Source organism: Pan paniscus, chromosome 3 (genome assembly GCF_029289425.2).
Source record: "Pan paniscus chromosome 3, NHGRI_mPanPan1-v2.0_pri, whole genome shotgun sequence".
In the NCBI taxonomy this organism is placed as follows: domain Eukaryota; kingdom Metazoa; phylum Chordata; class Mammalia; order Primates; family Hominidae; genus Pan; species Pan paniscus.
Genome location: NC_073252.2, coordinates 157,565,596 through 157,853,953, shown reverse-complemented (window position 1 = coordinate 157,853,953; position 288,358 = coordinate 157,565,596).

The window sequence follows — 288,358 nt, the reverse complement described above, 5'->3', positions numbered from 1 at the left end:
GAAATGAGAAGTTTATTAGTGTATGGTCCATTGCAAATGCAGATTCAAATTAATTTCACAAAACTTGCTTAATAAAGTCTCACATTCAAGCCAAGAGACAGAAGCTGTAGGTATGGTTGTATAGTATGGATGTTGTCCCCTCTAAATTGCATTTTGAATTGTACTCCCCAATGTTGCAGGTGGGGTCTGGGGGGAGGTGATTAGATCACGGGGGCAGATTTCTCATGAATAGTCTAGCACCATTCCCTTGGTCCTGTCTTTGCAGTAGTGAGTTCTCATGAGGCCTAGTTGTTGAAAATTGTGTGGCACCTCCTCCAACATCAAATTATTCCTGCTCTTACTATGTGATAGGCTGGCTCCCCCTTTGCCTTGTGCCATAATTATAAGCTTCCTGAGGCCTCACAAGAAGCCAAACAGATGCTCAGTGCCATGTTTTCTGTACTGCCTGCAGAATCATGAGCCAGTTAAAACATTTTTCTTTATAAATTACCCAGTCTCAGGTATTTCTATTGCATTTAGCAATGCAAGAATGGCATAACACAGAAAATTGATATCAAGGAGTGCGGTGTTGCTATAAAGGCACTTAAAAATGTGAAAGCAACTTTGGAACTGGGTAGCAGACAGAGGTTGGAAGAGTTTTGAGGGCTCAGAAGAAGACAGGAAGATGAGGGAAAGTTTGGAATTTCTTACATACTGGCTAAATGATTGTGACCAAAATGCTGATAGTGATATGGACAGTGAAGTCCAGACTGACAAGGTATCAAATGCAAATAGGAAATTTTTTGGAAACTAGAGCAAAGGTCATCCTTGTTAGGCCTTAGCAAAAAACTTGGCTGTGTTGTGTCCAGGCCCTAGGGAATCTGTGGAAGTTTGAACTTCTGACTCACAACCTAATGCGTCTGGCAGAGGAAATTCTAAGTGGAAAAATGTTCAAGAAGTGATATAGCTGCTTCCAACAGTTTTTACTCAGACACACGAGCAAAGAAATGACTTAAAGTTGGAATTTATATTTAAAGGAAAAGCAAAGTGTGAAAGTTTTGATACTTTGTAACATGGCCACGTGGTAGAAAAGAAGAGCCCATTTTTCAGGGGAAGAATCCAAGTGGGCTGAGGAGCAACCACTTGATGGAGAGATTTGCATAACTAAAAAGCCAAGTGCTAATAGCCAAGACAATGGGGAAAAAGGCCTTGAAGACATTTCAGAGATCTTCAGGGAAGCCCCTCCCATCACAGGCCAAAGGCCTAGGAGGAAAGAATGGTTTCATGGGCCAGGCCCAGGTCCCTGTTGCCCAGCACAGTCTCAGGTATTTCTTTATAGCAATATGGGAACAGCCAAACACATGTGGTATACCACTAAGTTTTGCATGTTAATACAAAACATTTTAGAAGTATAGAATTAAAATACCTTCAAATAAATACAAACAGATATATAAATACAAGATGAAAGAATAGAGTTCACTATTTCATGTCTTTTAGAATATTTGTCAGTGATCTTTGGGGATTGGTAAGTGAGTGTGAGTCTGTGTGTGCGTGTTTGTGTGTGTATCAGGGAAAGAAATAATATGTCTCTGACATAGAGTTTTTCCAAAGCCCTTTTATCAAACCTATTATCATAGAGTGTTAAGGCTCTTCAACCCTATTGACATAGAATTGATTGTTGGCATCCTCATTGCAGTCACAGTCAAGCTTTTGACTACTTGTAATTTATTTCATTTAAATGGAGATTTAAGATAAAAAATTATGTGCCAGAATTATGAGTAAACTAATTTTCTAGTGTAGTTCTATGACTAAATTATTTTATTTATAGTAAGAAATGTCTTGACTACATGTTAGAGCCTCATTTTAAATTTAACTGTCCAGAGAATTTATTTTGTGTCAGGATTAGAAAACACTATACTGTCATTTAAACATAATTGAATGAACTTTTTTTCCTATATTCAAAGGTATATATTTAAAAGCTTCCATGCCAGGAGATTTTCATATTATTTAAAGCGTTTCTTTTATTCTCATTTACATTAACTGAAATTGTAAAACCTTGGCTTATTAAGGGTAGATATACACTGTTTGCTTCCATGTACATGATTTAAGCCAACTCACATAATTTTCAGGATCTTTCTCCCTCTGCTTTAATTTATTTATAATGACACTTTATATTTGCTTTTATTTCTCCATGCTGTGAACTTAAGAGAAGAAACAACACTCTAGGCAATAAGGCAGTTACACTTACAGAGATTGGACAATAATAAATACTGGGAAGGCCATTTTTACAATAAACTCCTAACTGGTCCCTCTGCTTCCATTCTTGGCTTTTCAATCAATTCTCAACACAATGGTCAGAGTGACCCTGTAAAAACAAAAGTGAGGTCTTGCCACTAGTATGACCCATCCAATTAGCTTTCCATCTCACTCAAAGTAGGAGTCAAAGTCATTACAGTGACCTAAGGGCCCTATATTGGTTGTCACCCATGCCCTACTCCATTACCTTTCTACTTTCATCTTCTACTGTTGTTTCCCATCTCACTCCATTCCAGCTACACTGACTTTTTGATTGCTCATTTTATTCACCAGATACACTCTCACAGCATGGCCTTTGCATGTGCTGTTTCCTCTCCCTTAAATGTTCTTTTTCATCCACTCATTCAATCTCTCATTTAATTATGTTTATTTATCACTTCTTTATGACATAAGAACGTTTTAGGATCTGGGGATAAAACACTGAACAAAACATTCAAAAATCTCTTTCTTCATGGAGGTTATGTTCTAATGGGATTAGAAAACAAGATTATACACACACATGCACCCACACACGCAATGCACATGCACACAAACACCCATATATATGAGAGGGATTATTCTAGACAGTGGTAAGTATGAAGAAGAAATAGATTTAAAAAGGAATGGAGGACAGAAAAAAGAAATGAAGAAGGCCTGGAGAAATGTCAGAGTGATCAACTTCTACGAGTCTCTTAAATGTAACAATTTCATTTAAAGCCTTCTCTACACTATTTAATATTGACACCACCATCCCCAAAACATGCACGCATGCACGCACATGCACACACACACACACACACACCCCAGTACTATTCATACCTCTTCCCTGAATTATTTTATTCTCTGTCGTTTATTACTAACACAGTTAAATTTTTTTCATTTCCTGAGTCTTGTTACCACAATATAATCCCTGTGAAGCGAGAGAGTTCTGAGTATTTTGTCCACTGTTCTATATACCACAACCTAGAGCAAGCCCTGGTTCATGGTAGACAGTCAATAAATATTTGTTGAATAGATGGATGTCCAAATCAAGGAAATATTAAGATAAGATTGAGGAGCAGAAATTACAACATCACACTGCAGGGTTCAGAGTAATAAATAGAAAACAGTTGATAGAGAAATTACATGATGAACAGTGTGGTCATAGAGCCCAGACCATTATAGGCAGATTTATCACTCCCTACGCACGAGTTACCCTCTCTTTCTTTCCAATGCACTTTAAACTTCTTTTTCTCCATGGTATTCCAGGAGTACCCACAGCAAACAAATACCAAGGGACTTAAAATATTAAAGGGGCATTTTCACATAAGATTACCTTTGATATGCTTGGAATGAGCATAATTGATATACATCCCCACGGCAATTAAATATACGAAGGATAGGATGACCTTACATGAAGTCCTCCAGGTTCAAATGGCAGAGGTGATAATCCTGGTCAAGCGACAGAGATACACACTTACACTTTAATGATAATTGAATCTTTAGTGTATTCAGAGGAAGATATATGGCAAATCAGAGACCAATATTTAAATCTTTCTCTGCCTTTTATGTACTCACTTTTTATTCAGTTGATTCCTTAAAATTAATTGAGAGTGCTACACAAACAGGGCATCTTCACACATGTAAGTAAAGCTAGAAACATTTTAGATTAGTATTCAGAGCTATGGATTTATGGAGAGTTTAATTTTAAATTTTAAGTGCCTTACCTTAAGACTATCATAATTATTCTAATAATTAATTGAAAATATTATTTCTTTTTCTACGTTCAGAGTGATGCAGACATTTTTAAACCTATTCAAATGATATTTGTGCACCAGTGTTCACTCAGGGAAGGTTTATTAGGAATATACCTCAATAAAACTAAAATATAAAATAAAATATTTAAATAACTGAAATACATTCAAAATTTTCTGCTCACAAAGTAATTTCCAATTTTTTTCACATTTTAGAAAAGTTCATGTATTTGAGATGTTGAAGCAAAGCATACATTGCTGCATTGTCGAAATCAAATCAGCATTACAACTACCTTCTTCTCGGATTTTCTCTGTGCAGCCTAAGGGGGAAGCTAAGAACTACATTCTCTGGAATTTCTTTCTCCATATGGTTCCAGGTTAGAGCCTATCAAGAGACATAAGATTTGCAAAAACTAAAATCAGAAAAGATCATTATTTTTCAGGGACAGTTGCTGGCAGATGAATGGGAAGACATGATATTTGAAGCAACTCTCAGTTGAGCTCCTTGAGAATCACTGACATCAGTGTGGCAGACTAAGATAGACTTGTCCAACCTTAACACCCCCAGCCCTTTCAATTATAATGTAATCATATAATTTTATATTCTCCTTCATACTTAAATACACAGAGTGACTTTGGTCTCCTTGGCTGAACATTAACTTTGAAAAAAGTATACATTTACAGATAATTCCAAGAAAAAAAATCTCCCAGTACTTAATTTTGTGTTTATCTGTTATAATGCCACATACTATTAACAAACTACACAGCAAGAGAATATTTAATAAAATGCTGCATTAACAAAAATGTCAGTAATTCTTGAGCTCCAATTAGATATAATGAACTTAAATATATTAAAATGCTACAAAATTAAAGTTTAAAATGAAATGAAATTAAACTTGCCCTCTTTCCCTAAGCAAATATAAAACTGGACAAAATACATGAGACAAGCGTTTCCAGGCACAAGAAAACAAGCAAGGTGGGGAGGTGATTCTTGAGACAAAGAAAATTAGAAAATTTAATAGATCAGATTCCTGTTTTCCTTGGAAATTTTTTTTTTTTTTTTTGGCCAGATGACTTTCTGCATCAAAGCACAAAGAAGTGAAACTCAAACAAAGCACAGTAGACAGGCTGAGCTGAGGAGGCAAATAGTGGTGCACAGCCTTCTTAGGAGGCTTAAAATTGTGGTGAAGATTGTCAACAAGAGGTAGAAGCAAAAAGAGGGTGCCTGGAAGTCTGTATCTCGCAAGTTGTTTTTGCTGTTCTTGTTTTCTTTTTTTTTTTTTTTTTGAGACAGAGTCTTGCTGTCTCCCAGGCTGGAGTGCAATGGCATAATCTCGGCTCACTGCAAACTCCGCCTCCCAGGTTCAAGCCATTCTCCCGCCTCAGCCTCCTGAGTAGCTGGGATTACAGGCATGCGCCGCCACCTCGCCCAGGTAATTTTTTGTATCTTTAGTAGAGACAGGGTTTCACCATGTTGGCCAGGCTGGTCTCGAACTCCTGACCTCATGATCCCCGCCGCCTCAGCCTCCCAAAGTGCTAGGATTACAGGCGTGAGCCACTGCACCCGGCCCACAAGTTTTTTACAAAGGACTGGGCTGTGCAAGTTCTTTGTCAAGATTATATGAATAACAAGGCTTAATCATAGAACTGTACAGCTGATAGCTAACAATAGATAAAATGAAAATGATTATGCAGTTCAGAGTGCTTGGAAACTTTGCAGTGAAGCCCGAGTACTCAATTGAGATCCTCAAAAAGGCCATGCCTTAAGAGTAACAACTATGACCTAAACTTAGAGCCATGCCCTGTGACTAAGGTCAAAACTTAAAGAGACCACAAATAATAAGAAAAGAAGCCAAGCCTGACAAGATTAGAAAGACCCACAAGTAATTTATCTGGTTTCCAGGAAAACAAACAAATAAATATCATTTAGAGGGCAATTAATCAAGACCCCCTACAATAAACCATTTAAAATGTTTATCGTATAATTAAAATGACTAGCTATATGAAGAAGTAGGACAATGTGACACATAATCAAGAAAACAGGCAATTAGTAGAAAGACAACGCAGATATGGCAATCAGCAGACAAGGACTATAAAATAACTTTTAGAAACATGTTAAAGAATTTAAACTAAAAGACAGGATGATAACATCAGCAAGTTGGCTGACTAGAGGTGCCTGGCACTTGTTCTCCCAACAAAATAGTACCAAAATAGCTAATAAACAGCTATATCTTGATTAAAATATCTGAGGGAGAATGCTGGAGTGCAGCAGGAGAATGGCAGAGACACTGTGGAACATGAAGATTCAGGATGGCTGCTTAGAGAAAGGAGCAAAGCACCACCCTGCTCCCACCTCATCTCTCCAGTCAGCTTGGAGCCAGGAAGGACTTCACTGTGTGGGGAGAAGATAATCAGGAGCCCCCAGGATCCCCCATTAATGCTGTGACTCCTTGCAATCTCTGCTGCTGGAGAATCCTGCATCTCTTATAGCCCTAAGCCTGTTTTAGGTTGCTGCAAGAAGCTCTCCTTGCTGCATTGTTTTAGAGAAGGAGCCCACATTGTGCTTGCTGCCCTGCAATGACCCAAAGAGCTGCCATAAGGCACCATTTCAAAACTGCAACCACAGCTAGAATGAGTCCTGCTCTGAAGACCAGTAGCAATTGTATCCTTCTGAACTTGAGGCTCTACTCCCATTACATCATGCTCACAGCTGATAGCTCAGCATTCCCAAGCTCAGCTGCTACAGCTCTCTAACCCTTGAGAGAAACCTAGGAGGTGCTCTATATTTCCTATTCCAAGGGATACAGCACGATGATCCTGGCCACTCAGAGACTAGATTCATAGAACAGCTGTTGCCTCGGTGCCCTACCCCCAGGGGAGCAGTGTCCAAGCAAAGCCACCAGCTGATCAGATCCTCAGTTCCTTGGAATGCAGACCGGACTGGCACCATTTCCCAGGGAAGCACTTGCCTAAGCCAAACCACAGGCTGATCAGCTCTGTGCTTAACGGAGCACAGACCCCCCAGGACCCTTCACCCAGGGAAGCAGTGCTCAAATCCAGCTACAGGTTGACAAGCTGCTCACTTTCTCTAAAAGTGGACCAGGCCTGCGCACCAACCTCAGGGGAGCAGTAACCAAGCTGAGCTACCAGTTGACCATCCCTGCACTTCCCCTGCTCTGCACTGCCCCCAGGGAAGCAGTGCTTGATCTGAGCCACTCGCTGATGAATTCTGCACTTCCACAGAGCAAGGACCAGCTCACCACCCTGTGCCCAGGGTAGCAGAGCCCAATAGACAGACCAGCAACAAAAATCTCTGCAGACGAAGCCACTGAAGCACTTATAGCCATTACATGATGTTATCAATAGCTAAAGAAACTGCACAGACAATACTGCTGCAACCAACCAGAACAAAGCCAACACACCCTACCCAACTGACACCCTCAGCCAAATCTACCGATGAAAGTCCTTTCCCACAAAAGCCACTCTACAAAACTGGGGTACTGTTCCATCAGATGCACAAATATCAACACAGGAGTACGAGAAACATGAAAAAGCAAAGAAATATGACATCGCTAAGAAGAATGATTTTCCAGTAACTGACCTAAAAAAATTGAAATTTACAAACTGCTTGAAAATGAATTTAAAATAGTTATCCCAAGGAAACTTAGACAACAAGAGAATGCAGATAAATAATTCAACAAAATCAGGAAAAGAATTTATGATATTAATAGAAATTCAATAAAGAGATAGATATCACTAAAAAGAACCAAAGAGAAATATTGGAGCTGAAGAAGTCAATGCATAAAATAACAAAATATATAATTGACAGCTTCATCAACAAACTATATGATACAGGAGAAAGAATCTCTGAACTTGAAAAGAGGTCTTGTGAAATAACCCAGTGACACAAAAGAAAGAAAAATGAATGAATAACTCCTACAGGACTTATGGGACAAAATTAAGTGATCAAACTTTTGCATTATGGAATCTGTGTTATGGACACTGCATTATGCAGGAGAAGAAATGGGAAAGGCACAGAAATAACCTATTGAATAAAATAATAACTGAAAACTTCCCAAGTCGTGGGAGGCATATGAACATCCAGATTCAAGAAGCTCAAAACTCCCTAAAGAGTTTCAACTCAAAAAGGTACTCTACAGGGGAAGTTATACTCAAACTGTAAAAGTAGAAGACAAAGAAAGTATTCTAAAAACAGCAAGAGAAAAGCATCAAGTCACATATAAGAAAATCCTCATCAGACTAACAACAGATTTCTCAGCAGAAACATTACAGGCCAGAAGAGAATGAGATGATATATTCAAATTGCTGAAAGAAAAACAAAGCTGTCAGCTAAAAATACTACACTCAGAAAGTCATCCTTCAGAAATGAAGAAGAAAGACATTATTTCCCAGACAAACAAAAACTTAAAAATTCGTCTACACTAGACTGGCTTTACAGGGAATACTAAAAAGAGTCCTACATCCAGAAGTAATAGGGCAACAACTACTGTCACAAAAACGTACAAAAGCATAAAACTCACTGATAGAGCAGATATACAAATGAAAAAGAGAAAAGAATAAAATTCTATCATTACAGAAAACCAAAACATCAAAAAGATAAACAATAAGAAACTATAAAAAGCAACTAGGAAACAAATAACAAAATTACAGGAGTAGATCCTCGTTTATCAATAATAATCTTGAATATGTACAGAATAAATTTCCTATTTAAAGATCAAAATTGGCTGAATTAAAAAAAACTCAGCTATACGCCGCCTACAAGAAAATTATTCACTTGTGAAGACACACACAAATTGAAAGTGAAGGGATGAAAAAGATACTCCACACAAATGCAAAGCAAAAATGAGCAGGAGGCTATACTTATGCCAGATAAAGTAGACTTTGTCAAAAACTGTAATGAAACAAAGAAGGCCTATATACTGATGAATGAATCAATTCAGCAATAAGGTATAATAATTATAAATATATATGCACCTGATGTTGGAGCACCCAGATGTATAAAACAAATGTTATTAGGTCTAAAGGGGGAGATAGATCCTGCTTTAATATGTGGGGACTTCAATATCCCACTTATCATACTGGAAAAAAATTATCTGAAGAGAAAATTAATAAGAAAATATTGGACTTAAACTGCATTATAGACCAAATAAACTCAACAGGTATTTACAGAACTTTTCACCCAACAAAGACAGAATGGACATTCTTCTCATCAGCACATGGAACGTTCTCCAGAACAAACAATATTCTAACCACAAAACAAGTCTCCACGAATTAAAAATAATCAAAATCATATGAAGTATCTTTTTGTGATTACAATGGAATAAAGGTAGAAATCAATAACAAGAGGAACTTTGGAAACTGTACATATACCTGTATTTTAAGCAATGTGTGCCTGGATGACCAATGGGTTAAAATGTAAATTAAGAAGAAAATTTAAACATTTATTGAAGCAAATGAAAATAGAAAAGAAAAAGCATAACAAAACCTATGAGATACAGCAAAAGCAGTACTAACTGCAAACTTAATAACAATAAACGCCAACATCGAAAAGTGGAAAGATTTCAAATAAATAATCTAATGATTCATTTCAGGGAACTAGAAAAGCAAGAACAAAGAAACTCCAAAATTAGTAAAAGGAAATAAATAATAAAGATTGAAGCAGAAATAAAGTACTAACTAAAAAATAAAAGACAATTAAACAAAAAGTTGTTTTTTAAAAGAGATAAGCAAAATCAACAAACAATTAGCTAAGAAAAAAAGAGAGAAGACCCAAATAAATAAAATCATAAGTAAAAAGGGGACATTACAACTGATACCAAAGAAATACACAGGATCATTTGAGACTACTATGGACAACTGTACACCAACAAATTAGAAAACCTAGAGGAAGTAGATAAATTCCTAGAAACATACAACCTACCAAGATTAAAACAGGAAGACTAGAAAACCTGAACAGAACAATAATAAGAGTTGAAATTGAAGCAGTAATAAAAAGTCTCCCAACAAAGAAGAACAGGATTTGATGACATCACTGATGAATTCTACCAAACATTTAAAAAAGAGCTAACACAAATTCTCAAACTATTCCAAAAAATTAAAGGTATGAAAATTATTCCAAACGCACTCTATTAGGCCGGCATTACTCCAATATCAAAACCAGACAAGGAAACAACACAGAAAGAAAACTACAGGCCAATAACCCTGATAAACATAGATGCAAAAATCATCAACAAATAATAGCAAACTGAATCCAACAGCACATCAAAAATAGTATATCCCATGATCAAATGGGATTTGTCTTAGGAATGTAAGGTTCATTCAACAATGCAAATCAATAAACATGATACATCTCATCAACAGAATGAAGGAGAAACATTATATAATCATCGCAATTGATGCAAACAAAGCATTTGATAAAAACAAACATATTCATAATAAAAACCCTCAACAAGTTAGGTATAGAAGTAACGTACCTCAAAACAATAAAGACCATATATGACAAACCCACAGCCAAATACATGCCAAAAGAAATTGAAAAGTTTTCCCACTGAGAACTGAAGCAAGAAAACAATGGCCACCTTTACCTCTCTTAGTCAACATAGTACGGAGAGTCTTAGCTAATACAGTTAGGCAAGAGAAGGAAAGAAAAGGCAACTAAATCGGAAAGGAGTACGTGCAATTGTCCCTGTTACAGATGACATAATCTTATATATTATAAAACATAAAGATTTTCCCAAAAAACTTTTAGAACTGATAAATTTAGTAAAGTTGCAGAATACAAAGTCAACACACAAAAGTCAGTAGTGTTTCTATAAACCAGTATCAAACTAGCTAAAAAATAAATTAAGAAAGCAAACCTATTTACAGTCTAGAAAAAAAGTGTAGAAATTAATTTAACCAAAGAGGTAAAAGACCTCTATGAGGAAAACTATAAACCATTGATGAATAAAATTGAAGAAAGACATACCAACAGAAAAAGGAAAGACATACCACGTTCATAGATTTGAAGAATAAATATTGTTAAAATGACCATACTACCCAAAGTGATCTAAAAATTCAGTGAAAGCCCTAAAAAACTTCCAATGGCATTCTTCAGAGAAATAGAATAAATAATTCTAAAACTTGGATGGAGTCACAAAAGATCCCAAATATCAAAATGTTCTTTAGCCAAAAAATAAAGCTGGAGGCATCACACTACTTGACTTCAAAATATACGACAAAGCTATAGTAACCAATGCATCATAATACTGGCATTAAAAAAATACATTGATCAATGAAACAGAATAAAGAATCCAGAAATAAACCAATTTATTTATAACCAGCTGATTTTCTTCAAGGGTGCCAAGAACATGCATGAGGGACAGGACAGTTTCTTCAATGAATGATGCTGGGAAAATTCGATATTCATATGCAGAAGGATGAAACTAGACCCCTCTCTCTCACTATACGCACACAAAAACACCTCAAAATGGACAAAAGACCTAAATGTAAGATCCAAAACTGTGAAAGTACTACATGAAAATATAGGGGACATGCTTCAGGATGTTGATTTGGATCAAGATTTTATGGTTAATACCTGAACAGCACAGGCAACAAAAGGAAAAATAGACAAATGAGATTATATCAAACTAAAAAGCTTCTGCACAGAAAAGACACAATCAACAGAGTGAGGAGACAACCGGAAGAATGGGAGAAAATGTTTTCAAACTATTCATCCAATAAGAAATCAACATCCAGAATAGACAGGTAATTCAAATAACTCAAAAGCAAAAAGACAAATGATTTAAATTAAACATAGGCAAAAGATCTAAATAGACATTTCTCCGAAGATGACATTCAAATTGTAACATAAATAAATGCTCAACACCACTAATCACTAGGGAAATGCAAATGAAAATCAAAATAAGATATCATCTCATCGCAGTTATAATGGCTATTATCAAAAAGACAAAAAATAACAAATACTGGCAAGGATGCAGACATTTAAAAAAAGTCATATGCATTCTTGGAAATGTAAATTAGTCCGCCATTATGGGTAGCAGTACAGAGGCTCCTCAAAAAGCTAAAATTAGAACTACCAAGTGATCCAGCAATCCCACTATTAAATATGTATCCAAAGGAAAGGATAACTGCACATATCGTCTATTCCAGTAATATTCACAGTAGCCAAATAAGAAATCAACCTAAGTGTCTATCAGCAGATGAAATGATAAAGAAAATGTGGTATATATACACAATGGAATACTATTCGACCATAAAAAATAATGAAATCTTGTCATTCATGGCAATGTGAGTGAGACTGGAGACACATAGGCTCAAAATAAAGGGATGGACGAAGATCTACCAAGCAAATGGAAAACAAAAAAAGGCAGGGGTTGCAATCCTAGTCTCTGATAAAACAGACTTTAAACCAACAAAGATCAAAAGAGACAAAGAAGGCCATTACATAATGGTAAAGGGATCAATTCAACAAGAGGAGCTAACTATCCTAAATATTTATGCACCCAATACAGGAGCACCCAGATTCATAAAGCAAGTCCTGAGTGACCTACACAGAGACTTAGACTCCCATACATTAATAATGGGAGACTTTAACACCCCACTGTCAACATTAGACAGATCAACGAGACAGAAAGTCAACAAGGATACCCAGGAATTGAACTCAGCTCTGCACCAAGCGGACCTAATAGACATCTACAGAACTCTCCACCCCAAATCAACAGAATATACATTTTTTTCAGCACCACACCACACCTATTCCAAAATTGACCACATAGTTGGAAGTAAAGCTCTCCTCAGCAAATGTAAAAGAACAGAAATTATAACAAACTATCTCTCAGACCACAGTGCAATCAAACTAGAACTAAGGATTAAGAATCTCACTCAAAGCCGCTCAACTACATGGAAACTGAACAACCTGCTCCTGAATGACTGCTGGGTACATAACGAAATGAAGGCAGAAATAAAGATGTTCTTTGAAACCAACGAGAACAAAGACACAACATACCAGAATCTCTGGGACGCATTCAAAGCAGTGTGCAGAGGGAAATTTATAGCACTAAATGCCCACAAGAGAAAGCAGGAAAGATCCAAAATTGACACCCTAACATCACAAATAGAAGAACTAGAAAAGCAAGAGCAAACACATTCAAAAGCTAGCAGAAGGCAAGAAATAACTAAAATCAGAGCAGAACTGAAGGAAATAGAGACACAAAAAACCCTTCAAAAAATTAATGAATCCAGGAGCTGGTTTTTTGAAAGGATCAACAAAATTGATAGACCGCTAGCAAGACTAATAAAGAAAAAAAGATAGAAGAATCAAATAGACGCAATAAAAAATGATAAAGGGGATATCACCACCGATCCCACAGAAATACAAACTACCATCAGAGAATACTACAAACACCTCTACGCAAATAAACTAGAAAATCTAGAAGAAATGGATACATTCCTCGACACATACACTCTCCCAAGACTAAACCAGGAAGAAGTTGAATCTCTGAATAGACCAATAACAGGAGCTGAAATTGTGGCAATAATCAATAGTTTACCAACCAAAAAGAGTCCAGGACCAGATGGATTCACAGCCGAATTCTACCAGAGGTACAAGGAGGAACTGGTACCATTCCTTCTGAAACTATTCCAATCAATAGAAAAAGAGGGAATCCTCCCCAACTCATTTTATGAGGCCAGCATCATTCTGATACCAAAGCCGGGCAGAGACACAACCAAAAAAGAGAATTTTAGACCAATATCCTTGATGAACATTGATGCAAAAATCCTCAATAAAATACTGGCAAACCGAATCCAGCAGCACATCAAAAAGCTTATCCACCATGATCAAGTGGGCTTCATCCCTGGGATGCAAGGCTGGTTCAACATACGCAAATCAATAAATGTAATCCAGCATATAAACAGAGCCAAAGACAAAAACCACATGATTATCTCAATAGATGCAGAAAAAGCCTTTGACAAAATTCAACAACCCTTCATGCTAAAAACTCTCAATAAATTAGGTATTGATGGGACATATTTCAAAATAATAAGAGCTATCTATGACAAACCCACAGCCAATATCATACTGAATGGGCACAAACTGGAAGCATTCCCTTTGAAAACTGGCATAAGACAGGGATGCCCTCTCTCACCGCTCCTATTCAACATAGTGTTGGAAGTTCTGGCCAGGGCAATCAGGCAGGAGAAGGAAATAAAGGGTATTCAATTAGGAAAAGAGGAAGTCAAATTGTCCCTGTTTGCAGACGACATGATTGTTTATCTAGAAAACCCCATTGTCTCAGCCCAAAATCTCCTTAAGCTGATAAGCAACTTCAGCAAAGTCTCAGGATACAAAATCAATGTACAAAAATCACAAGCATTCTTATACACCAACAACAGACAAACAGAGAGCCAAATCATGAGTGAACTCCCATTCACAATTGCTTCAAAGAGAATAAAATACCTAGGAATCCAACTTACAAGGGATGTGAAGCACCTCTTCAAGGAGAACTACAAACCACTGCTCAAGGAAATAAAAGAGGATACAAACAAATGGAAGAACATTCCTTGCTCATGGGTAGGAAGAATCAATATTGTGAAAATGGCCATACTGCCCAAGGTAATTTACAGATTCAATGCCATCCCCATCAAGCTACCAATGACTTTCTTCACAGAATTGGAAAAAACTACTTCAAAGTTCATATGGAACCAAAAGAGAGCCCGCATCGCCAAGTCAATCCTAAGCCAAAAGAACAAAGCTGGAGGCATCACACTACCTGACTTCAAACTATACTACAAGGCTACAGTAACCAAAACAGCATGGTACTGGTACCAAAACAGAAATATAGATCAATGGAACAGAACAGAGCCCTCAGAAATAACGCCGCTTACCTACAACTATCTGGTCTTTGACAAACCTGAGAAAAACAAGCAATGGGGAAAGGATTCCCTATTTAATAAATGGTGCTGGCAAAAGAATGTTTAAAATAGAATATGAATTCCTCAGGATTGATGTTTTAGTTACTCAATCTGTTGCTGAATGCTGAAGTGTGTACATGAATTTACTGTATATCAGCATAGGGTTTTTAAAAAATGAAAGTGTAACTTGATTACCACTGTAATAAAAAAGTTTTTAAATGAGAAAAAAAAAAAAAAGAAAATGTGGTATATATACACAATGGAATACTATTCGACCATAAAAAATAATGAAATCTTGTCATTCATGGCAATGTGAGTGAGACTGGAGGACACTATGTTAAATGAAACAAGTCAGGCACACAAAAATAAATACCACATGGTCTCATGCATATGTGAGGTCTAAAAGTGTTGATATAGAAGTAAAGAGAAGAACAGTGGATACTAGAGGTTAATAGTAGGTGTGAGGAGAGTATAGGAAGAAGTTGATTAACACATAAAAAATTACAGCTAGATAAGAGGAATATGTTCTAGTGTTCTATAGCCCTGTAGGGTAACTATATTCAATAATAATTTATTGTAATTTTTCAAATAGCTAGAAGAGAGGATTTTGAATATTACCCACACAAAGAAATAATAAATGTTTGAGGTGATGGATATGCTAATTATCCTGATTTTGTATGCATGTATTAAAATATCACACTGTACTCCATAACTATGTACAAATTTTGTGTGAATTAAATATATATATGATATAGAGAAATGAATACAAAGATTGAATAGAGAGAAATCTCTGAAGAGAAATGTAATTTATAAAAACAAAACAAATAGAAATTATAAAACTGAAAAGTATCTTAGTTAAAGTAAAACACTCACTATAAAATTGAAAATGCAGAAGAAAAGGCTGGTAAACTTGAAAAGAAATTACTAGAAATTAGCCAATCTAAAAATCAGAGAGAATATAATAACTGAAAGGTAACAGAGACTTAGTAACATGTGAGAAATATCAGGTATGTAATACATGTATAACTGAATTTCCAGAAGAACAGGAGAAAACTACTTTGTTAGGAAAAAATATTTTTGAAGAAATAATGGCTGAGAATTTTTTCAGGTTTGATTAAAACTATCATCTTATACATACAAGAAGCTTAGCAAACTTCAAGCAGAATAATTAAAAATATGTTCTTTTCAAAAGTGAATACTTTGACAAATTTAGAAGAACTAACATCTTAAAATATTGATACTAAGTTTGCTAATCTATGAATATGGTATTTCTTCCCATTTATTTAGGTCTTTATTTCATTTCAGATATGTTTTAAAGTTTTCAGTGTAGAAGATTTGCCCAACATTTGTTAAATTTATTGCTAACTATTTTATGTTTGATGATGGTACTATAAATTTTCATTTGAAACGGTTAGCTGCTAATATACAAGTATTTAAATGTAAGCCCAGGCTGGGCATGATGGCTCATACCTGTAATCCCAGTACTTACGGGGGCCAATGCAGGAGGATTGCTTGAGGCTAGAAGTTTGAGAACCCAGCCTGGGTGACATGGCAAGATCCCATCTCTATAAAAAAAATTTAAAAACTAGCTGGTCATGTGGTACACCTGCAGTCCTAGCTACTCAGGAGGCTGAGGTGGTAGGATTGCAGCAGTTTGAAGTTACAGTGAGCTATGATTACACCACTGCATTACAGTGTGGGTGACAGACACTCTGCTTCTAAAAAACATTAAAAATTAAAAATAAGTAAATGTAAGCCCAATTGTACTTTCAAAAATATAATTGACCTAAAGCAATGGTCTTTTCTTAAACTTTATGAATGTTATTTAGGTGTAGGCACAAAAAAAATCTGTTTAGTATCTATGAACTATTTTATTTTATGAACATTCATTTTTCTTTAATTTTTACCATCCTTTAATTCTCTTCCATTTATATTTCTTTCTTGATTACACAGTCATATATTAATACTGACATGTTTAATTCCATATTTTATATCATTGTTATTTAGAAATAGAGCTGATCTTTTTCATTGATGATGCTTTCAAAAGTGTTTAACGATGCTCTAGTTTATTAGTTCATTATTTGGCTATCTCAATTCTACTATTTAATTTATCAAAAGCAAAACAAAAATCTTGTTGCAATTTTAGATTCAAGAAAATTCTTAGTAAAAAACTTAATAAAAGATAAATATAGGCATTATATCCTGATAAAAGTAACACTTGAGCCAGAAGATATTATGCTTATAAACATGCTTACAGCTAACAGTAGAGATTTAACATGCACAAAGCTTGATTTTTTTAGAATCTTGGAGAAAATAACAAATTTAGTGACAGAAGATAACACTATACTCGGAAAATGACACATGATGCCTACATAGACCAAGTAAGGATATACAGTGTTTAAAAGCATAACTGATGTTCACTAACTTGACAGCTATGTTCTTACAGCAAAAACATGCTGGGGTTTTTTTGTATAAATAAGGAAAATTTATAAAAAATCAACTATAAGTGGTTGACAAAGGATAGCTTGGTAAGGTCAAGAAAACCAACATCCCATGTTTGTCTTAGTCTGGTTTGTGTTGCTACACCAGAAGACTTCAGGCTAGGTAATTTATAAAGAAAAGAGGCTTCTTTAGCTCACAGATCTGCAGGCTGGGAAGTACAAGAAGCATGATGTTGGTGCCAGCATCTGCTCAGCCTCTGCTAAGGGCTTTCATGCTGCATCACAACACGGTGAAAGGCCGAAGGGGAAGTGGACAGTGCAAAAGGGAGAAACCCAAGAAGCCTCCTGACTTTATAACAACCCACTCTTGTGGAAACTATTCCATTTCCTGTAGAACTAATCCAGTTTCATAGGATAACTCATTCACTTTTTGGAGAATGGTACCAAGTTGTTCGTGAGGGATCTGCTTCTATGACTCAATCACCTCCAACTAGCCCCCACCTTTCAACACAGCCACATTAGGGATCAAGTTTTAACATGAGTTTTGGTGGGGAAAGACAAACCATTTCCAAACCATGACAATGTTCTTTAACCATAATGCAATGATAATATACATTAACAAATGGGAAGTAAAAGGAAAAATCAAAATCTACGTAGTAACCTTAAAATATCTAGTAAATAACCCATAGTTTAAAATGAAACCATTAAGTAAAATTATAAAATACTTAGAACTAATGAAAATGAGAAATTTGCATCCTATGTTAGGCAGCTAAAAGTAAACTGCAGGAAAATGTATAGCTTATTGTGTCCACCTACATGTATTTGTTGTCCTTTTCATCAAAATTCAAAAAAAAAGTGCAGAGTTATGCAAACATTCAACTTTATACATTAGAATAGAACTCCACAAATAGTCAAGTTATTTTGAAAAATTAATCTTGAGGTGAACTAACCCTACCAGATATTAAAAATATACTGAATATCACTACATTAAATTGAGTGTTATACTGAGATTAAGCCAAAAAATGTAAAAATAATAATACAATTACTCTTATGATTATTGAACTTTTTAAGAACACCACAAATAAAACTTGTAATTAATAATAATGATAATATTTTGAATTTCTATTAAACACTAACAGGAAACACACCATTTATAAATTAAAATATATAAATCAGCTGGAGCATTTAAAATTGTTCACATTGGCAGTATAGCATCCATAGTGTTAACTGCTTGACTTTGAGCTGTCTTTTGCAGAAATTTATATCACAAATTAAAGGCAATAGTCCATACAAGAAGAGCCTCTTGTTATTTAATAAAGCCCTTCAATTACAAAGAGCAAAGAGCTCAACAATGTCAAATAGCCTCATAAGCAATTGGGATATATATCTTGTAGAAGCTGAGTACTGCTTAATGGTTTCCTATTTGTCTCTGATGAATAACTTTTATAAATGAACTCCTTGATCATGCTAAGTGGTAGTTGTTTTCCTCTAAAAATATTAGATTTTTGATTATAGCCTTTTTATTTTTGACCAAGTGTGTTCTTTTTCGTCTTTGCCTTGAAAACTGTATTATATGACATTTTAAATGTTTCAGGCTATTTAGAAGACCAGACTTATACAGAGCTACAAAAGATTTAGTACCAATGGAGCTTTGTTAAATGCTAAATGGACTATTTTGAGTTTTTCTAAATAATTTTTTAACTTATTGGTGAAGAGCTAGCCCCAATGACCATGCCCCCCATCACCACAGCTATCTTTAAATCTCTTTTCACTTTTATTCTCTCAGTCGGGCACTTCATGGAATAAGTTTATTAATGATTAAGCACTTTCTTAAATTTTCAACATTCTTTCTTATCTGCACTGTGAATTTTCCTTTCTTTTCTTTCTCATGTTCACTTTCTTCTTTGTAACTTAGGCTTTATAGTGCTAGCATATTATAATAGTCACCTTTCTAACTTTTTTCATTTTCCAAGCTTATGCTTTACAAAAATCAAATGTTACAGAATAAAGCATTTATCAATTTAACCTTTCTATAATTAACTACATAATTTAGGGTCCTAAAGGCTTGATTTATAAAGATTTCTTTACTGATAGAAAAAGCTCTGATTAGTTATTAATAATAGAACTTTGAGAAGTATACACATTTATTCAATTATAAAACATTGAACCCAGTCTTTTACTAATCAATATTTCATGGAAGTAAGAATATTTCTAGGCTGTGTAATGAACTACATAGTATGTCTCCAAGAATGAAAATAAAATATTGAAAGCTGTATTGTTTGAATTCAGCTGCTGAAAAATCCAGACAGCCAACGTCTACATGACAAGAGCAAGCTGTTGAAGATGTATGTGTGTGTGGAGGGGTCTGGGGAACAGAACAGAAGTGGTAGAAAGGTGAATTTTTGATAAAAGACTGACCTTTCACTAATAGATAATCAACTTTTAAAGGAATGAATTTAAAAAGAAAATTGACCCACAAAAAGTTAATATGTCAGAGTTTGTGTATAGATCAGAAGCAAAATACAACTACCTTTTTAATTTCTTGCATCTTTCCACAGGAATACTCTTAGAATTTAATACTATTATTATATAATAACTTTGTTCATGATAACAATAAGGAATACTAGATAATAAGATTTGTTTTGCTGATACATATTTCATGATTGAATATTCACTTAAAATTATTTTTATGAATTTGTGTACCTACCTTATCATCAAAAAATCTTTTGTGAATTCATTTCTGAAACATCCAATGTCAATACAAACTGCAATTATTAACCATTTTTAAAACACCAATAACATGGACTTTGTATAACATACTATCTGTATTCCAGCACAGTTTGTGTTCATCTGAAGAGATTGATTTGGCTGTTTATTAGAACAATGAGACATTCAAATGATTCTTGCATTTTAACTTCCCCAATCATGTGGAATCATGTGCCTCCCCCAGTCACGTGAATAATTAATTCTAAATAAATGTGTATTATTTTTAGTTTATTAAAGTAAATTAACATCTTTTATGATTTAAAAAATTAAATTATACTAATTTATTTGAAGTTGAACCTTTTAAAATGTGCAAAAAATATAAACGGGAAAAGAAGATATAAAGCTTCCAGAAAAGATAATAGATTGCATGGTATGTTTATTTCTGCTCCATCTCAAAACTTTACTGAGAACAGAGGAAAGGAATTAAAAAGTCCTAAATTTACAAGAACAAAGAAGAGAATGCAAGATAAGACACTAGAAAAGTGATATCGGCTGGGCACGGTGGCTCACGCCTGTAATCTCAGCACTTTGGGAGGCCAAGGCGGGTGGATCACGAGGTCAGGAGTTTGAGACTAGCCTGGCCAGTATGGTGAAACCCCATCTCTACTAAAAATACAAAAATTAGCTGGCCGTGGTGGCGCTGTAGCCCAGCTGCAGCTGGGTAGGGGGAGGAGAATCGCTTGAACCCGAGAGGTGGATGTTGCAGTGAGCCGAGATCCCACCACTAGACTCCGTCTCAAAAAAAATAAAAGAAAAACAAAAGTGATATCAAGAAACTGAAAGTTAAAATGTGGATACAGAAGTGATGAAGGCCCTAATCACCTCTGAAGGCAGTCTTTTAAGTGCTACTGAATCCTAGAAAATGGTTTGAAAGTTTTTATAGGTAGTGGTTAGATGTCCAAGAAACCCTCATCTGTTCAATGCAGCCAGGCAGTTCTCCCTGTGTGTCACAACAGAAGACTAGAGGTTTACTCTCAAGAGAGCTTGAAGTAGACAGACTTGACTCTGAGACAAAAAGCACAGCTGAAGGGGCTGGGGTTAGGTGGAATGCTGTGCTTTAAAAAAGTGGGATCAAGTGGAAATTGACCTACTACATAGTGAAACAATAGCCTGTCTTAACAAACTGACTCCGAGAATGGTGGGAGCCACATTGGCAACATCGCTGGCAGAAAATCTAAAGAATCCTTTCTAGGGAAACGGACTAGCCTCAAACAAAAGATCAATGGATACCACATTTAGAAATCCCCCCCATCAAACTGGCAGGTTCCCTACTATAAAGTGCCTGAGACCACCAATCACCTGCATAAACAGAATTTTCAAACAGCATTTTACTGCCTTGGGCTTAAGTAAAAACAGAAAAAAGGATTGACACAGATTTGAAAAGAGCCTTTGCCATTGTAAAAAAAAGAGACCAAAATAATATAAAAAATTTAAAATCCAGAGTAAACAGAAACTATTCAGGGAACGACAGAAAAGTAAGATCTTCAGATGTTATATATATTTATCTGTAATATATATATATTTATATGATATATATAGCATCGATTGCTATGTTTTTGTTTTAAATGAGAATATTTCCCCCCAAAATTCTTAGAAAACATTTGTCTCATAGCATTAATAAAAACTCAATAAAAGTTACAACACTTAAAATTTGAGGAAATTTCTCAGATATTGAAACAAGACAAAGATGTGGGGAAGGAATTGGAGAGAACATTTTTTTTTTTAATTAGAAGACCTGTCAAGGAGATTTCAATAAGAAGTTAGATGTTACAGTAAAGGAGAAGAGGAATTGCGGGAATGGGGAATTATCCAAGTAATTCTAAGGTTATTTCCTAGAACTGAAGATATGAACTGCCAGATTAAAACGACCAACACAATCAATGGGAGAAGAGGGAAGAACAAAAAAATCAAGAATTAGGATGTTATCAAACTACTTCATAGTATACTGCAACCAGAAGGCAGTGAGCAAAGTCTTTCAATTACGCTAGCAATCAAATGTGAAGATCGAATAAAGACTGTGAACCCAAAATATCTGCGATAGGTGTCAACCAATTTAGAAAGATTATTTTGTAAGGTTAAGGATGCACCCATGATACAACCTCAGGAGGTTCTGACAACATGAGCCCAAGGTGGTCAGGGTACAGCTTGCTTTCATACATATTAGGGAGCCATGAGACATCAATCAATATGTATAAGATATACATCAGTTCAGTTCAGTCCTGTAAGGTGGGGCAACTCAAAGTGGAGCTGGGAGTGAACTCAAAGTGGGGTTGGGGGTGAGGACCGTGTTCCAGGTCATAGGTAGATAAGAGACAAAAGGACTCAAATATAGAAGTTCAGAGTCTTTCTCAGGTCATATTTAGATTGCTTTAAAAGTATCAAGGTTTTCTCTGCAACTAAAATTATTATCCTTTCCTGATTTTTAACATATTAAAGCAATATTTGTACCTTAGATGGAATGGTTTAGAATTAATTAGTGATAGGTACATAAACAATTTTAAAAAGAAAAAAAAGCCAATCAAAGAAAAACTGCATGGGATAAAAAAGCTGTAGAAGTTGTGACTCAGCTGTAAATATTTATAATCACTATAATGTGCACACCAAATATTGATTCAACCCAAAACATGATAAAATTCTTTCAGGAAGATGGAAGCAAGGGAAAAATGTAGCAAAAAACAGATCAAAGACGGGAGCTATATTTTCATCTTTCATAGAAGGAAATCAGTAGAAATATTTGAAATCAAATGTTACAAATGAAACTTTTAATTTTCATTTGGGCTGAGGTCCCCAAATAATATGCCCAATACTCCAAAATGTGGTTGAAAATAGGTTGCCAACACTTAGTTGAATATCTAACCGCAGTCCATAAATACAGTTGGAGAGGCAAGGAAATGAGTTGGGGGAAAAAGAGAGGCAAGGATTTGGGGAGAGTTTTAATGATAACTGTGAGTCCCATGACCTTCCCTATGTGAGGGGAGAAGTAGTGTTACCCCTTTCCACTAGCATAGAGGAGAAAAAGCCAACCTTTGTGCAAGACAAGTCGTTCAGTCAGAAGACTGCCTACGCTCTCAGCGTTTGTCAGGATACACGATGCGTGGCTGGTTACTGCAGAACAGATGTGGCCCATAATTAGGGGTAGATATGTTAGATCCAGTCAGTTGCATCAGTTGAAAAACAATAGTCCCCAATAGAAAGGTAACTCTGAATTTCCAGGAACCGGTGGTGAGGGAATTTCAATCAGCATAGATGTCAAAAGCACCCACAAAATGATCTTACAAGAGAACAGGTCAATTTATGCCTTTCCCAGAGTGGAAGTATGCCATCTCATATTATTAATAGCCTAGAAAACTCCTCTCTCCTCTCATTTCCACCCCAAGATTTGACTTTCAAGGGTTAGCAAATGAAGGAGAAGCAGCATAGAATCCCATAGAAGTAGAAGTGGAGATCCAAGAATCCAGTTCTCCTCCTTTGTGCAAAACTGTGCAAGCTGACAGCCTACCACAAATGTAGGCAGAAGGAGAAAAGCATGCATGCCTCGACATTAAATATTTTACCACTGTTTAGAATAGGCATATTAATTATTGAATGTAGGGTTTATTTTTTTAACTAAAATTGACCAAACGATTATCCTAAACTTTATCTAAGATCAAGGAAAACACTAGCTCCACCAAGTAAATTTAAGAAAACTATAGGAGATGTTTTCCTTCTTGCTGTCATCATATGACAGGAATTGGGCCTGTTGAAGGAAACTATTAGGTACAAAAACTGGAAAACCAAGAAATAGAAATATAAGCATATTATTTAGCTATATGGAGGTACATTCTAGAAGAAACCCTAGGGAAAAAAAAATATGATTGCCTCTAGAAATAGGAATCAGGCATTGGAAGAGATGGGGACAGAGACTACTATTTTTGTTATTTTAATCTGTTGAAAATATTATTATAATATATAATACTATATAATGATAAAGAATTTGTCATTTACAACTATTTATAAGTAGTAATTTAATAAAGATAAAAAAATCAGGACCTAAATTTAAAAATATGGACTGTGTCTGGATCACAAGGAGCTACATGAAACTGAGTGGCTCCATCTACATTTCTAGTAAATTTCCAGGATATCACATAGTGACTGTGACTAATGGTCTACTAGACACTAGAACTCAAATCCCAGCAAGAACATCAGAAGCCATGGGACCTTCGGCAAGTGGCCAGTTCTGTGGAATTCAGGTTTAATATTTGCAAAAAGATGGAGTGGGACTAAACAATGTCTCAAGTTTTTTCCGTTCTAACAAGTAAAGTTTTGTAATTACTCTGCTGTGGTTAGTGTTTCTAAATAGACTAGCACCTACCTTGACTCTGTCCCATTACTCTCTTTTATTTTCCATAGTGAAACTTAACATTATCTGAAATATTTTATGTGTGTATATTTATACTTAATATGTTCATTGTCTGCTTCCCCCCTTATGTAAGAGCTATGATCTCATTTACCTTATTTGTCACTGGTATCTTATTTATCACTGTACTGTAAGGAAGTAGAATAATGCCTAAAACATACTAGGCATTCAATAAATATTTGTTGAATAAATATACAAATCTTCCATTTCACAACTGTATGACAATGCCACTGCATAACATCTAATCTTCTTTGCTTGAAACATTGATAATACAAGAAGACAGACTGTTTGTGACTGAAACTTTGTAAGTAATCAGACTGGAAAATGTAATGTATGCAGGTCTACATCCCATTCATTGTAGCCTTCTAACATAATGTCAATAACTTAATTTGATTGCAAAACATTTTTTCTTGACATAACTCAGTCCTGTGTACAATATTCCTACAAAAGAAAATTCAATTTTCACTATGGTTTTTGTGTTTAAGTTTCTCTTCCTTTGCATTCAGTTCCTCTGTGCCGCTGAAGAATTCTGTGAGCAACTCTGCTAAATGCTCAGAAGTTAGGCACTTCAGTTATTAGCACTCAATTTCAATTCATAGCATTTATTAAGGAATAGGGAAGATGACTTTAATTTCATTTTATTCTTTCAGCTGGGAATCAAATGAAAATGCTGTGGATATCTTTGATGTTCTGTGAAAGAACCTCATATTCCTGAGTGAATACAACTCAAAAAATCAAAAGTCTGTATCCTGGATATTTAACATTAATACTTGAATACCATTTAAACAAAATTGACCACATCAAAATGAATTAAGAATAAACCTACGTATGCCAGCCATCTACCCCTAGAGTTTTATGCAGCCATGATCAAATCATAAAGGGAAAAATCATGATTTGGAGATAAACTGCATGAATTCTCAGATCATTTCACATGACATTGGCCTTCATTATTTATCAAAGACCTGAATCATGCTCTTTGAGATGACTTTTTTCAAATGTTATATATATTTCTTGTTTGATTGAATTAAAACTACTCAAAGAAAGCTAAGAGTAAAGGATTTTTTTCTGATCAAATTATTTATACATTAAAATATTTAGACTCTTTTCCTTTCTTCCTTCCTTCCTTCCTTCTTTGAATAATATAGTCAAAAAGCCATCAGGGATCTTTCACTTCTATTCTTCATCTCTTTGTCCTGTGCCTCCCCCAGTACTATTGTTGGAGGCAGCTGAGAGCAAATTGAGGTCCTTTGCAAAACAACAGCCATGCTGGGTTTTTGGCAGCAGCTCTGGGTGATCATTGAGATTGATTAACAATGTGGGTGTTGAGAAAATAAGCAAATGGAAGCCAAGTTCCTCATTGTCAGAAAAGGGAACTACAAGTATGGAAAAGATGCCAGAGTGAATTTTACGAATTTGGATTAGAACTGGAGGTATTGAAGTAAACTTGTGGCATTGGTATGAATTTAAGGTGTGAGTGAAAGAGAAGCATAGATGTAAATGTGTGTATATATATGTGTATGTACATATATGTTCACAGACACACACCACATATATATTATTTTTTTCAATTAGCCCAACCAGTGGGACTAGAAGCAGTAAACTCAAGTGACAATAAGCACATCCAGCTTATAATATTTTGGTTTCTAAGACCATTCTCCACTAACAAGAACCAGGACTCCTTAAAGAAATGGCTGACGCAGAGACTGGTGCAAGAAAAATACAAATGAACGTAGAACATATTGATGGGCTGGAAAATAATATTTTATCCTCACAGAATGAAGGGAAATGTCAAAAAATGACACAGAAACCAGTCTGAAGTGGCTTTACTAGCCAGATTTGCAGCAATTTTAGCAGCAAAATAAAGAATGATATTGTCAGTGTTTTATGTAAGTATAGAGTAATGGAGTTAAAAAACCACCACTTGGCAAAAATCATAGTAACAGCAATTTCAGTCAAGGATCCTCAGTGGATGCCACAACTAGTGGGTAAAAGTTTGATTAGGAAAGTGAAACTTACATACTTTCAAAGTGTCTTCTGATAAAATGATTCATTTTATCAAAGTAATGATTCATTACAAAAGAAAAATAGTAACTTTACCTCGAGGTATCACTTTAATCAAGAAATCAGAGTTAAAAATCACCAGTAATAAAATGAGAATATTGATATTATAACAACCTATAAGATAATATAGGATAAAGTATAATAAGAACGTAGCATCTCTTAGTTATATTCCTGCCAGACGCATAGAGATAGGTAAGTAGGAAGGAAGGGAGGGAGGGAAGGAGAAAATACAATAAAACAAGTGTGGTTAAATGTCATCAATCGTGGAATCTGGGTTATAGGTATTCATCCTTCATACTATCCTTGCAAGTTTTCTGTAAGTTTAAAATTGTTTCAAAATAAAAAGTGAAAATGAAAATGTATAGATGAAAATTCTCCTTTAGAAAGTGACAAAATCGTTTCTATGTGATGGAAAACCAGCGAGTGACAGCTGCTTGGTAGCACCATGTTGGTGAGCACAATAGCACTTTGCTCATCATTTTCATGCATTTCTAGAGTAAGTTGTTAAGTTTACTTGAGCTTTACTACAAATGGGACCTTGAGTGAAATTATGGCCAAATAGAGAAAATTAGTAAAATGCTTACTGTCAGCAGGCCTGCTGGGAGTGGCATCTGTGCCTGTACATTAATTCTTTTACTCACTGCTGTAATATACCCTGCCTTGATGTTGATTACAAATGTGATTGCTTTGGAGAACATTATTTTGCATTTAGGTTCTCCTCAGAAATCAGGAGTTCAAGTACCTGGGAAAATATAGATAGATATAATCTTTATATATTCCTGCCACTATTTCAAAAATACAACTAAACAAACTCTTCACCCACCCTATCATTTCCCTCATGCTTTGTCAATAGAAAGCCTGAGTTGCTGTACAAGCCTTCCCTTTCTACATGCTAAAAATCAGTAATAAAAATATATGTATGGGTTTATAATACGTATAAATATTTACCATGTAAGCATTATATGGTAATAAATATATAGAAAATTATTCTGAGATAGACTTTCACCATACATCAACTCATATTAAAAATTATTATAACATTGATTACAATAATCAAGATTAAGACATCCTCTAAAGGTCCAAAATACATTCCTGGTAAAATTATTATTGTACATCTATATATTAGAATAATAGGCAGTTACTAAAATCATGTTTTAGAAGATAAATCAGAGATATGTAAAAAGATTTTCTGTATATTACAGGAAAGAAAACCAAAAGCAAATTAGGTAAACATGGTCAGTACAGGCCCATACATATATGAACTCACATATACAACCCTGCAAGTTGTTTTCTTTGAGTGATGGAATTATGGGTCACTCCTATTTTCTCATTTATAATTTTTGCATTTTCTGAATTTTCTGTTGTGAATTTGTCTTGCTGTTAAAATCCAAGTAATATCATTTTGCAAATGAAACATATAAGTTTGAATGTGTTTCCTTTCTGTTAACCCAGGTATCGTTACATTTCTTAGAAGCTTTTTACAGGCTGAAGGGAAATTGAGGTTGTATTTACTCCCAGAGGTAAAATCAACTCATTTTAGTTCCTATATTTGTATCAGGTTGGCTTGAATGCCAAAAGAGATTAATGGATGGTTCTTTATCTATGGTTTTCCAGAACTGCCTCATTTTAGAAGCAAAGAGCAGTGTGAAGCATCCTTCCATTTTCTGCCCCTGCTCCATCAAAAACAGGTGGCTTTCTTAAAAATGTTCTGATTATGCCTTTCTTCACAAATATTCTCTATCAAAAATATTTGACTGACAATTAACTGCTTCTGATCATTTACCAATTTCTGTATGACCTTAGATTCAAAATAAAGATCTTTGATTAAAATGACTCCAGTCCAGAAATCTCTTATTTAAATACCTGAATCAATGGGGGAACACAGTGGTGTCTAGGATTTCAGATTATTATTTCACCATCCAAAAATCTGTCTTATATATGGAACACCACATCTAAATATTTAAAACATATTTGTTACTTGAAGTTTTATGATAATTTAATAAATTTAAATTTGGACAAGAATAAGAGAAGAAAATGAAATTGCACTGCCCCCCTTATATAAATTATAATCATGGTGTCATGAACCTTTCATTTATCTAACAAGAACTTATTAAATAGCTATTTTGTGCATAGTATTATAGTTCTCCACAAGGGAGAACAATGAAATATTTGAGGAAAATGATTTCTTTTTTATTTTTGCTGGTTAAATTTAGGGTGAAAGCCAAAATAGTGAAATAATTGCTTATAAATCAAAACAAAATAAGTCTTTCTTTACAAGGAAAGATAAACATTAAGTAGCACAAGATTATATTTAATTTATCATACGCAATGCTAATCATTGTTTAGGGGTAAGCCTCATTCCTCCAGAGCCAAAAAGACCTGTAGATTATTTACTAAGTTAATCATGATGGGTAACTGATAAAATAAGAAGAAAAACTATTATTTGTACTTGCTACATTGTTAGTGGTTTATGCACTCGCTCCAAATGTAATCACATTTCCATAGCCTCCTAAATCCTAGAAGCAAGCTGTGGTCTACAATTCAAATAGATGAAGTTAATGAGTTGTGTCTTGAACCAATGAATAGAAAAAGAAAGAATTGTTAGCATGTCACCATGATTAACCTATTACTATTAGTGGAGAGGCTGAATTAACTCTAGGGTGACCTTGGCGATGTATCTACTTCCTTCCTAGAACATGATATAATGATTACCATGTCATTACCGTAATGCTGCTTTGTCATTATACAGAGACTATGGGGCATTTTTCAGTCATCAACAGAAGATGGGGTTAAAATGGGAGGGAAAAGATTCTCCTCAGAAATTTTCAAGGATAATTTTTTCTCTTCAAGGAAAGCAAATAGTTTGTAAGAAATCTGTTAATAATGCAAGAGGTTGCATAGCTCCATCTAGTGGTCAGGAACTAATTTACTGCATGAATCACCTAGTTAAGCACCTCTGTTTTTAAGACACACAGGATTTCAGCAATCGTATAGTTATCACTGTGTTCCTAGCTAGTACAATACAAGATAAACTTGTCATGTTAAGTAACGGTTAAATATTAGGCAAGTATGTGTCCATTTGGTAAATATTAAAATAATAGAAACATTCATTTCCAGAACTAAATTCATTTAGGAGTTATTTTGTTGACTTTATTTTAGACCTGACTTTTTGTTGCACAATTATTTCTATTAATACCATAAATTCAAATGGCATTTGGTAAAAATTTTGATAACAGAATCACATACACAGTTCTTCTTGATATTTCAGATATTAGTATTACCTCAGTCTTAAAAGTGGAATAAAATTTCAAAGGATGCTTATAACAAATTCTGGGTCTTGATCAAATTGGAATATTCATGATTATAATCCTTCTGTCAATTTTTTTCCTAAAAATAAGAATTTTGGGACCAAAATAAAATAGACCGAACATATTGGCAAGCATGATCCACTCATCCCCATCCTCATCACATATTCAAAAATTCAAGGATTCCAATTTTTAAGTTACTCATATATCAATATTCTATAATGAAGATATTCTTTGAAAACTTGTTAATAGTCAGAAAATATTTTTAAGACATGCTATTGTTTTACTAAAAGAAAAAATATGAGTGAGTACAGAAAGTTACCATAAGTTTTTATTTAGGCAGTAATGTGAGCTAAAGCAACTAGAGACCAGAAAGTAATCAGCCAAGAAGCACTGCATGTCCTTCAAGGGGTTATCAGGTACGGTGTCACTGATACAGTATCATGTAGTGTAGAAAGCAGAAGTAGTGTGCAACATACTAACCAGTTGCGAGGCTTCAACTGCTCAGAGATGCTACATCTGGCCTCTTAAGCAGTTTCACAGGCATCATCAATAAACCATAATCAGCATGTAATGGTTTGACAAGATCACCAACAAGAAAGACCTGGAAGCCAGCCAGTCCATCAGCACTGACAGGAGTTCACTGCGATTTAGTCCTCCTGAGCTGGACATGTTTAGAAAATGGATGACAATGAGAAGTACAAAGAGCAACTGTCAGGCAGACAGAAGTAAAGACCAACAGGAAAGGAAGTAAACGTGCCCTAATGCTTAATTGAACCCCTTAAACAAGGCTGAAGCACCCAGCCAGATTGTAGGTATGCAAAAATTCAATGAATAATTGTTTCTAGCCCATGCAAAGCAGATATACATTTCAATACGCAAAAGAGTCTTATGATGCACACTTCAAATCATAATCATTTGCCAAATCTAAGAATACAACAAAAAAATGACAGCTAAAATATTCATGGGTTAGTCTATTTAGAATTCAAGGAAAGAAAGTAACCCCTAACATTCACTAGTGATAATCGTTATTAATTTTGATTCTATGCATCTTCCAAGAATATTCCCATGAGTTTTAATCAACTATGGTTTGAGACTTTTGAATCTCTTGTTAGCAAGAAACAAATGTGAATTTATGACTATCAAAAGAGACTATACCCATTATACTAAGAAGTGGAATTCCAAAGGTCAAAAGTAGAAAACATCTGGATTCTTTCAACTGCACTGTTGCTATGGGTAGTTCCATCCCTGGGTGAAACCAGGGCTCATCTCATGATTTCTAGTCTCTCTTCCACAGTAAAAATTCCTTTGATCATTTTCAGTCACAAGAAGGTCATAATGCTCTAATCAAAATATCCATATCTGTCAATCATAATCATAACAGAACTTTCCTCTTTCTTTAGCTTGGACCTGGGAATCACAGGGGAAGGGGAAGAGTTGTATTAAGAGAGGCACATGGCTGGCTTGACTCTCAAGGCTTAAGTGGGAACTCACTGGGGAATAAAGTTTGGAAAAGTGCTCCCTCCTCTCCCCTGCCCCAAGTGACACTGATGTAATCTCACAATACCTTTCTTCTACCTTATCTTCAGAATTATCCTTCAACCTCCTTGCCATTAGCTGAAACCTGGGCCTCTCCAGTGACAAGCCATCCTTTAATACCCTTGCCTACATTCTACTCTCAACTGCTTCCTCCAGATCACTGCTACCTCCTCCTTTTATTTAAAACTCTTTCATAATTCTCTACCACTCATTGTGGCTTTCAAATGGGTTATCTTCCAAAATTTATTTAGAATGTTGGCACATGGTTCAGATGTCCATGTAAATTACATATATAATGTCTGTTTCCCACAGTTCTTGAATTCCTTCTAATTGGCATTCACTTAATTTCTCCTCTGTATATCTATAGTTGCCATGCCAAGTTTGCCATCATTTAGAATTACTCCGCCTCTGAAATCTTACCCTATATTATCTTTCTCTCTTACTACAATGCCTATTATCCCAGTTCTTCTAGTCTCCATCTCCTACAATGTCTTGCTATTCAAGGGCCCTTAAACTTGCCTTTTTTTTCTCATTACCTACAAATTCCTGCTGTCCTCACTTTCTTTCCACTTAGGCTAATCTTTTGCCAACACCCTTAATCCACTTGCATTTATGTCACACTCGACAAGTAAATCCCTTACCCAGAACAAATCTGCCTTTTCTGTTCCTGTATCGGAACTGTTTAAAATTGCCAAAGAAGCAGGAGGAAACTGAGAAGAAGAATGAGGAGAAAGAGATGAAGGAGATGAAGAGGGAAGTGAGGAGAAATAGGAGGAAGAGGAGGAGGAGATGGAAGAGAGAAGGGAGAGGAGGCAGAAGGGAGGGGAGAAGAGGGAGGGGAAGGGAAAGAAAAAAGATGAGGAGGAGAAGAGGAAAGAAAAAGAAAAGAAAAATGTTTTAAATTCAAAATTCGTACACATACATTTTCTCCATCATTCACCCTTCCTTAGTGTTCCCTCTTCCATTTTCTACAAAACTCTCTCAAATCTCTGCTATTATCCTCAAGCACCCCAATCGCCCACTCACTCAGTCACTCCCAACCAATGACCACATCTACCATGACACAGAGAGGTTAAAAAATTCTGGTGAAATTGTGCAAAACTTAGTAATATCCATCCATAAAAAATTAGTTTTAGCCATACCCGTCCTTATATGCTTATATCCTTATATGCTTACCTCCTGTTTTATTTAATAGTATAAATATACCAAAACTGTATTACTTAATTTCTATATCAGAGAACATTACAAGGAATACTTTATTTAAGTATGATAACTTACTTGAGAGAGGTGTTATTCATTTAACAAATTACTTAAGGTTGCACAGCTAAAAATCAAAGACAAATTGTAACAATTCCGGAAACTATTCCTTCAATTGCTGCAATATGATACCAGGAACATATCCCCACCCCAGTTCTCAATTCAATCTGCATCTGCCTCTTGAGGATGGAAACACCATCCTTGGTCCCCTCTTTCTTCTGTGTATGTGACTGCTTTGATCTTTTCCTCTTGGCAAAGAAACATGATCAGATTTTTCTCATTTTAAAGAAAGTCCTTAATACCACCTGCTGTTCAATTTACTTCTTTATATCTTTCCTTTCTTTCAACCCTACTTCAGAGTCTCATTATCTCCACTTCCATACTTACCATTAACTCATTACCAATGGTATTTATTGATGAATTCACCACAATTGTCCATACCTCATTCAATCTTTGTCTCATATGACTTCCTTTATTATCTGAGTTCCTCCTTCTCAAAACTCTCCTCCTTTTGTTTCTAAGACACTCTCCAGTTCATACCCTCATTGTTGTTGTTGTTATGGTCTGTGCTTCTCATTTTTCCTCTTGGACTCTCCTTCCTCTGTCCAAATCTTAAATATTAAAGTTGGAATCCCCACAATGCGAATCATAGCCCCCCATCTCCCTACTTTCTTTTTTATTCATGCTACTCAGTCTTCACAGGCTATATCATTAAATCCACTAAGGTGAACTAGTACCTGTATCCAGATGACTCATAAACTTATATTCCAGCTCAGATTTTTCATCTGGTTCTAACCCATATATCTAATTCCCCATTAGACATTTATACTTAGATATGTAAGTTACTCAAATGTGGCACATGCTAAAACATCATCTTGCCTCCCAGTATCTACCTTTTCACTTGTGTTCTATCACCTGGAGATCTTCTTGGAGGAAATAGAGAAATGGAACCAGAGATATGTTGGCAGGCAAATGAAAGCCAAAATTGTAAATGAGTATCATCATCATAAAGGCAAAAGTTTAAACTATGAAAAAGAAAAAGTGGATAGAGAGAAGGGAAACTTGAATACATCGTTCAAAAAATATCATCATGTTCTTATTGAGGCCAATATCTTTTTGGGTGAGATGGGGCAAGAAGCTTTGCAGTCAGTATAAACACTTAGAAGAGGCTCTATTCTTCAATAAAGTTACTGAATCATAAAATCAGTATTCCTTAAGAACCCTGTTTGATCTGATGAGTTCAGTGAATGTCTTTTGTGTTTATAGAAATATTCAAGAGTTTATCATCATTGTTTTTCTTCCTTGCTATGGTAAATTTTTTATTTCTGCCCTTGCCCTTTCATAGCCTTCTGGATGCTCCATTCTGCTTATTTTCTAAATAATTCTGTGCCCGCCTAACAGATTCTGTTCTTCTTTCCTTGTCCTTAATGGGTTAAAATCTAACATGCACAAACTACCTAATCTTCTAGGTTACAATATTCTGACAAAGATGGGAGAACTTGTTAATGCACAGGCAGAGGAAGCAAAGCGTAGCTAACACCATGAGGGTCACCAGAGACCATATCAGACAAAGAAAAAGCAACCAACATTTCCATTACTTGTCACATACTCGACTAGATCCTCATTTCTATGTAAGCTGCTATTTACTTGACAGCCCTTAAGAGCTCTTTGGGAGCCAGTGTGACTTCTCAAATAAATATGTATTTCAGTTTGTGTGCTTATCTATCTTGAGAACTCATTTTAATTACCCAGTAGACATTCACAATGTCTTCCCAGCTGTTACTGTCTATTATGTCCTGTAAATAAGCCTTTTGGCTCTTTTAAATAATGCATCTTTGACCTAAAGATGATAAGGGTGCTCAAGCAGTTGTGACAATAGACAGTATAAGTCCTCCTCAGTTGGGAAATGAAATGGGTGGCTTCCCCAAAAATTATCCTGGTCTGCGACTTCCACACATGGCCACACACTGCTTAAGATTTTCATGAATTATATCCCTAAAGTACTTGAGATAAAATGCATGTAGCGTTGATGAGAATACCTCTATCAACATTGAATCCATATAGGAAAATGCTTGTTATTTAACTGATGCTTTAGGTCACTGAAAGGGAAAAAAGTATTAGAAGGAAAGAAAAATTAATCATTAAGTACTTTTGTGCTTATCTGTCATATCATGATATCATGCCCCCTTTGGCTATGGAAAGCACATTCTTACTGCATAAAACAAATGTTATTCCCCTATGATTTCAAAAATCTAACAATTCATTTGGCCCATCAAGTGTGAAAAGCTTTCTATCAATATATTAATAAATGCAAGTATATAACAAATTACATTGTAATAGAGTCATGTGTATAACTAAAAAGATGACTTTCTTCTAATTTAGTTTCTTTTACCAATCTTTTTTAGACCCTTGAAAAGAAATTTGGATGTGGTTAGTTCCTTTTTTTTTAAGCTTTTTTTTCCTCAACAAATCTCAGAAAGAGTTCTTTAAGAACTCTGATTATTCTCTGTTAGACATCTTGTCCCTTCCAAGATTATATTTTTAAAACACAGAAGTCCATCTGAGAACGTTTTCTTCCACTTTGTAGCAAATAGAAATTTATCCTGCAACTCCCTACAGAAAGAAACCTGAGAGAAAATCAATGACCACTTTGACAAGAACAATGCCACTTTCTTTTGAGCGGGTCACCTAGTTCCTAGTAACCTATTCTCCCAGGACACTTTATTTAGAAAATCATACCAATCGCCCCTGAGCTTGCTTGATACTCTGTTTACACACAGTATACGAGAAGCCATAAACTTCACAACTACTGGGAGGCTATTTCTCAGTGTACCTATTTCATGAGAGAATTATTATATTTGTCTGGTACAAAGAGCAGCAGCTGCTGTGACCATTCTCCATTTAGATTTATCTGTTAAATTGGAATCAATGAATGGAGTGAGGCATATTATCCTTTTTTGAGACAGGAGTCACTATAGGCTATTGTTTGGGAACATAGATTTTTAAAGTGAGACTAATGAAGTTTTGAATCCTGATTCCACCATTTACTGACTTTATAGCTTTGTATTCTTGGACATGGTACTTAAACCTCTGAACTTCAATCTCATCATTTGAGAAATACAAATAATACCAAAAAGGATGCCCTGTTCATTTATGTATTGATCCACCACTAAGAGTTGTATGTTCATTTACGTAGATGATGCTTTTAAAACTTTTAGCATATAGACTAGTAACTCGATAGTCCTCAGAAATAGTGAATTGTTTTTGTTACTATTATTATAGTTATCTACTTTACTTAGAGAAAGAACCTATATATGTATATTTTTAAAAATCTTTAAGGATAGTGTTAAAATCTAATATATAATGACTATACTGCTATAAGTAATCTTTTAAAATTTTGAAACATAGAAATTAAAATGAATGATTTACAGCCTAAATCTATAGCTCTAAAAGATCTTTGAAGTTTTTATTGACCTTAAAAGAGAAAAAAAAAGAGAAGGCAATATTTGAGATTTGGGATAAAAGCTTAGAGTATCAAGAGAGGGTAAAGCGGAGGTCAGGATTACCTTCTTCAGGTGTATTGATGTCTGTGATTGTTCATTACAGCATCAAAGCTGCCTTCTTAAGAACCCACATCGTGTACTTAATCCTCAGCAGAAACTCCATTTCTGACAGTGGGAAAAAATTGTATACGTATTGAGTCCTCTCCCCTTGAGATTCTCTTTTTTTTCTCTCTCTCCCTTTCTCAAAGTTATTTCCAGCTGTAATACAAAACTTGTGAATTGGCTGCTTCTTAGTAAACCTACGACATTATAGCAATAGGTAATAGGCAGGTCGTTACAAAAGAGGAAGAGGCATTACCACATGCTAGTACTGTTCTAAGTGCTTTTCATGTAATGACTCACATAATCCTCATGACAACCCTATGAGATAGATACTATTGTTACCCCTATTTTTTAAAGGAGAGAACACAGGCACAAGGAATTTAAGTAACTTGCTTGAGGTAATGGCTCATAAATGACAAACCCAGGCAGTGTGGCTCCAAGGCAGTTAAACAGGATACTACACTATCTTAGGGAGAAAGATAAAGATGACAACTAATTAAGGGTAACATTGATTTTTTAAATTTTACCTTGTAATGATAGTAAGTCCATTTAATAGAGGAGATCACTGAAAACAGACAAATTAAGTGAACTATCCAAGATCTCAGAGCTTTTTAGAGATGAAGGCTGGATGAGAACCCAGGCTTTCTTTGCACCATTGCCTTTCTTGTTCTTCTGTGCCAGAGCCCAATAGACCCCAGATTGAATGGTAATAAATCTGCCTCTCGAACTGCTTTGGTAACTACATTTTACCTGGAATGAGTAAATTTCCTTACTTTTATAAATGAATAGGATTTTGAAAGGCTAGCATTAAAACTCTACTCAAGCGTACACCTTGAAATAATAAATACAGGTATTATTGTTGCATAAGTAATAATTAAGCAAATTTATTGAATTTAGATAAAGAATATCAAGATAAAAACCAATTAGAAATGCACATTTTTAAATCACTACTTACAAAGGCCACTCACAAAAAAAATCTAATTTGCCCTAGTTTTATAGAAATACAACTGTTATAACTTTAAAATACGCTATAAGATAGAGAAATATTTCCAAGTATGTATTAAGTGTAGAACAAGCTGGTAAAATAATCTAAACTACAGATCATTATTGGTTAATTAAATTCTGCTTCATAGATTCCGAACTGATAAAACAGTATTACCACAACATTTTATTAGATAAAAGAAAAAGCAAAGAAAGTAACTATTATTGTGTAGGATATTATGCAGCGTTTATTAAGAAACATAAATCTAGTTTCTCTGATGGGGCTCAGATGAGAGGTAGAATAAAAAAGTCAGTTCTTTGCTATACACAGCAAAACATCAACTCTAGCACAATTTAAATGTGTGTGATGATTAACAGGCATTACAAATACTGTCACCAATCACAAAGTCACAGAAGTCGGTTTCTTTGTGATTCAGATTAAAAAGCTGTACAAGGTTATATCTGTTCTTTGCATCTCTAATAGTCTATTTTCTACAGAAAACTGGTTTGTACAGTTGCAGCAATACCTATTAATAGAGAACATTAAGCAAGTCCAAATATTTAAACTATATCATTTACGCCATGTTCTGTATGACATACATTGAGAACTAATATCAGTCTGCTCAGGACTTTGTTATAACATTCTTTATATATTTAGTCAACAAATGTTATTGAAAACCTAAAAGAAGCACAATGATGACTAAAACATCATGCCTCTTCTAAAGAAACACACAGCCTTATTAGGAGGCAACTTATTGTATGTAAAAATCCCTCCTTCTCTATTTAAAATGTTATTTGGTATTCTTGCTCTAGAAACAAAAGATTCATCAGAGTTGAAGTCCTAAGTGAGGAATACAAGGAAGCATTAGCAATCAGAATAATATTTTAACTGTTTTTGTAGGCAAAGTAGTTCACTAAGGAAGAAAGAGCATTAAAGATAGAAGAAAGAGCTTGTACAATGACACTAAATAAAAAATGGCCTGAGAAAGATCACTTGAGTCCAGGAGGCCAAGGCTGCAGTGAGCTGTGATTCTGCCATTGCACTCCAGCCTGGGTGACAAAAAAGACCTGTTGAGCCTACAGTTCAGGGTCAAAGCAGAAAAAGGAGAAACTTTAAAGGGAAGAGAAAGGAATAATATTCTTTTAGAAAGTAGATTGTATAGTAAATCATATAATTGGGAACAGATAGCCTACACAATGGAAGAAAATGTTCACAAAGTATGCATCTGACAAAGTTCTAATATCCAAAATCTATAAGGAACTTAAACAAATCAACAAGCAGAAAAACAAACAACCCCACTGAAAAGTTAGGAAAGGACATGAAAAGATACTTCTCAAAAGAAGACATACAAGTAGTCAAGAAACATGAAAAAATGCTGAGCATCATAATCATCAGAGAAATGCAAATGAAAACTGCAATGAGACACCATCTCACACCAGTCAGAATGGCTATTACTATAAAGTCAAAAAACAACAGACGCTTGCTAGACTGTGGAGAGAAAGGTAATTCTTACACACTGTTGGTGGGAATGTAAATTAATTCAGCCACTGTGGAAAGCAGTTTGAAATTTCTCAAGGAACTTAAAACAGCTACCATTTCACCAGCAATCCCATTACTGTGTGCACACCCAAAGGAAAATAAATAGTTCTACAAAAAGGATACTTGCACTTATAAGTTCATCACAGCACTCTTCATAATAGCAAAGACCTAGGAATCAACGTAGGTACCCATCAATGATGGATTGGATAAATAAAATGTGGTACATATACACCAGGGAATACTATGCAGCCATAAAAAAGAAAGAAGTCATGTCCTTTCCAACAACATGGATGCAGCTGGAGGCCATTATCCTAAGCAGAAACAAAACAACAAATACAGGCAGTTCTAAGATGGCTGAATAAGAACAGCTCCAGTCTACAGCTCCCAGCATGAGTGATGCAGAAGACGGGTGATTTCTGCATTTCCAACTGAGGTACCGGGTTCATCTCACTGAGGCTTATCGGGCAGTGGGTGCAGGACAGTGGGCGCAGCACACTGAGCATGAGCCGAAGTAGGGTGAGGCATCACCTCACCCAGGAAGCGCAAAGGGTCAGGGAATTCCCTTTCCTAGCCAAGCAAAGCTGTGACAGACAGCACCTGGAAAATCGGATCACTCCCACCCTAATACTGCACTTTTCCAAGGCTCTTAGCAAACAGCACACCGGGAGATTATATCCCGCACCTGGATCGGAGGGTCCCATGCCCATGGAGCCTCACTCATTGCTAGCAAGGAGTCTGAGATTGAACTGCAAGGAGGCAACAAGGCTAGGGGAGGGGCGCCCGCCATTGCTGAGGCTTCAGTAGGTAAACAAAGCAGCCAGGAAGCGCAAACTGGGTGGAGCCCACTGCCACTCAAGGAGGCCTGCCTGCATCTGTAGACTCCACCTCTGGAGGCAGGGCATAGACAAACAAAAGGCAGCAGAAACCTCTGCAAACTTAAATGTCCCTGTTGGACAGCTTTGAAGAGAGTAGTGGTTCTCCCAGCACAGAGCTTGAGATCTGAGAATGGACAGACTGCCTCGTCAAGTGGGTCCCCAACCCCCGAGTAGCCTAACTGGGAGGCACCCCCCAGTAGGGGCAGACTGACACCTCACACAGCCAGGTACCACTCTGAGATGAAACTTCCAGAGGAACGATCAGGTAGCAACATTTGCTGTTCAGCAATATTTACTGTTCTGTAGCCTCTGCTGCTAATACCCAGGCAAACAGGCTCCGGAGTGGACCTCCAGCAAACTCCAACAGACTACAGCTGAGGGTCCTGACTCTTAGAAGGAAAACTAACCAACAGAAAGGATATCCACACCAAAACCCCATCTGTATGTCACCATCATCAGAGACCAAAGGTAGATAAAACCACAAAGATGGGGAAAAAACAGAGCAGAAAAACTGAAAATTCTAAAAATCGGAGTGCCTCTCCACCTCCAAAGGAACGCAGCTCCTCACCAGCAATGGAACAAAGCTGGATGAAGAATGGCTTTGATGAGTTGAGAGAAGAAGGCTTCAGACAATCAAACTTCTCCGAGCTAAAGGAGGTTTGAACCCATCACAAAAAAGTTAAAAACCTTTAAAAAAGATTAGATGAATGGCTAACAAGAATAACCAATGTAGAGAAGTCCTTAAATGACCTGATGGAGCTGAAAACCATGGTATGAGAACCATGTGACAAATGCACAAGCTTCAGTAGCCAATTCGATCAAGTGGAAGAAAGGGTATCAATGACTGAAGATCAAATGAATGAAATGAAGCGAGAAGAGAACTTTAGAGAAAAAAGAATAAAAAGAAATGGACAAAGCCTCCAAGAAATATGGGACTATGTGAAAAGACGAAATCTATGTCTGACTGCTACACCTGAAAGTGACAGGGAGAATGGAACCAAGTTGGAAAACACTCTGCAGGATATTAACAAGGAGAACTTCCCCAACCAAGTAAGGCAGGCCAACATTCAAATTCAGGAAATACAGAGAATCCCACAAAGATACTCCTCAAGAAGAGCAACTCCAAGATGCATAATTGTCAGATTCACCAAAGTTGAAATGAAAAAAATAATTTTAAGGGCAGCCAGACAGAAAGGTCAGGTTACCCACGAAGGGAAGCCCATCAGACTAACAGCAGATCTCGCTGTAGAAATTCTACAAGGCAGAAGAGAGTGGGGACCAATATTCAACATTCTTAAAGAAAAGAATTTTCAACCCAGAATTTCATATCCAGCCAAACTAAGCTTCATAAGTGAAGAAGAAATAAAATACTTTATAGACAAGCAAATGCTGAGAGATTTTGTCACCAACAGGCCTGCACTACAAGAGCTCCTAAAGGAAGTACTAAACATAGAAACGAACGTCCGGTACAAGCCACTGCAAAAACATGACAAATTGTAAAGACCATCGATGCTAGGAAGAAACTGCATCAACTAATGAGCAAAATAATCAGCTAACATCATAATGACAGGATCAAATTCACACATAACAATATTAACCTTAAATGTAAATGGGCTAAATGCTCCAATTAAAAGACACAGACTGGCAAATTGGATAAAGAGTCAAGACCCATCAGTGTGCTGTATTCAGGAAACCCATCTCACGTGCAGAGACACACATAGGCTCACAAAAAAGGGATGGCAGGAAGATCTACAAAGCAAATGGAAAACAAAAAAAGGCAGGGGTTGCAATCCTAGTCTCTGATAAAACAGACTTTAAACCAACAAAGATCAAAAGAGACAAAGAAGGCCATTACATAATGGTAAAGGGATCAATTCAACAAGAAGAGCTAACTATCCTAAATATATATGCACCCAATACAGGAGCACCCAGATTCATAAAACAAGTCCTTAGAGACCTACAAAGAGACTTAGATTCCCACACAATAATAATGGGAGACTTTAACATCCCATTGTCAACCTTAGACAGATCAACGAGACAGAAAGTTAACAAGAATATCCAGGAATTGAACTCAGCTCTGCACCAAGCCGACCTAATAGACATCTACAGAACTCTCCACCACAAATCAACAGAATATACATTCTTCTCAGCACCACATTGCACTTATTCCAAAATTGACCACATAGCTGGATGTAAAGCACTCCTCAGCAAATGTAAAAGAACAGAAATTATAACAAACTGTTTCTCAGACCACGGTGCAATCAAACTAGAACTCAGGATTGAGAAACTCACTCAAAACTGCTCAACTACATGGAAACTGAACAACCTGCTCCTGAATGACTGACTACTGGGTACATAACGAAATGAAGGCAGAAATAAAGATGTTCTTTGAAACCAACGAGAACAAAGACACAATATACCAGAATCTCTGGGACACATTTAAAGCAGTCTGTAGAGGGAAATTTATAGCACTAAATGCCCACAAGAGAAAGCAGGAAAGATCTAAAATTGACACCCTAACATCACAATTAAAAGAACTAGAGAGGCAAAAGCAACCACATTCAAAAGCTAGCAGAAGGCAAGAAATAACTAAGATCAGAGCAGAACTGAAGGAAATAGAGACACAAAAAACCCTTCAAAACATCAATGAATCCAGGAGCCAGTTTTTTGAAAAGATCAACAAAATTGATAGACTGCTAGCAAGACTAATAAAGAAAGAAGAGAAGAATCAAATAGATGCAATAAAAAATGATAAAGGGGATATCACCACTGATCCCACAGAAATAAAAACTACCATCAGAGAATACTATAAACACCTCTACTCAATAAACTGGAAAATCTAGAAGAAATGGATAAATTCCTCGACACACACACCCTCCCAAGACTAAACCAGGAAGAAGTTGAATCTCTGAATAGACCAATAACAGGCTCTGAAATTGAGGCAATAACTAATAGCTTACCAAGCAAAAAAAGTCCAGGACCAGATAGATTCACAGCCGAATTCTACCAGAGGTACAAAGAAGAGCTGGTACCATTCCTTCTGAAACTATTCCAATCAATAGAAAAAGAGGGAATCCTCCCTAACTCATTTTATGAGGCCAGCATCATCCTGATACCAAAGCCTGGCAGAGACACAACAAAAAAAGAGAATTTCAGACCAACATCCCTGATGAACATCGACGCAAAAATCCTCAATAAAATACTGGCAAAACGAATCCAGCAGCACATCCAAAACTTGTCCACCACGATCAAGTGGGCTTCATCCCCAGGATGCAAGGCTGGTTCAACATATGCAAAACAATAAACGTAATCCAGCATATAAACAGAACCAAAGACAAAAACCACATGATTATCTCAATAGATGCAGAAAAGGCCTTTGACAAAATTCAACAACCCTTCATGCTAAAAACTCTCAATAAATTAGGTATTGATGGGATGTATCACAAAATAATAAGAGCTATTTATGACAAACCCACAGCCAATATCATACTGAATGGGCAAAAACTGGAAGCATTCCCTTTGAAAACTGGCACAACACAGGGATGCCCTCTCTCACCACACCTATTCAACATAGTGTTGGAAGTTCTGGCCAGGGCAATCAGGCAGGAGAAAGAAATAAAGGGTATTCAATTAGGAAAAGAGGAAGTCAAATTGTCCCTGTTTGCAGATGACATGATTGTATATTTAGAAAACCCCATCGTCTCAGCCCAAAATCTCCTTAAGCTGATAAGCAACTTCAGCAAAGTCTCAGGATACAAAATCAACCTGCAAAAATCACAAGCATTCTTATACAACAATAACAGACAAAGAGAGAGCCAAATCATGAGTGAACTCCCATTCACAATTGCTTCAAAGAGAATAAAATACCTAGGAATCCAACTTACAAGGGATGTGAAGGACCTCTTCAAGGAGAACTACAAACCACTGCTCAACGAAATAAAAGAGGATACAAAAAAAAGGAAGAACATTCCTTAGTCAGGGATAGGAAGAATCAATATTGTAAAAATGGCCATACTGCCCAAGGTAATTTAGAGATTCAATGCCATCCCCATCAAGCTACCAATGACTTTCTTCACAGAATTGGAAAAAACTACTTTAAAGTTCATATGGAACCAAAAAAGAGCCTGCATTGCCAAGTCAATCCTAAGCCAAAAGAACAAAGCTGGATGCATCATGCTACCTGACTTCAAACTATACTACAAGGCTACAGTAACCAAAACAGCATGGTAATGGTACCAAAACAGAGATATAGACCAACGGAACAGAACAGAGGCCTCAGAAATAATACCACACATCTACAACTATCTGATCTTTGACAAACCTGACAAAAACAAGAAATGGGGAAACAATTCCCTATTTAACAAATGGTGCTGGGAAAACTGGCTAGCCATATGGAGAAAGCTGAAACTGGATCCCTTCCTTACACCTTATATAAAAATTAATTCAAGATGGATTAAAGACTTAAATGTTAGACCTCAAACCATAAAAACCCTAGAAGAAAACCTAGGCATTACCATTCAGGACATAGGCATGGACAAGGACTTCATGTCTAAAACACCAAAAGCAATAGCAGCAAAAGCCAAAATTGACAAATGGGATCTAATTAAACTAAAGAGCTTCTGCACAGCAAAAGAAATTGCCATCAGAGTCAACAGGCAACCTAGAGAATGGGAGAAAATTTTTGCAATCTACTCATCTGACAAAGGGCTAATATCCAGAATCTACAAAGAACTCAAACAAATTTACAAGAAAAAAACAAACAACCCCATCAAAAAGTGGGTGAAGGACATGAACAGACACTTCTCAAAAGAAGACATTTATGCAGCCAAAAGACACATGAAAAAATACTCATCATCACTGGCCACCAGAGAAATGCATATCAAAACCACAGTGAGATACCATCTCACACCAGTTAGAATGGCAATAATTAAAAAGTCAGGAAACAACAGGTGCTGGAGAGGATGTGGAGAAATAGGAACACTTTTACACTGTTGGTGGGACTGTAAACTAGTTCAACCATTGTGGAAGTCAGTGTGGCGATTCCTCAGGGATCTAGAACTAGAAATACCATTTGACCCAGCCATCCCATTACTAGGTATATACCCAAAGGATTATAAGTCATGCTGCTATAAATACACATGCACACGTATGTTTATTGCAGCACTATTCACAATAGCAAACACTTGGAACTAACCTAAATGTCCAACAATGATAGACTGGATTAGGAAAATGTGGCACATATACACCATGGAATACTATGCAGCCATAAAAAATGATGAGTTCATGTCCTTTGTAGGGACATGGATGAAGCTGGAAACCATCATTCTCAGCAAACTATCACAAGGACAAAAAACCAGACACCACATGTTCTCACTCATAGGTGGGAATTGAACAATGAGAACACTTGGACACAGGATGGGCAACATCACACACCGGGACCTGTTGTGGGGGGGGGGGGGATGGGGGAGGGATAGCATTAGGAGATATACCTAATGTTAAATGACAAGTTAATGGGTGCAGCACACCAACATGGCACATGTATACATATGTAACAAACCTGCACGTTGTGCACATGTACTCTAGAACTTAAAGTATAATTTTAAAAAATATTTTAAAAAAACAAAAAACAAACAAACATAAAACACCAAATACTATATGTTCTTACTTATGTGTGGGAGCTAAACACTGGGCACATATGATCATAACATAGGAACAACAGACACTGTGGACTACTAGAGGGGAGAGGGAGACAGGGGGCATGGGTTCAAAGACTACCTATTGGGTACTATGCTCATCACCTGGGTGACAGAATCCATACCCCAAACCTCAATGTCATGCAATATCCCCACGTAACAAACCTACACATGTATGCCCTGTATCTAAAATAAAAGTTAAAATTAAAGAGAATTTATTATATTCTGTTGGTTAGCATAGGGGCCTCTGCTGAACATCCACAAGGGAGATATATATAAAATCTCCTGTGGGAAATGAGACATTTGGATAAAATCAGTTCTGCTCATACATATAGATAGAGATACAGATGAGCATAACTGATTTTTATCCAAATGTCACATCTCCCACAGGCTTATTTTATATGTCAATATGAGGCTTGCCAATGGCCCAGTCAAATGGCTAGGCCATTAACTATAGCCCCTGAGTCCAGGAGGTTAGTCTTCCATATGCCGTAACTGCAGCAATTCCTGTCAGAGATTGGAGGCAAAGGCTAACAGGGGTGTACATAGATAATACATCAATACCAATAATACATTCAGTAGTAGGGGCCATAACAATGGAGGTTCATAAGGTCCCAAGGGACCCATCGATACTTGGTCAAGGGTCCCAGTGGTTATTGTCTGAGATTCTAAACCAGAGAACATTCTCTATTTTCCCCTCATCTTAGTGCCAGAGATTGCAGGGACAACAGTCACTTGTGCACCAGAATTTAGAAGGTCTAAGAGGTTCCATTTTCCTCCTCCCCACTGAATTCTAGTCTTGGCATGGGGCCTCTGATCGCTCCTGAGGATTGAGATTTTTCAGGTTAATTTCTAATCTTGTTTATTTTCAAAAGTCAAGAGGTCTGGAGAAAAGCAAGCAGGGCTCTCAGGTCTCTTCATACAAGCCCGCAGGGAAAGGCAGAGAGACCACCCATGTCAGTTACAGGACCCACCTGTCAGGATTTGGCCACACATTTTGCAGGGGAGGGAGCTGGGTCAGGCAACAGGCCAGGAGGCAGACAGCTCCTTCTGTCTGATGATGTTACAAGGAAAGTCGGTTTAAGAGGAGCCCGGGCTCTCCTAGAAAGGGGTAGTGCCCAGAGGCTGTGGCTGCTGCTGCTGTGGCTAATGCTTGTACTGTGTTATCCTGGCAGCGACTGCTGTCAGGGCACTTTAAAGAGAGACAGTTTGTGGTAATGCATCCCATGTCATGTCACTCTCCTTTACAAACATTAGCAAGCTTACATGCAGAGGAGATCTAATTAAGTCTTTATGTTCTCTTCAGAACCACTGGGAAAAGCATTCATGAAGGGCTCTTTACCCTTATTTTTTCCTCTGAAATTTCAACAACTTGCTGCACTGTAGGGTGTTCATCAGTGCCAGGGACCTGCATAGAGTTACTTAGCTCATGGGAGCCCACTGACCTTCTCTCATCCCATTGGTAGAAAACCTTAAACAGTGGGGAACTAAGCCTAGTTCTGGGCTTAGTTTTTTCCAAACCCCATTTGTTATATCTCTAATCTGGACTACTGCGTGAGCATATCCACAGAGTTAGGGGCTAAAGAGAAGGACCAAAGCTCCCTTTTTGAACCAATAAACTTATATAAACAATCTGATAGCATCCTCTAAGAATGTCCCACAGTGTCCACTAGCACTTTTCAAGACCCACTGGCAAAACACCCCACAGAATCATCAAACTCTTGCAATCAATCCACTAACATCCCTCTCGAGTGCCTTTGGACTCCACTAGCACCTCCCAAAGTACCCCATGGGATTTTCATGTTTTATACTCCTCCAGAATGGCATTATGCTTAATCAGCTATCCTCATGGTGCCAGTTTGTCAGAATATCTGGTGAGCTGGAGAGAGCTGAGTCATCAGGTGGCAGACTAGCAGATTCAAAACAATGAGCCCAAACAGAAGTAACAATAAAGCTTTTTCTCACTTACTATGATCATGTAAGTAAGAGGCTAAAACCAGAGAAAGCATCAACTCCCCTCCTGTTTCATTTTCCCACATGAAAGAGCACCTTAGTCAAGGGTCAAGTGGATCAACACAGTTGTGGGGGTTATCTCACTATTGCATGAGTCCAGAACAAAAGGCTCCTGCAGCTTTATAAACCCAGGGGCAGGAGGAGGTGAGGAGGAATGGCTAGGAGTGGAAAAGTACTGAATATTGAGTCAGAGTGGGGAAAATGTGTTCAAGGTTCCCCAGTAAGGAGACCTCCAAATGCAAGCATCTGAAAGAGGAAAGCAGATGTGCATAAGAACATGGCCAGTCAGGGGGCTCTGAGTCCTTGATTGCAACTCCCTTCTGAGGCAGGAAAGTAAAGAAAAATAAAATTCAAAAGAGAAAAACAAACTTTCTATATTAGGCTGACTCATCCCAAAGGCAGTAACAGGCAAAGCCCGGACCCAGGCAGAGTCTCAATAACATTCTCAAAGAAGCTAAGGCTCAAAAGAATGTGCTCTGGAGACTCTCCCAGCACTCCCTCAACATAAGGATAAGAAAAAGTAAAGTTCCCCCTTGAAACCCACCCCTATCTGTGTGATTGTACCTGGCTCTGCAAGTTTTATGAGTTTATAGATTCCTGTTTTCTGTAACTAGTAACTTCAAGTATTCTGTTTTTATCTGAGAAGCACAGTGAAGGTTATAAGACATGCCTGAGCAGGCCTGGGCTGTGGCCGTCTGGGCACCATAGCAAAGGTTATGAGATAAGCCCGTGCAAGGCACTAGAGCAAAGCCTAGATAACAGCCATCTGGGCTGCATAGCAAAGGTCATATGTAATTCTGGGTTATGCACCTGTCACAGTTTAATTAACTGCCTTTGTTCCGCCTCTGTATCCTTGCTTTCATGCCACTGCCCTTTGCGCCACTGTAACTTTGTTTCAAGCTAGCCCACCCCTTTTTAGAAGCATGTATAAAAGTCAAGCGCTGTCTTTGTTCTAGGCCCAGTTTTTGGATGTTAATCCACTGGGTCTGAGTACACTCAATAAAATTCTTCTGTCTCACCTCACTGTCTCTCCAGTCCTCCTTCATTCCCGCAACACTTCAGAGACTGCAGTACACTGACTGTGCACCAAGTCCGGTGTAAAGAGGGGAGCTTTCCACTGTGAGACCTGTCATGTAAAAAAGCCTTTGCAATTGCCTATGGTCAGGCCTGAAAACATAAATATATACAGATTGGTTTTGGCTTTGAGTCAGACTCTTTAGTATGGTTTCCTAAGAAGTCAAATTTTTTATCTTATAGGTAATAGGAAACTAAAGATGGTTTTTAGGATGGAAAACGTCATGGGCTGCTTTGTGTCTGTTTTCTCAGACAAATGGAGCATTGGATGAAGCGGAGAAAAACAGTTAGGTGAAGAGAGAACTTTGCAATAATCCAAACAAATGTAATTCTGAACCATGATTATAGCAGGAGAATGAAGAGAAGTATTTAGGGAAACAACCCAGGGACAGATTTAATTAAAATTGTTAAACAACTGAATATGTAAGATAAAGGAGTTAAGGAATAATTAGCAATAGCAATTATTTTAGCTTAAGAGATAGGGCACTTGATATCTTTGGTGAAGGTGGGAAATACAAGAAAAAGAAGTTGAGGGAGAAATGTATGCTGGGGTGGAGGTAAGTCTAATGATTTCTAATTATTTTGACACCCAAAATATCCTGACATAAGACCTAGAGTTCACATGAGAGTTGGAAACCATAAATTGGTCTGGAAATCAGCAGATAGATGTTCACTCGTTATGCCAGTTATCCACATAACTGAGTAAAGAATAAATGCATATCATTCATTCTTAATACTTAGACAAATATGATTTATAGCATGAGTTTTATGAATAATTTTATAATTCCTCATTTTTGCTATCTTCATAACTTTAAATTGAATGACCACCTGAATATAAAAATGACTCTTGAAAAAATTATGAATCATTTTGATAGCATGTCTATAAAGTAATGAAACAGAAATAAGGAGCAGAAAGAACTGTTTAAATAATTTGCTGACATTCTAGATTATTTTTCCTGAATATATAACTTTACTTCCTAGAATTAGCCAACACTGAGCAACTAGAGATGACTTACTTGGGTGACCACATTCTGGGCTTAGGTAGCCTTCCTTAATTCCAAAGTTTTCTTTCCTTCTTTGCTCAAAATCATCAGTGTTTTCTTTTTTAACTGTTATAACATTTTAAGTCTTAAAAGTACCTATTCTAATTTGTTTAGTTTTCCTCTTTCTTTATTTTATTTTTTATTTTATTTTATTTGTTTGAGATGGAGTCTTGCTCTGTCACCCAGGCTGGAGTGCAGTGGTGCGATCTTGGCTCACTGCAAGCTCCATCTCCTGTGTTCAAGCGATTCTCCTGCCTCAGCCTGCTGAATAGCCAGGATTACAGGCACCCACCACCACACCCAGGTAATTTTTTGTATTTTTAGTAGAGACGAGGTTTCACCATGTTAGCCAGGATGGTCTCAATCTCCTGACCTCGTGATCTGCCCACCTCGGCCTCCCAAAGTGCTGGGATTACAGGCGTGAGCCAACACGCCCAGACTATTTTTCCTCTAAGTCATCAGTTATTCAATAAACTGTGCTTGCCTCTAGTGCCAGTGTTAATCTTGTCCACCTTTGAACTTACATATACTAGCACTTACCTTGTACTTAGTGCTATGAGCTACCTGAAGGTAGGGATCCTGCCTTATTTACTTTGTATTTCCATAAGCTAGGTCAATAAACATTTGTGAATAAATGAATAGAGGAACAACATACTGAAAATGCACCACAAGTTTTAGATCTTAACTTAAAAGTTGAATTATTTTGTTAAAATAAATTTCATTATTCTCCTCTTGCATTTGGCAATTTGTTCATGCTTCTGGAGGATAAAATCCAAAAATTAGTCCTTCATTCTAAAATTAAAATGGAGAAACAAGATATAGATTATATCTGAAAAGTAGTACCAAATAAAATAATAGATGCTTTGAAATATTGCTCTATTTTTTAAAAAATGGGTACAATGAAAAATATGGCATATATATATATATATATATAGGGCGGGGGGTGCTGCCCAGGCTAGAGTGCAGTGGCTGGATCTTGGCTCACTGTAACCTCCACCTCCCAAGTTCACGTGATTCTCCTGCCTCAGCCTAACAAACAGCTGGGATTACAGAAGTGCATCACCACTCCCAGCCAATTTTTGTATTTTTAGTAGAGACGGGGTTTCACCACATTGGTCAGGCTGGTCTCAAACTCTTGACCTCGTGATCTGCCCACCTCAGCCTCCCAAAGTGCTGGGATTACAGGCATGAGCCACTGCACCCGGCCAGCCATTATATTTTTAAGAGTGAATAAAGTTGAGATAAACTAAGAAAGTAAGGCAATATGTGTTAGACTGTTGCTTCCCATTTCTAAAATGAATTTCATTCTTATATTTCAGGCATTAAAACTGTAACAAACTTAAATTGATTCTGCTTGAACAAAGCAAAATGATATAAGTAGTTTCCCTACCAAGAGATGTTTAAATTTTTCTTTTACCTTCACATTCATTAATGCTCCTAGAAAATAGATTCTCAACTTTTGAGTATATCAATGTTTAATTTACCTTAGAAACTTATGTATACATATTTAAACAGCGAGGAAAAGAGAGAGTTCATGAGATTTGGATATGTGGCATTATAGGCTTAGCTTTACCATGGAAGAGAAAATGAAACTTTTCTTCCTACAGCATTTCATGGTAGTCAACCATAAAATAAAATTGACAGGTTGCCAACACTGTGAAAATCCTATACAAACACAGGTCATGGTATTCAGCCCCCTGTTATGTCTCTTGATACCAATCTTTCTGAGCATTCAATTGGTTTAAACTCTGTTTTGGAATATCAGCTTGGGTTGGCAGACACTTAGAACAGCCTGACATGGAAAGACAAAGCTTCATAAGACTACTCAGAAAGCAATGAGTCGCAAAGGGCTTATTATCGTGCAAAATACATAACTATCAACTTCTCACCAGAGGCCATTACCTGATATGATTTTTGAACAATTTTCCTGGGTGGATGAAGTAAATAAAAGACTTTGGGTAATACGTTCCAGATCAAAGTTTCTCATATAATAGTACAATCACCCTATTTATCATTTGGTATGCTAGTCATCCACTTTGGATATACTATGCCCAACATTCTTAGCCTACTACGAGAAACCGATTCTAAGCTCTGCCATGATGAATGACTCAGCCTCAACTTCCCAAGCTTTCCTTTCTTGGATGAGTGTCCCAAGCACCTTTGCTGCCAAATGGATTTCAAACAATCTATTAGGGGTTGCAGGTGAGGAAACCATTCATTTGAAAAAAGAATGAACAGTTAACCAATAATTTTACATCCTAATCTCTGTGAAAAGCAATTCTAAGAGAGAAAAAAAAAGTTTAAAATATCATCTCTGCCTTCTAGGAGCTTATAACCTAACAGAGAAGAAGCAAGAGATTAAAAAAACAAGTACTAAACTGTATGATACACAAGCAAGAGTTAAGCAAATGTGAGACTGATAATCAGTCTATTAGACAGATAATTCCCAGAGCAACAGGACTCCCTATAATTCCATTTCCTTTCCATTTTCCTATATTATGCAATATAATACGATGTTGGCTTTAGAGAACATCTGGTGGTTTCACATCCACTTATAGCTATTATTTCTTAAATCCAGAAATTTAAGTACTTTGGAACCAAAAAGACTTATGTTTGTTTAATTCCATTCTGACAGACTATGGTTTTATAATTTAATTTTTTTCTTTATAAGTTTTAATTTATAAATTTTGCATAAGAGGTAGTTTTTATTCAACAAATCCAAAAGCAATTTTTCACTAAGTCATAGGAAAAGTGTAAATGGCAAAGGTCTGCCTCAGCTACTATCTGTTGACAAGGTCTATTAGCTAATACCGAAAATTAATGACAAATATCATGTAATCTGTCAAAAGACAGAATGGATTCAAATTGGTTGAAGACACATTACATTCATTCTAAAATACTGAAAAGAAAATTCAGTTTATAAAGAGAAAATGCCTATCTGAACTTATAAATCCTGTTTCTAATACTTAAAAGGAAGTGTGAATCATATTTGATTTATAAGTATGTACATATAACCATTCACAGTTATATGTTTGTAAAAGAAGATAATAACATTGCTTCTAAGAACACTTCTTCAGTATGACACAAATATAATTACCTGATTACAAAAACTCAGGCCCATTACTTCGATTAAGAATTGATATTTGGCTGGGCGTGATGGTTCACGCCTGTAATCCCAGCACTTTGGGAGGCCAAAGTGGGGAGATCACCTGAGGTCAGGAGTTCAAGACCAGCCTGGCCAACATGGTGAAACCTCATCTCTATTAAAAATACAAAAAATTAGCTGGGCATGGTGGTGCACACCTGTAATCCCAGCTATGCATGAGGCTGAGGCAGGAATATCACTTGAACTCAGGAGGTGGAGGTTACAGTGAGCCGAGATCATGCCACTGCACTCCAGCCTGGGCAACAGAGTGAGAGTCTGTCTCAAAAAGAAAAAAATAAATAAAATACAAAATAAAAATAAAAGAAATGATATTTAATGGAGAAATTCTGAAATGCCAAGAGATGTCCCTGGAACTGAATTGAGTATAGCTAAAGGAACAGCTCTTCATGAATAAATTCAGCTAATAATTTTTTGTATTAATGCATGAATGTGTGTTTATGTAGGTGTGCGTATGCATACATAGATAGGTGTGTTTGGAAACTTTTAATTATTCTAAAATTCCAGTTATAATAATGTAACATTGGGATTTAGTTTTAAACAATGACAGATGTTCAAAGCTAATGGTTCTTTTTTAAAATGGTATGAAATTACAAAAGAAAAGAAATTTCTCACCATTATTACATTTACACGATAGATTCTATAATATCACAATTTCACTGACCTCATATAACAAAGATAAAAAAGGCATTTTTAAAAAGTTTAAATGTAGATACTGTTATAATTATCATTGTTGTATCGTTTGGATCCTATTATGTTGAGAGTTGCTAGAACTCCTACAAAAATACTTTTACTGTTTTCCAAGGGGAAGGAAGAAAGACTTCGGCAAAAATTTTAAGCATAGGAATATTTTGAGAAGATCACTAAGGTAAGGTCCTATATAATGTGGTTAGACAATCCGGTTTCAGCGGAGCCAGTGATCTGAAAGCAAAATACAACAAAATATTTCTAGAAAGTTAAAATTTCTCAAGAGTCATAGAAAACAATGGAAATTGGTATGGACTAGAACTTTTGAAGTCAAATTCTTGTTAACCAAGAACTCATGGAGAGAGAGATACATATTATATATTCCAAAACTAATATATATCTATATTAGTGTTGGAAGCTCAATAACAATTGGAAGCTGTTCTGAGTACAGGAGAAGACATAGTTCTGCTTCTTGCTACTTTCACGTCGTCTTTAAATTCTCTTAAAGAGAACTATGTATCTCAGCCACGACAGGCATGTTAAGAGATTTCTGCAGAAACAAAAGGACCTCTAACTGATGTGCCTCGAGTAAAGATAGCCTGATGAAATGAATTCACTGCTGGAGGGCAAGCAACTCATTCCATGACCGAGCCTTAGGACAGAGCTAAGAAATTATATATAGTTCATGCGTGCAGGAAACCAACATGGCACATGTATACATATGTAACAAAACTGCACGTTGTGCACATAAATACCCTAGAACTTAAAGTATAATTTAAAAAAAGAAATTATACTCTAAAATCTCAAGGAATCTCTCCTCAGCCTTCAAAGGAGGAGGGGATTTGGGAACTAAGTCAAAGGAGACCTAGAATATGTTAGTTTGTCTGGGACTCTCCAGTTTTAGCCCTGATATCCATGTGTCTCAGGAAACCCTTCTGTCCCAGGATGGCTGGTTATCCTATGGGAGTAGGAGCAAGTAAGTTACATAATTTAATTTTGTTCCCCTTAAGGCCCCTCAAATACAACTGAAGAGGTTTACTTGTGGAATAACTTTGAAAGAGGATGTAAATATCTGTGTGTGTGTGTGTGTGTGTGCATACATATATACATACACACATCACACACATACACAAGTTTTATATATGTACATATATACATACACATATACATAGAGAGAGAGAGAGAGAGCATGGACTATGAAATGATGTGAAAAAAACAGTAATAGCTGAATAACTATCACTAGAATTATCTGTACAGAAAGAGCTGTCTTATTATGAGAAAAAAAATGCTGCAATAATTTTGTTTTAGGGATTGATAGAAGGTAAGCCTTTCCGCATTCTGTAACATAACATTTTAGGGTCTAGCAGTCAGCTTCTAGCTTTAGATGAGGGAAAAATACTACACTTTATAGAGGAAAAAGAATTGGAAGTAGAATAGAAATGGCGAGGGGAACAGCCAGCCAGCTGAAAGTTGTAAAACTATATGATTTGACCCCATTAGATACGCACTCACCTACCTTCAGTAAAGTCAACAGAATTTTATCAATGTTTGGGGCGAATTTTTTTTTTTTTTTTTTTTTTTTTTTTGAGATGGAGTCTCACTCTGTCGCCTAGGCTAGAGTGCAGTCGAGTGATCTGGGCTCACTGCAAGCTCTGCCTCCCGGGTTCACACCATTCTCCTGCCTCAGCCTCCTGAGTAGCTGCGACTACAGGCGACTGCCACCACGCCCAGCTAATTTTTTGTAGTTTTAGTAGAGACAGGGTTTCACCGTGTTGGCCAGGATGGTCTCGATCTCCTGACCTCGTGATCTGCCCACCTCGGCCTCTCAAAGTGCTGGGATTACAGGCGTGAGCCACTGTGCCTGGCCTGGGGTGAATTTTATAACTGCAAAACTAAAGAAGGATCTGAGTGTGAAAATGAGCCAGACTTGTAGAAGTCAAGACCCAAAAGACAGAGAAGGCTAGGAAGGCAACATCTAGAGATTGGAGTGTGAACTTCCTCAGGTCAGTGAATTTGGGTTGCCTCAAGCAGGTTTCTGCTCAAAATGTGATCTCCTTAAAGAGATATCTCCCAATAACTCTATAAAACACCCACCACTTATTCTACTCAATCTCTATTCTCTTAGACCATTGTTATTCTTCAATGCACTTTCCCGCATGTGATATATTATGTGATGAAATTTAAGAGTTTAAAATATAATACCCTTTTCTTATTCTCCTTCGTTTAGATCAATTGAGAACTAAAACACAGGGAAGAGCCATATAATTTTATTTATTTATTTATTTGTTTATTTATTTGAGACAGAGTTTTGCTCTTGTAGCCCACACTGGAGTGCAACGGCACGATCTTGGCTCACTGCAACCTCTGTCTCCCAGGTTCAAGTGATTCTCCTGCCTCAGCCTCCCAAGTAGCTGGGATTACAGGCGCCTGCCCCCAAGCCTGGCTAATTTTTTGTATTTTTAGTAGAGACAAAGTTTCACCATGTTGGCCAGGCTGGTCTTCAACTCCTGACCTCAGGGGATCCACCTGCCTCGGCCTCCCAAACTGCTGGGATTACAGGCATGAGCAACCGCGCCTGGCCAAGACATATAATTTTTTTAATGTCGACTTTCTTTTTGCTGATTAAGCCAGTTATGGAATGTGGCTTTAGGGCTCCTACTCAAAGATCTTACTAACAGTCGCTACTCCTATAATCTTCTCCAAATCTACATATTGGGGGAGCAAATCTCCATTGTGGAGAGAGAGGCCAGGAGAGTTGTACCAGCTCAAGTTTATTCATGGAAATACAAGGCTAAGGGCAAGAAAGTTAGTACTTCCTGAAACATTACATATTTAATTATTTGTACGTTAACTGATGAATCCCTAGTGTCTAGAACAGGGTCTAGAATTTGTTAGGTATTCAGTAAATTTTACTTCAATTATTAACTACAAATATTTCAGTTAATTTCAACCAAGAGAAAGTGAGAACCTCAAATGACAGCAGGAATGTGTGAATTTGAGTTAAGGAAACACTCAGACACTGTGGCTGACATGAAGATGTGCCACCAGATCTTCCTTTGGGGAAGGACTTGCCCAGCTGCAGGGAATGTTGTCAACAAATAGCCTCCAACCATTGGTTCCTTCAACTCCTGCCTAAGCTGTAGAAACATATGTCACACTCTTCCTGGGCTGCCTTACATTCAATGAATGAGCAAAGTGGGAATCTAAAAACCTAGGAATTTTGAGCCAGTGCAGAACTCTAAGGGCAATAATTGCTCTGGAGTATGCCATAGGATTTGCTGAGTCTTTGTCAGGCCTGCCCCATGATCTGACATTTCTCTCCGGTCAAGCCTTTTTCTTCCTTCCTTTCATGGTGTTGATGCTTGGTGATCATTTTGCACACCTAACTCTGTTTCTGCATCTGTATCTGAAGATCCCAACCTGTGACATGAATGTCCAGCGGAGAATCAGGCATATGAGTATGGAGACTGAGGAGAGACATTTTAGTGCGAAGATACCAATTGGGGAACAATCACTTACAGACATGGACTGTGAAACCCTAAGAATTCATGATATCCTTCGGGGGAATAGAACTGAGGAAGAAAAGAATAGCAGTAAGAAATAGTAATAATCGAGAAAATACCAATATTTAAAAGATGGAAGGAGAATCATAATGTAGCAGAGTGACCTGGGAAGATAGGATGGAAAAAATCCACTGTATTTGGCAACTTAAATGACATTGAGTACCCAGAGGAGAGCAGTGAGGGGAGGGAGGTAGAATTCAGTGGTTGAATTATGAACTGAGTGAATAAGAAGCAGAGATTTTAAGGTTAACCCATAAACCAAAGAACTTTGGATGAAATAAGAGATGTTTGTTATGATGGGAAGAAATAGGTAACAACAGGTGTGTAGAGAGCAGAAGAAAAATAACAACAAAAGGCAGACATGTCAGGAAGCAGAGATAGCAGCAGAGATTAAAAACAGCAACAGCAAAGCAAGTGACAGTCACTGCCAAAAGCAATATGTAAGAGCAGAGCAGAATGCCAGCTGTGAGAATTCAGAAGAAAAAAATCACTTCTGCAGAGCAGGCACAATCAGTTACAACCTAAGAACTTCTTTAAGGAACATGCACTATTCCGTCAGAGGGAACATACCTGAGAAAGACTTAGAAATAGAAAAAAGAAATACCCAGAAACTATTGAAACCCATAATTATCAAGCTATGAAAACCTTCAATAGCCTACTTCCCCACTGGTGCAGACACTAACTCTAACAGAAAGGTGATATTTTGTGGGAAGCTCAAAGTGGAAAAGGTTGAATAGGCATTTGTTCCTTTTCTTTTTTTCCCATTTTTCATTGTATCTTCTGCCTACATAATTTGTTTTATTTGTGTTTAGTTATATTATACCCAGTTTAAAGTTTTGATGTTTGGAGACCATTTTGACTTACGATTTTAGGCTGATCAAGTCATGAGATTTAAATGTGTAAAACTTCAAAACGACCAGTTTCTTTAACCAGGTGGGAAATATTAGCCAGAGAAAGTTTTGTATACCACCAGATGTTATGGTTAATTTTAGTAGAGAATGAATAGTGGGAAGTGGGGAGGGACATACTTTAAATTCTTGAGGTGATTTGGTTTCATTAAAATTACCTCTTAAATCTATCCTTGCCTTTCTCTCAGCTTTGCTACTGCCTTAGTTTCAACTTTATTATTTATTATTTGTGGGGCTTTTTTCATTTTCAACCTCAACATCATTCAGAGTGAGCTCACCACCTCAATGATCAGACTCTAAGATCCAAATTTCACGTAAAATTTGAGAGTATAACTTTGTTACTTAACGTTCTTCAGCAAATGCCCATCGCCTTTAGCATAAAATCCAAATTGCACAGTATACAAGAACTTCATGCCACATCTCTAACCCTTCAACCTCCTCTCCCATTATTTCTAATAAATATCCTCCATACTGAACCATTGCTTATCTTAAATATCATTGTAACTAAAGCTTTGCATGGCAACATGTATAGTTTCTCACTAGAGCATTAGTCCTTTCTGGCAAGAAGTCTCTCTCACCCTCTCTCCCTCTCTCCTCTGTTTCTGTTTCTCTCTCAACTTAGTATACACAGTGTCTTGAAACATTCATAGAACATAAATAGTTTGTATAGTAATGAGTTAGTACATGGATACGTAAATAGATGACTGTTAGCAAGGTGGTGTGCAGGGTTCCATGATATATAGAATAATAAAAAGACAAGTTTTCTTGCTCTTTAAAAGCTTACTATTTTATACTATTTTAGGGATTTGTAAGAAATATACACAAATAATTATAAACAATGGAAAGTAATATATTGCAAAGGCATAGGTGTAGCTAAATTGTCACAAGCATGAAGAGAAAAGAGATACTACCTACTCTTTTCGTTGAGGGTAAGAGGGTAAGAAGACAAAAAATATTTGAGATAATATTCGAGTTAATCCTTGAGTGATAAATAGACTTTGGTGGTGCAGTGGTGGTTTTTTCTAGCACGCTCCTGTCCCTCCCTCCCTTCCTTTACCAGAGGAGTCTATTTGACAACAGTGAGTATTCTGATGGGTAACTGAATCACTGAATTTGTAAACAAGAGAAGTAGCAGATAAGGCAGGTTGGGTTCAGATTGTGGATTCCATGAAATGTTATGCTAAGGAATTTGAACACTTTTAGATAGGTGGTTAAAACAGCTTTATGCCTCATTCTGACAAACATGTCAGTTTCTTTGAAGGAATAAACGAAATGACATGGTAAAAAAATGTACAATTTCACACTAATCGATAGCCTAACATTTTATAATAAATATTTTGTCATTTGAAATTCATCTTTCTGCATGCATCTGACAGATAGGGGCTATTTCAGGTATCTCTTTCCCCACAGACTTTGCAGGAGCCTTTCTTCAGTGAAATTTGAAGGCTGCCAGAGGGTTCTACTGCAGTAAGATTTCTTTAACATACATTTTTATCCCAAATGCATTAACATCAAAAACACCATCCAGCTTTGTTTGGGACTTTTAAAAAATGTCTAAATGTTTGCGTTAGAAAGCACAAACATTTTTGCTTTCTTTCTGCCCTAATCCCACCATTACCTTTCCCCAGACTAGGGGAATTCAACTAGCTTCTTAAACAACACTGCCATCTCCCTGACTTAAATATAATCCTTTTCAGCATGCCAGCTACATGTCTTAGCTGAACTTGTAGTGATTAAAATTTAATGTGTATTCTGTCATTTTATTCATGTCTTCTTTCTCTTTAATCAGTCTGTTACATTTTGACGTTGAGTAGGTGAATAAGAAGCAGCTATATTAATATTTGCTAGCTCATCAAGCATTCTAAGTGGGAAGTGAATTCCAGCTTCCAAGTCTAGAAAGAAATACAAGAGGGGCTAACTTCTAGAAAGAATGGGAAAAAAGGTTTAAAAACTCATGTTCTGCTAACTCAAAAAAAGCTGGAATTTATATTTTCAGAAAACTCAAAATATATTAATAAAAAATATATTAATTAATTTATATATGCAAGAAACTGGCTAAGTACTTTAAATTAATCATCTTATTATTTAACAATCCTACTAATTCTACATGATGGATACTATTTTACAGACAAGCAATCGGGACTTAATGATTAAGTGATTTTTTTCCCCCAAGCATGACTATCCTCCATATTTGTATCTCCCTATTAATGGCGAGTCAAGTCTCCCAAAACGTATGGAAACCAATTTAGAATTTGCACGATACCTACTTTTTATCTCTCTTACCTTTCCATCCTTGACATTGAACCGAGCTGTAGAAGGCTACAAAATACATTATCTGAAAGGGGATGATTTTTCAACAGACACCATGCTGTCCACAAGGCAAAGCTACCAAAAACAATGTGTGTTGCCAACAGTGGTTTTAGTCATTACGTGGAATAAACCCTAAATAACATCAGTTTTCAAATAAGATTGGTGCTACTATATCCATCTGTTGAATTACATATGAAATCTTAAATCGCAAAATCATATATGATGTCACTTTTAAAATACAAGTAGACACAGTAAGAGGATCGTCAGCAGACAAAAAGAGTTCCCATCAGCCTTTAATATAACCACAGGAGGCTGAAAGGACCTGAAAGTCTGCAGCATCTAATACACTCTGAAGCTGGAAACTGACATCTCTTCTTGCCAGCGCTCACTTTCTTCAGCTCTATTTCCCCTACAGAGCACATTAGACAGATATGTGAGTCTCTGTACAGGAAAGAGCTAAACCAATTTCTGAAGTTTACACCATGTAATGGGTTTCTGGATTATGAACACTCAAGTCATCAAGATTTGAGTGATAAGATGCACTAAAGTTGATCTCAAAAAGGTAGAAAGCAGAATGATAGATAACGAGAGGCTGGGAAGAATGAGTGGGTGGGAGGGGAATGAAGAGGTACAAATTTGTCCCTTAACAGGTACAACTATACAGTTAGAAAAAAGGTATAAATGTTATTGTTTGACAGCAGAGTGACTATAATTAACAGCAATGAATTGTATATTTCAAAGTAGATGAGATAGTGAACTTGAATTATTCCCAACACTTTAAATACCCTGACTTGATAATTATATATACTGTGCACATAATAAAATATCACATTATCCCATTTATACGTAAAATATTATGTACCAAAAAATTTAATTTTAAAAAGCCAAAAAAATAAAGACATGGTAGATAATAATGCTAAAATGAATTATTAAAATAAGGTAAATCTAATGTTGATTTCTGTTCAATGATCCAAAGAATGTTCTTTATTAAACTCAACTAGGCATGTGGATGTTAGTTATAGGATGTAGATCTAGGTTGACAGAAAGCAAAGATATCTTTGTATTTGTCAGTTACTTGTCTGGAAACAGATACCACATATCCATGTATGAAGCTGAAAGTCCTGTAAACTAGTCCGTAATTCAATAATGCCAAGAGATTTTCCATTATAAAAGGGGATTTTAGTCTCCAATAGTATTCTGGATTTTTTTAACTTTCACTTTTAAATGCAGAGATGTTAACAATTACAATTACACTCTTAAAAAGAAATAGGTGTAAATCAGACGCAGTTTAAGAGAAAAAAAACAATTCAGGCTCTAAGCAAGCTTTCAGATCACTTTTATTTCTAATTTAAGCTCATTGTTCTTTCTTAGACATACCATCATTCACATAGATTAGCTAGCTCTCTGATGAACCTGCAGCATCACCAAGTTCAATATCACCAAGTGTTAGAAGAATTCCTTGTGTGAAGTTTATCACTCAATGAAATATTTACATATTCAATTACCCATGTGATGGGTTTAATTAAACCCTGCAGAACAACTGTCTTATTTTTTACCTTTTCAGTAACACTGATGGAAGTTATTAAAATGTATTCCTTAGAAATGTCCTATAAAGACTCTGCATATATTCAAGTTAAAGTGGTCTTAATAATGTGACTTATTGGCTGTATACACACGTTTTAAAACTGTTTTCAAAACCACCAATATTAAAGTTAAGCAATTATATAGGCCTTCTTAATATAGTTCTATTCTGGATAAATTACATTTTCCCTGGTCTTAAAGAAAAATGTTTAACTAAATTAAATTCATTTATTAAAAATGAACAAAGCAAGACTATAATAACATTTCTCAATTTCTAATGCATCCATTGGGCTTATTTTCTTCTAATAGATGTTATCACTATAATAGAAAAGTATATCACCAAATATTCTATTTTATCTTGTTTGTTTTTTTAAAAAAATCACTAAATGTACAAGGCAGTTAAAATCATAAATCTCTGATGGATATCTAAAAGCAGCTTTATAAAGCTTCCGATAAGTAACTTTATAACATCTTGTACATGGTTTGAAACATTCCTCTTTCTACTGAGAAGAAACTAAGAAAAGCAGGAGCCATAATGGATGGCTGAAGATCTGGAGACTACAAAGCTTGAATTGTTTTTGCTGACACAATTTTGAAACTCTGTACCTCAATTTCTTTTTTAGAAAGTAGAACTATGGTCATTCTAAAACTAATATTCTGTTAAAACTGAGGCAAAAGCATCTATAAGTGAGTCTTTCTAAACATACTTTCATTTACTAGAGCCAAAGACCTTTTGGCAGATTTTTTTTATTGATGCCTCTATCTACGGCTTTATGATTAAATTCTTGAGGTCCCTGCCTCTGGATTATGTCATAGAGGAATTATGGGGACTCCTTGTGGTACTTTCAGTAACTTAACACATGGAAATCATTCAAGAGATATCTGGGCTACAAAGCTGTACACTCCGAGACTCTTGAGTGCGGTGTCTTTCATCACTGAATTCCAGTGCCTGCTTTCCTAATAAACGGTTCTTCTGTTGTTGTTATCATTGTTATTGTTATATAAAGTAATAACCATTAAGTACCTTTTGCGTGTCAAACACTAAAGAAGTTGTTTGTACCTTTGTTTTAATCACAGGACCTTGCCAATCCTACACTGCAAAGTAGGCATTATTATCTCCACTTCACGAATGTTGAAACCAAACTTCAAAGAGGATAAATAAGTTGCCCAAATCACACAGTGTCTAGGCAGCATAACACAAGTCACCCTCGCTCCATAGCCTGCCCTTCCAATGCATTTCATGGGATTGGCATAAATTCTACATAGTAGTGCTCTGATGTAGATCGAACAAAAAGATTTTCTTTGTCATTATTAAATACATAAAAAAGAAATAAGTCAAGTGATCACCAATAAACCCTAAAGCACACCCCTGGTGAATCAACGCCTCAACTGGTACTAGCCATAGTTAATGTCAAAATAGCATAGTACTTGAAATCATGCCCTGGTGTTCTAGCAGAACGAAAAAAATCATGGGACGAAATAATAATACACTTAAGTAAGGACAAGATCTATAGCTATGGGTTGGAGGGAAGAGTCGATAGCCTTAGTAAATTAATTACTCTTTGAAATCCAGCACTACTGCTTTTGAGCCAAAGTTGAGTACAAAATGGATTTCCGCTCATCTCCCAATCTGTTAAGAGTCACTGTCACCCTACAAAAAGCCACACACCACTCACTTCCCACATTTGTTTTCAAACAGGCACCGTTCAATTGATGATCTGTCAGCAACATTGAACTTATTCTGACAAGATCTGTGAGTTTTATAAGAGCAGTCAGGGATTTGTTTATTTTTCTAAGGAGACCAGCTTCAACTCTGCTGATAATGTGTTTTCTTTTGAAAATGAGCAGACACGCTTCTGGAATCATCCCAGAATCCACACCAACTGACAGCTCCAGCTTATAAGATCCACAGCTCCCACCTTTAGCAGGTTTAACTTTATGTACATCTTAGGCAAGTAGCAAACAACTACAGAAAGGGAGAAGAGAATGGAAGACAAAACGATGACTGAAAAAGGACTTCATAAAAACATGGAAAATGCTACTCATTGAATGAGGATTGGAGGCAATATTTTTTCCAGCTTTATTGAGGTTTAATTAAAACGTTAACAATTCTATATATTTAAAGTGTACACCGTAATGTTTTAATTAGACCTCGTGAAATGATTCTCACCATCAAGCTAATTAAAATATCCATCACGTCACAGAGTTACCGTGTGTGTGTTTATAAAGAGAACACTTAAGATCTACTTTCTTAGCAAATTTCAAGTATACAATACAAACTGTCCTTTGCTTACAATGGTTCAGCTTGTGATTTTTAGACCCTACAATGGTGCAAAACTAATACACATTCAGTAGAAATAGTCTTTCAGCATTCAATAAATTACATGAGATATTCAACACTTATTATAAAATAGGCTTCGTGGCAGATACTTTTGCCAAATATAGACTAATATCAGTGTTCCAAGCATGTTTAAGCAGGCTGGACTAAGCTATGATGTTTGGTAGGTTAGGTGTATTAAACGCATTTTCAATTTACGATTTTTCAACTTGCAATGGGTATATTGGTCAAGGAGGGCCTGTTGTAAGTTGAGGAGCATTTGTACATTGTTATAACCATAATTATCATGCTGTACATTAGATCTCTAGAACTTATTAATCTTATAACTAAAAGTTTGCACACTTTCACCAATGTATCCAATTTTCTCAACCCTGTCCCTAGCTCCTGAGAATCACAATTCTGCTCTAAATACAACTTATTTTAGATTCCACAAATAAGTGATATGCAATATTGATCTTTCTGTTTCTGGCTTATTTCACTTGGCATAATGTCTTCTGAATTCATTCACATTTTTGCAAATGGCAGGATTTCCTTCTTTTTAAAGCTTGAATAATATTCCATTGTATACATACACCACATTTTCTTTATCCACTCATCTGCTGATGGACACATAGCTTTGCTAATGTAAGTAATGCTGCAATAAACATGGGTGTACAAATATGTCTTATATATATGCCCAAAAATGGGATTGCTGAAGCATGTGGTAGTTCTATTTTCAATGTTTTGAGGAACCTCCATACCGCTTTCCATAATGACTACACCAATTTACATTCCCACCCACAGTATACAAGGGTTCCCTTTTCTCCACATCCTCAGCAACATTTGTTATCTCGTAACTTTTTGATAATAGCCATTCTAACACGTGTGAAGTGGTATCTCATTGAGGTTTTCATTTGCCTTTATCTGATGATTAGAGATGTTGGGCACCTCTTCATATATCTATTGGCCATTTGTATATCTTCTTTGGGAAAATGTCGAATTGAGGTCTTTTGCCCATTTTTTAATTGAGTCATCTGTTTTCCTCTTTAACATATTTATTTTGAATTCTTTTTCAGGTAATTATTTTGTCCATTTCTTTGAGATCAGTTACTGATATATTTTTGTGTTCTTTTTATAGTATCATGTTTCCTTGCTATTTCTTGTTTCTAGTGGTCTCATGTTGATGTCTGTACATTTGAAGGCGCAGTTAACTCTTTCAGCCTTTTGAGATGGACTTCAGTGGGGAGAGAATTTCAGCTGCAGGTGGATTTAAGGGTGCCAGTTGGGTGGGGTAAAATGTCTCCCATTCAGGGTAGAAGCAGCAGTATAGTCTCTGTGCAGCTCTGTTAGCTGAGGTCGATGTTGGAAAATACTGCAGAGGTCTTTGGTGGCCAAGGTTATGGGTATCTGCAGTGGCAGTGACAGCTACACTATTGAGGTCTTTGGTTGCTAAGGCTGCTGGGTCCCTCTATTCTCCTCCTCCTCTATCCAGGGAAGTTCTACCTGAGAAGATCCCTCTTGACACCTGGTCATGCACTGGCATGGATGCAGTCATGGTAGCACTAAAACTGAGGCTCACAGCAGTGGTATAGGCACTCAGAGCAGCACTGGAGCCAGTTTCCTGGGCTCAGGGTCATGCAGGAACTATCACATTTCATGGAACCTGGGGCATGGGCACATTTGCTGTGGTTGTAGTACCAGTAACTGAGGCATGGGCATTATGCAGATACCCATGGGGCCAGGATCTGGATCCCTATGGCATGCTATGGTTACTCTGGCTCTGGTGAAGTGGGATACAGCAGAAGCATGAGTCCAAAAATGATAGCAGTGACAGGCATCCTAGAGTCAGACATAGCAGCAATGCACCCACAGAGATGGTGTCACAGCTGCAGATCAGGCTCTGATGAGGGAGGCACAGAACAATGGCACCATGACTAATGTTCCAGGGGGTCGGTGCAGTGCAGCAAAAATACAGTCCCAGTGATGGTAGGTCATAGCTGCGACTCAGGCCCCAGGGGTGAGTGCACAACACAGCAGCAGCTCTGGTCCCATACACAGTGAAGCACAGTGGTGTCTTGATATCAGAGGCTTGGGCACAGCAGCAACTCAGGCCCCTGAGAGCAAGGCTCAGCATAGCCACAGCTCCAGCCTTGGAAGGAGATGCAGCAGCAGCTCCTTTGGGGTAAGCACTGTAGTGTGGACTCCAGACAGCTCTGGCATCTGGGCTCAGCATCAACAAAGACTACAAATGTCCTCAGTAAGGAGGACTGCAAGTGTTCCCAGGGATGACAAGAATTGCTGAGGTCCTCTTGATGTCCTTTGCCTCTCAAGGGAAATGCCTTTGAGGGGTCCCTCTTGGCACCAAACTGCTACAGACTGAGGGATGGAGTGACACTGGCTAAAAAAATGCTTTCTAAGTTTTTCATGCAAGCATCTTCAGTTTTTGTGTTCCACAGAGTTTCTTCCACTTCTTCTTTGCAGTCTGAGCTATTTTTTTTTTTTTGTCAGTATGTAGTTTTTATTCTTTTTTTTGTTGTGGACGAGATGAGTGTTGGGCCTCCTAGTTCACCATCTTGCTGACATCACTCTCCTACAGACAATATTCTATTGAAAGAAATAAGTAGAAAGGGAACTCTTTTAAGATATGACTGTGTGGCCAGGCGTGGTGGCTAACACCTGTAATCCTGGCACTTTGGGAGGCAAGGCAGGCAGATGGCTTTGAGCTCAGGAGTTTGGGACCAGTCTGGGCAACATGGAGAAACCCTGTTTCTGCAAAAAAAATTAAAGAAAAATTAGTCAGGCATGGTGGTTCATGCCTGTAGTCTCAGCTACTTGGGAGGCTGAGGCTGGAGAATCACTTGAGTCTGGAAAGCCTAGATTGCAGTGAGCCAAGATCATGCCACTGCACTCCAGGCCCTGTCTCAACAACAACAACAACAACAACAAAAAATATGACTGTGATTGATCTAAAGTTTTACCAAAATTTAAACCAAAAGCAGACAGATGAGAAAGTTAATATTTTCCTTTAAGAAAGCCATATAATGACCTTCTTAAAGGTGTCTGTCAGAGGAATAAAGAAGATAATTTTTTTTTTTTGAGATGGAGTCTCGCTCTGTTGCCCAGGCTGGAGTGCAGTAGCACAATCTTGGCTCACTGCAACCTCCACCTCCCGGGTTCAAACAGTTCTCCTGCCTCAGCCTCCCAAGTAGATGGAACCACAGGTGTATGCCACCACACCTGGCTAATTTTTGTATTTTTAGTAGAGATGGGGTTTCACCATGTTGGCCAGGCTGGTCTCAAACTCCTGACCTCAGGCGATCCACCCGCCTCGGCCTCCCAAAGTGCTGGGATTACAGGCATGAGCCACCGCACCTGGCCAGAAAATAATATTATATTTTGGGTCAGTTAAGAGAGCCTCAGAATCTTTCTGAGCATTTTATTTTGGAAGCCACTATAAACTGACTAGTACTCAAAAGAAATCAATCACTGCCACAGTTTTCTCTCTTGCTTCTTCTGGCTTGCTCATATCTGAAGTGCACCTACAGTCACTGTGCTCTCACTCTGCACCTAATTACAGTTTACTTCTGTGTGCACAGCAGTGAGACCTTAGCCACCAACATTTAATACCAAGTAGATAGAAGGTCAGATGTCAAACTATTGTTGTCCTGTCACATGACTTATTCATTAGTTCTGACTACAGCTGATGCAGTTTTCCACCACTCAATCTCACAGGAGTCTCTCTCTACTGATCATTTGACAACTATGACATTTTTATACAGCCTAAGTAATAACAAAATGAATATCCAATGAAATATTGAAGGGTGTAAGAAGACATACAGCAATGTAAAATCTGAAGGTGTGTGTGCATGTGTTTCCAAAGTAGAGAGGGTGAGTACACCATTCTCAGTTAGAGCTCAGTGATGGTGGGAATTTATAAGGACGATTTCATGTATATCAATGTCTGCCATTTTCAAGCAATACTGGTAAGATCCTCTCCTTTTCCATTGACTAATGACTGATAATCCTTTAACTTCATCCTTTCCCACCCCTCACCCTGACTCATCCCACTATTAGAGCTGAGTTATTTTGAGCCAGGCAGTTCTTCATTTGGTATTAGAATTTTCTCCTTTGAAAAGTGAGATATTTGAGCTACATGTTTTGGTATGTCCTGTTCAGATCAGAGATGCTACATAAAACGGGGAATGAGAAAAATATACTTTCTAATTTCGATGTGATATTTCAAAATATTTATGCACAGGCAAGACTTGACAGAGTCTAAGTTTGGTGATTAGTAAATATGTGCCTCTTGGCCAAAAACTTTAATCAAATATGCTAAGTAATGAGATCACAGACTGCTGATTGGTTCAGTCCACCTAGCCCAGATAAGGTATTTTTTAACCACAGATAATTTTTTTAAGTGACAACCTCAGAAATGAAGCATGTTTTTCAGGAAGAATGGAAGGACTTAGGCTACAGCATATTAAACTATGATTTCTGTAGATCAAAAACATTTAAAATGTGTAAAGTTCATATAGATCAACCTAGCAGACATTATTGCTTCCTTTTCTAAGCAACTATTAAGGCATATATAATTATTAGTAAATATTAGTAAATCCTGGATAGAATGAAGAAAGAAATATAAGCTAATTTAAAAGAAAACATTAATATTTTAGATTGAGTTTTAAAAATTGTTTTGTCGCTTTTATATAAATGAAGTGAATCCCCTTTAAGCCCACACTTGGACTCAAAAATTTAGCTGTTTGTGGAACTTCTGGGGCAGAGTCCTGTACTTTCTTTGGAGTTTCTAGTAGAGAAGCATGAGAGCATTTGCATTTTAAATAAAGAAACATAGAGAGGAATGTTATGCAAAAAACCAGAAGGGAGATCATAAGAATGAAAGATTTCAGACTCTACCTCTACCCTCACATAGTTTGGTTTCTAAGTCCCAATAAACTAATGAATTTGAGGTAGAGACTAAGGGATCTGCTTCCTATGGGACTTTGTGGATGCTAAAAGGAAAATAACTACGTTTTGAAACATCTGAAATAATTTTAGCCTTGGGATCAGTTCAACACCAGGGACCACTGGGAAAGAGCATCCTGGGAAAGTCATCCCCAAAAGATGGCCATGGCAGCTGCTGGATGGGAGTGTCAGTGGTCTACCAGCAGGCAGAGTACCAGAATCAGGGATTAGTTTGGCAAAAGCCACAGACCCCACGATGACTAACAGGAGTGCTGGGATGAGGGTATACTGCAGGGAGCTACGGATCCTGGAAGAGTATGCAGGGGCCTGATTCAGGGAAATTGTGTTAAGCTGAAAAGTCATCTAAACTGCTGCTATTCTAGAAACAAAATTCAATAATCCTTTTAGAATTTAAAAATCTTTTAAGTCATTTTAACACACTACATATTGGTCTCAGTTCCACTTGTTATTGTTCAAACCCATCATACTTTGTCCCAACAAAGTTACACATGAATACATCCCCTAATAAAGATTTTTAGAATGCCAACTTGATTTAGAATGAAGATCAATACAGAAAACACCACCCACCTCTGGCACCTGTGTTTTGAAATAGTCCCCAGCAATGGATTTAATATCATGACTGTGGAGAGCAAGTTTATCCTGCCTCCATGTCGCATTTTGCTGGTGGCCAAAGAAAAGCACAGAGGAATTATGTGATTAGCTCAAAGTCACAAAGCCAATCAGTGTCGGGGTTGAGATGGCCTATGTTTAGCCCATAGGGCTCTAGTCTCTGCCATTCTCATCATTGTCTGCATTTTCATCCCCAGGCTAGCCATCCCAAGTAGCCCCACTGCCCCACACCAAAATGGCTAAGGTCTTGGCCAACAAGCAGCCGGTGCTGCTATAGATATTGCTCTGTGAACCCATTCTCTTTAACACTCCAGGGAGAAAGAGGAAGTTTTCATTATTATTGATTTGCTCCTTTGCTGGATGATGTATTGTCAAGTGAAGAGAAAGGCAGGACCAGGAGGAAGGACTCAATCATTTTAATCCCAGCTCTGCGTGTGGCTTTGGGCAAGAGCCTTCATCTTATAAAACTTCAGATGTAAAAGGAAACTCAGAATGCCCATGTTAAGGGTGTCTTAAAGAAATCCACGTGTTTTGTAATATTAAATTGGAAAGAATTTATCAAGGTTATATAATTTGAATGATCAATTTTATTAGTAGTATTATGATGGTTTAAAACTATATTAGCATCACTAAATTTTAGTATTTCCATGCTAGATTTGAATTCTTCAAATAATTTTAAGTTATTAAAACAACAACTCCTGTGGATTACCTAATCCTACTCCTCTTTTTCTTAAGAAATCTATCATCCTTATAAAGCCCCAAATAAAGTTATTTGCTTCAGGTTGTAAGAAACAGTTTTGCTACTAATATACCAGAAAAGAACGTAAGACCATTCTCAGAAGTAAACAAAAATTTATTATCAAAAAGAAAAAGGTTTTGGTTTGGGTATTTTCATTTTCACATATGAATCAATGTGCCTTTCAGCTTTCTAAATCAGAAGCGCTAATAAAAGATGTAAAATCATTGCTTTTATGACTGTGACAGCACTTTAACAAAACATTCCTCAATGCTTGCTGAGGTGAAAATTTTTATCTGCAAATCTCTAAACATGGTTTTAGATCCCTCTGATTATTTGCAGATGTGGTTTTTGTTCATTTTTTTTATAATTCATAAAAAATTTATAAAAACATAAAACCCCTGCATTCAATTCTTACATCTGAATGGACTTCTTTAGTGCCTGTTTAGTCTGTGAAAATTTACTCCCTTAGCAGGACACCTGCAGTGAATATTCACAACTCCGAATTTTGCAAGATCAACATGAAATGAGCCTTGTGCAGTATTCTACTGCAAAACAAGCCTTGACTCCCTACTAGGCTGACTTCAGAGCAAAGAAAAAAAGATAGCATTTTCAGTGTAGTATTGGGACAAGAAAAGAAAGACAGCTTCCTCCTACGAAAGGAGAATTCTTGAAGGATGTCTGTATCAAGAAGTGAAAGTTACTCCTAATATTTAGTTTAGATTCTTCTTCTGCCAAGAATACAAATGATTGTCTCTTTCTAACTCCTTCGATACTAGTTTCATATTTCTTTCTTCTTTTGTGTGTATTTTTCATAAATAAGATAATAGAAGTCAAGTAAAGAGGGTGAAGAACAAGGTTTATTTTATTGTTCCTTTTTAAAAGAAAAAGTCCAATTACCCCACCCCCTCTTCCCAATGTCTATTTGTCCAATTGCAATATCCATGATTTACTCACTTCAGTGAGTAAATTTATAGCTACAGCAAGTGCACTTTCCTTCTTGTGCTCTTGTGGAGCAACTGTTATCAAATGAGCACAGTGCCATCAACAAGATAGATAAGTACCTTCCATTTCCCAATTACATGTGAGTAGGCAGAAAGCAGAGGGCCAGCAGACTGGATGACAATCCTAAAGGACGATTTAGAGTCAGGTCACATTGCAGAGGGCTCTGGAGTCATTTGTAATTGGACTTGCTACCAGGTAGCCATAATGGCTTTTCATTTCCCATCAGATATTTCACACCAGATTGCAAAAGAACTGATGCCTTTCAGTGACATATTTCTACCTGACAGAGTCTCACATAAATGCTGAACGTAGCAAGCACTCAGATGGGTTTTTAATCAAATCAGTAAAACTTTTCTCTTATCCAATTTTACAACTCAAATGATTTCACCACCCTGCCCATAACCAACCTTAGTGTATAAATAAATTTTAAAATTGTAGAACCAAACTCCTTAGAACTGGGTGTTTTTATTATGGTCTAGGTCAAATTATTTAAGGCACCAATTAGAACAAATCTACATCAAATGTAGTAAGAACAAACTAGGGAAGAAGATATATAACCATCCATCTGGTTTTATATATATGCATGTATATTCATATATGTGAATGTCTATACGTATATATTATAGTATGCACATAGTGTGTGTATATATAGTATATATTCATTATATATACATACAAATTTACTTATCCTTCCTCACAGACATAGTCAGATCCCACTTTCTTCACAACAAAAGCAAGTAACGCCAATTATAACACTTTACCATCCTACACAAAGTTTATGTCCTTTGCTTCATTTCCTCAATCTTTGCATTGGCAGAGATTCAATTCATAATCTTATCTTCATCTGTCATGCTAATAATACATAACCATAGGACATACTTGATCTGTCTCCTTGTTTCATGGCCATTCCCGGGACCCTATTTTCCTTCCATTGTAAAAGGCTAGTTTTTCTTCTTATCTGTTTTTCTGCTTTAAAGAGATTGCAGCTTTTCACAGAAGTTCAAGGCCCACTGAATCATCAAGAGAGAACTAGGAAAAGGCTATGTATGGGGTTGTTGAAACTTCTAAATTCCTAGGAATTTTGAGTTTTCAGAAGTGCCCAGGGCATAACAACACATTTTACTTTTTCAGAACAAAATGTATATGGTATTAACAACTCATATTTCAGCTTCTATTACCAGTCATGAAAATGTCTTGCATTTGTGGAGTCATAAAGACTTTGCTTTTATAGGAGGGCACTTTGGCATTTATGGTTGATGATGGGTTCATGTGGACTGAGCAGCTGTATTCTTTGTAGCACTGTCTATTAGGAAGACAGCAGGCAAGGCAGATAGTCCAGATTTCATATAATCAGTACATAAGTTGGATACATCCAAAAAGCACAGGTTGGCAGTAAGGTGGCCCATCATCACACTTAGCATTCCAGAAAGCCATTGAGAATGTGTCCTTTGTTTGAATTGGCCCTAGACAACGAACAGTTCGGGGAAAATTGAGTTGAATGTCCCTACTGCATAAGTTACACAAAATCAGAAGAGAAGCTGGTTTTCACAGGGAATTCCCAAACTACTATTACAGAGTGGCCAGAATTCATTGACTTTTATAGTAGTTTAGATAATTTGAATTATTCTAGAAAATAAGAATAATTTAGGAATACAAAGCTGTTTGTGTTTCCCATAAAGTCTTTCCAATTTTATCCAACAACTTCATGTACTCAGTCTTATCCCAGATATCAGATACATCTGCATTTCTGCTGCCACCAATTCTGGAGATAAATCTGCAACTTAGAGGAAAATTTAACAAAACTGGATAAGAGCATAAATTTTGAAATAAGACATGGATTTGAATACTAACATTGTAGTTTCTTAGCTGTGTAACTTCAGTCAATTTTTTCAGCTTGCCTGTAAAGAGCATAGCAAAGTATGGGACATAATAAACAATAAATTATAGCTCTGATGATAATATTTAATGAATCTGTTTTAAATAACCTCTAGCTCAGATATGACTGCAACTGTAAGAAAATAAAAATTAGAGTAGTGAACATTTAAGATGTAGTTCAAGACTGTGTAACCGTAGGGGTAAATGCATCTAATCAGGACTTCTTTGTTTCATTTTATGAGTAGGAATAACAAACTTTTTATAAAGAAAAACATCTTTTTGTTGATCGTCTTCATTTTTTTCTTCTTCAACAGTGCCCTCTACTGAATGCTGAGCAAGGCCAGAAGCTAGCCTAAGCAATAATATATATCATTTCCTTTGATCTTCACAAAACACTAATCAACTAGGTATTTTTATTCATTTTACATATGATATTTAAGCTTATGAAAGTTAACTAACTTACTCAGGAATACAAAATCATTAAGAAAAAGATTTAAGCTGGCCGCAGTGGCTCACACCTGTAATCCCAGCACTGTGGGAGGCCAAGGCAGATGGATCACCTGAGGTCAGGAGTTCAAGACCAGCCTGGCCAACATGGCAAAACCCCATCTCTACTAAAAATACAAAATTTAGCTGGGTGTGGTGGCACATGCCTGTAATCCCAGCTACTTGGGAGGCTGAGATAGGAGAATTACTTGAACCTGGAAGGCGGCGGTGCAGCCTGGGCAACAGAGCAACACTCCATCTCCAAAAAAAAAAAAAAGGAAGAAAGAAAGAGAAAAGAAAAAGATTTAAAACCAAGTGTTAACCCAAAGACCAAAATTTTAGCTCTCTCTCTCTCTCTCTCCCTCTCTCTCTCTCTCTATATATATATCTCCCAGTCTAAAATATATATATACATATATATATATTTTATCCCATACTTTATATTAATATACTTTATCCCACAGCATGTTCATATCATGGGATAGCAGAAAGTAACTTAGTGAAGATAACTTTAGATCTTCTTTTGCTTAAAGGATGATGCCTCTACCTTTTTTCTTCATTTTAAAAGGTTTTACTATCAATAATCCATGATTTCTTCAAATAGCATTGTATGGCATACATTTATTATGAGGAAAAAGAAAAACATAAGAGCAGTATGCTTTTACCCAGCACAGTTGTCTTTTCTTTCAGTAACTGGACAACGATAACCAGCCAGCCCTCTATTCGTGAGTAACAAAGCTCTAAAACAATGGCATCTTGTGGTACCCTAAAGCTACCACAGCCTTAAGAACCAGCATCAATCTGAGAAGTCGCTCGTTTTTATTTTTGTTTTCTCCTCATCTGGCTAAGTGACAGTGGGAAACAGAGGGGCTGTCTAGTTTCATTATGTCAAGACTGATGAGACTGAAAACCCCACGGGCTTGTTCTTGAGTTCCAAATTAGCTTTAGTTGAGGAAGGGTAATGTAGTGGGGAAAACTGTCCCCGCCTCTTTTTGCCACTTTCCACTGCAACATCAAGCATAAGGCAAACAATTCTAATTAGGCTTTTTGTCATTTGTATACCAGTAATTCTTCTTTATAGGTAACAGGAATGCTGTGCTTTCAGAATCAGGTAGCTTTCCTTTCTTTCAGAGACAGGCAATCTGTACTATCTCATTGATTTACCCAACCAATTAATTCATTGATTTTTCCCAGCTATAAAAACAACAGCAATAAAAAAGCATGCATATTCAATTTAAAAAGATGATAGAAATTAAAAGTCAGCTATGAATAAAAATCATTAATAAAAATATGATACCTAGTGAATTCTGCATTTTCTCAGTGGCTTTTCTGTCACATTTTCCAACAGAATGTTTCACGGTGTGTTGTGCAAGCATAACAAAATTCATGGAAATGATATAAGAAACTTCTTGGTAAGAGATGAAACTACAGAAGAAATAAGAGCATTTTTACTTTGTGTGCATTTGGCTTCTAGTTCGACAGTTTATGATTTTCTTTTCAAATTCAGTTGACACACTACTATATCCCAGGCTAAAAAATCTGAACTACCACCACTCACGAATTGTGAAGGCCAAGGCATTTGAAACTTTTACTGGATTTATGACCTTGAAAAGCAAAAAATAGAGCTGTATGAGGAAATGAATGGAACTATAAAGCAGATTTGAATCTATCTTCGAGGAAAAAGGAATGAACCAAAAAAGTTAGAAGATTCTAGAAGTTAAACATTTATCCTGGGCAATGGTTACCAAAAGAGTTAAGGGAATGAATGTATTGGTTCAGCTCAGGCTGACCAGCTGTTATAGATTATTGCTGAAGGAAAATGGGGGTGCGCTAAGAATTTCAAAAAGACTGTATTTAAATTTTAGTCTCAGCTACACAAGTAAATATTTAGACAAAGATCATGATTTACATAAAGACAAAAAAGTCTCTTATTCTAGGAAGCTGACTCATCTTAATGATTCTTAATTGCTAAATATCACATTAAGAATTCTAATTTGTTTAGGCTGAAATAACCCTAAAGGCATTATGTGTCAATGTTACAGTGCTCATTCATCTTGTGTAGGAAACTCTACATTAAATGAAACATCCAAAGCTAGATGAATTTTAACTGTCCAATCACAGACATATTCCACCAAGTTATCATCTTAAAATTATAAGGTATGCAGAAATAACTAGCTTTCATAGAAAGGAAGTGGTACAAACCCAAACCCCACCAATTAGGAGGCTAGTGTATCTAAGAAACAGTTCATGCCTGACCCAAAGCAGTGCCAAAGGAATTGACAGGAAAGTCCAATAATAGAAATGCTACAGAGGGAGGATTTTTGGATATTGGGGATTAATTGGACTTGTAGACAGGAGGATAAGTGTAGAATGATTCTCATAATTCCAATTTAGGTAACTGAGTAGATGGTGATAATATTTTCTGAATTAGACTACACAAAGAGATTCAGGACCAAACATAAGAATTCATTTTGGAACATGCTGTTTTTGAGCTACCTGTGTGACAGGGGGGTGTGAACATGTGGAATAAGCATCAGTATGTACAGTATGTATCAATCAAGAGCTCAGAAGGAAAGTCTGTGCTCACAGGGATTTGAAGTCACTAGCATTCAGGCAATATTTACATTATAGAATTGGATAAATTTGACTAAGAAGAATACATAAACTGAAAAGTAAACAACAAGCTAAGGACAAAACAACACCACCAACAAAAATCTGGAGAACAACATGCAAGAAATCAGCATTAAAGGAGACTAAAAATAGGCATGAGAAAAAAAGAATGCAGAAAAGTAATAATGAATGGGACAGGAACATAACCAGAGACAGCAATAATTCAGAAATCAAAGAGGAAAAATTCTACAAATAATTTAGCAGTTGTCTTAGTCTGGTAGGGCTGTGTATTAGTCCATTCTCATGATGAACTACCTGAGACTAGTTAAAGAACTCTCATAAACAATTACCTGAGACTAGGTAATTTATAAAGGAAAGAGTTTTAATTGGCTCACAGTTCCTCATGGCTGGGGAGGTCTCAGGATACTTACAGTCATGGTGGAAGGGGAAGCAAACAAGTCCTTCTTCACATGATGGCAGGAAGGAGAAGTGCTGAGCAAAGAGGGAAAAGCCCCTTATAAAAGCAACAGATCTCGTGAGAAGTCACTCACTATCACGAGAACAGCAGCATGGGGGTAACTGCCCCCATGATTCAATTACCTCCCACCAGGTCCCTTCCATGACATGTGGGGATTATGGGAACTAAAATTCAAAATGAGATTTGGGTGGGGACACAGACAAACCATATCAGGCTGCCATAAGAAAATACCACAGTCTAGGTGGCTCAAACAACAGAACTTTAATTTCTCATATTTCTGAAGGCTGGAAATCCAAGGTCAACGTGTCAGCAGGTTTGGTTTCTCCTGAGGCCTTTCTCTTTGGCTTTTGGATGGCCGCTGTCTCACTGTATCCTCACATGGCCTTTTCTCTGTGTGCACACATCCCTGGTATTTCTTCCACTTCGTATAAGGACACCAGTTATGTTGCATAAAGCCCCACTCTTATGATTTCATTTAACCTTTATTACCTCTTTAAAGGGCCTATCTCCAAAAACTGTCACATTGCAGGCTTAGTACTCCAACATACAAATTTGGGGGGTGCGGGCACAGAATTCAGTTCATTATAATAGTCAAATACCTTTATTGACTATCTGTCATTTATAAAATACAATTGCTTAGCATGACGTAACTGTTCTTTACAGGTGGCCCCATTCAATGTTTCAATCCCATTTCCCATCTATTTCCCTATATATCCCATATTTAATTCCACTAGACTACTTGCTTCGTCCTGATTATGCCTTATGCTTCTATGACTCTGTACTTTTGGGGGTCATCATTATTCTTCACATGAGAAAATCCTACTGTTCTTTGAAAACCTCTCTCAAATATCATCCTTTATTAAAAGATTCCCCTTATCCTTTCTAGCAAAAGAAATATTTCCCTCTTGCATGCGACATTAGCATTTGTTCTATGCCACAAAGTACTTATTAAATTATGTTATAATTACCCCACTAGAATGTCAGCCCATCTAAGACAACCTATATCTTATTTATCTTTTATAAATTTGTCCCTTAGTACTGCTCTAGATCCATATTAGATGTTCATCAAATGTAATGTGAATGAATAAATAAATAGATAAAAATAATACATAAATTAATGAGCTTCTACACTTTCCTTAATGGGTTGTTTCTCTAATATGGATATTAAATAAAGCAAATATTCTTTTGAGATTTTCATATGACATCAGTGTTCAGCTATTCTAGAGAGTCACAATTTAACAAATATGTACACTGTAGACACAAAGCAAACAAACACCACGGCAGAGACAGTAGAAATATTCAGAGATTATAAACAAAACAAAGCATGGTCTGAACCTTCATCTAATTTATACATTAAGGAAGAAGTAAGTCAAATTGCATGCTTGAAACAGCACAGGTTCAAGTCCACGTGTCATACTTTTAGTTTCTCCTGTTGTTATACTAATAGTGAGGATTGAATTTGATGTATTTTAGACACAAAGGATTTGTCCATGTGGATGATATGATTGTTCTCCTTGAGTTATTCAATGTAGGTGCCCAGTAACAGTCTATTATCATCCACTTTAGTGAGAAACAACCTTTGACTCCCTACTTTAACAAAGTTATAAAAATCCAAATATTTATACAATACTCTATAATTAACAATGATATTAATTTATCTTTCCAAGAATGGACAACATTAATGTTTCCATATTGCTGAGGCAATATGGATTGCAAGACTGAAGAATAAAGGAGATATCCAAGGTAGAGATCCAAGAAGCTTGCCTCACTCAGTCTCTGAAATGGGACTTGGGAGACTCCATTTTTCTTGTTCCCAAATTGCTACTTGTCAGTAAATGTTCTTGGAGATACATTAACTCTCTCCAGGCACAAGGGCACAGTTACTTTTCATACCAGCTGATTTTGAATCCAGTTCATTAGCCTTTATAATATTGCCTCCGAACAACTGAGACAAAACTAAAATCATTAGTCCTTTTCTCCAATAACCCTCTCTGCTTTTCTGATCATTTTAATGAGGAGGATTGAGGCTCAGCCCTGGAAAATTGTTAAAAACATACTACTAAAGGATATCAGGACTTCTCCACTGTCATTTTTAGCACAGATTTGTTCAAGCCATTCTGAACTCCAAGTAAAATGCTACGTATCAGTGTCTTGTTTACCCCAAAGCTGAGCAAATTTGTCAATAGTGATTCTCCTCACAGCTGCCAGACTAATGTTTTAAAAACATAAATCAGACCTTTCACTGTCCTGTTAAAAACAGGCCCACCAGATTGAATCCAAACTCCACGTAGCCTGTAACACACTATATGCACTGATCCCTGTCTTCCTCTCCTACTAGTGCTCCTACCAATTTTTGCCCACCTTACTCTGCTCTAGGCTCACTGTAGCAGCTCCTTTAGGATGCCACACTTATTTTATTTAGGATTTTGCATTTGGTATCCCCACTGCCTAGAATCTCTTATATTTTTAACTTTTGCAATGTTCTTTCCTTCACTTAATCCAAGTTTTTGATTAAACATAATTTTCCTAAATTATGGTTTGGAGTAAACACCTTGCCCAAAACACAAACACACACACACATACACACACACACAGACATACACACACACACACACACACACACACACATACACACACACACACCCCTGTCAATCTCTGTCATCTTTGTCTGCTTACATCTTCTTAGCATTAATCTCCAGATACAATCATAATATGTATTTAATATTGTTCATATTGTATATCTATTTATTTTTTTAAAAAATGTCTCCTTTTTATTAGCCAGGTCTGGTGGTGTGAACCTGTGGTCCCAGCTACTCAGGAGGCTGAGGCAGGGGAATCATTTGAACCCGGCGGGGCGGAGGTTGCAGTGAGTCGAGGTTGTACTACTGTACTCCAGCCTGGACAACAGAGCAAGACTCAATCTCAAAAAAAAAAAAAAAGTCTCCTTTTTTAGAATGTAGACTATTAGGAGTGAGAACAAAAAGTGAGAAGCCAGTATTAGGAAAACCTTGGCAAAAATTCCTCTCAGGAGACATCAAAACAATTGTCTTAACCAGAGTTTTAAAATTTAATTATGTTCTGCATCTACTTAAATGTGTAAAATTCCCACATGCTCCAGTAAGTTGGCTTTAGATAGCAAACACATGACTCTGATTGAGTGATGAACAGCAGAGTTTCGGTTGCAGGATCTTTTTATGTTCAGTTTGGATGCAAGTACGTTTTGTGGCACACCGGGGACTCTAATCAGTGTCAAGTTGGTGGTTTAAAATGCTGAATTCAACTAGATGATTATTCAACCCTGATACCATGCTGGGGTTGTCAGATCAGCAGGAATGTGTGGAGATCATAAGCAGAATCCATCCTCTCTCAAGCGGACAAGAAATTGAATGTGACTTTCAAAACATATTGACCTCATATCTAACTATAGGGATCTTTACTGTGTTCTTAGCCCTCTCTTTTCCTCATCTACCTTCACCACCAATATGATCGTTTTTGGCCTACTTCCCAAAACTGTGATATCAAAGGCAGCTGAGGACTGCAATTTCCTTTTGCCCTCCAACCTCACCGGAACAAAAGTCAACTTCCAGGTATGTTTCAGAACAACACCATTGCATAGCAAGTATTGCACAAATTACAGTGCCCGCAATAACCTAAGCACCCACTGTAGTAAACCAGAGAACAGAGGGCAAATTCAACCTAAAATAAGCAGAAGGCATAAAATAATTAAAAACCAGAACAGAAATCAATGGAATTGAAAACAGTATAAAAAAAAAGAGGAAAATCAACGAAATCAAAGCCTGTTTTTTGGAATGGTTAATAAAAATGGTAAGCCTCTAGGTAAACTAAACAAGGAAAAAGAGAAGACACAAATTACCAATATCATCAATGAAAGATGAAGATCCTCACTACTAACCTCATGGACATCAAAAGGCTAATAAGGGAATCCTGCAAACAACTCTATGGCCATGAGTTTGAGAACTTAGATAAAATGGATAAATTCTTTCAAATACAAACTACTAACACACATTCAGGGATAATTAACCTGAATATCTCTATATCTGTTTTTAAAATTGAATTAGAATTTTTAAATCTTATTTTAAAAATCAGTAAGTCTGGATGATATCATTAGGATTAACTCTACCAAACATCTTAGGAAGAAATAGCGCCAATTTTTTACAACCTCTTCCAGAAAATAGAAGAATAAAGAAAACTTAACAACACATTTTATGAGCCCCACATTACCGTAATACGAATACCAAAACCAGATAAAGATATTACAAGAGGCCGATATCTCTCATGAACATATACAGAAAAATACTTAATAAGGTATTAGCAAATAAAATCTAGCAGTATATAAAAATGTAATATGTCATGATCAGGAATATAATGCTGATTCAATATTGATAAATAAATCAATATAACACATCCCATTATAGACTGAATAAAAGTAAACACATGATCATATCAATAATTGCAGAAAACCATTTGACAAAAATTAACCACCTACTTATAATAAAAACATTTTACAAAATTAGGAATATAAGGAAACTTCTTTCACCTAATACGTACTTGCACTAAGCAGTGGGTATCATATGGCTATCATTATACTTAATGGGGAGAGACTAAATGTTTTCCACCTTATGTTGAAAATAAGGCAAAGACATCTTCCTTTTTTTCATTCTATCCAACATTGTACTGGAAGTCCTAGCTTAGTCCAATAAGACAAGGGAAGGGAAAATAAAAGCAAACAGAATGTAAAGGAAGAAATAAAACTGTTTTTATTCAAAGATGACATGATTCTCTATGTAGATAACCCTAAAAATCAACAAAAACCTACTGAAGCAATTAGTAGATGTAGCAAGGTCACTGGACATAAGGTCAATATTCAGAAGTCTATTGCTTTTCTATATATCAGAAAAGAAAAATGAGAATATTGCATTTTTAAATACCTTTTATAATAACACCAAAAGCATAGACATCCTTAGGTAGAAATCTAATTATATATATGAACTCTATACAGGAAAGTAAATACACTGATGAAAGAAATCAAAAAACATCTAATAAATGGAGAGAGGTTTTGTGTTTGGGTTGGAAAACTCAACATAGTAAAGATGTCAGTTCTTCCCAAATTGATATGCAGATTTAATATAACTTCACCCAAATTACTAGCAAGCTTATTTGGAGATAGTGACAAACTGATTCTAACATTTATATGATAGAAGATCAAACACAATATTGAGAAAGTAGAAAAAACTTGGAGGACTCACACTACGCAATTTCAAGATTTACTATAATGCTACAATAATCGAGAAAGCATGATATTGGTAAAAGAATGGACACATAGATCAATGAAACAGAGTAGAAAGGCCAGAAATATACCCACAGAGATAAAGTTGACTGACATTTAACAAGGGCAAAAGGACAATACAATTGAGAAAGCATAGTCTTTTCAACAAATAGTGCTAGAATAATTAGATGACAAAAGAAAGAAGGAAAGAGAAAGGAAGGAAGGAAGGAGGGAAGGAGGGAAGGAAGAAAGGAGCAAGGGAAGGGGGGAAGGAGGGAGTGAAGGAAGGGGGAAAGGAGGGAGTGAAGGAAGGGGGAAAGGAGGGACGGAAGGAAGGGGGAAGGTGGGAAGGGGGAATGGAAGAAGGGGGTAGGGGAGAGGGGGGAGGGAGGGAGGAAGGAAGGTAGGAGAAGGGAAGGGAAGGGAAGAAAGAAAAAGAAAGAAAAGAAATGGAAGGGAAGGGGAGGGGAGAAAGGAAAGAAGGAAGGAAAGAAAGACAAAAACTTCATGCTTTACACAAATACGACATTAAAATGTACCATAGATTTCAATGTAAAATGCAAAATTATAAAACTTCTAGAAAATGACACCTATGGGTTGGTGATGAATTTTCAGATACAATTCAACATGAAAAGCACAATCCATGAAAGAATAATATTATAATTTGAAATGTATTATTTTTTAAAAAATGAAGTCACAGACTTGAAAAGATATTTACAAATCCTAATCAGATAAAGGACATGTATCCAAAATATGCAAAATAATAATAATAAAAACCTCTTGAAACTAAACATAAGGAAACAACCCAGTTTAAAAATGGGCAAAGGATCTGAACAACTCACCAAAAAAGATACACAGATGACAAATAGCACATGAAAACATCCTCTACATCATTTGCCATTAGGAAAGTGCAAATTAAATAACAATGACATTCCACTACACAACCACTGGAATGGTTGAAATTCAAAATCTGATAGTGTTAGTTCCTTTATGTGAAGCAACAGGAATTTTCATTTATTGCTAGTGGGAATGCAAAATGTCACAGCCACTTTGGAAGGCATTTGACAGTTTCTTTTAAAGCTAAACATAATTTTACCCGTTATCACACTCCAGTTTTATTTAACTGTTTTAAAAACATAAGTTCACACGAAAACATGCACATGAATGTTTGTATCAGCTTTATTCATAATAATCAAAAACTGGAAGCAACAAAAATATATTTGAATGGGTAAACAGATTAACAAAACTTGTCGTATACACATATAATGGAATACCATTTAGTGCTACAAATGGATGAACAATTAATGCCTGAAACAACATGGATGAATTTTACATGTATATTGCTAAGTTAAAAGACACCAGTCTGAAAGGCAACATACTATGTGATTCCATTTATATGACATTTTAGAAAAGGCAAAACCATAGAGAAGGAAAACAGATTAGTGGTTATCTAGGCTTTGGGATATGAGAAGTGTTAATTTAGTGAAGCTTAAAGTATTTTTTTCAGTAGTATAGCTTTTTTCTATAATATATATAATAGTAGACACATGACACAATGCATTTGTCACAACCCAGAGAATTTTCCACCACAAGAAGTAAAACTTAATGTATGCAAACAAACAAACAAAAATCAAGGAAGTCTGTGGTCCCAGGATGGAAAATAGACTGTGACAAAAGGATCTAACTGTATTACAAACATGTAACTTCAGTGAAGAGGATGGGAGAAAAAGCTTCTGATGTAAGTCACCTTAGAAATGCAGAGACTATAAGCCTACAGAAAAAAAAAAAACTACCTAATTCATTGGTAAGGTTGGTTCTTACAGGAGTCCAGGTTGACAACTTTGAAATGATCATAGATATGTACTGTGATTGAACAATGAAGTAAATAAGTGGCAGATTGTAGAGCCAGGTTTCTCACTGTTGGAGTGGGAGTTTGCAGATAAGCAAAGAGAGAAGGCTAGGAGGATCCATGTGGTAATGGATTCGAGCTGGTGACATCAGTATGAACTCATGTTTAACTTAATATAAATACAGATGGAGAGATATGGAAATATTTATAAATTTGTGTGCAGACACAGGTTAATATGTGCAAATATGTTTTCAAACTCTGTTGGTTGAGGGGGCTTTGATACGATGAGCATGCCCAACACCCAGATCTTCCTTTCTAATACGATTTTCCAATAAAAGAAACCAGGGCTCCTCAGGGAAATGGCTGATCCTAGGCCTGGGGAATGGAATATACCAGATGAGTCTGGAATATCATTTGATGCTAAAAACTAATACTATATTACATACATACACACACAGACACACAAATGATGGGGACATGACAAAGTGGGAATGGGAGCCAAGTGAAAAGTTCCCAATGGCTAAAGCGGAAACAAATCAAGCATCAAAACAAATGACATATTATTGAATTATTACATAAAACCTAAAAGAAATACCATGAGTTTAGACTGAGCTAAATAAGTGATCGAATAAATGAGTAGGAATAGACAAATGTCCAATATAGAAGAATTCCAAATAATGGATCTAGATACTGCTTCATTGTGGAGATGGAGAATAAGTCCTCAATCCTGAAGTGTGGACTGTACACAGTAATTTTCTTCCAAACAGTACAATAAGGAAAGGGGGCAAAAAAGTGACTAATGTGGAAAAACCTGACCAACACAACCTCAGCCAGGTGATCAAGGTTAACATCAACAGTGGTAAGTCATGTTGAAAGTATCCATCCTTCATATAATTTAATAAAAGTGGCACTTTATCACCATGGCCTTTCCCCCCCACAAAAAAAAAATGCATAATGCCAGTCTATTCATGAAAATAGAAAATGTTAGACAAACCCAAATTGATTAGAAATATCTGACCAGTACACCTCAAAATTATCAAAGTCACTGAAAATAAGGAAAGTCTAAGAAACTGCCGTAGTTTAAAACGTCCCACAAAGACATGACTACTAAATGTTAACGTGGTGTCCTGGATTGAATCTTGGGACCATAAAAGAAAAAAAATAAATTTGAATGAAATATGATCTTAGGTTAATAATACATTAATATTGTTTCATTAATTATGACAATTATTTCACACTAACATAAGATGTTAACAAAGAGAGAAACTGAGTATGAGGTATAAGAACCCTGTACTTTGAAATTTCTTAATAAATATAAAAACTTTCTAAATTAAAAGATTTTTATTAAAAAATACATTGCCCACTGGTTATACTTAGAAGTTAAGCACAAAATCAAACTCAACAGAACATATCTTCAATTTTCTAGGAACTAATTATTCTCATTTTCATTTCCAAGCTAATTATTAAACACAATAACTTAGAAAAGAGGTTTAAAGAGATGTACTTTAGAAGTCTCTGTAGTTTTAATTAGAAAACTCAAATATGCATACATTGTTATATATTTGGTATTCCTGTTAAATTTTTGTAATAGGCCTGACCAAGAAGGAAAGGGTAGGAAGTCAAATCTCGTAATTTAATGTGAAGAAATGTCCTGATTTGAAAAGTTCTCTCAGGGATATTTTTTACACAATGTACTATGGTTCAATAATGCCCCCTAAAAGTCAAGCTTACTAGCAACCTCAGAATGTGATCTTATTTGGAAACAGTCTTTGAAGTTATAATTAGTTGAATTAAGATGAGATCATATCAGATTAGGGTGTGCTGTAATCCAATGACTGATGTCCTTGAAGGGAAAACATAGAGACACATACACACAGAAAGACAGAGACACAGAGAGAGAGAACACTATTTGACATTGGAGGCAGAGCTTGGGCTACAGATCAAGGAACAGCAATCTACAACCACTGAAATCGAGGAAGAAGCGAAGAGGGATCCTCCCCCTAGAGTCTTCAGAAATTAACATGGCCCTGCCAACACCTCAATTTCAGGCTTCTAGCTTCCAGAACTGTGAAAAAATACATGTCTGTTGTTTTAAGCCACTTCATGGTGATTTTTTATGGCATTTCTGGAAAACAAATACAAGCAGATTTGCAGGGTGGGCTCCATACTGGGTATAAAGGATGGTTTTGTCTTTCTCAAAGCTAATTCTACGTGTTATGTTTCTTTTTTCTCTAGCAGTACCAGGAGGCTGAGGGATACAAGAATACTAAAATGAACACTTTGATTCTTAAACCTCATACAGCTTTACATTGTTATTATCTTCTCTCCTCAGGTCTATCACAGCTTCTTATCTCTGACTAGCAAATTGTGCTATTTGGATGAAGGCACTTCCATTTAATTAAACATTTTTTTCATACGTGAATTATTTTTTTTTTCTAAGCCCAAGAGCCTAATTTCAGCTTGTTAACCTCATTATATCCATGAGATCACTTTGGTAAAATTCTAAAGCTTCTCTCATTTACTTTCTTGACAAAAAGTAAAAATACACATCAGACAAGCATATTAAAGATTCTACTCTAATTAAACCTTTTATCTAAAGTTAATATAGCTGAGAATAGGAAGCTTTTTTTTTCTTTTTGTAGAGTGTATTAAGGGCCTTTCTTTGGTCTCAGTCTTCCTTTTATTTTTCAAATCCATGGCATGCTCTAGCTATTCCGTGGTACTATGCTGGGAAAAGGTCAAGCCTAATTTTCCAGTCCTCAGAGAAGAAGGCCTTGAGAATAGCAGTACTTTCCCTCGCAGACATGCCTATTTCCCGTTCTAAGGAACTATAAGATATATTAAGATAAATAGGAAAGAAATGAGTTTTTAACTGTGAGAAAAAGAGGGAGCCTTTTCAGCAAGTTATTTGAGTTCATATAGTAGAAAAGTGATTTCACAGCTTTGGAGAGGCAGAATCACTGCAAAGTAAAAATCCTCTTTTTATTCAAGATGAGGAGGGGATGGAAAACTTCAGAATAAAATAAATGTCTGCAAAGTCCAGCACAGGCTTGGATTGCCTATGCTGCCAGAAACTACGGAAGATAAATCACAAGGTAACATTAAGATTGCTAGTAATGCAAGTCAACATTTTTACAGAAAACTAATTGTAATAACCTGCTTAGCATTTCCCTCTCAATATTTCTGAGAAAAAATAAGATTGACACTAACAAAATAAGACTTGACAAATGAAGGATACACTCAAGAACTCTAAGCTCCCTAGATGACGATCCAAATCTTTTCTGAATTGCTTATATTCATGACAATCCATAAAACAATTTCTCTTTTGTATGCTTCATGGGTCAACATTTACTTGATACTGTATTTGTATACAATAGAATTCAAATTAAGCTACAAGTGTTCAATTAGAATACTGATACAATATGCATCAGTAAACACTAACAACTGCAGCCTATATGGACTAAGGCTAAGCATGAGAATTCATTTCTGCATATGCTTAGAATAAATAAATACAATAACAACAATGACCATCTACCAAACTTGTATAGAAAGGTAGGAGTCATTATTTCCACCTTTGTCAATAGTCTACTCCTCATTTGTTTCTGTCTTAGTTGTGTCTCCCAGGAAATATTTTCAGAAGGAAATTTGCTTATAGGAAGTTTACCAGGTATGCTCACTCATAGGGGAAAAATAAAAACAAGCTTATAAGGCAGTGAGGCAAACAGGATTGGACAGATGGAGACACTGAGCTGTGATGCAGTTTATACATATATATATATAATTTACTTATTATTTTTCTGTTGTTCTTTTTTTAACTATACTTCAAGTTCTGGGATACATGTGCAGAACGTGCAGGTTTGTTACACAGGTATACACACGTCGTGATGGTTTGCTGCACCCATCAACCCATCATCTACATTAGGTATTTCTCCTAATGCTCTCCCTCCCCTAGCCCCCCACCATCTGACAGGCCCCAGTGTGTGATGTTCCCCTCCCTGTGTCCATGTGTTCTCATTGTTCAACTCCCATTTATGAGTGAGAACATGCAGTGTTTGGTTTCCTGTTCCTGCATTAGTTTGCTGAGAATGATGGTTTCCAGCTTCATCCATGTCCCTGCAAAGGACATGAACTCATCCTTTTTTATGGCTATATAGTATTCCAAAGATACTCCTCAAAAAGTGATGCAGTTTCAATGGTGGCCTCAGCCAATCTGACAAGGAGCTCTGAAGCAAGCCTGTTCCTTCAAAGATGCCCCAAAATGAGGTAAGGAAGCAGGGCGTTTGTAACCCTGTATCAGCAAGTGGTTGAACATGGGCTGCTCCTGGGTACATGAATGAATTAACTACTCTTGAAATTGCTTTTGAAAGAGAGACAAGATACCTCACATCCAACACTGGGGAGTGCATTTCAACATGAGATTTGGGAAGGGACAAATATTCAAACTATATTACCTTCCAAATAAAATGCTTTCAGCCAAATCCTTGCATAAGGATATATTTCTTGGATAGACCAAACTAAGACAGTTATATCAGTTTAAATGCCCACATGCAAGTAAATTTTAGGTGATGACCAAGGGAACTGACAAAGGGGAAAACAAGCAAAAGGTGAATTTATAAATGGAGACAATCTAAAGGGAAAAATGAAAGAATGAAGATATGAAAAAATATATCAGAAGAAAAATACATTGGAAGATTAATAACTGAAATATGTTTTCTTCCATTAGGTATTTTGGTTTAGGGCCAGCATACTCCTCAAGTAACCTTTATTATGAGATTTACATAGACAGCATAACCATTATTTGCATCATTTAAAAAATGTTTTAAATTCCATGCCAGTTGCATGCATCTGAGAAACAAGAAGACACATCTTTGTAGTAAAAATTTGTTGTTTATTTACTGCTCAGCTTCAAATATCCCACCCATAGTGCTATTCTCTCTCTTATGGAGAATCATGTGTGTATCATCTTTCAAGATGGCATCCACTAGGAAAGCCAAAGCAACAGTCTCTCCCTGCTCTGGCACAATCATTAAACAGTCACTGAACAGGCTTATCAGATATTTTCTTTATAGTCTTTGAGTCTTGAATTATCACAGTGATATATAGAGGCTGGAGGTCATATCCATCACAGTACATACATTTGGATTACAATCTTTCCACAGGGTGACTTTGTGGATTCTGCAGGGTGGCCTTCCCAAACTTTCATATCTCTTGCTTATTTTCCCAATAAATGTTCAGCCATCACCCAATTCTATGACTCACTAATATCCTTTTAATTAATGTTATTTTGCTTAGGTAGGCAAATCAATGCAGCTTTATCAGTAATATGTAGCAGCAAAGGGTCCTCAGGGACACAAAGGAAATTTGGGATTGGTTACCTGACTGTGATGGAGCAATAATCCATGGAACTCCTATTAATATTTCTAAAACATATTTGGAATTCCTTAATGCTTGTCATTGCCAAGCCTTCATCTCTGCATCTTCCCAGTATATTCCCTTAAAATGCTTATTTTATTGTCCCCAATAAAATAATATATGCTTTTAAGTTATAAATGTATATGTTTTATAATTTACTATAGTTGAGTCTATATGACATTTTCGTAATCTAAAATTAAATATTATTTGTGTAAACACGACCTGCAGTTCAAATGTATGTTTCATAATTGTTCATTTTCTGAACTGTCCAACATTACACATTAAAAGAGAAAAATGTTTTTCTCATTAGTGGTTTGTTTTCATTGCATTACATAAAAAGCCTATGTATAATAGAAGAAATTGCTAAATTCATTAATAAATAACTGTGAGAAAACACTGAGAAAGTTAATTTAAATTGCATATTTAAAGATCAAACTGAGGAAATGATTCTTCCGTAAAAGTTTTCAAAATAATGATTTTCAAATATATTCTCATTTTAAAAAATTTTATGTTGCCTATTTTTTAACATTTAAGATATTACATTCTTTCTCTCTAAAATTAGTTAAGAAAAACATGAAGGCTAAGTTACAGAGAAACATCTGTGTTTTCCCTGTGTAAGTGTATTCAACTGTACCATGTTAATTGATCCAAGACTTCCTCCACTCTGTTTTGATTATCTGCATGACTTATTAGGAAATGGAGTGGGAAAGTAAAGATTATTTGTGTGGTTATATTTATCTTAATAGTTAAGCTGTTTAGTTTCATTTCTCTGAAAGAAACACCTCTGTATTTCTTTGAAGACTTAGGATCAATTGAACTACATCCAAACATTAAGTTTTTCTTGGGTTAGAAAGGTAGCAGTAGAAACTTAAATGTGTAGAATCTAACTGGGGATGGCAGGAGGGGGGGTGTCTAAATCCATACATTGAAAAACTTAAAGAGAAATTTGACTGTGCTGTGATCTGAATGTTTGTGTCACCCTAAAATTCATGTATTTAAATACTAATACTCAAGGTGTTGATAATAAAAGGCAGGGCCCTGGGGAGGTGATTAGAGCATGAGAGCAGAACCCTCATGAGCGGGCTTAGTGCCCTTATAAAAGAGAGCCCTGATAAATGCCTTGCTCTCTCCACCACAAGAGAACATGGAAAGAAGGTACCATTTATGAGGAATGGGAATGGGCCCTCATTAAAACTGAATCTGCCAGCACCTTGATCTTGGACTTCCTAGCCTCCAGAACTGTGAGAAATAAATGTTGGTTATTCATAAAACATCCAGTTTATGGTATTTTTGTCATAGCAGCTCTAAAAAACTAAAAATATTTGAAGCAGATCTGATTAATGTTCAAGAAAACAAAATTAGTCCATTATTTATTTCTTGAGAAATAAAAACCTTAATTCTTTTTGTATCTTGACCTCATAACAGAGAAAGAAGAGTGGGTTTTATGATTATTCATTACTTGGAACATGGTCTCTATTGACCACAATAATGATAAGCTACCAAAAGCTAAAACTGCTTTAATTTAGAGACCAGATATATTATTTTCTAAACCAAATACAGTTGACAGTTGAACAACATGGGGGTTGGGGTCGTCAGTACTTCCACGTAGTCAGAAATCTATGTATAACATTTTACTCCCTCAAAATTTAACTACTAATAGCCTGCTGTTTACTGGAAGCCTTAGCAATAACATAAACAGCTGATTACACATATTTTATGTGTTATTTGTATTATATACTCTATTTTTACAATAAAGTAAGAAAAAACATATTTACTATTCATTAAGTGGAATTGGATCATAATAAATGTCTTCATTTTTGTCATCTTCACATTGAGTAGGCTGAGGAGGATGAGAAAGAGGAGAAGTTGGTCTTGCTATCTCAGAGGCAGCAAAGGCAGAAGAAAATCCATGTGTAAGTGGACCCACACAGTTCAAACCTGTGTTGTTTAAGAGGCAGCAGCAGCTTAAAGCACTGAACTTGAAGTCTGGAAACCTGGTTTGTGTTTCAGCTCTGGCCCTACAAGCTGATATTGGGCAAAACATTTCTCATCTTAAGCTTGTTTGAACATTTATGGAGTGAATACATTAATGTCTACCATGCTTGATTTCTACAGTCATTGGTCTGAAAAAAAAAATAAAGTGATAAATTATTTATATATAAATTATATTTCAACCTTGAACATGAGTTTGAACGACACAGATCCACTTATACATGCACCTGTGTAGCTCTCCTGACTCTGGCACCCCTGGGACAGCAAGACCAACCCTTCCTCTCCCTCCTTTTCGGCCTACTCAATGTGAAGGTAACAAAGACCTTTATGATGATCCACATCTACTTAAAAGTAATTATTTTATCTTCTTTATCATTTTAGTAACATTTTTTCTCTAGCTTACTTTAAGAGCACAGTATATAATCCATATAGCATACAAAATGCATGTTAATCAACTGTTTATATTATTGATAAGGCTTCTGATCAACAGTAGGCTATACGTAGTTAATTTTTGAAAGAGTCAAAAGTTACTTGGGCAACTCGCATGTTGTTCAAGCATCAACTGTACTTTAAAAGACCTCTTTTGACAAACCAATTCAAGAATAAAATTTTAAAACTCTACTTCTCCAGAAAAAAAAATCAAATCTTTTTAACATGGTATACAAGATTTATCAAGATCTGGATGCTCTAAACTCATTGCCCTCCACGGAAATCATTAATTCTAGCAATGCTGAACTTTTTCAAGGTTATGCCTTTTTATGTGTTCTATCTAAAAATGCTCCTTCTCCTTTTACCTCATTCATGGCTTATCTCAAGGGTAATTTCATATGGTAAACTTTCCCAAATTCCCCAAACTTTGCCTCTCCTCTACTGCTGCATGGCACCTTTTTCATAATCTTATGGGCATCCTGTTGGCCTATATCAAGAATCTTCAAGCAGACTGTGAGCATATTGATGGCAGATGCCATGACTTACTCTCCGTATTTCAGACAATCAGCACAGGAACTGACATACACTGGGTCTTGATATATTTTTATTTTACAAATGAATAAATAAATGTCACACTCTTCTCTAAGACTGATACCCTGAAAGATACCATCCAATTATTAGAAGAGTGACAGTGACAAGAAGCTGACAAAGTACCTTTGGTGTACAAAACACAGATATATAAAATTAGCAGTATTTTCCTCATTAAATCATTCCCTATTTTTTACTTTAAAAAATTTGTTATCTATATTTTGGAATTTGATGCAATAGCAAATGATAAACCCACTGTGTAGACGTATGATCTGATGACTTTTAATAGCATGTAACAAGTTAAAACATAAACCACAACTAAACCTAGGAAACATACACTATATATTTTCTATATTGGGAAACAGTGGTAGGTAGCTGAAGCTCATTATTTTCTTTGTTATCACTATCAGGTCATAAAGGCTATTTAACCAAACCCGCTACAGAACGCCTTTTCAGCGATTTTATCTGCATTTACAATTCTTTTACTTTCTATCACCTGTTTCTCTCTCTTTTTTCATTTTTTTATCATCCATATTTCAACTCCGAGAGTGTTTCTGTGTGTTTTTATCTATCCCTATGATTCAACTATTTTACAAGCCCAGAAAAGGATGCTAATAATTGTAATTAGAAAATAAAATTTACTAAAATTTAACAAGGCACAGCCCAGTGCCCTGGAGCAATGGACTGACGTTTACAGACTGTCCTGGTTTTCTTTTATCATTCAGTAGATGCATTTCTATATAATTTGTGACAAACCTGGGTTATTGCAAGGCAACTCATAATTTGTCCAATTTTATGTACAAAAATGTTATTAAGGACATACTTTTTCTGAATGATAAGAAAGTTTTTGTCACCCATTATATTATCGTCATTATTAGCATGGTCCCTTAAGTTAAATAGCCTTTCTAACCTCTATGTCCTTTATTGTAAAGACAGTGCTCAGGAACAAGAAATAAAAGATAAGTGGTATCTTGCTTTAATAATCTAAATTAATACCATACTAGTCAAAAGGGCAGATCCACAGACAGTTGTAATATGAGGTTTGGTTCAGAGGGGAGTCTGAAGGATTTTGCTGCTGTTTAGGGAGTATCTCTTAAAGAATAGTTTCAACAGCTAAAAAGTGGACAGGAACTTGAAGAAATAGATGTCTCATAATGTGAATAAAGAATTGGTGACAGTAAAAGTAACTGCTAGGCATGTGCTATCTAATACAGTACCCATTAGCCACGTATGGCTGTTTAAATCTTAATTTTAATTGAAATTAAGTAAAATTAAAAATTCAGTTCCTCAGTTACACCAGCTGCATTTCAAGAGCTCAGTGGACACATACACTTAGTGGTCACCATATTAGGCAGCACAGATGATTTCCATCATTGCAGAAAGTTCCAGTGAACTGTGTTGTGCAAAAAAGAACTCTGAAGTCATGTTACAGTAATATAACGATATATATTTTAACAATCCACAGTTAGAAAAAATCTTCCATCAAAATGAATTAAAGAGGAGGATGGCAGGTAGAACAAAGTAATAGATGGTGAACTATAAATCTTCAAATAACTAAGAGTAATAATTTTAGTATATTTCTAAGTATTTTCCTAACATTTCTTTGTAAAATGGAGGAACTACCTAATTTTATATATTAATAAAAACTCATAATATGTTACTTATTATAAATAACTTTGTTTGGAGAGAAAAATAAATAACAATATTAAGCAGACTCCAAAATACAAGAACTGGACTTTATTTTCCTTTTGTTTGGTTAAGTGATATCACAATACCTTCTTTGGTAACTTGGGCTTCCTAAGCTTTCAAAATAATACCAGCTTATCCAGGATAAACGACCATTCTGGGATAGAATAAGTGTCATTTGTTATTCTTTTGTTATTTCTGATATGAATGAAGAACCCAAAATTGATAATTATATGAAAACTATCATTAATTATTTCTTGCATCTTAATGAAATTTTTTATTGTTTTACTTTCACTCTTTGAGAAAAGGACTCTGAAACTTTTGTTTATTTACACCAAAAAAAATCAGAACAGCAATTCTGTTCAAGGGAAACGTCATTGGTCTTGGAAACAAAAGATGCGTAGACTATCTCTATTTCTGAGACATATTCATTGTGTGATAAAGTCACTTCAACTCTCTATGTCTCAGTCCTTTTCATGTGTAAAATGCTGTTTTGAACTCAATGAACAACATCTAAAGGTGAGTTGGCACTTGTAATGCTATTATCCACTTCCTGACAGACATCAGCAACCAATTATAGCACCATCGACAATGGAACCAAGACACAATCTCAGCATCGCTGTCAACATCATCCTCCAAGAAGCAACAAGTAATTAATTTCTATTTGCATAATCAATTTAACCTCTTCTAAAATCCCTTAAACCTACAATAATTTTTGAAATAGCATCAAATATATTTTCTAGATAGAAGAATTATAAAGGAGGGCCCTAGATTCATTCTTGAAGAAATATGTCAAAGATATTTAATTTTGTGGACCTACATAGATTTTGTCCCAATGAATTAACCTTTTATGCATTATCTGTAATGTCTACAGAGGTGTTATTTATCTAAGCCTTGAGCAATGCATGTACACAAAAAGTAGCGGGTGACATAATTATTCAACAGCCTCAGTCTTTCAGAATTGGGTGGTGGTAGTCACGGAATGACTGCCACTTTTCCGTACTGCATTTGGATGTCCTCTACTGTGCTTTTATGGCCTCCTTGGATTACCTACCACATGCTTACTTTGTGGTATGTAATTGTCCTTATTTGTCTGTTTCCCAACTAGATTATAACTTCTTTAAGTTTAGGAACTGAATCTTGGTTTCCAGAGTCCAGCACTGGTTGTACTTAGAAACTTACTGGGTGTTTACTGATTTAACTAATGGGGCTTCAGAGACAAAAAAAAAAAGAGTCCCTCCTATCATCCTAGTGAGGAAAGAGGCAAAAACACATTTACATCCAATAGCATAATACTACTATGAGAGCACTTTACTCAGCTCAAAAAAATGTTTGTTTCCTAGGGAAAGTGGCTGCAATCTGAGCTGAATTTTGAAATTAGTATCTACCCAGGTGAAGGAGAGGATTGAGGAAGAGTTTTCAGCAGAATAATTGAAACTCCTTGCTGTGCTTGAGAAATGGAAGTGTTTTGTGAGCTGGAGATATATTTGTGAGGTGGAAGATAATTAAAAATGAGTCCAAAAAGGTAAGGTCGAGGCCCACAAGTAAATGATGATGGTATGGGACATTATGACATAAAAATATTTAAGAGAGGGATTCAAAGCTATTTCTCAGAGGTTATTCTAGTAGCATTCCAGAAGTTGTATTGGGGTTGAAGCAAAACCAGCAGTGATCTCAAAGGCAGTGACAGCCCAGGTCAAGAAATGACCAGTTCATATATGAGAGCATCAGGATTGAAAAGAAGTGATACAGGCAGAGTTTCTTCGAAAGCAGAAACAACAGGTTTTAATCATTGATTGGTAGTCAAAAATAAGCAAATGTTGTAAAGGAGTCAAAGATTTATCTTAAAGTTTGTTTTTTCTCTATTCTCACTCGACACCCTGTAGGTGAGATTTCTGGGTTTGCATTTTTTTTAACCTACTCATATAATTTAATTCTTGTCATCTTGCAACAACTCATATATAGAAAAAAGCAGAGACCTGGCAAGATGGTCAGGAGATCTGGCAAGATGGCCAAATAGGAACAGCTTCGGTCTGCAGCTCCCAGAGAGACCAACGCAGGTGGGTGATTTCTGCATTTCCAACTGAGGTACCCAGTTCATCTCATTGGGACTGGTTAGGCAGTGGGTGCAGCCCATGGAGGGTGAGCAGAAGCAGGGTGGGGCATCGACTCACCCAGGAAGTGCAAGGAGCCAGGGGCCTCCCTCCCTCAGCCAAGGGAAGCTGTGAGGGTCTGTGCTTTCCAGCCGAGGTACTACACTTTCCCCACAGTTTTTGCAATCTGCAGACCAGGAGACTTCCTTGTGTGCCTACAACACCGGGGCCCTGGGTTTCAAGCAGAAAACTGGGCGGCTGTTTTGGGCAGACTCTGAGCTAGCTGCAGGAGTTTGGTTTTTTTTGTTTTGTTTTGTTTTGTTTTTTCTTTACCACAGTGGTGCTTGGAACCCCAGCGAGACAAGACCATTCATTCCCCTGGAAATGGGGCTGAAGCCAGGGAGCCAAGTGGTCTCACTTAGTGGGTCCCATTCCCAGGGAGCCCAGCAAGCTAAGAACCACTGGCTTGAAATTCTCTCTGCCAGCACAGCAGTCTGAAGTCAACCTGGAACGATAGAGCTTGGTTGGGGAATGGGCCTCCACCATTACTGAGGCTTGAGTAGGTGGTTTTCCCCTGACAGTGCTAAGGAGGCCAGGAAGTTCAGACTGGACTGAATGCAGCAGAGCACGGCAAAGCAGCTGTGGCCAGACTGCCTATCTAGATTCCTCCTCACTGGGCAGGGAGTCTCTGAAAGAAAGGCAGCAGCCTCAGTCAGGGGCTTATAAATAAAACTTCCACCTCCCTGGGACAGAACACCTGGGGGAAGGGGCAGCTGTGGGTACAGCTTCAGCAGACTTAAACGTTCCCACCTGCCAGCTCTGAAGAGAGCAGTGGATCCTGACAAGGAGGATTCTCCCAGCACAGTGCTCGAGCTCTGCTAAAGGGACAGACTGTGTCCTCAAGTGGGTCCTTGACCCCATGCCTCCTGACTAGAAGAGACCTCTCAGCAGGGGTCAAAAGAAATTTCATATAGGAGAGCTCCAGCTGGCATCAGGCTGGTGCCCCTCTGGGACGAAGCTTCCAGAGGAAGGAGCAGGCAGCAATCTTTACTGTTCTGCAGCCTCCACTGGTGATACCCAGGCAAACACGGTCTGGAGTGAACCTCCAACAAACTGCAGCAGAACTGCAGAACAGGGGCCTGACTGTTAGAACAAACACTAACAAACAGCAATAACATCAACATTAACAAAAAAAAATCCCCTCATAAAACCCCATCTAAAGGTCATCAGCCTGAAAGATCAAAGATAGATAAATCCACAAAGATGAGGACAAATCAGTGCAAAAATGCTAAAAACTCTAAAACACAGAATGCCTCTTCTCCAAATGATCACAACCCCTCTCCAGCAAGGGCACGAAACTTGATGGAGAATGAGTTTGATGAATTGACAGAAGTAGGCTTCAGACAGTGGGTAATAACAAACTCCTCTGAGCTAAAGGAACACATTCTAACCAAATGCAAGGAAGCTAAGAACCTTGAGAAAAAGTTACAGGAACTGCTAACCAGAATAACCAGTTTAGAGAGAAACATAAATGAACTGATGGAGCTGAAAAACACAGCACGAGAAGTTCATGAAGCATAGACAAGTATCAATAGCCAAATCGATCAAGCAGAAGAAAGGATATCAGAGACTGAAGATCAACTTAATGATATAAGGCATGAAGACAAGATCAAAGAAAAGAGCATGAAAAGGAACAAACAAAGCCTCCGAGAAATATGGGACTATGTGAAAAGACCAAACCTATGACTAATTGGTGTACCTGAAAGTGACAAAGAAAATGAAACCAAGTTGGAAAACACACTTCAGTATATTATCTAGGAGAACTTCCCCAACCTAGCAAGACAGGCCAACATTCAAATTCAGGAAATACAGAGAACACCACAAAGATACTCCTCAAGAAGAGCAACCCCAAGATACATAATCATCAGATTCCCCAAGGCTGAAAAAAAGGACAAAATGTTAAAAGCACCCAGAGAGAAAGGTAAGGATACCTACAAAGGGAAGCCTATCAGACTAGCAGTGGCTCTCTCTGCAGAAACTCTACAAGCCAGAAGAGAATTGGGACCAATATTCAACATTCTTAAAGAAAAGAATTTTCAACCCAGAATTTCATGTCCAGACAAACTAAGCTTCATAAGTGGAGAAGAATTAAAATCCTTTACAGACAAGCAAATACTGAGGGATTTTGTCACCACCAGGCCTGCCTTACAAGAGCTCCTGAAGGAAGCACTAAATATGGAAAGGAAAAACTGGTACCAGCCACTGCAAAAACGCGCCAAAATATAAAGACCAATGACACTGTTGAGAAACTGCATCAACTAATATGCAAAATAACCAGCTAGCATCGTGATAACAAGATCAAATTGACACATAACAATATTAACCTTAAATGTAAATGGGCTAAATGCCCCAATTAAAAGACACAGACTGGCAAATTAGATAAAGAGTCAAGATGCATTGGTGTGCTGTATTCAGGAGACCCATCTCATGTGGAAAGACACACATAGGCTCAAAATAAAGGGATGGAGGAATGTTTACCAAGCACATGGAAAGCAATCCTAGTCTCTGATAAAACAGACTTTAAACCAAGAGAGATCAAAAAAGACAAAGAAGGGCATTACACAATGGTAAAGGGATCAATGAACCAAGAAGACCTAACTATGCTAAATATATATGCACCCAATACAGGAACACCCAGATTCATAAAGCAAGTTCTTAGAGACCTAAAAAGAGACTTAGACTCCCACACAATTATAGTGGGAGACTTTAACACCCCACTGTCAATATTAAACAAATATGAAAGATATGAAATTGACACTCTAAAATCACAATTAAAATAGCTAGAGAAGCAAGAGCAAACAAATTAAAAAGCTAGAAGGCAAGAAATAACTATAATCAGAGCAGAATTGAAGGAGATAGAGACACAAAAAACCCTTCAAAATATCAATGAATCCAGGAGCTGGTTTTTTGAAAAGATGAACAAAATACATAGACCACTAGCCAGCTAATAAAGAAGAAAAGAGAGAAGAATCAAATAGGCACAATAAAAACTACCAACAGAGAATACTATAAACACCTCTACACAAATAAACTAGAAAATCTGGAAGAAATGGATGAATTCCTGGACACATACACCCTCCCAAGACTACAACAGGAAGAATTTGAATTCCTGAATAGACCAATAACAGGTTCTGAAATTGAGGCAGTAATTAGTCAACCAGCCAAAAAAAGCCCAGGACCACATGGATTCACAGCCGAATTCTACCAGAGGTACAATGAGGAGCTGGTACCATTCCTTCTGAAAGTATTCCAAAAAATTAAAAAGAAAGACTCTTCCCTAACTCATTTTAGGAGGCCAGCGTCATCCTGATACCAAAACATACCAGAGACACAAGAAAAATAGAAAATTTCAGGCCAATATCCCTGATGAACATCAATGCGAAAATCCTCAATAAACTACTGGCAAACCAAATCCAGCAGCACATTAAAAAGGTTATCCACCACGATCAAGTTGGCTTCATCCCTGGGATGCAAGGCTGGTTCGACATACACAAATCAATAAATGTAATCCATCACATAAACAGAAGCAATGACAAAAACCACTTGATTATCTCAATAGTTGCAGAAAAGGCCTTTGATAAAATTTAACACCTCTTCATGCTAAAAACTCTCAATAACCTAGGTATTGATGGAACATATCTCAAAATAATAAGAGGTATTTATGGCAATCCCATAGCCAATATCATACTGAATGGGAAAAAGCTGGAAGCATTCCCTTTGAAAACCAGCACAAAACAAGGATGCCCTATCTCCTCATTCCTATTCAACATAGTATTGGAAATTCTGACCAGGGCAATCAGGCAAGAGAAAGAAATAAAGGGTATTCAAATAGGAAGAGAGGAAGTCAAATTGTCTCTGGTTGCAGATGACATGATTGTATATTTAGAAAACTGCATCATCTCAGCCCCAAAACTCATTAAGCTGATAAGCAACTTCAGCAAAGTCTCAGGATACAAAATCAATGTGCAAAATTCACAAGCATTCTTATACACAAATAATGGACAAACAGAGCACCAAATCTTGAGTGAACTCCCATTCACAATTGCTAAAAAGAGAATAGCATACATAGGAATACAACTAACAAGGGACGTGAAGGACCTCTTCAAGGAGAACTACAAACCACTGCACAAGGAAATAAGGAAGGACACAAACAAAAGGAAAAAAATTCCATGCTCATGGATAGGACAAATCAATACTGTAAAAATGCCCATACTGCCCAAACTAATTTATAGATTCAATGCTACTCCCATTAAACTACCATTGACTTTCTTCACACAATTAGAAAATACTATTTTAAATTTCATATAGAACCAAAAAAGAGCCTGTATAGCCAAGATAATCCAAAGCAAAAAGAACAAAGCCGGAGGCATCATGCTGACTGACTTCAAACTATAATACAAGGCTACAGTAACCAAAACAGCATGGTACTTGTACCAAAACAGACATATAGACCAATGAAACAGAACAGAGGCCTCAGCAATAACACCACACATCTACACCCATCTGATCTTTGAAAAACTTGGACAAAAGCAATCGGGAATGGATTTCATATTTAATAAATGGTGCTGAGAAAACTAGCTAGCCATATGCAGAAAACAGAAACTGGGCCCCTTCCTTATACCTTATACAAAAAATAATTCAAGATGGATTAAAGACTTAAACGTAAAATCTAAAACCATAAAAACGCTAGAAGAAAACCTAGGCAATACCATTCAAGACATAGGCATGGGCAAAGTCTTTATGACTAAAACACCAAAAGCAATGGCAACAAAAGCCAAAACTGACAAATGGGATCTAATTAAACTAAAGAGCTTCTGGGCAGCAAAAGAAACTATCATCAGGATGAACAAGCAACCTACAGAATGGGAGAAAACTTTTGCAATGTATCCTTCTGACAAAGGTCTAATATCCAGAGTCTACAAAGAACTTAAACAAATTTACAAGAAAAAACAACCCCATCCCCCATCAAAAAGTGGGTGAAGGATATCAACAGACACTTCTCAAAAGAAGACATTTATGTGGTCAACAAACGTATGAAAAAAAGCTCATCATCACTGGTCATTGAAAATGCAAATCAAAACCATAATGAGATATCATCTCACGCCAGTTAGAATGGCAATCATTAAAAAGTCAGGAAACAACAGATGCTGGCAAGACTGTAGAGAAATAGGAACACTTTTACACGGTTGGTGGGAGTGTAAATTAATTCAAACATTGTGGAAGACAGTGTGCCGATTCCTCAAGGATCTAGCACCAGAAATACCATTTGACCCAGCAATCCCATTACCGGGTATGTACCCAAAGGATTATAAATCATTCTACTATAAAGACACATGCACACATATGTTTGTTGCAGCACTGTTCACAATAGCAAAGACTTGGAACCAACCCAAATGCTCATCAATGATAAACTGGATAAAGAAAATGTGGTACATATACACCATGGAATACTATGCAGCCATAAAAAAGAATGAGTTAATGTCTTTTGCAGGGACATGGATGAAGCTGGAAACCATCATTCTCAGCAAACTAAGACAGGAACAGAAAACCAAACACTGCATGTTCTCACTCATAAGTCAGAGTTGGACAATGAGAACACAGGGAGGGGAATGTCACACACCAGGGCCTGTCGGGGGGTTGAGGGCAAGGGGAAGGAGAGCATTTGGACAAATATCTAATGCGTGCAGGGCTTAAAACCTAGATGATGGGTTGACAGGTGCAGCAAACCACCATGGTACATGTATACCTATGCAACAAACCTGCACATTCTGCATCTGTTTCCCAGAACTTAAAATTTAAAAAAAAAAAAAGAAAAAGTCAGCTCTCATTTATTTCATTAACTCATTAGCAACTATTATTACAAGCTTAGCTCAGTAAATGTTTTTAATTTTTTTTTTTTTTTTTTTTTTGAGACAGAGTCTTGCTCTGCTGCCAAGGCTGGAATGTAGTGGTACAATCACAGCTCATTGCAGTGTCAACTTCCCTGGTTCAAGTGATCCTCCTGCCTCAGCCTCATGAGAAGCTGGGACTAGATGTACATGTCACCACATCCAGCTAATTTTTAAAAATTTTTTTGTAGGCCGGGCGCAGTGGCTCACGCCTGTAATCCCAGCACTTTGGGAGGCAGAGGCGGACAGATCACGAGGTCAGGAGATTGAGACTATCCTGGCTAAGACGATGAAACCCCATCTCTACTAAAAATACAAAAAAATAGCCAGGTGTGGTGGCAGACGCCTGTAGTACCAGCTACTCGGGAGGCTGAGGCAGGAGAATGGCGTGAGCCCAGGAGGCAGAGCTTGCAGTGAGCCAAGATGGCGTCACTGCACTCCAGCCTGGGCTACAGAGCAAGACTCCATCTCAAACATAAAAAAAAAAAAAATTCGTAGAGACAGGTCTTGTTATGTTGCCCAGGCTGGTCTCACACTCCTGGGCTCAAGCAATCCCCTCACCTTGGCCTCCCAAAGTGCTGGGATTACAGACATGAGCCACAGCACCCAGCAAGCTCAGTAATTTTTAAAAGAGATTTAGAGATGCACATAGATAAGAATAACAACTGCACTTTTTCTACTGAGAAAATTGTTTTCTTGATTATAAACCAATTATCATTGAGGCAAAATTCATTATTTAGTCACAAGATTAATGTATAGTATCATCTGTTGAATTATTGAAAAATTATGTGTTTGGAGGGGTCCCTCAGAAAAATCTATCCGTGTAATGGATTTACAAGTCAATTTATCAAAAAATAAGTGATATATGCAATAAGTTTAGAAAATTATTTGAACTCCATGATTCTGTAGTTTGCTAATTGGTATTAGGATGAACAAACTATGAATCAAGCCAAATATACGTGCCCTCCCCCACTTTCAGGCCTTGGTTGACCACACTTTCTAGGAATCCAGTGATCTTTCACTGTGACCACATTACTTAACTGCACAGAAACTCCTCACCTCCTGCTCTCCATACCCTCTCCTAGATAATTAAGAAGCAGAAAATATGGATCAGAATCTCAGATCTGCTTTAATTAATTGTATGGTTTTTTCAAATTGCTTAACATTTTAAAATCTCTTCTTATTTTAAGACAGAGATAATTATATCTGTATCCCTTATAGTTGTTTTATGATCTTTAAATACAATTAAACATATTTAATAGCTTGCATATTGCCAGACATACAGTAACTTTTCAATATAATAGCTATTAGTATAATCGTTATTATCCCCATTCCATTAGGATACTGACCTCTGGCAACTGACAGGCCCTATAACCTGAAAATGAATTCACAATGACAGGTTAAGTGTTAATATTATAAACTTGATTGGTCTTGAGAGTTAACTACCACATTAAGATTTGCAACTGAATAGCTCCCTTCTGTAGTCCATACTTAACCTAGTGTTTCTTATATTTGTGTCCTCAATTTTCATAGGTATTATAAATCCAAAAAGTAAGGTTCTATAACCATACAAATTTGGGAAATACTGGGTTAAATACAATTGAAAAGGAATTTTTACTGTAGCAATTCTCCCAATTCTTAAATATGTTTATATACATTGTGAGTATCCAAGAAGGAATCTTAAGAAACCAATTGGATGATTTGAGCGATTTCCAGATCCTGGGTTCTCTGATACATCCTAGGGAAACGCTAATACCCCAAGAAGCATAAATGGTAAGAATGTGATGCAGGGTCTGGTCCTTCTGTTAGATGTCTTTGCATACTTCTAGGTCATTCCCAAAATTAGTTATCCAATTTATAGGTTGCAAGACACAAATATCCACATCAATGTTTTCTAACATATCAAGTCAAATTATTGATCATAAAATTAATAATTCCCAAAGAGCACTAAACAGGCTGCATTCCTTTGTTTTTCATTGCAAATTACTTAAATTTGGAACACCTTTTAAAAATGTTTATACCTGTTTTTCTCTCTCTTCATTTCTTCACAAAACACCCCACTCTGTGCCTGATGTAAGATGCTAATTCTCATATTATCTCCTCTGCAATAAGCTTCTAATTATATCCAGATAATCAAGACCAATGCCTGTGCACACATTCTCCAACTTTCTCTAAAAGGACTGCATATAAAGAATTCAAATAACTGAAATGCTTGCATTAGAATTCATATGTTTTTGCCTTAAATACTTTTCCAAAATAAAAGTGGTAGCCAGTAGCAACCTCAGTGACAATTAATGTACATGATGCTCTCCAGCCAAGTACAAAAATATGAATACTTAACAATGAACAAAAATGGAAGAAGTGTGGGTGTATTTACAATTATGCACAATCACCGCACTGTTTGTTGCTCTGCAATCTGGGAGCTTTGCAGCCAGGGATAATCATGTGATCATAAAGAGCAGCCCCCAAAAAGCCTGGGCACAGGTGAAAGAAACTCTTTATATGGATGTATAAGAATGAAACTGAAGCAACCAAAATGACAAAAAAAAAAAAAAATGAGAGAAGGAGGTTGTTATGCAATTAAGGTAGTTCTTTATTATTTCAAAATAAATGTGTTATCCATTACTAATCAGGTCAATTTAAAATAATGCTTAAATTAAGTATTTCTTAGTAACAGTGTTAATAATAAATATAAATTTGCTTTTTTATGTTGTCTGTCACTTTGAGAGGTGACAGCGTGCTGGCAGTCCTCACAGCCCTCACTTGCTCTCGGCGCCTCCTCTGCCTGGGCTCCCACTTTGGTGGCACTTGAGGAGCCCTTCAGCCCACCGCTGCACTGTGGGAGCCCCTTTCTGGGCTGGCCAAGGCCGGGGCCCACTCCCTCAGCTTGCAGGGAGGTGTGGAGGGAGAGGCACGAGCAGGAACTGGGGCTGCGTGTGGCGCTTGCGGGCCAGCTGGAGTTCCGGGTGGGTGTGGGCTTGGCGGGCCCTGCCCTGGGAGCAGCCGGCTGGCCCTGCTGGCCCCGGGCAATGAGGGGCTTAGCACCTGGGCCAGCAGCTGCGGAGGGTGTACTGGGTCCCCCAGCAGTGCCAGCCCATGGGCGCTGTGCTCGATTTCTTGCGAGGCCTTAGCTGCCTTCCCGTGGGGCAGGGCTCAGGACCTGCAGCCCACCATGCCTGAGCTTCCCACCCTCTCCGTGGGCCCCTGTGCAGCCCGAGCCTCCTCGACGAGCGCCACCCCCTGCTCCACGGAGCCCAGTCCCATCGACCACCCAAGGGCTGAGGAGTGCAGGCGCACGGTGCCGGACTGGCAGGCAGCTCCACCTGCAGCCCCCCTGCGGGATCCACTGGGTGAAGCCAGCTGGGCTCCTGAGTCTGGTGGGGCCTTGGAGAACCTTTGTGTCTAGCTCAGGGATTGTAAATACACCAATCGGCACTCTCTCTCTAGCTCAAGATTTGTAAACACACCAATCAGCACCCTGTGTCTAGCTCAGGGTTTGTGAGTGCAGCAATCCATGCTCTGTATCTAGCTACTCTGGTGGGGCCTTGGAGAACCTTTATGTCTAGCTCAGGGATTGTAAATACACCAGTTGGCACTCTGTATCTAGCTCAAGGTTTGTAAACACACCAATCAGCACCCTGTGTCTAACTCAGGGTTTGTGAATGCACCAATCGACACTCTGTATCTAGCTACTCTGGTGGGGCCTTGGAGAACCTTTGTGTCTATACTTTGTATCTAACTAATCTGGTGGGGACCTGGAGAACCTTTGTGTCTAGCTCAGGGATTGTAAATGCACCAATCAGTGCCCTGTCAAAACAGACCACTGGGCTCTACCAATCAGCAGGACTTTGGGTGGGGCCAGATAAGAGAATAAAAGCAGGCTGCCCGAGCCAGCAGTGGCAACCCGCTCGGGTCCCCTTCCACACTGTGTAAGCTTTGTTCTTTCGCTCTTTGCAATAAATCTTGCTGCTGCTCACTCTTTGGGTCCATGCTGCTTTTATGAGCTGTAACACTCACCGCGAAGGTCTGCAGCTTCACTCCTGAAGCCAGTGAGACCACGAGCCCACCGGGAGGCATGAACAACTCCAGATGCGCTGCCTTAAGAGCTGTAACACTCACCGTGAAGGTCTGCAGCTTCACTCCTGAGCCAGCGAGACCGCGAACCCACCAGAAGAAAGAAACTCCGAACACATCCGAACATCAGAAGGAACAAACTCCAGACGCGCTACCTTAAGAGCTGTAACACTCACCGCGAGGGTCCGCGGCTTCATTCTTGAAGTCAGTGAGGCCAAGAACGCACCAATTCCGGACACAACTTGGGAGTGTGCATAGTTTGTATTGAAATATAAATAATTTTCTTAAATAAGAATTAACCTATGTGGCAAAAGGTAATATTTTGGAGTATAAGCATTTACATTCATTGTGTAATTTATAGAAAGAAATACTTCTATAACTTTATAGACTGTAGCATAGACAGGATAGTGCCTTCCCAAGGTCACAAACAAGTGCCAAAGCCAGGATTCACGCCCAGGCTCTGCGATTTCAGCACAGAGGCTCTTAATGGGCTAAACCATTATGCTATAGTCCTCTCCTGTGGGAATGATGAACAAATAGATTTCACAATCTGCTACATGTGCCTAGAGTCATTCTATAATCAGGCTTGTCTTCCATGTAGGAGTTCATAGACATATTCCTGGAAGACTAATTTCCATATTTCCTAAATGGGACTGTATATATATGGAAATGTACTGTAACAGCTTTTCTTGGTAATAGCTGCCCTGCCTTGCCTTTGACCATGAATCTCTTATAATCAATCCACTTCTGGTACACAGTGGATTTGACTAGAAACTCTGAGACATGTTGTTTGGTGACACAACAGTGTGGAGGTAGCCTGACCCGGTTTCCAGAATTGTCAAAATCTTTAAGGAAACTTTATCTTCACTTAACATATCTGTTAGATACTATTTTTTAAAACAGAATATGCGATTGAGAAATAGATCACTCTGCTTTACACATTTTATATGAAGGACTTCACAATTAGAGCACCTCCTTCCCGATTTTAGAATCCATATCAAATAATATTAGGGATTGAAATTACATTATGAAACATCTAGCAAAGCCCTTTCATTTTACAGATAAGAGACAAGGTCAAGAAGGGATCAGTCTCCTCAAACAGCCTTCTTCATTGAAATTACGACTTTGTTTATGTCCTCATTCAAAATGATTTTTGAACAATTGAATGGCCTTTATTTGCATCTACAAGGACTTATGATAGTATACATGAGACCTAAAGAATTCTTCTTAATCAACAAAAAAAGGCTTCAATAAGATTTCTTATGCAAATCATGAGAAAATGCTTTTATTTCTCTGTCTAGTGTCAGATACTCTTCCCTTTGTTGATGATAGGCAGATGTTTCTTCCCTTTACTTGGTTTCCTTTGGCATATCTTTGAATGCAAAGTTAGGTTTATCTTAGTGTACTCTTTCACCATTTTATAAATGTGTTTCTGAGTCACCAGATAAGTTACCCTTGTTGTAGCTCCTTATCCTGAAATGTGAAATCCAATTCGTAAAGGAAACCATCAGGAGCAATATTCATGCCAGGAATTTATTCCACAACCTACAAGTCTGTCACACAAATTTTTGCTATTGAAATCTATAAGCATGATTTCCAAATCTACTTTCATTTTCAAAGACTGATAATGAAATAGTATACAGTAGTTTGAGGAAAATAAATTTTAAAAGGATGTGCTAAGAATCAAAAATCCAAGACATTATTCTTATTCTTATGTGATTCTCATCAAGTCATTTTATTTTTTAAGCTCGTAATATTTATTGACAGCCTTGCGCTAATAATACCTGTCCTGCTCACCTCACATGGTTGATTTGAGATTAAATGTGATAATGAATGTGAGACTGCTTTGTTAGCTATTAGTCACTACCGATTAAGTTGTTCACTTTCTCATGCATTCATTTATCTAGCAGTTTCGAGCTTCTATCCTATGTCAGGTTCTCTGCCAAACACTAAGTATAAAAAATCGGTCCAAAATTTTTATACTTATTACCACGCCAGTGTAGACCTTAATGTCTAATAGAGGAGATAGGCATTAACCAAAAACACAGAAATAAGTATATAATCAAATTGTGATCAGTTGAAGGGAAAGACCAGGGTACTATGAAAAATAATAAGAGTGGAGACCTGCCTTAGATCCAGGAAAAGTCAGTACCATATAAAGAAAGATGAGCAGGAAACAGACAAGGAGCTGGGGATGAAAAGCCCTCCAGGCTTAGGACACAATATATATAAATGCCGAAAAAAGGAATAATTTTCAGTTTTCCAGTAATAAATAGCAGATAGAAGAGAATGGTGTAAAATAGTGTCATAGAGACAGGAAGGGGCCAAATCACCCAGAAAATTTTATTCTTGTGAAGAATTTTGGTTTTTATTCTATGTACAGTGGAGAGCCATTGATGTGTATGAAGCAATGGACTGACATAATATGAACAGTGCTTGTAAAGAAACACTTCTGTGTGAAGTGTATTTGAGATCTACTTTGGGATCAAAATAAAAAATGGATAATGAATTCAAAATTGACACACAATGAGGGAAAACCAAATATCAATGTTTTATTTCCTGATTAAGGAATAGCTGGGTGAAGGTGCTATGAACGGCAATGGGAATGTTAGATAATAACAACGGTTTTGAGGGAAGATCAAGAGTAAAGAGTTTATCTGGCAACTTGCTAAGATTATAAGTATATATTATCATGATATACAAAGCTACACAGATAAAACTGAGGCCAAAAATTCTGATATAATTATGCTATATTTTAAATGTGTCCCCTTCGAAATTTGGGTGTTATCAATGTGACAGTATTAAGAAGTGGGACTTTTCAGAGGTCTTTATAAAAGAGCCTTTACACAGCCTTCCTCCCTCCAGAAGACGCAGCTTGCAAAGCACCACCTTGAAAGCAGAGACCGGACCTCACCAGATGCCAGCACCTTGATCTTGGACTTCCTACTGTCCAGAACTGTGAGAAAATAACTTTCTGTTTTGTATACATGTTGTAGCAGCACAAAGACAATCTGGTTAGTTCATGATATTACTAAATCTCCCCTTTTTTGAGTTGAATTGCTCCAAATATGCTTGCACAACTTCGGCATAAATGAAAACTTTCTATCAGTATTGTTCACTTTAGTACAGCCTGATTAGGATTATAAGATTCACAATTTCTTATGTGCAATTCCAAGATCTAAAAGTTCTGAAATCTAATAGCGTTTTTGCAACTCATCTGTCAGCGACAAAACCTAACCTAACCAAATCTGGTAACAAAACCCATGCTGATATGATATAAGGCTTTATAGTCTTTATTTAATCCTACTTAGCTTGACTATTTGCATGTTATATCACATAAATAAAAACACATTTGATTACAAGGTTGTCACAGATCCTACTGGCACTGGTATGTAGAATCTGATATAAGAAACTTATTGCCTATCTGAAATCTTAAAAGTTCTGAATCCAGATGTCCATCTGACCCACGGATTTCAGAAATGTGAGCCAGTGGTAATATTCAACTTCTTGGGAATCACTGAACATCTGTCAAGCAAACATCCAATTTATTCCGCCTACAAGTAGAGTACATGGCACATAGTAGGCACTTTGTATTTTTGAGGAAAAAGCTGCTGATTTTATAACACTTTTTAGAGCACATAAATTGTCTCTTCTATACTTTCCAGAGAGGACCTTCTAGATTTAGTATTTTTACTGAGTTAATTAACAAGATCCATATCCCATTATAATAAACCTCTTGGCAAAGGCATCTAACACTCACTATCTTATTTTAATAACCGCAATCTTTTCTTACAGCTTATCTACCAGCAGAGCCAATGATACAAATTTTGCTTCCTTCTCTAAGTGCTGACTGTGCAACATTTTTTACATGGACCTTGCTCCTCGCTAAATTAGACAAAAGCAGGGGCAAGGGATAGAATGTGTACCAGGTGTGCAGTGGACAATTCGAGGTTGAGAAGAATAAACAGACAAGAACTTTTGGATTTAAATGTTGTCAACCAAAACAGGCTATATGATGTACTCATGGCAGATTCATATTAAGCCTCCTGAACTTCAGAAACTAAAGTTATATGCAAACCCAGCATAATTCATGTATGGTAAACTGTATTTATAGTGTAAATACAAAAATGTTAAGGCACATTGAAATATCTTTCAAGATCTCTGTTTATTTTTCTCATATCTTTCCTTAGTCTTGAGAGTAACTTAATATTTGTACCAAATTGATTTCCCTATTCCTTGTAATTTTTTGTTTCGTATGAATGCCATAATTTAGACAAATATGAATGCAATTATCTCTTTTGTCTTTATGATTACCTTTATGAATATCTGATTTTTACCTTATTCAAAGACCTGTGGGTTAATATTAGAACTTTTAAAGAAATAATGTAAGCCTATTAATATTTGGCCTGTTAAGTAAAATCGAATTTTGCAGGAAGAAAATTCCTTACAAACCAGTTGTTTTGAGAAAGAACTTCTCAGATGCTTTTACAGAAGTATAGCAAAGACTAAGCCTTGAAGACTCAGATAATTCAGTAGTCTCTTAAAAGAGAGAAAGCACCCTTTATTATTGAGAAAATGAGGCCATAATAATCGTTACTTTACAAAACAGGGTAACTAAAATAAAAGTCTTCTTTTGCCCAAGGAAATTATGAGGAAAAGAAAAAAAAGAAGATGAGTGGAGAAACAAATGGTCAAATATCTACATCTGATGTCTTTCCCTGGAGTTTCATTTCAGTGGACAGAAAATGCGTTCCACAGTTTGTTGGGTATTCATGTATTGCCACCAATCCTGACTTTCCATCTAAGAATGTGAAAAGTCCTTCTTTCAAACCGCTCTAAACCAACCCAAGTGACAGCTCTTTGATTCCTCTTTCATGTGGATGAAGTCTGTAAGTGTCAGCTTGAGGAGGCAGCTAAGGAATCTATTTAGAAAAACAGAGTGCGTTATAGCAAGACCTGCATAAGAGAAAACTCTATGCCCACTCAGGCTTTGAATGAATCTAAATAACAGCAAAAAGTCAAAGAGATCCAAGGTTGAGGTGCGATCGAGCTTTACCCAAACAGAAAGTGACAACATTACAAGTTACACTGTCCTCAGAACTGAATGCTAATCCCTATATGACAAGCAGCAACTGAGTGAATTTGGCCTATGAGACAGAAACAGCAGGCCACCCCCAACCCTGCCATTAGGACACATAAGCCACAACCTCTCCCCAGAGATTATCTAATCATCATTATTTGGGATCACAAAATACCTCCTATTTGAAGTTGAAAAAAAAAATGGGTGTAAAACACTATTTCTCCACGATTCTTTTATTTCTCGAATTTCTTTCTGAGTATACATACACAAAGCTTCTAATAATTACAGTGAAACTAGATAATTATTATTATTATTTTAGATGGAGTCTCTCTCTGTCACCCAGGCTGGAGTGCAGTGGCGCGATCTTGGCTCACTGTGATCTCTGCCTCCTGAGTTCAAACGATTCTCCTACCTTAGCCTCCTCAAATAGCTGGGAGTACAGGCACCTGCCATCGTGCCTGGCTTAGTAGAGACGGGGTTTCAGCATGTTGATCAGACTCGTCTCGAACTCCTGACCTCAGGTGATCCACACACTTCGGCCTCCCAAAGTGCTGGGATTACAGGCGTGAGCCACTGTGCCCAGGCAATTATTTTTGTAATTAGTTCAAAATTGGTCTACTAAATCAAAAGGCTATGGCCAACTCACATATTTGAAGACCGCTAATATGCCTGTCATTATACAACTATTTTGTAATCATCATTCAAATGTTCTTGCCAGCAAAATATATAAGGGGAAAAATTAACTTTACCAAAGAACTATAAAATGGAAACTCCCAAAAAAGCCATCAGAATCAGCTATGTTGTTTTACGAAGATACTTTATATTTTCTTATCCTTCAACCTCAAACAGGATTTGAGGCATAAACTCAAGTTGCTGTTATAGGCAACATTTATTAAGCACTTGATATTAATAGGGCCCTCTGTGTATTCTGCTTTCCAATGCATCTTGTTATTAAATATATTCACTCAACATATATTTTTTGCTCACTGTCAACTACATGCCAGGAACTGTGCTAGTTACTAGAAAAAGAATCATGTTCTAGACTAGACAGTATCCAGACAGATACTATCTCTGTCCTCATTCAGCTTAACTTTTCATGGAGAATGCAGACACAAAAGAAAGCAAACTGATAAATAATAAAATAACTTCAATTTGTAGTATTAACATACAAACACACAGGAGATAAATCACATAAAAGAATCTTCTTTAGTTTGGGCAGTCACGGAAGACCTCCAAGGAAAACATCTTTAACCTGAGGCCCAAAGTGACAAAACAATGTAATAAGTTTGAGTGAAGTATAGGGTGAGGGGTGAGCAGAGCATGCCAAGAAAAGGGCATGCCTTATGCCAAACACCCAAGGCCAGGAAGAGCTTGGGGTCATGCAGAACTGAAGGAAAAATAGTTTGGCTTGAGTGTGAGAAACTAGAAGGAGTGCAGCAAAAGACCTATTTGGCAAGATATGCACCAAGCAACCATGAAGAGTTTTGTGAGCCATGAAAAGAAATATGTATTATATTTTAAGTTCAGTAGGAAACCCCTACAGAACATAAAACAAAAGAATGAGGCAATCCAAAGTAGGTGCTGAGGAGGTCACAGTTGCGGCACTGTGGAGATTGGGCAGGAGGGACACAGGATGGAAAAAGTCATAGATGATATGCTCTGGGAGCAATCTAGGCAGGAGATAACTGGCATTTGACGAAGGAGGTGGTACCACCATTTGATGAAGGAGACGGAAGAGGATGAAGTTAGATTTTGGAAATCCAATCGGCAGGTCTATTCATGAATTAAATGTTGGGGTATGAAGGGGGAAGGAATCAAGGATAATTTCTTTGCAGAGAAAAGAGTAATTTGAAGTTTGATAAACTTTATTTAGATATCTTTGAGAAATCCAAGTGGAGATGAATCACTTAAAAGGTAGGCAAGTCTAAAGCACACAGAAGAGGCCTGGACTAGAGGCTTCATTACCATGAAAATGGGTTAAAATCCATGAGAACTGAAGAGACTGCCCAAGGAGAGCAAATAGTAAAATTAAGAATTTTTAATATGTTGCCGGGAACACCAGACAGCCTTGACATATGTGATGTTATATTATTACTTATCACAAAGTGCTGAAACTAAAACTTAGTAAAGGTCACACAACTTGCCCAGAGGTTATACAACTATTATGAAACTCAAAGTTCACTTCAGTCCAGAGCCAAGCTCTGACGCAAAGTGATTCAAACCCAGACTCCAATTGAACAACACCAAACAAGGAAACAACAACAATCAAACCCACCCACAGTTCTGATTGTATTTTTTCAGGAATCTTGATTATAATTTACCTAAAATTTCCTGAGCATGACAGGTTATATGTTTAGTATATTTTCTAAGTGTAAATTGATACATTATGGAAGATAGAACCATCTGGTTTCTCACATTCATCTAGGGAGAAACCCTGTTTACTAATTCCTTACAAAGTGAAGGATGTGGCTCCCCACAGAGCTAACATATGTGACCTTCTAGGCATCACTTTATACAGCTGCCACTGTATTCACCATTAAAATATAAGACCTCAATTGCTATTGCTTCTTGTTTGCTACAATTTAGCAAGATTATTGGTTTGTGTTGTGTGGAAAGTTAAATAACTCATCCTTAAAATTTCAAATCAATCTAATTTATATTTAATACATGCCATGGGGTACTTATTTCTCAAATAAGTTATCAGTGAACATAAAAAAGGTTTGTGGTTTTAATTTTTACTTCCCAAAAGTTAATGGGGTTCAAAAAAGTTGTAAAAAGGCTAATCATTATTTTAAAGATTTCATTTCCATCCCACTCCACAACGTGGTTTAGTTTAAATGTGGTTTTGCAGTCAAAACTTTTTGAATAAGAATTTGAAGAAAGTTCTGTATAAATATTCTTCACTTTTTAAAGAAGATTTGTCACAATCACGTTTCTAACAACTTTCAACAATGTAAAAACAGGCTACCTTGAGGACGTAAGAATAAAAAGATACACTACCTTCTCGAGATTCCAGGGATTGGACAGAAGCACCTTCACAAGACTTCTTGAATATACAATGCTGCCTGGAATAGGTTATAAAAATCCATTTCCCATACTATCAAAACTTTAAAAGTTTGAAATATTCCTGTTCAGAGTTATATATGTATTATAAAAGCTTCAGAAACTGAAAACATCATTTTTGATCCAGGAATTTTCCTATGGTTCGATGGATGGTAATTACTACAGTAAAATACGAGCATTTCGGCCTTCCACAAAATGACTGGAATATATTACTAACTAAGTCTGAATAGATCATATGGGTCTATCCAGGAGCCTATTTTAAAAGTTGACATATTTTCAAATGCAATCTAGTAGACCCAGTCTGAACTCTGTAAAATGCATATGCACAGGAACAAATGTGTCACACTTGAAGCACAATACATTATTCACAAACACACCCCAAGCATTTCTTACAGATTTATAGAGTAATTTATATGGAAAAATACATACATCTCAAGATTTCCATCCCATTCCAGCTACCTTACACTCATACCACTCTAACCAATGTATTCTAAAAAGTAAACATAAAAAAGAAAGTAAATCTACATGGCTTAACCGTGGGAAAAAAAATATTTACAAAAAGATGAGCTGAAACTTATTCAGAAAATGATGTTTAATATGACAACGATGAAGACCAATATTTCCTCTTATAAAATGATAATCAGGTGCAAATATTGAACTTAGTACTTATAGTTTTCACTATTCCACAGACAAGAAAAAGTTATGCATATCTAAAGTATTGTATTAGTAAACTTGTAAGTAGGCCAAAATAGTAAAAGAAGAGAATTAAGTTCCTCTGACTAAAGATAATGCACCTGGATTTAATAGCTACTGACTGAATTGAGTTTAATTTTGTTTTTGCAACAGGAATAATGGCTTCTCAGGGAATTTCAGCCTTTAATAAGAATAGCACATTCGACAAAAGGAATATATTTAGATCTCTTCACTTGACCCCCTAATTGAAATAGTTTTTGTTTTATAATTTTAGAATGATTGTACAAAAGAGTTAAGTTTTATATCTTCTCAAGTCTTTATTTTCTTATCTTTAGAGAAAATATCAAGAAAGATTAAATGAGTTAAAGATGTATCAAGAATGCCTACAGCTCTGCTGAGAATTGCGCATATTGCTGCTTCTTCTAATTTAGATTAAATGCAAAGAAACACTTTCTGATACTGCTTTCTTTGATATAAAAAGTATTTATAAAGGGAGGTAGTGATTTTTTGCTCTGAAAACTTCTAAAAATCTTATTTTTCTTTGTTTGTGACTGTGTACAAATGGCCTTGTCAATAGACAAGGAAATTACTAGATCCAGCTCTAAAATGATGAGAAAACCCCATAGCCAATTGCCACAAACTATGTTATTATTTTATAGTCACAAATAATTCTAGATGATCTTTCATGGTTCTGTTAGAGCTACTATCCCACTGTAAATCAGAAAATGATAATCCAGTTATTATGGATGTTTCTCTTTAGAAAGCTATCTACTGATAGACACTGAAATCTCCTCAAGGAACAGTTGCCTGGCTCAGGTTTTCTTTGTTTTCTTCTCAGAATTATATATATGGCATGAGATCAACCCCATATATTGTTATCATCTGCAAAAAAAAAAAATACACACATAAGAGACTTACTAAGGAGTGTATCTGTTTGGAGGGAAGGTAACCATTCTCAGAGGTGACCATGTGAATGATGCTATAAAGCATAAAAATGAAGTGAGTAGAAAGGACATTAATACTCTCAATTTGAAACATAAATACCCAAATCCACATGGCACGTATAAGCAACATGCTGAGATTTATTATCCCATTTGTTCAGAGTCCATTGTTTCATGACAGAAAATAATATAGTGATGAGATTCACATATTTACAGCACCTGTTTGGTCTACAGGATTTGAACAAATCAGGAATTTGAATCAAATAAGGGATAACACAAGTCCCTTACCATCCTAGGAGAAAGGAGATAATAAAATCGTGGATAGAAGATGGTTAGGCTACTAAAGAGCTTTAGGGCACCAGGCCTGGGAGGATATTTAGTCACCTACAATTTATTAATCAGTGCCGGTAACTCCTGATGTAAGCTAAAATGGAAGTTTCAAGAGCAGAGCATTTTATTTGATGGGAAGTACAGTTTTCTATTTGAATAAAACTTGATTCTGCTCATTTGTATCAAAGACAAATAGAAAGAAATGGATACCTTTATGGCTGAACTATTCAGAGAAAAGATTTGCAGAGACTTTAAGTGGAAACTCAAACTGTAGGAGTCAAGAATGTTCTTAATGATGTGGGCATCACCGAATCAAGGGTTAAACCTGAGCAACTAAAAGGCCCTCACCCAAATTATCTCCCAGAAGCATGATTCTCATATTTCAAGATGCAGCAATGCAAATCCATTCTCTTCTATTCACTTGTTCAGTGACCTTGGGCAAGTGGTAACTTCTTTAACCCAAATGATATTAAGATGAAATGAAACACTGCATTTAAAGCACTCAAGAGCACCGGGCACATATTAAGTATTTTAATAAGTGTATTAATGAGAGATGTAGTTAAGAGCTTCTTTCTCCAGAACGATTCTCTGTGCCAATCAATCTTAATAGAGACAAGGGTAGAGTGAAAAGGAGAATTCACAAGCCCTGGCAAACAAGGCTTCCCTGGGAGACAGGCAATGATCAGAGTGGAAAAACCCGAAACAGAACAGACAGAGGTGTAAGAGGACATTAAGGAACCAAGGAGGGGACAAAAAAGAAAGAGGATTTAACACACAGAGGTTTAAGAGGACATTAAGGAACTAAGGAGGGGACAAAAAGAGAATGAAATGTGCCAGAAAAGCTGAGTATATAAAAAAAGAGAAAAAAAAACATTAAAAAACAACAACAGTTTATTTGATCACATTAAAATTAAAGGCTACTTTATGAAAAATATATGTCAGAACAGAGTTAAAACACAAACCTAAAGTGGCTAAACAAAAATCAATACTGCTTTCTCCACATCTTCATTAAGGAAGTTTTTTTAATCCTTAAGAAAAAAAATGCATCTTAGAAGAAAAAAATGGTTAAATTCATAAATTCATAATTCAGAAAGAATGAAAAAAGGCCCATGTGCATGTCAAAAATGTTCAACCTCACTTGTACACAAAGAATTGCCTTTTAAAGCAATAATGAGAAGCCTTTTATTATTTTAAAATCAGAAACCTTTTCTTTTTAAAGTACCCATTACTGTTGAGTTAAAATAAGCATTTATTTCTACACTGCTATTGTGAGTATAAATTGAGTGAAATATTTCTAGGATAATTGAGAAGAAATCTAAATATGGTTAAAATTATGACCTTGAAATGATGACCAGACATCTGGGCACACAGTTAAACTACCTTCCCCAGCTATCAATTTGGTATAGTTTGGCTGTGACCACATTCCAGCAATGGAGCATGAGTAGATTCGAGGCCACTTCCTGGTGGGGCCCATATAAAGCTTCCATGAAATACAACATTCTGCTTCCGTTCCCCAATCTGTTGGCTGTATGTCATCTCCCAAGGAGACCACTGAAGGCATGTGTTGACAAGGGTAAAACCTGTCACCATGATCCTGGAATGTGAAGAATGGCATTCCTTCTGTGCTACCCCCCAAAACCACACTTCACTGTGATTGATCTTTCTGTGAACAAAAAGCACACCTGGCTAAACACTAGAACTTTCGGGTTTAATTGTTATAGCAGCTAGTGCAGCTAAAATAGATCTTTATTGTTACTTCTATAATTAATCCAAATTATATTTAAGGATATATATTTATACACTATAATATAAAGAAACATTAGAATTACCTAAAAATTTTTAAAAATTAGCAACAGAACATTCTTTTAATGGATTATCTCACAGGAATTAAAATCATGTTTGATTTTATGGGGAAATGTATACAGACCATTAGGTCTGTAGTCTGTAAGACTTATGATCACAATTTACACATATCCTATATAACCACAGTTATTTTGGAATGTTGTAACTATACAAGTAATTTTACATTATCTATTTTTTATTATCAAAACATTTTAGTTAAATTCAGAAAAACACCCCATGAATATTATATTAAAAGATGAGGGGAAAGAAGAAGAAAAGAAAGAAGAGGAAAAAGGTCAAAGTTTGTGTATACAGTAATATACTTCACAGTTTTGCCATGGCTGTCCTTTGCACATGAGTATAAATCTTTCCAAGCAGTGTGCTTTACCAGTGGGGCACAGATGTGCTGAGATATTAATCCTCTCAGCCCTGGGCAGCCTGGTAAGGCTCAGGGCCGTGGAAGCCCCCAGGTGGTCTCCTCAAGTAACCCAAGCACTGGGGATAAGGTAACAGCAGCCTTGCTAACCAAAGCCTGGGTGTTTAGTTATACATTTTCTCTTCATTTAAATCAAACAGAGCTGATATGTTTCATATACAAAATCAAAGAGAAAATTAATATAACATTTTAAAAGCATGCTACATTCATAAAAATGCTGCAGTATGTTATCAGTCAGAAAATTACTAGAAAGTGAAACAGATTTTTCTTATTTGACTGTGTTTTGATGAGCATGAATGAAGTATCTGAAGATAAAACACTTCCTAAAGCTCTAGGACACATACTGAACTTGACAGAATATTAGCATATGAATGAGGGGGGAGTACATTTAAAAGAGTTTCTTATCCTAGTCTACCACTATGTGATATTTAATGAGCTCCAATGAGTACATTGGTTCCATCGAAATATACTTCATGAACATAAAACTATATGCTAAATGCTTTGCCAGAAATAAAAGAAACCCCAACATCATCATGCACACCTGCTATTGATGATTAAATAAGAAAAAAAAAAAACCCAACAAAAACCCAGCATTGAAATGTATGTCTTACAAAGAATTATACATTACTCCTTCCCTTGCATGTTCCACCCTGCACCCCACCCCCCCCAAAAAAACAAAAAAAAAACCCAGTGAATTAGTCTTAGGTTTTCATCTTATTTTCCAGACATTACAGTTAGTATACTACATTTTTAAACAAAAAAAGATAAATTTAGATTCTCCTTAGAAATGTTCTTGTGGTAAATTAGAAACAGAAATACATTAAAGAACCAATTTTCTACTTTGGAAATCAGTATTTTTTAAAGCCCTTAAACCCAGAAATGACCTAGAGTTTGTGGAGATCCTCAATTCTGGAGAGAGTTGTGGTAGGAAGAGCATTCCTGCATCCAGAGAAGTAAAGAACTTCTCTGCCCATCCCCAACAAAACAGACCAGCGCAAACAGCTATCTATAGACCAAGGTGGCCTGGGTGGATCCTAAATGGAGTCCCTGGGTGCCCTTCGTTGGTGGGTCCAGCATCCTGCACTCTCCTCACATGACATTTGGCGCCTTGTGCTGCATGATGACTGCCTGTTCACTGATCCGTATTCTCCAGTGAATGATAACTGCCCTCTATGTGGAAAGAACTCATGTCTCTAAAGTCCATCATTGTATCCTCAGGTACCAGCCTTCTATTTTTACCTATACTCAATAAATATGTGCGTATTAATGAACTCATTCGTTTATTCACACAATCCACAAATAGTTACTTGACAGCTATTATGTAGCACGTACTAACTCAAGCACTGGGGATAAGGTAACAAATAAAATATAGCATTTTATAGAAAAATACAGCCTAGGAGACAGCAAAGAAATCAGCAGAGAGAAGCACTGTTTTCAAGGAGGGTAGCAGCAGAACAATGAGCTCCATCTTGCACTGGCTCTTTAAGACCTTAGGGAAAGGAGACTAGAGACACATGTAAAAGTCCCCAACAACTCCCAGTACAGGAACAGGAGATGCTGATTAGAAAACTACGATGCTACAGGATCTACAAGCAACTGAAATGTGAGCAAAGATGGTAATATGACCTAACTAGGAACCACAGAATAGTGAGGCCTGAGGAGGTTGATGTTATATAAGACATTGATCACATTGTTGTGTATGCCACAAAAGCCTTAATCATGGAATATTCCAAAAGAAATATCTCCACTATATGAAATATATCAGTTTTTGCTGTTCATAAACCCAGACATTGACCTTTTTTTCCAACTTTTATTTTAAGTTCAGGGGTACATGTGCAGGATGTACAGTAAACACGTGCCATGGCAGTTTGCTGCACAGATCATCCCATCACCCAGGTAGGAAGCCCAGCATCCATTAGCTATTCTTCCTAACGCCCTTTCCCCCACCCCCGACCTGCCGACAGCCCCCAGTGTGTGTTGTTCCCCCTCCATGTGTTCTCATCATTCAACTTCCACTTAAAAGTGAAAACATGTGGTATTTGGTTTTGGGTTCCTGCATTAGTTTGCTGAGGATAATGGCCTCCAGCTGCATCCATGTCCCTGCAAAGGACATGATCTCATTCCTTTTTACAGTTGCATAGTATTCCATGGTGTATATGTACCACATTTTCTTTATCCAGTCTATCATTGAGGGGCACTTAGGTTGATTCCATGTCTTTGCTGTTGTGAATAGTGCTGCAATGAACATACGCATGCATGTATCTTTATAATAGAATGATTAATATTCCTTTGGGTATATACCCAGTAATGGGATTGACAAACGCAGACATTTAGCTGAAATAAAATCTGGAGCAATTTTTTTCTCTCAGTATTTCAAATGTTCTTCATGCTTTAAAAAGGTACATAAAATTTCAAGTTAGGAGTCATTTAACAATATTGGTTGTCAAAAAGAAAGTGAATCTAGTACCCAAGAAATGCTGCTTCTTCTACACATGTGTCCTATAGTTTGTGATGCTTTTAATTATAATAAAAAATAAAACATGAAGATGGATAAGAAGAAACAGAAAACTAAAGACTAACCAAAATGTGTGTTAATATGATTTGCTAAAATATGAGCATCAAACACAAAGTGCTCAATTAGGAAGATGGATAATGCCAACCTTTGAAACAAAAACAAGGAGATGGGAAGTCTTGCTTAATACAAGTGAAAGTATAAACACTCTCTCTGGAATGCAATCTGGCAAAGCATATTGAAATTAAGGATGCCTATTTCCTGACATACAGAACTCTGATTTTAAGGTATGAAATCCAGATAAACACTCAGAATAAGTCCAAAATGTTCAGTGTTGCATTATTATGGCAGCAAGGGGTTGGGGACAGTTTAAGTATTCATCAGTAAAGGAATGAATGTTAAAATGTAGTAGATGCATGTGATGGATATTATCATGCAGTAATTTGAAACAATAAATCTGATTATTCACTTAGAATATTATAAACCTTAAAAACAAAAATAAATTTAACAAATAAAATAAAACCTATAGTACCATAACATTTGTGAAAATTAAAACCTCTGTCCACAAACAAATACTGCTTATTTTACAAGAATTCAAAAATAGTTGAGAACATATATGGAACATATTACTAGAGTGGATGGTAGAAATAAGGGATAAAGGAAAAAAGATTAAATGAATAAAATGAGAAGACCTGGAATGGACCAGCCATGACAATTGTTATGAAACTAATACTAGAGTTAACACAACTCTCTGCACCTGTGGATATTAGACACATGTACTATATCAGTACATACAAGTGTATAAGACCCCTTTGTGCTTTTCCCCCTTCCTGAATCACTGTGTATACCCATATCACATATCTAGTATGTAGACAAATACAGATACAGATTCATTTATAGATAAAGACATAGACATAGGTTAGATATCGCCTGACCCACTGAAGTTTTGTATATTGATTATATGGACCAAGGACGTTCCCAGGATTCAAGACTGTCAGTGTTAAAACCAGCAAAGTCCCAGGAAAACCAGGATGACTTGATCATGCTACTTGTTCACCTGATGAACAAGTCAGATAGCACACCCTCACCTCTGCAATAAGAGCTTCCTCCCACAGATCTCTATTATTGGCTTTCGCCCTGTTCTTTGAAGCAAGCTGTTTTTATACAGGGTTTTAGGAGCTTTGGAAGTTCAATCCTTGAAAATCCCATGCACCAAAAAGAAAATAATTTCAGATATGCGAGTTGTAAAACTAATTGTGTGCCTGCAAAATTGTATTCAAATGATCACACGGTTGAAAAGAAATCACATATTTATTCATTACCTAAATTATCAAGACACTAAACTATATTAGACATCATTGTGAAATCATTAATAAGATGTACTCCCTTATCAAAGTTTTTATAGCATATAGTTTTGAGAAAAAGCAAATGTAAAAGTATGAATAGTAAAATACTGATTCCACAAGTCAGAAAATCATAAAATTTTTATTATATTTTAGTCAGTATCTTGTATACTTTCTATTGAAGCCTATAAGTAAAATTGTTTTGTTCACCTCTTCATATAAAAATTACATTGACATTATATAAAATAACCTTATTTTTACTACACAAAATCTTATCTAAAAGGCATGTAATTATTTTTTCATTTAATTTTTTAATTTTCCTCCTCAAAACCAAAGTCTCCACTAGCCTCTTGGTGAATATTACTCTTTTATAACTTATAAAATTTTATGGCGTATTTCAGAGACCAGAACTGTGCTTACCAATAAATAAACTAGTATATTTTATTTCCTTCAAAAGAAGGTCATAGTGTCTGTATGAATGAGTGTGGTTTCTTGCACCTTGGATAACATTTAAATATATAGTAAAAAATAGTTTGTTTTCAGTCGCTCTTAAGAGCACTCACACAGTGCAGAAATGAGAGGTATGAAAGGTCACTCCAGAAATGATCAAATCATCATAAATCTTTACACATTTGATACATGAGCAATTTTTTACTTTTGGAAGCTATTTAAGGGGGAGCAACATAACCTATGATGTCAATAAGAGTTTAAAAACTAAAGTGTGAAAACATGACTATATATTTAATTAGAGTCCTCATTTTGGCCTAATATTGTTTTCTCTAGATTTTATCTTTGGTAATGCTATAAGAAAGTGAGTTTTGAGCTTTATCTTCCTTAGAGGAGAAAAATATCTATTCCTTTCCTATTTCTCTTAAGGGCAGAAAGGAAGTGCAATATCTCACTGTACTCATAACCAGACCTGAAGGCACGGTTGCCAGGGAAGATGGCATCATGGCTCACTGTAGTCAAATTCGGTAGCCAACATCTACAGGCGAATTCTACCAAAAGGAGGTAACAACAACAAAAACCTTCAAAACACTTCAAGAAATTAGTTGAAGGAGAAATAAATCAAAGGCCAATGAACATCCTGAAAACCTGAAAAGAGATAACTAGCTATATGCATGTTTTGGCTGTACCATAACATTTTCATGATACTTTAGATCAGTCAAAGTAGCCTGTGTCCAAACAGAAGTCAGATACACCTCTTGAAGTGACTCTAATAAAAGCATTCTCCCCAAGAGTCTTTAGCAAGCCAAGACAAAGCATGTGGTGAATTGGAGAGAGAAGGAGGGGTGCTTGCTTTTTGTCTAGTACGGCAATGTTTGCTCTGATAGGTCATGAGAGTTGACAAGGTAATCTAGTCTCGAAGAGCCAAAAAGATACTTCCTTCCCCAACCAACTCTCCACAACCCACAAAACCCACAAAAAAAGGATGTGAAGGATAATGATTATAAAACTAAAAACTCTGCCTGTGTATTCTCTCTACAATTTGCCCAGAGCTTCCCTCATTCATAGATTTCTCTATTCCTAATCAAGAGAAACAAGCTAAAATAATTTTGACCTGTATTTCACCATGATGGCTTTTGCTTTTAGCTTACTTGAAGAACTGTATTGTGTATTTTGACATATTTTCTGCTAAACACATATTTTAATAATTTATGTTCCCTTTTATTATTTGATTAATATTCTAATAGGTTTTCATGTGGTTTAAGCCAATGGAAATTTAACAGATCAGTTGGAATTTCTACATGAGTAAATGTTCTGTTCTTTTAAATTATAGTTACCTTTCAAATTGCATATGCCTTCACAATTTAACCCTTTGATAAAGGACTATTTTTATACAGTAAATATGCAAAATCTAGATAATCTCTAATATAGTCTTATTTCAACATCATTAATAATTAATTGTTCACTCTTACAGCACGTAATTATTGAACACCTAGAATATGTGAATTCTGGGATTATATCAATAAATCAAAAATATGGTTTTTGTCCTAATGGAGCTAACAGTCTGGCAAATTGAAAAAATAATTTTTTTTAAAAAGCAAGATTATGCAAATAACTTTTCAGCAATAATATTTTAAACTCTAAAATATTAATTAAAGTATTTCTAGCAAACCAAGCTTTGTTGTACCCACAGAAATATCAAAGGATGGATGATTTTATTGTAAGTAAAGCTAGGCTCTATCTTTCTGGGATTATCTTTCCAGGATGGTAGTTTTGCTTCATTTTTTAAGATACTACTGTACTTCCCAAACAAGAATGCCTAGAAAACTATATAACACATTAAACCATCAAATTTCTTGTCCCAAATCTTGTGTATAACATATGTACAGCAATACTTTCATAGAAAAAATCATACTTTAGATTCAAAAGATTTAAATTTGGAACACTTCAAAAATCACTTATTGTGATTATTATAATACAATATTTTTCAGTATACTTCATTTTTGGAGAAATAATGCTCCAGGCATTTTCTTTTCCCTTTAGCACACTGATAGTGTCCTGTCCAAGTTTGGTAATGAGAAAGGTTCTCCAACTATTCACGCTGTATAGCCTTTGCTCTACTCAGATTATTCACATCTCCCTAAGATCAACTATTGCCCCATCATTACGGTCCACTACACACAGGGTACAAGTACTTCAGACCCACTTATCTATTATTAAAGCCAGTATAATATACTTACTGACCACTATGTTTAAGGAATTTTTAGATACTATCATAAGACTTAAGAGAGAAGAAAAAAGAAAGTTAGGAAAGAGATTACACTTACAACAGAGAAAAAGGAAAGACCTAAGAGTATGTTTTCCTAACTAGTGCCTAAAAGACCACCTGGGATATCATAATTTTTCAGTGTATATTAGCTAAATTAATGGACAAACAAATTGCATTAGAAATTAACTCTAAGAAGCGGAAGTTAATAAGAAAGGTTCTGTGAAATACCCCAGGTGAAACAAGAAAAACCAAACTCACATAACCTCTCAAGTTGGTGATATATATCAGAAAATGAAAAATACACTCCACAGACACTAAGAATGGTATGTCTAAACTCATTCATATGAAATTACTTATTGTGCATATACATATACTCTGCACATACAATATTCCAGACACTAGAGGTCCAGCAATGAACAAAAGCAGGCCAAATATCAGCCCTCATGACATATACATTCCAGAATGATGACAGATAACAAAATAAAGTATGGCAGGACTTTTGCTTCAGCCCATGAACGATCAACTGCTCTAGGAATGACCTACCTGCCAAAACAAAAATCAAAACAGAAATATATATATATATATGAAATAACTGTTTTCAGACATTGGATATCAGACAGCCTAGGATAAAGATGAGTCAAAAAATTACTCCAGTTTACTGATTCAATGCTATCCCCATCAAGCTACCATTGACTTTCCTCACAGAATTAGAAAAAAAACTACTTTAAATTTCATAGGAACAAAAAAAGAGCCTGTATAGCGAAGACAATCCTAAGTAGAAAGATCAAAGCTGGAGGTGTCATGCTACCTGACTTCAAACTATACTATAAGGCTATGGTAACCCAAACAGCATGGCACTTGTACCAAAACAGACATATAGACAAATGGAACAGAAAAGAGGCCTCAGAAATAACACCACACATCTACAACCATGTGATCTTTGACAAACCTTACAAAACCAAGCAATGGGAAAAGGATTCCATATTTAATAAATGGTGTTGGGAAAACTGGCTAGCCATATGCAGAAAGCTAAAACTGGACCCCTTCCTTACACCTTATACAAAAATTAACTCAAGATGGATTAAAGATTTAAATGTAAAACCTAAAACCATAAAAACCCTAGAAGAAAACCTAGGCAATACCATTCAGGACATAGGCATGGGCAAAGACTTCATGACTAAAACATCAAAAGCAATGGGAACAAAAGCCAAAATTGACAAATGCGATTGAATTAAACTAAAGAGCTTCTGCACAGTAAAAGAAACTATCATCAGAATGAACAGGCAACCTATAGAATGGGAGAAAATTTCTGCCATCTATTCATCTGACAAAGGGCTAATATCCAGAATCTACAAGGAACTTAAATAAATTTACCAAAAAAAAAAAACCATCAAAAAGTGGGTGAAGGATATGAACAGACACTTCTCAAAAGAAGATATTTATGCAGCCAACAAACATATGAAAAAAAGCTCATCATCACTGGTAATTAGAGAAATGCAAATCAAAACCACAATGAGATATCATCTCATGCCAGTTAGAATGGCGATCATTAAAAAGTCTGGAAACAACAGATGCTGGAGAGGATGTGGAGAAATCGGAATGCTTTTACACTGTTGGTGGGAGTGTAAATTAGTTCAAGCATTGTGGAAGACAGGGTGCTGATTCCTCAAGGATTTTGAACCAGAAATACCATTTGACCCAGCAATCCCATTACTGGGTATATACCCAAAGGATTATAAATCATTCTACTATAAAGACACATGCATACGTATGTTTATTGCAGCAATGTTCACAATAGCAAAGACTTGGAACCAGCTCAAATACCTATCAGTGTTAGACTGGATAAAGAAAGTCTGGCACATATACACCATAGACTACAATGCATCCATAAACAAGGATGAGTTCATGTCCTTTGCAGGGACATGGATGAAGCTGGAAACCATTATTCTCAGCAAATTAACACAGAAACAGAAAACCAAACACCGTATGTTCTCACTCACAAGTGGAAGTTGAACTATGAGAACACATGATGGACCCAGGGAGGGGAACATCACACACTGGGGCCTGTCAGGGGGTTGGGGGCTAGGGGAGGAATAGCATTAGGAGAAATACCTAATGTAGATGACGGGCTGATGGGTGCAGCAAACCACCATGGCATGTGTATACCTATGTAACAAACCTGCATATTCTGTACAGGTATCCTAGAACTTAAAATATAAAAAATTTTTTAAAAAAGGCAAATTCCACTATTCAGTGAACAGAGCTTAGCAATCCATTGAATTCAAAAGACAGATGAGAGAATTCAGGAGATGGGTAGAATTTGTGGAGCACAGTACGCCACAGGGAGGGACCATGCAAAGAAATAGCTTGGGATCACAGAAGGATCTTCTCATTATTTGGTAGAGTATTATTCTGTGCCATTGTGGGGTAAAGCTCCATGAAACTGAGGAATAAGCAGGTGAAAGTGGTAGGCCACATAATTCCTAGAACTTGCATAGGGAATCGTTTGTGTTCCCACCAGAGAGAATGAAGAGACATTTTACTACCCAGTGCATTCAACCAAGGCCTCAAGAGGGTCATATCTTCATGGAAGATAAATTATACCTAGACTAAATGCTGTTCCAGGATCTTTATAAAACCTTTCAAAGCAAGCCTCACAAGTATCCATCTAAATCAAAAGTAACTTACCGTGTGTGCATTCATTTTCCATTGCTACATAAAAGTTGCCACAAATTTATCAGCATAATTCTGGTTGCAATCAAGATGTCAGGCAAGCTACTGTATCAACTGAGGCCTCACCTGGGGAAGAATCTGCTTCCAAACTCACTCGAAATGTTTGCAGAATCCATTCTGTTGTGGTTAGAGGACTGGGAGCCCCGGGTTTTGCTTGCTGTCATCTGGAAGCCATCCTCAGATCCTGGGTACCACCTGCAGTTCCCTGCCCAGTAGGCTGACCAATATGGCCACTTTCTTCAACAAGCCTGCAAGGAAAGCCTACAGTTCCAATCTGATAATATGGAGTTTTATAATATAACAGGAATGACATTGCATCACCTTTGCCATAAAACATAACCAATTAGGAAAGTGACATAACATTACCTTTACCACATGCTATTGATTAGAAGTATTCATGGGGAGGGGATTATACAAGAGCATGAAAACCAAGAAACAGGGGTATGGGGCCACCCTGAAATCTGTCACCTACAATATGCAGTAACAAAGTCCAAACTCTTTAAATGAATAGAAGAAAACCCAATATTCAATAATGTGAAATTTACAAGATCAATGGACTGGTCAAAATTACTAAGCATGAAAAAGTTGGAAACATGACCCATAACCTAAAGAAAAATCAATCTGTAAAAACAGATCCTAAAATGACAGAGATGATAGAATTATCAGACGAGGGCATAAAATGGCTACTGTAAATCTTACAAATATTCTCAAAAATGTAAAAGAGAAGATAAGCACAAAAAGAAAACATATGGAAGATTTAAAAGACCCTAATTAAACTCATAGGGGAAAAAAACTACAAAATCTAAAATAAACAATATGTCAGATGGGATTCCTAGCAGATTAAACATTGAAGAAGATGCGGAAACTTAAAAACACAATATGATAAAAATCATACGTAAAAAGATTAAGAAAAAAAACAGATGTTCAGAAAATTATGGAACAGTATCTAACAGTTTAATATATGTGTAACTGGAGATTCAGAAGGAGAGGAAAGAAATGGAGAGGTGACAGAAAAAATATTTGAAGAAATAATCCCTGAACATTTACAAATTGTTAAAAATTATGAACTCAGAGACCCTAGAGACTTAAACACCCAGCAGAAGAAACATATAGAAAGCCACACCAAGGAACATTGCCATATATTGCTAAAAAGGCACATCGCAAACAAGAAGAAAATATTTGCAAACAACTTATTAATAAAGTACTTGTATCCAGAATGAAAAATAACTATCAAAATACAATTAGAAAATAAAACTAATTTAAAAATGGACAAAATGTTTAAAATACACTTCACCAAAGAACATAAATATATTGTACGTAAGCTCATAAAAATGTTTAATTTCATTAGTCATTAGGAAAATACAAGTGAAAACCACCATGAGATAGCATTACACACCTGCAAGAGTGAGTCAAATCAGAAGACCAATAATACTAACGCTGGCAAAGACACAGAACAGCTGGAACATATGCAAAATGATACAGTTATGGAATACATTTCGGTAGTTTCTTGTGACATCAGCATACCACTTGCCATGTCACTCAGCAGTCCCATGCCTTGATATTTACCCAAGAGAAATGAAGGATTTCAAAGATTGGTACACAAATTTTCAAGCAGCTTTATTCACCATGGCCCAAACTAGAAACAGCACGAATGTTACCAACAGGTAAATAGATAAACAACTTATAGATTAACCAGAGAATGGAAAACTACACAGCAAGGAAAAGAACTGCTAATACACTCAAAAACATGGGAAATCTCAAAAGCATTATGCTGAGTAAAAGAAGCCACACACACACACACACACACACACACACACACACACACACACACACACAGAAATGTTTTATTCTATTTATATAAAATCTCCCTTCCAGAAAAGGCAAAACTACAGTGACTGAAAGCTGATCAGTGGTTACCATGTGCTGGGAATGCAGAGGGTATTGACTGCAAAGGGAATGCTTTGGGTATTAAAAACTTTCTATATCTTTATTGTGGTGGTAGCTACACAAATATGTACATTTTTTCAAAATTCATCAACTATATACCCCAAAATGGGTAAATTGTATTGGATTTAAATCACACTTCAGTGAACAATAAATGAAAGACTAAATCAACAAATAGATGAATACATAAAATTGCCTAAATTATTTTTTAAAGCCAGTGCCTATAAAAATTAAATAAATAACTTCATGGTGTTAAGTGCCCTAGAGGAAAATAAAGCAGCCAAGGGAAGAGGGTGTGCCAGAGTGAGGGAAGGGATGGAATATTAAATAAGGTGTTCAAGAAAGCCTCACTGAGGTGGTGACATCGAGCAAAGATCTAAAAGAAGTAAGAGGGAAAGCAATGAGGCTGTTTGGAGGAAAAGCAGGAGCCTGGGGCAGGCTGATCAACAAGGAAGTCAGTGTACCTGGAGCAGAGTGAGCAGGGGTGGAAGAGTCAGTGAGGTCAGGGAGAAAAGACAGGGTGGGTCCCTTAGAACTATTATAAAGACAAGCTTTTACCTGAGCAAAATAGAAATCCATCATCAAAATTAAGGACTTTTTTGCTTCAAAGTCACCATCAAGAAATTGAAAAGACAATTCACAGGATGGGAAAAAATATTTGAAAATCATGTATCTGATAAGGGACTCATAGCTAAAATATGTAAAGTACTCTTACAACCCAAAAACAGACAAATAATCCAATCTAAAAAATGGGCAAAATATCTCAATAGACATTTCTTTAAACATATACAAATGACTAATAAGCATATGAAAAGATACCCAACACTATTAGTCATCAGGGAAGTGCAAACCAAAATCATAATGACCTATCATTCATATACATTCACACCTGTAATCCCAGCACTTTGGGAGGCCAAGGCAGGTGCATCACGTGAAGTCAGGAGTTTGAGACCACCCTGACCAACATGGCGAAACCCCATCTCTACTAAAAATACAAAAATGAGCTGGGCATGGTGGCACATGCCTATAGTCCCAGCTACTCAGGAGGCTGAGGCAGAAGAATCGCTTGAACCCAGGAGGCAGAGGTTGCAGTGAGCCAAGATCACACCACTGTACTCCAGCCTGGGGAACAGAGCAAGACTCTGTCTCAAAAAAAGAAAAGAAAAGAAAAAAAGGAAGGCTATAATCAAAAAGTCAGATAATAACAAGTGTTGACACGGATGTGGAGAAATTAGAACCTTCATACATCACAGTTGGGAATGTAGAACAATGCAGCCCCTGTGAAAAACACTCTGACAGTTCCTCACAAAGTTAAACACAAAATTATCATATGTCTCAGCAATTTTACTCCCAGGTACATATCCATAAGAACTGTAAACATATGTTTTCACAAAAACTTGTAAGGCAGTGTTTACTGAAGCACTGTTCATAATAGCAAAGAAGTGGAAAAAAACCCAAATGTACATTAACTGAAGAACAAATAAACAAAATGTGGCATATCCATACACTAGAATATATATTATTCAGTAACTGAAATACCTATTACTTAGCAATAAAAGAGGACAAAGTACTGATATATGCTTCAACATGGATAAATCTTAAAAATACTTTGCTAAGGGAAAGTACCCAGTCACAAAAGACCACATAGTATATGATGCTATTTATATGAACTTCCCAGAACAGGCAAATACATAGAGACTGAAAGTAGATTAGTGGTTGCCTGGGGCTGGGAGGGTGGGGGTGAGAAAATGTGACTGCTAATGGGTAGGGAATTTTATTTAAGTGTGATGAAATTGCTCCAAAATTGATTGTAGTGATGGTTGCACAACTCTGTGACCATACTAAAACCCACTGAATTCTACACTTTAAAGGGGTCAATTGTTTATGAATTTTATCTCCAGAAAATTGAAAAAACGAATCTATCAAAAAAGTAGAAATCAAATAGGTGGTTTTGAGGAGAAAAGTGACTTTTTAAACTTTCTATATGTATCATTTTTGCACCTTTTTACTTTCTGACTTATTTTACCAACGATGAGAGGTTATAGGAGTTTGGTTTCACTTGGAATATTTCATGGAGATTTTCTTAACTCCTACTTCTCAGAGTTAATTTCTAAAGCATTTGTTTTTTCATTAACTTAATGAATATACATTGAAAACCCATTATTGAAAAGCACTACATCCCAGGTGCTTTTTAGGCACCTGGGAGAAGGAAACATGTCCTTCATTCTTTTTCTTTTCTCTGTCATTAGCCTAGTCAATCTCTTCACTTTCTTTTTCCTTGTTTTCTTTTCTTAAGACTTAGAGCAGCATCTGAAAATCCCTTAAATATAGTGATCACTAAGTGGATTTTTTTTAGTTTTAAGATTAGATTAGTTTGATTATCTGACTTCAAATTATACTATGAGGCTACAGTTAACAAAACAGTATGGTACTAGTATAAACATAGATACACAGAAAAATGGAACAGTCTAGAGAACCCAGAAAGAAATCCAAATATTTACTACTAACTGATCTTTTATAAAGCATACAAAAACATATATTTGGGAAAGGACACCCTATTTAATAAATGGTGCTTGGAAAACTGGATAGCCACATGTAGAAGAATAAAATTTGATCTCTGTTTCTCACCATATACAACTGAAGGTGGATCAATGACTTAAATCTAAGACCTGTAACCATTAAAGTTCTGGAAGAAAAACTAGAAAAACTCTTCTCGACATTAGCATAGGCAAAGAATTTATGATTAGGACCCCAAAAGCAGAGGTAACAAAAATAAAAATAAATAGGACATAATTAAACTAAAAATATTAATTTTTTAGTCTGGGAGAAAGTATTTGCAAACTCCACATCCAACAAAAGACTAATATCCAGAATCTACCAGGAGCTCAAACAAATCAGCAAGAAAAAAACAAATAATCCCATCAAAAGTGGGCAAATGACATGAGTAGACATTTCTCAAAATAAGATACACAAATGGACAACAGAAATATGAAAAAAATGTTCAATTTCACTGATCATCAGGGAAATGCAAATTAAAACCACAATGAGATACCACCCTCCCCCAGCCAAAATGGCCATTACTAAAAAGTCAAAAAAACAATGGATATTGGCATGGATGTGGTGAAAAGGGAACACTTAGACACTGCTGGTAGGAATGTAAACTAGTATTACCTCTGTAGATAACAGTATAGAGATTTCTTAAAGAATTAAAAGTAGAAATATCATTTGACCCAACAATCCCACTACCAGTGTCTACCCAAAAGAAGTCATTACCTAAAGAAAAGTAAGTCACCGTATCAAAAAGACATCTACAAGCATATGTTTGTCACAACACACAATTCACAGTCACAAAGATATGAAATAAACTTAAGTGCCCCTCAACCAATGAATGGATAAAGAACATGTGGTATATATATATATATATATACCATGGAATACTACTCAGCCATTAAACAGAATGAAATTATTTGCAGCAACTTAGATGGAGCTGGAGGTCATTATTCTAAGTGAAGTAACTCAAGAACAGAAAGCCAAATACCATATGTTCTCACTTATAAGTGAGACCTAAGCTGTGGTTATGTAAGGGCATACAGAGTGGTGTAACGGACTTTGGAGGTTCAGAAAGGAGGAGGTTGGGAGGGAGTTGAAGAATTAAAAAGCTACATATTTGGGTACAATGTACTCTACTCAGGTAACAAGTGCACTAAAACTTCAGAATTCACCAACATACAATTCATCCATGTAACCAAACCACTTGTACCCAAAAAGCCATTGAATATATATATATACACACACACACATATACATACATACACACACACACACACACATATATATATGAGTTTGAAGTATTTGCACCCTATTATGTAGTTGGACAGCAATAATGGAACAATAGTTAACCTTGGGGTAGCATGAAGAACTTGGGTAGAGAAAAGACTATCGGGTATGAATACTGGCCTGTCTACTCCTTTCCACATTCAGAAAGTACACTATCAGTGTGCCAAGGGGAAAAAATCACCTATAACATTATTTCTCCAAAAATATATAGTCTATAGGAAGATGCTAATTTTAAAGTAAAATTTTTAAAGGCAGAAGATATGAACATTTTTATAGATGACACCATCATTTTCAGGCAAAAATATCACATAGTAATAGAAACATTTGGATTGGTGGATGAACAAGAGTTAATAACTGGGCCTTAGTTGATGTTCTTTTCTTTCTCTGATCCTCTCTTCCTTTCTCTGACATACATCCTATATGTATTTGCTTCTCTTCCCTCTGACTTACTCTCCCATGCTTAGGCCATTGACTGTCTAGAATACCGAGTGATTTCTATAATCAGTGTTAGAACAGCTGCTGCCAACCAGGCACTGATAGGAAGCTGTGTAATGCCCTCCTCGAGAGAAGCTCACAAGTTGTCCAAGGACTGTAGCAACAATTTCGGCATAAAGATGGCCTGAAGTTAAGTACAGAGTTATTTTTTTAAGCATAAAAAGGAGCAAGGCCCAAATAAACCCCCCCACATAAGAAGTCAAACTCCAGGAATGAAAATTTGACCTTATACAGGCTTTAACAGTGTTGTTAAAATGTGCAGACACTAATCCATCTACACACAGCTGCCAAATTAATCTTCTTAAAGTACACCTTCTATATTATCACTCCAGGCTCCCACCAAGAATGATGAATTCTGTCCTGGGCATTGAACATTAAGAAGAACCTGGTGACTGGATTATGAAAAAACTGGAGTGAATTCTGGGGAGAGAAACCTGGAAGGCAATAGAAAAGTCTTATCATGCTAAGGACAAGAGATACATCTCTAACCCAGGGGGGGTGCAGATAATTTAACAAATTTTTTCCACCAAACTTAAAGGAGTACCATATTATTAGTAAATATATATCTTATAAAGAAAGTTCCTCAGTAAAAAACACAAAACTAACTGGGTAAAAAATGTGATTTTAATTTTATCATTTAACATATGCTTTGAATTTAAGTTTGTCTTTTAGGCAACCATACTCTTGGTATTTGGACTTTCCCCAAGCGATATAAAATTTTAATGTGTCATTGCTATCCTGAGAAAGCTACTTGTCTGTTCCCTGAAAGAGCTGTCTTCTAAAATTCCAAACCAAACAAATTAGTGTTTTCTTTCCTAAAAGCCATCATTGTTCCACAGTGCTTTAATTTGGCCCCCACAAAAAAAAATATATTCACTGTCACCTCTTAGTTCTACTAATTATACGTTTCCTCCCATGATGCCTATATTCATGGCTTCTGTTTCTTATTAGCTGTTTTGAGGTAAGTCAGAAGTGAGCCAATTTACTGGTAATGGCTTCATGAAGAGAATAGGTCATCGGTGGCTAAATCTCATAGGTAAACCATGTTAATAATAGATAGAACCTAATTCAACACTTGCAAGCCAATTAAGAAAAATATGTACCTGCTCTACCTGCCCTTCATTCATTTTATTTTTATTTTTTCTTTTTGTCAGAAAACTCAACTCAGATGTTTTCCTGCCTTCCTTTGACCATTTCTTCCTCTCCTCCACCAGGCTGTAATCTATTGCCCTCTTATTTCTAGACATTCATTCACATCCAGGCACTTTCTTTCGGCCTTCAAACGTGATTTCACTAACATTTTCTCCTTAAGATCCATCCATTATTGTAATTATCACTCAATCTTCTTTCTGTCTGTTTCAATGTCCTTAGAGTTCGCAACCTGTTCATTTTCTCTCAACTTTTTCTGATTCCTTGCTTTCACAGAAGAATAAGGGAAGGAAGGTTTTTGTTGATTTTTCTTTTTTTAAGGAAAAAAAAAAAACAGAAAATCAGCTTTTATGAAGGATTCGGAGTCCCCATTGGATGTACAGCCAGATAAAGTGCTCTATTGAAACTGGGTATTTGTCTACATGAAAGTACACACAAAGCTACACTTTCTTATAAAGAGAATCAGAATCTATTAAACTGTAGAAATTTAAAAGCTAAAAAACATCTTGAAGGCCATCTAGAACCACCTCATTATTTTTACGGACGGGGACAAACAGGAGCCAGCTGTTGTGATCTATTTCATGCATCAAGCTTTTGTATTGATGCCATTGTTGCTGTTGTTGTATATTTGTTAAGTATATCCACATATCCATTACAGGACTTATATATTCAATTTTACTAATATATACTTAATATTTAGTAATATTCAATATTTACTAAGCACCTCATCAGTGCCTGTCTTAGGGGGAAAAATGAGAATCTTCATAGATGGAGCACCTTATAGTTTCCAGTTGCCTTCTCTCCCATCCCATTTAACCGTCATATTTTGACACAGACAGCAAATGAAACAGCCTCAAAGATGAGCAATTACTTGCCAAGGATCACAAATCTACAAAAGAGCAGAGCCAGAATTTTAAACCAGGCCTGTCTCAATTCAAAGTCTGTTTCTGTTTTTTGTTTGCTTGCTAGCTTGTTTTTACTCTTCAGGGCTGTCTATTCAGTATAAGCCCAACCAAGCCAGTTTCTCAAACAGACAATTGGTGGTCCCCAGAGTATCCAAACCAGATGACAATTTACTTTCCTAAATTCTGACCGTTACAGTTTTGGTCCATGTTTGCCCCAATTCAATGAACCACTGTATCTGTGCTGTGACAGCCTGGGAAGCCTCTTTGTGTGGATGTGGGATATATTTAAGGAAGGCAGTTGTGATGCTATCAAGGAGAAAGACTAGAAAAAAAAAAAGAGGCAATCATTTAGGTAATTAATTATAAAGTCTTTATATTAAAATTAACAACCCTTGTTATTATTTTTAAAGATATAGCCTAATATTTCTTCTACTGAAAAAAGATTTTCCACTCTTTTGTAACTTCAGTTTTAGCTATTTTATTTCCTTTATCATTTTTTTTCCATTTTCTTTCCCCACTTTCACACTCAATAATGTGTGATTCATCTTTTCTGATCCAAGGATGTCTGCCACTTTCCTTTAATATAACAGCAATTCACATCAGTATTAATGGAATAAAGTTCTACTCCTTCACCTGGTTCTTTTTTGGTAGATAAAGAATAACAAAAAAAGTACTTCAAACTTGAGAAGTGTCTTAAAATCGATAAGTCTTTGCAAAATGCATGACCTATTAAAAAAAATCCCTCACATTTTAATTTCTTGGTAGTTCAACATTATTGACTAAATTTTCTCACGTCTACTTTGCCTTTGATATTAGATCAAGACAATTGGGATTAAAATTTTTTTCCTGTTCATTCTCAATCTTAGACTCTTAGATTCGCATTGGTGTGACTGTTTAATCCTGCAAACACATGCAGCAGTGTACATGCACACTGCTGAACAAAAGGCCTCTATACAAGGACATAGCACCTCTGTTGTATCTCACTCTGCTCCAGTGGGAGTTACTTGAGGGAAGGGATTTTGTTTTGATCATTCATGTGGTTTCTAGCACAGCGTAAACAGAAATGTGTGTATTGAATTAAATTGGAATGAAATTTGGCCATAGTGCTACAGCCTAGCTCTAATACACAATTCTCGAAGGAAAAATAGATTGAGTTTGAGAAAAGAGGGAATGGAAGAGAACAGGTAAATGGATACCTGCTATTGCTGCCATATTTTATTTTCCACAACTTTCAGGAACTAAAGAGGTTGAGGAATGAACAAAAGCAGAAGGAAACTCATTTTCATTCATTTAACAATTATTTTTTAGGATCTAGTATGTGTCAGGAACTATGCTATGAACTTGAATTACTTTATATTGTTTGTTTACAGAACAACTATGATTTAGGTTTCGTTATACAAATTTTTAAAATAGGAAACTAAGTCTTAGGGTGGTTATGTAACTATTTCCAGATTATACATTTAGCAAAGTGTAGAACTGGAATTTCAACCCAAGTCTTCCTGTCTCAAAAGCCCGTGCTCTTTAGACTTCACCGAGCTTCTTCCTGCATGCAAACAAAACCCATAAATGTAAATTACTCATTCTATATTGATAAACGATATAGATCCTCATACAAACCAATTATCTAAAAGTGAATTACTGAACGTTGCTGAGTCTGTCTTTGACACCTCATAAATAACACAGCAGTGAAATCTGCAACAGCTTAAAGGTAAAGGATTTATATTTACAGATCCCATGGTTACTGCAAGAGCTAAATGCAGGTACAAGTTTCCACAAGACAGACACGTCTCTAGCCTCTGTCTTCTAAAACAGGCACCTGCTAAGCTCTTCATCTTTTCATATGTCCTGGAAATATATACTATAGAAAAAAACTCATTTCGATAATACATATTTCCTTGGGGATAACACTCAGTTTCAGAGGGCTTGTGCTGGTCTTTTATAAGATCAAGATTCTAGCTTAGTTGTTTCCTCTGTAGTGAACATGGATACATCCATTTTAATTGTTTGCTTTAGCAAGTAAACTCTTTTCCAAATATGGTGCTAGTGGTGAGTTAGTCTTGGGTCATATTCTAGTCATCCTCTGATGTAGCCGACCAAAGACCCAGACAAAGTGCAGGTCCTAGGGAAAGGCTCCTATCAAATAATGGAGTGTTAGATTGTAAAGTGATATAGCGAGTGTTTTTTTTTTTTTTGAGATGGAGTTTCCCTCTTGTTGCACAGGCTGCAGTTCAATGGCGCGATCTACGCTCACTGCAACCTCGGCCTCCCGGGTTCAAGTAATTCTCCTGCCTCAGCTTCCCAAATAGCTGGAACTACAGGTGTCTGCCACCACACCTGGCAAATTTTGTATTATTAGTAGAGAGGGGGCTTCACCATGTTGGTCAAGCTGGTCTCGAACTCCTGACCTCAAGTGATCCACCCGCCTCAGCCTCCCAAAGTGCTGGGATTACAGGCATGAGCCACTGTGCTCGACCTGAGTATTTTCTTCAATACTCAGATATTTCATATGAGGAAACTGAGATTCAAAGAGGTTAACTGACTTGCCCAAAATTGTTGCTATTTAGTGGCATAGTTAGTCCTAGGATTCCTTCTACTACATCAAGTTGCCTGAGAGAGCTGAGGAGAAGGTGTGACCAAAACTCCAGACATCCAAAAGGGAGGAGCTGGCCAGAGCAAGTTAAATGTATGTTATTGACCTGTTTAACAAACGATTCCACAGCAAGCCAAAATGATTCCTGTTAATGCTCCAAAAATGTTTAATAGTTCACATCAGATTTTTAATTTTAAATTTACTTTCATCAATATATAGTCTACTTTGTGTTTTTCACCCTCCATTTTTATTTTAATAAACTGGACAGTTTTTCTGATCTAGGACTTGCACATCCACATTTCTCAAAGATGTGAATTCCCTATTGGGTTTCCGATCTTAAAGAACAGCTTTCAGTAGTAAGGGATGTAGAGAGGAAATAAGCCTCCAGAAAACTGAAAGTGGACCCCTTATCCTAATAGAAAACACATTTGCTGCTTTTAAACAATGACACACTAATCTAATGTGAAGAGTACGATGCTGGCTGAATCTATTAAATAAATAACATTTTATCAAATAACATATATTTTTCCAAAATGCCTGGTTATCAAAATGGGCTGAATTAATCTGTGTTTCTCCATCATATATTCTCCAGCTTCATCTCCACTCCTCTTTTAAATAAACATTCTGAATAATTGTAAATTATGTCATTTTCAAACAAAAGATACTCATCTTTCTCAAAAGCAATTTAAAGATATTTGCTTCTATATACATGCTCATCCTGCATGCCCATTCCAACTGTTCTACATTCTTCCAAAATCCATTCCATTATCCCATCTCTACCTTCACATTTATGCTCTTTCTCATGCCCTGTCTGAGCTGAAAGCCTAATCTTTTCAAATAGTCAAATCGTATCCAAATGTTAGAGAGCATATGAAAGATCACTTTCTTTTTCTACAGCCTTTATCAGACACTCGAGCCACTGGACTCCCTCTCTCCTTTCAACATTAGTGGCACTTATTTCTTTCAATTAATTGGCACTTAGGAAATTCTACCTGAATTCAGTAGATACAGGGAACATAGCCCTCAAGATATGTTTTGGCCTTTGACATCATTGACTAGGAGAGCATCATTAACGTAATTATGGCGTTCAGGGTGCTGAGATGAGACATCAACCCAAAATGGAGTCATCGAAGAAATAAGGTAGCAAATGTCTTTTAGTAAATGAGTGTGTCCATTCAGAGGAATAGAAAGTGTCCCTGGGACAGAAATGTGATTATCATCCTGGATTCCTCCAACGTTATCATTGCCATTTAACCAATAGAACAGCTAATTCTGTTTACTTAATACCTGTCAAATATAAATTTAGAACTCTTGTTCCACTGGTAACTACATTCCTCATTTCTTTATTCCAGCAATATTTATTGAGCACCTACTATGTACCAGACACTATTCTACATTCTGGGGATATGTGATGAATTTTTTAAAATTCTCTGTCATTTTGGAACATAGAATGAAAGAAAACAGATCAAAAGTAATAATAATAAATGAGTTGTAGAATATATTAGAAGGTAATAATGTCTAAGGAGAAAGGTAAATGAAAAAGGATGGGTAGTGTCTACAGAGTTCAATTTTAACTGGAATCATGAGATAAAACCTCACTGAGAAAACAATATTTGAGGAGCTATTTGAAGAAGAGGAGGAGACAAGCCAAAAAGATGAGTGAAAAAAAAATATTCTATCCTAGACAAAAGGAAGGGCAAACACAAAGAATATGAGTGCGGACATGTCAGTTCAGTTTCAGAAACAACAGGGAAATCAGCACTGCTGAGAGAAGTGCTGAGACGAGGAGGAGCTGATGTCAGAGAGAAAATGGTGAGTGAAACCTCCAGTAGAATTTTGGCTTGTCCCCTGAATGAGTTTAGGATCCATTGAAAGATTTTTAGCAGAGGAATGATATTATCTGACTTGTATTATTCTCTAGAGAGAACAGACTCTAAAAAGGTTCTACATTCTGTTGTAATCGACTAATTCAGAGTAATCCTCCAGCTGAGAACTAGAGGAGCAGAATTTTTTTAAAAATCATCAGAAGATACTGGAGAGTCAAAAAGCCTTGGAAAATTATAGAGACATATTGAGAGTAGAAGGCAGTTAGAAAGTTAACCTGGCATAGGAGACTACTTTTCTCTTAGGGGGCCTATGTCTTACTTAGGAAGAGATTTCTGGGAGGCTAAGAGCTGGGCAGTCTGAGAGCTGGACAGAGCTCTCAGTAGATACAAGAGGACTAGCGGACAAAAAATGGAATTTAGAACCAGCGACAAGATGGGGGCTGCTCGATGCTCAACCTATGGGAAGAGGGAAAGTCTAATTTTATATGTAATAGACTTTCATATGTAAAATACTCATGTTATAAATAATAGAGTAGCCATGAAAATAATAGTTATATGATGTGAATCTTCCAAGCCAATTGAAGGAGAAAAATGTAACAATTTTTTTAAAATAGTTAATTCAAAATAAATCATAAAAGAGAGATGAAGAAACTAACCAGAATAAATAAAAAGCAAATAACAAGATGGTAAGTCTTAATTCAAATGTGTTAGTAATTAATGTAATAGTAATTATATATCATGCAGATGAAATATAAGTTCTCTAACTTAAAGAATTGTCAGACTTAATTTTTTTAAATGCAGCCATATACTGCTTAAAATAGATACTTTATTTAATAATATAAAAATATATAATTATGGAATAGAATAATATAGAATATAAATACACGAATATAGAATATAGATATACTTTTAAAATATAGAATATAAGAAAATATTAAAAGTAAAATATAAGAATATAAGTTGAAAGTAAAGGGAGATGTTCCCCTCCCTGTGTCCATGTGTTCTCATTGTTCAACTCCCACTTATGAGTGAGAACATGTGGTGTTTGGTTCTCTGTTCTCGTGTTAGTTTACTGAGAATGATGGTTTCCAGCTTCATCCATGTACCTGCAAAGGACATGAACTCATCCTTTTTTATGGCTTCATAGTATTCTATGGTGTATATATGCCAGTCTATCATTGATGGGCATTTGGGTTGGTTCCAAGTCTTTGCTATTGTAAATAGTGCTGCAATAAACATACATGTGCATGTGTCTTTATAGTAGAATGATTTATAATCCTTTGGGTATATACCCAGTAATGGGATTGCTGGGTCAAATGATATATCTGGTTCTAGATCCTTGAGGAATTGCCACACTGTCTTCCACAATGGTTGAACTAATTTACACTCCCACCAAGAAACAGAAGAAAAGTAAACATACTAAAATGCATGTTTGATCAGAAAAAAAAAAAAAAGTAAAGGGAGAAAAACACATGTCATATCTGCTGGTTATTTAACTCTCATCCCTCAGTTCTAAAAACTCCTTGCTATATTCTGCTCTGTGATGCCAGGGCTAGGATGCCAGGCCTAGGACACTGCACACACATTTCCAGGCTGCCTGTGGAAATCCTGTTAGTTTTTCCAATAAGGGTCACTAGAGATAATTTGGAAGGCCAGAGAAAGGAAAAAGGGACTCACTTACTATATTCTTGTTTCTGTTAACAGTCGTTACTGTTAGTTGGCCCCAGCTGTGGCAGGCCAAACCCATCACTTTCCATTGCCTGTCCCAGAGCCAACCTCATCATGGCCCCTCAGTGGTTCAAGTAGCCACTGGGTAGAGATGGCTCCTCCGAGATCTGAGAACAGCTCCACAGGCCACATCTCTGTGTTGAATGGCACCCTCTTTTTAAAGGTCTTAGCACCAATTCCACAGGGCTCTTCCTTTTACCACAACATTTTTCTTTTTTTCTCCCAGGCTAAGGAGATTTGCTGTTTTCTATGGTTATTATCTCTGGGTTACTTCAGTAATCCTTTTTCATTATCTTCACCTCTCCAAACCTGTGTAACCAATTTTTTTAATTAAATCTACTGCTTAAAATATCTAATGTGATTTTTGTCTTCCTGACTGGAAAACTGGTACACCATGCAAACACTAGCCGAAGGAAGCTAGTGTAGCTATAATTATAACAGAGAAGGTACACTGAAGTGGAAAGCCCCACTAGAAATAAAAAGAGACATTTCATAATGGTAATATACTCAGAAAATATTTCAATTCTAGATATATGTGTGCCTAATATCATGTCCTCAAAATTTATAAGGCAAAACAGAACTAAAGAAAGAACTAGGTGGATCCCTAATTATAGCGCTAGTTTTTAACAAACCTCTCTCAGGAACTGATAGAATAATCAGACAAAAAAGGAATAAAGATGGAGATGGGTTGAGCAAAACAAGTTCAGAGGGGTAGTTGTTGGAGGGGAAGTGATGGGGACAGAAGGGTGTTGGAACCCTTTGCAATATCCAGGCGAGAGATGGTGAAGCAAAGTACTGGGGTCACTGCATTCTGAAATCGATATTGACGGCTGAGCCAAGACCTCCTGACATGGATGTAGGCTGTGGGAGAAAGAAAGAGTCAAAAATGACACCAGGCAAATGAAAGGGTGGAATGGCCATCAAGCGAGAAGTGGAAGACTGTGATAGTAGGTTTGGGGATAGGACAGGGAGTTCAGTTAGAACATCGGCATTTGAAATGTCTTTGATTTCTCTATCTAAGACCTTTCCACCTCTAAGTCATTTACTCACTCCACCTAAAAGTGGAGCCCTACCACTCTCAGAAGCCCCTTCAGGGCTTGTCTGGGTCTGGCCCCTGCTTATGCTTCCATCCCATCTCCCTCCCTTCCTCCCTAGCTCCTTCTGTTCCTCTACAGTGAACCTAATTACAGCTCCCCAGAGGAGTTCTTACTTCTAACCCTTTTATGCACTATTCTTGTGACTTGGACTATCTTTTAGTTCTTTGCCTGAATACCTGGATTCATCTTTCAGGCAAATAATCTTATTCCCTAGGAATCCTGTGCTGAAGACTACATCTGGCCTCTGCACTGCCTTTTGTACATTAGCACTATCCTCCGTGTTTTCCACAACTGTATCACTTACCATACAAAATCATAATTGCTTATTTACTTCTGTTTCTCCCACCAACCCAAAAGCCCCTTCAGGGTAAGTAACAGGACCTGTGTGCGCACCTGATGAAAAGGGTGTCTGATACATTGCCTTGTGCCTTGTTAAATAAATTCTCTATATAAGGCACAAAAACAATAACTGTGAAAACATATGGATCCCCAAAGGTTGGAAAGCATGGCTTTAAAAATCTCATTGTATGCATCCTGGAAATTTAATTTTTAAGGTGTTATAAGTGATCACATAACAATCGAGGAGAAAAATGAACAGAAAAACAATCCTTGAGGTTTAATATGATCTCACCAAAAGCCTAGGATAGATGTTAGCTTTTGAACGGAATATACCTCGCACTACCATTGTCATGCCATATGTAGATTCCTGCTAAAAACACATAACAAAACATCCTTCATTTCCTTCTGCTTTCAGTAATGTGTAATTTTTTACTTTCAAGCATATGAAAATAATCAAGCTAATTACGTATAACATTGTCAGAAGTTTTTCTCCTACAGACAAATAAAGGATCTCCTTGTCAAGTGGAGAATGGAGTATAAATAATAAAGCTTCCTTTCCAGACACTGTGGGTTTTTAATGTTCCTTGAGCACACCACTTCAAGGATGCATGCCACTTTGACATTTTAAGTCACTGTGATCTTGTCTTCATGGCCACTGCCTCAAAATCTTTTTATCTGACTACTAAATCCACTTCATCTTACCTAGGATAAGGTTTGCCAGCTAAATTTTGTCTAGCTAGCCAATTTTTCTGAGATTCAGAGAAGCAGTAGCTACCTACCTCAGATGTTTAAAAAAAAAAAAAAAAGATAAATCTAAAAACAAACGAACTTGAGCAGACACCAAAGGAAGGGACCTTCGCTTCCAAGAATCTGAGATTTAATAGGGTTAAAACCTCTTGAAACCAAACTGTTTAGCTCTCAACCCTCAAAAAAAGACTTCCAAAGCTGGTATGTTAATTTTTTCACCTAACTCATAACACTAATGATGCATGTGGAAAGGAAAATGCAACGAATTTCATACAGAAATTAGGTATAAATTTTCTTTCATGAAAGCATATGTAACTATGCTTCATAATTATTTTATATTTTTCATCTATTTAATTTTAATAACAAATAAATGAACTATATCACTCTAATCACTATGTGTGTTTTTTGTTACTTTGTCTATTCAAGATAAGAATTACACATTTAACAGAGGTGTTCTCAATTATTTGCTTTATACCAAACATTCCTTTGATGTTGGTGTTTAGTTTCGTGTTGGAAAGCTCAATGGTGGGGACAAAAAAAGGCAAAAGGAGTTCTAATTGAAGAAGTCCATCTCACAAGAATCAATATCGAGAAGAAAAACAGGTGTGTTGCTAAGCAAAGTATTTTTTTCTATTGCCCTATTCATGCCCTTTTCAAACATCTCATTTATGAGTCCAAACCAGCTGTCACTGCACTATTTTGCAAGCCAGAGCTCAGCTATTTATGCTGTCTCTGCTGTTAGAGATCTATATGTTTTGATCTTTTTTCTACTTAGCACATGAGAAGCAAAATGCTGATATGTAACACTTGTTAATTGGAACATAAAGATATTTCATTTTATATGTGGGTTATTTCAGTGATACATACTATTTCTTATTCAAAAAATAGATATTTAGAAAAGACATGCAGTCCCTGAAAGTGTAGGAGAATAGAGGCTTTAACCATAAAAATGGTGTACAAGACAAGAAGGATGGGAGGAGAAATTTATACAGGTTTGCCCTAATGAAGCTTTAGAGGAAGCTGGAGGAGGAGACATGAGGAAGTAACGATCAAGACAGAGAGGCTAGCACTAAGCATTCCTCGATGTGCACCAAGAATTCTCTGTGCTCACATAAGCATAGATCGTTTCCTTTTAATTTGCTTTCTAATTTTACCCTTCAAGATATTTTTAACAGATTGCCCACAATAAATTGTTTGGCCACCATCAATTTTCTGCATCAAGGTGATTACACATATTATAAAATAAATGGTAGAAATACAATTTCAAAATATATCTAGATGTGTTGGGATATGCTGTTTTTTATCAACATTCATATTCCATTAGGAAAAGTTGTAGGAGCATATTAAAAGGATTCTAAACCCCAAGGTTCTTGTCAATTCTGGTGTTTCAAAGGCAATACTTATTAGAACTACCAAACAATTTTATGCAAAAATAATTTTAAATTCAAAATAAACGATCATAGCTACTGAACCGAAAATTGACTTGCCTGTGTTCGGAATTCAACATTTCAGTCAAGTTGTACTAAGGCCTGTTAAAGTAACACACGATCAGCTCTGTCATTTTATTATGCCAAATACAGCAAAGATCTGTAGTTCAGTCATGGGACTGTTTGCCTTATATTTTCTGGAGAGGTGAAACCTCTTAACTGAATCCTACATTTAATCATCTCCAAATCCCAAGCTATATCTCCTGATCCCTGTTTTGATTTAAAATAAAATTCATTTTCTGGTGTTCTGTGTGAGTTTGCTTCAAGCTTGACTTAGAGATTTATGAATAGCATTTACTGTTTACTTACTGACCACTTCTGCAGTTCCGATCCCCATGGGTGTCTTCCACAAGGCTGCGGTATGTTGGGAGATGGGAAGGAGGTGGATTGGCGAATGATTTCATGCAGTAAAACACAGCACCCTCACTCTTGAAGCCAAAGCAAATATTTTGAGGATAAAGTAACCTCTTGGATTTGAGTAGCACATTTGATATGAGAGTACAAGTTTGTCTGAACAAACGTATGCCATTTCCAATATGCCTGCCGCACCCTGCTTCTGGAGAAAATGCTCCTGTATTTCAGGGGTGAAATGTGACGGTGGTGATATAAGTGGTGAGTCCTCCTTTTGGTTGTCGTTTTTGGGTCTTTTTAGTGTGGGACAACATTCAATATGATTATTGCTAAAAGTCAATTGTTTTCTCATTTGGAAGTCAGTGTCCAGAAATAGAGAACGAAAGCAGCATTTCCCAGTGAAAGAAAGCCCTTGAGTATTTACTGCATTAAAGGATTTAGGAAAGCAGGTAGCACCGGAAGGAAATACGGCTGTGCCTCAATGCAGGTGGGCAACACAACAGCCAGCAGGAATAAGCTACCCCTCAGTCCAAGTTATATGCTCTCTGAAATATTCAACATTGATGATAATGCCTTGCTTCTTTAGAGCTTCTCCTCCCTTGACTTCTGAGACTGACAATTCTGTTACTTTTTCTTTTTCTTTTTTTTTTTTTTTTTTTTTTTGAGACAGAGTCTTGCTCTGTCACCCAGGTTGGAGTGCAGTGGTGCGATCTCAACTCACTGCAAACTCCTCCTCCCGGGTTCAAGCAATTCTCCTGTTTCAGCCTCCTGAGTAGCTGGGATTACAGGCACCCGCCACCACGCCGGGCTAATTTTTGTATTTTTAGTAGAGATGTGGTTTCGCCATGGTGGCCAGGCTGGTCTCAAACTCCTGACTTCAGGTGATCCGCTCGCCTCGGCCTTCCAAAGTGCTGGGATTACAGGTGTGAGCCACCGCGCCCAGACTCTGTTACTTTTTCTACCATTTTAGTAACGCTTCTCTCAGATTCCAACTGTTCATCCCGTAAATGAATGTTTCCCAAGTGATATCCACTAACATGAGAATTCCGTGGATGCCCATCAGCATCCCTGGAAATAGACAAGTGATATTTTCCATGCTACCTAAGTGGGATTTCTACACACAGGAAACAATCTCTGCCTTAAATATTCTTGTTCCTCATGTTTCATCTCTCTCTACTCAGTTCTCGGACAATTGCACGCACAATGTTTTCTTCCAGCCACAGTTTACATATTTATGAAGTACAAATCTCTCTCTCCAGCCCCAAACATTCTCCTGGTCTCCAGGTCCACTTTGTCAACATTCCACTATATATCTCCCCTATAGATCCCATAGGAATGCCAGTCCCTCACCACACATAAAACAAAACACTTGTTCAGGATTCACAATTCTCATCTTCTATGCTAATAGCAATATCTACCCACTTCCCCCATTCACAAACCAAAGAATAATTCTAAACTCTTCTTCACTACCTTAAGTCATGTACCAAGTCCAGTTAATTCAATCTTTTAACTCTCTATATTTAATTCTATGTCTTTGTCAAGACTTCATGAATTTCTATTTGGATTACTAAAGCATCCTCCTTATTGGTCCCCCAGACTTCGGCAAGACACATCATAATACTGTAGGAATAAAATGAGGTGTCACCTCCTCTTTGCATGACCTTGAGTAAGTGATTTAATTTTCCTCCTCCTAGGGTAATAGCTATTGAAGGAGTTAAGCAGGTAAAACACAAAACTGAAGACCTAGAAAGAATAAACATGAAATACTCACTACTTTGACTTCTTCAGAGTAGGCAAATGTTCACATGTTTTCAAAATGATTCCCCTAAAATGCAAATGTTACCATGCACGATTCACAGATGCTCATGCCGTTCACCTGCTTATACACATCCAGTGACAGCTCAAACCAACCTGAAAGTCGAGAGCATGGCATTCAAAGCCCTTCATGTTCTGCTTCCCCTGACATTTTCCTCAGGCACCCGTAACCTGTCTCTACACCAATTATGTCTGAATGCCATCACTAATTCAAGAATTAGTTCAATCTAGGAAAGGACAGTAAATTTACTTGCATGTGGTAAAAGTTATCTTTCTTGTCTGCTGCCCCCAGCCAGCCACTAAAGAGAAGAGCCAGTGCTGGTTCATACCCACAGGGACACAGACCACACTTCTTTGTAATTAATCGCAAGTAATGATCTGCCTTGTATAAAAACGTATTTGAATATCCACGGCTGGTTTTACACATAATTTTCCGACTCTTTCAAAGTGACATATGCTGAATAGCAGTGTGAATTTACAGCCAGGCTTTCTAAGCCATTATCACTGCTTTAATGACAAAATACTGTCACCAGCACCTCAACCTTCATCCAAGTTCAGTTTCTTCATTTCACCTGCATCGGGACTTAGAAATAAAACCCCAATTTTCTTTACAATGTACCCACAGTGCCTATTCACAGAAAGGCTAGCCTTAAGGTAGAAGAGAACCTTTATTTTTAAAGATTCTGTCTTTGGGGCTTGTTTCCAGAGGAACTCCTAAAGCCTTTTGTAGCTAAAGAAACCACTATTCAAAGAGAAGCACCGAAAGCCCAGTAAACCTCCAGACATTTCATTCCCAGGGCTCTGGGGGTATTATAACCTATGGAGCAAGCTCGGTGACCCTTGTACACTATGTTGCTTGTAATCTTTTTTTATAATACTAAGATAGGAAAAGATAGGCTGACATAAAAATCAAGGAGAACCAATTTTTTTCTATAACATTTTAGTTTGCCTTTTAAAATACCCCTGTTCATTCATTTGAATTAAAGATGGGATCACATGAGACTAAAGAGGAGCATATGACTTATTATATTTAAAAGAATTCTAAATTTGCATTAGAAGAGATTCTGATCACATAAAAGTATGTTGTCTTATTCTAGTGTTGTGATCATCAAGGCAGATGATTCTGCGGTTGTGATCATCAATGCAGTTGACCAGAATAAGACAACACACTTTTTTTTTTTTTTTTTTGAGATGATGTTTTGCTCTTACTGCCCAGGCTGGAGTGCAATGGCACAATCTCGGCTCACTGCAACCTCCGCCTCCCCGGTTCAAGCAATTCTCCTGCCTCAGCTTCCCAAGTAGCTAGGATTACAGGGATGCACCACCATGCTCAGCTAATTTTTTTTTTTTAATTTAGTAGAGATGGGGTTTCACGTTAGTCAGGCTGGTCTCAAACTCCTGACCACAGGTGATCCACCCACCTTGGCCTCCCAGAGTGCTGGGATTACAGGCGTGCATCACCATGCCCAGCCTGACAACATACTTTCATGTGATTTATTATCTCTATTGATAATTGTCTCTTGATAATAAATGTGTTCAAAAACCCATCTTTCACAGTCAAATAGAAGTTTAGATGTTTTCTTCCTATGACATCCCTCTACCAAAATGCTTAGTTTCACTGAGGATTATTACATTTAATACAGTAGTATAATATTTCCAAGATTAATCTGTGCAGTTTACATTTCTTAGTCTCCCATCTTCATCCCTGTCCCCCATTAGAGCTGCCAGGCTATTTTCTTCTTCCTTCCTCCAAGGAAGAATGTGAGGAAGCAGAAGTCCAGGAAAGGGGATGTATTATTATCTTTCTGAGTTTTGTGCTTGAACTGACAAATTTCTTAGAGAAATAAGAAAACAAAGACCAAATTTTTTTTGGAGGGGGGCATATTTTTTTGAAAAGTTTACAGCTGTGGGCTAGTAGGAGACAAGGAGGGAAATAAATACAGAGCAGAAATTAATGACAATATAGATAAATACATGTCCCAGATAAAGAGATTCTGAAACCTGCCTCTCCAGAGGGTCAGCAGCACTGGAGGTAAGTATGTTAGAGCCCTGTGTGTGCTAAGTGTGTGAGACCAAGAGCAAACAAGATGTCTTCCCTAGGAAGAGTCCTCACAAGGTGGTGTTACATGCCCACAGGTTCCTATGCCCACTAAGCAATAAGAGACCCCCTGCACTGAGACACCAGGGTTCATGGCAAAGAAAGAGTTTAATGATCGCAGAGCACCCAATAAGGAGATAACAGGAGATGCACAAATGCATCTCCCGGAGGAGTTCTGGGCTGGAGTTTTTATGGAGATCTTGAAGGGTGAGGGGCCGAATAATTGGGGTCATTGATGGGTCTGGGTAAGGAAGATGAAGTCATCAGTATGTGTGAACTGCATTCTTTGATGATTCAGCTCCTTGTGGTCCTGCAGACCAGCTGAGTAAGTAGTTTCATTAGTGGGAAGGACCTGAAAAAATATCTCAAAGGGAAAACTTAATGTTTCATAATGTTCAAGTTGTTACCTGTAGAGCAGTTAAGGCGATCTATAATCTTGTAACAGGGTCTACATGATTCTGAGGCAAGAGGCAATCAACTGTGAGGAAGGGGTCAGGCAGTAAGCTGACCAAATAATTAATGCTCAGTGTGCTGCAAGCTGGGTTTATTTCATTTCTCTCTTTCCCTTTTTTCTGGTTAATTTTATAAAGTTTATAGGGGCGGATTCAGTGGCACGGTTGGATAATGGACTGAGCTAGCCCAGGCTCTATGTCACTAAAAAGGCACGAGAATAGTGGAATGATTCTTATGTCCCCAACAAAGTCCCAGAAGAAGCAAAGATGCCACCAAGATATAAAGGGTCCAGGCAGACAGGGCCAAGCTACATTTCAGCATGATCTTCAGAAATCAAAGACCAAGGTTCAGATGGGACAACCAACATATCACTAGATCTTCACATAGACAGGCAATATATGTTTTTCACTCTCCAATCTCCTTGAATTCTATTGAGTCACTATAACCCTTATTCCCAGAATTTATATATTTATCCTGGGAAGAAGACACTGGCAATGATCAAGAATGAATTTTTCTCACTGCAGTAAAATGGGCAGATGGAGTAAAAATTAGGCTGAATTAGGAAAACAAAATATAGAACTATTTTTTATAAATAAGCTTGTAACCCTTACAGTTTACAGTTTATAAATAAGTTTGTAACCCTTATAGTTCATTATAAATTATTCATTCATTAGAATATATGTAACATTCTTACTCTTTGTTAGAGCTCACTACCAGTAGTGTTTCCATGTACATTATTTGTCATCATGGCCCAAGTATTTATTAATCATATACTTTGTATAGGACATTGAGGTTATGTTGAATTAGACTACATGAATGGTAAGTTTTATGCAATAAAATGTTTCTAATTTCTTAGAGTTTCAGAGAGAACACACTAGCCAATATAGAAATGAACAAAGATTCATGAAGAAATCTATCAAAAGACTATACATTTCTTTCTGAGTATAAGAAAGAAAATATAGCCAGCTTGAATTGCTTCAGAGGATGACTATTTGAAATTAACATAAAAGCAGCGTTGCCACAGCCCAAGAAACTACAAGACAGGATTCATGGAGTCTGACTGATTGATGCAATTTTCATATCCATATATACTTGGGATTTTTTTTATGCTGGAAGTATTTCAAACTTTGAACCACTTATTAGGGTACCAAAAAATATCCTACTCAACTTCCACTTCAGAACTGATCATTAGAACAGTACTCCACCTTAGATTATACTGCGACTCTCTATCTCAATATTCTTAGATACTTCAAGATGTTCAATGTGTTAAGGATGAACAAAAAGCTCAGGTAGACTGGCACAGTTTGCAAGTAAGACTCACAAAGCCTGCCTTTTCTTTATAGCATCAGACTCTTTTTTCTGCAAAGGGGGGAATGATCTATTTGACACATTTCTCAAGGATTCTTTTATTCTGTCACTTCTCAAGCAGAGAGTAAAAAACACCTTTCCTCTTCCCCCTAGTAATATATTTTGTGATTTTTCCATCAGCCCAGCAACTCTGAAAATCTGCTGAAAGTCACTTTAGTGCACTCACATAGGAAACTGCATTTTCCTACTAAAAAAATAGAAAAAAAGCCACATGTCACTGTGAAAATATATACTATATATGGGCATATAATATAGGTATATATATTCTTATTATATATATATCCATCTATAGAGACATAGATATACATAGTTTAATATAAAATCTCCAGGAACAGATATTTTAAATGTAAAATAAGCAGAACAATTCAAGAGACACTGGGAATACAGAAGGAAAGACTGTATCACCAATTGTATGATTTGTTAAACATTTGTACAACAAATAGCATAAAATTCTAATTTTAAAATACAAGCTTCATAATCACCAGATGATTTATCTGAAGCATAGAAATATTTAGGACTTACAGTTAATAACAGTTTAGTTAACATCACCGCAAAAAGGCTTAAAAATTATTCTACCACAAAGAATGAGATGTGATGGTCTGGTGAAATATTTCCAGGAGCATATTATCATCTTATATGAATCTCTTTCTGGTACAAAACAATCAGCAAGGTGTAGAGAAGTGGACTGAAAAAATAGAAGCAATAAAATGTAGAAGTTTGCTACAAAGAAGAGAATATTTTTAAACTCATTGATGAAAGCATGTTGTGGGCTTTTAAAAAATATGGAAGATTAACACACCCTACATGCAGATCTTTAAAAGCCCATGTCTTAGGATAACACTGGATTTCCTTGGCTATTTCAAAAGTCTTATCCTTTCTTTTTTTTATTATTATAAGTTCTGGGATACATGTGCAGAATGTGCAGGTTTGTTACATAGGTATACACGTGCCATGGTGGTTTGCTGCACCCATCAACTCATCATGTACACTAGGTATTTCTCCTAATGCTATCCATCACCTAGCCCCAAAAACCCCAAAAGGCCTCAGTGTGTGATGTTCCTCTTCCTGTGTCCATGTGTTCTTATTGTTCTACTACCACTTATGAGTGAGAACATGCAGTGTTTGGTTTTCTGTTCTTATGTTAGTTTGCTGAGAATGATGGTTTCCAGCTTCATCCATGTCCCTGCAAAGGACATGAACTCATCCTTTTTTATGGCTGCATAGTATTCCATGATGTATATGTGCCACATTTTCTTTATCCATTCTATCATTGATGGGTACTTGGGTTGGTTCCAAGTCTTTGCTACTGTGAACTGTGCTGCAATAAACATACATGTGCATGTGTCTTTATAGTAGAATGATATACAATACTTTGGGTGTATACCCAGTAATGAGATGGCTGGGTCAAATGATATTTCTGGTTCTAGATCCTTGAGGAATCAGCACCCTGTCTTCCACAATGCTTGAACAAATTTACCAACAGTGTAAAAGTGTTCCTATTTCTCCACATCCTCTCCAGCATCTGTTGTTTCCTGACTTTTTAATGATCAACATTCTAACTGGTGTGAGATGGTATCTCATTGTGGTCTTGATTTGCATTTCTCTAATGACCAGTGACTATGAGCTTTTTTTCATGTGTTTGTTGGCCATATAAATGTCTTCTTTCCAGAAGTGTCTGTTCATATCCTTCAGCCACTTTTTGATGGGGTTGTTTTTTTTCTTGTAAATTTGTTTAATTTCTTTGTAGATTCTGGATATTAGCCCTTTGTCAGATGAATAGATTGCAAAAATTTTCTCCCATTCTGTAGGTTGTCTTCTCACTCTGATGATAGTTTCTTTTGCTGTGCAGAAGCTCTTTAGTTTAATTCGATCCCATTTGTCAATTTTGGCTTTTGTTGCCATTGCTTTTTGTGTTTTAGTCATGAAGTCCTTGCCCATGCCTATGTCCTGAATGGTATTGCCCAGGTTTTCTTCTAGGGTTTTTATGGTTTTAAGTCTTACATTTAAATCTTTAATCCATCTCGAGTTAATTTTTGTATAAGGTATAAAGAAGGGCTCCAATATCAGTTTTCTGCATATGGCTAGCCAGTTTTCCCAACACCATTTATTAAATAGGTAATCCTTTCCCCATTGCTTGTTTTGGCAGGTTTGTCAAGGATTTCAATAAGCTTAGGCACCATGATCAAGACAGCTTCATCCCTGGGATGAAAGGCTAGTTCAACATACACAAATAAATAAATGTAATCTATGACATAAACAGAACCAATGACAACAACCACATAATTATTCCAATAGATGCAGAAAAGCCTTTGATAAAATTCAATACCCCTTCATGCTAAAAACTCTCAATAAACTAGGTATTGATGGAATGTATCTCAAAATAATAAGAGCTATTTATGATAAACCAAACAGCCAATATCATACCGAATGGGCAAAAGCTAGAAGAATTCCCTTTGAAAATTGGCACAAGACAAGGATGCCCTTTCTCACCACTACTATTCAACACAGTATTGGAAGTTCTGGCCAGGGCAATCAGGCAAGAGAAAGAAATAAAGGATATCCAAATAGGAAGAGAGAAAGTCAAATTGTCTCTGTTTGTAGATGACATGATTGTATATTTAGAAAACTCCATCATCTCAGCCCAAAATCTCCTTAAGCTAATAAGCAACTTCAGCAAAGTCTCAGGATACAAAATCAATGTGCAAAAATCACAAGCATTCCTAAACACCAATAACAGACAAACAGAGAGCCAAATCATGAGTGAACTTCCATTCACAATTGCTACAAAGAGAACAAAATACCAAGGAATCCAACTTACAAGGGATGTGAAGGACCTCTTCAAGGAGAACTACAAACCACTGCTCAAGGAAATAAGAGAAGACACAAACAAACAGAAAAGCATTCCATGCTCATGCACAGGAAGAATCTATATCATGAAAATGATCATACTTTCTAAAGCAATTTATAGATTCACTGCTATCCCCATCAAGTTACCATTGACTTTCTTCACAGAATTAGAAAAAAACTACTTTAAATTTCATATGGAACCAAAAAAGAGCCCATATAGCCAAGAGAATCCTAAGCCAAAAGAACAAAGCTGGAAGCATCATGCTACCTGACCTCAAACTATGCTACAAGGCTACAGTAACCAAAACAGCATGGTGCTGGTACCAAAACAGATATATAGACCAACTAAACAGAACAGAGGCCTCAGAAATAATGCCACCATCTACATTTCCAGTGAATTTTCTAATAATTACTGAAATGTGGGGGAAAGCCTATAGCATCAATTTTGTAAAAAGTATTGTATATTTTGTAAAACATAAAAATAATGTTTCCAATGATTTTATTTCCTCTCCAATATACAAATACGGCCTCTGTAAAATACAATTCTGAAAATATAATTTATAATCCCCACAGTCTAAGGATATTGGGAAAAACCTTTAATCTTCTATATTTTATGTAAATTCTCAAGATTCAATATGTTCAATTGTTACCCTTACAAATTGCTTTGGAATTGCATGACTAATTTAAAACTGAACAATAACAAAAAACAGCAGTGAGTCAAACAGTTAAGTAACACTGTCACAATTATTCTTCAATTCATAAAAATAAGAAATGTCATTGATCCTTCTTCCTCAAAAGCTATACAAATTGAATTTTTAAAAATTAATCAAAATGAACACTTTTACTACCCAAGTGATTATCTGCTAATAATGTATGGAAGTCTTACAGTTTAGACCTATTATAAGGAAAAAATAACCTCTTCAAAACTTCTCAAATTTAATCTTTTTTTAACTTTTAAGTTTAGGAGTCCAATCGCAGGTTCGTTATATAGGTAAACTTGTGTCATGGGAGTTTGTTGTACAGATTATTTCGTCACCCAGGTATTAAGCTAGTACCCATTAGTTGTTTTTCCTGATCCTCTCCCTCTTCTTACCCTCTACCCTCCAAAAGGCCCCAGTGTGTGTTGCTCCCCTCTATGTGTTTGTGTGTTCTCAACATTTAGCTCCTACTTAGAAGTGAGAACATGCAGTATTTGGTTTTCTGTTCCTGTGTTAGTTTGCTAAGGATGATGCCTTCCATCCATGTCCCTGCAAAGGACATGATCTCATTTGTTATGGCTGCTTGATATTCCATGTTCTACATGTACCACATTTTCTTTATCCAGTCTATCACTGATGGACATTTAGGTTGATTCCATGTCTTTGCTGTTGTGAATAGTGCTGCAATGAACATACGCGTGCATGTATCTTTATAATAGAATGATTTATATTCCTTTAGGTATATACCCAGTAATGAAATTGCTGGGTCAAATGGTATTTCTGTCCTTAGGTCTTTGAGGAGGAATCACCACACTGTCTTCCACAGTGGCTGAACTAACTTACACTCCCATCAACAGTGTATAAGCATTCCTTTTTTGTCACAACCTTCCTACCATCTTTTTTTTTTTTTTGACTTTTTAATAATTGCTATTCTGACAGATATGAGATGGTATCTCATTTGTGGTTTACATTTGCATTCCTGTAATGATCAGTGATGTTGAGTTTTTCATATGATTGTTGGCTACATGTATATCTTCTTTTGAAAAGTGTCTGTTCATGTCCTTTGCCCACTTTTTAATGGGGTTGTTTTTTCTTGTAAATGTAAGTTCCTTGTAGACTCTGGATATTAGACCTTGGTCAGATAGATTATAAAAATTTTCTCCCATTCTGTAGGTTGTCTGTTCACTCTGATGATAGTTTATTTTGCTGTGCAGAAGCTCTTTAGTTTAATTAGATCCCATTTGTCAATATTGGCTTTTTTTGCAATTGCTTTTGGTGTTTTCATCATAAAATCATTGCCCATGCCTATGTCCTGAATGGTATTCCCTAGGGTGTCTTCCCAGGTTTTTATAGTTTGGGATTTTACATGTAAGTATTTAATTCATCTTTATTTTTGTATATGGTATAAGGAAGGAATCCAGTTTAAATCTTCTGCATATGTCTAGTCAGTTAACCCATCACCATTTATTGAATAGGGAATCCTTTCCCTGTTGTTTGTTTTTGTCAGGTTTGTTGAAGATCAGATAGTTACAGGCTTTCAGTCTTGTTCCTGGGTTATCCATTCTGTTCCATTGGTCTATGTGCTTGCTGTTGTACCAGGACCATGCTGTTTTCATTACCGTAGCTCTGTAGTATAGTCTGAAGTCAGATAGTGTCATGCCTCCAGCTTTGTTCTTTTTGCTTAGGACTTCCTTGGCTATTTGGGCTCTTTTTTGGTTTCATATGAATTTTAAAACAGCTTATTCTCGTTCTGTGAAGAATGTCAGTGGTAGTTTAATGGGAATAGCATTAAATCTATAAATTGCTTTAGGCAGTGTGGTCATTTTCAATATATTGATTATTCCTATCCATGAGCATGGAATGATTTTCCATTTGTTTGTGTCATCTATGATTTCTTTGAGTAGTGGTTTGTAGTTCTCCTTGTAAAGATAATTCACCTCCCTGGTTAGCTGTATTCCTAGGTATTTTATTCTTTTTTGTGGCAATTGTGAATGGGAGTTCATTCATGATTTGGCTCTCGGCTTGACTGTTGTTGGTATATAGGAATGCTAGCACTCTTTGCACATTGATTTTTGTATCCTGAGACTTTGCTGAAATTGTTTATTAGCTTAAGAAGCTTTTGGGCTGAGATGATGGGGTTTTCTAGATACAGGATCTATATATACGATCATGTCATCTGCAAATGGGGACAGTTTGACTTCCTCTCTTCCTATTTGAATGCCTTTATATCTTTCTCTTGCCTTGATTTCCCTGGCCAGAACTTCCAATACTATGTTGAATGTGAGTGTTGAGAGACGGTACACTTGTCTTGTGCTGGTTTTCAATGGGAGTGCTTCCAGATTTTTCCCATTCAGTATGATGTTGGCTATGGGTTTGTCATAGATGGTTCTTATTATTTTGAGGTATGTTCCTTCAATATCTAGTTTATTGAGAGTTTTCAACATGAAGGGATATTGCATTTTATCAAAAGCCTTTTTGGCATTTATTGAGATAATCATGTGCTTTTTGTCTTTAGTTCTGTTTATGTGATGAATCACATTTATTGATTTGCATATTTTGAACCAACCTTGCATCCCTAGGATAAAGCCTACTTGATTGTCATGAATAAGCTTTTTGATGTGCTGCTGGATTCAGTTTGCCAGTATTCTGTTGAAGATTTTTGCATTGATGTTCATCAAGAATACTGGCCTGAAGTTTTCTTTTTTTTATTGTATCTCTGCCAGGTTTGGTATCAGGATGATGCTGTCCTCCTAAAATGAGTTAGGGAGAAGTCCCTCCTTTTCAATTTTTCAGGATAGTTTCAGTAGGAATGATACCAGCTCTTCTTTGTACATCTGGTGGAATTCAACTGTGAATCCATCTGGCCTGGGCCTTTCAGTTGGTAGGCTATTTATTACTGCCTCTATTTCAGAACTCATTATTGGTCAGTTCAGGGATTCAATTTCTTCCTGGTCCAGTCTTGGAAGGGTGTATGTGCCCAGGAATTTATCCATTTCTTCTAGGCTTTCTAGTTCATTTGCATAGAGGGGTTTATAATATTCTCTGAGGATTGTTTGTATTTCTACAGCACAACTCTTTCACAAGATAATGAAACACTAAAATCTTCTCATTGATTAAACTACAAGAAAAGAAAAACTCAAAACAAAGAGAATTAAATAATCTGACTATCTCATTGATAAAAGTGTATATGAAATAGAAAATCCAAAATACATTTCCCCACTCACTCTTAGCAAAATTAATTAATTAGTAGTTAAACAGAAATACATTAGTCATCTACTCATTTATAGCAACCCCTTCTTTAGTTAGTAGTAATAATATTCACATATATTTGGGAGCAAGAAGTACAAAGGAATTAGATCAATGTTTTTAATAAAAGGATACACTTTAAATTCTAATTTTCTGAGTTATTTTTCTAATTTTAATCAACATATAATCAACATTTCTGAATACCTAATGGCTTATTGAAATGACTGTCAAGTCTCTTAAAGGTTGATTTTTGAGATTTTTTTTCCTAATGGCTTACTATTTGAGTCACCTTGATTATTTATATATAATGTAATACTTGTTCTTTTTTGTTGAATATGCATTCAAATTTTGCATAAGAATGCAGGTGACCTGTAACTCTAAAGTGCCAATTTTTCTCACACTGACAAGTAAACATTGAAGTCTTTTCTTACTGCCTATTAACTTATTTTGATAGGGAAAAAATATAAACACGATTACATTTTTATGTTCCTTCAGGTGATTTTGAATCAGATCAGTTGTTCATTCAGGCCTGAACATCCTCAGAAATCAAGATGAGTAGTCTATATCTAGATTACAAATGTAAATGCAAATGTTTAAAGAGTCAGCTGATTGAGATATGGCAACAAGCTATTGAAAATGATCTACACCTTATATCTATGCCTTAGAACAGTTGCAAACTAATTGTAGTACTTTATTGTTACTCAGAGGTGTTCTGTGAAATCTTTTTTCAAGTGGAAATTCTAAAATTTAATCTCCCATAATCTATTATAATGTACATCTCAAGACCTACATTCAATTTACAGTTCACTTGCTACATAATGAAACTTCTATGAATCACATAGAAGCAAATCTACCTAGGTGGATGAGCAGTACTATCACATGACTAGAACCAGGGCAGCTAGAAGTCACTTGATCTTCCAAGCCAGATATCCAGAAATCTTCTCAGAATCATAGCTGTTCCTGAGCACCCACATCCCTATTCTCCATATACACACTGTTTCAAAGTCCTACTGATTCCACCACCTGAATAAATCTTCACCCATCCATTTTTCTCTATTTCCACTGTGATTGCTTTATTTTAGTCCCACGTCATCTCTCACTCACACTACTGCAATTGTCTGGTCTCCATGTCTCCAGTTTCTGCACTTCCTGAGCTGTTGTCCTAATTTTAGTTAGAGTGAGGTTTTTCTAATTCCATTCCCTCTTTCAGTTTTACTTACTGCCTACACTGTCTACGCCCCTGGAATAAACTACAAAGCATCTGTGGTCTGGTCTCTACTGGTCTTTTGTCTTCTCCTCGAAGCCCTCTCACATCATATTCCATACTTAAAACTACTACCAGTTTCTTTAACATACCAGAACACTTCGTGCCTCCAAGTTTATGTCACATCTTTTGCCTATATAATTACTCCCTCTCTATTGCATCCCAGCCACAGCCAACTTTCTGGGAAATTTAGCTGTTCTGGTAATCCAAGGTAGAAATGATCATCCATTCCTGGGAATGCCCACTGTGCCCTGCACATATATTGCCATATCCCCTGGAACTCTTCACTGCACACTTGGGTGTCTTATCTCCTTGTAAGTTCTTTGAGGTTGAAGACTGTCATACTCATCTTGTCTTCCTCAGCACCTGGTATGGTGCCTGGATTATAACAGTAAATCAATGTTTTTTGAAGGAGCCACTTAATAGAAAACAAAAAAACTTATTCTGCCTTTCTGAGGTGAACTCTATGTCAAATTACATATTGAAACACCTCTCAACGCTAGACTAGCTTAATAAAGAATGATATTAGCAGTCTATGAACTGTCATCCATTTTCTGTTTTTAATTTTTTGAGTAGATGTCACTGCTAAGTTAAATCACATAGCAGAGTCCCCAAGTGGAAAAGAACTTAACAAGGATTTTTCATTTGGTCTCTGGGAGCCTGTGCACACATAGTCCAAAGAAAAGCACTTTATTTTTTCCAATGTCATTGATGATTTCAATTTTACATTAATTAAATACCCTCTGTCTCATCTCTGCCTACCTCTCAGTACTTTCTACTTAACTATACCCTCCTAAAAGCTTAAATGTGAAGAGCACTGACTTTTAGAAAGGGGACTGGCATGGGGCTAAGAAATTGGTGTTCCACTGCTGGCTTTTTCTCATATGAATATTATGATTTGGGGAGGCTGCAACTTATAAGGCATTAAAGAAAAAATCTAACAGGACAACTCAAATTGCTTAGAAAAAATTTTCTATATTATTGAAGCTCACAAAACAGGAATTACTTAAATGGATAAATACATTAATGCAGGTGGAACTTTATTCAAATGCCAATTATCTCTAACGGATCTATACATTTCATCTATTTTCAAACAAAATGTCCTTATAAGTTTTTTGCAGAACCTGAGAAACTTATTCTAAAACTCATTATCAAATACACAAGGGTGAAGAATAGCTAAGACAATTTCATTTTGAAGTTTTAGGAAACTTGCCCCACCAAATGTCAAGACTACTTACAAAGCTGTAGTAATTATGACAGTGTTGTAGTGATATGGGAATCAACAAAAAAATCAACATAACAGAATACAGAACACAGAAACAGTCTTGTACATATATGGACGCTTGATATATGACACTGGTGGCCTTAAAAGTCAATAGAGGAAGGATGAACTCCTCAAACACTGCTTTTGGGACAATGATTATGTTATCATATGGAAAAAATGAGATTCATACCCCATACCATAAATTTTAAAATTCATTCTAGGTCCTTTAAAATCCTAAAAGCAGAAATCATAGTCCTCCTATGTGGAAATATACAAAAATATGTTTATGATTTCTGATCAGAGAAAATTTTCTAAAATAAAACATCAAAACCCAAACTATAAATAAAAAGACCAAAAAGTTTAACATTAAGAATAAAACATTTCACTTATCAAAAGACACCATAAATAATGACTTATACAAATGTATCTAGTAAATAAGTAAATAGCATGAATGTATACAGTGATCTTAGTACCTGTACACTCATTAAAGTATTACTTATAATAGCAGAAGAGCTTCCAGAAAAGCTCCCCAAACCAGGAACAATATGATAGGAGGCAAAGCACTGGACCACCCATGTCCTTGTGATCCTGCTGTCATTAATCAATCACCACCCTTCCCATCAGACATGTAAAAAAAGAGATGGAAGATGCCTATAAAGGGGTTTCTTTGAAGAGGGAATTTTCAATGACAGAGTTGAAGATTACTCTTCAAAACAAGAGAACCACTGGGAAAACTTGGCATATGTCCTCTGGAATTTGAAGGACATAGGAACTGGTGTCTGACTTGCACATGAGTCCAATCAGATGGAGCTGACTGGTGGCCAAATTACAAGAGAAAAGGCTTTGTTGGTGATTGCCTGAACTTGCAGAATTTGGTTGGCCAGGCTTGAATATGTGTATTTCTTGTTATGTTCTGAATTGCATCCCCTCAAAGTTTATATGTTGACATCCTAACCCCCAGTACCTGAGAATGTTACTCTACTTGGAGATAGGACCTTAAAAGAGATAACATTAGGTCATTAGGGTAGATCCTAACCCAATATGACTGATGTCCTTATAAGAGGAAATTTGAACACAGACACACCCACAGGGAAAATCACGTGAAGACAGTGACAGAAGACTGCCATTTACAAGACAAGGACAGAGGACTCAGGAAAAAAATAAATTAAAAAAAAAGAAACAAAAAACCTGCTGACACTTCAGTCTCACACTTCTGGCCTCCAAAACTGTGAGGATATAGATTTCTGTTGTTAAATTTATATTTTGTGATGTTTTGTTATGGCAGCCGTCACAAACTAATATACTCATGGGCCAGAGGCAAGCTCCATGGAAGTGAGCTGTTTGGGGTTTGTCTTAACAGGGATTCCACTGAAGAGGATCGCTCTAGATAGATAATGGGACCATAGCAGCAGGACTGGGAGGGGAGCAGGAAGTTAGTTATGAGCACCAGGAAAATTGACTTTGTGGCACTCCAGCAGTGCAGAATTTTCTAGTAATCCATATAAGGATCCCACAAGAGAAAATGTAAGCTCACCATCTGCCATACTCAGGGAACACCAATTCCAGATTATAACTGTAAAAGTTGAATGAAAATCTTTCTGTCCTCTTAACTCTCTTTCCTCCCCTAAGTTACCTACCTTGGGGATCAGTGAAGGTGAAAGTAGCAGAGTACTAAATAAGTGGAGAGAAAAACAGAGGCATCAACCACTGCATCCTTTCTCATTACAGCTTGCCACGTCTGAAGTAGACCTGGTCTAGGGGATGGAGGAGCTTTAAATTTGGTGAAGATTCAAGCTGTGATACTAGAGTTGGTCAGACTTTTATAACTACCAATACAAAGCAGTGGGAAACTATAGAGTGACAGCCTAGGGATGAATCCAGAAGTGGGAAAATATATCCTGACTGAGAAAGTGAGTTAACGAGGGATGGTGAGAAAGGCTGAAGAGACTTCCTACTGCAACTGGGCAAGTCCATAGCTTTAATAAGTCAGTTACAGCAGACTAAATAAAAAATAATAAATAATACACATTATTAATACGAGATGTATTATAGAATTAATGATTCAAATCAACACCTGTTCCAGCTTAAACAACTACATAAAGTGGATCCTGAACACTCTACCTCCAAACTCTTTTCTTAATTCACACATTTCTTCATTCTTTATTCACTCAATTGATAGTTTTGGGGGATGTCCTGTGTGCCAGGCACCGTGCTAAGCTCTGGCAATACAATGGTGAACAGAATGCATGCCCTTATTGACCTCAAAATATTACAGTGAGATGGGAGTTACTGTTACTACTTCACAAGTGATGCTGCAGAAGGTACAATGAGTCACTTACTCAGGCCTTGGAGTCTGCAAGGAAGGCACACAGGCTGCTCTCAAATCCAGGACTGATAAAATCATATTCTGCATCCTTTTCATTATTATACCTTGATTCTTATTCACCATGAAAATTGTTTTAATTGAGTGTTAGCAGAGCCTTCCTACACAATAGTGCTGAAAGGTTGAAGATCTTTCTATGTTCTGTATCGTAAATGACATATGTAACCTCAGGTACATAAACATCTCCCAGGAACACAGGCCCTTCTTCTGTGCAATACACTGTCTACACTAAATTGCTAAAGCTTCCTCAGATGTTACTTTTTAAAACCCTAACAACTAAATTGCAAACTTTGATAAACTGATGCAAATAGTAACACTAAAAAGTTTAATTTTTTTTAAATTTATTATTATTATACTTTAAATTTTAGGGTACATGTGCACAATGTGCAGGTTAGTTACATAAGTATACATGTGCCATGCTGGTGCACTGCACCCACTAACTCATCATCTAGCATTAGGTATATCTCTCAATGCTATCCCTCCCCCCTCCCCAACCCCACCCCACAACAGTCCCCAGAGTGTGATGTTCCCCTTCCTGTGTCCATGTGTTCTCATTGTTCAATTCCCACCTATGAGTGAGAATATGCAGTGTTTGGTTTTTTGTTCTTGCAATAGTTTACTGAGAATGATGATTTCCAATTTCATCCATATCCCTACAAAGGACATGAACTCATCATTTTTTATGGCTGCATAGTATTCCATGGTGTATGTGTGCCACATTTTCTTAATCCAGTCTATCATTGTTGGACATTTGGGTTGGTTCCAAGTCTTTGCTATTGTGAATAATGCCACAACAAACATATGTGTGCATGTGTCTTTATAGCAGCATGATTTACAGTCCTTTGGGTATATACCCAGTAATGGGATGCCTGGGTCAAATGGTATTTCTAGTTCTAGATCCCTGAGGAATCACCACACTGAGTTCCACAATGGTTGAACTAGTTACAGTCCCACCAACAGTGTAAAAGTGTTCCTATTTCTCCACATCCTCTCCAGCCCCTGTTGTTTCCTGACTTTTTAATGATTGCCATTCTAACTGGTGTGAGATGGTATCTCACTGTGGTTTTGATTTGCATTTCTCTGATGGCCAGTGATGGTGAGCATTTTTTCATGTCTTTTTTGGCTGCATAAATGTCTTCTTTTGAGAAGTGTCTGTTCATGTCCTTCGTCCACTTTTTGATGGGGTTGTTTGTTTTTTTCTTGTAAATTTGTCTGAGTTCATTGTAGATTCTGGATATTAGCCCTTTGTCAGATGAGTAGGTTACAAAAATTTTCTCCCATTTTGTAGGTTGCCTGTTCACTCTGATGGTAGTTTCTTTTGCTGTGCAGAAGCTCTTTAGTTTAATTAGATCCCATTTGTCAATTTTGGCTTTTGTTGCCATTGCTTTTGGTGTTTTAGACAAGTCCTTGCCCATGCCTATGTCCTGAATGGTAATGCCTAGGTTTCCTTCTAGGGTTTTTATGGTTTTAAGTCTAACATTTAAGTCTTTAATCCATCTTGAATTGATTTATCCAGTTTCAGCTTTCTACATATGGCTAGCCAGTTTTCCCAGCACCATTTATTAAATAGGGAATCCTTTCCCCATTGCTTGTTTTTCTCAGGTTTGTCAAAGATCAGATAGTTGTAGATATGCGGCATTATTTCTGAGGGCTCTGTTCTGTTCCATTGATCTATATCTCTGTTTTGGTACCAGTACCATGCTGTTTTGGTTACGGTAGCCTTGTAGTATAGTTTGAAGTCAGGTAGCATGATGCCTCCAGCTTTGTTCTTTTGGCTTAGGATTGACTTGGTGATGCAGGCTCTTTTTTGGTTCCCTATGAACTTTAAAGTAGTTTTTTCCAATTCTGTGAAGAAAGTCATTGGTAGCTTGATGGGGATGGCATTGAATCTGTAAATTACCTTGGGCAGTATGGCCATTTTCATGATATTGATTCTTCCTACCCATGAGCATGGAATGTTCTTCCATTTCTTTGTATCCTCTTTTATTTCCTTGAGCAGTGGTTTGTAGTTCTCCTTGAAGAGGTCCTTCCCATCCCTTGTCAGTTGGATTGCTAGGTATTTTGTCCTCTTTGAAGCAATTGTGAATGGGAGTTCACTCATGATTTGGCTCTCTGTTTGTCTGTTATTGGTGTATAAGAATGCTTGTGATTTTTGTACATTGATTTTGTATCCTGAGACTTTGCTGAAGTTGCTTATCAGCTTAAGGAGATTTTGGGCTGAGACAATGGGGTTTTCTAGATATACAATCATGTCATCTGCAAACAGGGACAATTTGACTTCCTCTTTTCCTAATTGAATACCCTTTATTTCCTTCTCCTGCCTAATTGCTCTGGCCAGAACTTCCAACACTATGTTGAATAGGTGTGGTGAGAGAGGGCATCCCTGTCTTGTGCCAGTTTTCAAAGGGAATGCTTCCAGTTTTTGCCCATTCAGTATGATATTGGCTGTGGGTTTGTCATAGATAGCTCTTATTATTTTGAGATACATCCCATCAATACCTAATTTATTGAGAGTTTTTAGCATGAAGGGTTGTTGAATTTTGTCAAAGGCCTTTTCTGCATCTGTTGAGATAATCATGTGGTTTTTGTCTTTGGTTCTGTTTATATGCTGGATTACATTTATTGATTTGTGTATATTGAACCAGCCTTGCATCCCAGGGATGAAGCCCACTTGATCATGGTGGATAAGCTTTTTGATGTGCTGCTGGATTCGGTTTGCCAGTATTTTTTTGAGGATTTTTGCATCAATGTTCATCAAAGATATTGGTCTAAAATTCTCTTCTTTGGTTGTGTCTCTGCCTGGCTTTGGTATCAGGATGATGCTGGCCTCGTAAAATGAGTTATGGAGGATTCCCTCTTTTTCTATTGATTGGAATAGTTTCAGAAGGAATGGTACCAGTTCCTTCTTGTACCTCTGGTAGAATTCGGCTGTGAGTCCATCTGGTCCTGGACTCTTTTTGGTTGGTAAGCTATTGATTATTGCCACAATTTCAGCTCCTGTTATTGGTCTATTCAGAGATTCAACTTCTTCCTGGTTTAGTCTTGGGAGAGTGTATGTGTCAAGGAATTTATCCGTTTCTTCTAGATTTTCTAGTTTATTTGCGTAGAGGTGTTTGTAGTATTCTCTGATGGTAGTTTGTATTTCTGTGGGATCGGTGGTGATATCCCCTTTATCATTTTTTATTGCGTCTATTTGATTCTTCTCTCTTTTTCTCTTTATTAGTCTTGCTAGCAGTCTATCAATTTTGTTGATCTTTTCAAAAAACCATCTCCTGGATTCATTAATTTTTTGAAGGGTTTTTTGTGTCTCTATTTCCTTCAGTTCTGCTCTGATTTTAGTTATTTCTTGCCTTATGCTAGCTTTTGAATGTGTTTGCTCTTGCTTTTCTAGTTCTTTTAATTGTGATGTTAGGGTGTCAATTTTGGATCTTTCCTGCTTTCTCTTGTGGGCATTTAGTGCTATAAATTTCCCTGTACACACTGCTTTGAATGTGTCCCAGAGATTCTGGTATGTTGTGTCTTTGTTCTCATTGGTTTCAAAGAACATCTTTATTTCTGCCTTCCTTTCGTAATGTACCCAGTAGTCATTCAGGAGCAGGTTGTTCAGTTTCCATGTAGTTGAGCAGTTTTGACTGAGTTTCTTAATCCTGAGTTCTAGTTTGATTGCACTTCCTAGCATCAATGGTCTTTACAATTTGTCATGTTTTTGCAGTGGCTTGTACCGGACGTTCATTTCTATGTTTAGTGCTTCCTTTAGGAGCCCTTGTAGTGCAGGCCTGTTGGTGACAAAATCTCTCAGCATTTGCTTGTCTATAAAGTATTTTATTTCTCCTTCACTTATGAAGCTTAGTTTGGCTGGATATGCAATTCTGGGTTGAAAATTCTTTTCTTTAAGAATGTTGAAGATTGGCCCCCACTCTCTTCTAGCTTGTAGAGTTTCTGCTGAGAGATCCGCTGTTAGTCTGATGGGCTTCCCTTTGTGGGTAACCCGACCTTTCTCTCTGGCTGCCCTTAACATTTTTTCCTTCATTTCAACTTTGGTGAATCTGACAATTATGTGTCTTGGAGTTGCTCTTCTCGAGGAGTATCTTTGTGGCGTTCTCTGTATTTCCTGAATCTGAATGTTGGCCTGCCTTGCTAGATTGTGGAAGTTCTCCTGGATAATATCCTGCAGAGTGTTTTCCAACTTGGTTCCATTCTCCCCGTCACTTTCAGGTACACCAATCAGATGTAGATTTGGTCTTTTCACATAGTCCCATATTTCTTGGAGGCTTTGTTCGTTTCTTTTTATTTTTTTTTCTCTAAACTTCCCTTCTCGCTTCATTTCATTCATTTCATCTTCCATTGCTGATACCCTTTCTTCCAGTTGATCGCATCAGCTCCTGAGGCTTCTGCATTCTTCACGTAGTTCTCGAGCCTTGGCTTTCAGCTCCATCAGCTCCTTTAAGCGCTTCTCTGTATTGGTTATTCTAGTTACACATTCTTCTAAATTTTTTTCAAAGTTTTCAACTTCTTTGCCTTTGGTTTGAATTTCCTCCTGTAGCTCAGAGTAGTTTGATTGTCTGAAGCCTTCTTCTCTCAGCTCGTCGAAGTCATTCTCCATCCAGCTTTGTTCTGTTGCTGGTGAGGAACTGCGTTCCTTTGGAGGAGGAGGAGAAGCGCACTGCTTTTTAGAGTTCCAGTTTTTCTGCTCTGTTTTTTACCCATCTTTGTGGTTTTATCTACTTTTGGTCTTTGATGATGGTGATGTACAGATGGGTTTTTGGTGTGGATGTACTTTCTGTTTGTTAATTTTCTTTCTAACAGACAGGACCCTCAGCTGCAGGTCTGTTGGAGTTTGCTAGAGGTCCACTCCAGACCCTGTTTGCCTGGGTATCAGCAGTGGTGTCTTCAGAACAGCAGTTTTTCGTGAACTGCGAATGCTGCTGTCTGATCGTTCCTCTGGAAGTTTTATCTCAGAGGAGTACCCGGCCGTGTGAGGTGTCAGTCTGCCCCTGCTGGGGGGTGCCTCCCTGTTAGGCTGCCCGGGGGTCAGGGGTCAGGGACCCACTTGAGGAGGCAGTCTGCCCGTTTTCAGATCTCCAGCTGTGTGCTGGGAGAACCACTGCTCTCTTCAAAGCTGTCAGACAGGGACATTTAAGTCTGCAGAGGTTACTGCTGTCTTTTTGTTTGTCTGTGCCCCGCCCCCAGAGGTGGAGCCTACAGAGGCAGGCAGGCCTCCTTGAGCTGTGGTGGGCTCCAACCAGTTTGAGCTTCCCCGCTGCTTTGTTTGCCTAAGCAAGCCTGGGCAATGGCAGGCGCCCCTCCCCCAGCCTCGCTGCCACCTTGCAGTTTGATCTCAGACTGCTGTGCTAGCAATCAGCGAGACTCCCTGGGTGTAGCACCCTCCGAGCCATGTGTGGGATATAATCTCCTGGTGTGCCGTTTTTTAAGGCCGTTGGGAAAGCACGGTATTTGGGTGGGAGTGACCCGATTTTCCAGGTGCCGTCTGTCACCCCTTTCTTTGACAAGGAAAGGGAACTCCCTGACCCCTTGCACTTCCCGAGTGAGGCAATGCCTCGCCCTGCTTCGGCTCGCGCACGGTGTGTGCACCCACTGACCTGTGCCCACTGTCTGGCACTCCCTAGTGAGATGAACCGGGTACCTCAGATGGAAATGCAGAAATCACCTGTCTTCTGCATCGCTCACGCTGGGAGCTGTAGACTGGAGCTGTTCCTATTCGGCCATCTTGGCCCCTCCCCTCCAAAAGTTTAATTTTTAAGGTACTACCGTTGGGTCACAAATTTCATTAGAACAAAGGGAGGCAGTCATAATGGAAGTTACTATTCACAACATTATATTAAAAATGAAAGTGCAAATTACATCAGGTTAAAATTTTGGAACCAGTGCTAAGATATATTATTATTTCCTTATTGCCCATTAAAAACATGAAATTACATTGGCTGGATTATTCTAACACTGTTAATGTTAAGACTATATTTTGTATTTATTCAGAATCTTACTGGTGACTATTGTTGCCTCTAAAAATTTTCCTTTCAAACTCTAAATTCATTTTATTTGTATAGCTAAAACAGTTCTTTATACAGGATAATAGAAGATCTTGCCTACCAAAGAGGAAAATTTTCAGCTGTTTATATAAACCCATTGTTATTCTCTGAAGCCTATAAAAGTGACGCATTCAGTGTTTATTGGAAGGTCTTATTATTAGAATGAATAGTTATACTTTGCTTCCATGATGATCTAAACATGTTTTTGAAAAACAAAAAAACTGAACTATTTATGAAACCAATTTTTTTTCCTTTCTTTCAACTCACCAGTCCTCTCCCCTGCTGAGTGGAATAAAGTTAATGGTACAAACTATTAACTATTTAATAAATAATACTGAATAAATTAGTAAATCGGTAGCACAGAAAGAGAATATACTCTAAGGCAGGCGTCCCCAACCCCTAGGTTCAACGTGGACTGTACTGGTCCTTGGCCTGTTAGGAGACTGGCTGCACAGCAGAAGGGGTGTGGTGGGCAAGTGAACATTACTGCCTGAGCTCTGCCTCCTGTCAGAGCAGCTGTGGCATTAGATTCTCGTAGGAGCGCAAACCCTATTGTGAACTGCACCTGCGGGAGGGATCCAGGTTGCACGCTCCTTATGAGAATCTAACCAATGCCTGATGATCTCAGGTGGAACAGTTTCATCCCATGCCGCTCCCTGCAACCCCCCACAGGTTGCGGAAAAACTGTCTTCCACAAAACCCCTCCCTGGTGCCAAAAAGGTTGGGGACCACTGCTCTAAAGAATGTTGGTTCATTCTCCAACTTAGTATCAGTGCTTTAGGGAAATGCATTCAGCCTTTATATTGTTCATTCATTCATCAATCCTTTAGTTCATTCAACAGTATTTACTAAATAGCGAAAGTCTGCTTAGCCTTGGAAATATAAAGAAGAATAAAATTCCCCTTGGCTTAATCAGCTTACTTGTAAGGCAGAGAAATATAAAAATGCAATGTTGCCATTGCTTTAATACAAATACATAGGTTCCAAAAGTAAATGTTACTAATGCTGCTTCCATGAGTGAACACACTTAGAAAAGATGAAGGAGGAAATAACTAAACTTGCTCTTAGAAGAGAAGGAGAATTTTATACATGAGGAAAACAGAAAGAATTCTAGAAAAAGAAAAGAGAGACTGCAGAGGCATGGTATTGTCAAATAACAACCAGTGGTCAGAAATGAAACTTTGAACTTCTCTGAAGTTTACTTGGACCTGGTGTATTAGTCTTCTCAGGCTGCCATAACAAAATACCATAGGCTGATTGACTTAAATAACAAAAATGTATTAACTTACAGTCCTGGAGGCTAGAAGTCCCTAATCAAGGTGCCAACTGATTTGGTTCTTGATGAGATCTCGCTTTCTGTCTTGTAAACAGTAGTGTCCTCATATAGAAGAGAGAGAAAAAGATTTCTCTCTCTTCCTCTTCTTACAAGGTGACCAGTCCTATCAGATTAGGGCATCACTTACCCCTAATTATCTCCTAAAGGTCCTGTCTCCAAATACAGTCACACTGGGGGTTAAGGTGTCAACATAATGAGTTTTGTGGTGCCATAAATGTTCAGTTCATAAGAGTACTAAATGAGTTCAGAGCAGCTGGGGTGGGAGAAAGGTAGTAGATGCTGTAAGAGTAAACTGGGGGTGAGGTAGTGAAAGATTTAGATTCCACTTTTATTTAGCCAGGTTTATCAGTTAGATAGATTTGACATGGCTGAAAAGGTTTAGGGAGAGGAAGGTCCCCTTAGAGGCATACATATAGGGTGGGAATATGGATATTAAGGAGCTATTAAGGAAGTAGAGTCAGTGGGACTAGGTCAATTGCACAGTTTGTAAGAAAGAGAGAGACACTGAGGCTGGTTCTCAGGTTTCAAGTTTGGGAAATGGAGGGATCAGGGGTGATGCTTTTAAGTGAAGTAGCAAATGCCAGGAAGGAGCAGATAAGAGAGAGAGAGTATGTGAGAGATAGAGTGTGTGCGTGACAGAGAGAGAGACAGTGTGTGTGTGTGTGTGTGTGTGTGAGAGAGAGAGGGAGAGAGAGAGAGGGAGAGAGAGAGAGGCTGAGCAAGTTTGAATATGATGACTTTGAGCTATCTTTGGAATTTAATAGTTTAGAATATTTTGTAAACAACTGAAAATGCTACCTTGAGATCCCTAGGAGCAAGAACCAAAAATGAAACTCTAGGGAATACTTAAAATATGATTAGAAACAGAAACCTAAAAAAACGAACTTGTAGGTCCTGGGAGGTAGAAAAAGACCAGAGAGAGAGCTAGAATGAAGGCCAGTGGGAGCACAGTTTCAGGAATGTTATCGTCTTGAATGCCCTAGAGATGTTACATAAAACACAGACAAATAATAAGTCATTAACTTATTTAATTAGGAGATCTTTCATAACTTTTATGGAGAGAAGTTTCAGCAGAATAATAGGGACAAGAATTTTTATGCAGGCAGAGTCTGGATGTATTTTATTCACCACCATATCCTCATTCCAAGCACAGTGCCCAGCACACGTGTATGTTCAATGAGTATTTATGAGAATAAAGTTAATCAGAAACTGAGGAATGATTAGGAAGAAAAAAAAAGAGGAAATGGAGAATGTCCAAATACTGAAGCTGGCAGAAAAGAGGAGGACAGATTCATACTTAGAGAAAAAAGAACCAAAGAAAGGTTTCTTTCTTTGCTTTAGAAATGGATAGGAGGACCTTAATTACATTTATAGAAAATGAGAAAAAGCCATTGAAAATGAAGGAGAAACAAAACTAATAGGCCAAGATGGCTAAAAAGACCTTCATCTGTATCTGTTCCAATCAGAAGAAGATCGAGATATGTATAAAAAAGCAAAAGTGACTTAGGAATTGCCTGTCAATAATTATAAACAAGAATAACTATAATAGCTAATATTTATTATGCGCTTGCTAAGTGGGTTTTTTATAATAATTAGATATGTTGTTATGGGTTTTTTGATACTAACAATATATCTTATTGTTAGATATGTTGTTATGAACTGTGATCATTATTAGACTGTGTCATGAACTGAATGTTTATGTACCCCCAAAACTCACATATTGACAATGAGACTGTATTTGGAAACAGGACCTTTAGGAGATAATTAGGGGTAAATGATGTCCTAATCTAATAGGACTGGTAGCCTTGTAAGAAGAGAAATGTACCTGGCTATCAATGGGACAACAACAATTATAATAGCTAATATTTATTATGTGCTTTGTAAGTGGGTTTTCTGATACTAACAAGATATCTAATAATAATCTTGTTATTAGATACCACCCTGTTATTAGATACCACCTTAAAAGGTAATACTATTACATTTCCATTTCGCAAATAAAGAAATTGAAGCAAAGAGAAATTAGGTAACTGGTCAAAGGAAGCATGGCAAATAAGTAGCAAAGTTGGGTTTGGACCCAAGCTTACAGCTTCAATGTCTATGCCATTCGTTGCAGCATTAAAGTACTCAGTCAAGGACAATGTATTATTCCAGCCTGCAAGTCCAGCAGGCAGGTGCTGTGTAACTCCAGTGGGAGGCACCCCAACAGAATAAAGTCTTTTCAGTGGGAAACACAAAATAAATTTATTTCAATACTAATCACAATTATCACTCCCTTGCAGATGTAGTTTTAAAAGAACATTTATGTGTGTGTAAATACCTTTGAACAATGTGAAGATATTTAAAAAAACACATATCATGCTTTTATGCCTCAAAATTGACAATAAATTCTGTTCATAACATCAGCAGGGCAGCTGAATTTTAGTTGATTTCAAAACACAAGTTTATCAGCTGTAAGTTTTAAAAGACGTAGTTTTAAAAGAACATTTTATGTGTATGTGAATACCTTTGAACAATGTGGAGATATTTTTTAAAAATCATGCTTTTATGCCTCAAAATTGACAGTAAATTCTCTTCATAACATCAGTAGGGCAGCTGAATTTTAGTTGATTTCAAAACACAAGTTTATCAGCTGTAAGTTTTATCCTAACCATAGAAAGTATGACATGATCTGAAGAAGGTTAGCATCCCTAGACTTATGACAAATGTATTTTTGGTATATAAAATCGGTCAATGCGGTAAATTGAAGGGAACTTGGTCAAAATGCTAGGAACAACATATTAAACTATTGTGTTTGATGTTTTCTTTATCTCACTTAACTGCTTTGTAGAAATTCTCAACACTTTTCCATGAAACAGAAAGTAATGGAAAGAAGATGGCTTTTAAAAAAAATGGAAATTGACTGGGTACAGTGGCCCATGCCTGTAATCCCAACATTTTAGGAGGCCGAGGCAGGAAGTGTGCTTGAGGCCAGGAGTTCAAGATCAGGCCAGGCATCATAGTGAGATCCTCTATCTATAAAAAATTTAAAAATTAGTCAGGTGTGACGGCACGTGCCTGCAATCCCAGCTACTCAGGAGGCTGAGGCGGGAGAATCACTTGAGCCCAGGAGTTTGAGGTTGCAGTGAGTGTTGATTGTGCCACTGCACTCCAGCCTGGGCAACAGAGTGAGGTTCTGTCTTGAGGAAAAAAAAAAAAAAAAAACAAAGCTAAGTTATTAGGTCCCTAGTCAGATTTGTTCCCTAGGAATCTTTACAAAGTTGTTGCACGGGTTTCAATAATGTTTTCTTCTTAATATAAAACACTACAGTATACACCTGTGATGTCAGGGTGAGTGCATATTCCCCACATCAGCCAGGTTTAGGAGAAAAATATTCAATTAAAGTAACATTCCTGGCCTTACTAACCCCTTCCCTTGGTGACAGCATGATTTATGTTGATGAGTCTGAGAAAGGAAACTGAGCAAGCTTAGCCCATGACCTGCCTCTCTGTCTTGAAGTCTACCTGCCTGAAGAGAGTATATGTTCTGTTCTTCTTCATGATCCATATCTATGGCTCAGCTTCTTCATGGAGAAGAGGCCTATCATTGTTCAGCACTGCCTGGAACTGGGCGGATAACTTGGTCTAATCTGGAAAGGAACTATTAGCAAGTGCCATCTGGCTCTCACAAGAAGCTATGACCTTCTGTACCAGCTTCATCAGTAATAAAATTGATAAATTCATTCCTATTTGCCTAATTCCCGTATCTGTCTCTGAAATGGTTATAAACTTGAATGAGAGAGAAGGGAGGCTATTTATTAGGTCTCTAGAACCTCCATATTAAAAATTGAGAGAAATAGGATTTGTGACAAAAGTGATGCTTCAATAGCAAACTTTAGCAAACCCAAGGGAATACTGGAGACATTTACAAGGAGTTAATTAATAGGCGTACATATGGTAGCAAAAACACTTGACAGAGCCTTGCGTTTGAATACATCACCCAGCAAATCCACTGTAAACAATGTTGATTTTGCTTTCAAAAAATATTTTAATGGAATTTAGTCTTATGTAAGCCTTTGCACTGAATAGCCCTAAAGTAAATGCACTCCTTCAAGAATTTCGACACCTGAAATTGTTTAGATGGAGGTCAGTAAGACTTTTAGGCCACTTTTAAAAGACATAACCTTCACACAATTTTTATTGTCCTTCATTCTCTCTCTTAGGTCCTAAAAGTGTTTTCGGTTAGAATTCCAGACAACACCGGGACCAGCACATGTCCCAAATGAACAAATTACTTGGGTTGCCAGATTCTCTAAACAACAACCACAAATCCGGTAGTTCACTTAGGACAAAAGTATGCTACTTGGAAATTCCTATCCAGTTCAGATGTGAGTAATGCCTTCCAAATACTAAGCTGACAGCATTGGTACCTTTCGTTTATCTAAAGCATTTAACCCACGTATTTTTCAGGTCAAATAAATATTCTATCCTGGAAAGGAAAAATATATCCCCATCTACGCTATTTTCTTCCCGTACTTTTAGAAGCTAATTTAATGTAATTTAATTCTTACCTTTTTAGGATCTTTAATGTCTTCAACTTTATGGTGTTCTTCCTCTTTCCTCTGACTTCAATTGTATGCAAGACTTCCCCTTAACGACTAGTCCTTGACTTTTCTGTCCCTCCAACTACTGTCTATTCTCTCACTTTCCTTTCATTGCTCCAAATCTATTCCAAATTAGTTGTCTACATCCATAATTTTTTCACCTTATTTCTTAATAGGTCAATAGCTCTTTGTACAAGTAGATGGTTAATAACTATCTATTAATTATTAGGAGTTTTTTGGTAATCCAGAAAAATGTGTGATTTAATGTAATTTAGGCTAATTACATTTTTTAATAATCCTGCTATTTTCATAGTTTTCATTCAGGTCAATTTTCCTGGGATTTTCCCTTGAATTTTCTTTGAGTGGATTTTTTTTCACTTTTTTTAAAAGTAATTTGATACTACTATATTTTCTTCTGCCTTACTAAGCTTTTTCAATTGTAACAGCACAGCAGCAAAAATGTTGAAAAAGGCATTTGAGATTCTTGAATGAATAAAATTTATTCTTGAACAAATTTTAAAAAATAGTTTAACATTAAAAAAACACGAATAAAAAATTAATAAATCTGATTGTTTAGGCAATCTTTATAAAAATACTTGCATCTAAAATAATATATGGCACAAAATAGACACTCAGTGAATAAATGTATATATTCATGCCTGACATATACAGAGGAAAGAGGAAGAACACCATAAAGATGAAGGCATTAAAGATTCTAAAAAGATAAGAAAAAAATTAAACTAAATTAGCTTGACATTTAGCACACTGCTCAGCAAATGGGCTCAAAAAGTGGTCTCTTCCTCACATTTCTACATGTGTTTTGTATTTCCTAATGATAGAAATTCTTCATAGTTAAATCAAAAACTAAAAAAGGAAGAAAAAACTCAGTCACTTTTTATATCTATTATACCAAATATGAAAATGTATTTTAAAGGAATAAAAAAGTACTGAATTTATATGAGACACTTTCATCATCATCATTATTTTGCATCAAAAGAGACCAGGCTGCTGGGCACTGAGTAAACATGGCAACCAGACTGACCAAGCAAAGTTGGTCCAGAGTTGCTCTCGATCTCCCACAGGGCCATTGGTTCATGAAGGAGGGACAGCGTTGTTTTCAGGCCACATCACAATCTGATTACTGTCACTAAAATGAGTCTTTTGGGTGAGGGAATTTGTTGTCTGACAAATACAATCAGAAAACAGTAAGATCAGTAATTGAAATAAACCACAAGAAATGGAGGATTATGGCAGTTAACTCAATAATCCAGGCAAGCAAATATTTTTGATTAAAATAAAAGTTCAGAATCTAAATGACCAGGATAAATTCTACTTAATCAGCACAGAAAAATATTCAAATTTTAGATCTATATATAAAAATAAAACCCAAGTTTTTATTTCCTAATTTTTATTTCCAAATAAGGTTAGATCATACTGATGAGATTTAGAATGTTTACAAAATTCACAATAATAATTATTCAAATAAATTTTTCTTTATTCTTAAGAACTACTTGAACATGTCATGAGTAGTTATCAGTGTTGACTAATAGCTGCTACTTTTAAATACATCACGAATGCAATATTCATTCATTCCGTAAGTATTCACAGAGCATCTCCTCTGTGCAAAATGCTGTGCTGGAGAGGAAGTAAACAGATGGATAAGACATATACTCTTGCCTTCCAGTCAAATAGGAGAAGGAAGACAAGCACATAATTAAGTTTCAGAGGAGAAAGAAATAGATTAAATTTTCCAGATCAAAGAAGGGAGGATTTGTACTTTTCCCCATCATGACAGATGGAGAAGTGAGGGAGGAGGCACCATGAGGAATTTAAAAATTCGATTTGTACAAGATTTTACTGGTAAGGGTATGAACTTCCAAAAACCTGGAAAAGGACACTCTCAGCAAAGAATACAACATGAGCAAAGCAATGCTACGGTAGTAAACAAGACTGTGTGCTCACCAAAAGTGGGTTATTTGTGCTGGGAGAGAGAATCACAGGATGGTGGGAGGGAGGTAAGCTATGGAAGAAAAGTTCAGAGAGGTATACTGAGCCTATTGTGGAGTCCCTGGCATGGCAAACTTCTCATTTGGACATATTTAATAACAACCTAGAAAACGCTGAACTTTTTTTATTTTTAAAAAATCAAGGTTCTCTTTCAAGTAGTGTTGTAATTCTTGTGATTCAATTAACTAATAGTAAAATAATAACTACAATTTGAGAGCTACCATGTGCCAGCTACTGGGCTAAATCTATTACATGATTTAATCCATTTAATCTTCACAATGCTGAGACTATTAGTTGGCCTCATTTTTCAGATGAAAATGTGGAGGCTACTTGTGCAGATGAATAGAATGCACGAGGTCAGAGGGTTGTTAAGTAGCTGAGCTGTAACTTGGCCTGTGGTCCATCAGATTCCCAGCTTCACACTGTTATCCACCACACCACAGTATTTCTTGGCATTTGTACCAAGTAACACAAGACACTTAGAAAATTGCCATTTTTTTCTACTGTATTTAATGGAAAGAAGTGTCTGGGCTAGTTTCAACCATCAATTTTTCATGTAACAATTTATGTGACAATGCTGATATATATCTTTGAAACCGCCTTGCAAATACGTCTTAAAAATAATTCCCCTAAACATATATTTTCTAGACATTTATAATGTATTTGAAAATTAAAATATTGATTTAACTCATGCACCTTGATGATCATCTTGCTTCATGGAATTACAATTTTAGAATGCATAGATTATTCTTCCTCCAGAGGGGAGAATGCAATCAGGTAAAGACCTCTAACCACACACAAATTCTGTTCAGCTCCTTTTTATAATTTGAATAATAAAAGTAAAAATATATTCTGGAATATTTAGAGTCCTAAAAAAACAATATTTTTAAAGTATTTTCTAGTTGTCTCCTTTTGTTTCTCAAACATTTTTTATTACCAATCAATCAGAAAACCACAATATGTCATTCTGCTTTATCTATATTGATCAAATAAGTAGGGTTTTTTTTTTTACTGGTTTATAGTGTGTGATCAGTTCACAAATACAACCCCACTGAAGATTCTCACATAAAAGAGCTAGAAATAAAATGCTTAGAGTGTTAATCAAGTAACTATATAATCTAGTTATTTTTATACCCTATATTAGGAAAACAGGAACTTTTCTCCAGACGAAAAAAAAAAAAAAAACATTTTCCATGTCTAATTATGGTAAGCAAGGCAGAGATAATCATAGTCAATGTGATAAGTGACAGGAGTTCGTATTTACTTGGCATGCCATCTGCTAATTCTCTTTCCCTAGAGATTTCTTGCTGATTTTTTCCTCATTTCCTTGTGAAACTCCCCAACTATATATCTACGCTATCCCCCCTCCATCCTCTACTTTTTGTGTTCTTATTGCTGCATACGGGAGGTTGCCTAAAGTTGCGCCAATCAATCTTATCTCTACTCAGCAGAAAAAGACAGCCCAACAAAGCTTGCTGCTGACTTCTTACATGTGATCCACAATTGGCTTGTTTTCTGATAAATTTCTTATTTGTCAGGGCCTTTGTCAGACATTTTGTATTTATAGCCTCTGGGGTGATCAATTCTAATACAGTGTTTTATGCTGAATTTTGAATCCAGATCACTCCTGGCATGTACTTGCATACAGCATTGTCCAGTAAGGAAGCTCACCCCTGCGGCTCTTTTTTTAGGAGAAGAGGAATATTTACTAGCATTACCAAAGGCCACCTCTTAAAATAATGCACCACGCCACATCTGTATCACCTTTTCTATTTGTATTAGACAATAATCTAATTATGCAGAGTATCTCCTTTGGGGAATCTGAAGAGTATAAAATGAACGCTGTCACTTATTTTTAAAATGTGCATTCAAAACCTACAAGTGGCCGGGCGTGGTGGCTCAGGGCTATAATCCCAGCACTTTGGGAGGCTGAGGCGGGCGGATCACGAGGTCAAGAAATCGAGACCATCCTGGCTAACATGGTGAAACCCCGTCTCTACTAAAATTACAAAAAATAGCTGGGCGTGGTGGCAGGCACCTGTAGTCCCAGCTACTAGGGAGGCTGAAGCAGGAGAATAGCTTGAACCCGGGAGATGGAGCTTGCAGTGAACTGAGATCACGCCACTGCACTCCAGCCTAGCAACAGAGAGAGACTCCGTCAAAAAAAAAAAAAAAAAATACGAGTAATAATAAACTATTTAAGCTCACGATTTGAAAAAATAATACATAAGGTCAATAATATATTCTCATTCCTATGTAATCCACACAGTACTCATGTCAGCTCTCATCATCAAGAACTCATCTACCTCATAATGTAAGAACAGTTTTTAAAAAGGTCAACTGTATCCTTATATGAGGTATAAACTGGATTAATAAAGGCCCCTGCCAAACTAGGGTGCTGCGACATATTTCAAAGCAAACAAAGCCTTTCCTCAGTTCTAAATTTACTTTTCCTTGCTGGATTAATCAGTTTATTTAGTCTTGACTTCATTTGGCCTTTCCCATTAAGGAAATGGGAAAATGTTTGACTAAATATAAGAATACATAGTTATTACCTGGCAGTAGCTTGAAGATGACACTGGAATGTATAATAGAATGTACTAATCTTTCTTGTACAAACAATACATCTCTTATAAAAATACACATTTTATGAATATATTATATATATGTGGATATATACACATAAATATACATAGATATGTATATATAATGAATTCAACCAAAGGAATAAAAGTTTATAAGAAAATGAAGATCAAAGATTCATGTCCACATGATCAGTGCACTAAATGTTGGACATTAAGCCAGACTTTCCTAAAGACACTCTAAATATATCCTTAAATTTTAAAGATTGTTCTCTTAATTTCTTAAAATTTATTCTGTGACACGCCATTTTTTTCTTGACATTATTCTATAAACTGAAGCAATCTAATCATGTACCCTATGGTGTTGTTTCTAGAAATGCATATACTCTGAATCTAACAAAAATTATTTAATGTAGCTCTTAAACATCATATATACTAAATAATTATTGGCACGATTGGTATAAAAAACCTGTGGAATGAATGCTGGCATTTTTGTCATTCATTTCATACAATGTTTTATTTGCTTAACAAATTTTTACTTTAATTTATGCCATATATTTTATAAGTGCTAAAGTGACTGAAGATGAATACTTTTTCCCTTAAGAAAATTCAATATAAAGGAAAAATTTTTAAATCGTGTATATATAATTGGCATCCCTTTCTGTAGTAAAATTCTATTCACTGTGTTTTTTTGAGGACAATATTGAATTAGCAAATCTCTTCTCAGCACCAAGAAACTAGAAACCTAGTAATTCTTTGAATACAATTAAAAGCATAAGAAAATATTTAAAAATAAAAACAGTCGAGTCAGGACCATATTTTGACTAGAAATGCTTCTTCTATGCTCACATTTCATAAAGATAAAAAGCCCTTAACTTTTCAAAATATTTTCTGATGGCAAGAGGGAAAAAAAATAGAGGAGATACTGCAGAATGATATTTTGAGAGGAAGGATTTGATTTTACATTTCTATGAGAAAAAAAAATGCTGCATTTGTATTAAAAGAATGACTTTTAGGGGCCGTGCATGATGGCTTATGTCTGTAACCCCAGCACTTTGGAAGGCAGAGGTGGGAGGATTGCTTGAGCCCAGGGGTTCACGACCGCCCTAGGTAACATAGTGAGACCATGTCTCTACAAAAAAAAAAAAAAAAAAAAAGCTGGGTGTGGTAGTGCATGCCTGTGCCTGTAATCCCAGCTACTAGGGAGGCTGAGGTGGGAGGATTACTCAATCCCAGGAGCTCGAGGCTGCAGTGAGCCATATCGTGCCACTGCATTCCAGCCTGTATCACAGAGTGAGACCCTATGTCAAAAAAAAGAAAAAAAGAAAAAAGAAAGAAAAGAGAATGACTTCTAGTTGTCCCAGTCTGCCTTGTGTGTCGGCTAGGCAAACTATGCACCAACTGAATTGAGTATGAAACTTAAAATCGACCTAGAACAGCAGTTACTTGCCATAGTTGCGTTCTAGAACATGGTGGGAGCAATTTTAAAATGCTGATTCCTGGGCCCCACTTCAGACTGACTGAATCTTGGAAGCAAGGGGTAGGTACTGGTATTTTTCAAAAGCTTCCCAGGTAATTCTACACGATCACTCACTCCTTAAATCCTCTTAATAACTGACAAAGCATCTAGGATAGCACAGCCATCTTCCAGAATATGAGTGAGAGGGCCCAAATCTGCATGGATTTAACACTTTGCAGAAATAATGAAGGGAAGATATAGGGAATTCTGATGATCTCTAGTGCCTCCAAGCTTTATTTTATGTATTTCTAACAAATACCCCCAAAAAGAGAGGATTCTACTAGGGGTGGAATAAATAGCAATCACAGCTTAGCATGACCAGAAAAGATGGCATGGACTCAGCAAGAGTCTCTGGAAGAAGTAGGATTTTCTGAGGCTGCTTAAATACCTGACCATTTCAGAAATACTCAGCAGTTTCCCTTTCATAAACACAAAAACTCACACTGAGGGAGAAGAAAATCTTCCAGAAACAGAATCCAAATTGAACAGGTCAGGAGGCCAGGGGTCCAGTTACTGGATGTAAAATGTGCTGAGAAGGCAGATATCAGATCTGTGGACATTTCTACACAAAGAGGCCACAGTTTTAATACTTTGTGGTAACCATAGAAGAGAAAGGCCGTGAGTAAAAAACTGAGAAAGCTACCTTGACCTACCCCACCCCCTGCACAGGAACCTACTTCTGAGAATAGAGGAAAACCCATCTGATTAGCCATGAAAAGAAGAAAAGGCTAGCCATCCAACCTCATGAAATTATATCCTAAGAACTAAAGGAAAAATTCCTGATTAATGTGCTAACAGATAATGAAAGAATAGCAATAAAATATAGCTGCAAAGTAGAAGAAAATTATGGCCTAATATTAAATATGAGATAAAATAAGAAAGTGGTAGAAGTCATGAAATTAAAGAATAAATCAAAAATGAAAAAGATAAGGAAAAAACTTGCCTAAACAATAGACCATCATGAAAAGGGAATTGATGGAAATATTTAGGAGAAGAAAATGAATAACATCATTACTTAAATACTATTTAAGGTTAAAAAAGCCTAAATGGAATTTAATGATTTGAAAAATTTTTCCTCTTCTATTAAAAATAATCTAGAAGATGGTCAGTAAATAGCCTGAGTCAGAGCTGGGGCCACAGATAGAACTTCTCAGTTTCTAGCAAATTTATAACAAAAGGCATATTATAACCCCATTGGAATCCATAAAATGCCTATATTGTGTAGCACTGGACACACCTCAAGCCAACGGTAATGAAATCGATAAAAATATTATAATAGATCCCTGTATTAAGTTCTTATCACATAGCTGAGCTAGATGTTTTACTCATTCCTCTCAATAACCCCATGTACAGAAAAAGAATCTCCATAAATATAATAAAACTTGTATGTGTTGATCCTGTTTTTTGGTTTTTATATCCCTCTAAAATATACAGATAGATTTTTGCAATATTTAGTAGGGTATTTGAAGAATCATCCAACTTAATATGGGAAATGTCAAGCACACATACATTTTATCTTGGACAGTCCTTCAAAGCCTGTGACAATAAGGGGAAAGGCCAGCCATTAGTATCTGCTGACAGAGAGATGCACTACCTGTATTAAGAGAGTGACACAAAGAAAATAAATGGGAGCTTCAGATATGAACCCAAAATCAAAAGTCACAAGGACAGATCCTATCAACTGAAGGCTGTAACTTGCAATTGAGTTGCTTCTCAGAGAGAGTACCCATCTAGTGTGTCCCAGGCTGAGTAGCCACAATGATTTTTCTATCTAAAGAAGGTTAATGAATTTCTGACGGAAAGCCAGTTAGGCCAGCCAGCAAATAAATGAAATTGGAGGAAGAAGTGGCAATATGAACACAGCAGTTCATGGCTGAGGTGTTCCAACAGCTGCTTCTCAAAATGTCTGATGACAAGAACTGTGGCATCATCCAGGTGTTTGTTAGAAATGCAGTTTCAGGCCCTGTCCCATCTCTGCTAAAGCCAACTGCATTTGTTTTTTGTTTTTGTTCGTTTGTTTTTGAGATGGCTCCTCGCTCTGTTGCCCAGGCTGGAAGCTCGGCTCACTGCAAGCTCCACCTCCCAGGTTCATGCCATTCTCCTGCCTCAGCCTCCCGAGTAGCTGGGATTACAGGCACCCGCCACCACATCCTGCTAATTTTTTTTGTATTTTTAGTAGAGACGGGGTTTCACCGTGTTAGCCAGGATGGTCTCGATCTCCTGACCTCATTATCTGGCCGCCTCAGTCTCCCAAAGTGCTGGGATTACAGGCGTGAGCCACCGCACCTGGCCAGCCAACTGCATTTTAACAAGATCCTCAGGTAATTCAGATATATGAAAGTTTGAGAAGCACTGTTCTAAAGAATATAGGTGATTATTTGCCTTTGTGTACCAGAGTGGAGAATTTTGTAATAGTCAAAAATATTGCAAGTTTTTAACTTACTCATCCAGTAATTGTCCTTTTAACTGCTTACTCCATGCCATGATCTATGTGAGATGCTATCAGGGAACCTGCCCCCAATAGTCACGTAGTTTCTTTTCTGTTTTCCCTAAGCATCGGCCGGGTCGAGAAATAAAAGGACAGAGTACAAAAGAGAGAAATTTTAAAGCTGGGCGTCTGGGGTAGACATCACATGTCAGTGGTTCTGTGACGCCCCACGAGCCATAAAACCAGCAAGTTTTTATTAGTGATTTTCAAAAGGGGAGGGAGTGTACGAATAGGGTGTGGGTCACAGAGATCACGTGCTTCACAAGGTAATAGAATATCATAAGGCAAATGGAGGCAGGGCGAGATCACAGGACCACAGGACTGGGGTGAAATTAAAATTGCTAATGAAGTTTTGGGCACCATTGTCATTGATAACATCTTATCAGGAGACAGGGTTTGAGAGCAACCTGTCTGACCAAAATTTATTAGGCGGGAATTTCCTCATCCTAATAAGCCTGGGAGCACTATGGGAGACTAGGGCTTATTTCATCCCTACAGTTTCGACCACAGAAGATGGCCACACCCAAGGGGGCCATTTTAGAGGCCTACCCTCAGGGGCGCATTCTCTTTCTCAGGGATGTTCCTTGCTGAGAAAAAGAATTCAGTGATATTTCTCCCATTTGCTTTTGAAAGAAGAGAAATATGGCTCTGTTCCTCCCGGCTCACCGGTGGTCAGAGTTTAAGGTTATCTCTTTTATTCCCTGAACATTGCTGTTATCCTGTTCTTATTTCAAGGTGCCCAAATTTCATATTGTTCAAACACACATGCTCTACAATTTGTGCAGTTAATGCAATCATCACAGGGTCCTGAGGTGACATACATCCTCCTCATCTTATGAGATGACAGGATTAAGAGATTAAAGTAAAGACAGGCATAGGAAATCACAAGGGTATTGATTGGGGAAGTGATAAGTGTCCATGAAATCTTCACAATTTATGTGTAGAGATTGCAGTAAAGACAGGCATAAGAAATTATAAAAGTATTAATTTGGGGAACTAATAAATGTCCATGAAATCTTCACAATCCACGTTCTTCTGCCATGGCTTCAGCCAATCCCTCCATTTGGGGTCCCTGACTTCTGGCAACAAGATGCTAGCAGTAAAGTGCTGAGAAAGGCAACAAAGATTTTTGTACTAATAGAGATGACAATCTAGAAGGTGATAAAGAGATTAATAAAAAAATTAGAAGAGTAATAAATGCTATGAACACCTGTATTAGGTGTTAAATAAATGTATAAAGAAAGAAACTAAGCTTAGTTTTCTCACCTACATTTCAGAAAAATGTGGCTTATGTAATGATTCATGGTGGCTTCCGGAGCAATTTATTTGAAACAAACTTTACTTAAGTTAGCTGATATTAGTAGATTGGTTTTACATGTTTCACCCTCTCTCTCAACATCTCCAAACATAATCATAGGAGAAACCACAAGAAATTGGCACATTCCAGGCAACCATTGCATGAGATTGCCATTCTAAAAGAATGACTAGAAAAGCAATACAGGAACTAAAGAATTACCCACCACTGGTGATAGAGGATGAAAAGAAAAATGACTCAGATAGCTTTTACAAATAGGTAGCTCAATAGCCTTCAGCAGCAGCACTTTTATACTGAAATTTCCTTTGGCAGAAGTATTTGCCAGCCACACTTTGAATGGCATCCAAACTAATGTAACAGGCTGTGTGCTATATTGGCTTTCTCCATAAACACATGATTCTAGCAGGCCAAAGAACCACTGCGGAGCTGAAAAAAATCTGGGTTCACTGGTATTGTGTGTAAGTTTTAAATATGACCTAAACCTTCAAGTAAGGAATCAGTGAAAGAGTGATTACTTCAAATAACCATTTACAACAATTACTTCTGATATATTGCTTAACAAAATGTAGAAAGACCTCAGAGACAGATTGTAGTTTAAAGCCCCACTCCATTTTGTGCCAACTTTTTGATACCGAGAAGGCCATTTGTCATCCCTGAGCATCAATTATTTATAATATATATACATTATATATATATAATGGCAATAATCCCTACCCCCAAAGACAGAAGAAATTAGGTATTTATAATACCTAATTTATATAGCATGTTTAACCACTTTATTGAGGTATGATTGGCATACAAAAGCTGCACATATTTAATATATACTATTTTGACGAGTTTGAAGATTATATACCTGTGGAACCGTCACCACAATCTATGCTGCAAATGTATCCATCACCTCTAAAAGTTGCCTCCCACCATCTTTGTGTGTGTGTGTGTGTGTGTGTGTATTAACAACACTTAACATGAGATCTATCCTCTTAACAAAATTTTAAGTATATAATACAGTATTATTAACTATAGGCACTATGCTGTACAGTACATCTCTAGGGCTTATTCATCCTATGTAACTGAAACTTTGTGACCTTTAACTAATACTTCCCTTCCCTCAGCCCCTGGCAACCACCATTCTACTCTCTACTTCTATGAGTTTGACTATTTTAGATCCATCAAAGATGTAGTGTTATCTAGTGTTTGCCTTTCTATATCTATCTTATTTCAGTTAGCAAAATGTCCTCCAGGTTCATCCAAATAGCCATAGTTCCTATTTAAGGCTGAATAATATGCCATTACATGAATGTACCACCTTTTCTTCATCCATCTGTCTATTGGTGGTCATTTATGTTGCTTCTATGTTTCAGCTATTGTGAATAATGTTTCAATGATCATGGGAGTGCAGATATCTCTTCAAGATTATGACTGCAATATTTTTGAATATATACCCAGAAGTGGGATTGCTGAATTATACATGTGTACTAGTCAGGGTTCTCCAGAGGGACAGAACTAATAGGAGATATATATATATATATATATATATATATATATATATATATATATATACACACATACACACACACACACACACACGAGTTTATTAAGTATTAACTCACATAATCACAAGGTCCTACAATAGGAGAATAGGGTTCTCCAGAGGGATAGAACTAATAGGAGATAGATAGATAGATAGATAGATAGATAGATAGATAGATAGATAGATAGGTAGATAAAGAAAAAGGGGAGTTTATTAAGTATTAACTCACATAATCACAAGGTCCTACAATAGGCCGTCTGCAAGCTGAGGAGCAAGGAGAGCCAGCCCAAGTCCCAAAACTGAAGAACTTGGAGTCCAATGTCTGAGGGCAGGAAGCATCCAGTACAGGGAGAAAGATGTAGGCTAGGAGGCTAGGCCAGTCTAGTCTTTTCACGTTTTTCTGCCTGCCTTATATTCTAGCTGCACTGGCAGCTGATTAGATGTTGCCCACCCAGATTAAGGGTGGGTCTGCCTTTCCCAGCCCACTGACTCCAATGGTAATCTCCTTTGGCAACACCCTCACAGACACACCCAGGATCAATACTTTGCATCCTTCAACCCAATCAAGTTGACACTCAGTATTAACTATCACAAAATGGTAGTTCTATTTTAAATTTTTTGAGAAATTTATATACAGTTTTCCATAATGGTGGCACCAATTTACATTTCTATCAAAAGTATACAGGTTTTCCTTATCTGTACATCCTCCTTAACATGTACCTTTTGGTTTTATGATTATAGCCACCCTGACAGATGTAAAATGATATCATGGTTTTGATTTGCATCTCCCTGATGATTGGTGATATTGAATACCTTTTCATATACCTCTTGGCCATTTCTAAGTTTCTTTGAAAGAAACATTTATTCAGGTCCTTTGCTCATTTTTTAATGGGGCTATTTGTGGTTTTGGTTTGGTTTGGGGGTTTTTTATTGTATTTTGTTTTTGTTTTTGCTGTGTTTACTATCAAACTATAGAATTTGCTTATATGTTTTGGACATTAACATTTCAGCAGACGTATGATTTGTGAATATTTTCTCCTAGTCTATAAGTTGCCTTTTCATTTTATTGATTACTTTCTTTGCTGTGCAGAAGCCTGTTAGTTTAATGTAACTCCACTGTTTATTTCTGTTTTCCCCTGTGCTTTTAGTGCCATATTCAAGAAACAATTACCAAGGCCAATATCAAGAAGTTTTTTTTCCTATATTTTCTCCTAGGAGTTTTATGGTTTCAACATTTATGTTTAAGTCTTTAATAAATTTTGAGTTCATTTTTGAATAAGACATAAGGGTTCAATTTCATTCTTTTGCATAAAGATATCCAGTTTACTCAACACTATTTATTGAAGAAACTCTCCTTTTCTCATTATGTATTCTTTTCACCTGGGTTGAAAATCAGTTTATCTATAGGTATGTGTTTATTTCTAGGCTCTCTATTCTGTTCAACTGGCCTATACGTCATAAAGCATTTTTAAGTGCCTAATAAAACTTAGGTGTTCACAAAACTTGGAGTGGCTTCCTATTACACACAGCCTAAATTTTTGAGCTTGGTATATCTCAGCCAGATAAGCAAGCTATCTGGCCTTTAAAAAAGTGTCCCCAATTTTGCAACCTCTACTCTTACCAGTTCTCTTCAATTGAAGCTCTTATTATGTGTTAGGCATTCTGCTAAGTACAGGGAATACAATGATCAATATTCAATATTACATGGTTACTATTACTGCACAGTTTACATTTTAGTGATGAAGACAGAAATCTAAACAGATAATTTCAATATACTATGGAAAGTGAAATGATAAAAGTATAGTCACATTTGCATGAAAGCACAGAGATATTAAGCCTTATCACACAAGGTTAAGGAAGGTGTTTTGTGGCAACTGATGCCTAAACCAAATTTTTAAAGACAGGGGAAAATTAACAACATTGAAACAGGTTTGAGGATAATCTTTTAAGTGGAAAAACAACATTAGCAAAGACAGTGTGATGTGAAACAGCATAATGCCTGCAGCCAACTACTAGAATCTCACTGAGCATAAGTATACCTCTTAGCAAGGTGAGAGATGACAGCAATGAGGTGGACAGGGGACAAGACTTTGGATGACAAATTAAAAGCGCAGATATAATAGTGAGCCACTGAATTATTTCTATAAAGGTAATAAAACCAGATTTGCATTTTGTGTTTATCTAGCTATTGTCTGGGCAAAACAGCCATCCTCAATACTGGTATCAAAACTCACAGATGTTTTCCCAAAATGTAAAGACATGTTGACATTTATTAATATAGTTAACAAAGTTTGTGAACATATTTAAAAATATATATATTGGAGCAAATTAACCTTCTCAATGCATTACCAATAATTTATTTATTTTATGATATGCTTTTCCACTTTCAAGTTAGAAGCCATCACTATTATTCATCATTATTTTTCACTTATTTATTCATAAGTATTTCCAATAAAGAAAGAGAAGGACAGAACCATGACATGAAATTTTAATAACTCTGGGTAAATCCTTGAAAGTGTGTAATAAAAATGAGGGTCTTCATGTGTCAAGGCAGGGGGTGGGGGAAACGAAGAACTATTGGTAATAGGTATGGCAAATGAACTGACAGGGCAAATTTAGAGATAAAGTTATTTTAGAAGGTTGTTGATAAACTTCCCACTATTCCCTGACATGCTCATTCCAGCCCTTCCTTATATCATTCTCCCCTCCATACATACACTTTGAATGTTCCTCCCTTCCTCTCACTGCTCCAAATACTATCCATCTTTAAGGCTCAGACAGATGCCTTCTTTGATTACTCTACACATACCAATATTTTCTTCCTTGTAAGACAAGCTACAAAACCAAGCATATTATTATTATATAGCATATTTGCTCCCAATTTGTTCTATGTGCTTTAATCTTGTTTCCTCAGCTAGGTCTTCAAGTACTGTAATGTAGAAAATAGTATTTTTCTCCTTTCTTAAATCTTCAAAGGGCAGACATCATCCAGAATCAATGGAAATTTCATTCGGCCCTTTCACCTTTTCTCTTATAATGTTCTTATCATTTTTGCTACATGTGAGAAAAACAGAGAGAATGGATTTGAGAATTCATGTCTGAATCAGACATTCAGTGGGACAAGAATCCTTTCATCAAGAACTTCCTAGAAAAGAAAGTTATATTCTCAGGGCATCTGCTTTGCTTTGCAGTTCTTAACCATCCATCTGGAGGTGAGGGGGGATATGTATTTAGTTTGTCTTGGACATTGCTTGCTTGTTTCTTTTTTTGCTTGTTTTAGCAACCAGGATTTATCCATAAAACTATCCATGTCCTTTCTTGAATGTCAGGGGCCAGAAGCCTGAAAAATATCTTTTCCAGACTTCCTTGTTTCCAGGGCTTAGATATGATTTCATTCTGCCAGTGAGATAAATTTGTGTAAGATTTAGAAGTACAAGAGAAGCAGAATTCATTGCTTTCACCCTCCAGATCAGTAGTGAATGGATGTGTGGCTTTGACAGATGTGAGATCTTGCACTGGCCCCCAGCTGTCTCCTTCTTTAAGTTCCCATCTGATACTCCCCTCCTGGATGTGGCTGGGGAACAATGATCATCTGAGAAAGTTTCTCAGTGATTCCTGAAGAGGTAACAGCACAAAGTTCCTGATTTTCTAGACCATACTTGAAAGGTCACACAACATTTGTTGATGTTCACAACCTTGGCCTTTCTAGTGGTTTTATAAGAATCTCAATAACTGTGTTAAAATTTTGGTGCAGCATATTCTTAACTCCTTCCCAGCTTTATTCATAATTGCTCAACCTTAGAAGCAACCAAGATGTCTTTCAATAGGTAAATAGATAAACTGTGGTACATCCAGACAATAAACTATTATTCAGCACTAAAAAGAAATGAGCTATCAAGTCATGAAAAAAACCATGAAGGAAGCTTAAATACATACTACAAAGTAAAAGAAGCCAATCTAAAAAGGCTACATACTCTATTATTCTAACCATATGGCATTCTGGAAATGACAAAACTAAGGAGATGGTAACAAGATCTGTGGTTGCCAGGGATTAAGGGGGTTTATTCATTCCACCATAGATAAATAGGTGGAACACCAAGGATTTTTAGAGCATGAAAATATTCTGTATGAGACTATAATGTTGGATACATGGCATCATATGTTGGTCCAAACCCACAGAATGTGCAACCCTAAGAGTGAACCCTAACGTAAACTATTGACGCTGGATAATAATTTGTCAATGTAGTTCATCAATTGTAACAAATGTACCACTGTGGTGTGGGATGTTGATAGTAGGGGAAGCTGTGCATGTGTGGGGATAGAGGGCATATGGGGGATCTCTGCATCTTCAGTGCAATTTTGCTATGAACTAAAAATGTTCTAAAAAATAAAGCCTATTAAGAAAAATTTTTGTGGCCCAAGAATACCTGGCTAAGTAAGGCATCCGTCAGCAAGGTGTTCTAAGCAGGGAAGTGACATGACCTGATTTATATTTTTGAAAAATCACTATACTAAGCGAGGAGAGAATGTAAGGAGACAAGACAAGGAAGAATGGAGTCCAGTTAAGAGAAATTGCCGATAGCCTAGGCAATGAATAATGGTGACAATGGATTAGGATGGTGACAGTGAAAGTGGAGAGTAATTTATATTTTAAGTACAGATGACAGGACTTGATTGTCTGGATTTAGAAGACAAAAAGAAGTAACCAAGCATGACTACTAGGTTTTAGGATTTTCCAACAGATTGAATGATTATATCATTTACCAGGACAGAGAAGACTGAGAGGGTGACACGGTCATGAGAGGGAGAGCTGTGAAGAGAGAATACCAAGAGTTCTTTTTTTAGATGTGCTGCGTATAAGAAGCATATTAGCAGTGGTATGCTTGCAAATGTTTAACATTAGTTAAACTCTCCAGGAATAAAAAGATATAAAAATAAATTTCAAACAAAGGTTTACTATAAATTTTTCTCATACAAAGATATAGTACATAATTTACATATAATAACAAATGTGAAATACTCTTTATTGTAATGACCATATAGCTAATTGAGCCTCTCAGGAACTTTCATTGGTTTTGCCAGCAGGAAGCCGAAAAAGCTGCTCCTTTTTCAGCCTAAGTTCCAGAATGGGAAGAGGCATGAGAGAAACAATGCCTATGAGTAGGATGTATCAGAAGAACCTCCGTAGCCTACTAAGGCCAACCTTACAAAATATGAAAGATTGATAAATGGGGTTTTAGGCCAATGAGACGTTAGAATTATTTATCGTGCAGCATTGAGAGTGATGACAAGAATGGTTTCCAAAACAGTTTCAAAAAAGTGGAGACCAGGATGGAGGTGGTATGTAGAATCTAGACTTGTAAGGAGACAACCCTGAAAACTAGGGAAGTGCAGACTTTACCCGGGGGAAGGAGGGAGGTTTTGTGGTTGACTGGAGAACATGTTTATATGCATTGTTGAATGATCATAGAGGGTGGGAAACACAGTAGTAAAGCAGAAAGGGGGAAAAAGAGCAACAGAGATGAATTTGGGGAAGTTAAGGAGGGATGAGACTCATAGGTACATTGGAGGATGGCCTTTGATAGAAAGAGGGATACTTCAACTATTGTGCAAGTAGTAAGGCAGAAACTATGAGTACACATACAACAGATTTGTTAACTGGAAGTATGATGTAAGTTCATCAGCTGACATGATGAGAGAATATGATAAGGAGAGACAAGGAACTAGAATAGTTTACAGAGAGTGGAAAACTAAAGTCACTAGGAAAAGGTAGCAAAATTATCTGATGGAGTTAAGTGCTAACTAAATTTGTGTGCTAATTAACTTAAAGAAAAAGAAGTCAACATGGTTCTGTGATTCTTATTTTTAAAAATATCCAGCTTCTCTAGGATAGTCACAGAAAAGGAAAACAATTTGGTATAAATCAAGTTTAGAATTTTGACAGTTGAATAAATAGAGGAAAAAAGAGGCAAGGAAGTTGAGATTGTTACAGAAGCTATGTAACTGAACTGTGGACTCTCTGATAGGTATGAAGGAAGCAAAAATTAGAGAAGCATGATGGAAAGTAAATATGGATATAAGGTTTTGATTAGATAAAAGGACTTTTGGAATTTGGAAATACTAAAGTAAATGAACTGAAAAAACAGGAGCTGATATACTTACCAAAGTGACAAGGTTTAGGATATATATGACCATGGTAGTAGAGAATAGATTTTTCAAAATGAGAAGATTCACGATTTAAGAAGTCAGAATGTTGGGTGTGTCATCCATGCGAATGTTGAATTGACCAAAAATAATGACTGCTGTAAGGGTAGAGAGAAAGACAATAATAAGCTGGGAGCTAATTTTTCAGTGAATGAGAGAATCATAAGAAGCTTAGTAGAAGTTGTGGATAGTGAGTGGTGTATACTTCTAAGGAGCTGGGACTCTTGAATAAAAAAGGAAGAAAATGAGATGGAAGAGACACTGATAATCATGGTCCTGGGAGTCACAGGATAGGAAGGAAGGAAGGAAGGAAGGAAGGAAGGGGGGGAGGGAGGGAGGGAGGGAAATGGGTTTTATCAGATGTGACCTTTTGTATTAGTACAAGTTGAGTATAACCTTAAGGGTTACAACTTATCATTGGATGTGCTGAAAAATTAACAGAATGCTAAAAATATTTTGGGAGACTACAGAAAACTTTCTAAACTGTAAAACTGAGGGAAATAGTGTTTGATTTTCAAAAGCAAAAGTCTTCTATTAAAAGATTATTTAAAACTGCTCTGACATGAAGGATAACAAGAACCGAATTCCAAGTGTCATGTGTGGTTTATAAAATCAACCACAGGCACTGTTATCATAAAAGGTTAGGAACCAGTAGGATAAAATACCAAAAAGGATGAAATAAGATTATAATGTGAAACCATTTGAAAAGGTAAATGTTTATATACACATACAAGGTCATCATATTATTATGAAATGCAAGTTAAGTATGAAATAAGAGAAGCTTCAGACACTTTCCTCTGTAGGTATATTGTTCATTTTTCAGTTGTGTCTAAGCACAGGTTTGAATGCTAATCAGCTAAGTATTTAGGGTGCCCAGCACAGTGGGTTCCACAAGTATTTGCAAGAACAGATTCTGCCCTTATGAGGTCAACTAATTCTGTATAAAAATTACTAGAAGAAAATATAGCATGCAACTAACTATTGAATAGCATGGCACAGACCACAAATGTAACAAGAATTTAGAAAAAAGATTAATCATTAGTAGTCACAGTAACAATTGATTAGATTATCCTTGCACCAAGCATTGTCTCTCAATTTAATGATTTATTTAAGTGACTTTCATCAGGAAGAGCTTTTGACAAAGGAAAAAGAAATAAAATAAAACTAACCAGAAAAGTACAAATGGGCTGGGTGCAGTGGCTCACTCATGTAATCCCAGCACTTTCGGAGGCCAAGGTGGGCGGATCACCTGAGGTCAGGAGTTCGAGAGCAGCCTGGCCAACATGACGAAATCCCGTCTATACTAAAAATAAAAAATTAGCTGGGCATGGTGATGTGTGTCTGTAATCCCAGCTACTAGGGAGACTGTGGCAGGAGAATCACTTGAACCCAGGGAGGCAGAGTTTGCAGTGAGTTGAGATCACACCACTGCACTCTAGCCTGGGTGACAGAGCAAGACTGTCTCAAAAAAAAAAAAAAAAGAAAGAAAGAAAAAGAAAAAAGTACAAATGAAAGCACATTTTATTACTCTTTTCACTAGAAGGTCACTCTGAAGAGTTATCTGTCGTTAGTAATCATGGTAATGTATTTTGAAAAAAGAAAATCCAACGATCAGAACAAAAACATCAACCATTTTCACCTTTTCAACTCTTGTCAGTAATTTAAGAAACCTTCTACAACCAACCACTTATGTAACTATTTCATTTCATACTCAGAAGAGTATTAAGCGTTCTTGATATCTTCGTTCACTGCACCATGCCCTCTACCCTTTAAGGAATTTATAGTCTAAGTCAAAACAATTAAAACAGATGGAATGTGGCAAACACTGAACAATTGATACTTTCCTTTTCCAAATAAGATATTCAATAAATTATGGGGAGATGTTTCATATTTTAAGAGTTAAAAAAAGAGGAACACCTATAAAGCCAAGTACACCAAGTAGTCTTCAAAGAGGAAGTGGGAGATGAGATTGTGAGTCAAATAAGCAAAAATCTTAACACCAAAGAAACAAACAGTGTAAAAACCAGCTTCCTCAACTGAAGACTGTACAACTTGAAATACTAGGTGATATGTTTGGGTCCTCAAAATTCCACAAAATAAACATGGTACATATTCTAGAACTATAACTTTATTCAATGGCAATTGACTTGAAATGTTTTTAGGTGAACACAAATGTATTATGGAGTAGAATGTAAATGTGTGGAATACTTTTCAAACGATAGATGCAACTGTGTTCTTTGAAATTATCTAGAAATATGAAATAATTGTCCACAAATAATAAGAGTAGTTTATCAGAAAAATTGCAAATTATTTACCAAAACAAAAACACACAGAATTGAGTCTGGCAGTAGAATAAATATATTTTTTAAATAAGATAAAGAACAGAAAAATAACTGGATAAGTAGGTCATTGAAGCCACTTTTATCTCCTGGCACACTGCTACCTACTCCCTAAATTGCATTAGATTTAATATAGTAGAAATATTAAAAGTTGTTTCAGGTTCCTAAGAAGAAACTACAACATGAAGATTAATCTGATACAAATATGCAGGATGGAATAATAGGAAGTGGGAGTGGGAGGGAGGGGTGTCTTGGGAGAACTACAGTAAGAGGACTACTGCAGGAGTCCAAACTTCCACTGATGAAGACATGGATTGAAATGAAGCACGTATGTGCTTACAGTTAACAACAACAACAAGAAAAGGCTGGAGAAAACAGCGGTAAGAGCACTATGAGATAAATATGAAGACTAAATATACAGTTAACAACAACAACAAGAAAAGGCTGGAGAAAACAGAGGTGAGAGCACGATGAGATAAATATGAAGACTAATTATAATGTAAAATTTGAGTTATGCCTGTAGATAAACCTCTCAATCTTATTAATCAAAAGAACTTCAGGTAGTATGGGATAATGTAGCTAATTAAATGCTGTATTTATATTTTCTGTCTCTTAAATCTCAAGCAAGAAACACATGAAGCTAAGATAGCTCTATGTCCCCTTTGCCACTTTCACTAGATTTCACCTGTGTCTATGCCTGGACGCCAGAGGTGGGGGCAAGAAGCAGGCCTCGCTGGTGTGGCTTGGCTCTGGCAAGAAGACGGCTGCTTGGACAGGTGATGCTGGTCATTCCCAGACTAGCAGCTCATTAGGAGAAAGAGGGAGAGACAGATGGGCCCCACTGGTCAGCTCTGGTTGCTGAATTTAATGTATTCACTGGTGAAAAAGAGAAAAAGTAACAGTGGCCTAACAGTTAACACATAGGCCAAGAATATGAGACTGTCAGACTGCACAATGCTATTAATCTTGAACGTGGGAGCATAATTGGCTACCACTTACCACCTGTGGTTGATGTTAGTGCTTCAATAAAGGAGAAGAAAGATAATCTGAGGCTAGTGATTTTAGAGACTTAGCAGCTTCCAGCTGAGTCTCTTAAACACAGTGTTGACAATTTTATTATAAACCTCTCCTAGAGGGGTTTCTCACTTTCATCTATAATTTGTCAACTCCTTGCACTCATATGACTAATACTTTGCTTAAATCACTTTTGCCGTATTTGAAAAACAGAGAACCCAAAAGTGGCTTTTTTAGTGTAGCTGAGATCACATGCGTGTTTCTTTCTTTGCATTATTCTAATATAAAAGCAGTGGCAGAAAGCAGGAAAGAGAGTCTGAGAGTGATTTCAGCTGCTCTTCACCCATTTACTTGTTTTATGAGAATAAGCCTTCAACAGTGTAAAAGAACTTTTTATAAGAATTTTAAGGTTCTGTATGGTATAATTTCTCCTCACTCTGTGACTCTCACTGATGTCACACTCATACTTCTCTGGCATGACAGAAAGGGGATCATGACCTTCTTTCCGCCAGCCATAATGAAGCCAAGATCATTGTATATAACAAAATATACTACAGAAAGAATAAGATTTAATCTAACATTAAAACACTCACCTTTCATGGAAAGTAATGATTCATGTCACATAAAGTTCAGAGGGGCAGTAGGTCCAGGGTAAAACTGAATTCCAAACATCTTTTACAAATTATTTGATCATTGAATAACTACTTCTATTCCTGAACAAACTGTTCTTTCTTCTATTTCTCTGCCTTTGCTCAGGATGTACCCTTTGATTGAAAAAGTGTCTCACACCTTACTCCCTTCTCCCTAAGTTACCCTTCTCAACCAAACAAAAAGGAAAAACTAGCACACAGTAAGCGTTATGTAAATATCAGCTACTAATTCATCATTATTATCTTTAAGGATTGCTTAAAACATTATTCATAATAGACATAAAATGCCTGCATATTTGGTCTCCCACAAAAGAAATGCTTACTAAGTGGTTATTATTATTAGCATGTAATTAAGACTTCTTTCTATGTCTGTCTCCCTAGCAGTTAGGTACTTAAGGGTGTGCATGATACCTTCATGTATTCATTTAACAAATATTTGTTAAACATCTGAAATGTGCATGGCATTGTGATGTGTATCAGTGGAGATACTTGGAGGACCAGCTAGTTAGGGTTTCAGAATTTCCTAAACTACCTGCCTGAGTTATTAGTACCCCTGTCATTTTTTGTATTTCCTATCACCAGGCACTTTTCACACTTTATTTAAAATATCCAATTGTTTGTCGTGTGGAGTCAGAGAATGCTTTCCTTGCCTTATTAATTATTGTGCCAATTTCATAAATATTAATTGATCAACTTATTAAGCCTTCTGCTTTTATATCTAGAAATCATCATTGTATCTATAAAACACTAACATGTTCATGAAAATTTTCTCCTATAGTTATTAGCCTTAGTTTACAAATTATCAAATTTTTGAACTAGCAGATTATATATGTTATTTTTGTTAACTAATTTTCAACAACTCACATACATGATTGGTTAAATACTGAAAATATATTTTGTGTATATAGCCTTTTATGTTTTCCAGAATACAAAAAGAAAGATAGGAAGTTATATGAAGATATTATTTCCAGGTTGTGATGTGAGATACTTTTTTCAGTTCAAGATCTAAGTCATTTGGAAGATAACAGTAAAGTAAAATCATAAACTCCAAATTATCATTTGCTAGGTGAGACTTCTCAGGGATCTCTGGATAAAAAATTAAGTGGACCTTCGATCCAGGTTTCTTTTATCAGGGTCAACAGCCCCTAATTTTCATCATAACACTCAGACTAAACCTACTCAAGCAACTTTTCAGCTTAGAGAATAAGTAATTGCTATATATTCATCTTAAACTCTACTCACATTTTTAATGGAGAAGGGAAGTTACAATTCCATGCTAATCGCAGTCACTGAAAGTAAAAGACGAACTTTTTAGTATCTTCATTTTATCCCCAACCTCTATACCAAAGCTGCTTTTTAAAACAGGAGATTTGAATGGCTACCATCAGAGTCTTAAGCTGCCAAAACAGATGCAAGCAAAGAAGACATGTCTATACATCAGCCGAAATTCTGCACATATTAAAAGATAGGTAAAAATTAACAATCTTACAGTAATTAATTTCAACCTTTGTTAGTTGATAGAATAAATAACATCATTATATGCATGTAATCTTCTTCAACAATAGAACCTATTTTAAAGACTTTTAAGATATAGAAATAGTTTTAGCTTTTAAATCCTCCTAAGAATTTTCTAAAATTCATCTATATGTTCTGCTCACACTTTCTCTCCATTAAGACAAATCACATATTCTTTGATAATATCACATCATTTCCACTGACATACTAATGGATCCCACTGTGTGTTACAAGTTGATGGCTATATGATTCATTTCTATGATAATCTCGCTTTCATTAATATAACAGCTCCAAATGTAGTACATCAATTCCTGAGATATCCACATTCACATCCTAATGACTTTTTCATCCCTTAATGGGTTTTAAAAGAGAAGAGTCACATTGTTCTGGAAAAAAAATAATAAACCTCACTAGGAGACTTAAAGACTTAAATCAGCTACATTACTAGTGTCCTCAGCAAAATGGTAATGATTCAAGAACGTAGTGATCCAAAAATTTGCATACATGCAGAACATTTCCTCAGCTCTCAAAGAACATAACAAAAAACCGACACTATGGAGAATAAAATTAAATTCTCAAAGTAATTCAGCACATATTGTTACCTATTCTAGATTTTAGTAATTGTACTATGAAGATACTTAGTCTGGTATTGGTGGGCCTGGGAAATTATAGGTGGGCTTCAAAGAGTAAGTCAGTCCCCTGATGGTATAGAAGTAATATGTTATATATGTGTATATTTATGGAGATAGTACATATCTTTCATCACATTCTAAAAATAGTCTTCATGATCAATACACATACAAATATATATAAAGACCTCATTGTTTGTCTACTTCTATAACATAAACTAGAAGAAAACAGATTGAGTGCTTAGACTGTAGGAAGTGATTCATATGTAAATAGACTATGGGAAGAAATGGAAATAGTACTTTTAGCCCTAATCATCTATATCACGAGTACCAATATGAATTTGGAATTTTAAAAAAGAGAATGATACAAAATTATAGTTTTGACTTAAGGCAGAAATATGAGTTAAAATTATAATACAGCAATAGACGATTATACCATTTTCATAAAAAACAGACCTGTTGATATTTTCATGGAAATAAGTTGGAGAGTCTGTGTTCAATGCTGAAAGTAAATGGAAGTAAAAATCTATGTAAAGAGGTTTAAGACATTTTTATCTTAAGAGTTGGCGTGGGGCTCATGCCTGTAATCCCAGCACTTTAGGAGGCCAAGGCGGGTGGATCACGAGGTCAGGAGTTCGAGAGCAGCCTGACCAACATGGCAAAACCCCGTCCCTACTAAAAATATAAAAATTAGCCAGGCGTGGTGGCATGCATCTGTAATCCCAGCTACTCAGGAGGCTAAGGCAGGAGAATTGCTTGAACGCAGGGGGCGGAGGTTGCAGTGAGCCGAGATGGTGCCACTGCACTCCAGCCTGGGCGACAGAACGAGACTCCTTCTCAGGAAAAAAAAAATAAGTTGGCATAATAATTCCTTTTCTTGTGGGATCTATCCTTGAGAAAAATATCCCACTTTGGGGAAAACCTATCTGAAGACCAAAACATGGGAGGAAAGAGATAAATTCATCCAAATAAGACAAAGAGATGGTTTTTAATCAGAGAGAAAAAAGGAATACAAGAGGAGCAGGAGAAAGAACTTAGAGAGGGCGAAAAATTGAAAAAGTTTGGAAATAAAGGCCAATAAAACTTCCTGGTGGAAGAATAGGTAAATAAAATTAACAAAAAAAATGATGTGCAAGAGCAGATAGAAGTTTTTTGGGGATACACTTACACAATTTTGGTGGTCCTTGTTAAAAAAAAAAACCCAGAATTTTAAATCTCTAATTAGAGAACAAATCTTTGGAGGAAACATGTAAATTGGGGCCCCTAAAGCCATAGCTTTATTAGTTTCATTGAAATTCAGGACAAGTCATGTCTAACTTCCATTTGAATTTCTTATATGCAGAACATCTACTAAAATTCATGTCTTCCGTCATGCACCCATATGTTCATCACAATGCTATTCACAATAGCAAAGACATGGAATCAACCTAGATGGCCATCAATGGTGGATTAAACAAAGAAAATGCAGTACAAATACACTGTGGAATACGATACAGCCATAAAAAATACATTTCCAACAATGTGGATACATCTGGAAACGTTTATCCTAAGCAAACTAACACAGGAACAGAAAACCAAATATCATATGCTCTCACTTCTAAGTGAGGGCTAAACATTGGGTACAGATGGATACAAAGACAGAACCAATAGACACCGGGGACTACAAAAGGGAGGAGAAGGGAGCAGGAAAGGGGTTGAAAAACTAACTTTTGGGTACTATGCTCACTAGCTGTGTGGGGAATTCATTCATACACCCTTTCCCAGCATTGCATAATATACCTTTGTAACAAACCTGCACATGTACCCACTGATCCTGAAATAAAAGTTGAGACAAAAAGTTCATGTCTTCCTTACTAACAAGTTTATCTTCCTGGCAGGCATTGAGGCATTGCATTAGACAGGAGATGCAAGGGTTCTGATTTTCATGGAGGTAATATAACACGATGGTTAGGATACCAGGGAGTCACTGCAGCCCTCATAAGTTACGTGATTTTTTTGTCAAGTTACTTAATACTCTATGATTCTCTTTCCTCATACATAAGATGGGGATAATATAGGACCTACTTCATGAAGCTATTGTGAAGATAAAGTAAAATAATATTTAAACACTTGATATTGTGTATTAAAGCTAGTAAGTGATGAGCGAAGCTATTATTATTACCTGTACTACAACTATTTCCATCTCTATTACAAGCCAATGAACTTAACATTATAACAAGAAGGACCCTAATCCTGGGCAATATAATGGCAGCCCTTGGAAGACTAACTAGGATCTTCTATCTCTAACAATACATTAAATTCATTTCCTTCTTAGAGAGACTGGAGCAATGGCACAGGGAAAGATGGAAGGCATAATATATCAGGAATTGAGGTTGAATTGCAAAGTTCAGGAATAATTATTGTGCTGGTTAAATGACATAGTACTTATTAATCTACTAGGGAGAGTTTTGTGAAAGGTTTCCAGAAATGTGCCACTCTACTCCACTCTTAGCCTTGAACTCTTTACTTTTAAATGCTTGGATTAAGATAGAAAAAAAAAAAACGATGTGCTCATATTCTAGGGTGAAATAAAGTCACTAGAATATGCACTCCTTGAGAGCAAGCACCTCACTTTCTTGTCTACCATGTGTATCTAATGCAGATGCTCAATAAATATTTTGTCAATGAATGAAAATCCAAAACAATTTTAGTCTGGATAAACTGAATCTTTATTTTTTTTAAAAAAAGTGATAAATATGACATTTTTGACATTTAATTTTATGGTAACTTGAGAGAGATAAGGCAATTGAGCTGAAGCATATGTTAGAAAGAAGAAAAAAAGGTTTTATTTGACACTGAACACCATTTATTTAATGTTATAATAAAATCCCCAAAGCTTCCTCAACCCTGGGCTCTATTAATGTCTGCTCTGTAACTAGGGACAAAAGACTGAGCTAAGCTACTCCCTAATGGTTCCAAGTCTATGCAGTACATAAATTGCACTCAGTTCTCAAAATCATATTTGAATAGAAAAAGAAGACACAGAAAAGTTACCAACAATCCAAATAATAAAGGGTCTATAAAACAAGTCAGGTAAGAAACGGTTAAGGAAATTATGGAGTGTATCCTGGAGAAGACTATAAAATAGCATGCTACTCTTATATAAACTTGTGAAAGCCCAGACATCCGCATAGCTCCAGATTTAGAGAGATAGGATCAATAAATATAATCTATAGGAAAGCAGATGTGGAATCAATAAAAGGTAGAACAAATATTTCTAACAAGGAAATAATTCAAATCATAATGGTTTTGAGAGGTTGTAAGTTCTTTTCAATGAAGTTTCCAATCCTTACTTCCTTTATTTATTCATTCATTCAAGTAAATGTTTAGTGCCTCCCTACATGTTTGATATGATCTGTCTCTGTTTAACAGCAATTTTATTCCCTAATTCCTATTCATATTTTAGGTCTAAGCTTAAATTTTATTTCCTTAGACTTTTCCTGATCTCAAAATTTAAATAAAATCTCTCTTTCATCAGATTTACTGAAGTATAATTTACACACCATGAAATACACCCACTATCAGTGTAACAGTGAGTTTTATTAAATTAATATATGTTTAAAAACAACATTCCAATTCTATTTTAAAACATTTCCAAAAAGTTCCAGCATGATGATTTGTTGGCAGTCTCCACTCCCAGCACCAGGCAACCACTGATCTGCTTTCTGTCTCTACAGTTCTGTCATATGTAGAAACTTACAGGTTGAATCATTACATACATAAGTATTCTTTCACTTAAGATGTTTCTGAGGTTCATAAATGTTACATGCACCAGTGTTTTGTTCCTTTTCATTTCCAGAAAATATTCCATTGTAAGGATATGCTTCATTTTGTTCACATATTCATCAGTTGGATATATTTGGATTGCTTTCAGTTTCAAGCTATTATGAACAATGCTACTATCCACATTAACATAGAAGTCTCTGTGGAAAGATTTGTTTTCATTTCTATTGGGTAAATACCTAAAGGTAAAATTTCTACATCACATGGCAAGTGTATGTTTAACTTTATAATGATATAATAAAACTGCTTTCCAATGTGGCTGTGTTACACTCCATTTCCACGAACAATGTATCAGGATTCTCATTTCTCTATATTCTTGACAGCACTTGGTTTTCTCTGTCTTTATTCATATATTCTGGGTACAAGTCCTTTCTCAGATATATGATTAACATATACTTTCTCAAATTCTCTGGGTTGTCTTTTCTTCTCTCTTACTAGTGTCTTTTGAGGAATAAACATTTAATTTTTAATTTAAAGTCTAATTTACCATTTTCCGTCTATGGATCTTGCTATTGATGTCAAATCTAAGACCTCTTGGCATAACTCAAGAACACAAAGATTTTCTTTGTGTTTTCTTCTAGAAGTTTTATACTTTTAGTACTTACATTTAAGAATATGATCCATTATGGGTTAATTTTTGTTACTGGTGAAGCAAGAGTTTTAATTCCTTTTTTTGTTTTATTTTGCTTTGCTTTTGGCATAAGTTATCCAAATGTTCCAGAACTGTTTGTTGAAAAAAAAGTCATTTCCCAATACAATTACCTTGGCACTTTTGCCAAAATCAATTAGCCATAATGATGATAAGTATGCCAAAATCATGGACACCTATATATTCCTTATTGTGCGTAACAATTATTGAAAAATGCATGTCTTTCACAAGCAGAAGCATGACAATTCATATGCATTCAGTTTGTTCAATAAACAAGCAATTGTTGTATATTTACAATGCAGGAAATTTTGTAAATATAAAAGTAAATGAGACATAGAATCTGCTACCAAAAAAAAAAGTTTATAATCTAGATTAGGAAGTGACAAAGGTCTCAAGAGGGCAAACATAAAGTGGCATGAATACTTAGGTAGAAAGAGGTTACCTCTATCTGAGGATACCTGCATAGGCTCCATACAGGCAGTGGCATTAGGGACAGAACTTGACAGATGGGTGGGACTGAATTCTATAGAAATAAGTTGAAGGGCATTTCAAAATGAGGATAAAGCCTGGACACAGGCAAGGTGGCAAGAGAGTGGGGAAAGGGGAAAGTGGGGTGATACATAAAAAATATCCAAAAGAAGCAAGATTGTAATATGGAAAATAAATTTGAAAAGGTTAGTCCCACACTAAAGAATTGGATTTTATTTTCTAAGCAATAGGAGCAATGGGAGTTACTTAAGGTTTATGAGCAGAAACATGTCATGATTGATGCTTATATCTGTGCTAATACAAGTAAAAAACTTAAACATTTACCACCATTTCTAAAATTATTTAATTTCATGTAGGAGATGCTATAATTCAGTTCTTGTTCTAACAGTTTCTGTGCTTATTATTTACCTGATACTGATTAAATTAGAATAAATTATTTAGATTTGAAAATTCTAAGTTCATTCATCTATACATTCAGCATATATTTATTAAGTGTCTTCTATATGCTGGGCACTGGACATGTACTGGTTTAAAAAGAAATATAAAGGTGTATGTTCACACTTCATGAAGTATATTTACATACACATACATAATATACTCACACATCACACATGTAGATTTACGTATATTAACTAAATCATAATGATTGTTAAAGAGCAATAGCATCTTATATTTGAATAGGTTTTAAATTTTATTTAAAGCATTGAAATTTTATTTCACATGTACATTAACCTATTTAATCTTCATGAAGGCTATTTTAAGACAGTATTACAGGCCTCACTTTACACATGAGAGTATTAAAGAACACAAAATTAACTTCATACAAGATCATAAAATTAGAAAGTCAATCTGGGTTAGACAGCTCTAACCCAGATCTCTTGATTCTAAACCCGGTACTCTTACCATAGCATGTAGAGGTTTTAAATTATAAATTTTTCCTAAATTAATATGGAGAAATTTATGTCTGGCCTAATCCATGGCATAATATGAAACACTGAAAAAACTATCCTGTCCATTTTGGTACATGTCTTGGCCACTTTATTCTTCCTACTCAAACAGCCATCCCACACCACTCACACACACACTGCAGAAGAATGCTTAATAAATGCCACTCTAGTCTAATTCTGACTGCTTGGCCCTGTGGGTCACACACACCACTATCTCACACTCCAAGCAGTAAGGAGAAGATTTGGTGTCTTAAGAGAAAAGTTGTTTGTCAAGAAGTTTTAAAAGCTCAGCTCCAAAGCCTCTCAGGGTAGGAAGAAAAGAAAAAAAGAATTAATTGAGAGCAGAGAAAACCTGGTGAGGTCTATAAACAGGTCAGAGATTTTTAATTGCTTAAAAACTGTTGAACTTGGCCCTAAAATATATCCTTAATTCAGGAAGCCAGCCTCAAAGGAGATTCATTCTGGAATCACATATAAGAACCAAGATGTTGAGGTTTAATGCTTCCTAAAAATAAATCATCATTTTTCAAAGCCACAATCTTGCTGTTGCCATAACACTGTGATTTTAGTTGGTCTTGGAGAATTAGATTTTTCTTTTTAGGTATCCCACTTATGTTTTCCTAGAAACATTTAGAAAATTTCTAGTAATACCAATGGTATTATATTAGAAATTTACTTTAGCATAAAGTTAATGTTTTCACTAAGGAAACATTAAGAGTTCTGCCAGAATCATAAAAGTCTACATGAGAGTTATCACATGCATGCCTTCATTTTGATTCATAGTATTTTGGGATTTCTTAGGAGCAGGAGCCAAATAGCTTAATCTAGATCAAATGGGGAGGAAAATAAATTCCTGACTGCACCTCACATATGGCAAAGAAGCAGAATGCTAAGAAACTACTAAGTGAGAATAGTCCTAGAACATGTATGACACATTGAAAGGCTTAAGAGGAGTGCAGATTCCTGAAAAAAAAATAATTTAAACAAAACATTTTTGCATTTTACACTTTTGTGTCTAGAAATTGTGTCTTTTTAAAATTAAACCTACGTAATCATAAGGATAACAAAAATAGTAACTAGTTTACTCTCTGGGAAATTAGCATAGCATAATCTCTTGAAAAAAATAAGCATATTGGTTTTTTATTTTGAAATAATTATATATTCATAGAAAGATTAAAAAAGAAGTTGAAGAGGTCCCATGCACCTTTTATCCAGCATCCTTTAATTTTAACATCTTGCATAACTATAGTACAAGATCACAAGGAAACTGATACAACCCGCAGAGTTGTTTCAGAATTTGCCAGTTGTGCATGCATTTGTGTGCGTGTGTTTATATTTGCAGGCAATATTATCACATGTATATATTTAGGTAACAACCATCACAATCAAGATATGGAACAGTTATATCTAAAGATTCCCTTGTGGTGGTTCTTTAAAGCCACATCCACTCTCCTATTTCTAACCTTTTGTGGCAACAATTTGTTTTCTATCTCTGTAGTTTTGTTATTTCAAGAGTGTTATGTAAGTGAAATCATGCAGTATGTAACCTTTTATGATTTTACTGGGCATTATTCTCTAGTGATTTTCAGTAGTTTTTTCTTCTTAATTGCTGAGTAGTGTCCCACAGTGCAAATGTACTACGCTTTAACCATTCACTCATTAACAGACGTTTGGCTATTACCAATAAAATTGCTGTAAACATTCATGGACAGGTTTTTGTTTAGACATATGTCTTCATTTCTCTGAGCTAAATGTCCAAGAGTACAATCAATAGGTCACATGGTAATCGCATGTGTTAAACTAAATTAAATTTGGCCTAAATCTGCTGCCATACTAAGGGAACCGCAAGCAAACTTAGTGTGTAAACAAACTGAAACCTAACTCGAGAATATATTTCTGTAATCAGAATCTACTGTAACAAGAGTCATAGCCAATCACCAGCAGCCAAGCTGCAGCCAATCACAGGCTGCCAACTGATCAGACCATGTGAACATAAGGCAAATGCTGAGCTGTAAACAAACCAAGCTGTTTCTATATGTTACTTTCTCTTTCTGTCTATAAATAATGTCTGCCCACATTGTTGGATGGAGTTCTCCAAATCTCTACTGGCTCAGGGTGCTACCCAATTCATGAACTGTTCTTTGCTCGGAGTTTACGTGATTATTTGCTAAGCTGCGTTTATCTAAAGTTTTTTCTTTAACACAGGCTGATTTTTATAAGAAACTGCCAAACTATTTTCCATAGCGACTGTACCATTTTACATTTCTACCATCAAAATATGAGTGATCCCGTTTCTCAGAATCCTCATCAGCATCTGGGGCTATCACTGTCTTCTAGCCATTCTGACATGGGCATAGTTATATTTCATTATGGCTTTAATTTTTATTTCCCTAATGTTTAATGGTGTTGAATATTTTTGCATGAGATTATTTGCCATCTGCATACCCTCTTCAGTGAAGTGTCTGCTACTCATTTTCTGACTGGGTCATTTGTATTATTGTTGAGCTTTCAGTTATTTGTGTATTCTAGCTACAAGATATTACAGATATTTATATTTTTGGTCAGATATGTGGCTAGCAAGATTTTCTCCAGCACATAATTTAAAAAAAAAAAAAAAGAAAAGAAAGAAAAGAAAATTGGGAGACTGTTAGATGTGATATGCAATTAAATTATTTCTTCCAGGGAACATGAGAGCCAATCAGCACTCATGGGTTTTTGTCAGAAATACAGAGAACACACAGGAATTTCAGGGTTTGAAAAAATAATAAAGAGCACCTGAGAGTAAGAAATTCCTATCATATTTTGTCATCATTCTCAAGATTAATCTCTTTGTGGCCCCATGACTAAAAGCATCAAGCAGCTATGAAAACTTGTCTCTCCATCCAGTTTCTGTGACTGATATTCCATATAACCTCAGAAGGTAGCTCTTTTTCATAGAAATGTGTTTATTCAATATATGAGAATTACATTACTTCTGGGTTTGTATAATACTCTAAATCTAGAGAGAGTAGTATTTCCAAAATTTTTCTTCTGACACAATGAAAATATTACTGGTTCTAATGTATTCTGACTTTGTTACAGTCACTAAAAATAAGCCAACCTGAAATTCTCCAACCCCTAAAATTTTATTTCAAAATGGCATACTAATTCATAAATTTATTTTAAATTTTACCTCAAAATCCTATAACACAGAAAAAATATAATTTGAAATATTTTTCTTCAAAAATCATGAAACAAAACTTACTGTTAAAAGGACTAGAAAACAAATATTAAATGTCTTTTAGTACAATTAAAAGAGAGCTTTCATTTTAATTTTTGATAGACAATTTATGCATCAGGAGATTATCAGACATACTAGAAATGACCTGTGATTGTTTTTGACTCTCAAATCAATATCCTCACCACATAAATGCTAACTTTAAGCAAAATTTTATATACACCATAAAAATGTAGCTTATATATTTTGTTTATATAGCATCATTTAGTTGAGAAATGGTATGAAATAAACTTGTTTTACATTTACATTCTTGGGTTTTATTTATATGAGTAGTGCTATTGGACATATTCACTGTATAAATGCCAGTGAATGATTTTAGAGTGTGTGTAAGTGTATATGAAATTTATTAGGGTGGAAACAGTAGTATGTTTTCAAATAATCGACATAGAATGTCTGAACAGTGAGACATGACATCAGTGTGAGTCAAAACAAAATAGAAGTCCAAGACAACTTTAGAAGAGAGAGAAATCAATTAAAAAGTGTTTAAAAATTGGATGATTCTTGGAACTGGGAACAGGCGTCTGCGCTACTTGGTGACTTGTTGATAAGCAAGTACGTGCCTAAAGCTAAGGAAAAAGTAATGGTAGTCTGCCACCTAGAGGGCAGTTCAGTCATTTTTAACAGCGTGATACATTTTAATGGCATTGTTCCGGACCCCAGATCCACAGGCATAGAAAACCTTCCCAGCAATTTTAACTTTTGCATTAAAAGAGGGGATTTTTTTCCTTCTGAGAAAGGTTCAAAAAGCTAATCTTTTTAGCTGCCAGGAAGTGAACTGTATTCTGGTGTGTGGAAAGCATAGAAAGAAAGCCACTGCAAGCTAAAAGCCTAATTTAATGGTTTTCTGTGTCAAGCAGAATTTGGTAAAAAAAAAAAAAACATCCAGAATCAGACATTACATGGAATTGAGTTTGAAGATGTGCTTGATCTTGTTAAGGATGAACAAGATTGGAGATCAAGTGTGGCTTGGAGAGGAACTACTATAATAGCCAAACATTGTTATATAGTTTCATTTAAAATCTGAAATGGTAATTTTTTTCCTGAGACATCTCTGAATAAGCACTTACAAAATGCTTTTAAAAGGTAATTCTACAAGATAAAATGGTCTTTCTGCACTAAAAAAAATTTTTAATCTCATATTTCTAGAAAAATAAATAAGGAATACCACATTATTTACTATAACTTTTCCTGCCTTTTGTTTCTCATTGTTTCCATTATTCAGGTCAATAAAAGAAATAAGTTGAGATGGACACACGATAAAATTTAATTCAAGGAATGACAATTTAATAAATATTTAAAGGTTACTTCTGTCTCAGTCTACTACTTCTCACCACTAGCAGCAAGCAATCCGTACTCTACAACAGAATACATGTATTCACATAAATTTGACAATTATACAGTGGCAAAACACGTCTAGTGTTTCACCATTTGCAACATTAAGGTGGTTTTTTTGCTGAAAATTGCTGCTGTAGGCAGTCACTTTAAATATGTAACATACAAAACTATAAAACTTTTAGAAAAAACTAGGAAAACATCATCAGGACATAAGGGTAAGTAGAAGAAAAGCTCTTAGACTTGACATGAAAATATGATTCATAAAATAAATGATTCATGAATCGTAAAATAATTTTTTAATTAATTTTAAATTTTTAAATAAATTTATAAATTTATTCATAAAATAAATTGGACATCAAAATTTAAAATTTTGCCCTGTGAAAATGCTGTTAAAAAGATGAAAAGACAAGCTAGAGATTAGAAATAAATATTTACAAATATCTGACAAATAACTAATATCTAGAGTATGTAAAGAACTCTCAAAATTTAACAATTTTTTAAATTTAATTAGAAAATGAGCAATAAACATTTCACCTAAGATGATATACAGAGAGTAACAGAGCACATGAAAATATGTTCAACATTATTAGACTTTAGGGAAATTAAAATTAAAGCCAAAATGAGATATTACCAGTCTATCAGAATGGCAAAACAGGAATAACACTAAATGATTGTAAGGATGCAGAAAACTTTATCTCTTATGATTTTCTTATGAGATAATAATTTGGCCGCTTCTTATAAAAATAAACATGCAACTATATGTAACCCAGCAATTGCACCCTGGGGCACTTATCAGAGAAAACTAAAAATTTATTTTCATGGCAAAATGTGTAAATATTTATAGCAGCTCTATTTGTAAGAACCAAAAAGTGGAAACTACCCAAATGCCTGCCAATGGGTGAATGGTTAAACAAACCATGGTACATCCATACAATGGAATACTACTCAGCAATAGAAAAGAATGAACTATTGATGCAGGAAACTTGGATGGATCTCAAGGGAATTATGCTGAATGAAAAAGCCCAATCCCAAAAGTTATATACTGTACGATTTCATTCATACAACATTCTTACAATGATAAAATTATAGACATAGAGAAAAGATTAGTAGTTATGAGGGATTAGGGAGTGGAGTGGAGATGGAGGGAGAGTGTGGATAGAAAGGCCAACACAAGGAATCCTTATGGCGACAGAACTGTTCTCCACCCCGACTGTAGTGGTAGTTATGAGAATCTACACACGTGAGAAAATTTGATAAAACCAAAGACATATGCACATATACATGAATATGTGTAAAACTGGTGAAGTCTGAATAAATCTGTGGACTGTACCAATGTCAATTTCTTGGCTGTGACATTGTAGTATAGTTATGCAATATGTTACCACTGGAGAAAAATGGGTGGAGGGTATATTTCTTACTAATACATTTGCATCCGCAGTTATCTCAAAATTGAAAGTTTAAGAAAAAAGAATAAAAGCAACTAATAAGTTCAATAAAGTGCAGAATATATAAGATATGAAGCAAACTTAATTTTCTCATTAAATATGCAGGAGTTCAGTGGAAAAAGGATGTAGCAAGACTACATGTAACCTACGGTAAATGTATATGTTTGTATATTTTCAACATTATTCTCTGTTAAATCTTTAAAAGTTTTACTAATGAAAATGTAAATGGACTAATTTCTTTGCTTTTCCATATTTGTTGTTAGAAGAATTACTAAAACTGGGCAAAATATTAATAACTCACACAGTAGGGAGGAAGAAATCCAGTATGTAGCAGACACTTCAATAATAGGCCTGAAGTGAGATAGCTATCTATCCTTAGAAAGGACTATTTGCAAGGTGGGCCATTGGATTTCTGGAGTGTTCCTACCATTCTTTAACAGATAAAGGTGATATACTGTACCTAAAATATTCATACAAACAATGTGATGTCTACTGAACACCTGTTTTTCTTCTGGGAGTCTAGAATTTGGGTATGTAGTAAGTAGAGGATATTTAGATGACCAGTCACCAATAAAAGCCCTGGGAACTGAGTCTCTAATGAGCTTCTTGGGTAGACAACATTTCATGTATATTCTCGCAACAGATTGCTGAATGAATTAAGCACATCTTGTGAGACTCCTTTGGGGGGGACCCTTGGAAGCTTGAGCCTGGTTTTCTGTGAACTTTCTCCATGCACCTTTTTCCTTTGCTGGTTTTGCTTTGGATCATTTTACTATAATAAATCTTACCATGGCTATGGCTCTATGCTGAATCTTATTAGTCCTAGTAAATTTTGGAATCTAAGGTAGTGTTGGGGCCCCTTAACCATTTGGATAATAAGAATAAAAAGGAAGAAATGCACTCTGCCTTATGACCTCTAGTTCTCAGTCTAACAGGCCACCCCATCCAGTTTCCAACTTACTATTCTGAGATTATATCACTGGGAAGATTCAAATCAACATTAAAAATCTCTTTGTGTAAATCCTATCAAGGCTGAGCTAGGGATTAAATGGAGCTCCTCTGTATGAATTTTGAAGTAGCTATGCCAACTTTTAACTTCACAGACAAGAAGGCTACTTTATTATTTAAGCACATGGATAAACACAATCTCTCATTCATATCAAAGTTGTCTTTCAAGCACCTTTGACCATCATTTTTCTTATCTCCAATTAGCATAAACTTCACAGAATTTTTTTTTTTGATACAGGGTCTTCCTCTGTCACCCAGGCTGGAATGCAGTGGCATGGTCACCACTCACTGCAACCTCAACCTCCTGGACTTTAGGTCCTCCCACCTCAGCCTCCCGAGTAGCTGGTAGCTAGGACTACAGGCACATGCCACCACACCCACTAACTTTTTTCTTTTTTTGGTCTAGACATGGTTTTACCATGTTGCCCAGGCTGGTCATGAACCCTTGGGTTCAAGCAATCCACCCACTTCATCTTCCCAAAGTGCTGGAATTACAGGCATGAACAACTGTGCCCCATCAGAAATATATTTTTTAAAATAAAGAATAATATATATCTAGAACTGCAGAAACAAATGAATTTTTTATTTGTGGTTGTTTAATTAAAATAAGTGCACAGTAAATAGGAAAAATATATAGATGATTTTATATATAGATGATTTCATCACAAAATCCTGGTGACCTGAAATAGAGTGATGTAAAGAAAGACTGGCCTATATATTTACCTCATGCGCATCCCAAAACTTGGGGGAAATGACAAATATATTTGAGAATAAATCCAAAAGTGTTGGAAAAACAAGGGTGGGTGTTATCAGCAGATCAGAATCAGATGGGTTGGTTGAGATTGATGGGGAAAAAGAAACAACCATGAAACCTCCTATCCCAGTGCAGGGGAGAAGAGGGGCTGATGGAGATGTTTTCTGACAATCTACCTGGGGATCAACAGTGTCCATATCATGTGCTTTCTGTTCTCTACTGTAGCTTTTCCATGGCAAGTAAGTTCATAAGGCTGACTTCTCTCATCCAGCTTTAACATCAATGAAACAAGCATTTTGTTCTCTATTTAGCTCTTTCATATATTTCTCCTTTACTTCAGAACCTGTAAAGAATGGGTGTGGTCAGCAATCACATGGAGACTCTACCTGTGATTTACACAGTGTCTACCACAGTGTTGCCCTCACAGGAGAAATTTAGCAAATGCTAAATGATTGACCAAAAAAAAATTCCTTGTCAATCTTTCAGAAATGGTCACAATTTAAATTTTACAGGTTAATGCATGTTCTTACTTATTAGTGGGAGCTAAACATTAAGTACTCATGGGCATAAAGATGGCAACAACAGAAACTGGGGACTTCTGGAGTGGGGGAGGAAGGGAGGGATAGCAGAGTAACAAACCTATACATGTACCTTCTGAATTTAAAATAAAAGTTGAAAAAAAAATGTTATAGGCTGACTTCTCAATATAAATATGTAGCTAGGCCTTGGCTTCCAAAAGAATTTTCTAATTTTGTTTTTCTTAGAGGTAGGGTCTCATTATATTGCCCAGGCTGGAGTGCAGTGACCACTCACAGGCACAATCACAGTGCACTATGGCCTCAAACTCCTGGGCTCAAGCAATCCTCCTGCCTCAGCCTCCAAGTAGCTGGGACGACAGGCACATGCCACCACATGCCCAGCTTGCCTACATTATTTTAAACTTATTAGTTTTATATTGTAAAAACATTACTCTAAAGAATTAAGCAATTTTCTTAATCACAAAATATGGTAACATTAATGGTCCAATTTTTACTTTATTTTACATATGATTCCAATGAAAACAGTTTTACGTATGGTAAAATTTCAAAAAGCCACAAACTCTTAGCAAAGGAAAAAATATTCCTACCTCTCCAGCCCACACTGTCAATCTTGTTTTTTGTTTGTTTGTTTGTTTTCTTCCTTTCTCTTTTTCAGAAGTCAGTCAACAAATATTTTAGTGTCTTCTATATGGCAGGCTCTATCGAGGTGCTGGAGAATGTCACAGAAAGGGAATATCTCTGCTTCAGGAGAGCTTACATGTTAAGGAGAGCATGTAGGATTAGTTGTGGCCTTGAGTGACAAAAACGCTAAAAGTTTGAAAAAAATTGTAAAATGTGTTTGCAGTTTCAGACTAGTTATGGTGGCTCCATGATTATCAGGCTTACCAAATATTAATGTGATTGTATAGGTTCTGCACTGCACAAGTCTAAAGGGTATCATTCATATCATAGGCATTGTATATTTTAATTAACTATTCTACACAAATGGAAGTATTTATAAGCATATGAACTTCTTAAATGAGGAGAAACATTTCTCTATTCCACACCCTCCTCTTTTAGCTCCCACCTTGTGCTACTTATTCCAGCTCCACAACTCAGCCTACAGGGGAGAAAAGTGTACACTTCCTCCCTTTAAGGGAAATTTCTACAGGTTACATATTTTACCTGTGTTCATATCTCGTTAACAGGACTTAGGCACATAACCACACCTAGCTGCAAAAGAGGCTAAAAATGTGCTTTTTGTTCTGGGTTGCCATATGTCTAGTAAAGATCAGAAGCTTTTCTGGTTCCTGTCAAAATGCTGAACTAAGGTAGCTGCTATTCTCTCCCCAAAAATAAACCATGGAGAAACTACACATATTTATATACTTATACATAGTAGATAACCAAGTTTTTAAAATTGCATTTCATACTGCACACTTGAGGAGATCCATATTTCCCTGTGTTGGCTACAGTATCTTTCACAATACTGTGCAAAACACAAGCACTCAATAAATATTTGATGAAAGATTGACCAAACCCACTTCCTTCTGTGCCATGCTAGAAAGAAAGAGGAAAATTGGTCTGCTTGATAATTTCTCCATATACTTAAAGATTGACATCTAGTCACCTCTCAAACTTATCTTCTGAAAGAACTAATCTCCTTTTCTTTATCTTTCCTTATTGATTTGGGTCCTGAAATATTAATTATCTTCTAAGCATTGCTGTAGATTCTTCCACCTTGACCAAATAAACAAATCTGATGAGCCCAAAAGGCAATTAATTGCTCCATAACATAGATTACCAGATTCCATCAACTGTCTACAACAGATTGAATATTCCGTAGGCATTTTTATAGAATCAAAGACCTGGAGGTAGAAATCTTTTACCATGGTTTTAAAAAGCCTATGCATTCAATCAACACTTTTTGCTAAATTCATCCTTAGAATTTATTTGCTTTCATTTTTATTAATGTCCTAAAACAAAGTATCCTTTAGTAATCAGAGCTTTTAGTGCTTTGTCTGAGTTCCCCTTAACAAGCCAGCTGGCAAGTTTCAAACCCCTCGAGAAATCTACAGAGTACACATTTCTATTTCTGTTTATTCTTATGCTGTACTTGACTGTGGAATTTCATCTTCCTGATAACTCTTCTACTTGTACTTGGGTAATAACTAATTTAACAAAACCTAAATCTGAGAAGAGATTTAAGGGATCAGGAAAGCTACTTAGCCCCTTGAGTTTGCTGCAGTCCTCTGCCCTAAGAGCTATATTTTCTTGAAAATAGACTGTTCTGCAAGGTGACAGGTTAAAGCCCAGGAGTTCTTAATGTGTTTTTTTTTTAAATAAGGTAACTTTAAAGAGGGTTTTGGTGATGAAAAAGCACACTTTTAAAGTCAAAAATCCTCTCTAACCTGCCAACTTTGCATTCATTCATTCATTCATTCATTCATTCATTTTTAGAGTATCTATTGTGTGCCAGGCATCCCTTAAAGCTCTGGGAATACAGTACTAAACAAGAGGTCTTCGCTATCATTGAAATTAAATAAAAATCCAATTATTTTTTAGCTTACTTATTCTTTACAATATGAAATAATACTACTTCAGCTCAAGAAAGAATTTATGCTTTGGTGTGTAAACTTGGTTGCCTGAGTTTGATTCCCTGAACTGAAATATAAATATATGCATTGTCAAAAGTACTTTTTATCCTTTTCTCTGAGTCATTTATGGCTTTAGTCAAAATAAAGTATATAAAGCCAAAGATACAAAACTTCCAATAGAAGTGTTAACAGAATTTTAATTTATCACTTACTTTTCCTACACATGTAGGAAATAACATTGAAATGGTTAGAATGAGTTCACAGGGCACCTATACACACACCCAACAACAAATTCTTATATCTTTAGAGTATTGTATTTAACTCTGTTGGTAAATGCATAGTTTGAGCTGTAGATGCATATTTTGAACTATACATTTATGCTCATTTGAAGCATTATATCATATTATGATAGCTAGTAGACTGCTTAAGGGCATCCTGTCAAATCTCATTGGTATGTATGTTGAAACATAGATCATAAAAGCAATAGTGAATAAGGAGAGTCACAAACATTTTAGTTTGTCAAGTGAAATTATCCAAAAACAAATAAAACGTGGCTAAGGATACATATAAAAACTATAAATATTTAAGGGTCACTTGCAACATGCCTTCCTGTGTTCTTTGCACTAAAGAAAATATAACTGCTATTATAAACCCTCATTTGCAAGGTGGCCTTTTTAAACTGTGGTTACCTACTTTCTTATTAACTATAAGAAGCACAGATCCACATATTTAAGCTGAATTTCTTTTAAAGTTTACTACCAACAAATGTAAATAGATTTTGACTTTACCAAATAAAGTCTCACATGATTTCGTGATATTAGCTATGGGTTTGTCATATAGGGCAACATTATCTTTTAAAAATACAGGAGGGAAAAAGGCTTCCACAGACTGTATTTGTTCATTCTCACACTGCTATAGAGAACTACTGGGTAATTTATGAATAAAAGAGGTTTAATCGACTAACATTTCCACAGGCTATACAGAAGCCATGGCTGGGAAGGCCTCAGGAAACTTACATTCGCGATGGAATGTGAAGGGGAAGCAGGCATGGTCTTCACAGGGCCAGAGGAGGAGAAAGAGACAGAGCAAAGGGAAAAGTGCTACACACTTCCAAACAACTGGATCTCGTGAGAACTCTGTCATGAGAACAGTAAAGCAGAAGTTCACCCTCATGATTCAATCACCTCCCACACATGGGAATTACAAATTGACATGAGATTTGGGTGGGGACACAGAGCCAAACCATATGATTCCACTCCTGGCCCCTCCCAAATCTCATGTGCATCTCACATTTCAAAACAAAACCATGCCTTCTCAACAGTCCCCCAGGTCTTAACTTATTTCAGCATCAACTCAAAAGTCAAAGTTCAGTCTCATCTGAGACAAGGCAAGTCACTTCTATCTATGAGCCTGAAAAATCAAAAACAAGTTAGTTACTTCCAAGATACAATGGGGGCATAGGCATTGGGTAAATGCTCCCATTTCAAAAGGAAGAAATTGGCCAAAACAAAGGGGCTACAGGCCCCATTCAAGTCTGAAACCCAGCAGAGCAGTCATTAAGTCGTAAAGCTCTAAAATGATCTCCTTTGGCTCCATGTCTCACATCTAGACCACACCAATGCAAGAGGTGGACTCCCAAGGCCTTGGGCAGCTCCACCCCTATGGCTCTGCAGGGTACAACTTTTGTGGCTGCTTTCATGGGCTGGTGTTGAGTACCTGTGGCTTCCAGATGCACACTGCCAGCTGTTGGTGGATCTATCATTCTGGGGTCTGGAGGATGGTGGACCTCTTCTCACAGCTCTACTAGGCAGTGCTTCAGTGGGGACTCTGTGTTGGGGCTCCAAAGCCATATTTCCCCTCTCAACTGCCCTAGTAGAGGTTCTCCATAAAAGCTCCACCCCCAAAGGAGGCATCTGCCTGCACATCTTGGTGTTTCCAGACATCTACTGAAATCTAGGCAGAGGCTCCCAAACCTCAGCTCTTGCCTTCTGTGCACTCACAGGCCCAACACCATGTGGCAGCTGCCAAGGCTTGGGGATTCCAACCTCTGAAGCAATGGCCTAAGCTGTACCTTGGCCCCTTTTAGCCACAGCTGGAGCTAGAGCAGCTGGGATACAGGGCACCATGTCCTGAGGCTGTGCAGAGCAGTGGGGCCCTCGGCTTGGCCTACTAAACCATTTTTCCTTCCTAGACCTCCAGGCCTGTGATGGGAGAAGCTGCCTGGAAGGTCTCTGAAATGTCTTGGAGGCATTTCCTCATTGTCTTGCCTATTAACATTTGACTCCACTTTACTTGTGCAAATTTTACACCCAGCTTGAATTCCTTCCCAGAAAATGGGTTTGCTTTTCTACCACATGGTCAAGCTACAAATTTTCGAAACTTTTATGCTCTGCTTCCCTTTTAATAAAAGTTCCAATTTCAGACCATCTCTTTGCAAATGCATATGAGCTCACAGTATTAGAAGCAGCCAGGCCACCTTTTGAATGCTTTGCTGCTTCGAAAATTTCCTCCACCAGATACCCTAAATCATCTCTCTCAAGTTCAAAGTTCTACAGATCTCTAGGGAGGGGGCACAATGCCATCAGTCTCTTTGCTAAAGCATAGCAAGAGTGACATTTACTCCAGTTCCCATTAAGTTCCTCATCTCCATCTGAGACTATGCTAGTCTGGACTTCATTTTCCATATCACTATCAGCATTTTGGTCACAATAATTTAGCACGTCTTTAGGAAGTTCCAAACTTTCTTTCATCTTTCTTTCTTCTTGTGAGCTCTCCAAACTGTTCCAGCCTCTGCTCATTACCCAGTTCCAAAGTTATTTCCACATTTTCAGGTATCTTTAGAGCAATGCCCCACTCTCTGGTACCAATTTCCTATATTAGTCCCTTCTCACACTGCTATAAAGAACTACCTGGGACTGGGTAATTTATGAATAAAAAAGGTTCAACTGAATCACAGTTCTGGAGGCTGTAAAGGAGGCATGGCTGGGGAGGCCTCAGGAAGCTTACAATCATGGTGCAAGGCAAACGAGAAGCAGGCACAGTGTTCATATGGCCAAAGCAGGAGAGAGAGAGAGAGAGAGAGAGAAAAGGGGAATGTGCTGCACACTTTCAAACAACCAGATCTTGTGAGAACACTATCATGAGAACTGCAAGGGGGAAATCTACCCCCATGATTCAATCACCTCCCACCAGGCCCCTCCTTCAATACATGGGGATTATCATTCAACATGAGATTTGGGTAGGGACATAGAGCCAAATTATATCACAGACCAACAAAATAAAAACAGGGAGTTCCTCATCTCTAGACCAGTCTTATAAGACTGGAGAGTTCTTATAAGGGGAGTTCTTCAAGTTGAAATGACGGGTTGCTAAACAGCAACATGCAACCACATCAAAGCATAAATCTCACTGGTAAAGATAAATATATGGACAAATGCAGAGTAATGTAATACTGTAGGGTGGCACATAAAACATTTTTAGCCCTAGTACAAAGGCTAAAAGATAAAAGTATAAAAGATAACTATAACCACAAAAATTGGTTAATAGATACATAGTGTAAAAGAAGCAAGTTCTGACATCAATAATATAGTGTTGAGAAGGAAGTAAAAGTATAGAGGGTTTTCCTTATGCAATTGAGGCTATCAGCTCAAATAGGCTATTAGAACTACAAGAAATGTTATGCTAACATCATGGTAACCACAAAGAAAAAAACCTATAGCAAATACAAAAAAGATAAAGACAAAATAATCAAAGTATATCACTACAAAAAAAAATCAAAACATAAAAACAGCAAAAGAGAAAAAGAACAAAAGAACTAAGAAACAGAAAACAATTAGCAAAATGGCAATAGTAAATCCTTACCTATCAATAATTATTTGAAATGTAATGGATTAAGTTCTCTAATCAAAATATATAGAGTAGCTGAATGGATTTAAACATATATATTGAGCTATATAATGTCTACAAGACATTCAAATTTAAGAGCACAAATAGGCTGAAAATAAAGAAATTGGAAATGATATTCCATGTAAATGGAAACCAAAGAGAGCAAGGGAGGCTATATTTATATGAGACAAAATAGACTTTATATCAAAAACTGCTGCAAGAGAAATGAAGGTCATTACATAAAGATAAAAGTGTCAATTCAACAGGAAGCTATAACAATTACAATATATATGGACCCAATATTAGAGCACCTAAAATATAAAGCAAACATTGGGAGAGCTAAAGGATATAGATAATACAATAATAGGAGACTGCAACACCCATTTACAATAATGGACAGATAATCCAGACAAAAATATGAAGATGAGAAATAAAAATAAAATCCTAAGTCCCCAACCAACTGAATGGACCCCCACTTAACTAAGGGGTCCTAATATAAATCATGAAAACTGAATTCTTACCATGACAGAATAGGAGATGAGACATGCCTCATTCTACCCTCTCCCTCTCTGAACACCATTAGGCTCTCTTTCCTAAGGGCTAAACAGCAACCAGCTTTTTGAAAGAACTCACTCTACCCCGGTATCAAGGGTTGCCTGACTCTGCTCCTCCCTTTTGAAGTTTTAACCAGCACTTGTTCCTGCTAAAAGACCACTGACCACAGAGTGATTCTGGCCAGTCTATGCACATTGCACAGTGAAGGTTTTCATGTCTTCTGCTTTACCTTTTGGCATCAGAGGGCCAAAATTTTCATGCTTGCATCATGCTAACACTGCTATTTTTTGAACATGGGTCCCAGGGAGGGGCCTGAAGCTCAACTGTACATGCACATTTCTCCTTTCATAAATACTCATGACTACTCCTATAGCTTATTAAATATGTATATTTGGCTACCACATTCAGCATAAAGCCCTGTGTTATTCTTTCTACCTTTGAAGGATCTGTTTCTGGCTTCTGACTAGAGGCTATGCTTCCCAGCCTGTAAGAATGGCCACCCTGCAGGCTGTAGCCCTTTATAAGAAATAAAGCTCTCCTTTTGAAATTTCTGAACCTTGTCATTGTTCAGTTGACAAAGGAAGCAGCAAACTTGAATAACACTATAGACCAAATGGACATAACAAACAGAACATTCCACCAACAGCAACAAAATACACATTCTTCTCAAGCACACATGGAACATTCACCAGGACAGATCACATGCTAGGTGGTAACAAACCTATCTTACATACTTAAGATTGAATTTATCCAAATAACTTTTCTGAACACAATGGAATAAAACTAGAAACCAATAACAAAAGGAAAACAGAAAAATTCACAAAAACAACTGGGTCAAAGAATATATGAAAAGAAAAATTAGAAAATATTTCAAGACACATAAAAATGAAATGTAACATAATAAAACTAATGGGATCTAGCAAAAGCAGTACTGAGAGGGAAGTTTATAAGAATAAATGCCTGCATTAAAAAAGAAGAAATCTCAAATAAATACCCTAACATTACACCTCAAGGAATGAGAAAAATAAGAAGAAACTATACCCAAGGGTAGCAGAAGGAAGAATATAATAAAGAGTAAAGCAGAAATAAATGAAATAGAGAATGGAAAAACAACACAAGGAACAGCATAATTGTTTGTCTTTTGAAAAGACAAATACAATAAATAAAACCTTAGCTAGACTAAGAAAAAGGAAGAAGGCTCAAATAAGTAAGTCCATAATCAATGCTACCAAAATAAAAAAGATAGTAACGGATTGTTATAATCAATTGTACACCAACAAGCTTATCAACCAAGAAGAAACAAATTTCTAGAAACAACCTACCAAGAATGAATCAATAAGAAACAGAAAGCCTGAGCAGACCAATAAAAAAAAGGAAAAATAAAATATAACAAAAAAATCAGTATTCAAAAATTTCTCAAGAAAGAAAAGCCTAGGACAAGAAAGTTTCACTGATGAATCCTACTAAACATCTAAAGAAGAATCAATTAAATCCTTCTTAAACTTTTCAAAAAATGGAGAAGAAAGAGTACTTCCAAACTTGGTTTATGAGGCCAGCACCAAAGCCAGACACAGATATCACAAACAAAGAAAACTACGGGCCAATATCTTTGCTGAACATGACTGGAAAATTCCTCAAAAAATATTAGCAAACCACATTTAACAGCATATTAAAATAATTATACACCATGATCAAGTAAGATTTATCCTTGGGATGCATGGTCAACACATGGAAATCAATTAATGTGATAAATGACATTACCAAAATGAAGGAAAAAAAATGGCACAATCATTACAATAGATGCAGAAAAAGCATTTGGCAAAAATTTTATACCATTTTATCATAAAAAACACTTAATATATTTGGTATAAAAACTTATACCTGAGTGTGGTGGCTCATGCCTGTAATCCCAGCACTTTGGGAGGCCAAGGCAGGAAAATGACTTGAGACCAGGAGTTTGAGACCAACCTGTGTAACATAGCAAGACTCCATCTCCACAAAAAATCAAAATAAAATAAAATAAGCTGGGCATGGTGTAGTCCTAGATACTCAGGAAGCTGAGGCAGGAAGATCACTTGAGCCTAGGAGTTTGAGGTTGTAGTGAGCTATGATCACACCACTGTGCTCCAGCCTAGGTGACAGCAAGACCCTGCTTCAAAAAAATTTTTAAAAAAGGAACATACCTCAACAGAATAAAGACTATACATGAAAGCCCCAGCTACGTCATACTCAATGGTGAAAAACTGAAAACTATTCTTCTAAAATCTGGAACAAGGCAAGGATGCCCACTATTGCCATTTCTATTCAACATAGCCCTAAAAATTTTAGCCAGACCAATTAGGTAGGAAAAGAAATAAAAGGCATGTAAATCAAATGGAAGAAATAAAATTATCTGTTTGCAGATGACATGTTTTACATGTAGAAAACCCAGAAGACCCCACAAAAAAAAAAACTATTAAAACGAATATGAATTTTCAGGAAAGTTGCAAGATACAAAATCAACATACAAAAATCAGTTGCATTTCTATACACTGACAATGAACTATCCAAAAAGGAAATTAAGAAAACAATTCCATTTACAAAATTTTTAAAATACTTAGAAGCAAATTCAACCAAGGAAGTAAAAAATCTCTACTGAAAACTACAAAACATTGAAAAAAGAAATTAAAGCAGATGTAATTAAATTGAAGGACATTCCTATGTTCGTTGAAAGGATTGATATTGTTAAAATGTCCACACTATCCACTACCCTGTAGATTCTGTTATCTACAGATTCAATGCATTCCTATTAAAATCCCAATAGAATTTTTACATAATAAGAAAAATAATGCTAAAATTCATTTAAAAAAAAAAAAAACAGAACAGATCCTAACCAGCCAAAGCAATTTTGAACCAGAATATAATTGGAACCATCACACTCCTTGGTCTTAAAGTCTACTACAAAGCTATAATAATCAAAACAGCATGGTACTGTCATAAAAACAGACAGATCGACCAATGGAACAGAATAGAAAGCCCAAAAATAAACTCACACATGTACAGTGAACTGATCTTCAAAAAGAGTGCCAGGAATACACAATGAGAAAAAAAAGTCTCTTTAATAAATGAGGTTGGGTAAATTAGACATATACATGCAAAAGAATAAAATTGGTCTCTTATTTTGCACCATATACAAAATCAACTCAAAACTGATTAAAGATTTAAACATAAATCCTGAAATTATAAAACTTCTCAAATAAAACATAGGATGCAATGGTATGTGCCTGTAATCCAAGCTACTTGGGAGGGTGAGGCAGGAAGTTCACTGGTGTCCAAGAGGTCAAGAGTAGTCTGGGCAAGATAGCAAGACCCCATCTCAAAGAAGGAATAAGGAAGGAAAGAAAAAGAAGGAAAGGGAAGGGAAGGGAAGGGAAAGGGAAAGGGAAGGGAAGGAAAGGAAAGGAAGAAAGGAAAGGAGGGAAGGGAAGGGAGGAAGGGAAGAGGAAAGGAGAAAGGAAAAAGGGAAGAGGAAAGGAAAAAGGAAAAAGGGAAGAGGAAAGGAAAAAGGGAAGAAGAAAGGAAAAAGTGAAGAGGAAAGGGAAAAGGGAAGGGAAAGGCAAAGGGAAGGGAAAGGGAAAAGGAAAGGGAAAGGGAAAAGGAAAGGGAAAGGGGAAGGGAAGGGAAAAGAAAAAAGAGAAAAGAGGCAGGGAGGGAGGCAGAAAACAGAGAAAAACCTTCTGGATATTGGCCCTGGCAATGATTTCTTAGACATGACACCAAAAGCACAAGGAATGAAAACAAAAATACACAAGTGGTATTACATCAAACTAAAAAGCTTCTGTACAGCAAAGGAACTAATCAATAATATGAAAAGGCAACATGAAAGGGGCAGAGCAAGATGGTACAATAGGACTTCCTAATGATCATTCCTCTGCCAAAACATCAATTTAAACAGCTATCCATGCATGAAAATCTTTTACAATAGCTAAGAAAACCAGGTAAGAGATCACAGTACTGGGTATAACATAGAAATGAGAAAAGATGCACTGAAGAGGGTGGGAAAGACAGCTTTACATTACCAATGTCACCTCTCCCTCAATCCCAGGCAGCAGAGCATGTAGAGAAAAAAACCTCCACTCAGGGGAAAAACAGGGAAGTGAGCAGAGGATTTTGCCTCGGACCCCAAATCTAGGCCTGCCACAGAAAAACCCAGCATCAGGAAAGCTTTCACAGCCCCAGACTCCAGGCTGATACCTGCAGACTCAGCCTCCAAATCTTCCCTCATGCCAGGCCAGACCCTACAGCCCAGGTTTCAGGCCTGTGTGGCAGACTCAGTCTCCAGGCCACATCACTGCTGGGCCTGCCTCAGCTCCACGGCAGTCTCAGCAGAAGCAGGTTTTGGGTCTACCCCACTGCCATCTTAGGCCCAATGGCCCCAAGCTTCAAGCCCACCTCACCATCAGCCTGGCTCCAGCAGACCCAGACTTAAGGCTTGCTCCACTGCCAGCTCAGCCCCAGGAGTCCTATGCTTTGAGCCCACTCACCTGCTGACCCAGACGGCGGCTGACCAGCTAGCCCAAGGGCTCCAGCAGCAAGCCTGCCCATGGTCCACAAGAGACAGTCTGCCCAATCCCTGGACAGGCTAACTGTTGAACTTCCCCAGACAAAGCCAGTCTGTGAAGACTGGAATAAATACCTGTTTCTTCAGATACACAGACACCAAGACATACAGCAAAGATAAAGAATATTCAGGGAAACATGACATTATCAAAGGGACAAACTAAAGTACCAGGGACTAACCCTAAAGAGATGGAGATGTACAAACTGACAAAAAATTCAAGAAAAGGCAACCTATGGAATTAGAGAAAATATTTGCAAACCATATATCTGACAAAGAGTTAATACTGAAAATATATAAGAAGCTCAAACAACTCAATAGCAAAAAAAACCAGAAAACCCAATTTTTTATTTTATTTTATTTTATTTTTATTTTTTTGAGACAGAGTCTCAGTCCGTTACCCAGGCTGGAATGCAATGCCACAATCTCAGCTCACTGCAACCTCCAACTCCTGGGTTCAAACAATTCTCCTGCCTCAGCCTCCTGAGTAGCTGGGACTACAGGCATGTGCCACCACATCTGGCTAATTTTTTTATTTTTAGTAGAGATGGGGTTTCACCATGTTGGCCAGGCTGGCCTCGAACTCCTGACCTCAAGTGATCCACCTGCCTTGGCCTCCCAAAGTGGTGGGGTTACAGGCATGAGCCCCCACATCTGGCCAGAAAACCCAATTTTAAAAATAGACTAAGAACTTAAATAGACATTTAGTCTATGGCCAATAGGTAATGGGGCCAATAGGTAATGAAAAACTGCTTAATATCACTAGTCATTGGAGAAATGCAAATAGAAGCCACAATGAGATACTACTTCACACCTGGTAGGATAGCTATTTTCAAAAAAAAATTATATATATATACACACATATATACATATATAGTTTATATGTATATATACATATAATATATATGTATACATATAATATATATACATACATATATATGTATATATATACATACATATACATGTATATGTATTATACATGTATATATACGTATATACACATGTATACACGTGTATATATACATATATACATGTATACACGTGTATACATGTGTATACATACATATATACACGTGTATACATGTATATATGTGTATATACGTATACATGTATATATACACGTGTGTATACATGTATATATAGATGTGTGTGTATACATGTATATATACACATGTATATACATACATATACACATGTATACATATATACATATATACACATATATATGTATACACATGTATACATATATACATGTATATATACATATATAATATATAATATACATATAATAATAAATGTATATATAATATACACATATATATATAATTTTTTTTGAAAATAGCTATCCTACCAACAATATATAAATGTTGGCAAGAGGCAGATGATACAAAGAACGTTTTTACACTGTTAGTGGAGGTATAAATTGTTTCTATGGAAAAATACTGTAAAGGTCCCTCAAAAAATTCAAAATAGAAATATATGATCCAGCAATCCTACTTCTGGATATATTTTCAAAGGAATTGAAATCAGGATTTCAAAGAGATAGCCACACTCCCATGTTCACTTCAGCACTATTCACAATAGCCAAGATATGGAAGCAACCTAAATTCCCACCAACAGATGAACGGATAAAGAAAATGTTGTATGTTCATATAATGGGATATTATTCAGCCTTTAAAAAGGAAGAAAATCCTGCCATTTGTGGCAACTTAGAATAATCTGGTGGACATTATGCTAAGCAAAAGGAACCAGACACAGAAGGACAAGTACTATATGATACCAATTACATGATGAATCTGGTCAGAAAGAAAACACAATTACTGGCAAAATTCCCTTGCTGAATGGCAATATGGAATAACGCTTAATGGAAAGTACACCCCACATGCATGCTAGAAGACATTTCACTTTAGAGCTGGATAAAGCCATTCACATAAGCAAAGCTTAAACCATTTCTTCACATATGCAGTGGGCATTTATGAGAAAACTGTGGGGTTTTTTTTGTTGCTGAAAACTCATGATACAGTAGACGAAATACTTTTTACATTGGTTAATGATTACTTTGCATATTAAAATAAAATAGAAAAAGATAAAATATGTCGTGATTGCTACTAACAGAGTAGCATATATGAATGCAGCAATAAACAGTGTAGCTAATCAAATTAAAAAGCTTGCTTCTTAATGCCAATTACTACACTCCATTAATCATAGACAACAGTTGATTTTGCCTCCTAATCTTGATTCAACATTGAAAGAAATGGTGAAAAAGTGAATGCAGTTATATTGTGCCCCTAAGCATAAGTATTTTAAGGCTGTCTAATAAAAAATTTAAAAAATAGTAATGTGCAATCCTGCTTTCTTCTGCCAGGTCCTGCTGGTCATTGAGAGAAAAGGTGTGCACACAGGTTGGGCAATAAGAGAATCAAACAGTTTTCCACCAGCCATTAACACCAGGTTACATATATCAGTAATGAATTCCGTATCTTGAAGAGCCTAAAATTTATAACCTCTGAGTAGAAAAAAATAATAATATTGAGGCTAAGATATGATAAGAAGGCTAGACTAAAAAGAAAAGTATTTATTCATCAGAAAAAATAACAAATGACATGTTATTGTGCATATTTTTAAAATGCCTTCAAAATGCTTCTAAAAACATTATAAAATGCTTTCCAGAGTCAAATACATTCAGCTCTGGGTTAGGAAGCACTTTACTATTATCCTGTAAATTTAAAAAAATAAAAAAAGAACAGAGTTCAGGTGTGAGTGATATACTCATTGTCTAGTTACTTAGCATAGAACTGAAAGTTTCCATTCAGGTATAGAAAACAACTTGACAGTCAATTTCTGCCATAAATGGTGTCCTTCTAAGTTAATTTTTCTAATTTTCTAGTAATATGGAGTAAGAAAAACTGTGCCTGGTACATTGATTTATTGGCCACAATACTTCACTTCTCTCACATCCAACACCCTTGCCATGACATCATAACTGGGGGAGGAGGCTGGATAATATATTCTTAGCCCTTAGTTTGGGGCTAGACTATGTGATTTGTTTTGGTCAGTGAGATATCAGCAGGCATGACACAAGTAAGAGTGTGATATGTGCTTGCCTGGGTCAGACTGTCTTCTTTGCATCTCTGCCATCTTCACAAGGAGAAAAATGTCACACTAACCTGCTGATCAAAAAATGAGGGACACATCAGAAGAGCAATCTCAGCTCACAGGAAGACTAGCACCTGAAGCAGATGCAGATGCACAAACTTGTGAGCAAAAGAAAGGCTTACTTTGGTATCACACTGAGATGATCTGATTGCTATGCACCATTATTGAGGAGAGACTTCACTAATGAAAATTTTCAACTGGAATAGCTTTAAATTCTGGCTATGGCTCATCAAGCAGAAGTAGATATTTTGCTTGAATAAAAACAGCATAACCTTTTTAACTGATATAAAACTATTATTATCAACAATATTTTTAACTTGCCTGATTTTATTGCTTTTAAATTGTGTTAAAATTTTTTAATTCACCTTGTTGTTTCCTATATGAGCTGAAAGCCCATTAAGTAGTTCATGATTGCTCATAATATATGAAACGCTGAACTGAAAACTTATGTCAAATACAGTATACTGCAAACAGTATTAAAATTAAGTACCTTGAACTGCTAAGTTAGCAAAAATTCATTTACATATACACATATACACATACACACATACACATACACACACACACACACACACACACACACACAGAGAGTCCTTAAATGGTTAGGGGGGTAAAATTTCAGGTTTTCTCTTGTGCATATATTATTCCTATTTAATGCAGTATATTAATCTTACTCATGTGTAGACAACCTATTTTTACATAAAACATGTCCTAAACAATTCAATTATTCCCTGGAAATCATGAAAGCAATCAAGTTTCTGTAACTGTAACTGCCACTAGGACAATATTTTTCTTCTTTTCTCCATATCTGCTTTAGTGGCTAAAAATATGACTGAATCTATTCTATCCACCAAATGAGCCAAATTGGCTCTGACGGCTCAGATACTTTGTGAAAGGCACTTGATGTGACCATATGGGATACTGTTAACAACTAGAGTAACAGTAGACATTTCAGATACTTTATTTTTTTCTGTATTTTTACATTATTCCTGATGTATTTGAAACCATGGCAAATGTTCAGGCAGCTTGTTTTATAAAGATTTGTGTAAAATCTAGAGACTATGAAATTATTTTACAGATCCCATTGTTTTGTTATTTTTAATAGGAATTATATTTGTAAGGAAATGTGACAGGAGCAAGAATCAGGCTTTAAATTTTTTTAATCCCTATTGTGTGAATATTCTAAAATATATTTTATAGCTAAAATAAAAGTTAGCATTTTAAGAGATAGACAGCAACACAATAATAGTGGGGGGTTTCAATATTCCACTGACAGCACTGGACAGGTCATCAAGACAGAAAGTCAACAAAGAAACAATGAACTCAAATTACACCCTACAACAAATGGACTTAACAGATATTTACAGAGGATTCTACCCAACAACTGCAGAATATACATCCTATTAATTAGCACATGGAACATACTCCAAGATAGAACATATGATAGGCCACAAAACAAGTCTCAATACGTTTAAGAAAACTGAAATGATATCAATTACTCTCTCAGACCACAGTGGAATAAAATTGAAAATCAACTCCAAAGGAACTCTTAAAACCATGCAAATACATGAAAATTAAACAACCTGCTCCTGAATGATCTTTGGGTCAAAAATGAAATCAAAATGGAAATTAAAAAATTATTTAAACTAAACAATAATAGTGACAGAAACTATCAAAACCTCTGGGATACAGCAAAAGTAAGTGCTAAGAGGAAAGTTCATAGCCTTATCAAGAAGTCTGAAAGAGTACAAATAGACAATCTAAGGTCACACCTCAAGGAACTAAAGAAAAAAGAACAAACTAAACCCAAACCCAGTGGAAAAAAAGAAATAACCAAGATCAGAGCAAAACTAAATAAAAATGAAACGAAACAAAAGATAATAAAAGGCTTGTTCTTTGAAAAGATAAATGAAATTGACAAACCCTTAGTGAGATTAACAAGAAAGAAGAGAAAAGACCCAAATAAGTTCAATTAGAAACAAAACAGGAGCCTTACAACCAATACCACAGAAATACAAAAGATCATTCAAGGCTACTATGAACACCTTTATGCACACAAACTAAAAATCCTGGAGGAGATGGATAAATTCCTGGAAAAATACAACCCTCCTAGATTAAACCAGGAAGAAATAAAAACTCTGAACAGACCAATAACAAGTGGCGACATTGAAATAGTAATAAAAAAATTGCCAACAAATAATGTCCAGGACCAGACAGATTCACAGCTGAATTATATCAGGCATTCAAAGAAGAATCGGTACTAATCCTATTGACACTAGGCTACAAGATAGAGATTCCTCCCTAAATCATTCTATGGAGCCAGTATCACCCTAATACCAAAACCAGAAATGAACATAACAAAAAACGAAAACTACAGACCAATATCCCTGATGAACACAGATGCAAAAATTCTCAACAAAATACTGTCTAGCCAAATCCAACAGCATATCAAAAAGATAATCCACCGTGATCAAGTGAGTTTCATACCAGGGATACAGGGATGGTTTAACACCCACAAGTCAACAAATATGATACACCATATAAACAGAATTAAAAACAAACAAAAAAAATCACATCATCTCAATAGATGCAGAAAAAGCATTTGACAAAATCCAGCATCCCTTTGTGATTAAAACCCTTAGCAAAATCAGTATAGAAGGGACAAGCTTAAGGTAAGAAAAGCAATCCATGAAAATCCCACAGCCAACATTATACTGAACAGGAAAATGTTGAAAGCATTCCCCAAGAACTGGAACAAGACAAGGATGTCCACTTTTACCACTTACATTCAACATAGTACCTGAAGTCCTAGCCAGAGCAATCAGACAAGAGAAAGAAATGAAGAGCATCCAAATCTGTAAAGAGTAAGTCAAACTGTCACTGTTCACCAATGATATGATCATATACCTAGAAAAGCCTAAGACTAATCCAAAAAGCTCCTAGAACTGATAAATGAATTCAGCAAAGTTTCAGGATACAAAATTAATGTACACAAATCAGTAGCTCTGCTATACACCAACAGTGACCAAGCTGAGAATCAAATCAAGAACTCAATCAATTTTACAATAGCCACACACACACACACACACACACACACACACACACACACACACGCAAAGTACTTAGGAATATACCTAACCAAGGAGGTGAAAGACCTCTACAAGGAAAACTACAAAACACTGTTGAGGGAAATCATAGATGACAAAAACAAAGGGAAACACCATCCCATGCTCATGGATGGGTAGAATCAGTATTTTGAAAATGACCATACTGCCAAAAGCAATCTACAAATTCAATGCAATTCCCATCAAAATACTTCACAGAACTAGAAAAAAAATCCCAAAATTCATATGGAACCAAAAAAGAGCCTGCATAGCCAAAACAAGACTAAGCGAAAAGAACAAATATGGAGGCATCACATTACCTGATTTCAAAGTATACTACAAGATGATAGTTACCAAAACAGCATGGTACTTGTATAAAAAATAGGCATGTAGACCAATGGAACAGAATAGAGAACCCAGAAATAAAGGCAAATACTTACAGCCAACTGAACTTCAATGAAGCAAAGAAAAACATAAAGTAGGGAAAGGACACCCTATTCAACAAATGGTGCTGGGATAATTGGCAAGCCACATGAAGATGAATGAAACTGAATCCTCATCTCTCATCTTATACAAAAATCAATTCAAGATAGACCAAAGACTTAAATCTAAGACCTGAAACCATAAAAATTCTAGAAGATAACATTGGGAAAATTCTTCTAGATATTGACTTAGGCAAACACTTCATGACCAAGAACCCAAAAGCAAATGCAACCAAAACAAAGATAAATAGATGGGACTTAATTTAACTAAAGGCTTCTGCATAGCAAAAGAAATAATCAGCAGAGTATACAGACAACCCACAGAGTGGGAGAAAATCTTTACAATCTATACATTCAACAAAGGACTAATATCCAGAATCTACAAGGAAGTCAAACAAATCAGCAAGAAAAAACCAATCCCATCAAAAAGTGGGCTAAGGACATGAATAGACAGTTCTCAAAAGAAGATATACAAATAGCTAACAAACATATGAAAAGATGCTCAAAATAACGAATTATCAGGGAAATGCAAATGAAAATCACAATGCAATACTACCTTACTCCTGCAAGAATGACTATAATCAAAAAACCAAAAAATAATAGATGTTGTCAGGGATGCGATGAAAAGGGAACACTTCTACACTGCTGGTGGAAATGTAAACTAGTACAACCACTATGGAAAACAGTGTGGAGATTCCTTAAAGAACTAAAAGTAGACCTACCATTTGATCCAGCAATCCCACTACTGGGTATGTACCTAGAGGAAAAGAAGTTATTATATGAAAAAGATACTTGCATATGCATGTTATAGCAGCACAATTCACAATTTCACAAAAAACATGAAATCAGCCCAAATCCCCATCAATTAGTGCATAAAGAAAATGTGGTACATATATACTATGGAATACTATTCACACATAAAAAGGAATGAAATAATGGCATTCACCGAAACATGGATGGAGTTAGAGACCATTATTCTAAGTAAAGTAACTCAGGAATGGAAAACCAAACATCGTAGGTTTTCACTTATAAGCGGGAGCTAAGCTACGAGGACACAGTCATAAGAATGATACAATGGACTTCAGGGATTCAGGGGAAAGGGTGGGAAGTGGGTGAGGAATGAAAAACTACACATTGGATGCAGTGTACACTGCTTGGGTGATGGGTGCACCAAAACCTCAGAAATCACCACCAAAGAACTTATACATGTAACCAAATACCACCTGTTCTCCTAAATCTATTGAAATGTTAAAAATAAGTAAATAATAAAATTCTTTAAAAATTAGCATTTTAAATGTTACAAATCTAGTATTTGTTTTGGAAAAACTATAACTCATTATCATCTTTATTGAAGCACTATTTACAATAGCCAAAATATGGAATCAACCTAAATGCCCATAAATGAATGAATGGATAAAGAAAATGTGGTGTATATATGTATGCACACACACACAAACACACACACACACACAAACACACACACACACACACACACAATGGACTATTATTCAGCCATAAAATAAAATTTTGTCATTTGCAGTAACATGGATGGAAATCGAGGTCATTGTGAAATAAGGTCATAAGTGAAATAAACCAGGCTCAGAAAGACAAATATTGCATGTTCTTACTTATGTGGGAGCTTAAAAAATAAGTAGATCTCATGGATGTAGAGACTAGAATGACACTTACCAGAGACTGGGAAAGATAGAATGAAGAGGATAATGAAGAGAGGTTAGTTAATGGGTGCAAAAATACAGTTAGATAGAAGGAATAAGTTCTAGTGTTCAATAGTACAGTAGGGTGACTACAGTTAACAAGAATTTGTTGTATATTTCAAAATAGCCAGAAGAGATTTGGAATGTTCCTCACACAAATAAATGATAAATGTTTGAGGTGATGAATATCTTAATTACCCTGATTAGATCACTACACATTGAATATGCATGTATCATATGCCACATGGATACCATAAATATGTACAATTATTACATATCAACAAAAACGTATATATATAAAACTCAAAGTCTGATGTCACTTAGACATATCCTTCATTAAATTTAGTAAATCATCTCCAGAATTTATTCAACTGTATCCGTGACCCTGACTTACCCAACACTTACATTTGTTGCTGCTGTTGTTGGAAGTGCTGGTAGGGTGAAGTTTTTAATCAATAAGAGAGGGCAAAAACTCAGGACAATTCAAATTATTTTAATCTTTGTTACTGTGATACGTATTCTCAAGTTCAGAAGACTCCAAAACAAATTGATTCATGATTCTTTGTTAATCAAATATGTATAACAATAAAAATGTGTTTTATTGAGATATATAGATATAGCTAGATATGGATAAAGATTATAGATATAGACTGCTATAGATATAGATAGATATACAGCAGGTTCTCTAATAACAACATTTCCTTCAATGTTGTTTATAACATTGATGAAAAATAATAATTGCTTCCCTGTCAGAACCACTGCCTGTGTGGTTTGCACATCTTCACCATGTCTGTGTAGGTTTTCTCTGAGTGCTCCAGTTTCCTCCCACAGCCCAAAGATGTGCACATTGGGTTAACTGGCCCAGAATGAGTGAATGTGGGTGTGTGTGTGAGTGCACCCTGTGATGAGATGGCATCGTGTCCAGGGCGGGTTCCCACCTTCCACCCTGAGCCCATGGGATAGGCTCCAGCCACCGGTAACCTTGAACTGGAATAAGCAGGTTGGAAAATGAATGAGTTCAAATCATTGTAAAATAAAAATCTGTAAAGGATACAATATTCATACAAATGCATGACACTAAAACGATGTGGTAGGAAAGTGCTCAGAGAGCCTACCATATTTGTGATTGTTTTTGAACTTCAAGGTGGGAGAGGAAGTGCTCCCTACAATTTTCACTTTTCAAGCATTTATTTCCTGATTTAATCCACCACCACAATCACTCCCACTCACTGATTCATGAAAAATTGGGAAAATGATCATGTTACTTGTTTTTACTAACTGTCTTTCAATGTATGTAAAGCTCACATGTATTTCAATGCTTAATATTATAAGTGTTTTGGGTCTTTGTTTTGAAGTTCGATGATGTTTCTGTGACCAGAAATATGTCATAGGAACTGAACTTTTGCTTATTATCAGTTAGCCTGTGGTAAAATTGGTTTTGTTATAAGTTTTTTTCACTTAAAGTCACAATTCCCAAGAAGCTATCATCAACGTTAATTGAGGGCTTAACTGCATACTGGTCATCTATCAAGTATATCAAGTTATATATTTGTTGTAAGGTCAGAAGGTGGATTTATCAAGAGATTTTTAGAATCTACCCACTGATCTCATATCAAGGAGATATAGACATATTTCAATATTTTATATATATATCTTAACACATGTTTTTATTGTATACCTATTAGATGGACAAAGAACAATAATCCAATTTGTTTTAGATGTCTTCTGAACTTGATAATATGAGCCATGTTAGCAAAGATTAAAATAATTTAAAATGTCTTGATCATTATTGTAGATCCTAATAATCTGTTGATGTTATAAGAATTTTCTAATCCTTAAAAAAAATTTAGATTTTCTAGATTTGACTTTCTGAAATCACTTTTCTTTGATTTTCTATGCTGCCTTTATTTGCTATGGTAATTCTCTACTTCTACTTTCCACATTAGTCATTAGTTTTTTTTCTACTGTCTCAAAATCATTGAATTTATTTATTCAGAAAATATTTTTATTTTTATAGTTCACAGGCATATATTCTGTATTTGTAGTATTGTCTTCTGATTTTTTTTTAACTTTTAAGTTCAGGGGTACATGTGCAGGTTTGCTACATAAGTAAACATGTGTCATGGGGGTTCGTTGTACAGATTATTTCATCACTCAGGTATTAAGCCTAGTACCAATTAGTTATTGTTCCTGATCCTCTCCCTCCAACCGATAGGCCCCAGTGTATGTGTTCCCCTCTATGTGTCCATTTAGCTTCCACTTATAAGTGAAAACATGCAGTATTTGGTTTTCTGTTCCTGCCTTAGTTTGCTAAAGATAATGGCCTCCAGCTCCATCAATGTTCCACAAAGAACATGATCTCATTCCTTATTTTGTCTGCATAGTATTCCACGATGTATATGTACCACATTTTCTTTACCCAGTTTAGCACTGACGGGCATTTAGTTTGATTCCACGTCTTTGCTATTGTGAATAGTGCTGCAATGCACATACACATGCATGTGTCTTTATGATAGAATGATTTATTTTCCTTTGGGTATATACACAGTAATAGTCATCAGTATTTTCAGAATTCAGCAACCTCTGTGTGCACAATATTATTTAGCTTAGAGTTAAAAAGATTCAAACAATGTAAACATGTAGTTTGCAGACTTCTAATTAAAAGATGAATTTCCATGAGAAATTTGAAAACATTAAAAAGAGATATAAAATCGTCACAAAATTGCCCAGAGCTTAATCTTGTCAGACTAATCTGCACAGGGCTGGTTTGAGAAGCACCACACATGGCTTAAAATCATTAGCACTAGTGCAGCAAGATGATTTAAAAAGTTAATATCATTTACGAAGCTCTTCCTTGGAACAAGGTACTCTCCAAAGCACTTTACACCACAAAAATCTATGATATTGTGTATTAGTCCGTTCTCATGCTGCTATGAAGAAACAGCCAAGACTGGGTCATTTATAACAAGAAGAAGTTTAATTGACTCACAGTTTCGCATGGCTGGGGAGGCCCCAGGAAAATTACAATCATGGCGAAAGGCACCTCTTCCCAGGATGGCAGGAGAGAGAATGAGTGCTGAGCGAAGGGGGAAGCCTCTCATAAAACCATCAGCTCTCATGAGAACTAACTCACTATCACGAGAACAGCATGGGGGAAACCGCCCCTAATGATTCAATTATGAGAACAGCATGGGGGAAACCGCCCCTAATGATTCAATTATCTCCACCTGGTCCTGCTTTTGACATGTGAGGATTATAACAATTCAAAATGAGATTTGGGTGGGGATACAGAGCCAAGCCGTATCGATTGTTCATTTTTTTATCCCCATTACACAGACAAGGAAACTTAAACTGCAACCAGTAAATTCTACCAAATTCAAATAGCTCAGGGATATGAACTCAAAGAGTCTGGTTTAAGAGGTGATGCTCCTCTACACGATGCTCTACTCTCTCAAAAATAAGAGTGAGAATATTAATGATCACTATGTGAATGTGTTACATACATTAATCTTAATAGTGAGTACAATGATTATTCTATTTTATAGATAAAAAATCAAAGTATACAGACCTTAAAAACCTTGCCCAAATTCACAGAGAGAGGACTTTTTGAGGTATTGTGTTTTGCTCTTGTGTGTTTTTCCTTCCTGAGTTTTATGTCTTTCCCTTCTCGTTTTCCCTAAGAAATGAGTTCTTCCTTAATGTAGCCTTCCCTACTAGCTCGTGTTACAGGTGGAAAAGCAGAATAGCCCAGACCAGTGCGGGGAGGGGTGGAGTTCTTTGTTTCAAAAGGTAAGCCTAATAAGGACATCCTGCTAAGTACTTTCTGAGGTAGTAAAAAGGAGAAAGACAGGAAGTAATGAGAGCAAGTGAGCTTTCCCACAATTAGGAAAGTGATAGAGAATTGTGGGTTCCCTGAGATGAGAAAGCCGTCATCTCATTCCCACTTGGGGTCCTTGGATGACAAGCACTCAGAGGCAAAGAAATTGCTGCGTATCACTGAGGTACTACAGTGATGGCTAGGAGGAGGCCCTGGGATGCTCAGCCCTAAAAAACATACCTACCCATTCCTTAGCACATCAGAGCCTCTCACTATCAAGGAATCATAACTTGGACAATCAGTAGTGACATATATAGTCTTCTGAAAGGAAAATATCTTGGGCCCCCAAATTCACTAAGGAAAACTCAAGCTGGAAACTGCTTAGGGCAAACCTGCCTTCCATTCTATTCAAAGTCACCCCTCTGCTCACTGAGATAGATGCATATCTGATTGCCTCCTTTGGAAAGGCTAATCAGAAACTCAGAAGAATGCAACCCTTTGTGTCTCAACTATCTGTGACCTGAAGCTCCCTTCCGGTTTTGAGCCTTCCTGACTTTGCTTCAAGTTGTCCTGCCTTTCCAGATGGAACCAATATACTTCTAACTTATACTGGCTGATGTCTCACGTCTCCCTAAAATGTATAAAACCAAGCTGTGCCCCAACCACCTGGGCACATGTCCTCACGACTTCCCGAGGCTGTGTCACAGGTGCATCCTCAACCTTAGCAAAATAAACTTTCTAAATTAACTGAGACCTGCCTCCGATTTTCTGGGTTCACAGTCTGAAGCACAGAGGGTCCTCTTGCATTGTGAAACTCTAAGAACTTTGGTATATTGTCACAGGATGGGGAAAAAGAAGACCTGATAATAACTGAGTTTGCATTTCTTGCCATTTGAAGTTAGATTTAATTTAGTTTTAGAAGATCATCATGTAATATGACTGGCATAGCTGAGTTTCTGGAGAAGAATGCATCCCTGCTGTACTAATTTTCCAAAAGGCTCCTGTTTATTCTCCCTAATACTATACCAAGGGAAGAGACAGAGTTTGAGTTGTGGTCAGTCTTTTCAGAAAGTCATCTTGTCAAAATACAAAATTATTGGTTTTGAAGTCAAGAGTCATGAACACTTGTACAAGGAAATCTGGACTTTAATCTGAAGCTATAATTACATAACAGAATAGAGTTTTTATGTTAAATGACTATAGAAATGATACAAATGCCTAAATTCCAGCTGTGTCAGCTATAGAAACAAGCTTCTGCAAAAACTGAGAAAAGTATTCTTTGTAAATCTGCCCCAACATACTTGGAATTGATCCATCTATAATTATCTTCTCTTTTCCCCTAAGCAAAAATATTTTCATGATTTTTAAAAAGCCAAAATAAGGAGAAAAAGCTCCTTGATATGGTGTTTCTTGGTAGAGTTATTTAAAACTATGTACACTGTTTTTAAAATGATAGACGGATTATGCACATTATTAGAGCATAATGTATGGTAGAGATAAATGCTCCTTTGTTTTCTTATAGAAGATTTTTCTCCATGACAAGGCACAGCTGTCAAAACTTCAACAGAATTCTGCTTTTTTGGCAAGTAAAACAATTAAGAGCTGAGGCTTACTGACTCCTTTCCAAATATAGCCTCCTTTTCCACAAAGGTAGCTGACAGACTGTAAGAGCTCTAACCAAACTGAACACCAAGTAGGTATGACTTGTTTCTGGAAAAGGTGTGTCAAGTCTGGCAAAAACTCCAGGTAAAATCTCACAATCTCGGTTATTTAAAGAGATGCTTTGAAACTCATAATATGTCTATTTAAAGACCAAAGAGACAATGGCCTTTATGATACTTACAGATCCATAAATAAATGTTTAGTGTTTGCTCTGAGCAAAGATACACAATTCTACACCAAGATGATAAATCTCAATCTGAGGGACCAATTATAAACTATTTGAGCCACATTTGTTGTTAAAAATCCATAAAAAACTGGAAGTTATTATACTTGTGTATGTCAAGTCTTTCTACATACATGTATTTCAATAGTTTATAGTATGCTACAAATTTCTGATGTACTGGATTTACTTTCTTTTTTTGAGACTGAGTCTGGCTCTGTCGCCCAGGCTGGAGTGCAGTGGCAAGATCTCGGCTCACTGCAAGCTCCGCCTCCCGGGTTCAGGCCATTCTCCTGCCTCAGCCTCCCGAGTAGCTGGGACTACAGGTGCCCGCCACCACACCTGGCTAATTTTTTGTATTTTAGTAGACACAGGGTTTCACCATGTTAGCCAGGATGGTCTCGATCTCCTGACCTCGTTATCCACCCACCTCAGCCTCCCAAAGTGCTGGGATTACAGGCGTGAGCCACCGTGCCCGGCCGACTGGATTTACTTTCAAGACAGAAGTTTAATGATCATTTAGGTGATAGTTTCTCCTGTTCTGCTAAGTCAGAATTATGAATGCCTGGTAGGGATTCAGTGTTCTTATGTGTAGGGGATTTTTGAGTCCCCAGAGTGACCTGTTTCAGTGACTTAGGCATGTAATTAGGGACATGTGGCTGGAATCATTGCAGCAATTAAAGAAGTCTAGACGAAGGCCTGTTCATCTCTGCTGTCAACTATAGCAAGGACACAATGAGAAAGATGGAATTCTGGATGCTGCGTATGTTGCTTGCTCGCTTATTTGTGTTTTAGTTGTTTCTTGAATCTGTTTGGTAGGGGTGAGATGGTATAGAAGGAAGGTTTTTTATTTAAACTCTGCTAAAGATAAATTCTCTAATATAAACATGCAGATAGTTATACTCCACCAAGAAATTTGAACAGTCTGAGCTGCTTTCATATCCTGTTGAAACTCTTGTTAGATAATTGAATTTTATGGCACCCATCGTGAGAGTTTTTCATTCTGTTTAATTCCAAAAAAATTAGAAATCTAAATACGAAAATGCTGGCCTTTGGTAGTCGAGGAAATCCCAACTATGGAGGAAGAAGATATTTTACAATATTTAACTTACATCTTTCTTCCTGATTGTCAAACTGGATTTGAGTTGGCTTACCAAAAAAAGATTTATTTAGTATAAGGCTGTTAAAAAGCATGCATATAAAACTCCAGGCCCTTAAACATAGGTAGAAAGTAACATGATAACCATCAAATCGAATGCAGTAACCATGACTTAGCATCACGTTTAATTCTGACCTTTCCCTGAAAACAAAGCAGAAATGGTAATATAATCAATTGTGTTTTATTATTATTTGATAGAAAAAAGCATTCTAGTCTTTTAATAAATTTTTTACATTAACTCTAAAATTAATTTCATTGAGTTCCTGCCATTTACAATTCCAGGAATGGCATCATATATTAGTGACCCTTATGGATCCAATCAATAGGCAATGAGCTTAAAAAGGATTTAAAAGACTCTTGTATCATTTAAATATGTCGGGTATTTGCACTGAAAGAAACAGAGAGAGCTATCAAAAGGGAATTTAGTATCTTCTTAGAATACCATATATAACAGATGCTTATGTTCACCCACTCCAAGGAGGTAAATTATGCCACCTCTGATGTGATGTACCTATTCCCGAAGTAAAGCGAAAGCTCTGCCTGAGACTATCACTTTCTGCCATGCTTTTCTTCCACAAAAACTAATCACTTTTGAGGCACTTTATTGTCACCAGGGTTTGAAAAAAAGTCATTTTTTATTGTTGAACACTGATTGAACTCTCAGTTTATTCTAGTATATTATGAGAATCATAAACTCGTGTTTATTATCATGAACATCTTACCTTACAAAAGGGGTAGGGTGAGGACACATACCAGTGAAATAATAGTTGTTTACTATATGAGCACTTCTCAGCTACCAAAAAAAAATGAGACACGAATGGGTAAAAGGAAAATTCCATAACCATTTTTTAAATGATGGTTTTAAATGTAGACTCCTCACAAATATTAGATGATACTTATCTGAGTAGACCTGACTACCCTTAATTATGTAATTAATAGACGGCCCTGGCAGCTTTTGTTTATATCTTATGAAGAAGTAAAATAAGAGATGTGAGCTGTCAAGTCTTATCTCTTCCCTTACTGGCTATAAGACCCTGGACAAGTTATTTAACCTCACAGTTTTCTCGTCCATGAGATGAGGATAATAATCAGCCCATAAAGTTGCTGTAAATATTAAATTAGATAGTATACATAAATCAGCAGCACATAAAGCATGAGAGGAACTAGAACTGCTGCTGCCTGAGGGAGGTCAACTGGAAAGCATGAAAGAAGACTACAGGCTCCAGTAGGAGCCAAACCAGGACCTTCCAACTTCCAGCAAAGGAGCCTTAACACCACGAGAACAAGAAACTCAATTAGCCCGCAACCTGAAAGAGCTTGGAGGTTGATTCCTTCCCAGAGCCTCCAAAAAGAAATGTAGCTTTCCACACCTTGACTTCAGCCTTGTGGGATCCTAAGCAGAGGACCCGGCTGAGCCACACTGTACCCAGATCTCTGACTTAAAGGAGGTGAGAAGATAAGTGGATATTGTTTTTTGTTTGTTTGTTTGTTTGTTGTTGAGACACAGTTTCGCTCGATCTCGGCTCACTGCAACCCCTGCTTCCTGGGTTCAAACGATTCTCCCGCCTCAGCCTCCGGAGTAACTGGGATTACAGGAGCCCGCCACCACGCCTGGCTAATTGTTGTATTTTTAGTAGAGATGGGGTTTCACCATGTTGGCCAGGCTGGTCTCTAACTCCTGACGTCAGGTGATCCACCCGCCTGGGCCTCCCAAAGTGCTGGGATCACAGGCGTGAGCCACCGTGCCCGGCCCTAAGTGGATATTGTTTAAAGCCACTAAACGTGTGGTAATTTGTTATGGCAACAAAGAAAAGTAATACAAAGTTCTAAAAGAAAATGTAGTTGAAGAATTTTACACCGTTGGAATAGGAAAGATATTTTTAATCATGATCCCAGAGTCAGAATCTATAAAGTAAAAGACTGATTTATAAAATTCATAAATATGTAAAATTTCTGCACAGAAAAGTACAAATAAATTTGATATTTAAATGAGAAGATGTAAAAAGTATTTACATTCTACATGATAGGCAAGAGATTTATTTAATAGAGACATTTTACGAATAAAAAAACAAGTTATTAGAAAAATGGACTAAATGTATTAAAAATTTATTAAAGATGAAACCTAAAGAAGGAATTCTTAGAAGTCCCCTTGTTAGTAATGAGAAGTTTGAAATTCAATGAAGATAAACATTTTGATGTATCAGATTAGAAAAATTTTAACAGTTTCTGCTATTCAGTGTTGACATGGGTGTAAGAAAATAGGTACCCTTGCATATTCCCAGTAGAAATGTTCTGCAGGGCAATTGAATGTGTATTTCAAACTTTTAATAAGTATATTTATTGATAAATTGAATTCACTTTTACATTTTCATCGGAAGAGGTAAATATAAGCAAGTATACAAATATATTAATTGCAACACTGTTGACACTAACAAAAATTAGAAAAAGGTGAAATGATTAAATAAATTTTGTATAATAAAAATATTAAAATAAAATTAATCATATCTTTACAACGATATACTGGCAGATATTAAAATGAAGACAGAGATTCATATAATACAGAGAATTTTAAGCACTGAATAGTTGTGTTGAACTTGATATTTGTGGGGCTCTCACCCCGCCATATACTAGATGTGCAACCTTAAGTGACTTATCTATGTCCTGGAATTCAGATACTTTTTCAGCAAACTGCTGATAATACCTACCCAGCTTATTGTAAAACTTAAATGAAATAAATATATAAAATACCTAGTACAGATTCTGTTGTATAAATATGCTTAACAAATTGTAGTTACTATTATGTCTGTCTAAAATTATGAGATTTGTGTTATAAAAATGTATACAGTTTTATACTCATGATAAGAAGCAAAAACCACTTTTAACAATAAAACATTTTATAAATAAACTTCAGATCTTAGATATAAGTATACAAACCATATGACGTAGCAGGATAATGATGTTATTAGTAATCATGCATGGACAACTGTGCTCCACTCCAACTGGGCAGCCCGTCCAAAAATAAAATGAAATAGTCAAAATGACATAAAAAGAAATTACTCTGTAATTATGTGTTAAACAACATAGTTGCTCTGAATTTTGGCAAGAGAATAAATTTCAGGCTGAGATTTTTCCTAAAAAGTGCATCTTTTCATGTCACCATCAGACATCTCTCCAGGTTAGAGCAGCCCACGGATTTGATGCTTGGGCATTTTTACCCATTTATTATGGGAGACATAACTGTATTTTCCATCTCTTCAATTCTCAGGATACTCACTTTATCACTGAGAAAATACTACTTAATTTTGAGAAAACTGTAAGAGAAATTGTTTAAAAAATATATCCTTAGAAATAAAGAGTATCAACATTGGAAGAGAAGCTCTCTGTAAAGGTTGCTAGTTATACACACAAGGAACCATGATACTGACAGACTTAGTAACTTACCCAAGTTCATGGCAAAGTGGGGTCAAGAACCCAGTTCTCTCATATCTCTGCCAAGTAATCCCCTTATTCGATCACTTTATCTTCTTATTAGGACGTTTTCTAAGAGAAGGAAGGAGAAATCTCAGAATTACGCAGGATCATATACAAGCTCCACCTAAGCTAGCATTCTTTCTCTAAGAGGCAGGCTTTCCTAAGCTCTTCTTAAAAAGGTAGGCTGTTCATCCCAATGTCAATCTCAAAGCTTAAATTTCTAAGAAAGTTAAAGGAAAAAATAGCAAAATTTCCTAATTAACTATGGAATTTCTGGAGCCTCCGACAAGGCCGAATTGCCTTCTCAGTCTGACTTGAGGAAAACCCCATGCCAGCTGCTCATGCTTCATTGCCATGAGAGTTCTTCTAAGGCACAAATCTTTCCTGCTTACAAACCATTGTGTGGTGTGCCATGCTGTAGCATCAGGTCCCAGCTCTTTATTATGGGTCTTCTAGATGCCTTCAGTCTCTGCCATATTTTACATTACCTATAATTCCTAGGGGCCCCAGCAACAGGGGGCATGAGTCTTGGTGATTATAATACATCTGTTCATACCTCTTCCTCTGTTTCTCACAGTAGATCTAGGGAGAGGTTAAGATTAGGGCTATCTAGTAGGAAACTTTCTTTCCTCTTGAGAGAGTGTCCAGGATAGGTGAATCTAGATCATGTCTTTCCTGGAGAACCTCGAACCATTAATATAAGGCTTAGAATCAATAGAAGTGAGAATTAGGACTCCTGGAATTTTTTTTAAACTGCGTAATGGCACTTTAAATATCTTTTGTAGATAGACTTCCAGGCAGAGTGGTTTGCTGGTAAATGTTTAATAAGCTCTCTGGGGAAAAAAAGAAAGAAAAGTCTGTGTGTGTCTGTGTGTACATACACAAATACACACAGACACACACATATATATCATATATAGTTCATTATAAATTGTACTGGTATAAGGATGTATATCACACAACTTACAAATAATAAAATGTACCTACAATTTTTATAGGTACACACATAAAGGCAATTGATTCTCCAGAACATTTTCATTGATTTTTGCCAAACTCTTATATCAGTAGCCAAACTTTGGTTGCAAGTGATGAATGAGTATAGTTCTGTCATGAAAGCTGGTTGATCTTTATGAAAAGATTTACATTAATATTTATGATGAAAGTGAGACAAAGATATATGTTGAAGCTTTGCTTATTCAACAGCAACATGTGCAAATCATTTGTCAAATCAGATAATAATTTTCAAGTATTGGCAGAATGTCGCCCATTCTTTTGCCATTTGCAATGTAATGGCTAAGGACATACATGTTTTTTAATTTAATATGCCCTATTTATCTTTTCTCTATCATTCTCTTAATTTTACACAATGAATAAAACAATAAGTCAAGTCCTCATTTGTAGCATTTGCTACAAATACTCCTACCATGACTGATTTCAAGCTATCAACGTGGTATCCTTTGATACCATTACCATGATTGAAGTACTCCTACCATGACTGATTTCAAGCTATCAAAGTGGTATCGTTGAAAATGGAGTTGGGAAGAGATATTCAATAGCACATCACTATGTAATATTTCCACCATGTAGATACAATAAATGCAAATAACCTCAAGAGCTCAGCTATCATAAAATGTAGTAAAATAATTAGGAAGTGATGTTTTGAATATTTATTATCTTGTTTTTAATATAATTAATTTAGCTATAAGTTTATGTAATTTAATATTTACTGACTGTGTTATTAATAAACTTTCTGAATGTTTAACAATCATCTGGTATGGGTTGGCATCAATCAGTTCCAAAATACCACTGGTTCCAGGTATTAATGAGTAACTCATAAAGTAAGTTTTCAAATAGGATCCAAGCTCCTTATAACCTCTGAGAAATTATAGAAATTCTATGGGAAATACATCTATGAATTCATGATAAAACATTAAAGACATTATACAGTAGAAATCTACATGGAAATCATGCTTCATTTTCAAAGCTATAGTTTTACATCTTCACTCTGAGATATGCTACCAATAGACATCGCTGATGACGTATTTTCTTTATGAAACTATTTAAATAAAAGGGTGTTGTATAATAGCTATCGTATTATTCTCACTCTTGATCTCCTTTCTACACCACCCAATTTTCCTATATTATCTACCTTAGTTGATGGTGCCACTCTCCTGATCCAAGTTGGACAAAATGGACCCAAAATGTCCATACTCAAGATGGGCATTTGGAAGGTCCTATCTAACCAACTGTAGGTTTTTCCTTCATTTTCATCTTATCGCACCACCACCATCTCTCTTGTTAGATATCTCTTGAATGCTTCAGGTTTTCTGGCCTCACCCCATACCCTGAGCTTTTGGAAAGACCTCAGCCATCCCTGCTGAACTCCCTGAAGGCACAAGCCTACAGTACTTCTCCTCACTCATACACAGTGCCTCTACATCTCCTCCTTTCCTGTTTACAGTAAGGCCTCTAGTCTTTTTTCATTGCCTTGAGAGTTCTTCTAAAGCACAAATATTTCCTGCTTACAAACCACTGTGTGGTGTGCCATGCTGCAGGATCAGGTCCAAGCTCTTTGTCATGGCAAACAAGGTCTCTCATGAAGTGGCTTCTGCCCCATCTCCAATTCTACAACTCCTTCTTACACTTCGGCAATAAGAAACTTGAATTTTCCAGGTACTGGCTCTTTTTATTTATACTCTGTTTAAAACTTTGCATTTGTATTTATACATAACAGATGAAATGTGACAGAATAAGTGAGATGTTAACACCTTTCTTTACTGCTTAACTTAGGGCTGTATGTGTTGCATGTTCTTCACATTCCACCCTCTTCCCCTTTCTGTCAATTCTATTTCTTAAATTTCCCTTCAATCTTCTATTCCCATTCATACTGTCTTAGTCAAAACATATTATCATGTTCTTAGACTGATTTAAGTACTCACAACTGATGTTCTACAGATCTTCTTTTTCCTTCCAATCCATTCTCACATTGCCCCAGATATTTATTTATTTATTTATTCACTTATTTATTTACTTACTTACTTACTTATTTTTGAGACAGAGTCTCACTCTGTTGCCCAGGCTGGAGTGCAGTGGTGCAATTATGGCTCACTGCAACCTCTGCCTCCCAGGTTCAAGCAATTCTCCTGCCTCTGCCTCCCAAGTGATGGGATTATATGTGCCTAGGATTACAGGCTTGCACTACCATGCCCAGCTAATTTTTGTATTTTTAGTAGAGACAGGGATTCACCATGTTGGCCAGGCTGGTCTTGAACTCCTGACCTCAAGTGATCTGCCCACCTTGGCCTCCCAAAGTGCTGGGATTACATGTGCCCCAGATATTTTTTAAAAGCCATGAATCCCTTCTCAAATCTCTTAAAGTTGTTTAAAAATTTTAGATGGCCAAAAAGCTCTGTTGGCTCCTACCAATTTTATATGTCCTGGCTAAACAACATTTCTTCAAGAAAGCATTTTCTGGTATCACTGGCTAAATCAATTTCCCATGTTGAATACTTATAGCATCTTATACAATATAAAAATATAATAAATTAATGTGAAATTATCCTCTTAATGCCTATCATTTTCCCCACTATTTTGTATAAAAGTATGAGTCATATCTGTTTTGTTTACCAAGCAGAAAAAAAATTTTTTTGAATGCATGAGTTAGTTAAACAATCAAGTTGGCATCATTTCAGCTCTCAGGAAAGAAGCTCTACTCTTAAGGTGATTAATAACATAAACAAATAATTATAAAATTAACTGGCCTTCCCCTCAGTTTTTCACACATGCACACCAAATGGTACAATAATTTCCACATATATACCATAGCTCTGATGCAGTATATTAGTTCCTATTGCTGCTGTAATAAATTACCATAAACTTAGTGGCTTGAAACAACACACTTTATCTGCTTTCAGTTCCAGAGAGCAGAAATCCAGAATGAGTCTTATGTGGCTTTAATCAAGGTGTCTGCAGAGCTAGATCCTTCTGAAGTCTCTTGGGTTGAATCCATTTCCTTGGCTTTTCCAGCTTCTAGAAGCCACCTGCATTCCTTGGTAACATCTCCTACTATTTACCTTGATATTCCTGCATCCGTTTTATAAAGTCCCTTATAACTACATAGGACCCACCTAGATAATCCAGGATAATATCTCCATGGAAGACCCTTAAATTAATCACATTTGTGAAGCTCCTTTTTCCATGTAAAATAACATAGTCACAGATTCCAGGGATTAGGATGTGGACATCTCTGAGGGATTATTATTCAGCCTACCACACTCAACTATAAGAAATGTTTAACAATCCATATAGAGAAAAATCTGCTAAATTTCCTGTCTGATTAAGAGAAAGAAAAATGTTACTTATTCAAAATCAAGTCCCTTCTGCAACAGAGTTTTAAATGACTGCAAAAATGAGTTTGGCTGCTTGAAGAGTTTTTTATTATAAAAATTTACAAATCTCATTAAGCTTTGTTACTGTTTTCTCAATTGTAAATGCACAGCTGTCACGCAAATGACATGCATGAGTTAGAGAATGTAAAAAAAACCACTTGTGGGAAAACTTACTGATTCCTTTTTTGATATTATAATGGAATTTTTTTTACTGAACCTTATATAATGATTAGGTACCATGAATTATTGTCTAGCTAATGCGAAAAAGTGAAATATAAAGGTCAGACTTATTTTTCTAAATCACAAAAGGTACTCTCCTAGACCACCTTGAAATAACTCATTTACCCAAACACACACAAGAACTGCATTTGATCTTCAGATTTAAGATTCAAATTTAGAAAATACTCAGATACTATTTCTCATTTCTCCCTTAATCATGTTATAATTGGTCCTTTGCTAATAAGTCATTTGTTCACTTAATGGCCTCTGTAAAATTAAATTTAGCAGTAAGAGCTACCATCAGTGTGACCATCTTTAACAAGCAAAGCATTCAACTAAAATTATGACAACTTTATATGTGGCAATGATCATTGACCACTGCTCTAAATTTACAACTGATTGTGAATCCTACAAGTTTTGAGTATAAGACTCTCAGTATTGGTCCCTCATCACAGACATGATAGTAAGAAATATAACAGAAAACACTGAAGGGTGTCTACAAAGTCACATAACTGGTTTTATGTATCACTCAAACATCTGCCTCCATGTTTTACAGAAACATTTGACATAACCTGAAAGATTACCAGAAAGAGCCATTCTATAACTTTGGCTTATTGCTACATAAACTTAAACTGATGTTGTTGTTACAAAAATATTGAATAGTTTTTGTAAACTCATGTTAAGTAATTGAATTCTTTGTGCACATACTAACTGATTACAGAAGAGGTTCATCTAAAATTGTATTATGTGTCAAGGGAAGCCCCATATATAATTTTTTAAGAACAGTATCAGTAATACCCAAAAGCACTTAATGTATTGATTTCATTATGGACATACAGTCATGCATTGCATAATGACATTTTAGTCAACAATGGACTGCATATACATCAGTGACCCCATCAGATTATAATAGAGCTTAAAAATTCATATTGCTATGACATTGTACCTATTGTAAAGTCATAGTGCAATCCATTACTCGTGCACTTGTGGTAATGCTAATGTAAACAAACCTGTGCTGCCAGTTGTACAAAAGTTTAGCAGATACAATTATGTACAGTACATAATACTTCATAATGATAATAAATAATTAGGTTGCTGGTATATGTGTTTACTATATCATACTTCTGATGGCAGCAGTGGCCCATCTGGACCAGCTGCTGCAAACATGCTGGCTGCAGCAGGGGAGGCACCGCTGGGGTCGTGCACTCCATGGAGTCAGCAGGGCCCAGGAATAGGCAGGAGCCCTGACCCCTACCAAGTCAGTAGGGCAGGAGTCCCGTGCGTTCAGGCACAGCTGCAGCCACCCAGCTGGGTCTCCAGATCCCAGCATCCCTGCACACTCAAGGGCCCAGGAAACCCCCTGCTCCAGCACGCTTGAAAGTGCCTGCTCCTGCTGCTTGGCCTCTCCCCACTCCCAGCACCTGCTTGGGGGTGGAGCAATGTTGTAACCAAGCCTGGTGCTGTCATGACCTGACCGCATGTGTGATATGCTATTCCCCTGCCTCCTTGGCCCTCTCCAAATTCTGGGTGCCAACGAGCATGGGAGGGAGGCTGAAGGAGGTCTGAGGGTGGCTCAGCATGGGCCTGCAGGCACCCCTTGGCATGAACAGTCTGGGCACTGTGGATGACATGTTGATGGTGGCAGGAGGCAGACAGGCTCCTGGGCAGAAAAAGACAGGTGAAGCCCCACCTTCAAGCCAGGGACAGCCTGAAGCCTGGGGGCCAGGTTGTCCATTCTGGATGGAGTCTGTGGCCCAGAGTGAGGACTTATGGTGCTTTTTCCAGGCCCACTCATGGCCACCCATGGACCAATCAGCATGCACTTACTCCCTTCTGAGCCCATAAAAACCCAGACCCAGCCAGACTCACACAGACATCAGGACTACCAGCTGCAGGAAGGAGCTACCTACTTCAGGTCTCCTCGATTCGTCAGGATGATCTGCCTGCAGAAAGGAGCTACACACTGTGGGTCTCCTCTCTGCTGAGAACTGGACACTTGTCAGGATGACCTGCCTGCAGGTAGGAGCTATCCACTGCAGGTCTCCTCTCTGCTGAGAGCACTCGTTGGAATGACCTACAGAAAGGAGGTACCATCTTCAGGTCTCCCAAAAGCTATTCTGTCACTCAGTAAAGCTCCTCTCCACCTTGCTTACCCTGCAGTTGTCCACATACCTCCTTCTTCCCGGATGCAGGACAAGAACTCAAAACCCATTGAATGGAGGGACTGAAAGAGCTGTAACAAACAGAGCTGAAACTCAACTCCCTGCCCACCACATTGCGGGTGATGAGAAGGAGAGAAGAGCTGTGGCCCTTCTGGGAGCCCAGACCTAGGTGCTCCCCAAGCCAGAGCTGTGATACCCTCTTTGGGGCTCTGCAGTTTCTGACATCTCCAAGCTTCCAGGCATCACCACATTCCCCTCATCCAGACACCGGTGCCCACAGTGGAAGCCACTTGCAGTGCATCTGTTCCAGCTGCAGGCTTGCACGGAGCAGGCGCCTGTGCTGGTGCCTGGAGCTGCCCGCCTCACCGCAGCAGCCTGGCTGTGCACAGTGGCCAGACCCCACATTTGCTCATCACTCCCCTCTCGCTGCTCCGCGCCTGACTCTCCCTCGGCAGGCATGGAATCCGGGCTGATAGTGCAAGCTCAGCACTGCCTGCCAGGCCGAGTGAGCAGAACGAGCCCAGCGGGCTCAAGCAAAACTCAGGCAAAGGTGCCACTGGCCACAGAGGCTTCTGCCAGGAAAGGCAACACCCCAAGGATCCTGAGACATTTCTTATCGTTATTTTAGAGTGTACTTCTACTTATTTAAAAAAAAAAAAATGTAACTGTAAAACAGCCTCAGACAAGTTCTTCAGGAGCTTTTCCAGAAGAAGGCATTGTTACCATAAGAAAGGATAGCTTCACGCTATTATTACCCCGGAAGAACTTCCAGTGGGACAAGATGTAGAAGTGGAAGACAGTGATATTGATGATCCTGACCCTGTGTAGGCTTAAGCGCTAATGTGTGTGTCTATGTCTGAGTTTTTAACAAAGAAATTTAAAAAGTAAAAAAAATAAAATAAATAAAAATAGAAAAAAGCTTATGGGAAAGGCTATAAAGAAAATATTTTTGTACAGCTGTACAATGTATTTGTGTTTTAAGGTAATTGTTATTACCAAAGAGTCAAAAGGTTTTTAAAAACTAGTTTATTGGCCAGGCATGGTGGCTCATGCCTGTAATTCCGCACTTTGGGAGGACAAGGTGCGCAGATCACTTAGGCTCACAAGTTCAAGACCAGCCTGGGCAACATGGTGAAACCCTGTCTCTACAAAAAAATACAAAAATTACCAGGTGTGCTGGTGTGCAGCTATAGTCCCAGCTACTCAGGAGGCTGAGGAAAGATGGCTTGAACCCAGGAGGCAGAGGTTGCAGTGAGCCAAGACCATGCCACTGCATTTCAGCCTCGGCAATAGAGCCAGACCTTGTCTCAAAATAAATAAATATAGTTAAGTAAAAATGTTACAGTCACCTAAGATTAACATATTATTGAAGAAAAACATTTTTTCACAGATTTACTGTAGCCTAAGTGTACAGTGTTTATAAAGTCTATAATAATGTACAGTCATGTCCTAGGCCTTCACATTCACTCACTGCTCACTCACTGATTCATCCAGAGCAACTTCCAATCCTGCAGCTTCCACTCATGGTAAGTGCCCTATATGGGGGTACCATTTTTTATTTTTACTGTGCTTTTTATATGTTTAGGTACACAAATACTTCCCATTGTGTTATAATTGCCCACAGTGTTCAGTACAGTGACATGCTATATAGCTTTATAGCCTAGGAGCAATAGGCTAACTATACCATTTAGCCTAAGTGTATAGTAGGCTGTATTAGTCTGTTCTCATGCTGCTAATAAAAACATACCTGAGACTGGGTAATTTATAAAGGAAAGAGGTTTAATGGACTCACAGTTCCACATGGCTGGGGAGGCCTCATAATCATCGATGAAGGCAAATGAGGAGCAAAGTCACATCTTACATGGTGGCAGGCAAGAGAGCTTGTGTAGGGGAACTCCCCTTTATAAAACCATCAGATCTCATGAGACTTATTCACTATCATGAGAACAGCACAGGAAAGACCCTCCTCCATGATTCAATTACATCCCACTGGGTCCTTCCCTTGACACGTGGGAATTATGGGAGCTACAATTCAACATGAGATTTGGGTGGGGACACAGCCAAACCGTATCACAGGCTATACCATCTAGGTTTGTGTAAGTACCTTCTGTGATGTTCAAACAATGATGAAATCACCTAAAGATGCATTTCTCAGAACATATCCCCATTGTTTGTGATGCACGATTGAATTAACTAATTTCTGGTGAAATCAGGTGGCTCATTTTATTCACTATGTGATGCATAAATAATTTAAATGTTTAGATATGTAATAGGTATGTTAACTTGTTAAATAGAAAATATAGGTTGTCTTATCATGTTTGGTGCTGGGGCTTGAGATACAAGGATAAATTGCTAAATTACAGAAGTTCTGATATCTCTTTCTATTCTTAATCTAATACACTCTCCTTATGTTTGTAACATAACACAAACAATCAGATATGGAAGTGTTATTATAATAAGGTGATGTGAAATATGATAAAATTTTCTAGTCACTACATTACTACTCAATTTACCCCCTGTAGTTAATTTAGCTAGGTTTGATGTGTATAGTAGGCCTATCTTTTTTAGGAAAAACATCAAGATTCCTTAGGTGTTCTTTCCTGTTTTATGTTTGAGACTGCCAATCACCATCCTCACTCCGTAGCCACATGGCTCACAAACACCCAAACCAGTATACCAAGTCCTTCCTGGAATCAAGGAAAGAGAGTCAGTTTTTCTCTGATGGTGAAGCTGAAAAAATAAAGCCAAGTTTCTTTTGTTAGCTTCAATTTCTTCCTCACAAAAAGAACTGGCATGGAAGAATTCATACTACTCACAATGAAAAGCAGTAATAATAATAAATGCAGAATAAAGCTTATGGCAGCATTAGTACTGTGGGTTTCAGTCATTCCAAAAATCTCTCTCTATTCCTGTGCATCTGCTGGCTTGGATACGGAGCCAACAAATTCCATTCTTTGCTTAAACTAGTACCAGTGCAGGAATTCACAAAAGGAATGGGATGAAAGAAAAGCAGATAATTGGGTTTTCACAGAAGAGATGACTTTATGATGATTTGAAAGACTGGCAAGATTTTGATAGTGGAGATGGGAAGTGGTAGCAGATAAGAAACAGCATCTCTAGATAAAATAGAAATTAATAATACATAGTGGAGATGGGTATCCCCACTCCAGTCCCACAAAAGAGCTGGTGCTGAGAACTTTCCTTCCACAAGACCATATCCAGTCTGCCTCTCATAGTCCTTACTTTCTATTTTGCAGTGTGGGTTGGTCATTGGAAAAAGGAAGATAGCATGGGGAGTGTGGATAGAGCAAATGCATCCCCTTTACTAGATAATTCATGGACAACATAAAAGCTTCACCTGAGAGCCAAGGCAACACACTTCAATGGGTAGGTCAGCTGAAGGGACTGCTCAGCAGTTGCAGCATGCAGTGTTCACTAATATGAAATCAGACAGACATTTGTTTGCTCCCCTGGTGCTGGTGACCTATAATATTCGGCAGTTTCTCCAATCAGGTACCACTCCCCTAAAGTCACATGCCTTATACCAGATACCATTGAGCTCTCCAGCATCATAGCCCATTTTCTCTGAACCCTGCTTCCAGCAGAAGTGACTTTGACCTTGCCCCTATTCTCTCTTAAAGCTCGTGCAATGACATGAATTCAGGGCCCTGCTTCCACCAGGGCCTCCTGTGGTTCTTAAGAATCTTTCTTCTCTTAACAGAACCCATGTCTTGCTAATCACAGTTTCCTTTTCAAATGTGTTGTTTCTGGAGTGGGCTTGAAAAGCCTAAAAAACAACCTGAACATTGTTTCTGATTCTCAGATCAATTCTGATGCCTCTGGATGTCTTAAACAGCTATTTACAAATGTGCAAATATGTATTGAGCGCTTACTATATGTCAAGCACTGTTTTAATATCAAAAAGAAAAGAGCAAAGCCTAATCATTCTAAGCATTGTCTCATAACATTCTTCACCCTGGTCAATTTTGTGTCTCTGTCAAGATCATTTCCTCTTATCTTTGCTTTACATCCCAAGGCCTAACAAACTCTGGATCTTGTGCTTCCTCCTTTCTCCTATCTAACCCTAAACTACTAGGGGGCTGCTTGCCTTCATGTATTTACTGGCACTACCAGCAAGAGAGTAAAGCATCTTCCTTGTGACCCCCTGCACCTTGGTAATGGAGGTATTATGTGCTTGCTTTGTGGTCACTTCTTTGCTGCCTGTGGCCACTAGTATACTTATCCAGTTTGTTGTCTGGTGCTGGCGGCCTATTCTTGACTTTCTAGTGTGATACTCAATTGCACAGCATCCTGGGATGGGTCACACAATTGAGGCAGTGCCACTTCCTTCCTTTCAGTCTAGCTATTGGTCACTAGGTATCCCATCAAGAGTGATTTTTTTTTTTTTTCATTCTCTTAGTCTGCTGGGATGACAATATGCCCTGCCTCTTCTACTTCCAAGGCTCACTCTGGACTCCAGGGAAAACTTATCTATCCTTGCTCTACCTGTTGGTGTGGACTCAGGCTATTTCTAGGCACATTCTCCGAACTGTGCCATGCTACAGTTCTGAAAGGATCAGTGAGGAAGGCCTACACAGTGAGCACCTTCCTTTGCAAGACCCCTAGTCTAAGAAGAGAGATTATCTTCATGCATTTCTTTGGAACAGAAAGAGTTGAAAGTTGCCCCTCATATTCAAGGAGGGAAAGGATATTGTGCTAACACTATTCTTCTGAAATCTCTGCTCTCTGGAAATAATACTTTCTTTTTTTATTATTATTATTATACTTTAAGTTTTAGGGTACATGTGCACAATGTGCAGGTTAGTTACATATGTATACATGTGCCATGCTGGTGTGCTGCACCCATTAACTCGTCATTTAGCATTAGGTATATCTCCTAATGCTATCCCCCACCCACCCACCCCACAACAGTCCCCAGAGTGTGATGTTCCCCTTCCTGTGTCCATGTGTTCTCATTTTTCAATTTCCACCTATGAGTGAGAACATGCGGTGTTTGGTTTTTTGTCCTTGCGATAGTTTACTGAGAATGATGATTTCCTGTCCTTTGTAGGGACATGGATGAAATTGGAAATCATCATTCTCAAGAATACTTTCTTTAAAACAACTTTACATTGATTTTCCAATATGGGCAAAAGATGGTAGAAACAAACTTGTTGATTTTTCATATTTACTCTGTTTTATCTCATGGCTCAAAAGAGGTCACTGAATCCAGCCATCAGTTTTCTCAGTTCTTTGTGCTTAGCAATTTGAGATGGAGGATGGTCAAGAGGAACTCAACCCAAACATAAGAATTTGACAGAAGCAATTAGTTTACATGCTGATTCATTTTATACCTTAATTTTTTTATTTTTAGACTATTTGATAGTAAACTACGACGTCAACGCATACAAAGTTTGCAAACTTTGCAAAACCCCAAGGATTAGTTCTCAGACTTCTTTCTTCTATTCACACACCCAAGGTGATCTTGTCCAGAATCAGGCTTTAAATCCCAACTCGATGGTGGTGACTCCTGAAGACCCAGACTCCTCAGTAAAATCTAGACTCATATATTTAATAGCCTATTTAGTATCTTTCACTTTTCAATTAATTCAGCAAATATTTATTGACACCTACTATTTGCAAGTCACTATTTCCATAGTCCTAGCAAAAAACTGATTGTTTCATAGTCATGGTAAAAAGTAACTACCAGAACTAGAATTTATTTTGTTCCATCAAACACTACTCACGTCAATAAACATGCTTCCAAAAGCCAGCCCATCGGTGGCATCCCTCTTCTTTATAAAGTCAGCCAATCAACCACAGCCTCATTTCAGCAAACATGCCTCTGAAATTCAGCCCCTCAAAAATATCCCCACCCCAGTGACCAAGCATCTCCAGCTGAGTTAACCCATTCCTGCCAGTGAATCTTCATCAATACCTGAACGCCATGCCTCCCAACAGCCCGATGTAAGATCAACACTCTTCTTTGTTTGGAGATAGTGTGCCTAACAAACATGGCTCTTTTTTTTAAGTGATAAATTCAGATTTTTGATTCCAAATTAAATGCTGATCTTATACTTCAAGAGTTGAATAAATGATTGGATGATGACACAATTTGAGTCAGATATAGAAAGCCACCATAGAACCAACCTAACTACTATAAAGATAAGAGAGCATGCTGCTAGCTAGGTTTCTCCTGATACTTAGAACAAGCCACAAAAGGAGAGTGTGAATCTCAGAACGCATAATGACAAAACCAAGTTTATTGTAAAAGATGAATGTTTCCTAGGTGGCTGCATCTAGTGCACGCTGCTAGAGCCACCACAACAAAAGACCACAGACTGTGTAGCTTAGACAACAGAAGTTTATTTTCTCACAGTTCTGGAGGTCAGGGTCCAACATCATGCATGTCCAGGTTTGGTTCCTTCTGAGGCCTCGCTACCGGGCTTGCAGATGGCTGCTTTCTTTTTCCTTTCTTTTTTTGAGACGGAGTCTCACTCTGTCGTCCAGGCTGGAGTGCAGTGGCACAATCTCTGCACTCCAGGTTCAAGCAATTCTCACTGCAACCTCTGCCTCCTAGGTTCAAGCAATTCTCCTGCCTCAGCCTCCCAAGTAGCTAGGACTACAGGCACACGCTGCCGTGCCCAGCTAATTTTTTGTATTTTAGTAGAGACAGGGTATCACTGTGTTGCCCAGGCCAATCTTGAGCTCCTGAGCTCAGGCAATCTGCCCACCTCATCATCCCAAAGTGCTGGGATTACAGGCGTGAGCCACCCTGCCCAGCCAATGGGTGCTTTTTTACTGTGTCTTTACATGGTCATCTCTCTGTATACACATTCTTCTAATGGCTCTCTATATGTCCAAATTTCTTCTTTTTATAAGGACACCAGTCATATTGGATAGGGCCCACCCTAAGGATCTCATTTTAACCTAACTACCCCCTTTAAAGACCTTATCTACAAATACAGTTACATTCTAAAAAACTGGGGATGAGGACTTGAACATATGAATTTTGGGCAGACACAATTCAGCCCATAACACTGAGATCCATGGCCCAGACCCCCCATTAAGACTAAAAGAAATTATTCTCCCGAGTGCTAGAAGTGCTGCCAGGACACAGCCTTCAGCTATCAGCCCTTTTTACGAAGTGCCTTGACCAAAATGTCTCCTTCCCCAAGGTCATGTCCTCTTCTCAGGGTAGTTCATATCCAAAAACTGATCAACACAGCACTGCAAAGGCCCACCCCCTCGCCTTAACCTAGGAGGAATCTGAAAGCCCATCCTATGATGTCGGCTGAGGCTCCTGTTGCAACTACATCACATATCAATCTCTCCCTCTGCCTATTCCTACTTCCTTCCCTTCCATTGTTTGGATTTCAAGAGTACTCCCTAATCCATTTCCTACATGCTAATCTCCATCTCTGAGTCTGCCTCCTAAGAGATCCATCTTATGACTCTTCTGAAATAGAATCCTGATTACACTGGAAAAATAAGTAGAGGCAAATCTAGTTAGTATTTATAAGATCACAGAAAACGGTATTCTATGAAAGGTTATTAAAATGGGGTGGAGTATTTGGGTTTCCTTTAAAGAATACTATTTTGCATGAATTGTTTATCGCAAGTGAGAGATTTGAGTTCTTTATGGAATGCTTTCATAAAGTCATTACATTTAGATATTCTTAAAGGATGATATTTATTTAAGCTGTCACTGAAGTATGGAGTTTTTAGCTTTTGATAAATTTTCCCCTGGGTATAAGGGAGAGAAGCATATGGTGCTTAAGAGAACATGAGTTAAACAAAGAATCTGCTCAGGGATGCAAAAATTCTGGTCTGGTCAACTTGGCTTCTCCAGAGGAGCAGATGTGAATGGATTTTCTCACCTTGGTTGCTGGTAGATGCCTGTAATGTGAATGGTACACAACATGCTTGTCATTCTGTTGCATACTTATTAAGACTGAATTTCTAAGCACTAATACCAACAGTTTTCTCTCCAGGCCAAAATAAAGACCCAGTACTGCCAAATATGTAGAATAAGGGAACTGAAGAGTAACCAACTCCCAGGGCATGTGGCACATCAGAAACCCCTTCTCACTAGAACACAACTGAGCCTCTAAGTGAACACAAGCATATTTCTCCCTTTGCTTACAGGGTACTCCAAAAGACGCCAACTCCATCCCACCCCTCAGATTATAAGCATCTACTATATTTATGTAACCATAATATTGTGATACTTTGCCTCCATAGTTTTTGTTATTGTGAATTAATCGAGACCATAGTCTGACTTCCAATATCACAATGAGGAAAGTAATATAATCAGGTAGCTTGTCATGAGAAATGCTCATGCTATTAACAAATCCCTCTAAACCCACTGCCATCAAAACTCACCCAAACAAACATACGCAAACAAACCCAGACAAATATACCACTCACGCACAAATAAGTTAGCAAAAAAAAAGAAGCATATACCTTAGGGTTGAACATAGATCAGCATCAAGCAGTCATGTGCAAACTTTTCAACGAACTAGCTGAAAGATTCACTTGACTTCATATTATATATTTGAATGAATGTGGTCAGGTGCTTTCTTCTTGGAGTTGGCCATGATTATTAAAAGATGGACTCATAGAGGAGGAAGAAAATCTTTCCAATATATATGATTTATGAGTAAACCTTGAATAGTGTCATTAGCAACTCTTTCATTCAGGTCTCCAGAAATAATCAATCAAAATATCAGGCACAGAGAAGATACAAAGTAGAGAAGGCCATCACACTGAAGTCAAATATCTAGAATCTATGCACTATGTAATTGCTTCTCAAACTATCTTGTGGTGAATAACCAGTTTTGTTTTTTTATTTCCAATTCATTTTTATATTGATTGATATTGTTGGTCTATATCACGTTCATAAAAATGGGTCTACAAGAATAGTAGGGTGTTTTGACAATATCAAATTGCTATAAAATGTTTCTATTCACTGATTCTTATAAGTCTCTCTACTTATATTTCTGCAGACTGTAACAAGCCATTTGTGGAGATGCAAATGTGGGTCCATAGGTTATACTTTGAATAGCACATTTCTACGTAATCTGTGCGCCACTAAAAGGAAGACACAAGCCTCCCAGCCTACCATCGTTAACTCCTTGCGGAACAAAATGAAAAAAACATAGAAACAAATTTTGTGTGTTCAAATGCTTAAAACCTATCTCCCTAACATTACCAAAGATTAACTTGGCAATGCATACTTACCTCTTACTAATTTTTTAACAATATGTCTTAAGTGGACAGGAACATAAATATTTAACAATAAAAAATTATTTTCTAAAATCCATGTATTTTGAAATTCTGAAAGCACTTTGATAGATCAGTGTTTGTTCCGTAAATATTTGGGACATATTATGTGTTCTAGTTTCTGCCTTAGACATTGGACCTGCTTAGCCTGATGTAAAGAAGTTCCCTATTTAGAATTCCATCTAGCAAAATATCAGATGAGGGATATTAGTCACTAGAAGAAAAGCCCCCAGGTCTCTAGTGGGTCTGTGAGGATAGTTCCCATAGTGACCCCAGGTCTCTAGTGGGTCTGTGAGGATAGTTCCCATAGTGACACTATCAGTGTGAATTAGGCCAATTTAAACTGGGTTGCTGCACTGCACATGATCAGTTCCCACTGGCTGCTGTGAGCAAAGGCTTTACTGCTGTTCCTGCAGGAGTGTGCATCAATCATCAGGTTAAACCTGCAGGCAGGCTTCTGCCTTTGGTACGGGCCATGCACAGGCTTAGACAAGCAACTTGATATTTCACAATGTCACATGTCGATGCACTTGAATTAGTGAAGTATTTTTGTAGTATAAATCATTTTTCTGATTAAAGAAAGAAAATTTTTTTTCTGGCTTACTGGTTTGATTAAAATTAACAAGTAGCTTTTTCAAATAGCTTGTCGGTTGACTAGTCAATACCTAGTCTCATGCATTTCATAAGGATCAGTTATGACCCTCAAACATTTTTGGAAGACCAGTCATAATTCTAAATCTTTCTTCAACAACTGAATAAGATATATTATAGCCAATCAATCTGTTTCCATGGCATAATCTGTAGGCTGACTGTTCGTAAGGAGAGTAAAAATATATTGACATGACAGCCGAAAGTCTAACTCCATACAAAAGAGGTTTCAATGGGTAATCTTAGAACACATAATTAATAAGGTTATTAAAGGAGAGCTATGTGCACAATATTTGCTCAGCTAAAATTATAGTTTTCAAAATTGAGGCCTCAAAATGAACCACATGGACAGTTTAAAATTTTCTTTGACAATTTTTAAATGTTTTTGAAAATAACATAAAATTGCAATAAAATAAGAGCACCCAATTTACTACATACAAAAGAAAACAATGACTAAATACCAAAATCATAAAGCAAACTTAAGTAGCCTAATGTAAAGGCACATCCACAGTTTAGAATATTATAGAAATAAAAATATAAATATATAGACATATAATGTCTGGTGTGTTGAAAATACCATGAGAAGATTTTTGGTATAATGTTATGATGAAAAAAATATGATAAAAAAAATCTATCTGTAGGATAGATTTACTTTTAAAAGGCATATACTAACTTGTGAACAGCCAATCATATTCTCTGGAGATAGAAATATTAATAGGTCAACATTATTTTCTTTTTTTTCTCTCTGATATTCAACCCTGAGGATAGTACTTTGATAACTGGGGAGGGGGCCAGGAGAGGAAGAGTGAACTTTATTCAAAAGAATAAAAGCAGAAATGATAAATAGGTTTTTAAAAAGCTTAAAAGAGAATGGTTATTTTTAATTAAGAAATAAAAACTAAATGGATTATAATTTAAGAAAAAAACAAATTAAATGGCAGTGCCATGTTTTAACAATGTCAAGTAAAGGAATCCAAGTGCCAGCCTTTTGAAGCAAAGTTTCAGTAGCTGTCACCTCTCCCCTATATTGTTTCCCTAGGTTGTAAAAGACTGCCAAGAAGTTTTCCTCTGAATGTCTTTCAATAAAAAAGCACTGTTAATCATCTGGACTTCTAAATCTCTTATACTAATCAGCATATGTGCTTTAGCAGCCTTCAAATTGAATTAGTTGGATTTCCCAGGAGAGGGTCTAAAGAACAAAAAAATCCCTCTTCCCTTAGATCTCCCTCACCTGAAAAAAAAAAAAAGAGTCCTCATATTGCTTTTTATTTTCATAGTTTACCTAAAGACAGAAGCATTAATAAATTTACATTTAAACTTACCCCTCTCATTTAGGGGTAAGCCTGCCCCATTATTCTCCACTTTAGAGCATATTCCTAAATGGAACTTTTCAATTCAGGTCCTCAAAGAATGCTTAATGTGTTTTTAATGATATTTCCTTAGTCTCGGGAAACCTTGTTTCTAATATTTAGATTAACTGTCATAAAACCAAATTATATAAATTCAATATATATTTAAATCGAAAGAGACTGAAACATAATAGTAAAACAGGTCTTATATTAATGTTCTGATACTGGCGTAAGTCTAACTTCGGCTAATGTTTGATGTATCAATGATAATAAAATCTATATTAGCAAACACAATCCACATGTACCAGATGTTCTATTGAAGGTTATCTTAGTCCTCTGCCAGAATCCTTTAGGATATTCAGTATCAATTACTATGGCAAAAATTGTGATTATAAGAAATGAGAGAAAGAGTGTTTCTGTCCTGGATACATGGAGCACATACCACACCTCACTTAGTAGTGGTGATGTGTGTTCCCTGGCACTTATCTTTGAAGAGAAATCAGACATTTAGTGGAAGATAATTCAAACAGCTGCCTCCTATTTAAGCACTAAAACACATTTACATATTGGATGGTGACTTATCACTAGAATATCCCTGTTGAGTTGTAGAATAATTGTACCTTGACAAGGAAAATCTTAGCCTAAAGTAGCAGTGTCTATAAGAATATTAAAATCCAAGATAATTTAAAGTTAAAATTTCTGCTAATTATTTACATAAAGAAAAAATGAAAAACTTACAAGAAACATTACTACTCAAAATTACTGATTTCTGACAGAAGAAATGAATGAGCAATTTTATGACAGAAAAGTGTTATAATAGTTCAAGACCAGATTGAATGTAGTTTATTGATTTAAATAAATACCAATATCAATTTTTAAAATTTTCATGAGTTTTAATAACCTTTGTAAAATGTGATTTTTATTAGCATGCACAGATATATTTAGCTTCCAATATTTCTTAACATATAATGTTCTAAACTTCTATAAGTATTTAGAATAAAAATTTTACTGAATAAAAATTTTGCAAGTTAACAAATCAATTATATCATAAATGCAAATTGGTAGTAATAAAATGTACCATGTTATACATGTTTTAAATGCAATTACCTCCATGTACACATAATAATCAATGTAATTTATTCTTCATAAACTGTTAAAAAAAATCATGTATTCAAGTGGTTTTCAGATGTTTCCCAAAAACTGTGTTAATTATGTTTCATTCCATCAATAATTATTTTCTGTATATCAGATGCTTTATGAGAGATATACAAAAGCTTCAAAAAAGTGCTGTTTCTTGTTTTTATTTTCTGGAGGCATGTGTTGCTCTTATTAGAATTTTTGTCTTGTTTTATTTTGACCATGTAGTCAATTATTCAATGTGGAGTTTGAAGGTGTAAGTTTATCCCAGTGCCTTCACCTAAGTTAAACCAGACTTATAGACATATTAATTAGTACAAGTAATGTCATTAGTGAAGGTTACTATTGTGAGGACTAGGAAATCTTTCATAAGCATATGTTAACCATTCTATCTTAATCAGGCTCTATTCTCATCTTACTGTGAAATAGCTTTAAAAGTCTATGTTATATCAAATGGCAAATTGATAACTAGTTTATGATACTTTTATTCTATATGACTAGATCTTCAAATGCTGGCCTCAATTTTTTTCCAGTCCAACACTGTGTATAAACTTTTGTGTAGTGCCATTTTTTCCAAACTGTTAAAAAGGTTTTAGAAATCAAAACTCATTTGAATTCAACAAATTCCAGAGCTATAAAAAGCTAACAAAAGAAACCAAGAATGCATCAATCTCAGCACCAAAGACAAGAATAGGAGAGACCTATGGATCATCCAGTCCAATCCATTGTAAAATTATTTTCTTTTACATTAAATGTATGCTTACCTACTAACAGTGCTACCTGAGAATATGCTCCATAATCAATGTGATATAAACTAAATTATCTTTCTGCTTGGAATATTTTTATCTCTTCATCATGATAATGTGTTTCTTAAATATACTTTCCACAGTTTTTTTTTTTAATTTAAGAGAGCAGCATGATATAATTGAAGTTCACAGGCTCTGAAATCAGATCTAGGTTTAACCTCCAGTTTGGGTATTCATTGACTGTTTAGCCTTAGGAATTTACTTATTCATACATTGATTCATTGCACCATAGTTACTAAAAACATACATGCTCCGGGGACTGTTCGAGGTTTTCATATATAGCAATAAAAAAGGACAAAGTGCCTTCCCTATTCAACCCTGAGTTCTAGTGGATTGTAATGCACTCTGAGATGTGGGAAATGAGAAAATATCTCTACCTAAAGGTCTGTAGAAAAATCAAACATGTAATTGTATTTTAATATAAATATGTTAAAGTATGCTGCATATGTTGTGCCAGGCTTGATTCCTTAGGCAGCTTCCCAACCCAGACCTAGTGCTCTCTTTAAGCATTTTCAGTCTGGAAGACAAATGCACATTGGTGATAATCCATGGAGAAGCATCCTGTCCCACCCAGTTCCAGTGCTGAGCGGTGATCCAACCAAGCCTTGGTGCTCTCCTTGAGCCTCCTCAGAGAGGAGGCAAAAGTAGATCAGAGATTATCCACAGAGGGAGAATATGGCCCTGCTTAACCCCAGCAGCCAGACAGTGACCCAAAAAAGCTGTTGTGTTCTGCTTAAGGCTACCCTAAACCAGGAGGCAAGCTCAAGTCCATGCCTATCTATGGAGCACAGTGTCTGACCCTGCTCACCCCAAATGGCAGAGCGGAGAATCCAGAGACCTCACTCAACCTCAGACCCCAGCACACAACCCTGTCAAACTACAGATTCCAAACAATAGTACTGCCCAGTCAGGGAAGACAGCCTTCAACCCTGCCTGATCAGAGGTAATTGCAGACCCAGCCAGCAACTCCACCTAACCACAGAGTTCAGCCAGTTGTCTCACTGGACCACAAGGCACTCCCGGCACACCCATTTGACCTCTGAGCACAGGGAGCAGCCCAGCCCAGCTAAAGGACCCAACATCAAAATCTGCCTGTTCTAGGTCACAACAGCTAGGCCCAGAATCCCAGACTAGACAAAATTCTGAAAGTTGATCACCACCAAAGAATACCTGCAAAGGCTGGAAGACATGGTCATTTCCTCAATGTGCAGGCACCAATGCAGAGACATATTATGAAAAATCAGAGAAATATGACACCACCCAAAGAAATTAAGCTCCAATAATGGACCCTCAAAAGATGGAGATATAAGAAATGACTGACAAAGAATTCAAACTAATCCTCTTAAAGAAGTTCAGAGAACTATAATATGGATAAAAAAGATGGATAGAAAATTAAAATGTGGAAAACAGTTCACAAACAAACTGAGAATTTTGACAAAGAAATAGAAACTGTAAGAAAAAATTGTAGCAATAATGAATACAATAACTAAACCGAGAAAGTCAATATAAAGCTTCAATAGCAGACTTGATCAAGTAGAAGAAAGAATCAGTGAGCTCAACAATAAGACATATTAAATTATCCAACCAAAGGAATGAAAACAATTTAAAAGGTCTATGGGAATTATGGGACATCATCAAGATATTGAACCTTGGCATAATAGTAGTTCCAAGAGAACAGACAGAAAAAGGGCCCAGAAAGCCTATTAAAGAAAATAATAGCTGACAGTTTTACAAATCTGGGAAAAAACAAAAACATTCAGATAAAGGAACCTCAGAGGTTCCAATAAAATTTAACCCCAAAAATATTAACCAGACACATCATAATGAAATCAAAAATCAAAGACAAAGAAAGAATACTGAAAGCAAGGAGAGATGAGAAACATATCAAAATCAGGAGAATCTAAAATGGCTTCAGCAGATTTTTCAGTAGAAACTCTGCAGGCCAGGGGAGAGTAGAAAAATATATTCAAGATGCTGAAGAAAAAAATCTGTCAACCTAGAATACTTACCAGGCAAAGCTGTTCAGAAATGAATAAGAAATAGAAACTTCTCCAGACAAGCAAAAGCTAAGTGATTTCATCACTACTAGACTTGATTTATAGGAATTGCTAAAAGGAGTACTTCAAGCTGAAATGAAAGGCTGATAATTAATTACACAAAACATGTAAAAATTAAAAACTCAATGTCAATGGTATAAGTAATACATAGTCATATTGAGAATTCTCTAATACTGGAAGGGTCGTGCAGTGTTTCTACTGAAAAATCTGCTTCATCTCTACTATAAATGTTAAAAGAAGAAACTATAAAAGAACTATAGCAGCAATAAATTCTTAAGAGATACAAATTATAAATGTAAATATTGACATCAAAATTATAAAAGGTGGTGAAGAGGTAGTGAATATAGAATTCTTCTATGTAATTAAGTTGCTATCAGCTTAAAATAGCCTATTATAAGGATAAGATATTTTATATAAGCACTGTAGTAACCACAAAACAAAAAGTTATAGTAGCAGCACAAAATTTAAAAAAAGATGCAAAGCATACTACCATAGAAAACTATCAAAACACAAAGAAAGACAGCAAGAGAAAAAGAAAGAAACAAATGATCTACAAAACCACCAATAAACAAATTACAAAATGACAGTACCAAACCATTACCTATAAATAATTATCTTGAATGTAAATGGGTTAAATTCTCCAATAAAAAGAAAGAGTGTCTGAATGAACTTAAAAAGCAAGATCCAACCATATTCTACCTACAAGAGTCTCATTGTACAAGTAAGTACAAACATAGACTGAAAATGAAGGGATAGAAAAAGATATTCCACAAAAATTGGAACCAGAAGAGAGCAAGGATAGCTATACTTATATCGGACAAAATAGACTCTAAATTACACCTTAAAGAGCTAAGAAAAAGAAGAATAAATGAAGCCCAAAGTTGGCAGAAGGAAAGAAAAACAAAGATCCAAGAGGAAGAAACAGAGACTAGAAAAACAATAGGAAAAAAAAATCAACAAAACTAAGAGTTGGTTTTTTAAAAGATAAACAAAACTGACAGATCCTTAGCTAGACTAAGTAGGAAAAAAGAGAATACTCAAATAAATAAAATCTATAATGAAAAAGGAAATATCACAACTGATACCACAGAAATACTAAGAATCATAAGAAAATACTATAAAAAATTATTTGCCAACAAATTGGATAATCTACAAGAACCAGATAAATCCTAGGCACGTACAAAATACCAAGCCTGAATCATAAAGAAATAGAAAATCTGAATGGACCAATAAGAAGTGAGAAGATTGAATCAGTAATAAAAAGCCTATCATCAAAGAAAATCCCTGGACTGTATGGTTTCGCTGCTAAATTCTACCGATTATTTAAAAAAGAACTAATTGCAATTCTTCTTAAACGTTTCCAAAAAATCAAAGTAGAAGGAATGCTTCCAAACTCATTTTAGGAGGCCAACGTTACCCTGATAAGCAAAGCCAGACAAGGACACTACAATAAAGGAAAACTACAAACCAATATTCTGATGAACATAAATGCAAAAATCCTCAACAAGATAAACAAATATTAGCAAACCAAATATAATAGCACATTAAAATAATTATTCACCATGATCAAGTGGAATTTATCTGTATGATACAAGGATGTTTCAACATATGCATATCAATCTTTGTAATATACCACATTAACAAAATGAAGGCTAAAAACCATATGATCATCTCAATGAATGCACAAAAAAATTTTGAAAAAATGCAACATACTTTCATGACAAAACTGCTCAACAGATTAGGTATAGAAGAAATACAAAAAAAGGTTATATATGCCAAACCTATAGCTAACATCATATTCCATGATGAAAAGTTGAAAACCTTTCCTCTAAGATTAGGACAAGACAATGATGCCCACTCTTACTTCTTTTCAACATAGTACTGAAAGTCCTAGCCAGAGCAATTAGGAAAGTAAAAGAAATAAAAAGCATCCTAATAGGAAAAAAGAAGTGAAATTGTTTCTATTTGCTGATCACATGATTTTCTATATAGAAACCCCTAAAGACGCCACCAAAATACTGTTAGAACTGAGAAATGAATTCAGTAAAGTTGCAGAATACCAAATCAACATATGAAAATCAGTAGCATTTCCATATGCTAATAATAAACAATGTGAAAAAGAAAATTTAAAAAACAATTCAATTTATAATAGCAATAAAAATATAAAATATTTATATGTAAATTTAATCAAGGAAGTGAAAAACCTGTATAATAAAAATTATAAAACCCGATAAAAAAAGAAAACACAGAAAAATGGAAAACTATCTGTGTTTATGGATTGGAAGAATAAATATGGTTAAAATTTCCATACTTCCCACCAATATCTACATATTCAGTGCAATGCTTATCAAAATTCTGATGTCATTTTTCACAGAAATAGAAAACATTTTTAAGTTCACATGAAACCACAGAAGATTACAAATAGCCAAAATAATCTTGAGAAAAAAAAGCTGGAGGCATCACATTCTAATTTCAAAATATACTACAAAGCAATTATAGTCAAACCAGAATGCTATGTGTATAAAAACAGACACATCAACCAATAAAACAGGTTAGAAAGCCCAGAAATAAACCCATGCACTTATAGCTAATTGATTTTCAACAATGCTGCAAAGAACACAATGGGAAAAGAACAATCTCTTCAAGAAATGGTATTGAGGATTGGAAAAAAAAATAGCAAATAGGAGGCAAGACTAACTTGCAGCTCCCACTCAGATAGACAGAACAGCGTGTAGAGACTCACATCATAAATTTATGCTCCAAGAATCACCACAGGAATGTACTAGGAAAACCAAAAGAATTCACAGACCCATTGAAAGAAGTGGCTTGCCACTGCAAACTCTGTGAAACAGCTGGAAAAAAAAAACCAAAAAACAAAAAACTGTGACTGCCGAAAGTGTGAGAAGGGGACAGTTCACCTTCGAACACGCATCCTCACAGGGGAACCTGAAAATCCAGATCACAGGAGAAAGAATTAAACTTACCTAGAGCTGAAACAAATTTAGAGAGCCAAGTGAAATATAAAAGTAGAAGAAGCAGGAGGAAGAACCCTGTAGGCACTCCTGTTCCCCAGGAAGCCATTTCTGACTTTATCTCACAGGAGTCCTTGGGGAGGGCAGCCAATGGAATTAAAGAAGGTGCACAGGGAGAAGACTTCCAGCTAAACTTTATAATAATTTTGACCTAGCATGAATTTTCTAGGGCAGAAGCCAGGGGTCAGGGCACAAACAGGAAGTGCAAATATGAACACAGAAGCCATGGCAGGCAGAGAGCAGCAAGGCCTCAAAACCCTGCTTGCTTTCTCAACAGGGAGGCTTATAGCCTGGGACAAGATCTCAGCCCTGTGCACTGGAGGCCTGGATATAAATTTAGCTCTGTTAGCTATTAGGGGAGCATGGCAGTAGTGAGACTGGCCTTACTGGCTGTGTAGGAGCTGAGAGAGGCCTGTTACTGCCGCTTTCCCCCACCTTCCCTGATGACCTGTATGAAGCAGCAGAGGAAGCTATAATCCCCCTTGGAACACAACTCCGTTGGTATGAGAACCACCCCATGCCCCACAGTGACCACAACAAGGCCACCCAAGGAGTCTGAGCTCAGACACACCTAACCGCCTCCACCCCACCTAATGGTCTTTTCCTACCCACCCTGGCAGCCAAAAACAAAGGACATAAACTTGTGGGAGCTCTGTGGCCCTACCCATCACCTGAGAAAGATGAATACTTATTCAGGCAACCTTAGGGCAAGCTCGTACACCCTCTATACAACCACAGCTAATACTCTTTTGAAAGTGACACCTCCTGGCTAGAGGCCAACCAACTCAAGTCATTACGGCAACACATAACAGAACAACCCTGCTCCAAGGAAGGAGAAAACAACAGCAAATTCCACCGCCTATAATATCCTGGCTGACGAGAGGCCCTGAGTCTGTCCACATGACAACTTTACTGCTAGGATAACCAGCATTCAAGAAAACCAGCACACTAAACAACACTGCAACCAAGGACTCTCACAGAGTCCACTTCACTCCCCCTGTTACCTCCACTGGAGCAGGTTTTTGTATCCATGGCTGAGAGACCTGAAGAAGGATCACATCACTTTGCAGACATTCCGAAGTGCCAGGCCAGAGCCCAGTAGCTCCACTGGGTAGCTAGACCCAGAAGAGCAATAACAATTACTACGGTTCAGCTCTTAGGAAGCCCCATCCCTAGGAGAAGCAGGAGAGCACCACATCAAGAGGTCATCCCATGGGACAAAATAATCTAATCAGCAGTTTTTGAGTCCCAAATCTTTCCTCTTACATAGTCTACACGAATGAGAAGGAACCAGAAAAACAATTCTGGTAATATCACAAAACAAGATTCTATAACACTTCTAAAAGACCACATTAGCTAACCAGCAATGAAACCAAACCAAGAAATCTCTGAATTGCAGAAAAAGAAATTCAGAAGGTCAACAGTCAAGCTACTCAAGGAGGCACCAGAGAAAGGTGAAAACCAACTCAAAGAAATTAAAAGAAAAAAACAGGATATGGATTTTAAAAATCCCCAGAGAAATAGATATCATAAATAAAAAACAATCACAACTTCTGGAAATGAAAGACACACTTAGAATAATGCAAAACACACTGGAAATTTTCAACAATAGAATTGAACAAATAGAAGAAAGAATTTCAGAGCTCAAAGACAAGGCTTTTGAATGAACCCAGTCTGACAAAGACAAAGACAAAATAATTTTTAAAAATGAACAAAGCTTTCATGAAGTTTAAGATTATGTAAATGACCAGACCTAAGAATAATTGGTGTTCCTGAGGAAGAAGATAAATCTAAAAGTTTGGAAAACTTATTTGACAAAATAATCAAGGAAGACTTCCCCATCCTTGCTAGACAGCTAGACATCCAAATACAAGAAGCTCAAAGAACACCTGGGAAATTCATCAGCAAAAGATCAACACCTAGACATGTAGTTATCAGGTTATCTAAAGTCAAGGCAAAGGAAAGAATCTTAAGAGCTGTGAGGCAGAAGCATCAGGTAACCTATAAAGGAAAATCTATTAACAGCAGATTTATCAGCAGAAACTCTACAATCTAGAAGGGATTGGAGTCCTATCTTTAGCCTCCTTAAACAAAATATTTATCAGCCAAGAACTTTGTATCCAGTGAAACTAAGCTTCATAAATGAAAAAAAAAAAAAGTTGAAGTTTTTTTCAGACAAATAAATGCTGAGAGAATATGCCACTACCAAGCAAGCACTACAAGAACTGCGAAAAGGAGCTCTAAATCTTGAAACAAATTCTCAAAATACATCAAAACAGAACATCCTTAAAGCATAAATCTCACAGGGCCTATAAAACAACAATACAACAAATTTTTTAAAAACACACACACAAGATATTCAGATTTCTGTGACCCAGTCTTCCCATCTTGCTTCTGAGGAACATCAGCTACATGCATAAGCCACCTCTACAATTTCTCCTCTCTCCCTTCTTCCCCCTGGAATTTCATTACCTTATTCTCCTTCTGGTGGTGGCTCTGTCCTGTGGTCTCTGACAGGTCTCTTGCTGAGAGGGACTTCCCCTGTCGTGCAACCTTTTCCAGCCTCAATATGTTTCATGTGTTTATGACTCTCAACCTAGCTCTTCCTTGATCACCCTGGAGATTCTCAAACTTGCCCCATCTTCCACTGAGAATCTCAGTAAAATCTGAACATAATGCAGTAAAACAATATACACTCACTTAAAAACCATTATAATAAATATACTTGTCTCATTATGTCTAAAATATCAAATCCAAAGTTAAAGTAATTAAGTACAAATAATGATTTCTCTTTTTATTGGCTTTAAATGTGATGTTTTAATTGTAAAATATTGATCAACTCTCTAATTTTTCTGGTCTAAATATATGCTGTCTTATTTCTTATTCCTCTTTCCACTCAGACCCTGTCCTTGTTTCTACATAAATATAACCTCTTTTGCACAGACCCACAATTTTTCTGAGATCTAATTTTTTACTAAACAACAACACTTTTTACATAAATCTCTACAGTAAGGGTTTACAGATTTCCCTGATTCTGATTGCCTCACCCTTGTCTAACTGCCACCCTAAATCACAAACATGATTGCACTATCTGGTGACATTTTGAAAATGCTTCAAGAGAACTTCGTGGCTTGTATTTGCACCTAAATTCTTTCTAATCTTGTAGTTCATGCATACATGTATGAGATCTTCTGCCAGACATCCTTCCCTCTTTTCTATGACTGGAAATTACTTATCAACTCCACTCCTTAACTCTAGTTCATAAGTCTTTGCCTGTCCACATGTTCCATCTGCTTTAGACTATCTTTCCTATTAATTCATCTAACTTCCTCTAGTTCCTACTGGTCTACCAGAATTCAGCTGATCATTTTCTCCTACATGGAATATTCTCTACTTGCTCTTATTTAGAAACACTCGCCTTTATGCATCCCTCTGCATCCTCTAAAACAGTCATCACATGAAACAATACCTTTGAATGAATATTTTTACTCTGAAGAACAAATCATTGCACATACGGCTTTCGTCAGCATAAAAATAAAATAGCACCATTATTAAAACTGTCCTTTGTTGCCACGAGGATGTTAAAGCTAAAATAGAATAAAAACAAAAGTATATGTGCTTTTTCTCAGACACTGGGATAATTGCTTTAGATAGAGTATTTGACTCTCACAATATTCCATCAGGGTTATTTTTCAATTTTTCATTGCAGTAAAATACAATGTTAAATTTATCATCTTAGCCATTTTTAAGAATACAGTGCAGTAGTATTAAGTATATTCATATTGCTGAACAACAATCACCACCATCCATCTCCAGAACTCCTTTCATTTTGCAAAACTGAAATTCTATACCATTTTAAAATGGGCATAGAAATTGAGTACTAACCCCACTTCTCAATCCCCTGAGCCTTTGGAAATCACTATTCTACTTACTGTCTCTATGATTCTAATCACTCTTACTTAATACCCCATGTAAGTAGAATTTGTCTTTTTGCAATTGGCTTACTTCACTTAACACAATGTTCTCAATGTTCATCCATTTCAGAATTTCCGTACTTTTAAAAGATGAATAATATTCCACCATATGTATATATCACAATTTGTTTATCCATTCATCTGCCAATGGAAACTTTTGTTGATCTCACACATAGCTATTGTGAATGATGCTATGCTGCCATAAACATGAGTATACAAACATCTGTTCAGGTCCCTACTTTTAAATCTACTTGATATATACCCAGAAGCAGGATTGCTATATCATATGGTAATGATATTTTTAATATTTTGAGAAGTCACCATACTCTTTTCTATACTGACGGTACCATTTTACATTTCCACCAACAGTGCACAAGAGTCTTAATTTTTCCACATCCTCATCAATACTTGTTATTTTCTGTTTTTTTGATAGTAACCAAACTAACAGGTGTGGCATGGTATCTTATTGTTGTTTTGACTTTTTCTTAATAATTAATGATGTTGAGCATCTTCTTTATATGCTTATTGGCCACTTACATGTCTTCTGTGGAGGAATGTCTGTTCAAGATCTTTGTTCATTTTTGAATGAGGTTGTTTCTTCTTTCGTTGTTAAGTTTTATGAGTTTTCTATATATTCTAGATATTAATCCCTCATCAAACATGTGACTTGGAAATATATCCTCGCTTTGATGGCTACCTTTTTCACGTTAATAGTGCCATTTGATAAATAATTTTTTAAATTTTCAGAAAATTTAATTTATATTTTTTCTTTAGTTGCCCAGAAGAAAACGAAATATTTCATATCATATACAAGAAATATCGCCAAATCCAATGTCATGAAGCATTTTCCTTATTTTTTCTAAGATTTTATAGTTTTATGTCTTACATTTAGACCTTTGAACTATTTTATGTTAAAATATCAAATCCAAAGTTAAAGTGATTAAGTACAAATAATGATTTCTCTTTTTATTGGCTTTAAATGTGATGTTTTAATTGTAAAATATTGATCAACCCTCTAATTTTTCTGTTCTAAATATATGCTGTCTTATTTTCTATTCCTCTTTCCACTCAGACCCTTTCCTTGTTTCTACATGAATATAACTTCTTCTTTTGCCCAGACCCATAATTTTTCTGATATCTAATTTTTTACTAAACAACACTTGAATTTCTTCTCAGAAAATGGGTTCTTCTCTTCTATGACATCATCAGGCTGCAAGTTTTTGAACTTTTATTCTCTGTTTCCCTTTTGAACATAAGTTCATATTTCAAACCATATCTTTGTGAATACCTAAAACTGAATGCTTTTAACAGTACCCAAGGCATGTCTTAAACACTTTGCTGCTTAGAAATTTATTTGCCAGATACCCTAAATCATCTCTCTCAAGTTCAATGCTCCACAGATCTCTAGGGCAGGGGCAAAATGGCACCAGTCTCTTTGCTAAAACATGGCAAGAATCACCTTTATTCCAGTTCCCAAAAAGTTCCTCATCTCCATCTGACACCACCTCAGCCTGGACCTTATTGTCCCTATCACTATCAGTATATTGGTCAAAGCCATTCAACAGGTCTTTAGGAAGTTCCAAACTTTGCCACATATTCCTGTCTTCTGAGCTCCCCAAGTCTCTAGGAAGTTCCAAAGTTTCCCATATTTTCCTGTCTTCTTCTGAGCCCTCCAAGATGTTCCAACCTCTGTCTCTTAGCGAGCTCCAAAGTCACTTCCACATTTTCGGATATCCTTGTAGCAGCACCCCACTCTCTGCAGCACCAATTTACTATGTTAGTCCATTCTCATGCTGATATAAGGACATACCCGAGACTGGGTAATTTATAGAAGAAAGAATTAATTGACTCACAGTTCTGCATGGCTAGGGAAACCTAAGGAATCTTACAATCATCGTAGAAGGGAAGCAAACACGTCCTTCTTCACATGATGGCAGGAAGGAGAACTGCTGAGCAAAAGAGGGAAAAGCCCCTTATAAAACTATTAGATTTTGTGAGAACTCAGTCACTGAGTCTGATGTTTGAGCACAGGAAGCATCCAGCACAAAAGAAAGATGAAGGCTGGAAGACTCAGTAAGTTGGTACATTCCACCTACTTCCACCTGCTTTTTCTAGCCACGCTGGCTGATTGAGAGTGCATCTGCTTCTCCCAATCCACTGACTCAAATGTTAATCTCCTCTGGCAACACCCTCACAGACACACTGAGAAACAATACTTTGCATCATTCAATCCAATCAAGTTGATACTTAATATTAATCATCCCAGCCTTTCATCATTGAGTTTGATGTTCCCTGAGGGTTTCCCACACATGGCCTTTATGATGTTGAGCTAGTTTCTTTTTATTGCTAGTTTGTTGAATGTTTTTATCAAGAAAGACTGTTGAATTCTGTCAACTACTTTTCTGCATCAATAGAGATGATTATGTGGATTTTTCTACATGTTGTTAATGTACTGTATTACATTAATCCATTTTCATAAGTTGAACCATCCTTGCATTCCAGGAAAAAAATCCCACTTTGTCATGGTTTATATCCTTGGATGCTGAAGAATTCAGTTTCCTTGTATTTTGTTGAGAAATTTTATATCATGTTTATAATGAATATTGGTCTGTAGTATCTATCTGACATTCATAGCAGGTTAACATCAGCCTTATAGGATGAGCTAGGAAGAGTTCCCTTCTCTTCAAATTTTTTGAAAAGTTAGAGAAAATTTAGTGCTAGTTCTTCTTTAAATAGTTGATAGAATTCACTAGTGAAGCTACAGATTTTTCTATTTTTCTCCTGATTTTGTCTTGGTTGGTGTTGTGTTTCTAGAAATTTGTCCCTTTCATCTAGATTATCCAAATTTTGACACGTAAGTGTTCCTAGGACTCTCTTATAATCCTATTTATTTCTATAGAATAGTAATGTTTCAACTTTTAGTAATTTGAGTCTTTTTTCTTTTTTTCTTAGTTAACCTAGCTAAAAGGTTATCAGTTTTGTTGATTTCAAAGAAAAGACGTTTGGATATTTTTATTTTCTCTATCATTTTTTAATTTTCTATGTTATTTATCTCTGCTCTAATCTCTATTATTTTTTTCACTCTGCAAGATTTGGATTTAGTTCATTCTTCATTTTCTAGCTTATAAAGTTATAAAAATTAAGTTGTTGATTTGAGATTTTCTTCTTTTTATGTGTTTTTAGCTATAAATTTCTCCCTTGGTACTGTTTTCACATGTTCCATAATGTGGGGTTTTCACTTTTATTCATCTCTAAGTATTTTTTAATTTCTCTTGCAATTTTTTCTTTAATACACTCATTATTTTAAGATGTGTTGTTTAATTTTCATGAATTTGTGAATCTTTCAGTTTTCCTTCTGTTATTGATGGTTAACTTTATTCCATTGTGGTTAGAAAAGATACCTGGCATAATATCTATCTTTTTAAATTTATTGAGACTTAATCTTTGGCCCAAAATATTGTCTATCCTGGAAAATAGCCTATATGTACTTGAGAAGAATGTATATTTTGTTGCTGTTGAGTAGACTGTTCTGTATATGTCTGTCAGTTTAGTTGTTTTATCATATTGTTCAAGTCCTCTATTTCCTTACTTATCCTCCATCTGGTTGTTCTATCCATTATTGAGGTGGGGGTATTCAAGTTTTAAGCTATTATTGTAGAACTGTTTATTTTTGCCTTCAATTCTGTCAAATTTTGCTTCATATATATTGATGGTCTGTTATTAAGTGTGTAAGTATTTATAATTTTTATATCTTCTGGCTGTATTGAAACTTTTATTAGTATATGTCTTTATCACTTTTAAAATATTCTGATTTAAAGTATATTTTGTGTGATATTAAAATAGCCACGTCTGGTGCCTTTTGGTTAAAATTTGTATGGAACATATTTTTCCATCCTTTCACTTTTAACCTTTTTGTGTTTTTAGATCTGAAGTGACTCTCTTGTTATGTAGTTGAATCATGTTTTCTCTTTTAAATCCATTTTGCCAGTCTTCGTCTTTTGAGTTTATTTACATTTAATATAAGTATAAACAAGGAGAAACATTTTTAATTTTTCTTTGTTTTCTATATGTCTTATAGCTTTTATCTCTCATTTTCTGTATTACTGTCATCTTCTGTGCTTCACTGACTTTTTGTAGTGAAGTATTTTAAGTCACATCCCTTGTCTTTGTATGTATATGGTTACTATGAAGATTATATTTAACACCTACATTTATAATACTCTAATTTGAATGTATACCATCTTAACTTCAATAACATACAAAAGACTCTGCTCTTCTATAGCTCTGACCTCATTGCTTTTAGTTGTTGATGTCACAGATTTATATTTTTATACATTGTGTGTCCAAAACATAAACTAATAATCATTGTTCTTAATGCATTCATCTCTTAAATTATGTAGAAATCAAAATATGGAGTTACAAAGGATAATTACAATACTAGCTTTTACAATTGCCCATGTATTTACCTTTACTGCCATCTTCATTTCTTTACACACTTCAAATTACTCTCTAGGGTCCTTTCATTTCAACCTATAAAACTTCTTTTAACATTTCTTGCAGGGCAAGTCTAATGGTAATAAATTACCTCAGCTTTTGTTTATCTATGGACTTCTTAACTTCCTCATTTGTGAAGAACACTTGGCCACATGTAAGATATTTGATTGACAGATTTCTTTTCTTTTAGCACTTTATCAGCCCACTGCCATCTGGCCTCCAAAGTTTCTGATGACAAACCTGCTAATAATCTTATTGAGGATTTCTTGTTTGCAGTGTCTTCTTCTCACTGCTTTCAGTATTCACTGCCTTGGCTTTCAACAGTTTGATTATAATGTATCTCAGCATGGGTCTGTTTGAGTTCATTCTACTGGTAGTTTATTGAGCTTCTTAGATGTTTATATTTATGTCTTTCATCAAATTTGGGTAATTTCTGTCATTATTTCTTCAAATTTTTTTTCTGGTTCTCTCTTTCTCATCTTTCTGGGACTTCCCCAATTTATATATTGGGCTGCTTGATGTTGTACAATGTTCTTTAAGGTTTGTCCAGTTTTTTTCAATCTTTTTTCTGTTTCTCAAACTAGATAACTTCCATTGTCCTATCTTCACATTTGCTGATTCTTTATTCTATCTGATCAAATCTGCCTTTGAAACTTTATAGTGAATTTTTGTTTCTTATTGTACTTTTCTGCTCCAGAGTTTCTTTTTCATTTCTTTTTAAGTGTCTTCTTTATTAATATTTTCACTTTGTTCACTCATCATTTTATTAACTTTCTCCATGTCCTTCTTTCTTTCTTTGAGCATCTTTAGGACAGTTATTTTAAAGTAATTTCCTGGTATATTTGCCATCGGGTCCTTCTCACAAATAGTTTCCAATAGGTCTTTTTTTTATTTGAATGGAATATAATTTCCTGTTTCTATAAATGCCTTGTAATTTTTTTGTTAAAAACTGAGCATTTGAATCTAATAATGTGGTAACTGAAAATCAGAATCTCATCTTCCACAGGGTTTGATGCTGTTTTGGTTTCTTTGTTGTTTGTTTGTTTGTTTCATTGTTGCATGCATTGTGAATAAGCTTGAGGTATAAATGTAATGCCTTTTGAAGTCTTTTCTGAGCCTATGCTTTCGCTGGGCATTTGAGGTTACTTTCTAACTTCCCTCACATATGCAGCTGCTTTTGATTATACCAGTCTTTAATATCTGGCTCCCAAAGAGGGGAAAGGAAAAAAATAAAGGGCAATGAAAAAAGGCACTGGTCTTTTAAGTTTCCTGGAAGTAACTTCAGCCAAACGGAGGGGGACTTGCAACAATGGAGGAAGGTGCAACAACAATGGCTGCCACCTCTGTGTCTAAGCCCTCATAATCAGAAGCCACATCAGGAATTAGCTTGCAGATCCCCAATATTTGAAAGACAGGGTCCTTATTAGCCACCCTGGCTTCCTGGAAGTTGCTCCAGGAACACAGGCATAGGTAAGCAACAGGCGGGTGGGAGATGGGTAAAGGTAGCTACTGATGAGCTAAGAGATAAAGTTTCCTAAAGTTAACCACAATTTACTGTCCAACTCTTCTACTGGATGTTGCAAGCCTTCAAAAAACTCTAGAGTTCCAAAATAGTTACATCACACAGATTCTCTCAGTGTAATTGCTGTCTGAGTGAGGAAACAGATTTCTTGTGCTTCCTATTCTGCCATCTTCCCAGAATCTTCTTTAAGTTTTACTATTATTATCCCCACTTTATAGATGAAAAAAATGAAGACTCAGAGAAGGAAATCTGATAAACAATCTAGATATGTGATACCATTGATCATTTCCCCAGTAAAAGAAATCAATCTTCCATTTGACACTTACAAAGATATTGATAGACTGATAAGCCAGTTACATCAATATTTATAAGCAAAAGTCATTTTCATCCCATTTTAGAGTTTTATTCATTACTTAAGACCTGTATGCATTTCTCTTCTCTTTGGCACTAAAGTTCCAAGTTTTCATGTTTTTCACCAAAGACAGAACATGCTTAACTCAAAATCCAGACATATGTTACATTATAGAATCAAAATCCTTTTATCATCAGTTAAAAGGAGCTGTTTAACAGGAACTGGGTTTTTGAAAACGTAAATGGACAGGCCAAGCATGGTGGCTTATGCCTATAATCCCGGCACTTTGGGAGGTCAAGGCGGAAGGAGCACTTGAGGCCAAGAGTTCAAGACCAGCCTGGGCAACACAGCAAGACCGTGTCTCTACAAAAAATTAAAAACTTAGCCAGGCATGAGTGGCAGGTGCCTGTGCTCATGGCTTATTGATCTACCAATATCTCTGTTCTTTGTATTCTCAGCTACTCAAGAGGCTGAGGCAGGAAGACAGCTTGAGCTCAGGAGTTCAAAGCTGGGATCATGCCACTGACCTCCAGTCTGGGTGACAGACTGCGACCTTTTCTCTAAAAAAAAATAAATAAACGAAAGAAAAAGAAAATGTAAATGGACGTTAATGAAGCATTTGTATAAATATTTTGTAAGATATTAAAAGTAAGGGATAGATTATAGCACCTGGGTCTATCATAATCTGGAAAAGCTCTTGGTTAAATAAGCTTTCATGCTTGACTTTTTCCAGGTGGGAAATCTAATCAGAAGTTACCAAAGATGTTTAAAATTAAGTTTACCTCAAGGTATCAGGCTGCATCATCTAACACACACACACACACACACACAAATCTTTAAAATCCCTAACCTTAAACACCACAGTGGAGTATCTCAGCAGGTTGCTCCATGGGACAGACCATGTACTTAACCTTTGGTGCCTCAAGAAGAACAAGATATATGAGGTCTAAAAATGTACTTCACCTATGCTCCTTTATCATCAAAACTATGGATGAGTCCATCAGAAACGCTGAGTTGGCCTGCTGTTCAGTGAAAATGCATTATGAATGAGTTTGTCAGTGGCTCAGAATGAACATAAATCTCTAAACCTAATGCAACTAATTCTGTATTTGTCCTATCCTCAATCACTATTTTTAGCAAGGAATTTGACTATAATATTACAGTTGCTGCTCTATTTAATCATCTGTAATTTATTGAAAGTAATGTATTTTTTATTTATTTTCAGAGTTGTCTTTTTCCATCTTACAGTGAATAGGTTTAATCAGGAGACCAAACAAACTTGTTCAGTTTTACTCAGTTTAACTGAAGCCCTTCCATCTGTTCTAGGTTTTAAAAAATACCAAGTATATTCTATTCAAGGTCAGGACATGGAGCAGAATGCTATACCTCAGCCATTCAGTTAGAGAAAGAAACTGCATATCACGTTTCTATTGTCAGAAGTTTTCAATGTGATGAAAACATATTATACACCAGCGAGCTTCCAAAGGTCACCAAATAGAAACAAGCATTCTTCTCCCTCCTTTGCTATTTAATGTGGTATTGCAAGCTCCTAGCATTAAGGCAATGGCAAGGGCATTGTATTCATGTACATTTCCATTCATTCTTTTTTATCATTTATTCATTCATTCATTCAAAAAATTCCGAATCAGAGGGAAATAATCAGCAAAGTAATTCAATAGGGAAAAGCAATACTACCATTTGAAATAGTTTTAAACAGTCACCACTGTTATGGATAACTGTCAGAAGTAAGTGTCAGAAGTTTAACAAGAGCTTCAACTCCATAAAAGATCAGCCTAACTTCATCATTACGTTTTTCCCTTTTCTGTACTCTCAGGTCCCAGCTTAATGAAAGATAACAAATAACAGGACATTTCATAAGAGAGCCAGTTCTCATTTTCACTTTACATATGAAAGCTTACCCAAGAATGTTGGATAAGCATTTGAGGCGGGAGGTAAAAAGAATAGCTCGTGTCACACTTTTGAAGTGTTCCAAATGCTAAACTATCCTCAAACATTCTTTGATCTGCCTTGGCTCAGAAGTTCCTTGTTTTCTCTTTCTACATACTCAGTTACATTTTTTCCACACTGCTCTGTGAACTGTTCATCCAGCTCTTCTCAATACCTGCTGGAAATAAAAGGAAGCAATTGACTTTTCCATGAGTCAAACTGCCATCTGTTAAGGGTACTGCCTCCCCCTTGCCAAAACTGTTTAGAAAGTCAGTTACCTGCTTCCTGGTTTCTTCCCCAGACTCGACTGGAAGCATTAACTAAACTGTGAGGCTTAATAACTCCAATTTTATAGGCTGCCAGGAGACAACAGAAAAAGAACAAGAAAATGAACAACTGCTTTCCCACACAGCAGGGAAGTGGACAGAGTCCAAGTCTGAAAAACTTTCCCCAGTCGGCTAGGCCATTCAGATCCAGCAAGAATAGTTTATAATCATCATAAGAACAATTGCCATTGTCATGTCCCAAACCATGCATGACAGCACTACCCTTTTGTTATAAACTCTCTGTTGGCAGCACTGTAACTGGGAAATCATCCCCTCTAAATTTCTTCCTTCATTGAAGACAGCCTTTGCTAACAGAGGGGCATCTGCCACAGCCAGCTCTGCCTGTAAAGGCAACAGGATCCCTTTGAGGCAGGAAATATCATCATCAGACATACAAGTGCCTTCAGAAGGGCCTTTGGCTTCTTTTTCTACACTATAAAATCTTCTAATAACCCTATTCTGCATTTTTTCTTTCTTTCTTTCTTTTTTATTTTCTGAAACAGTAAAGGGGTGGGGCGGAAAGCAGCATTGTAATTGAGACTTCCGAAGGGCATAAATATTTCATTGAATAAGACAAGTCACAATGTATTTGCCTCATTTCATTCATTATAGCTGTGAATGTCAAAGCATCTCATTTTTTTTAACATTCAAAACAAAGAATTCAACCTGTAAAATGTCTAAAGCCTGGTAATGACCTCCAAATGGATAAAAATAAATTAAATGTGCTTGTAGCAGCAGTTCTATGAGTATCATATACATTTTGATTTTTCAACAAAACTCATTAATATGGCCTGAGAGAAACCATTCTGAATTAGTAACATATTTAATATTGGCAGGCTGTTTCTAAAGAAATGCCTGCTCTGTTATTTGCAAGTAATAACGTGACTAGAACTAAACTAATAGAAGATTGCCTAATGAAATTCCTGGCATTATTGAACAGATATGATTTCCCACAAGCACATCAGTTGTCTAAAATGTAAATATTTACTCCTCAGGTGCTTAAGGGAGCTTACAAAATTTTTTGATACTACCTATTCAACAAATACACAGTTAGAGATATTATCAAGTTAAACTCCAGGATGGCATCTATCCAATCATTAAAAAAAAAAAAAAAAAAATCTGACAAAGTCAATGTCATCAAATCCTTTTCAACCCATATTGATTGTAAGGAATGTGTTAAGAACTGGAGATTCAAATTTATATGATGTAAGCTTTGCCATAAAAGAGTCTATAATCTAACTGGGGACATAAGACCTACACAAAAACACACCATCCATAGTACTGGGAAATAGATGAGTGATATAAATAATAAGGTCAATATAATTTGGGAAAGAGCTCAGTAAAAGAAAATGAGCAGAACAAGTATTTTAGGTAAGTAAAGGAGGGTGGAAATGAGGGCATACACATGGCATGTTCAGAGCTTATTGGATTGCCAGACTGGATGAAATGCAAGTTTCAAGAGTATTCGCTGGATGATAGCTTAAAGACATGTTGTGGCACGCTTTACCACAAAGATATTTAAACATCATCATAAGTGATGAAAAATTTCAAAGAACACTAGGTAAGGGGGTAAATGTTCAAAGCAGTGTTTTCTAAAAATGATGAAGTAAAAATTAACCAGTTAAAATCAGGAGCATTTTGTGACATACATATATACGCTACATTCATATTTGTATGTGTATAGATATCTAAACTTATGAGAAATTGTGCATATTTTTAGATCAAAATAGCTAAAGTCTCAAAATTTAGTTTGAAAAGTAGAAATTAAGGGCAAATATCTGAACAATTTTGCATAGTAAACTATATGTTTTAATTATTCACTTTGTTCATGTTTATGTATTAATTTTTTATTTTAATTCAGATATATTTTAATTGATATACTTTATTTCTTAGAGAATCTTTAGGTTTACAGAAAAAAAATGAACAGAAAACATACTCCTTCTGCCTTCTCCAGCCCACAATTTCCCACACTGTTAACATCTTGCATTGGTGTGATGCATTTATTACAGTTCATGGACCAATATTAATATATTAACTGAAGTCCATGATTTTAGTGTTCATTCTTTGTGTTGTACAGTTTGACTTTTTCCAAATATATAATGTCATTTATCCACCATTAGAGCATCATGCAGAATAGTTTCACTGCCCTAAAAATGCCCTGTGCTCCACCTATTCATCCCTCCCTATCGCCCCCACCCCAGCCTAAACCTCTGGCACTGCTGATCTTTTTACAGTCTCTATACTTTTGCCTTTTCCCAAATGTCATGTATTTGGAATCATCCAGTATGTAGCCTTTCCAGGCTGCCTTCTTTTACTTAATATGCACTTAAGATTCCTCCAAAGTTTTCCATGACTTAATAGTTTATTTATCTTTATCACTGAATAATATTCCATCTTATGGATGTTCCATAGTTTGTTCATCTATTAGTGGATGTCTTAGCTGCTCCTAATGTTTGCAATTATGAATCAAAGCTTCTATAAACATTTGTGTGTAGGTGTTTATGTAGACATGCATTTTCAACTCATTTGGGTAAATACCTAGGAGCATGACTCACGGACTACTGTTTAGCCTTGAAATAAATTGTCAAACTGTGTTCCAAAATGGTTGTACCATTTTTCATCTTCACCAGCAATAAATGAGGGTTCCTTTTGCTCCACATCTTCATCAGCTTGTGGCGGGTGTTGTCAATGTCTTGCATGTTAGCCATGACTGTAATAAGCGTATAGTGATGCCTCATTGTTGCTTTAACATTCTGTTCCTAAGGATATAATTTTGAGAATTTCTTCATGTGTTTATTTGCCATCTGTATACCTTCATCAGTGCATCGTCTGTTCAGATCCTTTGCTCCTTTTTTAATTGGGTTGTTTTCTTGTTGCTGAGTTTTAAGAGTTACTGGTTTTCTTTTAAAAAGTTGTTTATTTTGAACACAAGTCATTTATCTGATAGGTGTTTTGCAAATATTTTCCCTCAGTATAAGCTTGTCTTTTCATTCCCGTAAGAGTGTCTTTTGCAGAGAATTTTTTAATTTTAATGAAGTCTAGCTTATCGATATTTTCTTTGATAGATAGTGCTTATGATGTTTTATCTAAAAACTCAGTGCCAAACTAATGGCTCTTAATATTTTCTTCCATGTTATCTTCCAGGAGTTTTATAGTTTTAAAACTCACATTTAAGTGTATGATCCATTTTGAGTTAGTTTTGTGAAAGTTATGGTCAGTGTCTACACTTATTTTCTTAAACATGTGGATGTCCAGTTGTTACAATATCATTTGTTGAAAACACTACCCTTTCTCCATTGAATCACATTTATACCATTATCAAAGATCTGTTGACTATATTTGTGTGGGTCTGTTTCTGGACTTTATTTTGTTCCATTTACTTATTTGTCTATTCTTTTGCAAATACCACAGTCTTGATTATTATAGCTTTAAAGTAAATCTTATATTATTTGTAGTAAGTTATGCAGTGTTGGCTCCCCAACTTTCTGTTCTTCAATATCGTGTTGGTTATTCTTGGTCTTTTGCCTGTCCATGTAAACTTTAGAATTGGTTTTTTGATATTCATAAAGTAACTTATTGACAATTTGATTGCGATTGCATTGAATCTATAGACTAAGTTGGGAAGAATTGACATCTTAACAATATTGAATTTTCTATTCATGAACAAAGAATATCTCCAAATTTATTGAGTTTTATTAATCAAAGTTTTATAGTTGTCCCCATATAGAACTTGTATACATTTTGTTAGAGTTAAACCTAAGTATTTCTCTTTTTGTGTGTTAATTTTAAATTGCAATTGCCTATTGCCTGTGCATAGGAAAGCAACTGACTTTCTATATTAACCTTGTATCCAGTGACCTTGCTGTAATTACTTATTAGTTCTAGAAGTTGTTTTTTTAATCAATTCTCTGATTTTTTTACATAGATCATGTCATTTGTGAAGTTTTATTTCTTCCAATCTGTATACATTTTATTTTATTGTCTTATTGCATTAGTTAGGACTTCCGTACAATGAAGCATTTAACTTGAGAGGAGACATTTTGTCCTGCTTTCAAACTTAGGGGTAATGCATCTAGTTTCTTATCATTGGGTATAATGTGAGCTATAGGTTTAAACATTTCTTGCAAGGCAGGTCTACTATCAATAAATCCCTTCAATGTTTGTCTGAGAAGGTCTTTATTTATCTGGCATTTTTGAAAAATAATTTCACTGAATATGGAATTCTAGTTTGGTGGCTTTTTTTCTTCCAATACCTTAAATATGTCACTGTATTCTCTTTCTACCTCTGTGGTTTCTGAGAAGTTTCATGTAATTCTTACTCTTCCTCCTCTGTAGTTAAGTTTTTTTTATCCCTGTGGCTTCTTTCAAGATTTTTCACTTTGTCTTTGCTTTTCTGCAGCTTAAATATGATGTGCATAAGTATTGATTTTTAGGTATTTGACCTACTTGGTGTTCTTTAGCCATCCTGGATCTTTAGTTTGGCACCTGGCAGTAATTCTGGAAAATTGTCAGCCATTATTAATTCAAATATTTCTTCTGTTTCTTACTGTTTCCTCCTTCTGGCATTTTCTTTATGCATATTTATACTTTTAGTTGTCACACAGTTCTTGGAATATTCTGTTTCATTCTTTTTCCTCTTGACATTTCAGTTTTGGAAGTTTCTATTGACATATTTTCAAGGTCCCTTATTCTTTTCTTGACAACGTCCTGTCTACTAATGAACCAATTGGAAGCATCCTTTACTTCCATTACTGTGTTATTTATTTTAGCATTAAAAAAAAATCTTACCTAGAGTTTTCATCTCTCTGGTGACATATCTCATTTGCTCTTTCCTGTTGGTCACCTGTTTCATTAGAGCTCCCATCATGTCTTAGTCAGCTCAGGCTGCCATAACCAAACACCATGGACTTGGTGCCTTAAACAGACATTTATTTCTTGCAGTTTTGAAGTCTGGGGAGCAGATAATCAATGTACAGACTCAGTTCCTAGAGAGATCCCTTTTGCTAGTTGACAGATGGCCACCTTTGCACTGTATTGTCACATGGAAAAGAGAAAACAAGCTCCATTCTCCTCCTTTTCTTGTAAGGACACTAATCCCATCACAGAGATCTCACCCCCATGACTTCAACTAAACCTAATTACCTTCCAAAGGCCCCACCTCCAAATACCATCATATGAGGTATTGGGGCTTCAAAATGTAAATGTTGGAGTGACACAAGCATTCAGTCTATAATAGATTGATTAATCATAGTAATTTTAAGTCCTGGTCTAATAATTCCAATATCCCTGCCATATCTGAATCTGGTTCTAATGCTTGCTCTGCCTCTTTATACTGTGTTTTTGCTTGTTAGCATGCCTTATAATTTTTTATTGATAACTGGAAATGATGTATCAGATAAAAGAAACTGGGGCTAATAAGCCTTTAGTACAAGGTTTTGTTTATCTGGCTAGGAGTAAGTCTATGTTTACTGCTTTCTGTAGCTGTGGGGTAAGAGGCTAAAGTTTCCACTCTTCTTTTGTTTGTTTGTTTGTTTTGATTTTGCTTTTGCATTTATGTTTGCCTCCTTTGTTGTCTTCGGGTTTTGCTAATATTTCTTAAGTATGTCCCATGGCTTTCAGTTCTTTTAGCTGTAATCTGTTATTTTACAGAAGCCATAGTGGTAAGGTCTAGGGGGAAGGGACGCACTCTATACCATATGATTAGGTCTCAGTCTTTTAGCGAGACTGAGTTAGATGTTCCTGTTCCGCAATGTTGAAGTCTAGAGGGAGCTGGAGTTGGGTATTTCTCACTTTTTTTCTCTCAGCATATTATACCTCTAATGGAGTTGGGTATTTCTCTTCACCCAGATCAATTAGGCTTTGGTAGAACACAAGTGATAGGCTCTGATAAAACAGATTTTCATGAGTACAGGCCTTGTTAAGGAGAACATAGATCTCTGGGTGTTTTTCAAAATGCTTACATTTTTCCTCCTCCTGCTGGAAGCACAGAGGAGTCTTCTCTGATCTTCTCATTAAGAATCTGATAGGGCTCCTGAAGGTAAAACACAATGTGTGAGGGCATCCCTAAGGACCTCTTATGAGATTTTAATTTCTAAGCCACACTGTGACTGGAACAATTTGTCAACTACACTTTAATGTAATCTTACTGATACTGACTTTAGCTGCTGGCTTCTGCTCTGGGCATCTGCTCTCAGGGGAGTCTCTGTATTACCCTATCTATCTCTCCAGTTTCAGAGCAGCAGTCTACCTTGTGGCCTTAATTATCTGAAGATTACATGAAAAGTTGTTGATTTGGAGTTTGTTCAGCTTTTTTCTTGTTGTAAAGACAGGAATAATGACTTTCAAGAGTTTTACATGTCAAGCTGGAAACCAGAAGTCTATTTTTCTAAAACTAGTCAAACCATGAAATTGGTCCAAGAT